Source organism: Drosophila rhopaloa, unplaced genomic scaffold (genome assembly GCF_018152115.1).
Source record: "Drosophila rhopaloa isolate 14029-0021.01 unplaced genomic scaffold, ASM1815211v1 contig_47, whole genome shotgun sequence".
NCBI classification, from domain to species: Eukaryota; Metazoa; Arthropoda; class Insecta; order Diptera; family Drosophilidae; genus Drosophila; species Drosophila rhopaloa.
In genome coordinates this window covers 3,227,108-3,508,810 of record NW_025335142.1, presented here as the reverse complement: position 1 = coordinate 3,508,810, position 281,703 = coordinate 3,227,108, and the positions used below count along the sequence as shown (strand labels likewise).

At 41.5% G+C, this 281,703-nt stretch overlaps 2 protein-coding genes across 33 annotated transcripts; both read left to right on the top strand.

The window, feature by feature from the left end:
- The first annotated feature begins 11,260 nt into the window (after nucleotides 1–11,260).
- LOC108047042 lies at nucleotides 11,261–33,840 on the top strand. Its single transcript, XM_044461732.1, has 4 exons — nucleotides 11,261–11,569; nucleotides 24,307–24,455; nucleotides 27,358–27,467; nucleotides 33,512–33,840. The coding sequence occupies exons 2-4, from the start codon at nucleotides 24,425–24,427 to the stop codon at nucleotides 33,716–33,718; spliced, it is 348 nt and encodes a 115-aa protein (XP_044317667.1). The 5' UTR covers nucleotides 11,261–11,569; nucleotides 24,307–24,424; the 3' UTR covers nucleotides 33,719–33,840.
- A 119,128-nt stretch (nucleotides 33,841–152,968) lies between these two features.
- On the top strand, nucleotides 152,969–280,613 carry LOC108047040 (CUGBP Elav-like family member 4). 32 transcript variants are annotated; one of them, XM_044461707.1, is made up of 13 exons: nucleotides 152,969–153,303; nucleotides 154,757–155,208; nucleotides 169,045–169,086; nucleotides 183,427–183,475; nucleotides 219,871–220,005; nucleotides 238,511–238,590; nucleotides 275,366–275,509; nucleotides 275,599–275,872; nucleotides 276,966–277,085; nucleotides 277,932–278,009; nucleotides 279,416–279,592; nucleotides 279,655–280,289; nucleotides 280,540–280,613. In XM_044461707.1, the coding sequence occupies exons 2-12, from the start codon at nucleotides 155,149–155,151 to the stop codon at nucleotides 279,780–279,782; spliced, it is 1,287 nt and encodes a 428-aa protein (XP_044317642.1). In that variant the 5' UTR covers nucleotides 152,969–153,303; nucleotides 154,757–155,148; the 3' UTR covers nucleotides 279,783–280,289; nucleotides 280,540–280,613. The 32 variants fall into 32 exon arrangements, with proteins under 32 accessions (XP_044317642.1, XP_044317646.1, XP_044317644.1 ...); XM_044461711.1 differs by having other exon boundaries at nucleotides 275,596–275,872; nucleotides 276,987–277,085; nucleotides 279,434–279,592; XM_044461709.1 differs by having other exon boundaries at nucleotides 275,596–275,872; nucleotides 276,987–277,085.
- The last annotated feature ends 1,090 nt before the right edge of the window (nucleotides 280,614–281,703 follow it).

The following is a 281,703-nucleotide window of genomic DNA, read 5'->3' as shown; positions in this document are numbered from 1 at the left end:
CGATCTGAAACTTTCACAGTCGTCCTAAAACAAGTGTACGCAAATCAAGTTTGAAAATCGCCCCGATCGGACGTCTATATCCTATAGCTCCCATAGGAACAATCGGATATATCTTGCAAGAATTGATGATATTTCGCGCAGTGTAAAAGCTATTGACATGAATCTTTCCAAATCGTATTTTTTTATGCATACCTTGATCAGTGTAAAAGCGCGTGGCGATCGGACGTCTATATCCTATAGCTCCCATAGGAACAATAGGGTAAAATCGGTCCAAATTTTATGTTTTTCAGAATATTTCGCGCTGTGTAAAAGCTATTGCTATAAATTTTTTCAAATCGTATTTTTTTATGCATTCCTTCATCAAGGTAAAAGCACGTGCTGATCGGACGTCTATATCCTATAGCTCCCATAGGAACAATCGGATATAACTTTCAAGAATGGAAGATATTTCGCGCAGTGTAAAAGCTATTAACATAAATCTTTCCAAATCTTATTTTTTTATGCATACCTTGATCAGGGTAAAAGCGCTTGGCGATCGGACGTCTATATCCTATAGCTCCCATAGGAACAATACGGTGAAATCGGTTAAAATGTAATGATTTTTAGGTTATTTCGCACAGTATATAAGCAATTGACATGAATCTTTCCAAATCGTATTTTTTTATGCATACCTTGATTAGGGTGAAAGCACGTGACGATCGGACGTCTATATCCTACAGCTCCCATAGGAACAACAGTGTGAAATCGGTCCAAATTTGTTGGTTTTCTGAATTTTTCGCGTAGTGTGTAAGCTTTCCAAGTCTTATTTACTTACGCATATCTTTATTAGGGTAAAAGCGCTTGCCGATCGGACGTGTATTTCTTATAGCTTCCGTAGGAAAAGTAGTTAAAGGCTGCGAAAGTATCCCTTTTCTATTTTTATATGACATTTTTGCAGTTTTTTGCAGTATAAAAGCAATTGACATCAAACGACGCAAATCTAGTTTATATATGTATACCTTATTCCTTTCGCTACTTTTTCAGTTTTAGCAATTTCGGCAAAGTCTGCAAGGGTATTAAAACTTCGGCTTGCCGAAGTTAGCTTCCGTCCTCGTTGTTTATGTTTTTTTTACTCTGTTATGATTAAAGTTAAATAAAATCAAAATAAATAATTAATAAAAATTTGACTCTTTTTTATTCAAATTGGCTCATTATACCCGTTACTCGTAGAGTAAAAGGGTATATTGTATTCGTGCAAAAGTATGTAACAGCTAGAAGGAAGCGTTTTCGACACTATAAAGTATATATATATTCTTGATCAGGGTCACTAGCCGAGTCGATATAGCCATGTCCGTCTGTCCGTCTGTCTGTCCGTCCGTATGAACGCTGAGATCTCGGAAACTATAAAAGCTAGAAGATTGGCATTTTGCATGCAGATTCTAGGAGTTCCTACGCAGCACAAGTTTGTTTCAAAAAGGTGCCACGCCCCCTTTAACGCCCACAATCGCTAGTATACGATTTTAAAAATTTAAATATTTCGGAAAAGTAAAAATGAAGTTTTATTGTGTTTATCAATACCTATCGAAATGTAGAAGAAATTTTTCAAATCGGACCATTCGTTAAAAAGTTATGCGTGATCAAAGTTTCTATCTCCATCTCCCTCGCACTCCCTTTACCTAAGTAACGGGTATCTGATAGTCGGGGCACCCGACTATAGCGTTCTCTCTTGTTTTTAATATTTTTTTGGCTTATAAAAAATTTTTGAAGTGGAAACCGTGCTTCTAGAACCCATTACTTCATCAAACTAAAAATCTACATGCAAAATGCCAATCTTCTAGCTTTTATAGTTTCCGAGATCTCAGCGTTGATACGGACAGACAGACAGACAGACAGACGGACAGACAGACGGACAGACGGACAGACGGACAGACGGACATGGCTAGATCGACTCGGCTAGTGATCCTGATCAAGAATATATATACTTTATAGGGTCGGAAACGCTTCCTTCTAGCTGTTACATACTTTTGCACGAATACAATATACCCTTTTACTCTACGAGTAACGGGTATAATTACAAGCCTTGGTCAGATTTTTAAGTGATAAAATTCTGTTTTGTGATCCAGTCAAGCTTTGTCCAAGCTTTGCTGATTTCCATGATTTAAGGCAAATTTCAATGACGTGCCTACAACACATGAAATTCATAATAATATTAACTTTTGCCTATAGTCTTATAGCTTGAAAACATTTACATGCTAATTTAGTCATTTTGGACCATGAGACCTGTGTTCTCAGGCCGTTAAGGTTATTCCTAAATTTTTTCTCACTTGCACACGGCCATGGAATAGAGCAATTTTCGCAGGTTACATGAACAGACTGCAGCGGACCGAGCCGGAATGGCACAGAGAGTGAGTCATATGCAATGGAGGTAATATTTCTGTACGGCAATTTGGTCGCTAGTCCCGTTTCGGCCTGGACGTGGTCATGGACTTGGTTAAGCCTGCTTGGGCAATTTTAATGCAAAGGCGTCCACAAGCCATAAATAATTGAAAACTGCAAAGACGTGCAAAAAATGGCAAGACCAAAGGTCAGCGCAAGTCGGACATCTAAAAAATGTCTGCCAGTCTCGCTGAAAATTGTGTACATATATGGTAAAGTTTTCGTAGTCAAGCATGATAGTCCCATTAAGGCTAATAGGCCCAAAACGATCCAGTATGAGACAGCCTCGAAAGAAAGGCCGGGATCTTAAAAATGTGTGAGAGGAGTGGTAATTGGTTTCACCACTTCTGCCAGCGACGACGGGATAATTAAGCGGAACCCATCCAGCGCAGATGTAAGCCTTGAAAAGTCTAAGGGCTCTAAAAAGTACTCGACACTTTTCAGAGTTTTTGGCTGCATATCTGCGGGATTAGTAAATATATATGGCCTACAAGAGTTCGCGAAGGCCGCCAATTTTGTATTCGCCCATTTTGTGCCATTAGTTGGCAGCATTAAGCATATTTGATTATTTCCCGAGCAAGGAAACGAAACGCATTCCTCATGTTTTACTTCGTTAATTAGTCAGCGTCTGCCATTCTGCAAAAATCGGAAATTATTTTGCTTGCTCAGCGCAGATTAACTCTTTTCCTGCCTCGACTGTTGGCAGCCTTGCCGCTCATTTTCGGCTTAATGGTTGTTTTATATATACACCCTGCGAAAAAGAACATCAAAATTTAAGTGTTCAGATACTGAGAAGGGAGGTATTTATTTAAAAGAAAAAACTCAAAACCCCATAAAAAGTATGGAAATAAAAACAAATAGAAATTATTTTTAAAAGAAAAACAAGAGAGAACGCTATAGTCGAGTGCCTCGACTATTAGATACCCGTTACTTAGCTAAACAACTTAATATAAATATGCCTTTGTATGTTTTTCTCCGCTCGAATTAGCACCTTGGCCAGCTGTTCCAAAGTCATCCGTTAGATGGCGCTATTGTACCACGGGCCATGTAAGGCGGAAATGTAGGCGCTTGCCAGGCTTAAGCGTTTAAGGGGTTTTTGGGCGTTAGAGTGGGCGTGGCAAACTTTTATTATGCCAATCGATAGGTATTGACGAAACAAATATATATCAATTAAAATTTTCATAATAGCATCAAAACTGTGGCCACAGCTTGTGGCATGTGGGCGTCAGAGGGGGCGTGGCACCATTTTGAAACAAACTTGCGCTGCGTAGGAACTCCTAAAATCTACATGCAAAATGCCAATCTTCTAGCTTTTATAGTTTCCGAGATTTCAGCGTTCATACGGACAGACAGACAGACGGACAGACAGACGGACAGACAGACGGACAGACGGACATGGCTAGATCGACTCGGCTAGTGATCCTGAACAAGAATATATATACTTTATAGGGTCCGAAACGCTTCCTTCTACCTGTTACATACTTTTGCACGAATACAGTATACCCTTTTACTCTACGAGTAACGGATATAACTATAAATGTTACTTTATGCCTTTGTAAAAATTACTCATACGACACGTAATGTTATCTAAAACAATTTATATGATCATAGGTAACAATACGTATGATTGATCAATTTTGAAGCCCGTGTGCATGCCTTAAGTTACGTTTTTAAAGCTTTAAGTGCATAAATTCTCCATTAAAATTTGTATACAAATTTGGCACTGCCTACTGTACATATACTCACTAACCATTTTGAGTTTTGATCATATTTTACGCAGTACCTTTTTCTGATTTAACTAACGTTGCACTTTTAGCATATTTCTGCAGCTTATCTCCTAAGTTTTCTGAGAGTAAATGGACAAAAAGGAAAACAAAGCCGTAGAAAGGGAAAGTGATACTGAAGTAGAGCACAATACAGAAACCAAAATAATAACTATATTTAAGAAGGCGAAAAGTAAAGAAAGAAAAACTACTCTCGCTGGGAAAAAATAGAAATGAAAAGGTCAGCACGCTTTTGCACTACTCGCATTTATTGAAAAATCGTTATTAGTGACTTTCCGGAGATGACTCTTACAAAAACGTCTTTGTTTATTCTCGTTTTTTTCCTTTCCATGGGCAGGTACGTTTTTCGACAGAGTTCTTATGTCGTTGTTTATGCCTTAACAGCTGATGTGTGTGTTCATGTTTGTGCAATGTTTTGTTTCACATGCGAGTCACGATTCACCTGTCGCCTGCTTTTGGAAAATGTCTAAGTTAACCACTCGACTCGTCTGGGACTTTTCACTCAATTGTAAAGGACATAATGGGTTTGACAAGAAATTCGAATAAGTTATTCACATTTTAATGGGAGCTTGGACGAGGCATGTATGTCTTTATTAATTCAATTACAATAATATTCACTACATATCTAACGAATTTTTAGGTCCATAAAGTTTAAATGAAAATGTGCATACATACTTTGTCTAAAGTAAATATTTTTTTTATTCAAATATTAATTTTAATAATAATTCTCTCCAAAAACCCAAAAACTTTAATTTAAGCTAAAAAATCTTTAAATTTGGTAAGGTTCGTGCAATAAATCCCCTCCAAATTGGGGGTTTCATTTATACCAATGTTTCTGTACCTTTTTGTGATTTCATCTTTGGATATAAGGTTTATTTTCAGAAATTGTTGAAGGGCACTCAAACTATGTAATTTATAAAAATGTCACACGAAAACCTTGCCTACCAAAACGCCTTGGGATGTTGACGTTTTTTTCTGGTCGTGTTAGAAAATGTTGCTGCTTGCTGAAATTACTTTCACTTTTCTTATTTCACTTATATTACAAATTGCGTGCCAGCTTGTTGAGAGGGCTCCCTCTTCAGAGCTTCTTCAATTGGGCTTTACGAAATGGAAACCGTGTTATATTTCAATGGTAATTATCACCTTTAATGCAAGTCTATTTGGCTGCCGTGCAGATCAAGATATTTTAGTTTAATTATGAAATTAAAGATCGTGTAATTCTTATATCTTGATGGTATTTCCTAGATGGTAAGACCATTAATCAAGCGTGACTCACTCCTCCACTTAATTATTCAATTAGAAATCAACGTTTTCTTTGCCTTGGCCATGTATTAATTAGTAAGTCCTTCCGTTTCTAAGTATTTCTTTGCTAATAACTTTGAACTGTGAACTCACACACACGCACACACATGCAATGAATGCTAGAAAAGAGAGTTTTGCAGAGAAAGTTGAAAAGAGAAAGAGAGTCTCATTCGGTTTCGGCTAGGCAATGTGCTTTTGGTTGTGCTTTTGCCTCTAATTTGGCTTTGTTTTGGTTTTGCATATGCCGCACGGTGCTCTAAACTTTCGCCCCCGCTGCATCAGCATTTCTGCCATCATCCAACCACCCATCAACCCAACCACCCACATAACCCCTCAAACCACCCAACCACCCACCGTCTTTTTGGCAGCGACTCAAGTGTGGGCTGCACTTCTGCTTAATGTTGATTCGCTTAGGCCTATTTTCTAGTCTAGGCCTGTCGTCCTAGGACGACACTATATGTGTGAGGTCCTGGCGCAGGCGCCTGCAGCAGCAATACGAGCAGCTAGGCCTAACTATATTCGTGCAAGTTTGAATAATTCATTTGACTATTTTCTTATCTTTATGTTTACAAGTTCTAGAGTCAGTTTTTGCGGTAGGTTAGTTAGCCGTTAGAGCGAATTCCCCACGACCAGCCCCAATCACTGCCCGTAACCCAAGCCACTGCCGGCGAATTCACTTTCCTCCTAATTTCCGAAAACCACCCGCCACCACCCAATCCAAAAAACCAACCAACCCCCTTGGCCCGTCCTACACAAAACGAGTCCTTCGGAGCCGAAGTCGTGTTTTGACTGCTCCATTTCCATTCGTTCCGCAGCCGCCTGGCAATGCCAGCTATTGCATCCTGTCGCTTCAGTTGTGTGGCAGTAGCCGCTTTGTAAACATTTATCGTCGTTCACCCACCGCGTCGTCCTTGTTGTCGCCTCCTCCGTGTCTGTGCTACGAGTTTTCGTCAACGGCGTCATCGTTTTCCTGTCGGTCCACAGATCCTGCATCCACTTGTTTTTGCCATCCCGACGAGTCGGGTGTTGATACATTTTGGCCCGTAACTTTGACGAGCGTCAAAGAGAATTAAAGCCCCCGAAATCCCTACCACCCAACCATCTCAAGTGTTTGTGATTCCAGTGAAAGTTGTGCTTCAAAAATCCGCCAACATCTTACTTGATGGAAAGCAAAAGTATTTCGGAAAATGAAATTAATTACCAACTCATTTTAATAATACTGATTCGGAAAAGCTTATTACAACATTTTCCAAATGGAAAACATTCTTGCTTTGATTGCCGTTCTTGGTATTTCATTAATTTAATATTAAAGTTATTTTATGTTTTGCATTTTCATTTGACGTTGTTCTTTATTCTTGAGTTTGTTGTGCTGTTGGTTTAACTTAATTTAAAGCTTATAACAATTTTAGTATTTGCGTGTATGCCTGTGAAGAATAGTTAAACTGACAAAGTCATTCAGTTTTATACCGTTTCTCTTTTTTCTCAAGATAACTAAGCAATTTTGTGCAGCTTTCATGGTCGCTAAAATTGACCGCAATAAAACTAAACAATTTGTACTGAAACTTTAACTTCAAAGTGTTTTTAGTGTGCTACCAAAGTGTTACCAAATATTGCATGCTATTACTTTTCCAATCGAACTCCCACCTGTTAAACAGACATTACTCATACGCACGGTGTGCTTGAGTTTAAGTTAAATGCCGAAGTCCCCATAAAAATGACCTATGCTCCTGTCCACTTCTGAGGTCCTTTCTTCCTGTCCACACTGAACCTTTTAATGTTGTCCACCCATGGACTATGCTATGAGTTTTATGTGCGAGTGTGGCAACTGCTGATTCTCCCAGCCGCTACGGCCATTATTTCTTCCACTTCCGCAGCTTCCTTGGCCAGCATCTTAGTTTGTGTGGGAGGTGTGGGTGGTGTGTGTGCCCAGCTGTGCAATTGTTGACACCCACAGAACACATACATAACGCACACGTGCAAAGGGGCGCTTGTTTTTCGATACAGCTGCAGCTGCCGGCTTGAGCCGCTCCATTTGTGCAGCCAATCGCTACAGGCGGCGGCTTGTTATTTATACCCTAACCCAACCTGATGGAATATGGATTATTCTGGGCCATTTCAAGCCATGGAGCAGAGGTTATAGCATATAAAAGTGCACAATTTCTCAGCTCTGGATTCCAGCATCCCAGAGTATCACAAATTCGCAGAGTCTCGAATACAATTTCTTGTCTACACTTTCGGTTCGAATTTCCTGCCCACGGCTTCGTCCCGCGCGGTTGAGTTCATTACCCCTTTCTAGTTAGGAAAGAACAGCAGGCTTAGTGTGGGTGGGATAATATAATATTTAAGCGACAGAAATATTCACAAAAAGTCGATTTAAGCACGGTCTGCATCTGTTGTCTAAGCCAACTTTTCCTGGATATTTAAGTAAAGCATCAAAATTAACCGAAACCTTCGGAGCCTGCCCAAGGGAAACCAAGCCCGAAACCACTTATTGCCAAAGTTTCGGCAAGCTCCTTCATTTTATTATTGATTATTTTCAACCTTTATTTTCCACGCTTCATTTTGATACAATACACAGTTCAAGCCCCCTTACTCTGAACTTTGTTTTTGCAAGTGCTTTAAAACTCCTTATGCTGCGCTGACTTTTTACTAACTTCGATGGCGAAAACCAAGAGTTGAAAAGTGTGGTGACGATTAATACAAATTTATATTTTGCTCCTCTGTTTACTTAACAAAAAGCTGGGCTAAAACAAATAATAGAAATATAATATTTGTGTTAGCTTTCATCGATTATTTACTAATACGAAACCATATAAATATTTAAATATTATTTAATAAAATAAAATATTATTTAAAAGAATTGCTAATGATTCCCAATTGCATGTTTTTGGAGGATTAAATATCTTGATCATATATAAACCGTTCTTATTAAAATAAGATGTTAATAACTTTTTTAGATTGCCCATTTATTTGTTATACATATTTTCTTTGAAAAAAACTAGAAATAACCAAAATAACCAAAAATAATATATATACACATTCTTTGCTTTTGTCGTGCAATGATTTTATATTTTCTTCGAAAATCTCTTTGTGTCCCAGGACACAATTGCCAGGACATTTTGAGGGATTCTTTCTGGTTAAAGCTTTAGTTGTAGTGTGATCTAAGCTTGTTTTGGACTTTACAATATAGCAAATGTCGTCAAATCCATACACAGAACTAAGCATCCACAAACACAGACACTTATGGGCAAACTCAAAAAGCCACGGGCATTGCCTTCATAGTCTCGTCCTTTTTTTCCACTGTTGTCCTTTTATTTATCTCGCTTGCTCATTTTTTGTGTTTTTGTTTTGCATTTTCAACGAGGCCAAACCGCACACACGCACGCCCCCATGCAAATAACGCCACACACACATAGACATGGTGAATGAGAAGAAGACAAGGCGTGACAAGTGCAGGCTTCATCCGAACGTGCCCTCTGACCCCTCCCCCGCACCATATCCTGTCCCACCCCCTCCCTCCCTCCTAGTACAACCAAAAAGAGGAAAAACTTTAACTAGATGCATATATAAATTGCGTTCTATATATTTATGCCCTGACATATATGCAAATGCATCATGACTGCGTCATCGGAGTAGAGGAGTGGGGCAGTTGGCACAGCTTCTATTAAATATGCTTATTATGGCACATATGTATGTACTTAATATTTATTGTGTTCTTCGCGATGAGTTCAGATGAAGATAAAAGCAATTTAATTGAAAAATTCCACTTTTTATAAACAATAACGTTTTCTCAATTACCGGATTTAAAATGATACGAATGAAATTAGTTTATCTCGCTGTTGTTTTTCATATTTATCAGTTATAATTAAATTAATATGATTTATTCGTTCAGACTAATGTGCAGAAAAAACACAGTGGACTTTATTTTAAATATTCAAGCGAATTGCTCCCTGAATTTGGCTTGAACTACATTTATTTTAATAAATAAATATACACTACTTTTATTATTTTATTTTTATTGACCTAGCTATTTGAGTTAGGAATAAGAATTAACTTTTGATCAAAAGCTGTTGTTTTATATAGATAATCTTTATGCTCGGAATATCCCACCATCGCTTTAGCTGTTATTGTGTTTAAGATATCCTCTTCCATTCTCATCTGGTGTTTTTGATGTTTTCTCCCTGAGGCTTTTCCCCCATCTTAACTCACAGCATTCTCTTTTAGTTTTACTGTCTCCATTCGTTTTCCTTTCCATAAATAAAATAAATGTAGGTGAAAATATACATAAATAATGGGCACAAGCGCGGCTTTTTTATGAAGTGTTTGAATGTGCGAGTGTCAACCCAGGGCACTTGAAAGTGGGAGGAGGCGAGGGCGAGGGCGGGGGCGGGGGCGAGGGCGACGTCTGTGAAAATTATAAAACAGACGACGCAGCCATTCTGGCGGGGCAAAGATATGGCCTCTGAAGGTTGAGGTTCGCCCCCTGCTATGTAGGCGTGTGTAAATAGCAAAAACCTAGTCGGGCGTGCACAAGCAAAGTCATCATAGAATCTATACGAAGTGGAATATAGCTAAACAGAGGGAAATAAAGAGGAATAAAGGAAGATAGAAAGATAACGGAATAGAAGGCATGACAAATACGTTTTCTTTGCCTTTTTTTATATTATATGCCCCGAGGTACTGGGACGTATAAAGTTTGACCTCCAATCAATAAATCACATTAAATGGGGATTTCCGAAACATGGCAATGGGAAAAGATTACCAATAACTGGCCCATAATTGTTCATTGTCACATCATTGTCTGCCTTGGCTCCTTGTCTTACAAGCAATCATAATTTTTCCATCTCTAAATTAAGTTATATCTATTTACTCCAACCCCAAATGAACACTTCCCCTTTAATGGGTGAGAAGTAAACCTTTTTGTATCAGTTGGCTCTGGGTTTTCTCCGCTTTCCTCGCCATTTTCTTCTGGGCCAGTCAGGTCTCATCATCCGCTCGACTTTGTTTTGCTTGCGCTTTTTTCAGCTTTTGGCTTGATTTTCTTTTTGTCGCTTTAGCTAGGATCCTTTTACTCCGCGTTTGCCTTTTACTAACCCAGACAGCGCCCACATAGACATGTACATACATATATGTTTTTACAGCTGCCAAAAGGCTGCGCTTGGCTTCTTTGCGTCTTCTCGCAGCCAGTGTTTTGTTTTTGGCTTCGTCAGCCAACTTGGCTATTGACAGACCTTGCCACCTCGCGTTCATGTCCTTGCTAAAAACATTTCGCTTTCAACGTTCATTTTCAGGGAATAGCGAGGAGGGATGGGAAGGAAAAAAAATTGAAAGATATTTTCTGTGGCCTACACTGCGTGCCGAAAAGCCATAATTATCACGCGTTCACATGGCGTATACGAGATTTCGGTGTTTCCCTTTTAAACTCTTAACCAAAATTTATGTTTTTGCTGCTGCTAATTGTACATTTTGTTGTTCTTGCTGTTTATAATGTAAAATTTATTGTGTTTGTGCATGTTTATTATCGCCTCGCTGTTACGCGTCCTCACATGGATTCGTGCCACGCCCCCACGCCCTCACACCCTTAACCTTTTTAAACAATCCCTGTGTATTTATGTTTTACAGCGTCTGCAAAAAATATTATCAAAAGTAATAAATGAATAACAAAATACAAAACAAACGCCATCAATAATTCATGGAAAAAACAACACAAACAGAAATAACCAAAAATAAAAGCTTGCGGCGCGTCGTTCTTTAAATATTTTATAAATTAATTCTGCAAACAGCATAAGCGAAATTAAAAAATACAACAAAAACATCAGGAATTAATGTAGTGCCTAATGCAATGTGTAATAAAACCGAGTAGACAAGGAGGTGCAGCAGATCATTAAATACCCGCAAACACAGTTACAAGGAAAATATAAAATACAAATTTATATTTATTATTGAATAAATAAGCAGAGTAAATATCACATATGCTACCCGTGAAAACAAATTGAATTATACGGCAAATTAAATTATGAATGTTTGGCCATTAAAGTGCATACAACTTAATTGAGGGTTACAAAGTGGTAAGTAAAATTTAAATAGTTTTTGTGTATCAATATAACTATTAAAAATATTAAAATCTTAAAAAATTACAATATTGACAGATACAAAATATTGCACCAGTTCGTGGAAATAATTACAAAATAAATGGTGAAAATATATTTTTGTGCATGTCTTGTGTTTTTATGAAGTAAATAAAAATCTGTATTCATGGACTAACTGAGATTTCATGCACATAAAAGGGTGAAAAAACGCACTGATTAAATTTATTAAAATTTTAATAAATACTTCATAAGTAAATTCTTTAAGAAAGATTCTTCTTGTTTCCAAAATTTTAAGCTAAAATTAAGTATTTGTAAAATAAAAAGTTGGCTATGATTTATTGAAAATGGGGTGAGGGATAATAACTTAATCAAGTGCTAACCAAATATTTAAATGAAATAGAATAATAATCTCCATATTCGTAGTTTCCACTCTTAAATATTGCTTTATCAGCAGACTTTGCTGATGTAAAGATCTGTCTACCCTCATCCATCAACAAAAACTCCACCGCAAATGTCACATGCAAATTCTGTTCGCCTTGTAACGGAAGTGCAAGCAAAAAATAGCGAAAGATTTTTATACATAACTTTTTATGCTACTCATTGTTGGGGCAAAACTTGGCAGTCCCGGTGTGAGATGGTGCAGTTGCGTGGCGAGGTGAATGTGTATGTGCACGTTTTTGCATTTGCACCACTTTATTTCAATTTTATTCGCCATTTTCTTGCCTTGCGTGGGACATTTCCTGGGGACGAGACGCAGCAGTGACTTTTGCTCTGCAGCTGACTCGACTCCACTTTCCGCATTCCCTGCCCTCCTCATTACCCTCTTTACATTTCTAATTACACGCTCATTTTAAACTTGAAACATTTGCAAACGGAAGCGTGGGTCTGGAAGAGTCTGCGATTTTTCAGTAACAATTTTCCATTCCCCACACCACACCATCAGGTTGGAAAATTGTTTTTGGTCTCTGTTACAGTCCAGATTTTCCATGGAAGAACCCTAACTAAACGGCTGACCACAAATGTCTGGCATCGTCAGTGTCTGAATTCGAGACAGGTCTTGCATCGGATATTATTCCTTCGTCTTGGGTCCAGTGAACATTATTTGTTGGTTGTTATATGTGTCCTTTATTTTAATCTTTTTACTCCGTACCAATTTTTTGTATCCTTCTGAAAATAAAGAATGAAAATTGCTGGTTTATTTTTAATCATGCATCCACTTCTGTTTTTTAAGATCTTTAGCTTTCATAATTTTATTATTTCTAGTCTAATGAAATGATTGGAATCTACACAAAAAACAAAACTACTACAATTTTAGGAATAATGATCCAAAAGATGCGCCTAGCCCAAGTATTTAGGTGGAAGGATCTAAGAAATGAATCAAGACATTAGGTCGTTCCTCCCTTAACAGGGCTTAAGATCAACTTTAAGGTTATCATTCATAAATGTAAGGTCATTTCCATGTTTTTTTTAGCGTTCTTTGAGTGTAGTCAGGTCTTAAGTTCGAAACATTTAGTACATGCAAATGAGAACACATATTTAAATTAAAATAAGTTGGGGCGATTCTGTAAGTCGCTACAAATGTATTACCTCAGCTCTTTTTAAAATAACATTGAAAAAAAATTTTAAAAAAATTCACGACCCCAGACATACCCAATGCGTTTTCGTTTTGTTCAGTAGAAAGCCTAGTCAGGACTTTGCAAAAATTAAAACAATGTTGCATGTCCTTTGTGCATGTAACGGAGCATTTGCTGCGCTTGTAAATGTGGGGGAGGATGAGACGACCACCTTTCACTGGACTGCGCGTTGTTTAACTTGTGTGTTAATTTCCATATTACGTGCTGGCCAGGGATTTATCAATAGGATTTATACATTCGCCATAATTTCCGTTTTTTTCCTCCAAGTAAGTAGCTAAATAATTGCAGTAATTTGCAGCACCAATTGGGAAAGGAATCACAAGCAAGCTAACCAGATTGGGCAAAAATTTGGTTGTTGCTTTTGTAATCTATTTTTTAAAATTCATTTGTTAATAGAATTTAAAAATTAAACGATGCTTATGAATTGTTTGGTACTTAGCTAACATATTTGCAAAGATAAGCGCTTTATCTACAATAAGTTGTAGAATCTTTTATATATCTTAACATTGTTTAAGAAACCTGTTGTTTGCGAAAGGCGCTTTTTTCCTGAAAATTTCCAGGTCAAGCTTTGGATATTCTTTAGATCATAATGGTTTCCTTTAAATTTTCTATTGTTCATTTTTCTGTCAGCCAGTCAGACTGCCTGGACATCTGAAACTCAACTCGGCAGACCGAGAACAAATTCTCGATGCTCTTTGTCTTTATGTTGTGAGGTTTGTTTGATTTGTATGTGAAATATGCAGCCGTTGACCTTCCGTTGTCAGTTGACCTTTTGGGGTAACTTTAACGGGGGAAAAGAGTCAAACACTCACTGGAACTATTTCATGTAGCATTTATAATATTTTTTGACCCCCTTGACATCTTCATGTTTGCAAATATGCAAAATAAATTCTAATATTTTCTTTTTGTACCATAATTGAAATATTGCTCATCCGCAGCATGTGACCATTTATTGAAGATGTAGAACTCATGCCAAGATAGTCCATACCAAGTCAGGCCAATGTGGGATGCATTTAAAAGACATAAATCATAAAGCCATAAAGTAGATAAACTCTCAGCATGGAACCATTTTCTTCAGCTATCGAGTTGGGAGAGAAAATCAATTTTCTTGTTTGTAAAAATAAATTGGCATATTATTAAATACAAATTAACAAAGAGGCGGCACAAGTAATAAACAAATTATCCTATAAAAATAAAATATATTTATGAAAAAGAAATTTTTGTTAAATAAGTAAAACTAGTCATAAGCTATATCTTTAAACAAACGACTTTCCTTTTTTTTTACGTTTTCACAAACTTTCCCCTTTTGTTTTGTTTTGTTGTCCCAAATTCTGCTGGTGCTTAACTCGTAAAAGTTTAAGTTGCAAATCGAGTTTTAATGATTTCTTCGCTTCTAAATTTACTACTTTAAGCCTGACGAATAAGCTGACATAAATAGTGCGGTGGACTAAAGGTTTGAGAACGCATATTTTAAGCCATTATACACATTTTTCCCGGTTACCGGTTACCGATTACCATTTTACTTAATGGAAAACCGGTTTAAAAATACAGAACTATTTTCATTTGGAATACCAACACTACAAGAGTGCTAGGTACAATTAAAACCGCTTTAAAGAAAACAAACTTTAGAGTTGCTATCAACTACAGATTTCGTTGTTGGTATTGCCAATTTAAGCGAAAATTTAATTGGAATTTGCAATGAATATTTGAACAAACGTACACAGACCAGAGTGTGGTAAGCGAGCAGTGGTAATGGGATCGAAACGGGAGGATGGGATAGGCTGCATAAAATGAACACAAGTGTTGAGCAAAGTGAATGCGTAATGCGTTTTTGCACCCAGAACAGAACAGGACGACCGAAAAAAGTCGGACGCTGTCAGTCACCCAGGTCCGTTATTTTCAGTCCCTCGGCATCCCGTTGAGTTGTTTCCCATGCTATATGCGGTTTTCCTTTGATATCCTAACAAAAAGGATGAACCTGTCACGAAAAGGATTTGCGGTTCCATAGAAATATTAAGCCTGTATGAGAGTTGTTACCTTACATGATGATATCTGTCCTAACATTAATTTAATGTACATCAGGCTTAAATAGTTTTAGCCTGTGGTCTACAGAAAACTCTGCCAACTGAATTCATACCAAAAGTCGATACAGATTTGATTGAAATTCTGTTAAAAGATCTGTCTGTATCATCCCAAATATTTTTGTGTATTTTACAATCGGAAACAAAAACTCAATGTTATATATTTTTTTAAGTTAAATCAGCAAAATATAAATATAAATGAATGTATGTACATTTTTCAAAAGTACTCCCTTATAATCTAGTTGAAAGGCAAAGCCTTTAATTATGAATGGCTTGTCAAACTCCGAATGAAACTATTGAAAACATGTTCGAAAGGTATCGGAAAATGTGCAGCACTCCCCAAAACGAATCCATTCTTCGCTGCTGACCTCTTTGGATCGAAAGGCAGTTGCAAAGGGTTTGATTTTTCGCTACTTTTCCATGGAGCGTGACAACCACGTAGGCCTTCACGCTTCTCCCGCTTCCGCCCTTCTGTCACATGTGAAATTGGGCGGCTGACATGTTTGGCGCTGTTTTTTCCTTTTCCATTGCTCATGTTAGAGTAGGTAATTTTTTAATGCATTTAAACGGCTGTCAAGTGGCCCACACACGCCACTTCGCTTCTGAAACCTCTCTTCATTGCCATTCTACCCCCTCTTAGCCCCTCTGCCCCCTTTGTTAGCAGTTTTGCAAAGTGACGCGACGCGAGCAGTTGCCCAAAAATATGCAAAAACCCGCGAGCACTTACGACAAGCTCGTTTCAACGGCAGGAGGACTATATCAGGTCGCGGTCCTCGACAGCAAAGCAGAATTTAGACATTCGGCCTACAGTTTTGTGTTCAGTTTTCATGCACCGAAAAGTGAAACCAAATAAAAAGTATTCCTTTTTTTATGAAATGGGTTAGAGTCGGTGGGAAAAACGACCATAGTGAGTTGGTTTCTTAATATGCACTTTGCATTTTTCTAACATGTACGGGGAACATACCTAAGTTATCAAAATCAGCTTGGGCCAAAACCATTAGTTAAATGACCTTTAACCTGATTGAAAACATATCAATGGGAATAATACACATGTTTTATGGCAGAACATCTAGGATTCGTTGTAAAACCTCCTATTATTTCCCTTTGTTTTGAGCACTCACAACGTTGGCTTGCTTGTCGGAGCAGAGTCAAGTAGAGGACATACAAAATTGAAATAAAGTACAACAAGAAAGGAAAGCTAACTTCGGACGGAGCCGAAGTTGATATACCCTTGCAGAATATTCTGTAAATTATATTCTTCAAAATTATTCATATGGTGTATTCTTAATACTCATAAAAAGTCCTAACTTCCTAACTTTAAAAACACCAAAGTTATGGCATTTCCAATCGTTCAGTTATATGGCAGCTATAGGATATAGTCGGCCGATCGTTGTGAAATTTGGTAGGTCGGATTGATTGGCCAAAAATAAAACCCATAGAAAATCCCAACTTGATAACTTTACAAACACCAAAGTTATGGCATTTCCGATCAATCAATTATATGGCGGCTATAGGATATAGTCGTCCGATCCTTAATGAAATTCGGTAGGTCGGATTAATTGGCCAAAAATAAAACTCATAGAAAATCCCAACTTCCTAACTTTAAAAACACCAAAGTTATGGCATTTCCGATCGTTCAGTTATATGGCAGCTATATGATATAGTGGCCCGATCCCGCTCGTTCCGACTTATATACTACCTGCAATAGAAAGACAACTTTTGGGAAAGTTTCAAGCAGATAGCTTTAAAACTGAGGGACTAGTTTGCGTAGAAACGGACGGACGGACAGACGGACAGACGGACGGACAGACGGACAGACGGACAGACGGACGGACAGACGGACATGGCTAGATCGACTCTCCTGGTGATGCTGATCAAGAATATATATACTTTATAGGGTCGGAAATGTCTCCTTCACTGCGTTGCAAACTTTTGACTGAAATTATAATACCCTCTGCAAGGGTATAAACATGTTGCCAACTTTTTGCACAGCAGCAGTAGCAACAAAACCAACAACAACCACTGTCTGTCATTCAGTCTGTCGGTCTGTGGAATGGTTTAGGCCCATAACAACAGCGGTGGAGGCAGGAAAAAGTTTTAACTGATTACGTTTGCTGTTGATAATGTTGAGTGACATTTGGTTTGCGTATTAACTTAAGTGAGCGACAGCAGCTGTCCACCCCCCTCCCACATTACATATATACATATATATACATATATGGAATCACCCCTTTGGGGAGCACTCCATGCTCATTTCGGATTGCCAGGAGGTTTGTATTTCAATTAAAAAATTAATTTTTTAATGTGACCCGCTGATGTGTAGCTGCATTCCAGTGAATGACAAATGCTTTTAGAAATTAATGTTGACGAAAGCGAACCAAACAATTAAGTTGAGATGAAATAAATGTTGGCAGGAGTCATTTATGCTGGTTCGTCCTGTGGGCTTTTATATTTATTTCCTTTTGCTTTAACAAGGTAACAAGAATTCAATTCAGCCAAATCACCATGTTTCAACACAGTCAAGTGAAATGGAAAAAAAAATACCCAAGTTGGTGGGCAAAACTTGCCCTTAACCTTAGTCGTGTAATTGTATACATGGGCCCTAGAATCGCTCAGGGTGTATTTCTGTCGCGTTGCCAAATTCAAATATCTTTTAAGACCTTTTGCCAAGCCAATAAACCAGCACTTAACCGCAATTACCCCCCGTTTTCGGCAAACAAGAGCGAGCAAAGAGCAGCGTTTTTTATGCCACTCTTGTGCTCGTAACCTCTCCTTTATCCTTTCACCCCCTCCCTGCATGTGCACTGCAATCAGTCTTCATTTACACTTTGCACCTGGGGCGCTTGGCTTGCTGTTAGTCTCTCAACTCTCGGCTCCCAGTTCCCACTTCCCAGCTCCCAGTACCCATTTCCCAGCTACCAACTACCAGTTCCCAGTTCAGTTTGGCAACACGAACGGAGTGTTTTGCGGAAAAGGATGGGCTTTAGGTGGGCCGGAGGTAAACCTAAACCGGAGTCCAACAACTTTAAACTCGCATGCAAGCTGTGTCGGCACTCGAAGGGCAGCGACAGTATGAGTTACACGGAAAGAGTTGAAAATCCTGGCAAAAACAAAAATCTCGGTTCGTCCTGAAATCTGTTACAAGCTGTGCTACATGTTTATGGAGAGTTTAAGTGGCCCAGTCAGGATGGACTGCACATGCCATTGCCATTTCTGTTGATGATTAACAGTCGGCGAGTGATTTTTGATATTATAAGGCTAACAAGTTTGCCCCCCGAATAAACAAAAACTGAGGGGTAGCCGAGTCGTCCATCAACGGGCTTACTGGATTGCTTCTCGTTTTTATTATAAAACTGTGTACGGGTTTTGTTGTATTTGGCCGTGCTGTTGTTACAAAGTTGCCCTTTCATGTAACGAACAACAAACCAACTCACGCCAAATACAAGACTGATGTTTGTGGGGTGAGGGAAAGGGAACCATTCTGATAATAGGTGTAGTCGTATTTCCGTTTCCCCATTTCAGCCCTTCCAACCACTCTGAGTGAGTGAGTTTCATGTTTGGTTTGCCGCTTTTGCATTTGCTGTTGTTGTTTTCGAAGCCATTGTATTCACTTGACTTTTATTTCATCATTACAATTGTTGCTGTGGCATTGTTATTGTTAACATTCAGCCCAGACTTTGGCCAGACCCTTTCACCGACAACCGTACTCATTGGAATTGTCTTTCAAATCCACGTACATATACGTGCAGAATGAGGAAAACGAGGTGGTAAAGCTACATGTTAAGGCCAAAATTACATTGTTAATTACATTTGCCATTCTTTGCGGTTGCAAATATGAGTTTGAGACATATGCATTTATATTTCATTTAGACAGTGGTCAACGATTTTTGCGGTTGGTATAAAAGGAAAGAGAGTGGAGAATATTTTAATGAAATTCTTCTATTGAGTTCAGGAATGAACGTTTGAACTGAGTCACATTAAATGAGAATTTCATACAGAGAAATGGTTAGTCTGTTGGTGACAAATACAGACCCTTTGCACCACCTTTGTCTTGTCAGTACAATATGTCAAAATTATTAGACTGGACTGCCCTTTGCTCTGTCCTTCTAATATCTCTGGTACAGCAGCAACCTATTAGCTTTTGAATTCTGGTTTAGTGTTGACCAAATGGGGAAACCACAAGTTAGTTACATCTCCATCTAACTCGAACCGTGTAGATGTCCCTTAAATATTCATGTACTCCACCATCATCCCATTGGCGTTGACTGTCTGGGATTCGTCTGCTTTTAGTTTGAAGCGTAAATGACCAAGAGGTCATGTGGCCAAGAGAAGCTATAATGTCTGCCCTGCCAAGAAAGCAAATTACAGCATGATTAATTATTAACTTACGGGTGGGTTTTGAACAGTCCTGAGTGACTTCGCTACTTTAGCCTAGTTAATTCCTTTGGGTGGAATTGGGTGTCAAGTTATCGAGCTATGAAGTGCACTTTCTTTATGTTTTTCTTTTGTGAGTCATAAAAATACACATAGAAAATTGAGCTCAAAAGTTCGACGATTAAGGTGCCAAGAAACATCTAAACCTTTTAAAAAGTACACCAAAAAATGTGGTACGAAGCGGTTTACCTTTTTAAATGTTTCAAAATTGTGTTGCACTCAAACGTTTTTTTAAATTTTTTAATATTTTTGAAATAGGCAACAACAATTGGCACACCCTAATGAATTGTTGAGAATAATTAATTCAGTAGCTACAGGCGAATAAAACTCTCTTACTTCTCATTTATAAATTCATACATCAGATGGCTTAAATGCCTTGCCTTTAAAGATTTTGCCATTATTGCCACATCTAAGCTCAAAACATAAATCTTATCGCCACAACGCACCATTATCTCACACTTTATACTCACATAAATGCCCATTTTGTTTGCTTTTGTGGCTAGCCAAGTTGTTAATGTGCATCATCATATTCTTGAGATGAAATTAGGTGGCAAAAATAATGCACAAACAAAGAGCGTATTAAGGCACACTGTCGCTTAAGTAGAAACATTTAGTATCTTAGCTCTGACCATCTTGAATGGAGGATAACTGTCTTTATAAACTGTTCATAAATTTTCCAGATTAAGTTGGAGTTTTATTAATTACAAATTCAATATAAGTACGCAAGTTTTTTAAAAAAGAATCGGACTTCTTGGAAAAATTGGTACTCTCCCGTCGTGTTGAGTGCACATTTTAATTTCCTAATCTTGCTTTCCTAATCCTTACTTAATTAAGTTTTAATTTTCATCCCACATGAACTCAATTAAAATGTTTTTAAAAGAACTTTTATGTGGCACCCGCCATCTTAGGCGTTCTAACAAAACTAATTGCAGTAATGTTTAGCTTTTATATGCTAACGCTTTAGAACTAAATGCCTTTCCGCTTTTCTAATTAAAAGGAAGCCTACCGACTCAAAACACATTCACCGACACACCTAAATGACGTAGTGTTTGTATATATATTTGCAGGTAAATAGAAAAAGGGAAATGAATTTAATTTAAATTCATATACCTACATATTTCCGGGAACAACAGCTAAATAAGCATATGCCAGACAATTCGGTTGGGGCATGAGTCAGATCTAGACCGGGGAACTGAGTAGCAGCGACACTACGAAAATTTTAATTACTCGTACTCAACTTTCAAAAACTGAACTGAGGGGCTCGAGCAGGACGAGAGCTCATTTTGAAAATTTTCATAATTACTCGCCGCCCGACGACTTGTTAAGTCAAACGGAGAAAGGGAAAATCGGGTGAAAGGTGGTGCCGTGGGTGGAGGGAGCCACGGAGAAAGTCAGTTGAGTTTCGTGGACGATTGCGGACGAGGACCCAGTAGCAGGTTAAAATGGAGGAGGGTTCGGTGGGATGGGGTCTGATTCAGAGCACCACTCACATGAACAGCGACCAGGACTAAACGAACTTGTACACAGGACCCCTCGCTCTCACAGCCTCACAGCCAGGACGAATAAATATGTATGTGTGCGGCTTCGCTTGAGCACCTGCACCCGATGTGGTAACTGTGTGGGTGATGGCTAAAATAGTGGAGGGGGTGGAGGTTCTGGTGGAGAGGCCATGCACTTGAAACTAAAGGCTAAGTAGGCGCATTCACACAAACATTCCGGCACAAATGCAGCGCCACAACAACTCGGTCTATCTACGGGACACTGTGTGGGTATGTGGAAGGATGTGTGGGTGTGGGTCCTGTGCCACACACACACACACACACACACTCACGCAAAAGTTGAGTATCCCGCTTGATGGGTCCTCTTCTACCTGGCATTGGGCTGGTTATGTAATTAAATTTATTTAATTTGACTTATTATGCTCATACATGTAGATATGCAGATGTACATACAAACTAACTGCTCTTATGAACTAATTGGAAACGCGAGTAATCTGATTTACTTGGCGAAAAGAGTATGGAAACCACCTGACCTAATGGAACATTATTTTTATTTTCTAGCAACTCTCTTCACGTTAACGTTAGAGTACAATTGTTTTTGCGAAAGTCGTTTATTTAGTTTGTTTTTATAAGCTTTTAAATTACCAAAATATAAGCATACTTAAAATTTTCACAAGCCAATTGCTTTAAAATACTGTATTTATTAACATATTCATTTTATTTCAATCAAAATCAGCTTAGTTCTACATTTTTTCTATTTTTTTACATAGGTTTTAAAATAAGCTTCCCTCACTCAGTTTATTTTGGTTGGAGTAAACTTACACTTGCACTATATTTCAAGAAAAATTATTTCTTAATTCTAAATTAAAGTACGGTGAAATATGATGATGCTCAGATAAAGTCCCAGACTACTTAATTATAGCGCGGAGAATTTCTGAGTGTATGTATGTATATGTCTCATCTACTCAGCAATATCTCTTCGCTTTCTATGTGAGAGAGTCCTCGCTTAAGCTCATAAGCCTGACAAACAGTTTCACACAAGGACAAAAAGGCAAAATGAGGGTTTACTGAAATTAATGGAAAGAAAGCCAAGCAAAAAGGTGGCCCACACAACAGGGAAGGCTATCCACAAACAAATTATTAAAATTAGTTTATCGCAGATCTCTCAATTATACCTTAACTTAAACAAAGAAAGGATTGCCCCAAGATTTGATGTGTTAATTGATTAAGTGAATTTTCCATTGCAGAGATTTTTTGACTTTTCTCTATCTCTACCGTACCATGTAAATGAGGTAAAGCTAAAGCCATGCAAATTGTTTACACGAAAATTCCATTATGTTTACCCAAATTCGGCGGGCGGGTAACGAGAAGATAAATGCGGGCTAAACGGAAAGCCAAAACAATGAAATTTATTCGCCATGCAAATGGGTTACGACTAAAACCAGTAGTCGGAAACGGCAGACTTAAAGTAATGAGAACCTCATGTAACATAATTCAACAGCAGTAAGCTAATAACAAGGAAATCACATTGGCAACTCCGGCGAAAACGAATCACATAGCCATCATCTTCGTCATTAAGGGTTTTTAAATCGAATACTACTGCAGGGGAACCTAGACACTCCAACAACCAGACATATCCCAGCCTACATCCAGATAAACCAATTGCTTAGGCTTCTGCATGAGTAAAGTGAAATAGGCATGGGTAAGGAGGTGTAGACTGGTAAATGCAAATCTGAATCCTACACCCGAAGTTTTGTGTTTTCTACGAAGAGCCAAACAAGTATAAGGATGGTAGTTTGTTCTTACCGAACCAAAAGATACCCTGCTAAGATAAGCTGATGTGACCCAACTTTGCCTAATATACCTTTTTAGGTTTACAGTGGTGGTTTATAAAAACAGCAAGCTGAGGCAGGAAACTCAGCAAGTCAGGAAGTCTGTCGACGTGAACGTCGTCATCGTCATCATCAACCCCATCCCCACAGTAGTCGTCCTTCTAGCCGTTGTGCTCAACCCCCCCACCTTTGTTTTTGCTACAATGTCCCGGACTATTTTGGTTGAATGGTCAGAAAAGTTGCAGACAACACAAACATAGCCAGGCCAACAGAAAGAAAGAACGAGAGGGACTGAGAGTGAAAGAAGCTAGCTGGAAAGCTCATTGTTTTTTGGTTGAGGACAAAAAAGGACCAGCTCAACACTGGCCCACGTGTGTGCTGTCCTGCTGTTGGGGGCAGGAATAACAATAACGAGCAGAAAATTAGCAAGAAAATAAAATCGATATTTACTTGGAGTGCGTTTAGGTCCCTCATTAAAGATTTACTAGACGCATTTAACTGGCAGGAGATGGAAACGACACATTTCTCCCTTGAACGTCGCACCTTATCGAGGTAGTTAAATGATTTAGCGATTCGCATACAAGCTTGTATAGAAGCAAAAGTTAAAGGTTTCCTTAAAATATTATATTAAAATATTTTCAGTTTAACCAGTGAGTTTTGTATATCAGGTATTAGCCATTGTTTTCTATTTACGGTCTAAAGCCAGAATAATATTAAGACATAAAAACATGTAAATCGCAGACACATACTGCTTTAGCTTAATATAAGGAAGTATTCCGAATTGCCGTTTATTTATTTAAAAATAGCTTTTGCATTGTTTTTCAATTTCAGGTTGGAATTTCCAAGTCATTTGGACCCTCGCAATTGTTCCTTCCATTTCCATTAGCTTCCGTTACGGAAGCGGAAATGCCACACAGTTGCGCAGTCAAACTTACTGAGAGTCTAACTGAAAATCAAAGGGCGACTACACCAACTCTACTTCTAGTGATTTTATATTTGTGCACATATGGAGAACAATAGTTTTGGGCGGGTTTTAACACAAAAACCAATTTTTATCCGAGGGTAAAAACAAATTTTTTAAGATTTAACTTCTGCAAAGTTGGCAAAGTAGTTGACTATGATTTTCAGATCGAACCATACCAAAAATATAATACATAAACATTGTTTAAAAAAACAAATTTTATAATCAATTTATAGAGAAAAAGGATAACCAAAATCTCTATTATTCTTTTTCAGGTCTTGTCAACGATTAATATCCAAAAAAAAAACTAAGTGTGATATCGCAGATCGAAAAATAACTGAAACTATTTAAACAACATTTTTGGCGAAGTAAAGATCAGAAAAAGTAACGATCATGTTGGCCTTTCACAACGAACACATTGCAAGTGAGTACATATATTTTACATTGAAACTTCATAAATTGAATTGAAAAAATGTATTTTTCCCTTATTTAACAAGAAGTTAAGAATCTAAGTAGCAATTTTTTTTAAACTTAATATTCATTTAAGTTACATATGTAAGGTCAGCCTACGTCTGATGCTGAGAAATCCCCAGTTCTATCCGCAAAATCAATTTGCATTTGCAAATTTGGCAAGAGGGCTCTAATTGCTACAATGCGCACTCTGTTCCCAGGAATTGGGTGAGGGGCTTAACTACTTGTGAGCCTCAAAATAATCAATTATTAAGCAAGCTCCATTTAACATTTAAAGGTTGCCCACTTACCTCCGGCAGGCATAGACTGGGAAAACCCATTAAGTATAACAATTTCCTGTGTGATGGAAATGGAAGGCAACGAAGAATAACAGCAACTCGAAGCTGCACTTAAGATGTTTCCAACGAAGGCAGTCCTGCTCCTTTGTGTTAGTCGAGTGGTGAGACAGTTAAATCGGGCTGTTACATCGGCCCGGCTCTCAATAAACAATAAAAGCACAGCCACGGCTGGCGCTCAACATCTGAAGCCTTCGGCATTATATTTAGGTTTAAGCACATAATAACTTAATACCATAAAAAGAATGCACAAGAAAACGAACGACGGGCTTCTCGTTGAAAAAACGGGTATCAATTATTTACCTAGCTGCCTGAGCCATATTAGAAAATTTAAGCTCTGCCTTGTTTGATCCCTTTCTGGTGTACAAGTGATATATAATTCAGTGGCTTCTAATATGTCTGCAATTTGGTTAGGAACAGGCATACGACTATACTTGCTAATCATTGTTCACCTCGAACATGCGACAGCTATAGTGCATTTTCTTGCCGAGTTGATGTATTCAAGTAAATAATTTTTTAAAACTGCTAAATTTATTTAATGTAAAAATCTTAAACATAAACGCAAAAAAGTATACCTTGTTTTTTCTTAGACTTTTTGATATAAATAACTCTGAAAATGTTTGTTTACTTATTCAAATTCTTTTGACGAGATGTAAAGGTTAAATTATTAAGTTATGTTTTTTTCTTCAATAAAAGTTAGATCAAAATATATTTATTTAGAAATATAAAGGTAAGGAAAAAGGAAGCTGCGCAGTTTTTTCTACTTATTTTCCTGTACCCTTGATTATTGCTTGTACAAACCACAGGCATAAATTTTGGCCTCGCCAAGAACCACTAATAAATGGTGTGGGCCAACTACCACTGCTACCTCGACCGACTGCGGTCAGTGGGCTGGCAAAAATGATTCATTAGCATTCAGCTTGAAAGTTGATTTGCCGCAAAAGAGATACCAGACCGCACTTTCCTCTTGAAAGTGAAAAGTTTTAAAAGCCTAAAGCAACTTATAATATTGCTTCGGAGGCACATTACGAAACCCCATGAGCAACATTTTGCCAGGAAAGCGGTTAATGTGGGTTAATAAATTTAAGGAGTTCGAGGGGAACTGAAAAGTGGGAGAGTATGAGATTTGTTTAGTAACACGTTTGGGCAGCAATAAGGTTTAATTAAAATTTAATTTGTTCGTAAGCTAAACTAGAGGTCTTTATTATGGAGCCTTTATAGTTTGGCATGTTGTTAAATTAAAAAAGTCATTAAATTCCGAGAATCACCTAATATCGAAATTCTTGCATGGTTTTTTTTACATAACAATTAATAATGCGTTCAGAGTTTCTAAAATAAAAAAATTATGTTATATAAATGTTATTATAAATTATTGTTATAATTTTTTTGAGGACACTACATTTTAGTTGACATTCCATTGACATTTTTGTAAAACAACAGAGACATTCTGTTTTATGCCTCTACTATTTCTATGCACGCAACTGTACATACGTGTATTTGTGAGAGTGATTTTTAATTAATAAACTCATTAGGCAGAGGACTGGTCAACGTTTTTGCCGCTACACTATGTGAATTGCTCATTTTAATTACTGGCAGCTGTTATCCCCCACAGCTCTTTCGTCCTTTTGGGGGACTGCACATAATTTCCTGGCATTTCAACAATGTGCCGACAATTTTTATGTTGTTAGACGGCGCTGACGTCGACAGTTGGCAGGTTGTTCGGTTGTTGCTCTTGCACTTGTCCCTTCAGTTGTTGTAGCGCTGGTCGCTTGTCGTTCAACTTTTGACGTGTTGCATGCTGTGGCCTTTTGAGCTCCCAGACAAAAGGCCACGGGAAAAGGACAGGGGCTGAAGGGGGTAACTGGGCCCTCTACTCCTGGCCTAAACGTGCGCGCGTTTTGGGCTAAAAGTTAAATATAATTGTTGCCGTTGGAGTGGTTAGCAAGGAGGCAACAGACAGTCAATGGCGGAGCAGGGAGCCCTGGGTATGACCACATGTCAGGACTGGGACTGGCTTCGTGTGCCGGTTGGAATATGTGTTGCTAAATCGGTTTAGGCTGACACGAGCCTGTCGCCATGCAGGTGAAGTACACGGGGCGGCAGTTGAGCAGTTAATGAGGAGCAGAGACAGGATCCCCATACCTCCCCACCCCGCCGTCCTGGCAACAACAACAAAAGCAACGCCAAGCGGGCCACCACAACCAAACAATGGGAAAGCAAGCGGCGGGGAAAATTACACGGATTTATGAAAATGGCCACAAAACTGTGCTAAACACGTTGACGCTTTGCACACGCAAACCGACATATGTGTTCGGTGGTTAGCAGTCCTTGCAGTCCTGGCAGTCCCCTTTCGCCAGGACATTCCACAGGGCAGAGCTTTAATTGTGTAATAAAGCGAACATGGTTTTCGCGGAAAACAAATAGATTAAAATTAGAGATAGTAATAGATATATTTGAAATCCTATCGCCTCCTTTTACACTTATCATTATTAATTAAAATTTTAATGACTGTCATTGCAGGTTGCGCTTTTCTGACTTATTTCAGTCCGGAGACCTCCGCCACGCCTGCCACGTCGCCCTCATCTGGGGCACAGACATCGCTCCACAATGACAAGCAATCCATAGCAGGGGTAAGTGCCAGGGCCAATGTCCTCAATTCCATCAATTAAGTAGCTAGACATATAATTTTCTTATAAATGCACATTGTTTGAGTGTTGTTTTTGTATAATTTGTTGTGGTATCTGTCACTACTCTCACTCGAATAAAATATTTAAAGAAACAATACAAAAATGTCAGCCAATTTAAGCAACCTAGGATGTACTTTTAACTGTCTATTTAAAATCCCTCATTTTTTGACTGTATGTTCTCTGAATAAAATTTGAACTTGCATGCCCAACTGAAAATTGTGCAAATCCTCTTTGATTGCTTTCGATTTCGTTGTTTGGGGAATTTGCTGAAACTACGCTAAATTATTTCTGCAAAAACTCTGCCAATCCTTAAATGCGTTGGTTTTGGGCAAATTTTATGACAGACAGCCAAAAGAGGGCTTGAAAATTGATTGCAATTTTTACTGTCAAAAATATAGATATATTTTGTTTTGCTTTTGATTTATGTTTGTTAATGTTTACCCTAATTGAGTTTCAGTTTAAAATGCCGAACATGTGCAACCATGTAAATGCATTTAGGGAACACATGTTTCAGCTTGTTTATTATCCCCCACCTGCTGGGTATTATGGTTATGTGGCCGGAAAAGTAATTAAAATTTTAGAACATATTTGAATAGACGACAAAGAATAAAATAAATGATGCAATATTTGCTGGTCCTTAAATTGGTGGCTATTTCTCCTGACCCAACAATATTTCAATTATTGGAAAAACAACAAATCTTGATTGCGTCCCTGTCTCCAGTTGTCTTGGTCTAAAACTCATAACTGAAATTTAATTTTGCTTAGAACGACAAAAAGAGTCTTCAAAAGGAAATCAAACTAAACACAAGAACGGCAAGAAACAGTTTATTGAATATGCAAAATGTTGTGAACTGCAGCAGAGTTGTACAAACTGGAGGACACCCTCTGCACCCCATTTGAGATAGAAGGATAGATAGGCTGGTCCATTCAATTCCATCCTATCTTCTCCTCCAGCCTTTTGTTTTCATATTTTCTTTGTTTACTCTGACAAACACTGAGAGGGAAATTTGTGGCTGTTTTTGTGTGGAAATTTATTACATTTTCTTAGTCTAGGCCCGACCGACCCGGTCTGAAGGAAAGAGTTTATCTTTCTTCTCTGGCTTCTTTCAGAACTTTTAGCCTCGTCTTTTTCTATTCTTGTGCTCTCTTGCCAATGCCACTGTGTGTATGTGTGTGTGTGTGTGTGGCAAGAAGTCGACTGTTGCTGCATGTGTGTGCCACTTATTACAACTTGAGGGCGAGTCGGTAGAATTCCACCTTTGTTCTCCGCCTCTGCCGCATTGTTTTGCTGCTGGAGGAAGCCACTCTTCCTGTTGCATAATCAAGAGTTGTTTTATTAAATCGAGAAGGGTTAGAAAGGTTCAGTCGTTCATTCGTTCATTCCTTGAGAAATGCCCTTCTGATCTTTTAATTAACGTATCGAGTGCTTTGATAAGTGAAGGATCCTTCAACTCGAGCCTTGGAGACCACTTCAGCCGAGGGAAACTTGCACACAGAAAGTGCAGTAATCATCCGGAGGACGATATAACTTCCGGTTTCCTCTTTGTGCCTCAGTTTGGCAGCCAGTTTTTTGCGCAAACGAAATACGGCTTTTTGCAAAGAGGAAACAGTTTAGCATAAAAATAAAAAGTCAAGCTGTGGCCGTACAAGGCGGCGGTCATGAAAAAGCCTGAAACACCGCTCAACTTTTCATGGCAACTGGCAGTTTAGCTTTATCTGAATCTTATGCGCTGCTTTGTCGTATTCAAATTTCCCAAAACGACGCAAAAGAGGGCGGAGCCAGGAATTGGGTGGGAAAAGTCATAATTTTCTTTTTTCGAAAATGAAAAATATCTGCTGCCAAGTAGATAGAGCAAGAAGCAAATACGGAAAGTGGGCAGAAACTTTGCACATATGCCGGGGAATGGCCGTCGCTGATAATTCAAAAGCCTTAGAAACGGAAGTCAAAGAAAGAATGTAAGGCGGAAAGGTTCAAGACCCCCTGGCCCGACTTTAAATTAAGGGTCGTTTTTTAACAATTTTCAAAAAAATTTAAGGTTAACTGATCAGATATTGTAGTTTTCCAATAAATTTTGCAATCTGAGTCTTTCTAATTTTACTATCAGTTATGGTTGTCCGAAACTTATAATCAAATAAAATATTAATCTCAGATGCTTTTTTAATAAAAGAATAAAACTGAATTTAGAATTTAAAAGGCTAGTAGCCTATTGTATCCTTTTGAGAAGCACAATAATAAATACGGAAACTGAATAACAAAAGAAAGCAATGAATATTGTCTTACGTGAAATTGATCTTTTTTAACATGTACGTATATTGTGGTTGTCCAGCTACGAGAAGTTTTGTATATTTTTTTCTGTGTCGCCACACATACCTAAAAAAAAGAGGATAAAGTGAACTGAGTGGGGCAAAGAATTAGCTGAGTTAACCTGGAAAATTCCGAAATCAGGACTAAAAAGGATTTAACCACAGCCTGCAATTAATCACGCTCGCCCCTGATGTAGCACAATTCATGAACGAATGGGTTTTGTGGTTAGTTGTGGACCTTCTAAAATTAATGAACAGTAAATACTCTTACGAAATATTAAATAAATTGAAGTAAATGCAGTTAACGAATACTTAATACCCTTACGTAATATATTATAAACTAATATATACAATGGGATGTTTTGGAATAAAGGTAAACTACTAAAAGTCAAAGATAGTTTATTTCATTGTAAGTCACTTAATATTCAATACCCCCAAACTTTGGAGTCAGTTTTTTAAAGTTTACTAAAAATTGCCGATATCGCTTTTTATTTTCTGATTGACCCCAAGGGAAGTGTATTACAGGGCTGATGAAAAATCCCCTTTGATTTTATAGCACACCTTTTGGGTGCCTCTCCTCTTTTCATTTTTCACCTAAACTTTGTTTCGGCAGGGAAAAAAGCAAAAATTTGTGTTGTTATTCCAGACGAGCACTGACCATACCATAGAAGGCCTCTACCGAACCGAACCGCAACTAACTGAGCAAAAAGCCAAGCTATTCCTATTGGGCCCGAAGCCGCTTTGGTGCTGGACGCTTCAGTTTGGCAATTTATCTGGCCCCATCTGCATTTGTTGACTTTGCGCCGGCGATTGGGCCGCAGTGTACACTATTGTCCCGCTTTGCATAAGAGCTAACGAACTAGATTTTTTCCGCATTCTTTCCTTGGTCTCTGGGATCCATTGGCCAGAGTGCTGGAATAGGAGCTCTGAGCTTGGCGTTCGCTTCATTGGCATATCAATCAACGGCCAAAAGCGGGAAACGAATTCACTTACTCACACCAGTAGACGCGATGGATGGTCTCTATATATACGGAGGTGGGCGATTGCGGGGGTGGCATGTTGGGCCGCTCAGGATTTTTTCTGCCTCGGCCGGATGCCATTTTAATTAAGTGTTGGCGGATGCCAGTTTCCAGAAAAACAAGGACGCCGTCCACTCTGCCAATGGCCCTAAAGAGTGAGCGAGAGAGCAAGATTGCCCCGTATCCTGGCCAAGAGGAATTTGAGATAAGAAAAAATATTCGCCACATAGTATGTTGAATCGGACAGGAGATTTCTGTCGGCTGGCTTGCTCTCTCTTGCGGCTGACAGTTTTATTATTATTTTTGCAAATCAGTTAATTAATTAAGATAGAGCAGCTGAGCCAAGAACTCGCTGGCACAAGTTCAGCACTTTGAGAGAATGATGTCTACGTTCCAATGCCCTCGTATTAGGTTTTTAACCAACATACTTAGTCAAAAACCAAAAACTATAACCCAAAGCTTTAATACTCTTGCAGTTACATCCAAATTAATGACAGCTTACACTGTTCTTAAATGTAAATATGTTAGCGATAGTTAGGCCAATGTTGAAATACCTCGTTTAATTCGTTATTAAATGTTCAATCAATTGGCAACTGGAAGATGTATTTTACTGTAGTATTTGAGAAAAAAACAAGAGAGAACGCTATAGTCGGGTGCCCCGACTATCAGATACCCGTTACTCAGGTAAAGGGAGTACGAGGGAGATGGAGATAGAAGCTTTGATCACGCATAACTTTTTAACGAATGGCCCGATTTGAAAAATGTCTTCGATAGGTATTGATAAACACAATAAAACTGCATTTTTACTTTTCCGAAATATTAAAATTTTTAAAATCGTATATAAGCGATTGTGGGCGTTAAAGGAGGCGTGGCACCATTTTGAAACAAACTTGCGCTGCGTAGGAACTCCTAGAATCTGCATGCAAAATGCCAATCTTCTAGCTTTTATAGTTTCCGAGATCTCAGCGTTCATACGGACAGACAGACAGACGGACAGACGGACATGGCTATATCGACTCGGCTAGTGACCCTGATCAAGAATATATATACTTTATAGGGTCGGAAACGCTTCCTTCTAGCTGTTACATACTTTTACACAAATACAATATACCCTTTTACTCTACGAGTAACGGGTATAATCATGAAAAAAAAAATTTACTTTGGGTCGATACTCGCAAAAAATCAAGATGTAACACCTTTTAAAAAGTGCAAAAATCGGTAAAAACTTTAATCTTTTGAAATTATTTAAGAATCGATAGTTTTATTCCCAACGTTTTATAACCAATTAGTTGGTTGATCGACGTTAATTAAATCTATATGCTAAAAAAAAAAATCGATAGTTTGTCATCAGAAGTCATTTAATCATTTTTTGGCTGTGTTTAATATTAGGTCAACTAAAGAGATAAGAATCATCAAACACACACATCCTTAAAGAAATCACTTTCAATTTTCAAACCGAACCAAAAACTATGTTTTTAAACAAATTTATACTAATACTTAAATGGAAGTTTTGATTAATGTTAGAATAACCAGGCTCTGGCTCTTTTTTTTCTGTGGCCATAAAAGTTGTCTGAGCCAAAAAAGGAACAATTTTCCACTTTATAAAGCCCATGAAATATTGTCGACACCGACTACAAAGAGAATATTTTATGCATGCGCATGTGTAAAAATATATTTTATTAGAAAACTGGTAGCTCCTCAACTCGAAAATGTTCCCTCACAAAGAGGATGGAGTGGGAACGCTTGAACATTTTTTTGCATTTCAAAGCCAAATGCGCGACATTTTTATTGTAGAGAAGGGAGCCTGACATATTCCAACAGCGTAATAAAAATGTCGATTTACATTCGTGGTGTATATCTGCAAAAGCGTCTTTGTGTCTGTTATGCTATCTCGTCACGTTATTCAATCACCTACAACCAAAATAAATCCCCAGCAGTGACAGATCATTTTATTCTTGAAGCTTATTTTCAAATATTCTTTAGCTATTTTGTATTTGAAACAGATTTAAACTTATTTAATTTTACAAACTTTTTTTTAATGTTTTGTCTTTTATTTCATTAGTTATAAGTTCGGAGCTCCTTTTAACTTTGGATAGCGTTATTTAGTTTTGTTGATTATCTGATTATTTATAAATTTAAAAATAATTAATTTTTTAATCAATGTTAGCTTTTGAGCATGCCTTGATCTAAAACACATTCTTTATTCTGTCTATATGTATACAATATTATTAAGTCTAAGCTATATTAATAAAACAAGTTTTTAAGCTGGGAAAAGTCAAGAAAGACACAAATCTGAATATGTCGAAAATATTACATATTGTTGGGGGACCCAAATAAGTTATAGCTTATAAGAATCAATGTTGTTACTGACTCCAATATATTGATGTTGTTCTATAATTGATGTTGTTGTTGTTGATGTTGTTTCTACTACTACTACTACTGCTACTACTACATATCCATAAGCCTCTCTTATAACGCAAGAACACTATCTGTTATCATGATTTCCGTTTAATTCATAAATATAACCTTATACCAATCGATGTTGTGCTCCCTGCTCATTGATGTTGTTCTTTTGACAGTAACTATGCATATGTTTTTATTATTTTCTGTGTGTGGCAGCATCTGTTGTGTTCTTTCTTGAATCTCTCATCAATTCTCTTGCAGGTTGCCTATCCATGTGGCGCCCTAAACGTGCGGCGCTTGCGCTGGCAGCAGCATCCACAATCCCTTGGTTATCCCTATCCACGTCTGCAGCTGCAACGCCACCATCAGCAGCAACCTCTACAAAATCAACCATCGGGTTCCGGCCGCCTCAGTTTGAGCAGCCGCCACAATTTGCGCGAACTCTGCAAAACTCAGGCAATTTGCTAACAGCAATTGCATTCCGCTGCAAGCGATGCAAGTGCCACTTCAGCAACAACATCATCAACAACATCATTAAGAAACCCAACATCAAGCAATCCAGGAACAATATCAAGTCCATCAGGTCATCTTATGCAATCGCACAAGCTGCGAGTGCAACTGCAGCAAATTAGTCACGCAAAATTGGTAGGTGACTCACAGTCTTAGCCAAAACCTTCACTCAGAAAGCACATAGTTTAAATGGGTTAAATCAGAAAGTACAGTCCATAACTGAATTATTTTCATTTATTTTCTAATTAAGTGCTATTTAAAAAAGTAAATATACGAAAGATTTAATATTATAAAAAGTCAGGATCAATAGAATTAATAGTGTCTCGAGGTAAATAAATGTCTTAATTAATAGTAAATTATTTATTGGTCCGTTCAAATTAATGCAGTTGCAACAGCTGTCAAAAAAGTTTTAATCATGTTAAAATTATTTTGATGTGAACAAGGTACTAAAAATATAAATAATGATAAATTAGTGTTGTTCCTTTGCCTCAGATAATTTATTTCAATAAATCCTTTGCCTCAGATAATTTATTTCAATAAATTAGGACTTCAGTTACTAAGAAAGTCATTTTTAATGAGAGCTTAAATACGCATTTAAGAGATTTTTTTAATTCTGAATATAAAATAGGTGGCTAAAATAAAGATACATCAAAAACTGGCATTTTAAGTGTGCATATTTTGCCTACATTTTCGGCGTGTCTATCAGATTTCTGCAAAGCGATATGTACAAGGCTTCTTAGCCTAAACTCTCGATAATAATTCAGCAATGCTGGCTGGCATTTCCGCTCCCATTTCGGGCTTCAGCATATTTGTTCTCCAATGTGTGCGGCAAACATTTAATGCCTTAATACAACGTGCCACAACTGACTGGGGGCTTTCCATCTTCATCCTCGCTGCCCCTGTTTGTTTGAAGTGGGTGTTTAGGTGTGTGCTGCTCTCGTCATCATTTCCATCAGGCTGGATAGCTTTTCAAATTCCAAATTTATGCAAATTTTGTCTGAGCCGCGACGGGAGACGAGCACACGGCATTTTGCTCATGAATATTTGTGCCAGCCCAAGTCCCCCGCAATGCCATCCGCCCACACATTCAGCCACCCACTCAGAAACGAGTATATACACATGTGAAATTGCGCTTTTCCCCCATTCTGTTTTCCCCTCTATTTCTGGATGTGGATGTGGCTGTGGATGCACCTTTCCTTTCCCCAAAACAACTCTTGGATAGCATGTGCGGGAGGCATACGTCGCCCTTTTTGTATTGCCATCAATCATCAATCAATTTTTTCAGCAGATGTGCGATTCCCTGCCGTTGCTCCAGCATACTTATAGACCCGTCGCAGTCGAGCCAGAAATATTGGAGGGCGCGCTCACCTAGGCGTGCCTTTTGCCTTCACTCGGGCCATGCCAATTTAGCAAACTGTTCGAAAATCCCATCCCTTTACCCCTACCTCTCCCCATCGGTGGGTCCCTGTGCAGCACCAGCTTCAGACCCGGTGGACGCATAATTCCGGTTCCGCATTTAAATGTACATCACGTAAATTCCAAGCAAGATGTTGTTGCCGCCTCCCAATCTCAATCGTGTATGTAGCGCTCGAGCACGGAACTGCCCTTCAGAACCACTGGACATGACCAGCTCAACTCCGCTTAAGAATTTAAAGCTGGGGGATACTCTATCTGGCTCTTTTTTTACCCACTTAATTATGAAATCGGTCAGCATATTCCTGAATAAAATTATCCTCAAACTGTTTTCATTATTGTTCTCGAATATCAATAGTTATATTTTAGGACTCCAGTTTTTCAATATTGAATATTTAGTCGAACTAATATATTAAATTAAGTTTTAGATACGGTTTAAAGAATTTTATTATTATTAATATTATAGTTCAGAGCCTTCATCTTCTTGATAACCGATTTTTCAGACTAAACATACTTTTTTTTTATTCAACAGCGTTTAAAGCAAATCAATATTGACTTATTAAAGGGGTGCAAATAAATGTCACGGCTTTCTTTTGAAAATAAGGAAAAACAAATTTTGTTTCAAACTTCTAAAAGTAGTATATGAGTATAATTTCATTTTAAAGTGAGAAGCTTAGAAAGTTTGATGTTTTTCATCAGTTAAAAAGTGATATTCATCATCCTCAAGACCTGTTGGCTCGGGTCTTGACCTAATGATTACCAGAAAGGCTATACTTAAATTTCCCGCATATCCTTGTCCAATTTATATAATTTTTCTATATATTATATTATCTATCTATATATTAATTATGTGCTACTGACATAATTAATTTTACTTTTTGTTATTTCTGATTTGTTTAAGTTGCCCAGTTAGGTAACAGTATCTTTGTTACCATTTCGTTATTATTTCAAAATAAATATAAAAAGTAATAGATAATGTGGTCTAAAAAGTATGCTACAAAAAATGGTTTTTTAATTTTGAACCATGCGGTCTCCAAACTTTACGATAACCTGAAAGCTTGTTAGGAATATGTAAATTATTTTCACTAACTCCGAACAAGGAAACCCCCAAAAAGAAACACATTAAAGCCGTGTCCAATTTATCGCTTGCTTAAAAACATTAGCTTCAAACAATTCCCACATCATCAACAATTGACAGCACTTGCGGCATATTTCTGGCATTCGAAGGAGATATCCAGAGGTGAACAAATGGCAAATATGCATAACGGCCCAAAACCAAAAAGTATTTCTGCCTTTTCCCCCTTCGGCTTAGATATCCGCTCCCCAAGACGAAAACAAAACCCGAACCGAAAAAGGGATGGCAAACCCATACATGTATAAAAATGAGTAAGGTAGAATATCTGGCAGAAGGCCAACTTAAGGCATCCAGACAAACACGTCACGAACCAGGGAATAAATACAGGCTGAGGAGCAAAGGAATTCCTAAGTATTTTGTATTGTTTTCAATTGTTTGTTGGCAGCCGAGCATTAATATGATATTGATGAGAATGTACACGGAATCCTTAACGTTACTTTGGAAAAACAGGGTTAGACCTTTGTCGACCATTGGGACACGGGTGTCCTTTTCTGGCAAAACGCTTAACTCAAGTTTTGTTTTCACTGGATTACTAAATTCAATAAAGTACAGTAAGAGCCAGACATGATATAGCATTGATAACTTGGCTTTATTTGACAAAGGTTAAAAATATAAATTTAGTATGCTTTAATTTATTTAAATAAATTATTTTTTTTATTAAGCAACTGGTATTAAATTTAAACTTTCTGCCTCACAAAATTTTAACAGAAAAAGAAGAATAAAAGACGCGTTAAGTCGTCAATATTATATATATTCATTAAGTATTTATTAGAGTTAGAAGTGTGAAGCTTTGACGATTCGGCGTTGTCATACGCGATATATTATACAAAATACAATTGTTAAAAAAAGGGCTAAGCAAGCATATACAAATTTTTAATGATTTGGGTTGTCTTTGGTTCAAGTACTATTTTAAGTAACCTAGATAAATGGTCAAAATGGTGCTAGTTAGACTTATTACTATACAATCTTTAGTTAAATAATATATGGCGTTATTTTAAGTCTCTTTTTAAATTTGTATTTTATCCTGATCTGCTTTCATCGCTGATTGCGCTGATCCCCATTGTTCGAGACTAAGACTCAACTGACTTCTAGTCCACCTGCTTTATTCGCCCCAGCCCATTCCTTAGCAGCTTTCAACACTTGCGAAGTTACGCAGGTAGGAAACTTGGGCTTGGATTCATTTGCTACCCGCAGTGAAGCTCGTGTGATTTGTCGAGCCAGCTAAGTCAGCCAACTAAGTCCCATGAACAACTAAATGGAGAACAGGGGAAGGTGGGCTGGCTTCACACGAGTGAGTGCATTAGTTTGTTGTCCACGCTGTCTTTGGCTCAGCCCACGCCTTGGCGCTTTCTACATTTGCCCATCCTATTTGTTGTTTTATGTGCAACATGCAACAAACTACACGGCCAAGTTGCAGGCACTTCATTTATGTGCGACCGTGTGCGTTTCCAAGTTTTGTGTGGCAGTCCTTTTTGCTTTTTGTTGGCTGCTTATCACGCATGCTAAACAAGCAGACGGAGGAGCCGGCGACGAGCAACGAAAATACAATTTGAATTTTGATAAAATGCAGTTGACTTTTTGCGGTGCTCTGTAGAGTCCTTGCATGCCAAGGACATGCCATGCCCACGCTCTGAGCTCTTTCTCTCTGGGCGACATTCATTGATATTTTGGGCAAGCGTAGCGTAAATTCAATTTAATTTTGTGTAAATTGGCTGCAAATGCAATTTACAAGTCCGAGATGCAGCTGCCTGGATTGCGTGTGCAGGAGTTTCTTATTTTGTGTTTTTTTTTCTGCCTTTTGGAAGCTGTCCAGGATGACGAGGACTTAAATTCTATTTTTATTTTGGTTTGTTACTCTTGAGCCAACAAGTTTTTAGGAATACCATAACACTGTTTCTACTTGGATAAATATTTAAGTTGCTTGCAGATTTGTGACTTTCACGTGTTTATAAAAAAATCACAGATGGAACTTATTTGGCACACCCTTTTATCTTTTAATACGTACATACATATATTTACTTTGTCGCAATCTGATATTTCTTTCTACCTTTAACTAACACCAAGTTTTTGGACTCCGCCTTGGCCAATATAATCGATCACAGGGGCTTAATAAAACGCATCCAAGGGCTTTGGCTGCGATGAGAAAGACCTCCAGTGAACTTCCAGGAACTCCTCAAGCTCCTATTAAAACTTTGGCTTAGGTACGAGTTAACGCGTTAAGCTGCAACAAGAAGTTAGAGGACTTGAAATCGCTTTCAGGTTTTGCGGGGTCATAAAGCGACAAGGAGTATTTTCAGTGCCGCACTGGAAGTAGTGTTGCATATTGCCCTCTGTGATTTATGCCAGTCATTCTCAGACGACCAGCCCACCAGCCCACCCATATACTCCTTTGGCCCACCACCTTAGTCTGGCCTAAACTGAGCTATAAATGCCAACGCAGCCCAGAGGAGAGCCAAACTGAACGCAAACTGTAGTCGTAGTCGTCCCGCCTCCAAAGCCGAGGCGGAAGTTGGCCAAACAAAAAGAAAAAATGTTGATTAAATATGCAAACACGCAGACAGTTTAGTTAAAATGGAAAAACTAAACGCAAAGCTAAAACAAACTTAAACGGTCTGTAATTAAAATATAGCCATGAAATCGACGGCTACACGAAAAACACCTTTTAACCATTTTGTTTACTTGCTCACGAATTTCATAATCAAACTCCTATCTATTTGCTAATTTAATAACACCAGGTCACAAATTGAGTACAGTTAAGGAACATTTCTCTAAACTATTATTACTGCTCTAATCGAGTACTTAACCTCCATAAAATGTTGTTATGTAGTCAAAAACTAAGTTCATAAATGACACTAGCTTGTTAGTTAGTTTAAAGTGTATATTATATGTTTTTTGTTTTGAAGTGGAAATGTTTTTTACAGACTATTTAACGTGTATAAGGAAGAAAAAGTAAGACTTCTTGTAATTCTCCCGTATATTATAATTTTAAGATTCAGTCTATTTTTATATAGATCAAGTAAAAGCCAACTGGTTTAAATCAAATTCGTTTGTTGTATTCCGAAAGATCACTTGAAATTTAAAGGTCGCCAAAAGCGAGTACGTTTCTTTCGATGTGATTGACTTTCGTAGTCTTTTTCAAGTTTTTCTTATGAATTGCATCCCCATTCAATATCATATATATGTATATGTTTGGGTGCCAACAAACAATTGAAATCAATACAAAACACTTGGAGATTCTGTTGCTCCTCTTGTCCATTCAGAAATATTTTATGTCTTGCCTGTGGGGATGCCACTCGTGTCTGTTTTGCTTGGTTTTGTTTGGGTGTGTTTTCTCGACATGTCCTTGCTAAAGAACTTCAACTTTTTTGTGTACGGTTTTGCTATCGCCTTTTCGGGTTTTTCTATGCAACTGGAGGTCGATGTGGCATAGGCATTGTTTTTGTGATCGATTGTAATACATTATTGTCATTTCCATGGCCTTCCTTCTGTTCATTTTGGGCCACAAATATGCCCATAGTGTTTCATGATGTGGGATTGGGTTTTTATAGATGTATAAAATGATGGAGGCTTTAATATCTTGATTAGTTAAAGTGAAACTTTAGTATATATATTTTCCGATTAATATGCAAAACTAATTTTCTTTTTCTTCTCTGTCATTTTTAGGTAAGTTAAATTCACAGTCAATACGAAACAAGTGAGTAGCAATGAAAATACCAAATAAACTTTTAATTAACACTCTCTGTGTGTGTTTTGCTCTTAAGTCCCTAAAGGTTTTATTTGGTAATTGTAGAAAAATGTGTAGCCTTGACTGCGGGCTGTGTAACATATTTTTTGTGTGAAACCAAAAAAGCCAAAAAAAACCTAACAGACAGACTCAGTCTGAAGGCAATAAATCAATCCATATCCTGGCTTAATATGTGGTCTGTCAATTTGGGTCCTGGCTTTTTATCTGAAAGTCGAGACTCGGCATCTGCGTCTGTGGTTTTGCCGCTTTTTCTACCGGGTATTGATATAACATGCAATTTTTTGCTCCCGATGCTTCTATTCCTCTTTGAACTAATTTTTTGCTAAGGACATTGATAAACATGTGTCCCCATGAACCCTGCAGTTGTCTTTTGTTTACCGCAATGATTGCGGGTTGAGCCTTTTATTTGTTCGTCTCCTTCGGCAACTCAGACAGGGATTGTTCGACAATGCGTTCTAAATCAAATGTCAAATGGAATCGAGGTGCCAGACGGAGAATAATGTGGCCTGCAATGAGGGCTTTAAAGGACATCCGCATTGCTGGAATCTGATTCTGGCGGCTGAATTAATCGATGGAACGGAAAACAGCCATAAATTGCCCGACTCGTTAATTTTCCGTTATTATTGCTCATTTTTGTGGAGTTCATTGTCCAAAGCCTCTGACAGCGCTTACATGGTTTGGGTCCCAAGCGCATAATTGATTTAAATTACACACGCACAGAGAGGAAAACAATGGACATATTCCGCAGGACCCTGGTCGCCATCAGATCAGTTTCTATCGGCGCAGATAATAAAGTCATTATGGCCCAACACCGCCTCCCCCCCTTCTGTTTGGCCGTGCCAACTGTTGATTTGCCACATGCATTTGAGCCCGGTTCCAGACGTGCCGCATGTATTATATGCCAGAACAAAAACAAACAGCCAGGAAACGCTATAATTATGTGGTGATTGCGCAGAATGGGAAGTTAGAAAAACGAACATTGATTGAATGCCAAATCACTTAACCCAATTGAAAGCCATTGGCAACCATTTGGCAACAGGAAGGAAGGAAGGAAAAAAGCGATTCTTGCCATGGCCTCTTTCTTTTTGTCGTGATGGTCAGAGCTGACAAATGGCCTATTGGAAGCTTATTGGCAGCCACGCTCCACGTTTCATTCTTAGCCCAGTTTTTTTTGTATTCTAAGAAGACATGCTAAGTACCAAAAATTCAGAGTTACTCCCCACAATGTGCTGCCGTCAGCATCTGCCGCGTTGGGTTTGCTATATAAATTTTAATTTCCCCTTTCTGGCGGGCGGCCAAAGCCCAATCCTAAGCCCAAGCCGAGCCACAGCGACGCCAAAAGCCTGAAACAGATATGAGACCAGCTTCCAATTCAAACAATTGTTGCTGATTTAACACAAACTGCAGGCAATGCTATTCGGGCAATTGTGCTCTGCCTCCGCTTTGAATATTTGTCAATGTCCAATCTACAGTGGTCTGGATCGCAGTTTTGTTTCACAATTGCACAATAAATACGGAATACTAGCCAGGAAGCTTGTAGCCATTTCCCAATTATGTACAGATGGTAGGTGTCTTCCCGTCCAAATACTATTTTCTCTATAAAATGCATTTGAGAAAATAAAGTCAGGATTCCGACCACTGTCAATTGGCAAAAGGCCGTGCCAGCAACCTCCAACCTCATTGAGAGTATATTTTTCCGGTTCGTCCTGTCAGCTAACTTAAAAAATTCAGTTGCAGCAAAGAGCAAATTTTTCCTATAATTGTGGCTAAGAGAAATGTTGCTTATAAATAATGAATAATTTGGCTCCCTTCCTTGGATGATTTTTAAGATATTGAAGGGACACTACATTTGTGTTTAGGAAAATAAGAACAGATAAACATTTGAGTTTCAAGGTTTTTGTTTAGTTTTCTAATAACTTTGAGGAGTTTTTATTATTTTAAAGAAGACGTTATTTTTGTTAAAATATATGTTAAATAGGGGATTTGCGATTATTTCTTGTATTTTTGTTTCTAAAATTTTTGTGAATTATACAGAGAAAAAATTATGCATTTGGTAAATTTTCTAAAATAAATTTCAAACGTATTATTCTCATTGATTTTAAGTTTAAGGAATATGTCTTTAATATATTTGCCTATTTAAAACACAAAAACCCGAAGTCCTATGTAACCCTTTTATTAACAGAATACAGGATATCCTGCATTCGATCGTCTCGAAAACAGCGTTTCTATTTGTTTTTCCTGCCTTTCATATGTAGGCGGAAATCCATCTTTCGCTAGTTTCTGGCCTGTAACTTGCAGCATATAAAACAAACTTTGTCGGTATTTAATGAAGCTGAAAAATGCCTCGGTTTTATTATTTTATTTGAACTCAGCTTCTTCTCAATGCTGTTGCATTTTTCCACCGTTTCCTTTTTTCCTCTTCTCATGTCTATTTGTTCGCCAAGCATTTTTTCCACTGTCAGGTTTTAAACGTTGGTTTTTCTACGCGTAACTTGTAAAGTACAGAGGTTTATTGCAATCGTGCAATTTTATATAACCGACAGAAAAAAGGTGGCTGGGAACTAGCTTTAAAAAAAACGAGAACAACGTAGTGGCATTTCCTATTGGCAGTATTCACTGGTCCATTTTCGATATATTCTTTAATTTTGGGGAATTATTTCTAAGCTTTAAAAATATGTAAAAAGACGAGGACGGAAGCTAACTTCGGCAAGCCGAAGTTTTAATACCCTTGCAGACTTTGCCGAAATTGCTAAAACTGAAAAAGTAGCGAAAGGAATAAGGTATTCATAAATAAACTAGATTTGCATCGTTTGATTACAATTGCTTTTATACTGCAAAAATGTCATATAAAAATAGAAAAAAAGGGATACTTTCGCAGCCTTTAACAATTGTTCCCACGGAAGCTATAAGATATAGACGTCCGAACGGCAAGCGCTTTTACCCTAATCAAGATATGCGTAAATAAATAAGACTTCGAAAAATATATGTCAGTAGCTTACACACTGCGCGAAATATTCTAAAATCATAAAATTTGGACCGATTTCACCCTATTGTTCCTATGGTAGCTATAGGATATAGACGTCCGATCGTCACGCGCTTTTACCCTGATCACGCTTTTACCCTAATTAAGGTATGCATAAAAAATACGATTTGGAAAGATTTATGTCAATAGCTTATATACTGCGCGAAATATCCTAAAAATCATTAAATTTTAACCGATTTTACCCTATTGTTCCTATGGGAGCTATATGATATAAACGTCCGATCGCCAAGCGCTTTTACCCTGATCAAGGTATACATAAAAAAATAAGATTTGAAAAGATTTATGTTAATAGCTTTTACACTGCGCGAAATATCTTCCATTCTTGCAAGTTATATCCGATTGTTCCTATGGGAGCTATAGGATATAGACATCCGATCGGGGCGGTTTTCAAACTTGATCTGCGTACACATGTTTTAGGACGACTGTGAAAGTTTCAGATCGCTAGCTTTTGAACTTAGCTCGCAAACGGTATTGAAACAGACGGACGGACGGACGGACGGACGGACGGACGGACAGACGGACGGATGGACAGACGGACAGACGGACATAGCTATATCGACTCCCCTATTGATCCTGCTGACGAATATATATACTTTATAGGGTCGGAAACGTCTCCTTCATTGCGTTACAAACTTCTGACCAAAATTATAATACCCTCTGCAAGGGTATAATAACGGCGAGCATAGTTAAAATATAAAAAATTATTATTTTTGCCCAGATCTAGGTGGAATATCTCAGTTCCGTAAAATTCTCATTTATTTTTAATTTAACTATAAGTATCAAAATTTTGAATTATTTTTGAGTCTAGTTGATTAAGACATCTCGAAAACCTCGATTCGGAATCCCTCTCAATGTCCTCTTCATTGAGTTCTTAATTTATTCAATTCCTTCAGCATATGCTTACAACTTTTATCAATTCAATCCACTTGTTATATATGCAAACTTCCGTAAATATCAGCTTAAGGTGCCTCATGTGCGCTGACACTGTGTGTTCGAGAGCAATAAGTAATGACTGCTGATTTGTAAATGTCAGTAGCCAGTCGACGCCTCTGAACTGGACTCGGCTGTAAATCGGCTGGAACTGTCTGCGATGTTTGCCACTTCATTCATCTGTCTTAAGGGCTTACCGCCCTGACATTATCGTGGATGTCCTGCGAGTCCTGCGAGTCCTGCGAGTCCTGCGACGGCGTCGTCTTGTCGCCATGCAAAGAGCAGCTGTGTGGTGTATGCTTTGCTAATTGGCCACCAACCGCTGGCGCCATCTTTCTTCCCAACATCCCCCCGTGATTGATTTGTTTGACTTAAGCCACGAGTGTGCATGCCCGTGAAACGCAGCGATAAACGGTGTAAAATTAATTAGCCACTACCTCGAGTCGGGAACGAAAACGTGGACGTGGCACGTAAATGGATTGCCTCAACAGCGCTTCCTGTCTGTGTGCCCCTGCTCGATTGTGTGCTTATAAATAAATAAATGACTCAGCTTACGCCATCCATAGCCATAGCCATTTTAAGGACTCCTTAGGCGACTCACCCTTTAAATTAAATCTTCATATAGGTATATATTATATTTTTATGATTAACATTTAAAAGGTTAAGCCCAAAAGCATTTAATCTGATCTAATTTTTTAAAAAATGTAATTGGTACAATTTGTTTGACAATTCTACAAGATTTATAAAAATTTGCGTACATTTTTTGTATAAAAAAAACATATCGCAAAACTGTAATGTAATTAAAGGCAAAAAAGTAGTGTATTCGGTAATTATATAAATCACTGTAAGATCTAATCAAATGTTTATAACTCAAAAAGAAGTACCGATGATTCCGTAGGCTTAGATGTTTTCAAAATAAATAGCTTAGTTTTTATGCATTAATTGAAAAATGTGCACTCTTTACCAATCGAAAAAGAAAATCGTCCAATGTTTCAATTTTATAATGAAGAAATTCGTGGGTTATATCTCAATGTTAGCTTAAATTTGTCAACATTTTTTCTCTTTCGAGCTGGCTCTGCGGTGGTACCTAAGTATCCTCCGGACGTAAATACTCAGGTATATTTGCCTTATAAAAGCCTACTCCTCTAAACTGGGTATCTGGGAACGACTGTCCGCGGGACAAGCTGTTAAACGTGCCTGCCGACGATGAAATGTCTTTTTTTTAGGGTAAAGTGGAATACTAGAGTAAGTACCCCTCTTAAGTGCTTTTTAACTGGGAGCAATTTAGTCGACTGAAGAAGAAAACTGAGGCTTGGACCAGACTCGAGTAAAAGGCCGCTTGGGGCTCTTAGGTACAGCAAAACACAAGTAAGGCCGCTGCACTCAAGTGCTCCAACAATGAGGTACTCGGCAGCCAATTCGTTGTGTTTTGGTCGTCTTTGAATAAGGCACATTTACATATAAATACACCAGGAAAGTAATGATTCTAGTTCTCAGGGCACCAAATCTGATCTTGACCTTGACCTGGGTACACATATAGAAAGTATCAAGTCTCTCGACTTTTAACTGTGTTCGGAAAGGATATAGAAACAGACGGAAAGAATATGGCGAAAAGCCCGAAACACATAGTTAAACTCGATAAAAAATTTTCAATCGATTGGTTTTCACAGCTAAACTATTTTATTTTAGTACAATTTTAAAGAATAATCATGAAATACCCCTTTACAAAAAATAAAAAAAATCCGTCCAAAAATAAAATTTTTCTCAATATCTACAATATTTCTAGCGATTTATTGTGTCAAATAGATATAGTTTGGTTTATAAACATTAACTAATTATCGTCACATTAGTTTGGGACATTATTTATCGCTCGTTGTTACCGATTTGAAAGGGTATGAATAATTTTACATATTGCCCACAAAAACTGTGTTTTTTATAATTAAAATAAGAAAAAAAGCAATGAAGATTGGCACATTCATCCTCTGCAGGATTTTTGCTCCTATCTTTACACAAACTTGACAGCTTGGCATTGTATTATCGTGGCAATAAATGAAAATGAATGAATCTGATTGTGGAACCAGATGCATGCTTTCAGCCTCTCATACAGAATGAGAATAGGAAAATCGAATTTTCCTGCCAGATAAATTTCTGCGTCTGCCTTTTCTTTCTGCCCTTCACCCACTCGTTGCCACCCGGAAAAATCAGTGAGGCGTGTTCCTGACATTTAACAAGCCGGTCGTCCAGCAATGGATTTGACATCAGCTTGAATTGCACCAACTGACTCTTTTCCTCTCGGCTCGCCTGTTCTGCCTTGATGGGTTGGCTTGCAGAGCAACTCAAGCCAAAATCCAGTTAATTAAAAAATAGTTGCAGGCCAACTTTCCATATTTTCAACCGAATTCTTTCCCGCATCCAGGGACTTAAACAGCCAACTGGTTGACAGACGGACTGTGGGATGAGTCTGCTGATGAGGACACCGGATTGCAGGCGACGACATGTGACATCTCATCAGGACACGCACGCACTGGGAAAAGCGTTGGTCACCTGTGTGCCTGTACAGCATTTGTTAGTGTGTGTCCTTCGATTTGTTATCTGGTTGTTAGAGAGTATGTCCAGGAGCCAGGTATTGTCTTTACAGTGGACAAAAAAAAAACACTTTTATGGTTTTCTTTGGCAAAATCTAGATTCAATTCACCTATTTATCGATTATTCATACTTTTAATTGGCTAGTTTCTAAATAATTAAATATAATAAGTAAAAAAAAAAGAAAAAAAAACTTTATTTATCTAAAACCCTTTAACCCAACCCAAAATCTAAATCATAACCTAACCTTTATAATACTCTTTAAATATTTCACTCTTTAAGTCAAAAATATATTCCGCGGTATTACAAAAACTTTTGCCATCAAGTTTCGACTGAAAAAAAATAGGTTTTTAATTGGTAAACGGATCTTTCAGACCAGGTTCAAAAGATTTGATATGCTCCTATCTCCAAATTTTAAGATAAATTGCGTTAAACCAATTTGGCGAATGTTTTGGATAAGATATACATGAAAGATAAATCATATGGAGTTTGATATTTATAGGCAGACTGATAGTTCTGCCTTTGGTCAAGAATATTAAATAGTTTTTCAATTGGAAGCGATACCTTCATCTTTCACACATACCCCTACAAATCCAGTATCCCCTCGTTCATCATGAACACTGGGTATAAAAAGCAAAAGAGGACAAACGTTGGGCAAAAAGAAAACATATTTTTGATGTTGAAAAATATTTGCAAATAAATTGCCAGAGCTAAGAGATGAAGGCGTAGTTGTGGGGGTTGTTGTGGGGGTTGTGGAATAGAGGGGCCGAAAAATGGCCAGCAAACGCAATTGCAGTTGCAGCTTGAGCCCCCTAAAAACCCGTGCTACTTCCGTACTACCAAAACTACCAAATGCCGTCGTCTGGCAGTGACGTAAATCTATTTCAGTTGAGGGATTTGTGCATCAAACACACCGGACAGTTTTGCATTGCAGAGCTGCCATCGGGACGGCATTGTTGCTGTTGTGGGCTTGGCCAGTCACAGTTCGTATGTGTAATTGTTTGGTCCCATTCCCCGCACCCTCACCCTCGATGGCCCACATCCCCAGCTCCCAGTGGTGAATTTTTAGGAGGAATATTTTGGTTTTTTGATCACACTTTTGCTCCAACGAATTTTTTTCCCCCATTTTGATTACAAATCTCAACAAAACGTATTTTATTTAATCTCTGACTGCACTTGTTAGTCCAATATGCAGATATATTGGAATTTTAATTTGCCCTGATCGCATAGATACCAGGCGCCTTTGCAATAAAGTGTAGCTCAGTTTAGTTTTTATTTTAAATTCAATATGTTATGGTGGTCTTTTTTGGAAAAACTCGTTGGCTAGTTGCGCCTGCTGGGGATTTTTTGTAAGTAATTGGTTTTTATTTAGCCGGCCGGTATAGCCAGATGGTTATATTGATGGCGGCATCACATTGGAATTCGAATGAACAGCGTTTACTGTGAGCGGAATATAAAGACAAGCCTTAATCCAATTTAAATTAAGAATAAAAATTTTTAGATTTAAGGCATTATATAAAAAATGAAAATGAGTAAGTTTTTTTCCTTGCTTACGAGTTATTCCATTTAAGAGACTACAAAATATAGCATTTATTATAAATATACATTGTATTTACGCTGCCTAGTTTTGCCTGCCAAATTGCCTGTCAAGTTTTCCACTGGGAACCTTAACCCAAGCAAACTTTGATCAATTGTTGATCAGCAAAAGGTCGTAACCCGTTGTAGTTGCTAATTTGTCACCTTGCACTCCTTCTGAGCCCATTTTGCCACCCTTCAATTTAACACGATGGGCTGGCTTTTGGCCCAAGGACCTGACTGGCCAATGTTATGCACTCGATTTCGAATGCTTAGCGCGTTGGTGCTTTAATAGAATTGCCAACTAGCTAGTCGAGCCGGCTAGTCCTTCGTCCTTCGTCCTTTTTCGCCGGACGAGTCATGGGCCCCCTGGTGACTAAAATGGCAAATAGTTGGGCATTTTTTTTTTTGTGTTGCCTTTGCCTCTTTGCATTCACACAATCACACCGAGATAGACGAGGGCGTAAATTGCGTGTCTGACCATAAAATTGCCTGCCCGCTGTCTTCCTTTCCCCGACCTCCACTAAAGGACGTTCTCCGTCCATTCCGAATCCTGTTTGTAACATGGAAGTCCTTTGGGCATTGGCACTGATTTCTTCACATTTATTTCATACATTGCTTTTGATATTCTTCGCTTTCCCTCTGTCGGGGTTTTCGTTTGTTTTTTTGTGTGTTTTTGGCAAAACTAATTTATTTTAAGTAAGTTGCTTAAAAAATCGAAACGAGTCGAAAAATTTAACTACGTGACCCAAATTTCACCCAGCACAACCCCTTCAGAAGGAGAAAAAAAAACTAAGCTGCACTACAGGTTCTGCTTTTCCAACTGGGGTCTTTTTTCACTTTTTTTTTCCTTTTGTGGTTGCCACAATCGCATACAATTTGCTCATTTGAACCGCACCAACAGAGAAGGCACAGGGGCAAAGGCCGAACTGTGGGGGGGCACTCACATAAATAGCAATTTGTGTAGTGCGTTTTTGTGGGCGCAGGTAGGCGTGTGCTTACCGTTTTAGCCAAATTGCCGCCGTCCGGGGCAGTTTTCTCACACACACACATATACGAGGGGTACACACACAGCCGCACTTACAGGGAAAAGCCGCTTAAGTTGCAACCCAAACAGACGGTGGCGAAAAACGAGGAAAAGGGTCGTTGGTGGCGATACAGGACGAAACACGACGATGACGAACTCTGATGGCGACGACGACTGCAAAATGTACAAAATCGAAAATGTAATGAAAACCGCAGGACGCCTACGACCAACTGTGCCGACCAGAACCAGACCAGGCCTATAGGCAAGTTGAATGGATTGAAAAACAGACGTTGCACGGTGGGTTCACAAGTGAAATGTAAGAATATCCTTGGAATAGCAGTGCAAAACTCCTACAAACTTACATTTATTGCTCAATTATATGATTGACCATAAAACACCTGGACTCGGTTCGTTAAAAACATTGGGCGTCTATGAATATTTAACAGACAAACTTAGAACTCCCATGTGGAGTAATGCATGCCACATCGATTTGAAACGCATAGTGCGGGGGGAGAATACAAAATACAATGTTTTTTTCTAGGCAGTTATGTTTAACATTAAAACATTGGCTGATCTGATTTTAATTATTTGCATGGCAAACAAGCTTGACCTTCTCGGCATCACAATCTAGTCTTCGTAACTAAGTAGTGGATGCAAATTAAATTAAAAGACTTGTATACCCCATATACAACAATTTTAAATTATATTTTAGAATAACACTAGGACTTTAAATAGACCCTTTATAGGAAATGTTATATTTCCATTCAATAATTTCAAAACAAATCTCATATATTCGTAAATATGTGAATGCTATAAATTGAATGCAAAATTCAAAGTGCATAAATCAACCAATGCAATTGTGTAAACTCATTAGCTGACCCACTGTCCACTAACCACAGGCTGGGCAGCCAGCGTTTTGACAGGTGGTCCTACTGACAACACCCTCATCAGCCAACTGGCCCAAAATAAACCATAGGCCACAATTGATCAAACTCGAGTGCCGAAAATTTGCGCAAATTAATGCCAGCCCCCAAATTGATAGTAAAATATATTTTGGCCTTTTCCTTTTTTTTTGCTGGCTGTGGCTTTCGTTTTTTAACTCTCCATGCATACTTTAGCCGTAATAAAGTTGGCCGCCCTAACCACAAATAGAATTTTTGGCGCTTTCGGTCGTTCTACGTGAGTATTAGTTTGTGTGTAACTGTGGTAGTGTGCCAGAGTGCGAGTGTGTGTGTGTGTGTGTATGTGTATGTGTGCAAATTGCACTCCCTTCGTGGCATCATTACATATTCAAAAAGGCAGCGCACGTAGAGCATTTTTATGAAATTTTACTCGCTTCTAATGTAATCGTTATGCCTCAGTTCTCCGTCGCTGGCGGGCTGGTTGGCTGGATGGCCTGCTCCTCATCCTGGGACTGTCATTTAAGAACACATAAAGTAAATGTCCTGTGTTTAAGCTACAGCTACAGACGCACTAACGAGATATTGCCTGCCAGGCTGCCGAGAAGGATAAGGGACGGGGAACTGGGAAATGGGCGGACTAAGGACTACGCACAATTTGGCCAAATGGGGTAATGTTCGCTAATATCTGTTGACAGGCAGAATTTTAGAACTCTGTTAAAAAAGCTAAGGATAAAGCGTTATTCGAGCAGGGAGCTTTTAGAACTCTGTTAGATGCTTTCGTTAGCTTCGGACGGTAACCATGAAAAAAGCTTTGCAAAGCTTTAGAGTCCTTCCACAATTGCAATTGTTGCTATAAAGCTTTTAATATTATATTCTGCTATAAATCTGTAAAAGCTTTTCCATAAAATTATTATATATATTTGTAACCGCTTTCATAGATATCTAGTTTTTCCTAGTTAGTTTTCCCACTAGTTAACTAAGCTTTTTAAGGCCTCTTGCCTACTTATAAGCTCCGTTTTGTAGTTCCCAGGTTTTGCAAATAGAGGTCCTCTTTATAAATATCGGGAAAGTCCCTAAGATTTTATATATTAACTAAAATTAATAAAATAACACAGGCTTCTTATTTTTAAAGTTAAAGGGTTCTTAAGGATAAGCAAATAAATGTCAACCGAAAAAAACACACACTTAAGTGGTTTTCTCGAAATCAAGGCTTCAAGGGTTGGTATTTGCCTTAAAAATCAAATCGGCAATAAATTAAATGAAGCGCATAAACACCCTTTGAGCCACGCAACTGATTTTCAAGGCTCCGAGAGTCCCCCACATAAGGACACGCGTGCCAGGATTCACTCCCTCAAATGATGCGAAACCAGCAGCTACAATAAATAAATATGAAATCCCCACTAATTGAGTGCGATTTTCGAGCATCAATTTCATAAGGCACACACAAAGCAACAAGAAAATTGAAAAAAAGTTTATTTTTATATTTTCTCCTCATGACAAAAAGCAAAGCCGGGAGGGAGGAAGCAAGGAATAAATATCTGAAAAAAATAAAAATAAAAGGGACTCACAGGCACTAAAAAGCTGTTGTTGCCAATCATATATATATATATAAATATATATATACCTTTTGTGCAGGCCTTTCTCGGACCCAAAACCAACAACAAGGATGAGGGCACTTATGACACAGGGTCCCATACTCTTTTGATAGAAGTTTTTCACCCTGAGGGATGATTAAATTCGCATGGAGGGAAATTATGCGAGGGGAAACTCTAAAATGCTGCCTATTTCACCCACATAAAAGTCGTGTGTTGATGAGGAAGGGTAACTGCTCTTCGAATACGACCAGGATGCCACTTCTATTTTTGTTTACTTTTTCGCATACTTCCCACCACCCCAGCTCAGCCCGGCTCTCGTTTCTCGTTTTTTCCTGCATTTTTGCAGCTGCTCTGAAGAGAACTCAATAACAAATTATAACGTATTATAGCCATGGCAAACTGTTGCGTTGCTTAGCAATCGGCAAAGAGCGCCCCCAGCCTCCATCCACGTCGAACCCATACCAAAAGAACTTTTTTTTTGCTGCCAACTATGCTGCCAGCAACAAAGTTGCCATGGGTGACGTGGATGATGATGATGATGCTGGCCCCGCCCCCTTTTCTTTTTCCCACCCACTTGTGATTTTTTTGCTCTTAAGCTGGAGTTGTTGACGAGGTCGTTTTGTGCTGATTGCCCATACCCCGACTTTGGTTTGAGTTTTTGGCTCGTGATGGAGCGTGGAGCCAAAACGAACCGATGGAAAGAGATGAGAATATGAAGTGCTTCATAATTTGTACCTCTTATTTACCTTGTTTTTTTAGTTGTTTACCTCGTGTTGTTTTCCGCCTCTTGCCTCCCTTGTTTATTTTTTTCTTCTTTATCTGCTGATAAAGTTGGCTTTTTAATTATGCGGCATATATAGGTTTTGGCCAACTATGGAATGCCAAAATACAAAGCCAGAGAAATTGTTTTACAAAGTTTAAATTAGTTATGCGTTCACTGTTAATTGAGAAGGATTTAGGAGGCTGCTCCTCATCAAGATCGCAGTTCTGCACTTGCTGTCTCTGATTTGCAACAGGCAATTTTCACAGGAGGAGTGGGAAAAGAAATATACAACGCTTTTCCAAATCCACAGCCCAAACAAGCAAAACGCGCTCAATAAATCTGCTGGCCAGTGAGCCGTAAAACGATGCTCGATGCTATCGATGACTTTTCCGCCCCTCCCATCGCTTTTCCCCTGATTAAATGATGAATTTATGAGTAGAACGCCACACAACACATGCACAAAGGAAATGGGGAAAAACCAACTTTAACTATGCATTTCTTTTCGTCTCGTCTGCTGGAAAAGCCGAGCTTCGGGCATCGCTTCTTACCTGGCTTCCCCTTTGACCTATGACCCCGCCCCCCGGCTCCATTGGGTGCATGCAACACATTTTCCAGATGCCTTGCAATCCTTCCGTGATTCAGTTATGCGTGAAAATCGTAGAAATATGAGAAATATTTGATTTGTTTATGGCACAAGTGGCTAGCACTTTAGATTTTCGTTCGGATTCCCGTTCCCATTCACATTCCCATACCCTCGCCTCCGTTTCGATTTAGATTTGCAGACCGAGAGTCAGATTTTTACTTAAAATCAATAAGCCGAAGAGCGGGCTGGCTGTGCGCAATTTGGCGTGTAATTTAGCATGTAACGATGATGGCCATAAAGGACGATGACGTTCAGGACGGGAAGGCTTGTCCTGCCGCTGAATACTGCCCCTTTCATTGTTGAACATTTATTAGTTTGACTTGCCTTTGGCATTATGCATTTATGCTTCATTGATGCGCGATTTCACTACAACTTTTTCGCTAGTTACTCCGGTTTCTCTCTTTTGCCATCGCCATCTTGGCCCGAACTTAAATTGTCAATTTATGGACGTCGTAGTCGGCGAAAGTATTTTCTCATAGTAATTCTATGCTCGGCTGGCTTTTAGACAACTTTTCTTGAGCTGAGCAAAAATTTTAATAAAGTTAACAACTTTATTGAAATCATAAAAAAGTTTCCCCCCTTTTCTATCTGGCCTCTTCTCTTCGCCTTACTTTTTTCTCTATATTTTTTTTTGATTCATAACTTTTCGTATTCCTCTGTGAGTTTTTATTGCCGGCTTTTTCGACACTTGGATCGGTCGCTGTTTGGACCATTTTGCACATTTGATGAGAAAATTCTTTTGCTAATTATGTCTGGTTCGTTGTGCACACGCCGTCCAACAATGAGTTGGCAAATATCCTCATATTTCCGTTGCCTTACCTCTCAATAAAATAGCAATTTGTAAAATTTCAAACATTTTTGCGGCTTGTTTGCGTTGCCCCTTCTATCTACTTTATTGGTTCTCTTCATGTTTGGGCCTGCAAAATGAATGTGAGGGTTTGAAGTCAGCCGTCTGGTCTTTTTAAGTTTTCCCTGTTTAATAGATGACCAATGTCTGTAAATTGAAAATACAACTTTCAAGGCAAAGAAAAAAATGGTTTTTATTGGTCGATAACACGACGATCCTAGCTCCATCTGCGGAAAATTCCAGACACACACGGCCGCTAAAGGCATAATTAGAGGAAGCCCGTCAGAGTCTCTTCATCTATTGACTGCCAGCTCTGAAATGTGCCACAAAAATTTAAATTCGATCAATCAGAGCTGCGCAGACAGACGGGAATGAAATGCCGCACAGAACTCAGTGCGTCAAGGCCAGAGATGCTGTGAGGAAGATGGAACTGGAGCTACCAAGTAACATTTGAGAAAATTGATTTGATTTGATTTTAGATTTGCCACTCGCCCTATATAGTATAGCAAACAGAGAATGCTCGGCTATATACATGAGTAATTCGCATTTTCAATCAAATGAACAGATAGAGGTTGGCAGAGGGGACAGGGAAAATAAATTGCTGCATATTTTCATGCGCCTTCGCTCTGGCCCAAGAAATTTCAAATAAATTGATTTAATTTACAAATATATTTCGCATTTGTGTGCATTTGAGAGGAGTGTGTGGTTTGTCAAAAGAAATTAAACTAATATGTGTCTGTGGGTGGAAGAAGAATGAGGCCGGCCGAATCGTCGACACTTGATAACTTTGTCTGTCAACACTGCGTATGTGTAATAATCTCAGTTCTTGTCGAGCCTAAGTAAATATAATTAATGTACAATCGAGTTTTTCATTTCACAAAGTGTTCATATATCGTTCATTTCCTGTTTGGAGTTTTGTTTAATTTTGTTTTGCAAATGAAAATGCATTTAATTGATTTGTATTCTGTTTTGCCATAGGTAACAAAATACGAGCAGCTCGTTAATTTGCTTAAAAGTTTTGGTATTAAGTTTCAGAGCACAAAATGTTTTCTTGTAAGCTTTGAATATTTATTGCTTAATATTTATATAAAAATATACATTGAATTGCTACAATTCCTAAAAGAAAAATACTTTAAATTTAAGGGATTTTGTAAATATATTAAAGACTCCCAGATTTCATTATTTATTTGTTTTTAGCTGTATTAAATAATATTTCATTTTTTAGCTATTGAAAAAATCGATACATGAAATATGTATATATATGGGGCTTCGTGTTTATCTGTAATTTTTGCAAAAGCTTCTAATAATTATGCTGACGATGATATTTTCTTTGATGAGTCAGTCGCATTTAATTTTGTAATTGATCTGCCTCTGCGAAGGCGGCCCACAGGGTAATAGCACTGTAACCGCAGCCATAAGGAATATTTCTGGCAAACAAATCTGCATGTCACTTTGGGGTCACGTCAGCCCGGCAGGTTGCAGCTTCCAGCTTCCATTGCTCAACTCATCTGGCAGTTGCTTTTAGCCAGCTTCCTCCCTTACGCAATTCGCCTTCCGTTGCCAGTTTTTTTTTTGTATTTTTTCGTTCAAACGCCTTGCAATTTCTTGCTGGCCCCACAGCCTCGGTCTCCGTCTCCATCTCCATCTCCATTTCCATCTGCATCTTCATCTCCATCTCCATCTCCATCTCCAGCCCCAAGTGCCATTCGCATCCCCATCTTCATCTGCAGCTTGGCTGTTGCTTTATGCATGACATTTAATCAAGTTGACGACTGCATTTGATGCCACAAATATTTCAAAATGACGCAAGACAGCTAGAGGTAGGTGTGTCGCCGTTTGTAGGTGTATGTGTGTGTGTGTGAGGAAAGTTGCATATTAAACGCAGACAGCAACCCAAAGGCAGCCAGCGACTTTTGCCACAGTTAATGCAATTTCCCATGGCCCCGCCCCCTTCGCACTGCCATCGCCTGCTGTGCGCGATAATTCAAGCGGAAACGGAAGTGCCAACGTCAAAAGCCGCAGGCAGCAGCAGCAGAAATTTAACAAAATGGAAACTATTAAATGCACTGAACTCCAGGTCCATCGTCTTTTGGCTCACCCCTTTTGGCCACATGCGTCAGCGGTGGCAAAGTGAAGGACTGGACTGACCAGCGATTCCGTTTCATTGACCACAAAAGGCACTCTACCCACGCAGGTTAACTTTTCTTTTTTCCAGAATATCCCCCATGAGTGAGCTTATTCAAATGCTTGCTCCTGCATTTAATGACAGCTGTCCCAGCGTGTCCTGTGCTCCTGGCACGCCACTTGGATAAATTATTTCATATAATAAACTCCCAAGTTGCCAGTGCAGGGATGCCAAGTGGAGAGGGGAAGAAAGATGACTTAATGAAAACCGCAAATTGTTTGAGTTTGTCTTCACCCTCCCATCGCCAACACCCCTCGCCCGGACAAACCTCAGTTTACCTCAAGCCGCACAATGCAAATTAAAAAATACCTGCTGACAACAAAAACAACTGTTGGCGAAGGACGATTGCCAGGACGCAGGAGCAGCAACTGTTAGCTGCGGCTTGTTATTAATATTTATCTTTGGTAATTTTAGGAATTTTTTAATAACAAAAGCCAAGTGAAATGTTTTCTGCATTTTGCCTTTTGTTTGATACCAGGAATTGCCTTTGCCTCTCTCTCTTTTCCACTCCATGTTGCATAGTCCTACCTTGGTTGCACCTTGAAGTAAATGCGCCTGCGGTCAATGCCGAGATTCGCCTGGTTCCTGGACCTGAACGGACTGCAGATGCTGTTGCCAAAGTCGAAGGGCAAATATTTGCCCAGTTTTGCATTGGGAAAAGTTTTGCGGCTGTTGGAAACTTACTTTTCTGCGGTTTAAAATTTAAATGCTTCTCCTCGGGCAAGGAAAACGGCCATGAAGGTGGGCAAATTGGAGGAAAAACGGTGCCTCGCATCAACCATACCAAAAAAAATGCTCCTTTACAGATTGCTTTTACGCTTTTTTCTCGCTTCATTTTCCGCTCGACTGCAGCCTGCCACTAATTATCCACGGCATCTGCAATATCAGTTTATCAATACTTTGGTTTTGGCTTAGCTCACTGAGTTGGCAACATATGTGTACAAAAACTGCCAGCATTTTACGCTGCAATGAGCTCTGCCAAGCCAAATTTACTTGCTATCAGCTAAAAAAAAAACTATAGTTAATTTTAGAACTTTTCGGATGGGAGGCCAATATGGTAGACACTCATAAACTCAATCATATCACCACTTGCCTGCTTAATGTGCCATGCAGTAAATATTCCCCACGTACGGATTGGGAAAATGTGAGGGGGTGATTAAGGGGTGTGAAAACCGCACTGCAAAAAAAAAATAAACCATAACTCTCAGTGCGTTCGAGTGCTGCATATAACATACATGCGTATATGTATCCTTCCAGCACGGAAGACTTCACAAAGCGTTGCAATTAACGTGGCCGAGACTCATTCGAGCAGCAACCGCAGTCCAGTCATTGGCATTGGCTTAATTTCCATGGTCTCCGACTCTGGCCAGGCCTGTTTATCTTGTGCGATGAGTTTTCGTCTCCCACACATGCATACATGCATACATGCATACGTACAATCGAAAATACGCATTGCAAAAGAGCTGTCCTGGCCTCTACATTACGTATACGCAATGTGCGCCAGCTTCCGTCCAGGCAATAATCCAAAATAACAATGGTTCCGACGGAGGGTTCAGAAAGGGTAATGGGTTAAGGAAAAGGGGGAAAAGGCAGAAAGTACGAGGTCTGAAAAACAATACTCGGCATTGATTGTGCGTACGTCGCTGGCTGTTTCTCGTTGATTTTAAATGCCACGCAGCCCACCGAGGAGCTCTTGACTTTTGTTTCATAAACAACCCAGGCGGAATGCCAGGATCATATCAATTATATGCACCGCTTATTAATTAAGTTTCGGTGTGACTACTTAAGTTCCCTTGATGTATCCACTGAATTTGTAGCCCACTTCTCAGCTCTTCATTTCTGGCCTGAAAATATAGCAACCTATACCATTTCTAATTAACCCCTCCTCTTTTCCCATAAACTATGAGCGAAAACTATGTGCGGCAATTATTTTGTTATTAAAATTTAACCGCACATGCAAAACGAAACTATGCCGGCAAAAATCTGCAAGATTATGTGTAGCAGATCAAGAGCGGCTCGTAAAGTGAACAATCCGACGAGTAGTAAACGCTTCCCCCATTGAAAGTTTTTAACTTAACCCAACTCAAGCAGACATTAGCACGAGCAAGAGCCAGAGCAAACATGTTAATAGGTCTTCATAATAAATCCACTTTTGTTAGAAAATTACCAAAAAAAAAAAGGAGAGGAGAAATATCTAACATAATATGCCAAACCAATTAAGTCGGTAAAATAGTTAAGCCGCTTTCTGCTCGACTGCGTTTCGAGTGCAGAAAACGTCTGAATGGTTGCGATTTCAACATTTCTGCACGATGTGTCTTGAAAATGTAGAAAATAGATTGTGTTTTCATACTCTTGCAGTTGGTATTACAGTTTTTGTCAGAAACTTGTAACGCAGTCGAAAAGGCATTTCCGACCTTATAAAGGGTTTTCACTTAATTTTTGGACCAGAATCTGAATAAATTTGCTAATTATAATGTTTTTTTTTCTAAGATGATGGTTTTTTTATCCTTTTCATACTTTTAACTAAGATAAAAATCAATGCTCAGCCAAAAGAACTACTGTTTTGTCAGTCGATAGACCATTTTAAAACCAATTTAACGAGGTATGGCATTTTCTTTTTTTACCATTCATTTTTGATAAAAAGCCGAAAATCAAGTCGATTTTTTCGGGACCTTACCAAAAAAAGAGATACACAAAAGGCTGCGTTGTTGTTTTTACCAAGCCAAACTATAACGCACATCAAAACAAATTATGGTTTTGTGCAGCTGAAAGCCTTAATTTTCGATTTCAGTTTGAATTTTGAACCGAATTGTGCATTTTTTATAAAGAGTAACATAACTATATTTGGGAGAAATTGGACTAAAATTAAAATTTTTAGGTGTGAATACCAATCAATTTTAAAGTTTATTACAAATTTTAAGAAAAATTATAATGCCCTCTGTAAAAGAAAGAAAACTATACTTTGAATTTATTTTATGACCTGTTTTCCAGATTCTAGCACTTTATTTTTCCGATTAAATGATTTTCTCCCTGCTTTTCGTTAAAATGACCAAGCATAAACCATTAATGAATGCTTTTATACCCACACTTAACTTGTAATTCCTTTATTGTTAAACGAAAATAACAGAACAACTTTTTTAATCGCTTAAACCTACTTCTGTTTTCGTTACAGGTAAGTGCCGCACTGTGCCTATTCATTAACGAACTGTAATTAGTCGCCCAACGGTTGGACTGGGGTTAAATGGATGCCATTGTTATGTCCCTCGCCTGGCCTAAGTATATGCAAATTAAAAGGCAATTGAAAATTTATGACCCACAGCCGCGTAAAATTTATAGCCGCAGGAACTTATGAAGCTGTTTCTGTTACCGTCCTAGGTGTTCCTCTTTTTAGCGAAAAATCTAATTAAAAGACAATTGAAAAGTGCTTAAGCACATGAGACAGGGGTGTATATAAGTAAAGGCAAAGCCCTGGAAGTGTTTGAGGCAAATAAAAGAAGCCTGAGATGGCAAAGAAAACAAACCGTAACAGACTGCAACTTGGCACGCTTCGAATAAATAAAATATTGAATATGCCAAGTATTTATGGGTTCTCCATCCCTTGGAAACATGTGAGTCGAGTCCTAGTGTATCTGAGCATCTGAACGTGTGTGTGTCTTGTAAATTAATTACTTCACTGGAGTATCTAACAAATAAAATGGTGATGCGCAGAAATGTGCGCGTGAGTTGATCAGGAAAAGCGCTGTTTCGTGGGGACTCACGAGTATTCCGACAAAGGAAGAAGATTTCGCTGCTAAACAAAAACATTTATCCATATCTTAGGAAATACAAGCATTTTGTTAAACTTGCAAAACTCCCATTGTTTGGTCATTCCAAGAACAAGACGCATACCAAGAAGTTGGACCAAAACAAGCCCAAGCCAACCAAAGCCATTGCAATTAACTTGTTTTTCAATCTCGAGGCACGCCTGGCTTGTATTTGCTTCCTGCTGTTGTTTCATCCCAACCAGCCTCTGTTCAGTCCATTGTTTTACAGGTGCTCTCACTCTGTGTTTTTTGCCATTGTTTACCTTCATTTGGGGTGGCGGAGGAAAACAGCCTGGGAATGGGAAAAATCTACAAAAATAATTGCCACGGCAGGCAGCCATTTGCCATTTGGTGCGCTTTTAAGCTTCACTTAAATGAAATTGTAATGAAATAGAAATGAAAATGAAAATGTATTTCTATGGCTTGATGTTTGGCCCTTCCCCTCACGGCAGGCCAATGCCTGCTCCTCTCATCCACTCCCGTAATTGCTGGGGATAAAAGTTGCATTTAGTTTTAATTCAATTAGTTCTGTTGTGTTTTCCATTGGAAGTTTTTTGGTCCTCTTCCTTAGACTTGTAATGCACTTTGTCTAAGCTTCGCAGAGTAAAGGCTTCAAGGTGAATGCAAAACACAAGCCAATGCTTATGCTAGCAAGCATAATTCATAGTACAGTCAGCGCTGATTGTCCTTCAGGACTTGGTTTTAAAATACACCAAAGTTCTCAAGAAATACTTTTTATATTTATTCTTGATGACTTGACAACAAAAAAACCAAATGCCAAAATAGTCGACGGCTATCTAACATTTTTTATGTCAGCAATTGAAAGTCGTAGCTAATAATATTAATAGGAGGAAACTGTTGTTAAGCACTTGGAATTATTTAATTTAATTATTTTTTTGGGAAAATCATTTGACGTTACACAACAATCACAAGAAATTGGACAATTAATTAAGCATCTAATTTGATTTAAGCATCTAAAAATATTTATTTTTAATAAATGATTATTTTATTAATTTTGCAAGCGGAAGTAAGATGGTAAACAGGCAGCAAAAATGTATATGTTCAAATATAAACAAATCTATGTTTTATGGGGCCTCAAATAGAGCTTATAAATTTCAAGCGAGTTTTTAAAATAAATGGTGTAAAATAATTTAAATATACTAAGAAAATTCGATAAAATGGAGATATTGACTATTTGTTGATTGCACTCGCTGTTAAGTTTTTCTTTTGAAAATAAATAATATTTTGCGAAATAGTCAATGGAAGTATGTATATTTAATTTTGAATTCAGGGATCAATTGGGGCTGCCTTGTCTGAATTAAATTTTATGACTTGCCTACGTGTGCAGTTATTAACACACACAGTGGCAAGCACACTCCCAAACACACCCACACACACACATGTGCCGACAGACACATGCATGTGCCTCACCCACACAGATGTACATCATTAGCATGGCCATTGTTTTCGCACAACAATATGCTTATTATCTCCAATTTCCGGGCAAAATGCATAACAAATAAAAACAACAACAACGTGGGCATGGTACAGCAGCAGTGCGACAAAGACAGAACGGAAAGTGCAGAGTGGCAGAGGGGGATGGGGCGATGGCACGATGGGACGATGGTTTATGGATAGTGGCAGTCGAAACGTAAAGTTTGCATTTCATGGCAAGCGCCTAACTTTAGGTACTTAAGCCTAAGCCTGCTCTCGGTGGAAACAGGGCAGATCCGAGCGAAGTGGGATGTGCCGGGGCTTTGGGCCAACAATAAGCGCGCTAATTGAGGATAATATGTGCGCATGCAATCCTGCCCAAGGATCCTTCGCTGACATTCAACCGAGTGGCAAAAGACGACTCCTCACTCGGATTTTCTCTTCCATATATACATAAATATGTGCGGATGCGTGCGGTAGATTTGGCCCACCCTAATCCGCCTTAATTAACTGCCAAATGAAGGAATTCGTTTGATGTCAATGGAGGCAAAAGAAAAAAAACAAAGTTTGCTCAAAAAATATAAGGCAAATTAAGAAAATATTTGTTGAGAATAATTTGCGTATGTCAAGGGAGGGAGAATATAAGAGGAGAATGCTGCTATTTACAAATGCCACCAAAATGCTTCCTTTTCAAGTTCCATTTTGCGTTTCCCAGCATATGGCAGGATTCCCATGAAATGGAGCAGGAACTACAGATTTCCTGTAACGTAGAAACAAGATGATATCGCCCACCTCGTCGTCAATATCTCATTTTACCAACCAGTTCATTCTCATGGCCCACCTCGGACCGACAGGCTCATCAAACTGTTTTACAGCTCATGTGACATTTTAATTGAAAACCATACGCAAATTGGCTTTCCAAAAAATTTCCACTGGCCGAGCCTTGTCCATTAATATGACGCATACGCAACGTTGTCTCCGTTGCCAGCTGCCCTCTGCTGTTGTCATAAATATTTTGGTAGACTCCTCTCACCGCTGTGTCCTTGCTGCCGGGCGTTTAATTTTCAACGTTTTGCCAGGGCCATGTTTGCTGGGTTATCATTGCGGTCAGGGCATAAATCATCAATGGGCCAAGGCCCTGCAGCGCAAAAGCTGGGCAGGAATGGAAGGTCGGATTTCGTCGTCAACAGGCCCTCGCATCATTTTATTGAAAATTCTACCTGATTTATTGGCCAGAAAATCGGGATGAACTTCAGGCTCATTCCAGGTGCTTAATTTGATATGGAATAATGATTTCCGTCGGCTCGGTTAAGTTTTTTCAAAGGCGGCAACAAAAGCTAGCTCGATATTTAAGTCGATTAGGCCCTGGAGAGGCTTTACTTCCGGAAAACCCGTCGACAAAGAAATAATTATTGATATGCTTAAGGCACATGTAGTGGGCCTTCCGAGTGCCTGATAGTCGAGTCATGGCACTCCAGGCTGCACTTATCGTAAGGTAAATAAGCCACTTGTATCTCAAGTGGAGCTCCAAACGAAGCTCTCGGCCTGTGTGTATGCCCATGTATTTTTAATATCCCACCTCAAGTGTCCTGTTCAAGGGCCACCAAAAAAGAGAGAGACACAGACAGCACATCCTTTTGCCCCTTTTCGGTAGTCTTTATCGTTTACCGGCCTTAAAGTGTTTGCAGTTTCATGCCAACGAATCGGAGACTGTTCCTTCTGCGGATTGTTCTTTTTGGCCGTGGATGCGCCCACGGGACTCATAACCATAAACGCTTCATCTTGTGGTGGCCTGTTTGGGGCTTTCGCATCCTCCAACTGCCAACAAAACGAAATTGGTGCATTTAAAGGCTTCTGGAATCGGCCTTAAGATCTCTTTAGGCTAATGCGATGGCATATTGTGTTGATTGGACCTCTCACACTTATTATATAAGTAAATGGTTTCCTTTTCTCATAATGAATCTATGTTTTGGACCAACTCGTTGCGTTCTTAGCCCACCTTGACATTTGGCTTTGGCTGTTCAACTCGTCTGTGGTAACAATTGCAATGGCAACTGCAACGACTGCCAACAAAAGGCAGCAGAAAAAATTAAAAGCAACGATAATATGGCAGTTGATGAAGGCAATCATCGACATAATGATGATGAAGATAATGCTGTTCTCAGCAGAAGCGCACGACTGCGACGCTGCCAATTGAAAAGTCTGCTCCTGTCTATTTTTCATTCTTTCTTTCATACTCTCCAAGTTTTTTTTTTGTGGTTATATTCCCCGACTTGGCTTTGTTGGGCGAGAGCTCAATTATGAAAGAAACGTTTATGCGAAAATTGCTGGTTAATTGCGCTCCGAAAGCCAGTCCCTTCCTCTCAGCCATTACGAAATTGAAGTGGCCCGAGGAGTTTAGCTCAATTAAATTACTTGTGATTTAAATTTTAATTGTAGACGATGCAAATTGTCCCGCGGCTATCACTGTCAGTTTTCTACACTTTTCTTTTCTTTTTTTTGGTGGAAGCTCTGACAAAATTTGCATAATAAGCATTGAAATTGTTGTAGCTGGCAGGCATCGAAAAAGGGAGAGGGCGGTGATGGTGGCCCTAAAATATATATTCCTTCAATAGCGACACACGAGGAGCGACAGGTTTTCGCCAGAAGTCTGGGAAGATCTTCGATTACTGCCTGGTTCTCCATGTGCCTTCATTTTCCAGCGGACTGAGCAAGTGGTATCGCCTGAGTGGAGTTGCCACTGACAACAAGTGGCTGGCTGGTGGAAGCGGGAGCAAATTCATTATAATTTATAATAAGCAACAACGCTGACAAGGACGACACAGCATCCACAAAAAAAATATATACACACCAACACACATATGAGAGCGACAACAGCGGGAATATAACCAATAATGAAGCTCATCATTATCCTGTGCACAAATCCAATTTGATTATGTTAATACACGTGGAAAAGGAAAATGCTTTCGCAATTGCAATTGCTATTGGCGCAGTTCTCTAACCAACCCACTAGCTGTTATTTGTAAGCAGACGAGATTCCCCAGACATGCTTTTCACTTCAATTTTGAGCTTTGATTGAAGTTGGGAGACGGGCCCAACAGCCAATCGAGATTGGCGACAATCCATTGTAGCGGAAGAATAAAAATGCTGAAATAAATGCATCAGTAGAGCGCAGGTTTACTGGCCACTGAAACAACATCCAAATGAAATAGTCCTGCATCCAACCGCATTCTAATTAAACGCCCTGACTTTGGGGCCCAGACAACGGACATCGCAGGATGTGTGACCAGTGTGACAGAGCCTTAAATGTCACGCCTCTGCCAGACAGACAAAAGCTGCAGACTGCAGACTGCAGACTGCAGCTGAAATGCACTTGTGCGCCGACCAGGCTTATATAATCCCGCCTTCTCGGGTCCTTTGCCATTGCGTAAATAAATTATATTTACGCAAATTCGCACTCCGAAAGCGTGGGACGTCGCAACTGGACGTGGCCGGTTGTGGAAAGGGTTTTGCAGGGAAAAGTGGAGGGTGGTGTGGCACAATGACGACGACTGCGAGTGACATGATAACATTTTGGCCTAAAATTGGCAACTACAACGAGCCAGGCTCAGACAATGGAGGTGGGGGGTGGGTAGTAGGTGGCGGGGGTGTGGCCTTCATTGTTAGTGCTCGTAATTGGGTAGCAACAATTTATGCGACGATTGTGGCGATGGAGGCGGGAAATTCGAGGTCCTAACATGAATTACAATTCTGTTTTCCACATGTGACGCACAAGTCGAAAGCAGCTCAACCTCTAATCTTCCATACCGTGCAGCGATTCTACCATATTCACTTGCCTAATTTAATGAATTAATCAGTGGCTTAATTTACTTATCCTGCTTTTCATTGTTTTACTATTGTATATCTGAAACTTAAACTATTTTATCTTTTAAATTATTTAAAGGCTGCCATTTGTCAGACATTTTCTCTTTCCCATTTATAAGTATGTTAACTCTTTTAGGACTGTCTATCTGAGTTTGCAATTAATTTATTAAATTAGCTCATTGGCCTTAAAAAAATGTCTTTATTTTTCCAAAGTTTTTACGACCATCCATCGATGTTTTCCATGATTGAGCTTAGCATTAGAAAGTCCAAATTTATGCCAAAGTTGCAACTGCAAGTCTTAGCTGCTGTTTGCGTTGTCTTTAAGCGAATTTTGTTTGTGACACAGTTTCATTTAATCGCTTCTTTGGCGCCACTCTGCAGTTTCGAGGCAGCCGGCGGGAGTATTCTGGTTTTTGTATGATGACGTGGGTGGGCGGACCCAGCAATTGGAATAATAATGAATGCCTTCATTATCATAGCCGCCGCTGTTGTTATTGTCCCTTGTGCTTGTGCTTTTGGCTTTGTTTACCCCTTTTCGGTGGCGTCGCTGCTGCTGGCCTCGTCCTGTCGTCCTTTAGTCCCGTCTGCACTTGCTCCTGGCGATGGCAACCGCGAGGGGGAAACAGTATGGGCTTAAGGCAGCCAGAGTTCCGGTCATTGTACATACATACATATCTGTTTTGTGACTGCACTGACAGAAAATAATATATAATAGTAGGGCAATCTTATGGGCCTGCCATAGGTAAGTGCCTATCACACCGGAGTGCCCAGAAACCCCTTGAGCCCGGTGCTCACATCCCTCCCCACTGGTTTAACATCAGCTGCGACCAATGCATTTAATTATAATTCTGCGTGCCTGTGTGTTGCCTTAGTGGCATTTAATATATGCACACGTTGCATCACAGCAACAAAAGCACCGACATCAACTGCAACTGAGGTCGGGGCTTCCCAAAACAACGCGAAAGGCGAAAGCGGATGCAACGGAAACGGATGTTTGGGTGTTGCACATTGTTGTTGCTGCCGAGTTCCCGTGAGTGTGTTAGTTTCCTTCGGCATTGTGGGTAGAATTGCTTACTAGGTGTTAAATTTATGCATTTCGGATGGATGACAATACAACAATGTAAACGATGTATCTCCATGCATATAGTATATGAATATGCAGAGCTATTATATGCGAGCATTCCCATTGTCACTTAAAGAATTTAATAAACTGACAGGAAGGAGAGTGAGTGCGGGTGAGGAGAAGGCCAGCGGAGTGGTGATCCTGGTACGTGTGCTTTCAATCATCAAAGAGATAAAAAGCAAAAGACGTCGGCGTCTGCCAAATTGCAAATAAATTGCAGAAATTGAATCAAATACGCATGCAATCGCAAACAAATGGAGCTGGGAAGAGGGAGTTGGACCAACAGGAGTGGCACGGGAAGAAAAATGGGAGAACTGGCTGCTAGACAAACATGCCGAGTCTCTTGGCCGTCCTGCCTGCCAGGATATTTGTTGCAAAAAAGCAATTTTATGCTTGCAAAGGCATGAAAAGCCTTTGTTCGTGTCTATTTCACGTTAGTTTGGCGTCTGCGGCGGCGACTCGCATCCTCGGCCCACTCCGTCTTGTGCAGAATGCTTCTGACTGTTGCATATGTTGCGCATACGCCACGTAGCCACAGGAAAAAGAAGAGGCTCGGTCTGCCACTCCGGACTAGCAAGTGCCCATTTTCCAAATCAGAGAAAGGGTGAGGGAAAATCAATTCACCATCTGTATTATCTATTTGTTTCTATTTTACAATCGAACTTCATTGCCCTGGAAACACATGGGAAATTTTTGTAATTTAATCAATTCATTCTCGTAATTTTTAATATTGGTTCTTGGGTAAGTTTTTGGATGTTCAAATAGGAATATTTGCTTTTCGGCCAAGCTTATTTAAATTTTGAGAGCCGACAACCATCCAAAAATCTAACACTTAAAACGGAATATACATATTATCGAATATACATTTGATTTGATCCTGCAAAAAATGTGTTTTCGGGTATTTCATATTATCTCTGTGTTCGAGCACACCATGTATGCATTCGTAAACATAGGATATCCTCGTAAAAAAGGCTGTTCAAGTTAAGTTAGCAGGCGAGAAATGAATTATTTATGAAGTGGTTGGCTTGCTCTGGTTTTTCTCCGCTGCCTGTGATACTCCTGCTGCTGTTCTCCCCCACTCAACACTCCAAAACGACTCGAATCGACTCTAGTCGCAACCCAGTGTTCGGCAGAGTTGGGCCTTTGTTACAGGAATGGGCGACGCCTAGGGGCTGGTGCAGTTTCAAGTGTTTTTTACTTTATCAATTGGTTGCTTTGCACTTATTTGCTATTTGTTCTTGCACACACTCAGCCGCACGTACACAAACACACGCTGCATTTCCGCTTCCGTTTTGTTAGACGAGCCTCGTTCTTCCCTTTTTTCCATCAACACCCCACCATATCCCGCACCCATTTTATTGGCAACTGTTGCGCTCTTGGGGAAGTTATTTATTTTATTTGCCCAGCTCCAGCAGCGGCTACTTTCCCACTGCTCGTTTGCTAAAAATCAAAGAGGAAATTGAATTTGTTGTGAAAATTTATGTGTTCAAATGGAAATGTTGTTTGCCGTTGTTGCCGTCAATTTCCTGGACTTCATCTGCTCATATTTTTCCTTGGCCCTTTGCCACCAACCTGATTATTTGGGGCCAGCGAATCATGATCCGGTTTCTGTCAGAGCTCTCGAAAGGACCAAGATAGAGGAGCAGTCTAATCTCCAAGTCGCCAACAATTTTTCATGCCAGCGCACAGAAGCTTCTAACCCGCGTTCCTTTAAGTTGACAGCTTGTTGTTGGGCTGCTATCCCTTGGAAATTTATGCATGCAAAGCGACAAGTGCAAGGGCACATATCGAGGGTCTACAGGCCGAGCTCGGGGAGTTTAATGGCTTGTGCCTTGTTGAATGTCATGCGATAGTATGTTATCGATAAGCCGCTTTAGTCAGCTGTGAAAGGCTTAAAGGCAAAGGAAAAGAGGCATTCCACGAAGCGGCAAAGATTGAGAAGGCAAAGATGAGTTGGATGGATGGAGAGAATAAAATAATAAAGTTAAGACATTTTATACCGCTTTCGACTACCTTCGGAACATTTTTTGTTCCATAAAAAGTGATTAAAATTTTTCGGAAACAATTACATTTGGATGCTTCAAGTACCACCTTCAATTAAAATTAAAAATTGTACACCACTTTTAATGTTGATGGTTTTAAGTTTTGTTGTTCTCTTAAGTAGATTTAACTTGTCATATTTCATTAAATATTTTTTATCAAAACCCAATTGTTGTGGTTCACATTTCCTTTAAATTTAACTAATCTTGATGGACTTTTGTAAATCAGCCATTTGTCATGCATCACTGTAATTTATTTGCCATAAAGCTCTAGTTTTTTCCTGCCATGTCCAGTTTTTTATTCGGAAAACTAATTAAACTAAATTAAATTTGATAGCGTTTACGCAACAAAATTACACAACAAAAAAATAATAATCGAGTCGGGCAACTTTTGCGATATTAAATTAAATTAACATGGGGCAGTCTGGGGATTGGGAATATATATTAAATTACTTATTTATCATTTTGCTGCAATTTGTAAAATTCACTCATTAATTTAATTAAAACCAATTAAATGAAATTGTCACTGTCATTTCGGGCATCGATTTTCATCGCTGGCTTTTGCCGAATGCGGTTTTTCGGTCGCTTCTTCTGCTCGCTGCTCTGCTGTTGGTTTGTGTGATTAAACATGAAGCCAAAAAGAGTCGGACCGCCGGATGGACGGACGCCTTGACAATTACATATTTCACATTGTACAAATTGCAGGCGACTGTTGGTTGGTTCGATGGTTGTGGTAATTTAATAACTTTACCGTTTAATGAAGCGACATCGGCGACAAACAAGAATAAACAGCTGATGTCGATAGATACTCGGCCGGGGACTGGGTGCTGTCAAGGTATTTTGTTCATTATTTATGACGCTGCATTTGCGAAAGTATTTAAATGAAATTGAGTTAAGCACATGTACGCATACGACTGTGCCACCGTGGCAGCACCGCTTCACGCATTAAGTATACGCCGCGTGCGCCGAGCGCCGTGCGCCGTGCAATTCACACTCGATTTAAGTTTATTACAAATGTAAGCGAATACAAACAATGCCCCGAGTGCAGACTTCGTTTGCATTTTGATGGCAGCGGCTGGCGAAACGTGAAATCTGCTGCATAATTCAATTTCACATGAAAAGCGCAAAATGAAAAAGAAATCGAATCGAGCAGGAGTCAGAGTCGAAGTTGGAGTCGGAGCCAAGAAGGATTTCATCTTTTGGATATTCCGTCCTCACCTACTAGAGCAATGGAATTGATGCTTAGCGAAAGGATATGCTTGCCGCAATACCAGCTTAACTCAATTAAGCTCTTGGTAAAATCCTTTTTCCCCCCTATTTTTAATTTTTGCACAATTTGATGTCTTAATTGAATTCTGAAACTTTTAATACAATTTTGTGCCACTGACATGGCAAATAGTTTCATTGTGGTAGTCGCATTTATTTGCTGATTTATTGCATTGTTTATTTGTTCAGTCCTCTTTCACAGAGAAATTTTGCATTTTGATTTAATTAATCTAATTTGGTGAGTTCGCAACATGTAACCATATTTGCACCGCAATGCTTGCTGAAAACTGTCAGACAAAAAAAATAAATTTTTTAATTAACAATGATTTTTTACTGCGCATTTCTGCTTTTTTCCAGAAAAACGTAAGGTTACAATTCCTTCAATTTAAAAATTCTGCACAATATAGAATTAGATAAATTAAAATAAATTCTTCAATTTGTGAAATATGCTTTGCGGGGGGCTTCGCTCTTAATTCATGTTTAGAGTACCAGAGGCGCTTGACTCTTTTCTTTGGAAACGACCTCACTACTTGGTTAGGGTATTCACCTTGGAAAAAATGTCCTAACTGCTTTTCAAAACCCATTTGGTGTTTGCGTGGCTGTCGTGTGTCAAGACGGCGAGGGAGTTGGTTCCCAGTTTCAGGTGAGGACTCTCAAAGGCGACATTGCATGTGGACATACGGACAGATTAGAGGGGCGGGATGGCTTTGTTTGCTTGCTTGGCCCCAACGGATGGGTTATGCATGCATTTTTTTATTACGCTGACAGAACATAAAAGAAAAACATACATAAAAGTCGACGAAGGTGTTTACTGATGCCTTCCGCCCGGCTGCCTGCTTCTGGGCTTACCTTATCCAAAGAGCGAAGTTCAAGCTGTGGCTCCTGGCTTTTCCAGAGGCAACCTTCGCTTTTAGCATACACCCAGGTTAGCCCCCAACCCGCCCACAGACCCACTGAAAATGGCCGCCTCAGTTGCACACTTCCGCCAACGGAAGTTGTATATGTTATTAGCCGAACGAGCAGGCAAGTTTGCCCCTTGACAGCTGGACAGACGGAAGCGTCGGGCTCAAATTATTGAATGAGCCCCATGTGCGCGGTACATGTGTGTGTTTTAGAGATCAAAAGTCCAAGTCCTTGACTTGACGCTTTTGTCAAGCTTCGGATGCCGCCTCCTCCCTCTGCCTGCTATAAAATTAATATCCGGTGTAAATAAAAAATAAATTTTGGCCCCCGCCGATCCACTCCGCCCTCGACTTTTAAACAAGCATCAGCAACTTCCGTTGGCGGAGATGCTCGGCTCGCACTTTCGGAGTACATTTGTTTGTCTTAAGCCGGAAATTGAAAAAAATTCACAAATTCTGTGTTGTTCTTCGCTGCTTTGGCAGAAAGTTTTCGGCTTGAACTTAGCCTGCGAACGAACTGACAACGTTTGGCTATATAATTATGAAACCACTTTATTGTATTTTTCAATTACCTTTAAAAAGGACAACAAAAGACCCTTTGAGGGAGCGACCGAGGTAGAAGAGTGGTCGCAAAGAGTCGCGCATAATAAAAATGCAAGAACGGCGAATGCAAATTACAAGGAATATTTAATTACGAAAAATTCGCATAATTATGTGGACTGACCGATGTGTCGGCCCCGCCCACTCGGCACTGTATGGCCACATAAATAACGCGACGTTGCGGCCACTGTCGTCCTTCGTCCTTGCCGCCTTCTGTGCGCCTGACGTCAGCGTCAATAAAAATGAGCAGCAAGCAATGAAATGGCAAAGGGACGCCGCGGATCGAGGCGGTACAGAAGAAAAGAAACGAAGGGCAGGAAATCGCAGCTCATAAAGCATTTGGGTGGCCCAAAATATCGCTAGGGGTTTCACTATCTTTTTTACAGGAAAATATACAAAACAATAGTTGAAAAAAACTTCAACAATCCATCAGCCTTTTTAACATCCTAATGTTAGTATTGCAAATATAAAACTTAAATGGAAAAAAAAAAACCTACAAAAACAAAGGAGTGGGTTTTTATTTAAATAAAAAGGCATACATTCTTTGATCATTCCAATTAAACAAAAAAACAATTTCGTATGTTTTTGGACAAAAATAAAGTCATTCATGCAGTATATTATTAAATAGATAACTGCCTAAAACTATATTACAAAGTTAAGTTTATGTCCAATCTTTTTTTTTCCTCCTTAGTATATAATACTTTAATTAAGTCTTTTAATGAATCGGCAAAGCCCGGAGGCAGAGTTTGACATTGACTGGGCCCAACGATCAACGTTTGACTTTCTGCTTTTCCCGTGTCATTCTCTCTATCCGCCCACGGGTCGTATCCGCAATATTTTATAAAGTTCGATTGCCTGGCTCTTGGTCTTTTATGGTCATCTGGTCGAGAGCTGTAGCTCATTATGATAATTCTGCGGTGCGGACGAAACACTTTCGAACTGGCAATTAAAAATCTGCCATTATGCAGACATGTTACAATCTCATTCGCTTGCAGTTTTCTCTTCGATTTTTATGCAATTTTAATTTGCGTACACATTGTCATAAAGTCCCTGCAAAGAAGAAGCAGCCGAGAAGAAGCAGATGCAACGATAGGGGAAAAATTATTTAAAAATTTAATTAAAGCAGCTGCATGAACCACAACAACGACACAACGATGGCGCAGAACAGCAATCACGTTGTTGACGAGACGTAAACAACGTTGATGTTGACGTCGACTCTATTAAAAATTTCGCTTGATCAACAAGACAACGAAGCGTTGAGAAGAAGGCCGTGTGCTCCGTGTTGTTATTGTTATTTGTGGCGTCTGTCGGCGACGCCATTTTGTTGTTTGTTTGTTTCACCTTGTGAGTGTACTCCATTGTGTTTACCCAGGGTCAGGAGTCACAGTTCACGGGGGAAAATGACACGGCTCGAGCAAATAATTATGAAATTTCCTTAGCCTTTGAAGCACGTTGAAATGGTGTTATTTACGTCAAAAGCGTGAAAGCTAACACCACGTAAAGGTCAATCACTTTTGGCGACAGGTAGCCTTCATAATCTAAACAAATTCCTTGAAGACCATTGGTAAATCAAGACAGAATAGCAGTAAAAGAAACACCACCTAAAGGTCAATCACTTTCGGCGACAGATGGCCCTAATAATCTAAACATCTGGATAGAGAGATTCCTTAAAGACCAATGGTAAATCAAGCCAGAAAAGTACGGGGCCAACTTGTCAAAAGTGTTGAGCTCACCCTAGAGCACCGCAAACCACTTGACAGCAAATTGTTTGCCTTCCTTCGTTTTTTGGACCAGGCAGCATCACAAACGCTGCAATTGCCGGCCACATTCTCTACTCGGCACTCCCTCATTACCGATCCCGGGCCGAAAAACAAATTCAAAAGGCGAAGAAGCCCCACAAACAACTTCTTCTGGCCAATAAGTAAGCGAAACTTTTTCCTTATGTTTTGTGCAAACAAATGTGCAAACGGAAGTTCTGCTACTTCTTTGCCTTGCAGGTAGCCAAAGTTTGCCAAAGGCCAAATTGATTTGCAACATTGCAGGGGTCGGCCCGTCCCAAAAAGAGAAGGGTGTGGGCGTGATTGTGCGAAAGGAAATATCCTCTATAATATTTCTTCATTTTGGCTGCCTTTGACGTGGCGGGTGGCCAATTAAATGGCTGCCATAAGTCAGGCAATCAAAGCCGAAGTTGAAATGCTGCGAGAGAAGGCGGGTGGAATCTAGCAATTAACTGGAATTGCAAATGCAAACAAAAACAATGTGAATAAAATACACAACCACATCGAAAGTTGAATGCTCTTAGAAAGCATTAGTATCCCCTTGTTGGAACCACACAGGTGCTTAAAACAGATATAATCCTTACATTTTCCCGAGAAAAATGAGAAAAAGTGAAAAATTAATGCAGTCATGTCTCAATCTGCAATTGCCTCACCTTGACCAGGTGCTACTGCTTGTGACAGCCAGCCGACTTTGCTCCCATTCCAATCAATTTAATTAATTTTTAATGTCATTTTCTGCAATTTCAATTCAATTCCGAAAACACACTCACTGCTTGGCTAGTTGGATTGTTGCACACCTGGAAATCCATTAAATTGTCGCCTTGGCAAATTGAGAATTACGATGGCCGCGTTTGGCCCCGCCCCCCGCCCTCTGCCTCTGCTGCCGCCTCCGCCTGATCCACGCCCACTTCCGTTGACTTTGGCAAAAAGCTCAAGACAAAAGCCAAAGTGCCATAAAAGCTGCCAGGCTATATAAATGTGGCAACAATGTAAACTGTGTCAACTCTGTGGTGGCGGTGCACTCGGAAAAAGGGGCGGGTGGCCAAGCCGCAAAACGGACAGTGGGCGGGGTGTCCTGAGATGTCTGCGTGAGGACAGCGCCACTATATATTCCCCCGACGATCGTGCCCAGCGTGACAAAGTGTCTTCTCCATACACAAAGAAAAATTAAGCTCAATGTCATTATGAACTTTGCAAGCCAAAAAGATACTCGAACTGCAGTGAACTAATAAAAGAGGAGGGTTTTCTTCTCATTAAACTGTTCCCTGTATCGAGTGGATCAACATTTTTTTAACATTTATAAATGCTCTTCAGTAATTTAAACTACTTAAACTCAATGTTGGAATAGAAAATATAACAAAATTTAAACGCTATATTTAACGGCCTATATTTTTCAGACACAAAAAACAATAAAGTGCACAAATCTACCAAAAATATTGGTTTAATGTGACACTTTATTATGTCTTCTTATTTTGTTGGTGTTAACTACATTGTGTTAATAAATTTGAATGGAAATTTTTTGAACTGTTCACTCGTTAGAGCTGTCAATATAAACAAATGTTTTATTTAATCTTACAGGTTTCACATACTCGAGTTTTTGTAGTTAGAGAGAGTATATTTACTAACATTTGTGTATTGTATTTCTTATGAGTGATTAATATTATTTATATATATATATAGTTCACACATCTTTCTCTGCTAGTTTTTCCTGTGTGCGTTCGATCCCCGCCCTTGCCAAATACATTTTTGTGTGAACTTTTCTTTCTCTGCATTGCATCACGCGCCCATCACTTGCCGCAGACGCAAAGTAATTTCTTAGCGCTGCGCTGGAGCAGCGCGAGGACGACAATTTTGCAATCGCCATTTTGTTGACTAAGAAATATCGAAGCCATCTTGAAGTGCGAATATGCTGGCATGTCAGAACGCACACCGACACTCACACTCTCACACACACACACACAGAGTGACGGGCACACCCACAGAGGATACTCGTCCTGGCGCATAGAAATGTTGGTCTTACCCTGCGGTTGCCGCTTGTAGTGGTCTGCGGACTCTACGGCCCTCGGGCACCCCTTCCACTCGAATTGTCCTGCCTTTGGCATACATTTCCTTGGCTTCCGTCGACTTCCTCTTGGCCCCACGCGCGCCTGTCCTTCTGGTTACAAATTAAACTTCCGTATTTGTTTAGAAATCCATTTGTTAAATTACTTTGCCCAACAAACAACACATATTCCGAAGGGCCGGGGCCGAATCGTAGCTAGCGGAGCGTTTTTCTCTTTCCAAATATGAAAAATGAATTGCATTTAACTGCTGCTGGATCAGGATAGGGGGCCTATATAAATGCCTATTCCTTCAACTATTTGCTAAACAACAATAATTTATTGCCAGGCCATAATGCCTAAAATGCATTTGATAACTCTACAAAAGCCTAGTCGCCATGCATTTTGACTCTGTTTCCCATCGATGTGTGAAAATTGAATATTTTTTTCCGTCTATTTGTTGGATGAAAAAGTTATAAAGCATAACTGTAAATAACAAACAGAGAATGAAAATGAAAACAAACACAAAATGGTTACACAAATGTTCACTGAACGCGTGTTTAGGCCCCGATAGCAGACCGGTTGGATTTTCCGCGGAGAAAAGGAGACGAGTTTTTCATGGCCACCCAACTGCAGTTGGACCATATGTTTTAATGGATTTTTTTTCCTGCTACTCTGAAACGCAACTTTTTTATGAGAAAATTGTTGGTGCAGCCATAAAATAATCTGCTTCGAAGTTGGAAAATTATAATAAACTTTATTAAAAAAGGTAATCAGCAAAAATACGTTGCTCTAAACTTGTCTAATAAAATATTCACCTTATCAATCCGCTAACAGAAAGCGTTTGGTCCATGGTCACACTCCGCTGCCCATTTGATCCAGTGTGCCCAGCATTGTGCAATATATTTTTGTGTAGCATTCACAGATTTGTTTGCAACGTTACATGGAAACAGTCGGAAAATCGCATGAAGAACGGGAGCCAGTGCTTCCATTGTTCTAAGCGAGATGAGGTTTTATTTTTCAAAACGACTACGACAAATGTCCAAACATTGTCACCCACACAAACACACTGCCAGTTGACAGGGGACAGTCGAAGCCATGGGATTTACAGCACTTTGACCTCTCCCACAGTTCACGTGCTTGCCTGCGTATCGCTTCACATTTTATTTAGATATATGTACCCTTATAACTCGGGTATTGAAATGGAATGCGCTTTTGTAGCAAATAGCGAAAACTCTGCAGGGACTCGAACAGAATGTACCACGAGTTATTTTAAGGAAAGACTTGGTAATTGCTTAAAAAATTGAAAGTAATTAGTATGATCGATGTAATAAAATAAGTCATAAATAAATAAGTTACGAAATAGTTGGCATTGTACCTCATAGCAAAAGTTACTGTTGTTTAATAAATCGCAGGATCTCAGGTTTCATTAAATCCTCTTACAAACTATACCGGTATTAGCGACCTAAATTATAGGTTTGGTTTTATGTCCTCTTACAGTTTGAAACTAAATGAAACCTATAACCTTTCGCTAAAATATACAATAGCATTCTGCTCCATTGGGGACTATTTTCACATCGATTTTCGGCTATCGTTTTGGTTTTAAAGATTTTTTGTTGTGGATTTGGGTTTCACTTTTTCGGCATTCCGTTTTATGTTTGCCCATTGTTGGGTACGTGACTAGAGTGATATGTGCGAGGCGTGTCCACAAATGGTGTAAATCAAACAAAACATATGAATTTGCGTATAAATTGCATTTGATAAATGCATTTGAAAATATCAAATGTTTGTCCGGGGAAAACAGGAGATCGTGTATGTGCCGAAAATACCTGGAATGGATTGTCGGGGATTTGCGCGGCAATTGATGGGAAAAGCATATTAAGCTCTGGCTGGGTCGTTGGGGCTGTCTTCAAAGGATCTCTTACTCGATTGGCAGTATGTCTGACTTGTTAAGAGCCGCGTCGTTTACTTTCCCATATATTGCAGCTGCTGCTTCGGCCCCAACCCCAGAACCCCCAACCCAGAACCCAGAAACCCTTTGATGGCCTCAGCTGGTTTGACTCTTTTCTTTCCCATCGCTTTCGTCGTCGCCGCGTGAAAATGGTCCGCTTTGTTTGCTGTTTGTTTGTCGACACTACTACTACTAGTGCGGAGGTCCTCAAAAAAAAAAGAAAATAGTATAGAAAGGAACTCCTCTTCGCCGCTCCCGAATGCGTTGGCATTTCACTTAGAGCAAACACCTTGGCTCAGTCCCCCGCTTTCTATCGGTGGCTGTGCGCATTTTTATGCTTTGACATTTTTACGGTCCGCCTTTTTACGGCACTGGCAGCTGACTGACTTCAGACTAACTGCTGCGAAACTGTTCCTGCTCGGATAGAGGGTTCATCCCAAGGACTGCCGAGTTGCTCCCCGCTTGCTAATAAAGTCCTTTCCGTGGCCTTTGGATGGGTTTCTTTACTCCGTTGGTCTGGTTTGCATTTCTTGTGTTTGACTTTAATGCGCTTTCAATAAAATTTTATGCGAATTTTGCCTGCATGCAAATTTTATAGTCCTAAGGACTTCACAATATAAAAAGAAAATAAATACTAGAAATGACAATGCAATTCCTACTTTCTGTTCGTGTTTGTCCCTTCGTTTTTTGTTTGTTTTATTATCTGTTCTTATGCTTGGTACTCGTAGATTGAAAGGGTATATTGTATTCAATCAAATGTATCAATGACAAAAGAAAAACTGTTATAGTCGAGTGGATTAAGCTTTATTATTTCAAAAATAATAGTTCACGATCACAACGGCATTTTTAAACATTCTCAGTCTAGAAAAATAAATGTAATATTTGATGTAAATATATTTAAAGATTGATAAAGAAATATACCAGACATCCAATTAAAATAAATATATGGTACAACATTTTAGTGATCATGTTTTAAGGAATGGTGATGTGAACAATTGATTGACGTTCAATAAATATTCTTATGTTAGAAAGAAACTTTTTTGATTTTTTCGAAGACTATATTAATGATAAAAAAAGGGATTAAAATATTTGAAATTCGAACCACTTTGACATACATCATTCAGAAGTAGGTTTTGTCTTCAAGGGTACTAACAGCATCGGTTCCCGAGATATATAATTCTGTATCCATTTTTATTTTATTTCATTTTCTATCGCGAACAAATTCATTGCAGTTGTAACCTTTTTTTGCTATTGTCGCTCTCCTCCTTGCTGTTGTTGTTGTGCGACTGTAAATTGCGCTTGTTATCGATAAATCATGCAACCATTATTTATGGTGTTCTCATATGTGTGTGAGTGTCTGGATTTGAGTCTGTGTGCAGCTGCCTGCATATGTGACTGCCATTCCACAATCCCCCCTCCACCTCCCCCTCCCCCATCCCACTCCACAGAATTTGGCTCTGTCTATGCTTGAAATTATTTTTCAGTTCTCGATTTTTCGCTTTGAAATACCCATTTCATGTATAGCCGTGTGTTTCGTTGCCTTGATTCCACCTCGTTCTTTTTTGTTGTTCCTTTTCTTATTTTATGGTTTTTTTCCCCCGATCCTTTGCCCCTCTTTCGAATTTTCCGTATTGCATGCTCTTTAGCATATGCCATTGGCCGTCTGTTGGATATTTTCCCCCGCACCGCCGCCGGTAGTCACCAATCTCGCAGCTTTTCATTGTGTGTAAGGTTTTTCACTTTGGATTTCGCCCCTTCTCCTCGTTTTTTGTTGCTGTTTTTTAGCATTTAATACAGTTGAGTGTCTGGCACAAATGTTTGGTAGAAATCGATAAACTGACAAATTGCTTGTTGGCCATGGGTGTGTGTGGTAAAGAGCCTTGGTCCTTTGGCCACATCGAGTGCAGCTGGAATGCCAAAAGGGGACAAATTGTACAACTGTAATTGTTGTCATATTTAAAATGGAAGGCATTTGTTACATTTTTCGGTCGAGTGTGGAGAATTCGGAGAAGGAACACTGCTTAAAGTTGCCGAACGAGGGAGTATTAAAGTTCAGAGCCAGTCTATTTGATTGGCAAATTGTTATCCAAGGTTGATTGGCAAACAACAATCGCATTTGCCAAATTGCTTGCCACCTACGCATGCTAATCCCCTGACCAGCAACTCGAATGCCATAAATTCCACTTTATGCAGCATCATTAAAAGAAATTTTCATTGAATATTTGGAGTTCGTTTTTGTGTGCGCTTCGGTGCCCAATATTTTCATTAGGAATTATATTGAAATTTATTTAGCAGGCAGAATTCATCTGGCTGTTATATTGGTATCGTATAGACTTTGCAAATTTGACATTCAATGCAGTTCAATTCACCATGCATGCAGCCAATGCCAATGCAATGTGCAACATTTTCTTGCTAAAAGCAAATAATAAACAAGCCGGGGGGGCGAGGGGCAGCAAAGAGACACCGAAATTAATATTTCAATATTAAGCATGCATCGAAAAAGGAGAAGGCACAAAGCAATACGTGCCCTGCATCCTCATGCCCCGCACTCGAAAGGAATGCAACCTGTATCCTGCATCCTGCATTCATGCGTATCTGTCTACTTTATTTGTGAGTTGTCGATGTTATTGACAGCTCTTCGATGGCCGCTGGTGATTGTCACCAATGTATTGAAGACAAATATGATATGCTCGTCAAGGTAACGAATGTCTGAACCATATTTTATTAAAATGCACATGCACAAACAAAGGCCGCAATTGCTTTTACCCAATAAAAAAAAGGCGAGTTGCCAGAGCCAATATATTTGCCCGGCAAATATTTACCATTTCCAGCTCTCTCATTTTGCCAAGCAATGTCTAATTAAAGTAAGTCTGGCAATTCAAACTTTAACCGCTGAATTGCAGCACACACTTTCGCTGGCGGCAAGTTCAATGCTTCAGCTGGGATTTATATGCCAAACATGCCCCAAGTAGATTAATCTATTATCGATAAGTGCAAGCATCGGAAATTTATAACCGTAAAAAAGGAGCAAAAAGGAGCAAGGAGCGGCTGCCTGCGGCCAAAAGAAATCCCAAGTCAGACCCGGCCAGACTGCACTTAAGTGCTCGAAAATTGTTTTCGATAATATTTGGCTGTTTGTGCTGGCTTTCAACACATTTGGCCGTTGGCATTTGTCTCCTGTCTGAAGGCCAGTGGCCGAGCGCAGAAAAACCATTTGTTGCTCTGCTGCCGTTGCTGTCTCAGCTGCACTGGATTTAATTTATTTGAACGGGCAGAGAGTTATCCTTAGGCCAGGCCCCTTAGTCCTTTTCCACGTCTTCGACTTGGTCCTTTGCCAGGCCTTAACTGTTATTTATGTTTATATTTTTGACTTTGCACTGCATTAGCTGCTGGATTTCTCTCCGTCATTGTTGTTGCGGTAATTAGGCAGCTTTTCCTTGCTGTAAATCTCATTCAACAGTTATTGGACAGCTTTGGGGTTTCCAATGTGTGTGTGTGTGTGTGTCTGGGTGGTGGGTGTACAACAAAGGCATCGGATAAGTGGATCTCGGATTTTGATGCATTAGCTGCTAAAGTGTTTTTGGTCCGCTGGGACCCTGAACAGGAAAAACCAACGAGAGGAGGGTCGAAATAGGTGCTGATGGCAGCTGCAGCTGGCGGGATTAAGATAACACTGCATTTACGGTTAGTAAAGTTTTATGGTGCGGCCATGACTTGATTTAACCGTTTTACGATCATTTCATTCGGTTCAGCAAGCCCGATATGAGGTGCTGATGGAATGAAACAGTCTACGTGGATCGTTTCTAAAAGGGTTAAAGCCATAAACTCCATTAGGCACGGTGCAGTATTTTTTGCCATTCTGTTTCTCTTTACTTCATTTGAGAGCTTTCAGCCCCATTCGCCATTCTGCCAGCTCCTGCCGGGGCATTAATTAAGAAATATTTTTAGGGCTTTTCCGTTTTTTTAGAACCCTCAACCACCCCCCCCTTCATATTGATCCCCAAGCAAAGCGGAGCACTGGACAGAAAGGCTTAACTTTTTTATTTACACTACTTAATTCCTTGCATATTCAACACACACACACACAAGGACACTGGGGCAGGATCAGCGGCAGGACCAAAAACCAGTTGTCGCCGGGTAACCACAAAACTAGACAAGAGTCAATGAAAAAGGCATTGCATGGATATCGGGGCTCGAAAAGGGACAGGCCACGAGGACTAGGAGTCCTGTCCAGGACTACGTGGAACGGATTTGGCTGCACTTTCATTCAAGTTCTGAATTTTCCCTTGGCCCCTAGTCCGACTTTTTTCCAACCAGTATATTGAAGTGTTAAAGAAAAATGCAGTCGAGTGTGGCGAAAGGACATTACTGGCTTTTAGCGACCATCGGGGAATGGCGAAGGGAGTGGAGCGCACATGGGATGGCTGCAAATAAAATGAATGTTGTATGGCAGTCAGCGAGCATATTGAAGTGTTGAAGTCCCCCATGTTTCCCACCGTACGTACCCCAAAACGGATTGGAATGGCCGGGAGGACTCAGGGTTCACGGACAGGACCTGAACTGGGGGAGAACTGAACTGGGCCGATGTCGATGTCGATGAGTCGATGACGATGAGTACACGCCCCACTGAAGTAGTAAGTGCCGTTCGCCAGTGGATGACAATAAATTTCCATTTAATCGGATTTATTTGAAAATCTTATTCCTCTTGCTGCTCTCTGTGCACTCGCTTTTCCACCCAGAACCCATTCCCTTCTTGAGGTCCGACTGCTGCGGTTTTTACTCCGCCTTTTGCCATTCGCCCGAAAAAAAATTCCGTCCCAATTTTATTGTTTTTACGATTCCTCCTCTCGTCGTCAAAGGCGCAGAAAGCAAACGACATCGTTGAGAAATTGTATTCCGTGTTCGTCATATTTTCTGTGATTTTAATTTAATCTTCTTCGATGAAGTGTTTAAAATCAAATTGCCCATTACGGAAGTTTCAAAAAGGTTCGTTTCGGCTTGCCAAAGTTTTTATATCAATCTTCCAAATATAGCAGTTTTTTAGACAAATCTTAAATTAATTGTCTTTGCTTGCTTATATATTGAATAAGAATTTATTTGCATACTTTATTTATTTTCTATTACCACTCTATTCTTTAAACAAATATGAAGTCCTTCTTTGATTCATTCGAAATGCACCGGTTACTTTAAAATGCCAATAATTAAGCTAATTAGAAAACCATTATCCCAAAGAGCTTTGCTGCAGCTAATACCCGCTTAAGCGAATTGTCATCCATCAAATTTGCAAATGAAGGAAACAACAAAAGAAGATGAAGAGGAATTATATGCAGTCAACTTTGAAGTTGGGCGTCACTTTCAGTACAAGACAAATGACGAAGGCGGTTAGAGTGGGTGTTTTCCGGCACAAGTGTGTCAGCGTGATGTCCATGAAAGTTGCGTTTTTGTCTTCGAATATCCCCAGCTAAAGGGGTGTACCAGACTTTATGGTAAGCTAAGCGAACCGAAGGATAGTTCCTAGACCATTTCAATTTACCAGCTCTTAATGGTCATCATTTAGCCGATGTTCTCTTACTCAGTGCATTTTTGCTTTTAGTTTAATTAAAATTGCTGTTTGTACTTGGCTGATGTTTGCTGTTTGCATTAATTACCGTGTTGTCCATCGATTTAGCGAATTATGCACATGGCAAGTTTTTAATTAAAATATATAATATAACCTTTGATTGGCCGAGAAGTACGTACATATGTATATCGGGCCCACTCCAGCTGCCGTGAAACTAAATGAAAACCCATCAAATTGATGTGCTGATGGGCAGACAGGCGCACACTGTAATTAAGTCTAATCAGAAATTGCAACAAGCAAAAATCATGCGTGTCCAGTGCAGTCAAGTCGAGTTGCGTTGCGTTGCCGTAGCCAGTTTGAGTTCGCCCCAGGGCCAGATCTCTCGGATCTCATCCATGTCCCTGAACCCCATCTCTGGATTCGGGTAACATGAGCTTCATTAGTGTATGCAATAATGGCAAACATTTTTTGCCTGCCAGGCCTCAATGCGGCGACGCTGACGAGCACTGTATAGTCTGTCAGTGGCCACTCATGGCGTATGCGTAATGCGAATACGCGTTTATTTCAACGGGTAACGAAAAATACTTGTAAAAATAATTTATTTTTCTCTAATTCAATATAATCTGTTTTGAATACGAGTATAACTAATTGGATAAAATCTACAGCATTATATTAAGCAGGGGGTCATTTGTATTTTAATGTTTGCTTTAAGCAAACTTAATCAAAATATAAAAATTAATGCTTTTTTCTAAACTATTTTTATTTTTGCTTAATACTTTGAATATTATTGTACAAATGATTCACACCGATTTAAAGTGTAAGAATTTATGCTAAAATATAAAATAATGTATAAAATATTTCAGTAATGACTATAAAATATAAAGTTTTTATGAAAAACAATTTAAAATAATGAAAATTATACATTTTCGGATTATGAAATATCTGGCACACGGGCAAAACTTAGCACATAATCGAAATTGTGTCCACCTTTTAAGCAGTAACGGTGAAGCAGTCACTGTGACTCGGCCCTGCCAGCATCCTTGCATCGAAAAAAGAACAGGACATGCCTGGACGTGGGCCTGATATTTGATAGCCGAATATGCGAGTTGGCTGCGATGGGGAGGCGAGTGGGCTGGTGCATGTGCATTGAGTTGCATGCCACACAGCTGGAGTTGCACCGACGACAGGCCTTGTGATTTTGAATTTCGTATTTTTCGAAATTTGAATTTGGATATGATTCAGCCTGACGGACTGCAAGTGGGCAAATGGAAGGGAGAAGCGGGGAGGTGGGATAAAACCTGTCATGGGTTTTTAATTATTTTGTTTGGTTTTGCAACGTTTGGTTGTGTGTGGGTGGGTTTGTAATGCGCAGTTAATTGATAGCCAGGACCAGCACGTGTCACACCAAGCACAGCAGCGACTTATTATCCCAGAAAATGGGCAGGTATCAAATGCCGATTTACTCAAACAGTATCAGAAATACACATTTAGTAGAGTTCATCGTAGTTTTCTCTGAAGGGCATGCTTTTCGACCTGGTGCTTGTTAGTTACTATCTATCAGTATAGACTCTTGACATTCATACTTCTATTTTAAGACTTAAGCTTTTGCCAGCTTTTTGTTCAGCAATTGTCCTTCATTTCTAAACTCCTTTTTAGCTAACAACTTTTCATTACTGTTATATACTCAAGGCAAGTTTTTAATTAAAATATATTATGTAACCTTTAATTTAAAAATGTATATCGGACCCACTCCCGCTGCTATTATATTTAATTAAGTTCTGATATGGATCAAATTACTCCACCTGCTTGGAGTGCAACCATAAAAAAAATAACGAAAGCAGCTTTACGCTCTACTAGCTAAGTTCTGCAACGATTTCTTTTGGTGGGCGGATCAGTTTGCTGTGAGCTGCCAAAGTCTAATTGCACGGAACGAAACAAACGACTTGGATAAGAACTGTGGGGCGGGCAAAAAACTATTTTACATGCGAAGTGCGTGCGGGTGCCGGGAACGCAAGGAATGCCATGGCAAACTTGCCAAACCCACTTGGCATGTCACTGCCAGGAGCAGGGAATCGGCAGGGGATTGTCTGGCTACATATCCTGCCATCGTCGTTTCGCTGGCGAATTGTTGCATAAAAGTCAAAAATCTTCAACTTGCAGCATCAACTATATAAACGACGCGACTGCGCTGCTCAAGTCGTCAATGGCAACGGGGCACTTGAGCGAGTGTGTGTGAGTGTGTGTGTGTGTGCATGTAAGGATGGCAAACACACACACGTTCACCCACACCACCAACCATTCGGCCACATCCTTGGAGAGTCTCAGTTGGAATCATTGCCGTTCTCCATTTCTGCACTCTGCAGCCCTCAATCTTCTGTCGTCGTCTATCATGGCACAAAAAGCGCTCATATTTGCTCAGCCCTCGCATCGCATGTCCTTTTTTTGTCCTTCGACTTACGGAGCAGTAGTTGCTGCTGCTGCTGCTCCTGCTCCTTTTGCTCCTTCCGCTCTGACTGGTTATGGATATGCCTTTGAGCGTTTTAAATTTCATATTGCAACTGCATCGCCTTCTTTGCTCATTGAGCTTTCGCCTCGTCTATTTGCACAGAGCCACTCAGCAGGAGGGAGACTCGAATCGGATCGATTCGAACAGCAGCTACCCTGCAATCACGGGGGATCGGGAGACGTAGATCCATGACCACCGGATTCCATTAGGTATCAGCGGTACGTTTATCCTGCCTTTTCGATGGCTCTGTTGTGGGGTACATGCAATTATGCTGCCGAACCAAATGAAATCACACTGACCAGGCCCTAGAATCATTTTTCAAAAATCATTCACAGCCAAGTGTGCATTCAATCGTGCACCCCCCGAAAACCCAACACCCCCCTCTCTTGCGTAGAGTGCCAATAAAGTGTGAGTGTGCGTATGTGTGTGTGTGTGTACTCCTCCCTTGATGTGGACATGGAATATTCAATTTTTCAATATCTCATGCTCCCGTTTCGACCCCTTCGCCCGTAGGCAGGCTTTGCAAAAATCAACTGTATCAGTCGAGCCGACGACTACTCACTGCAAGGACACCCAGGACTCCACTCCACTGCACTCCACACAGCCTCACTTCGGGTTCGGTTTGGTTTGGTTCGGTTTCGGTTTGCTGCTGTCCTGTCCTGTGCATCACAGTGATTAATGTCTGTGGCAAATGCATTAAATTCTGTTAAATGTATTACAATTTTGCCAGTGCTCCCCGCTCCCTCACTGCAGTTTCCACATCCACATCCACCTCCGACGGGCTCCCCGCTTTCACACCAATATCTGCGTCTGGCTGATTGATGGTCGCCTCGTCTGCTCCAGTTGTTGTGTTTGTGGGCGGACCTCCTCCATGTAACTGTTCTTGTCGGTGGCTGCCTCTCCTGGCGCTGCTCCTGCTGCCCAGGAGTCCTGCTTCCGTTTCTGTGCCCGGTTATGAATTTCAACATTTTTAATTTACATTGCTCAAATTTCAAAATCTCTTGTGGCTTTCAATGTAGGCTACAGAAAAAAGCTTCTAAAATGATAAACAAATTTTGATCAAAACAAGCTTTTTGAAAACCCAGGTAATATGCAATTTAGACAATTTTTAGGAAGTTCACCAAGTTTAGTCCAAATTTTAAGTATTAAAAACTATAAATAATAAATTTTAGCTTGTCATCAGAACAAAACCCCTCGAAATGGGCTTTTAAGACGATCATTTTACATTAAGCAACACAGGGGCACTTTTTATAACGAGTTACATCATGATTAAATTAGCAGTGAATGCCAAATGATTAGAAATTTCAAAATAAATTCAACGAGGTATGATATTCAATCGTCTATAATAGTCAGACGTCGTCTATATACAACAGATGTACATAAGCTATCTTGAGTTTGATCGAAGTCGGGTGACTAGTGCAAACTAGTGCAATCGCTAACAACATACAATTTTATTAAGAGTTTTTTTTTTAATATTTATTCTTGTATTTACTTTGTTCGATTCCTTTTAATGAATACATTTTGGTTTTTGCATCGGCTATAAAACCTGATCCTGATCAATGGCATCCTGAGTTAATGCGATTGTACCCTAATCCGAAGCAATTTCAGTCTTGGATTCATCTGGCACCTTCACCCTCGGGTTCTGGCTTTGGGCTTAAATCCGGCAACTTAGAGCTCCAAGCTGCCTTCCAAGCCAAAATCCCGGGCACGCACTTCAAATGCCAAACAGCACAACAATCTCCATTTCTGACAACACGCTAAGAACACACTCGCTTGCAGGCAGCCAACTCTTTTTATAGCATACTTACCAGCGCAGCCTTATGCTTAATGCCAATTCAATTTATAAATTTGATTCTCTGCGAGTTTCGCCCCGCCGCCACAGCTTTTTGGCAAACAAGTTTTACACACTTGAAATTTTTGTGATTGATGTGCTTTGCTACATTGCCACTGCTGCTGCCGCCGTTTGACTTTGATGTCTTATTCCCTGCCTGCGACTCTGCCAATCCAACTGCAGCTTCCACCGGCTCCTTCCTTTTCCATCGCAGGACTTTCTTGGAGCGCTGTGGGTGAGGGTGTGGGTCGGTGTGTGCATCTTGGAGTTGGCGAAAGTTTTAATTGCTTTTTGCAATTAGAACTATTAGTGAGTGTGGCCGGGTTACAACTGCGTAGCTGCATCAGTTGACTGCACAGCCGCAGAAGAACCCAACTTTTCCCGGCTCCATCTCCCCCAGTAATATCTAAGCAATTCATTTAATTGCTTTGCAATTTCCATGCGTGCAAGTGCATGTGAGTGGGTGTGCGGTTCGAATGATTTGTGCAAATATTTTTGCTGGCATTGGCCAACACACAAGCACACACACAACATTTTAAAGAGCACCACTTCAATTTGCTGCTATTGACGCATTCCCAATTACTCGAAAGAGTGAGAGGAATCGAATGCACGGGGATTTGGTATTATTTTATTTGCCATTTTTTATATTCGCCCCTTTTTTGTAATTTTCACACACAAATCATATTGTGCTTGAAGCTGCATTGACATGGCCAAAGCGGGGACTTCCTTTTGTGGCAAATCGAACCCAACTCGACTGGATTCAGTTGTGTGGCGGGCACTTTGACTGCGCCACTCCATTGCCACAGCAAACGATTTGCTGTTGACTCGTTCTGGTCTCCCTTTCTATTTTTTCCCTTTTTTTTTTTTTGCTGTTTTGCTGTTTCTTTGCAATCTTTTTGCATGTAGCAAAACAAATCAACTTTCCTGTTTGCTGCTGGGCAAAAGAGAACGCGTTACAGAATCGAACGCTGAGCTGCATTCAATGGCAATCACAGCGCCAGAAAGGGGGCGTCTGTGGTCAGGGTTTCACAATTCCAAGGGGGGTTGAGTGACCCAGCAATCAAAGGACCTCGTCACGGGAGAAAGTTATCCCAGAAATCATCCTCTTACCTGTCAACTGCTGAAATACTTAGTAGAGAGTTCCACCCCCCTTATTTTACTACTCTACTCCCCTTTTCTGCTGACCAAAGCCAGAGCCAGACCCAGAGCCCCTTTGACTGTTTGTATTAAAAAATTAAACTAGATTTCCCTTTAGCTTTGCATGTTTCCCAGCCGCCGCGGGCAGTCGCTTACTTTGTGCCCAGTCCCAGCAGATGTGCCTGGTGCCAATGTGGCCATGCCATGTCGATTGCATTTCGAAGAAGCAATTTCAATACGCCTCAGAGCTGCTGAAGGCGGCCAAAAGCGCCACAAACGCGCAACGGTTTTTTAATTGCTATGTGCCAGGATCCCGACAGCCCACCATCTGGTTATGACCAGGACGGAGTTGGAGCTGGCCAAGCCAAAAGGCTCTAAATATGAATCATAGCTGGTGCTGCCGGGGGACACAGCCAATGCCAATGACTAATTATGAAATGTTTGATTTCCCCGGGGACGGAAAAGCGCGACGGATATTTTCACACAGCTTTCTACCTGACTGGCTGGCTGACTGGCTGGCTGGCAGGACGATGAATATCCTCGATATTGCGCTTTTTTTTGGTGTGTCATTTTTGTTATGCTGTGATGAATATTTGGCGGAGGGAGACAATCAACAAGGAAGCGCAGATGGCACGTGCCTTTTTTTGAAGGGAATTTGTGTGGCCTGGGCTGCGGAGCGGCGAACTCAAATTCGTCACATAAATTCGTGATGAAATGAAATGAAAAATCAAAAACAAATTGCACAGAAATGTAATGAATTTTAAGCATCCCACATGCACATATACGAGATCTGGCGGAGGGGTGTGTTTCTGACAACTGTCTACTAAGGCCATGTCACACTATACGGTCATGTCTCTTTGCGGTTGGCCACAGTGTCTCTGGCGATGATGACGACGACGCAAGCTCAGGCGCCGCACAGTGGGTCAAAATATGCAAAGCCAACGGCTACAATTATCCATAAAAGTTGAATAATCCAGAAGTTTATCACACAGAAGAAAAATATCTTGTTATATATATTTTAACTTTAACAGGTCAAATAGGTAATTCGACTTTATATTTGTTAATAAAAATAAATATCATCAATCATTTTTTTAAAATCAATTTTCTTAAATATTTTTCTAAATTATTGTTAAAAAAACAGAGTTTTGTATTTGCTTATTTTATTTGGTACAAACAAATTTTAGGTTATTTCACAGGTTATAAGGGTAATCTTTACCTTGTGAATTATTCCTGCAGTAGGAAGAGAACTATCTACTGTCCAGGTTCCAGGTTTTTTATTTTGATTTTTATTGTACATAGTATTTTTTGCAATCGCCAATTAAGGTGTTTTGGATAGGACATCTCTTAAGAATACATAATAAAACAAATATGTATATATATATATATTGTTCCCTGCACGTATACTGTTCTGCCCAGTTCGTTCAATTGAGAGCACACTGTCGACCACGGCGACTCCTTCGTGTGCTGTGTGTCCTGTGTCCGTGCCAGGCATGACAAATATTTTGCAACTTCTGTGCAGCCCGTTCTTTCTAGCTCGGCGACTATACATTTCCCTCCCTGTCTGTGGTTTAAGTTTAAAATATTTGTGTTGAAATTGCACTTGATTTAATTGTTGTTGCTGTTGCCAACTGTACAGGCCTGTTGACTCTGCTCGTCTCGTATCATTTACAGGCAAACGCCTTGTGTTTCACTCATGTCTGACTGCTGTGCGGTGACTTAAGCAAAAGTCACTTGCAGAATTCATTGGGAAACCATTTTGGAAAAACCCAAGGCAAATGTGCAGCCTTAGTGCCGGATGTGATGCTTTAAGCACGGCAAATCTGGACACAAATCAAAGTGGAAAAGAACCGCAAACAAATGCTGCCCTCGAGTCGTAAATGTCTAGTCAGAGTCAGTGTTTGGGGAGACTTGACCAGCAAATAAGAGCTCAACAACTGCTGATTTGCTCGGGCATTGATTGAATTGTTATAGCCACGCCCTCGCCCTCGCCCACGCCCCTCCCCCCGACACGATGACATTTTCCAGTGACTGAATTTTATGTTGATTACAGATTAAGATTGCAACATTTTGCCTCTCTTGAATCGTATTTGTCAATAATGCCTTTGAGCACTGCCCTTTGGCCTGGACAGCCGTAGAAGGGCTATCCAATTGTCCCATCCCTCACCTTGATCTACAACCCCTTCGCAACCTCCCCCCCAAAAGTCATCCCCATGACGCTGGTCTAAAGTGTTAATTTGGTTGAGTGGGTTTTTGGTCGCCCGATTTGAATAGGACACATTGAATGGAGCCCAGCCCTGCCCAAAGTGTCGATAATAATGAGCTGACAGCTCGGCATTAGTTGTATCGGGGATGTTGTTGCCCCTCCAAAGCCCCCTTTCATCCGCCGCCAGTGTTTAAGTAAATGTCTCGGGCTTAGTTACAATGTTGTCAACATTTCATGTTCGTCTGAGGAGCAATCTTGCCTTTTGTTGCTCCTGTAGCTCTGGTAATTAATTTTAAAAAGCGCCCCAGGCTAGTCAAACAAAGTGTAACAGGATATTACATTTGATGACTGAGGAAAACGGAAGTGTTAAAGTGTGTCTACAGATGATACAATTGATGGAGCGACACGATAAGAGCATCAGAAAAGTTTATGTGAAGGTCGGGGAAATATCCCATCTTGCCGGATGTAGCCAATACATCTCTTTGTCTTGTATTTATCACCAGAATATTATGCTAAACACCTGTACATTCCTCCTCGGTACACGAATTATTGAAGCATCGGCAGGTGTTGGCGGACATCGCTTAAATGGAGTGTCCATACACAACTTTAAAATTCGATTATGTCAACGCAACAACACCGGGCGCTAACAAAGGAAGCGGATGGGAAAAAACCAAGAGCGAATTACAAAACTTTTACATCTCCCCTATAATTTTTTTCCTTCAGCCAGTCCGGCGTAATGAAAATTCAGTTTTCATGTACTCAACTGCTAATGACAGTTTTTTAATGATGTTCGGATGCTGCTGCCTCGGCTACAGCAACAAAAATATTGCAAAATTAAATGGCTGAAAGTTTTGCCAGCGACAAAAAACAACGACTCACATAACAAAACGGCAAATGGACATTTAATAGGATAGACGTCGACGTCGACGTCGCGTAATTCTATTTTATTTAATTTCAGTATTTTTTCTATAAATTATTTCAAACATAAATCTGGTTGAGTGTTTTGTGCCATGCATTTACTTCATGTGTGTGTGCCCTGCAAGGTGTATTGTGAGGTATTTGAGTACATTGAAAGGACTATTGTGAGCTTGTACAATTAAACTTATTCAAAGGAACTTAAAATTACACTTAACAATTTGATTGCTATCGTTTTAAGTAAATAATGTTTTAAATACTATACAAATTTAGGAAACTAATTGAAAAACATTAAAAAGTTTATATATATATATATAATATATATATATATATATATATATATATATATATATATATATATATATATATATATATATATAAATATATCATTATTAAAAAATTATCTATGAAACCAGCTTGTTAAAGCTCTAAATATAAAACCAAAGATCAGTTCTGATTATTTCTCATGAGCACGGATGATGCTTGACCATCGCCAGTGGATTTCTTCGTCCTTTCGCAGGATACCCCGCTAATGAACCAGGTATGCCCGCTTTTGCAGCCGGCGCAATCAGCCTCAGCGCAACTAAGCTGCGGTCCGCACAGCACTTACCCAAAGCAGACCTCAAAAAGTTTTCGCACCCACACACACACACACACACATACGACTGCTCCGTAAAAAGGTGCAAACTGCCAGGAAAAGGACCAACGCAGGACCTCGGCGGCACCGCCATCGTCGTCGTCGTCGACCGACACTAAGCCTGAGTGCATTTTCTTGTTGTTTGTGTACGCGCGCGTAGTTTTCTGTTTGCCGTGCGTAAAATCCGCAACGTTACGCCATTTTGTGTGTGCTTTCTTTTGTGCACTGCCCCAGCACTCATCCCCACTGCCACGCCCCACGCCCCCTCCACCTGCTTTCTTTTTTTATCACGCCCCCATATACGCGGCCCTGCAACGCCTGTAAAATGCAAAAAAGGTGCGAAAAGTGCGGCCGGAGCCAAGGAGGGAAAATGGAAGGGGCTGTTGTGCGGCAGTTTGTCGATGCTGACGCTTTGATAGCGCTACAAGGAGTCGGAGGGGAATGTGCCACAGATGTGGGTGCGAATAAGGAATATCACCGCACTAGGGATGACAGCGTGCCTGAGAGAGTCTCATTAATTCACACACCTAATTCTCCCAATAGAAACAAGAATTGGTTCCTATACGAACATTAATGTTAAGGTTTTTAATGGTTGCTGATATCCCCAACTGCACCATAAGAACGTACTTAACTTACCTCATTATATTATATATAAGCTAATTGTATACAAAGACCTCAAAATCTTTAAATAGAGAATGATTTTTGGTCTGTAACCAAGAGTGATGGTATGCATTTTTTTGCATTCAAAGGTACTTAATTCTAAATAGCTGCTAAAAAAAAAAACGCAGCTCAAAATTTTTAAAAATAGGAATTTCTGGTTTGCCCCTTTAAGACAATTTTCCTGAAATGTCTCAAAATTAATGAAATGTTTGAAGTGAACTTACTTATACTTTTATGCGTGCTTATTTCATGTCTATATTTCAATATTAACCAGAATTAAATCACATGAAAGCCTAGTTTAATTAATATCCAAATTAAGATGATAGTATGGAATTTAGTTTTAAGATCTGTGCTATTCAAATTTTCTTGCCCTTAATAGACTTTTGTTTTGAATTTAATTGATAACCAATACTGTATTTTAAAAATGTAGGCGTGAATTGAACCCTATTATGCGGCGGATATTGAAAGTGAGCTGCTGCTCAGCGATTCCATCTCTGTCGCCGGGCCTTTACTGCCAACCTCTGCCAACCAGCCCCTTGGAGGCTATCCTTCCTGCCGATTCCCGCCTGGCACCGTAAAAATAAAAGCCACGTTATTAAGTTGAAAGCACGTGCAACTTGTTGTTGCTATCGTGGCGAGTAGCAGAGGCAGAGTCCTTTTTTGCCATGGCCAGAGCCAGAGCCTGTTGGCAGTTGCTTTTATTGTTATTACTACAATACATTTGCCACTTGCCACTATTTTTGCCTGCTCAACTACAAGCTGCTGCTGGTTTCGGTTGTATTTCTTCGCCTTCCCTTATTTTGAGCGAATGTATTTCTCACCTTTCCTGTGTGTGCTTGGGGTCGCTTTTTAATGGTCTTCTGGTGCTCGGTTCCTGGCTGGCTTCTAGTCTCTGGCTGGCGAGTCGTAGTATATTTCATGATTTCCATGGCCACCGTATCGCAATATTCATTTGGCGATCTTAAATCAAAATGTTGGTTGTTCGTTCTACTGCAAATGTTTATGCCTGCCCTGGAGCCATAAATCTGGGTAGCGGGTATATCTGCTTGAATGGAAGGCGGGTAAGCCTGTAGACATTCGATCCCTTCTCCAGGGTATTACTCTGTCTAGTCGGCAAGGGACGAACCACTTCGCAGACCTCTAATAATCAACGTAAAGCCAACGACAGCAACATAAACAAGAAGTGCACAAACAAAAAGCCGAAACTGAAGCTGAAATTGTTTTGCGCTTAATGGCATTTTAAATAAACTACGCTAAGCTGTAAAAAAACATTTCCATATATGTGTGTGCGGACAATGGCGCACTTTTAGCCATTTTAATGGAGCTAAGTAGATTATTGCCCTGTGTAAATGTGCAAATAAAAAGCTTCGAATGGCCAGATATATGAGCCTGAATAGGCTCGACCTCGTCTACCGATTCGGGGGATAATGCCATAAAAAAAGTTTTAATGATCGCGAGTAAAACTAGTTGGATCTGTTTTGTGGGCACTAACTGTTGAAACATAAATTTAAGGGCCGAGCCGAATTACGATCCCAAATGCATTTATCAGAAAATGTAAAAAGGACCGAAGGAAACGGAAATTAATGACTAAAAGCGGAACCAAGCAATCTTTAATTCTTAAAGGCTTTATTTAAATTAAGCCGTTGACGCGTTGCTATTAACAAACAAGCAGACTCCCAGTTATCATTTCGATCAATGCCAGTTCCATGGAGCTCCGTCAGTACGACTGCATAAACAAATGCAAGATTCCGATTAAATTGACAATAATAGCAGCAACGAGAAGGATGGTGAGTAAGCCACCCATTTCCACTTTAAATGTTGTTGCCATTTGCTGATAGCCATCTGAGCCCGGCGACAAAACATGGCCAGGAAAACCCGAGAGACAGAGTGTGGGGCCTTCGATGTGCTCGCTCCTCTTCAATTGATGATGATTATGAAGTGATAATAATTAAATTTGCATAATGTTAAGTGATTAAGTTGTTGGCAACTCTGTTCGCTGGGATGTCCTGCCGGGATTCAAACGATGGGGGCCAAACGATGTTAAAATCTGAATGCAAAATCGAAGCCACTGCCCGGAAAATTTCTGACCAATAGTTTTCCTTTCCTCGGCATGCAACCAAGCTGGATCCTTGCCGTGTCCCGTGTCCCGTGTCCAGCGAGTGTGCTCTGCGCCATGGGATTAATTTGATGATGTTTTTCTAAACATTTGGGATGCGTTTCGTTGGTTGTTAAGCTAATTGGAATGGCGACAGTGTCGTGCAACAGGCGATACCATCGCCACCTTCTAAACCAATCCCGTACTCATCAGGATCTGCCACCTGGCACATTATGACTCATCAAGTTTTCCCGCTCTCACCCCGTTTTCCCCGCGTGTTGAGGTCTTCTAATTACAGCGCTTATGTATAATTGATTTGCGGCAATTTAATTAATTTGAATTTAACTATTTAATGAGGATTACCAGGACCTGCTCCCAGGACACGGCTGCGGCGCACGCATCAGCCGAAGCGCGTTGAAAGCCGCATTTTAGTAGCCAGTCAACTAATTAGCTGTTGAATTTTAGATTAAGCCCGGCCAGCCTCCGAAAAAAAACCCTCTCGGTTTATGGGTTAATGTTAATTGACGGCCCTTCAGCATCGCCTGTCCAGATAAAGGTTAAAGGTGGTATTTAAGAATATAAGAATACCGGATTGGTTTTAGATAATTGCACAGTCAGGTGTGGCCGCCATTAGCTGGCATTAATGTTAATGCATTTTGGTTGTTTGCTCTCGAACAACATTTTTCACCTGATTGGCCAGCAAATTAATTGTCATTTAATATGCCACAAAGTTTTAAGCTGGTTTTATACTTTTTTTCCCCCACCATTTTGTTCGAACCCACTAATTGCATTTGAAAAGTGCATTAAGTTAGGCATCGAAACGCATTTTTCGTTGCGGTTAGTTAGTTAAATAGATTGATTAGGGGCAAATGGTGACACGCTTAATTAAAATCGAATTACGTTGTTTAGCCCAAAAAGGTAGCTTATTTGTGGGCGTTTATTGGGATTGATATATTTTAACACTAAGTCGGAAAATAGTACCGCCATAATGAGTTTCAGATTTTTATAGGTCAGCAACTACGTCATCGGCTTTGGCCAGCTCAGCAAGTAAACCCTTCTAACTTGGGGGGGGAACCATCATCACCACAATCGTCGTCAGCATCCGCAACATAAGGCAAACAAAAACTATTCTTTAGCCCCGACAAAGCCGGAATAAACTAAGATCCAGCTAGTCCACCCAACCGAGCCGAACCCAACCCAATCAACCCCTAGCACATTTATTTGCTTAAGTATGAAATTTACATTCCATTAAACAAATTATTTTCTCAAACTGCAAGGATACGCTACAGTGCTTGTGGGGGTTGTCTATGTCTGTGTAAGTGTGTGTGTGTGTGTGGGGGGGGGGACATCTAATACTTTTTGCATGGCAATTATTTGTTTACTTTCAACCATCCCTCCATCCCCTCCCTGGAGGAATGCTCTAGAATCCCCCCTTTTTCGCTATCCTTTCACTTCTGTTTTAATAACTTAAGCCAACACGTCGCCGGGCGGTGTCCTTCATAGTCTCCTCCCGCCCCCTTTTGCCGCATCGGTTGATGTTGTTGTCCTTTCTGCGCCATTGACAACACAGCTAGTGTGCCGAGTATGGCGCACCTGTAATGTCAACATGACCACGCCCATTCGGCGCCCACTGCCCACCTATGTCATGTCTTCGCACGCCTCAACGGTTCAATTGTCTTAATTTCTTGTCTGGCGTTTTGTTTGTTTCCACTTTTGCCCGTGCCACATACTCGCATTCACATTCGCCCCCCTCCCATTCCCTATCTATAGACCCATTCCTGGCCACATTCCCATCGCAGGAGCGGAGTGGAGCGACGACATTCGTTGTCATCATCCTTGCGGTAAACGCTGGCATCTGCAGCTGCTTCCTACACCTCAGCTCATCCCCATCCTCATCCTGTTCCGCCGGCAGGTCCTGCAGCAGCCCGGCCCCTACGTTTTGTGCTGCGGACAATGTGGCTCCAATTTTGACACATTCAAGCGGCGCCAGTCAGCAGCAGAATCTCTTCTGGCGGAGGACAGTGGCGAAAGGATGGCATAAAAAGTCCTCGCAAGGCGGTGAACGGTTACCTTTCGGAGGACTAACTGGCTTACTGAAGCGAAATGTGACCAGTTCTTTGCCAGCTTCGAACCACAGTGACTTTCCTCGCCGCCTTGGTCATGCGTTATGCTCCTCCCGATTGTCCTTCTGGTCCTTCTGCTCCTCCTGGTCCTTCTGGTCCTGCCTTCCACGCTCCCCTGGCTCTGGCCATTCATTATTTGTCAATGTCAGTGGGAGTCAGTCCGTCAAATGTCCCTTCTCGTCTCCCTGCGTTCGCTGTTTGCGTTTTGTCAAAATGGAAATGAAGAAAATTTGCACGGTCGCTGCATTTGTGGCATTTTTCCTCCTTCGCGACGTTTTAGGTGTTTGCATGTCCTTTTAATCATTTTTGTTTCCCCCAGTCCGCAGTGTCCCTGCATTTTTTGTGCACTTTAGCACATTCTTGTCTGGCTCCCCTCGTTTCCTTGGCTTGCTCACCATTTGTCTTGCATTTTTATGCGTATTTCAGAATGTCCTGCCGGGTCCTGCGCTCGTTTGTTGCGTGCAACCATTTTTGAAATGCGACAACTTTTTGCCAATGGACAAGAACAACCAACCTTCCCGCGCCACGTTGTTGTTGTTACTGCTACGTGCAGTTCATTTATTATGTTGACACTTTGAAATTAACTAAGGAAATGAAATAAATTGATGTGACTTTATGAAGTGAGCGGGCGGAAACTGTAGAACTGTCCCTTGCCCCTTAGAATTTTCTTCGAACTCATCTAAGTTTCCTCCACCCCCCGCCTCCTCCCGTGTCACAACCAGACCGCTTGAAGTCTTTCCTTGAGGGGGGGATGGAGAGTAAAAGTGTAATTAAAGATTCCAGTGGGGGAAACGAAGCTGTGTCGCCAATGAGCACAATTCCAAGGGAAGCTGTTTTAAAATGATTTCCCTACCAGTGAGGCTCCTTCTCCAATCGTATCAATAACTCAAAAAAAGTCTCAAGTTCAAAGTCAAAGTTCAAAGCGAATGAATGGCAGCGGCAACCTAGAAAGGTGAGGCGGTGAATGGGAGCTGGGGTCAAAGGTTCTCTGCGAATGCCAAGCAATTTCCCGTTTCGAGCTTTTCACGCGTCTGCCGCTGGCTTGCCGAAGCCGAAAAACAGGAAACCCACGGAAAGCACGCGTTACTAATTAAATTCGAACAAGCCAGCAAAGGACTGGGTGGCAGGTAGCTTTTGCCTTTGCAAATGTTTGAAATTTAAATTAAGCCAAAGATGTTGAAAGCACAGAATGTGGAGCTACTAGCAAACAATGCCACACACGTGTGGGCAAAGGGACGACAGGCCACGTATGCGCCTCCCCAAAAGTCTGAGGTTAAGTTTTTGAGCTGACAAAGCAATTGCAATTGCAGCGAAGACGGCGACGGCGACGACGACAACAACGTCGGATATCCTGGCAACGTGCGCGGGATACTCTCCTTTAGCCATGGGGATGCAGGACCTCTTCCCCCTCCTCCCACCCCCTCCAAACTCTAAGTGATTGTGTGTTGAAGAGGGGTGGGGAGGAGGCAGCCATTAATTCACGACTTGTAATTTCCTCACTTCAACTGCACTACGCCAGCGAACCGGGGGATGGGAATTGTGATGACGATGACAACATCGCCTCACGCGAAGGACGAGACTGTTTTTGACTATCAATTAAAGGCAGGAGCAGCTCCTGTTCCCCCACCTCTATCTCCCCCCTCCTCCACACACTCTGTTTATGCTGGTGAAAATTTTGCATGTGTCTCCTAATTAAAATTTTGCTCAAGCGACCATTTCAAGTCTATTAATTACCTACACTTCCAGGACCTGGCCAAGGAACCAAGTCGAGTGGAGGGCTGAAAGACAAAAGTGCTGAAGCCCCTTTTGTTATGCATTGTGGGGCATGGGATGGCGAGGGGCAAATGCAATCACTCGCCTTCAATTTTCACACCCATTGTCAACAAAAATCTGTGCAACGACTACGCCGACGAATGCCAACTCCGAACTCTGCGACAGGGCCATCATTATGCCCCGTGATGAATGAGTGTGCGAGGGCCAGTTTGTGGGTGTGTGTGGGTAAAGTCAAAACGTCATTGTCCTAGAGCCACACACACACACGCGCACACATCCTTCTCCGTGTCTCCTCATGCAATGCATGCAACATTTCAGTCGTCGTCATCGTCACTTGCAGAAGTTGGCAGTAATTTTGAGTTGCACACCCGAGAGGAGCGGGAAAAGAAAGGACTGCGTTCGGGTCACACACATAGGCCAATGCGTGCAGCCGCAACATTTACGCAGGCGGACAAGAAGGAGCTCGGGCAGTGCTGCAAGTGTTTTCCGAATGCACTGGGGAAAACAAAGAATACAACTGGAAAAGAAGTACCAGAAAAAAGATGTTCCCACAAATCTACAATTAGTTCAATCCTAGATACCGTAATACAAATAAACCATTAACTTATTAAGTATACGCCTACTTAACCAGGTAGAAACTATGACTGAATGTACTATTCATTATTATCCATGTCTTATTTGTTCACATACATATCACACCCTAAGCTCATCATGCATTTATTAAATTAATAATAGGATTTATTAATAGGATTTATTAATAGGATTTCTTTAGTTTCATAAGAATTCATACTTCCACAAGCATTTTATTTGATGCACTTTATCTATTGTGTCTAACAACTAGAAGATGGGTACTTAAGATATAAAGAAACGCCATAAAACCATCAATAGTTGAATGGACAACTATAAATAGAGTCGACAAGGGCCTCAATTGAATTGCAGATTAACATCAGGTATTTTAGCAAGAAGTGATTGGCTTTTCTTGCATATTGAAGAAAACCAGCAGTAGTCCGCTGGTACCAGGTTTAAGGAAATGTGGGGCTTATAATGCGTTCTCTTGACTTAATTATTTAATGATCTTACTAGGTTTTCGGTTTCTTTCAGTGCTTTAGTGGCAAGTAGCAGCCAAAGGGTCTTGTACGGGCCTCTGTGTTTTGGTTGCCAGTTGAAAATGTGTCGGTGATTTACAACAATGTCGCCTACACAAATTTTCCAAATGTGTTTTTGCCACGAAAGCAAACCTAGGCCAGCCCATGCACTGGCAGGACCTCTTTCTCCTTTTCCTTCGCTCGCATTGACACGCATGTTGCAGTCCGCCTGCAACAGTGCACAAGAGGTGGGCGGGGGGGTTTGGAGTTCCTGGCACGATCCTGCCAGCACTGGCTCCTGCTGTTGATGTCACCCACAGAGCCGGCGATAGAGAGGGGATAAAGAGAGAGTGAGCTGGCTGCCGAGTGCGACTTTATTAGCGGAAGTGCTTTATTTAAGCTACAGAGAATCGGGCAGGCCACCAGGACTAGGACACCTCTGCACTCTGCCAGGACAACGCATACTCGTTTGTAATACGGCCACGTACCCGGGGGCGTGGAGGTGGGAATTTCACAGCGAAAGGAGGGGGGTGGAGACAAAAGCGCATGGCAGGCATTTTACTTGAAGGAAATTGCATTTTCGACATTTTTCACACTTGGAGGGGAGCTGCAGCCGACAGGAGGGGAGAAAGGAGAAGGACGACGGCACAAAGCATGGCAAAAAGCACAACAAACAGCTAAGCAAGCAGGAAGGGGGTTTGGCAAGGTGGAAAGATGGAAAGATGGAAAGGCCACCTGATACTTTGCATGCAGCTGTAGCTCCAGGACAACGCCAAATCAGTCCAGAGGTGCGAGCGTGACCGGACTCACGACCTGAGGAGCACAGATCCTCCGACTAACTGCATCACGCGCTCATCTCTGGCTGCGATTCCTTACCGGCTGCGTCCCTTTTTGTCACACTTTGGCCGAAAGGTGTCAAAGGTGCAATCGTCCTTGTTGCTCTTGTTGTTGTTCTGGATGCGTGTGTGGCATTTCCGTTCATTTGTTTTACTTTCTGCCACACAGCTCTGCCGACCCCGCCCCTGCGGAAAAAGCGCAATCAAAGCGGAAATGAAATTTGCAGGAAGTCGACAAAAAAAAAGCGAATTTCTCCTTTGCCTTTTTGTTGTTTCCCCTTTGAATTTTCAAAACACACACTCACAAAAGAATCGCGGATTTAGAGAGGGGACCCCTCGGGATTTAATACAATTGCGAAATGGTTTTGCACTAGGCCAATTTGCGTACTGCCAAGGCAGTTGCTTACTGCTTACTGTTCCCCACTGGCGACTGTCAACTGGATGACAGCGATAACGGATGGCATTGTTACTGCAATTGCAGTTGCATTGGAAGCCAGTGAACCGTTTTCAGGGGGCCACTTTTGGCGGGCCTTTCTGTCCAGGGGCCTAATGCCTAATCGAAATTGGCGCAGCCAAATAGGGACTCCAAATCCAAGTCTTTGCATTCATAAATCACACATTCAACCTTCATCCTGGTCAGCAGCAAAAGCAATTTGATGTCGTGAGGTGTCCTGTCAGCAGCATGAAAATTGCATTAAGTTTTGCCGGACCGTACAATAAACAATTTTATAATTCCCAGAAAACTGACAATTTCGCCCTATTATTTTCAGTCCTTTCCTTGGGGAGTTTTGGATGGAGGAGAAAGGCGGAGAAAGGCGAGGGAACAATAAAAAGTTATAATGAAAATGTCACACGCATTAATGACACTCAAGGTGTCAACCGGCAACCCAATGTTTGTCGTGGCAACAATGCAGTCAGTCAGAGGGGTGGAAAAAAGGAGGGGGAAATGTAACCCTGTCTCTGACAATATTGCTGCCAAAAAGAGCTTTTTGTGATGGCCTGTCCACCCCCCACCCGCCACCTTCCTGCGCTCCCTTTTCTTTCCTCGTGTGTTAGCATTAAACCCAAAAGATAAAAGGATTTCATAAATGCAACACGATGTTGTTGCTGCTGTTGCTGACAACAAAGTTACACGATGCGCCCGAAGACTTCGCCCCCGACCCTCCTCCTTATATGTATAAATAAATAAACGTTGCAGCTTTGAAAGAGACTGTCCAACCGACTTCAACATGCCTGTCGTCTGCCGCCCTGTCCCTTCGTCCCCCCTGAATGCCCCTAAAACATTGGATCTCCCTTTGTGTCAGTTTGTTTGCCATTTAACTGCATATGAATTTTATGGCTGGGAAGTGCAGGGCAGGCAAATACAGCTTCAGGCTAAGAGCGGACTGAAAACAATATTAGCAAAGTCTTCATATCATTTTAATTATAATTTTGGTTGAACTCGACAGTGTATTTTTTGGGATCAAGTTTTTTATATCAAGTCATGGAAAATATTATGCCAATAACATTTTTATTAAATGAAAAATAACAGACAATAACAACAGAATTTTTACATTTGTTAAGGGGTCTAAAAGCCTTTAATTTAACAAAACAGGATAGTGATAAAATTTAACCTTTAAAATAAAACTAGACTGCTTAATTTTTTACAGACAACTTAGTAATTTCGATTTTCCTCTCATTTTTCTTTTCAGGTAAGTTTGAAAATGATTTTTTCGTTGTAAGTATGCAGACTGGTGCTTTATAAATTCTTTCATCATTCATCATTTTAATTGCTCTAGACGGAGTGTCCTTTGGCTTTGTTCTTGGCACTCCTTTCAGTCGTCTGTATGTGTATAAAAACTTAATTAGCTTTTTCACAATGATGGAAATCAAAGTGGAATGCATAAAGTCCCATAAATAATGTATAGTGGGAACATTCAACTGACCGACCAATTACTCTCCCAACTCCGCTCTGCAGCAGCGAAACCCCAGAGCCCCGTCCAATGCCAATCCCGAACCCAATCGCAATACGAATACGAATCCAAATCCAACTGGTTTCATCCATCAATAGGTGAAAGACTTTTCAATAGCATACAAAAGGCATTTAGCCGCTGTTTGGCATCGCCCATTGAACCTCGCATTGAATAGGCTTAGCGACTTCTCCGCCACCGCGGCCACTTCTCCTTCGGATTCAGCTGAATGGCAGTTGGCAGGAGGGGGGGTGGTCGAGGATCCCTAACCCCCAAACCATTCAGGATGCGATGCACTGCCAGGAAATGGGTCGCTCCATTGAAGAAATTCACATTTACTTGTAGCTAAGCTGGGCAATCAGCAGATGGGATATTTCTCTGGGTGCACGCATCGCATTTCCCCATTCCAGGATTTGATGAATGGTTGTTATCGTTACCCGCTTTTGCCTTATACTTTATGATTAAACTATTGACGTCGGCCATTCTGGCTGGGGTTTGGGCTGGGGTTTGGGTTGGCTGGGTGACCATTATGCATGGGCCGCAGAGCATTAAAAACGATGATGCCCGGCTAATTAAAATGGCCACTCACCCTGTCTACGTGCCTGTGTCCAGTTTTCCACCGATCCTGTGCGTTTTTATAGCCCACTTCGCTACAGCATTTTTTTCGCTAGCTTTTGCCTTTGCTTTTGCCATTGACATTTGAAAAGCGACAGAGATATGCTTTCTTTGCCCCTGTGTGTGTTATACATTTGTTAATTATTTCGCTTTGATGCGCCCAAGAGTATGCAGCAAAACGGAGTCGAAAAAAATTGTCATTTCAAAGGACGCGAAAAAACAATTTTTGCTGTTAATCAGAGTTGAAGCTTAATTAGTTTTCTTATCATGTTAGCCGGTGTGTGAATGTGTGTGTGTGTATGTGAGTGAGTCATGAAATTAATTAGCGTTTTTTTCTGATTTTGCCTGGCAAAGCCAGCAACAAGGACACATTTCGCTCTACTTCGAGTTGGACTGAATCCTTTCTCGTTTTCGATTTTCTAACCCCTGACTACACACAGACTATATGAATATCGGTGCTGAATTTTGCAGCCTTTTTGGGGGGTTGACAGCAAACAATGAGAGCCTTGATTTTGCAAAAATAAAATGTAATTATGACTTTCTGTAGCGCTCTTCGTATAGCTACGTGCGGATATAAGCGTGTGTGCGGTTGATAAATTTGTTTATTGAATAAAAATGCATTCCTCACGCCGGCAGAGCGACTTTAAAATGTTGTCGCTGTTGGCTGTCAACCGCAGGCCAAGAAGGAAAAACCCGACTAAAAGAAAAGTTTTTCAGCTCGGACATCGGGGGCGAGAAAGAGAGATGGCATGTCAAATGCCACGGGCTTGTCAGATTTTCATGCATTTGTCCTCTTACTCTTCCCGCCCCATTTCCCCCAGAATCCTCTGGTCCTGATGAGTCCTTTGTTTTTATTTTCTGCAGCAGCTGTTTCATCCAGTGGGCGTGGCACGGCAACAAAAAAAAAAACACAAAATTCAGAGAAAGAAAGGCAGCTGGAACGGGACGGAGAGCATTTTCATAAAAATTGCGGCTGTTAAAATGCTGCGGTCACTCTTCCTTCAAGCTGTCCACCGCCACCCCCTCCCAGTTCGCTCTGTCAAATTAATAATTTTATTTTTATTGTCTTTTCGTGGCCAGTCCTGGCCAAGTTCTGTGCCCCTTCCAGGCCAAGTCGGCGCTGTAGTAACTGTTGCTGACGCATATATGCTGGCCATTTTTATTTCATTTTATTATCACGTATGCAATAAATATTGGCATACTCTATATTTGGAGGGCGTTATTGATCTGGAAAAGATCGGTTGAATCGCAAGCTTTTTTGATTTGTATAATACTTGAAAATTTATCCGCATTTATCTATAAGTAAAAGACGTGAAAAATATTATTTAAACTTAAGAGTATGCATTTTTTAAAAATGGCACATTAAAGCTTATTAATTGCTTATTCCATTTGTTTGAATATGAAATCGGATTGTGAGCTGACCAAGAAATAATTAGGCCCTTTTTTGACTAAAAATATTTTTTACAATTGTCAGAGTTAATTTAAAGGCTAAGCGGAAATTTTGCTATTCTTGTAGTTATATTCATGTAGTTTAAGTTACGGAGAAATTCGATTTGTTATAAATCGACTTATAATGAAAATATCAAATAAATCATTTTCGGAATGAGCTTTTGCCACTTAATTGGGTTGAAGTTTTTCACTTATAACACTTTGAAGAGAATATAAATTTCGACATGAATTCTCGGTAGTTTTCATTAATTTTCTTATTTTTTGTTTCATTTTTTTTTATTTGTTTGCACGCTGTTGTAGTTATGTTTCTGTATTTTTCTCCTTTTTTTTGCCTTGGTCACTCATACGGCATGTTGTCAGCGCCGTTGCTGTCGTCGCGTTGTTGCTTTTGCTGCCTTGGGTTTTATTGAAAAATAATTACATGTTACAGTCATGTCGTGCGTGGGTCCTCCAACTGTCCGATTGTCCCCCTCTGTCCGGCCAGCTCCCACCCCCTTCCCCCACCACTTGGTGCGGTCTATTTGTGCCGCGTTCTGTCCGTCGGACTGTCCCTCCTGTGCAGCAGATTTACCGCCCCCGCCCACCGCCGCTCCATCCGATGCCTGTCAAGTGCAGCCAGTGTGCATGTGTGCGTTCGTGGGAGTGTCCTGCGCTGACAAAGGGCTATCATAAAATAAAACACGTTCATATATATGTTTTCACAGCAATTTTTCTCTCGACCCGTCCTCCCAGCAGCTGCATTGTACTCCCCACCACACCGCTTTCCTTTTCTGTAGATGCTGCATAGTTTGTGACAATTTTTATTTAATTTTAATTGCTTGTTGTATATTAAGTTATATTGTCAGCAAAAACGGTTCGCCTGTCAGTGCTTTAGTTTTTGTTTTCTACTACTGCAATAAATGGTACTTCCTTTTTGTTTGAGTGGAAGGCGAAAGCTTTTCATCACAATCTTTTTTGAGGTGATTTCAAGATCCTTTAGTCAATTTTAAACATATTATTTATATTGGATTATAGTTTCATGTCTTGTTTAATTGAACCCAAGTTGATCTTGTAGAATGAAAAAAGTATTCATAACAATAAAAACGATAGCGGAAGAAAACTTAGGCACGCCGAAGTTTTAATATCCTAGACGTCATCCCGAAAATTGATGAATGCGTGTACTGCTCTTTTAAAAAACGATATAGGTTAATGTCGTTATAATAATCGTTATCACATATATAAAACGATTGCGAAAGTTTAAAGTCTCTAGCTTTTAATCTAAGCTTAAATCTCAATTAATCTTTTTTCGTAGACCTTAGCCAAACTTTTTTTGGTAATAATAGACGGATCTTTAATAAGCCTTACAACCCTGTTCTGCATTGATAATTTCCCAATATGCAACATTTGAATTCATTAAAAAGAGTTTCGTTTGCAATTAACACAAAATATTTTGCCTTCCAAGAGGCAACTTTTATGGAGATGTTTATGAACCTTTTTGGAAATTCTCCCCTCGCACGAACTCGTACTGCATTCATTTAAATGTGTTGAAATGACCGAAAAAGATAAACAAACATCAAAAATACAGACAATCTCTGAGCTTTTGCCAGGTTTGAGTTTGTGTGACTCACAAAGTGAGCAATCTGTTCGTCTCTGTGTGTGTGAGTGGGTGTACGGGTGTGTGTTTGAGGGGACAAGAGTGTGTGTCATATTTGAGTGTATCAAAAGATAAAAACGTTAAAACAAACAAGCAGGCAGGGGGACATGGGACACAAACACGTAGCAAACAGTAATAAGCATGCAGCAGAGCATACAGGAACTGACCCACCGTCACTCCACCCACCAAAAGCCCAACACCACCCACCGCCCAACGCCCAGTGTGGGTGCAAAAACCACAGAAGGAGGCGGCTAAAAGTGGGTGGGCATGGGCAGAGAGGACTCCGGCTCCGCATCACATCACTGCCTGTGCCTGTGATGAATGACTCTTTTAATTAGTTGCCGCAGGAAATGCATGAATTGCAAAATGACTCTGTTTGTTTACCCAGCGACGACGACGACGACGAATCCTGTCGCTCCTGCCGTCCGCCATCGCTCTCTGGGGCACACACACACACACACCCAAGCACACACCGAAACACACACCCCAACACACTCTCACAGCCCAGCACTCCTGTATCTCACATGGTCGTCCTGTCCCTCCTCTGTGCGCTCATTTATTAAATAGTAGTTTTCAAGTGTCCTTCAGTGACATGTTGTTTGTTTGTTGTTGCCGGTGGTTGCCGTCCCTAAGCCAAGAACGGGGTGTCCTGCCATGTCCTTTCTCGTGTGTGAGCCATTCCTCCTTCTTCATCTTCTCGCCGTTGTTGCTTTTTTTATGGTTTTACTTCATTATTGTGCATACACGAGATGTTCGTTCCTTCGTCCTTCAGTTTTTGTCCCCATCGCTTTTCGTACTCTCACTTGGCCATTTATTTGACCGCCAGTCGCCGGGAAAGCTTATTAATAATTTTGTCAAGTCGTGTTGAAAGTATAGGACAACAAAAACAAACGCTGGATATTAAAGGACATATATGTATGCCTGAGCCGGGGGAAAAAATGCGTTAATTAATACTAACGAGGAAATTTAGCCAGAATAGTACTCTAGGCATATGTTGGGGACCATTCAAACTGATTGCGAATAAGATAAAAAAGTATTTTTCAAAGTAAATGAAGGAGATCTGGTAGAATAACTAATTACAAAACAAAAATTAAAAACAAGAGAGAACGCTATAGTCGAGTGCCTCGACTATTAGATACCCGTTACTCAGCTAAACAACTTAATATAAATATGCCTTGTATGTTTTTCGCCGCTGTAAATACATACTTATGTTTATGTTTACATACATATACACATACGCCATTGTTTGACTCAGACCTCCAATTTGGCTAACTTGATTTGATTTGCATAGTTCTTGGGATATAGTTCGGTATTGACAAATGAAAACCATCGCAATTTCCTTTAATAGAAATCCTTATCGAGAATTAACGTTGACTCTGTTGAGCACCTTGGCCAGCTGTTCCAAAGTCATCCGTTAGATGGCGCCATGAAAGGCGGAAATGTAGGCGCTAGCCAGGCTTAAGCGTTTACTGGGTTTTTGGGCGTTAGAGTGGGCGTGGCAAACTTTTATTAGGCCAATCGATATTTATTGACGAAACAAATACATATCAATTTTTCATAATAGCATCAAAACTGTGGCCACAGCTTGTGGCTTATGGGCGTCAGAGGGGGCGTGGCACCATTTTGAAACTCCTAAATCTACATGCAAAATGCCAATCTTCTAGCTTTTATAGTTTCCGAGATCTCAGCGTTCATACGGACAGACAGACAGACGGACAGACAGACGGACAGACGGACATGGCTAGATCGACTCGGCTAGTGATCCCGAACAAGAATATATATACTTTATAGGGTCGGAAGCGCTTCCTTCTACCTGTTACATACTTTTGCACGAATACAATATACCCTTTTACTCTACGAGTAACGGGTATAATGATCTAAAATATTTAATATATAATATATATAAATAATCATATAACTTAATATAAATAAATATACATATACATATATATAAATATAAATATATATATGTATTGATTTAATTTTTTCAATACATATTTACTTATTTATTTAATACTAAATACCACCTGATACAAAAGTTAATACGCGATTTATTTAATGGAAAATATTAAAAGCATATCACGCATACGCCATGTATAACATTAACGCCAACGGCATTAAATTAAATTCAGAAAAATATCAAGTCCCTCTACAATCAAGCGACAAGTGACACGCCCACTTCAGACAGTACCGCCCACCTGATGCAACAATGCAAAAGAAGGGAAGGCAAAGTGGTACGAATAATTTAAGTCGACTTTTGCGGCTTTAAATTCTGGAAAACTTGAATGCGGCTGTCGCTCTGTTTAATAAAACTTTCAACAAACTCAATTAACAAAACTTTCTGCTGGCCGCAGCAAGAAATGCAAGAAAAGTGGCATAAACAAGGCAAACAAACAAGGAGAGAATGTTGGGGAAGGCCAGTGAAAAGGATTCCCAACTAGGCGCTGATTTATTGTAGAACTGTAAGCGGATATTCCTAGTCACAAGGATAGAGCATGAGAATGAGACGGAGAAGTCATCTTCGCTTTGGCATTGAAAGTCCATTTAACATTTTGTCATTTACAGTTTTGAAATAGTTTTTGAAAACTTGACACCAAACAAATCTGCACTCGACGAATGCAAGAGGGGGACGGGAAAGTGCGGCAGCGCAATAAAATTGCAGGAAACAATTGCTGACAGGACGAGCAGACTGGACTGAACCGGCGAAAGGACTCTGGCAACTCCGTATTAGGATTGTCAACAAGCGCGTTATAAACTTTTATTGCAACAACAATGGAGGCGAACAAAACAAGGACAAAGGGAATGGCCGGAGGAACCCCTTTTTTTACTGTCAAAGTAATCGAAAATGATGCGTCCTGCAGGACAGCGGAGGCAGCTTAAATTGGCTGCAAAATAATAGAATGAAATGAGGCTCTTGATGCAAATTGATTTGGATTAGAAACTTTAAAAAAATCAACGGAAAAACCAGCAACTGAACATTCCAAACTATCTCCCCCATGAGCCATTCGGAAAAGAGCTGAAAACATTTGAAGTCTCGACTCGAAAGTGCATAAAAATTGATCACCAAACAAAGCTGAGAGTGCAGCAGCCACGATTCGGGACTTGACTTTTATGCAGGTGATTTAATTTTAAGGATATCGAATCGAACCTGAGTTTCCGATCGGGCTTCACTTGATTCATTGTTCAATCTGGTAATTGAATCTTTAAGGATTGAACATTTATCTCGGGACCACTTAATTAAGCTCTATAACAACGACAGTCCATTTACATTGCGGCGGATTTTCGTTTTCGGGTTAATAATAATACACAGGTTGTTTATAAATCAACAGCGGCATAAATCAGAATCCAAGCGATTGCCAAACGAGGTTGGCAAAATGTAATTTCATCCGTACGCTTCAATTGCCTTGAGCATTGCCATTACCACTCCCACATTTGGCCGGACAAACAAATTGATGTGCGAAATGGGAGCGACTGACCGGCCATCAATATAAATAAATAAATCTTTGCCAAGCCATAACAACAAAATCAGTTGCAATGGCACGCACAACTACGGCCGGAACAGCAACAAAAACGCTACTGGAAAAATAATAACAATTTAATTAAAATATTCAACAAAAACACGTTTCCACATGGCATACAGATAGCGCCAGAGAGAAGGAGCAAAGTTGACAGCTTATGAAAATGCAATTTTTATTTTTTAATTGATTTCTTGTTCGGCCAATATTTACTTATATCTCTCTGACCCCTTTCCCCTATATTAATTGCACTTTTTTTTGCGCAAACTGTGGGGCTTTATATTTATTATTTGCTTACGCGTTATTATTAACTCCCCGGGGCATACACATTCGTACACACACATATCTCCATATCTCTTCTGTGTGTGTGTGCGGTTGGGTTCGGAAATGTTTGCCAACTTTTAAAGAATATTTGCGAAATTTTTGATTAGGGGCTTGTTTACAAACTTTGGTTGTGTACACAAAACCATTTTATTGAATATTCCACCGGCCCGTCCCTTCCGATTTTTACCTAATTTCGTCAGTGATTCATTTGGTGAACCCATCAGGTCGACTACAGAATGTCATTGCGAGGCGAGGCGCTGACGTTATTTGGCTGTTTTATGAATTTTGTGGCTTTCACTTTGGGGCTTTCACCCGGATCGCTGGCATTGTCCTTGGTGGGCAGAATGCAACTGTGTGTCTGTGCGCTGGCCGCAATATCCAGGACGACAGCAATCGCAACAGAGCAACAGCAACAGCAACAATGGATGGGTAATGATGACAACCAAAAACCGCAGTCCCGCTACGTGTGCATGTGCGTGGATATTATAATTATATTAGGGGCCCAAAATGTAAGCAATCAATTCAAAATTAATGCAAATGCAGCAACTATTTCCCCACCGCCCGGATACATGGTTGCGTAGATGGCGATCCATGGGCAAACAAGCCCGGTGCACGGAAGTCGTCGGTTGCGGTTTTCCAGAGCTGTCGATGCAGTGGCAGTGGCAGTGGCAGTGGCCTTCCCACCCATCCGCAATTGCCATGGAAACTCAGTATGTAGCCAGCTGTCAGCGCAAACGCCCACAAACTGTCAAATTCATCAAAATCACACGATTGCAACCATGCAGGGAAAACTATGGGGGGAGGGGATTGAGGTCCTCACATACACAGTAACTCATACGGATACAGATACAGATACAGTTACAGATACAGATATATATAGATAGATAGGTGGACAGTTGTCGACTGTCAGCCACCTGGAAATGTTTGTTACTGTTATTCTTGTGTTTGCTGCACTGCGAGAAAGGCAGCTAATTGGTGAAAACCCTGCGGAATAGCCCCATCACATTGTGTAGATTTTTTTCCCAGTGTAGTCCATTGGTCAGAGGCTGCACACTGAATGCTCTCTCAGCTGAAGCGTTTTAGTTAGTTGAAGTGATTAGCATCGTTAGTGGCTTTTTCGTTTGCACCAAAGCGGAAATACTGATGCAAAGGCATTGGTCAGCTAACCATTTATGAGTATGTTAATATAGCCACTTCTCTATATCTACCCAACTGCCTGCTCCACCATATCTCATGCTCGGCTTGCTTTTGCGGCAAACATTTTGTAGCTAATTAAATGGACTTTAATTTGGTTGAAAATTAGTTTTGGCAGTTCTTTGAAGAGCTGCCACAGTACAGCACATATTTGCCGTAAAGCTAATTTTGTTTGTCCTCCCAGCAGTTGTTTTTTCTCCTTTTCATCTGCTGACTTTTTCTCTAGTCAAGTAATTAATATGTCACATGTTGCTCGGCAACGACGCCGGTAGCTATGCAACGCTTTTATTATCGCTTACCGAGGTCACAAAAATTCGTTTGCACGACATGTTTCCATCACAAACTTTGCCAAAGCTACATTTTTGCTTAAATTGACTTAATAATGCAAAATTATTGTGGCTTTCAGTTTTCGACTAGTTTGATTTCTACAATTTCAGTTGTGCACAGTTGGTATTTAAGTTTTAAGCTGCCGGGATATTTATTTCAGTCTTTGTTTTGTAACAGGATTGTCATATTTTCTATAAATTTAAAGATATTAGGAGATGTATAACTATAATATATAATATAACATCTTACATTAATTGATGCAAATCATTAAAAAAATCATAAATATCAACAAAAATCTTAAAAAAACACACATTGTCTCCAAAACGGACGCTTTTTTAGGACACTGTTTTTACGAACTTTAGCTTTTCTGCGAAATGACGCAATGTTCTTATTTAGCGCACCTCTTGAAATAAAATCGCCCCCTTAGTCCTCTTCGATCTGTAGTCCCATATTCCCCAAAGAAATTTTCTTTTGATTTCCCGCCGTAATTGGGTGTCAAACGTTACTTTGTTACCGGGCTTCCGTTCTTTTTTACGCTTCTGCCTCACTTCCACTGCCGTTTCTGTGGCACTTATTGACATCTGCCACCTTGTCGCTTTGTCTCTTTTTCACACGTATATAAAATTATATATATTTTTCGCACAGATTCCCCGGATTCGCACACACTTTAGATGGAAATCGGCTGTATATATGGGGCCGGGCAGCAAATGATTGTCAGGGCTTGGATAGAGACAAGCAAATTGACAACGAAAAGGACGCCAGAGAGCAGCAAAGACAGCCAGAAAGAGATACGGCTAGAGTGGGGGATACTAGATCAACATTATTCGATTTTGAATGAGTGGCAGTCCAACTGACAGAGTGACACGCATCGTGGCGATATCTGTTGCCTGATAATTCGATAAGAACTGGCACAGATTTTTACTTTAATTCGAGCGAACCATTTAAATTCGGCTTGGAGTGGGCCGAAGGGGAAAGGGGGGCGTTGACAGGACATGGTAATTTAAGCAGTATTCTCCGGCAGCGGATGCTAACCCCAGAAACAGGAAGTCATAAATCATATATGTGTGTGCAGCGGGTCTAGAAATCCTCCTATTTGCCTGTATGCACACCCTTCTGAAGCTCCACAACCGCAGGTGTTGGCTTGCTGAGTTCCCAAAAAAGGTTGCAACAAAGGCGGCATGATGAAGTAGCTGGGGTCAGCGGCGCACAAAAAAAGTCACTTCCAAAAAAGATACAAATGTAAGAAGTTTTTGTAATATTTTTAAATTTGTATAGCTATAAATAATGATGTTAAATTCAATACAAACACAATCAAGAAAAGCATGAAATTGCTTGGCAAAATAAATTATAATAAATAACTTTCTTTGTTTTTAAGCCTTAACCAATCATTGAAAATATAAAAATATATAGAAAAACACGCTAAAAACTAACGCTAATTTCAGTCTCTAACATTTGCTTGCCATTATTTTTTACAGTGATTGCAGGGTATACCGAAGTCGACTCCTGCCATGTGCACTATGTTCCCAGATTCGGGCACAATGATTTCTGTTGGTTGCGCAGTTAGTTTTAAATTTAATTTTCGTTAGCATATTTTAATGCTCAGCCAGTGTTTGTCGTTTTGGCTCCAAACTGGACATGTCCCGACCGATTTCCCCACCCCGATTCGCCACCGAACCCCTTCGGCTTACGCCACAAACGGAAGCACTTTAAAATTATATGAGGCCTCTGCCGGGGACATTGCCCCCCCAACTCCCATTCCCAGGATCTCTCTGTGCGGAATCCTCTTGTGTCCTTCAAGCCACAAGCCGGTAACCAATGAAAACTCAACTGAAAAAGTTTTCCCTGCTCTCGCCTGTTTGTGTGTGTGGTGAGTTGAGGCGACACTTCTATCGCTTGGCTGCGTCGTACCCCTATACTTCAGATCCTGGGCACCCATTTGATACCATCCACTAGTGCTTCCTTTTTTTTTGGGTTGGCCAACTATTTTTCGGTTAGTGGCACTTTTTGATGCAACTAAGCGTATTTATTACTTATTTATACACAGAAGTGCCATCCAACTGTGGGCACCTGGGACGACCAGCCACGCCCACACGTATGTAACGTAAATTATTGAAAAGCCAAAAGCGAGTAAACAGTTGTAACGGCAAAGTGTATTCAAGTGTTTACCTCTATTTACGGGGCTTGGGAAAATGGAAAATGGAAAATTTCAAGTTGCCAGAAATATTAGAGATAAGATTAGTGCATGGCCTTCGGGTACTTAAAATTCCCCAAGTCATCTTCCTCCGGGGAGATCATTCCAAGGACTGCCATGAAAGACAATTAATTAACTAGACTTTGGGCCATGCATTCCATTTCCATCAACAACCCTCTCTATCCACCGCTCAAGGTTTTTATTGTGTAAACTCGCAAATAACTGGATTAAATGGCATCAAATACTTTTAGTTGAGTCTTAAACAGGTGCAACCTTCGTCTACACTTCGAGTCATTAAAATAAAGACACACGCAGCTAGTAGTGTGCACTATATCAGCTGGGCATAGACTTGCGGACGGCACTGTGCTGGTCGAGCAGAGGCGAAGAGCATTTACAAGCCAGCGAGCAACAGTGTTAAGCTGCTTAAAATTTATTACCTTTTGCTTGAAATAACTTGCCAGGAACAACGCCAACACGAGCACTCATACACAGACAACCAGAGACACACACTTAGAAAGAGACATAAAACAATGCACAATGATAATACAATAAAATTCCAACTCAGAGGATGCCAACGAGGGAAGGACAAGAACTACTACCATTGTTACAATGCAAACGGGGTTACAAAAAATATTATAAAGTCCAAGGCCGAAACCTTTTGCAAGAACACTTTTTTAAAAAATTGTTTTTATTTAGGCAAAGGCTTGTGCAAAATTTAATTTTATTTACTTCTTTAAAATAAGCTGTTAACTAATTTCCTTTATGCGACATTCAAATAGACTTATAAGTAAGAATATCCAATATTAAGCTCGCAAACAAATACATTTAAGAACTTTCTTAGGGCTTTGGAAAACATTTACAATATTCCTGCCCAAAAACTCTTAAATATATACAGAAAAAAAATGTTATATAAAGATATCATACCTAATTTTCGATTGGAATTTGGTCAAATAGATTTCTATGATAGATTTAGATTTTCCGAAATAATCTCACATGAAAATCAAACATTTCATTCAACATTTAGATTTTCTCAATTATCATTTAGTTTATGCGTATGTCAATCAGCTAATTCCAGTCCGCCATTTTAGTATATTTCCTTAAAGTCATTATCCCAAAGGAAATCTAAGAGCAATCATCATAAATTATAAATTTCCAACATCTAAGCACGGTTTGACGGTAAGGAAGTACCACGCAAAAGCGTTCTTAATATCTTATTATCATCCATAGAATAATTTTTTGGCACGCACTTCCGCAAGACGATGGGTGCCTCCCCTAAGTAACTGTCAGATTGGGAGAACATTTTGCACTGCATTTCCTGCCCCTGCTGGTGCTTTCCACCCACGCCTTGTTTAAATAATAAATTTCAATTTTTAAAGATTTTAACGTGTTATTGAAAAGCTTTGGCTTCCCTCACTTTTGTTCCCTTCTGTCCTGCCATTCTTTTCCTTTTTAGCTTTGCTATCTGGGGCCACCATGAGGGACATGATTTTCGCTTTATTATGTGTTCCGTGTACTTCCATCTAACCCACTGCTATCCCATCATGTTTATTATTTTTCCTTTTGTTCATATGAACATAAATAACTTATATATTTGCTACACTTTTCTGCACCGAAGGGTGGCTGTCCTTTTTAATACACTTTAGTTCCCAAATTTTTAAAACATAAGGGGGTGGGAAAATGATGGAAAAACATATTTTTGTATTTTCCATATTTGTTTTTTACATATTTCTTTTTGTGACCTGCCTCATTGGTATATTTATTTTTCGGTGCCAAAGTCAGGAAAAAATTAATTAAAATAGGATTTAAGGTAGGAATCGTTGTAAAATTGCTTGTAAACCAAAAATTCTTTACAACAGTTTCAAGCCAAAATGAAGAACTAAGAAAGGGGAATATTTCTGTCATTTGTTTGCATTTAATGTAACAAAAGCGTTCTGTCATGCCAACTGCAGAATGCAAATACTTTTGCAAAATACTATATAAAGTGTACATGGAAAAGGAACACAAAGAATATAAATAAGACGAACTTCGTAGACTCTTTAATGGTTAAAAATAAGAGTTAGGCTTACAGCTCAATCGAGGGCTTAAGATGTACTTTATTTAAATTAGTTCACTTGTTTATGTACCAAAAGTCAGTGACTAATTTGCAATTTGTATAAATGAAATGTAGTATAATTCAGGTATGCTCACTGTCATTTCAAATGGTTAGTGCATCTATCAAATGTTCCCCATCTTTGGAATTCCAAGAAGCTGACTGAAGTATGCACGAGTATTGGATGGTTTTTAGCTTTTATTTGTCATCATTTTGGCCTTCCCCTTCCTCCGCCCTCTCGTCATCGAGAAATAAGTAAAGAGTTGTTGTTGTTGTTAACTTATGCCATCTCTGAAGATAATTTGCCATGGTAACCAACTGAGTAGCAGGCCACCAAAGCGTGGTACACAATCCGAACTCGGGCAGTGGGAGCTGGGGATATATATGGTACACTCAAAAATATTCATCGGCAACATATTCCACAAAAATAGTTACAATTTACCAACTTATAACTCAACCAATAAAAATAGTTAGTGAACCGAAAGAATGGTTAAACTGCCAACCCATACATTATTTGGGAAATGTTTATAGTATATTGCTTATAATAGCGTTTTAATGTCTGACTTTTGACCAGAGTGCTAGTACCAGTTGGGAATTATTGGCGCTCAAAGGGCAGAAAAACAAAGACTAATAACAACAAATGCAAAATATGAATATATACGAGTATATCGTTAGCGGAACTAACTCAAACATTTTAAAGGATTTTGATGGGAATTTTCGAAAGGTTTCGCTAATTTTAAATTTATAAAGTATTATTGATCATTGCCACAGAAGTGTGCGCATTGGTAACCACTCGAATTTGTTTTCTGTGTATATAAGAGGGGGGAATATTCAGCATCAGGTAACTCTTAAGCTTTCTCCACGCTGCGGTTTTTACGTTTGTTGTTGACGCTGCCAGCAGTTTGCGAGAATTGTGAGGAGGCAGTGTGGGTGGGGAGCTCCTTTGGTAACGCTTATCCACTTGTCTTGTGATTTTAATGCAGTGGGCGGGCTTTGTGTGAACATGGCTAAAGATTGCCAAGGGCAACCAGAAGCACGAGCAGCTGCAAATACTTTGCCCTGTTGTTGTTTGTCTCTTTCAGATTTGACGGAATGGGCGGTGGACTGAGCTTGGCTTTGTGCCGCTCCAGCTTTCGAAGGCTGTCCAAAACTTAACCCCAAATGAAAATTCTTATGCAAATATGGATCCGAAGTCAAGGTCTTGGGCTCCTGAGGAGTTATTACCCATTTTTTATCGGTGGTCTACTGGGCTTGAGGCAAGCCTGACTTTCACCGTGTATCTGCAATCTGCAGCTGACATTTGTTTGCTTTTATTTGTCCTGCCATTATGTCCTTATGGCTAATTTTCAACAACAATAAGTTGAAGGAGCAAACCGAAAGATAATCAAGTGCATCAGCAACGAGCGCTTGTCATGGTAACGAAAAATTGTTCATAAATCGCCTTAAGTCGTAATGTCTGGCCTGTCCTTGGCCGCGCTTCCGTGTCCTGGGCCAGGACCTTCATGGTCATCCATTTGTATGAAATTGGCTTCTTGAGGCCACCGTCCTGGACTGGGTCCTTGCTTGTTGTCCTGGGCACGTCGTAACTTGAATTGAAATTGAAGTTCGCTTATGGAATCGGAAAATTTTTTGGCTCTTTGCTGCTGCCGCTGCGACTGCGACTTTTGTAATTTTCCTCACACACTTCATGTTCAGAATTAATTTAATATTAATTTTATTTTTATATATATATGTGTGGAAACACTCTGTTAGCTTTCAGCTTGTTGTTGCTCTCTTTGCGTTACTTTCCCCTACTGGCTGCCCTTGTGCAACTCCATCTGCCACTTGAGTGCTCATTTCAGGATTTCCTTCCCTTGGTCCTTCGAAAAAGTGTGGGTATGCTAGGACCTTGTGTGGACACCAGTGGAATTTTAAATTGTATTAGCTGAACATAATTTGGAATTAAATGTATGTTGCCTTCGGTCGCCAACGAAAGTGTTCAGTACCCTTTCGGAAAAGCTTCAAGAATTGCTAAGGGCAAACATTGAACTTATCGATACTTAAGGCAATGATATCTCGCCGGCTTACCCATACTTCATTTCGCCCCGCAATAAGGATATACTCCCCCGCCAATCAAATCACATTTGGCGCATCTAGAGCGTCCTTCATCTACCTGTATCCACATTAACCGCACCCACACCCACATTCAATGGCCTAAAAAAACCGCAATCAACGTTAGGCTTTTTATGTATTTCGGTCACGTGTCCTGTCCATCCAACAACACTCCCTGGACAGCCTGGTCAATGTCTGTGGGTGAAAGTGTCATTTGATAGTTGACCAGAAAGTCCAGCACAAAACAGAGATACCGAGAGCAACTTAAAGCCCTTCCAGATTCCAATTTCCTTGGGCCCCCAAAGTTCAAACTAAGCCAATTAATTAGGCCGGCTTTAGTTTCGGGTTCGCCGACCAAATATGTCAAGCAAATTGGCCTCGTTGCGCCTGTTGCATTCGCCTGGCTAAAACCCAAACGGAAAAAAGGCTGAGGGTAACAAAATGCCAGAGCCAAAAGGCCAAGAAAGGAACTAAATAAATCAGCTACCGAGTAAAAGTGGCCCACGCACAAATTAAACCCAATGAACTTGCATAATAGCCACCAGAACAGGCCGAGCAAAACTTTCCCTCCCCCAATTTCCCAGGCTGAGACAATATGGCGGCATTAATTAAAGTAATTTATCATTTGGGGTCAGGGCGAAGCCAAGGCAGAGAGAGGAAACCGAACGACTCTGGCAACCTTTGATTTGCCAGGAAGCTGTATAAATATTTGCCTTTTGTGACGACAAAGTAACAGAAACCCGCAGAGATGAAGAAAGTATATTTAGATGAAGGCGAGGAAACTAAACTGTTGGCATGCCATATGGAAATCAAACCCACACACAGCCCCCGATAATCAAGCCCCACCTCCTGGGATTTTGGCCACGCTTCATTTCGTGTCAGGCTTTAATCTTTTAGCACGCATCTTTGGCATTTTTATTGTAATTTGTTTCGATTTGTGTATGTGCGTGTGTTGGGAGTCGTGAAATAAGGCCAACGAAGGAGGGAATTCCCTAACCAAAATGTTCGACCAAAGCCAACATGGATAGATTCCCTTTTGCCTCTCAGCAGGTCTAAGCCCAAGGACAAGTCACGATACCTTTTTCCGGGGAAGAACTGGCAGTCTCTTCGTTCGTCAGCACAGGAATAAATTATGCGTGTAATTCAACATTTTATTTAATGAAAACCTAATGAAATGCAAAATGCTAACACAAATGAAATAAATTTTCCTCGAGCAGTCGTCGCTTGTACTTTCCTCTTTCCGCCACCCGAAAACTCTGTAGTCCTGCTCGGTTTACTTGTGACGTTTTGGGGAAATTGATTAGGCGCAAAAATCGTTGTTACAGGGTGAATTTTGGGACTGGAGGGAGTACTTGTGTGATGGCGGATGGATGGGTACTTGGTACTTGGATGGAGGGTACTTGGATGGAGGGTACTGCTGCATTGACTTTGATTAATAATGTGCGCTTTAGGCCAGGTACAAGTTATTAGTTTGCAGAGAAGCAGACAGGGTGGCTGCTAAATGAAAGCAGCGAGTAAATGAGCTGCATAAATAAGATTAAAGTATTTTTTGATACTCACTATACATTCCGCATAAAATCATTCCCAATGTTACTCAAAATGCTGGTAATTCTGCTAATTGTATCATCCAATTGCATTTCTCTTTGACTGAAAGGTGGTCAAGTGGTCGTAGCTGAGTTAAAAATGAAAAATTCATGCTGATGCCACATAATAAAGCATAGGAGTACGCGCAGTTACTGTGTAAAAGGCGGCGAGTTGAAAAATCCCAAGTCAATTAGAATTAACAACAGCTTTGAGCGCTTTGCCCCGCAGAATTTTACAACAAAATGACGAAGTAAGAATGCTCTTTCACTGATTAAAATAGTGTTTTATTTCTGGCTCTAATACGATACAATTTTACATTAAATAGTATAAGTTTATACAAAAAAATCAATTTCGGTTTGCGCTTATTAATTAAATAAGTGTACTCTCTTTTAGAGAATTTCCAAAACCTAAAACCCCAAAGAACCGGCAAATATGCTGCCATAATAACTGCTTCCGACAGCCACGAAAGGCAGAAACAGCAGCTGTGTGGGTGGAGGCATGGCAATCACATTCATTTCATTTCGCACAGAAATTTATTTACACACACCAACAAAAGTCAGAGGGGCAATGAGTGAGCGAGACAGAGAGATCCCCGGAATGCGCTGTGGCAGCCACTTCCGGCGGAAACTAGCTTTTAACCCCATGAACGAGTCTAGGCGTTAATACGGCGCCCAGCTCCCCAACCCTATCCCCATTCCCATCCCCAACCCAGTCCCAAACCTAGTCTGTGCGTAATGAAAAATGCAAATTCCCAACGGCTAAATTCTAACAAACAAGCAAAGCGACGCGCCGCGTCGAGAGCAACGCGTTTCATTTTTTCCGCTCCACACTGCAAGAAATGTTGGCAGATTGTAACATGAAACCCGAATATCTTGTTAGAAGCGACAAATTCGTAAGTAACTTATTTTCATGGGCTAAATTTAAATGCATTTTTTGGGCATTTATGGTTGTTTGAAAAAATCCTATAAAATAGCGATACCGATGTTTCTTTAACTTTAAAATGTTAAATAATATCTTAATGACAAAACTTGGATGGAACCTATTTCCTTTTTGTTTTCTGCAAAGATACAAATTAAAACTTGACCCTGTTACAGAAAAATCTTATTACTGATCCAAAAATAAAAAACTACTGGTACCTACTTTCCAAAAGCATTAGTCAGAATTTTAACAATAATATTAGTTATAGCTAACAAGTGTTAACAACTGAAGTTTTTATGGAGAGCTTTTTTGTCCTTTTGTTTAAATTGGCTAACGATTGTTAAATTCTGAGCTCAACTGGTAATATGCAAGTAATTCCAGTTGAACTCAGTACTTAAGAATTGTTAGCCAATTCAAATAAAATGACAAATGCCAATAAAAACTAATTTCTGGCACAAGTCCAGAACAAAATAAAATCGTACGTAAAGGACTTCCCCCTTCTTTATTCAAGTGTACACAAATAGACTTGCCTTGGCTGCAGCATTTGGCCAGCCCACTTGCCCATCTCCCCGCCAAGATGCAGCATCTGGATCCTCGCCAAGTGCAGCTGTTGGAAGAAGGAGCATCCTCCTGCCCCGGTTTCCACCAACCAGCAACCAGCAACCAGCGTCCTGCTCATCCTCCTCGTCATCATCGTGGCCGCTCTCTGGCGTATTGTGTGGCAAATGACAGGAAATTTAAAAGGATGCCTTTGTGCGAGTCCCGTGCTGCCCCAGTAGCAGCAACAACAAAAACACTCACAATAACAAAGTGCTCTGTTCGGTTGTGTTCTGTAGTCTCTGGTATCCTGGTTGGTTGTGCTCTTGTGTCTAGCTCGCGGCCATAATTTCAATGCTCAACTTGATAAGCAGCTTAACCCACCAGTGCCGCTGCCAAGCCAAGCGGAGTGCGCCTCCCACTTGACCTGGCCCACTCCGTCGCGGATCCCATTTGCCTGCTGTTTGCTCAGCCTTGGCATTGCCTCAAAATTTCACGCATTTAAATTAATTAGCCAGTCCCATTCGCCCCAGCGCCCTTGAAAATGGCTGGCAACAATATTTGGCTTATCCCCAGTTTTTCACTACTTTGACTTGAATGATTTAGCTGGAAGTACTGCACGCGTAGAGGCGTTGATTGGTTTAACTTGCCAATATTGGTTTAACTTGAAAATATTGGTTAAGTATTGGAATAGTTATTAATAGTTGGGAAACTAATGTCTAAACGTTTATATCATTTTCAATATTTCCATATTAATATTAATAAAATTCTAAATTTTTTTGAAATTTAGAAGTATTTTAAATATTGTATGGTGTTTTCTTAATAGCTAAATAAAATTAAGCAAATGCTATTATTATTATTTTCTAAGACAGGAATATAGTTCTCAAATGGCTTTTATGTTTTGAAACAAAAATATATTAGAAATGTTTTTTTAAAGAAGACTAGTTTTCTTTGCCTGGTTGCGGTCTACCACTTATAGTTTTCCCCCAACCCCAGACCCGCAATGAGGAATCTAGAGAAATCAGAACTTTCCATTCGTTGTGTTTTGAATTATTTTGAATTATGCATTTTGCGAAATTTGGTTTCGCGTTCGTTCGCTGCACAAGCTAAATTTATTATTAGATGCCGCATTACGTAGAAACATTTTTGGGTGGATGTAGATACTGCTTTTGCACATTGCACCACCTGGCAGCCAAAAGGTGCAGTGATTCATCAGAATTTATGCAGCCAGCAAGCCGGGTTCCCTGCCAGCAGCAATTCCTACTCGTCCTCCCGAATACATACACATTTTTTTGTGGCCGCCCATATAATTTGATATGCTGCCTTGGCAGTTGCATTTTGCTGTGGCTCATAAATTTGCGGAGCCAGGCGGTGGCAGGATCCGGGATTCAGGATTCAGGATCCAGGATCTGGAGCAGAATCAGCAGGAGTGGGCAAAGCATTTGTCTGCTGCTCTGACATGCATGGCATTAACTGCGAGCTTTGGATTAATGAAGTGCCGGCTAGATTAGGTGTGGTGCAGGAGGATGGCGTATAAAAGTTATTGACAAAACTGTTGTTGGCCATAAATTTAGTTATGGCCTCTAGCTGCTGGCGTGACTTGAGACTGCAGTTAAATTAATTGCCTGGGCTCGTAAACACCTCCGAAAGTCCGCCACCACCACTCTCTCATGCATGTCGTCTGCATATTATTCAAGCAACAATTTCATCATGAGCACATAGTTTGCTCTATAAAGGGGAATTTTGATTGAAGCGACCATTTGGAGACTTTCCAATATAACCCATATATCTTGGAAAACTCGATGGTCTGTTGATATAAGTGTCATAGATCAAACCACAGGAGACTGTGAAAGACACAGATGCTTAACTGGTGGATCCAAAACCTCTTATTGAGAAAGTATTTTGAGAAACAAGAAAACTCTTATTTTCACTTAAGCCAATAAAAAACTTCTAATGAATGTATCAAATCTATATATTGTCAAGGGATTTTTTTTATTTAGTTCGTTACCATAACAGTTATTCGTACTGGCATGTTCTCAATTTAAAAATTTCAAAAAAGTAATTTCACTCGAAATAAGTTCGCTGTTATCAAATTATATTTTCACAAAAGATTTTCTCTAAATATCACATCTATTTAACAAAAAAAACAAGTATTTGCAGTTAAAATGCTAACAATTTTTAATTTCCTTTTTATTATAAGTGCCAAGTCTTCAAGAAATAGTTTTTGTTTTAATTAGGGGTTTATGAAATTGAGAAATTTGTGCAGAAATACGCAGTTTTCCTAAAGAGTATCCCCAAATATCAGAGACTTTTCTCATTCGACTATTTAACGCCCTTTTAACACTTTTTTGGCTAAACAGCTCACGTGCAAGTGTTGCACGCAACTTTTCCGCCCGAACGCGGCACATAAAATAATAATTATAATAAGCGAGTCACTTGCCACAGACCAGCTCTAATCATAAACTAAACTAAAGGTCCCGGGGATGGATGGGATGTGTGGGTGGGGGAGAGGCGGTCGGGAAAAGCATAGCCTTTGCCAACTTCCGCCGTCGAGTTGTTTTATGCTTCCGGCCAGCGGAAGTGTTTGCCTAGTTGGCGCGCTAGTTTTGTCGCCTCGCCAAGGGGAGGTCTTTGGATTGACGACAACTTTGATTTGCATACTCCTCGGGCTGGGTTGTTCCAGGCCCAGGCAGGCACAGACACGCGTGACGACAATGCAGAATCTTGTGTCGAGTCAATTACCCAGGACACATTAGGTCCTGCGTGCCGTTGCCACTCGAGTCGAGCAAATCAGAATGCAATTGAAGCCGCCTGGTAGTCAGTGGCTGCAAAAGGCTAAGCCATCTTTGCATGACAACAACCCGGTTTTTGTCGCCGTGAGTGGGAAAACTTGTTGAGCTTACTCCTAACGAGACCGCCTAGAAAATGAGATGGGGGATCTGGATCTCAAGCTGGAGTCGGTAAAGCTTCCAGCACTAGCTTCTGAAAACCGCTCATTTAAAGACTTGGGAGTCGTATAAAAAATAAAAAGAGAGAAAAGGGAATACAGTAGCGCGTACAACTTTGTAAGTTTTTCTGCAAAATTGCTTGGAAAAAATTGAAAATTATTTATGCTGTGTGCAGTTTGAAGCTGTCAATAGCCTTGCACCGACTTCAAACCCACCGCCCACCGACTTCCCCTGAAAAGTATACAAAGTTGTCAGTTGCCCGCTGGCGGCATGCGCTTGCATGCAAAAGTCTACTTTGTTGCCTTAAGTACTTATGTCGGGGGCCAGGGAAAACGGACGGAAAGTCAGCCAGGACGAAGATGCATTCGCCCTGCCCGCCATCGTTGAATACTTTGTCTTTGTCCGGGGCTAAAAATGGTCTGTTTCGGGTCCTGGAGCTCCTTCTGCTCCTTCTGCTCCTGGCAGTGCGCTTTTCTTAGCCATCCTGGCACGGCTTAGCATAATTTTAGGCAAACTCACGTTGCTTAGTTTATAGGCAGCTGCTCCTGCTTCACCGTCTTCGTCCCGCTTCAGTTTGCAGAATGTCAACTGTTTTTAATTGCCAAGACAGGACACCCAACATTGTCTGCGCCTCACACTCCCCTTCCATCACAATCCCACCCAACAACTTTCGCCTTTCTCCTTTTCTTTCTCCGGTTGCTTTGGCACGTCCGAGACGACAAAATTAGCCCGCCCTCGCCGCCCTTTTCCACCCCCCTTAAAATAACTGTAAAATTGTGTAACAAAAGGATTTTCATAAGCTGCGCTCATAAACTATTGGGAAGGGCTGTGCAGCGGGTGGAAGTATTTGGAGGCTCAATTTAATGGCGTCGAACTTTGTAAAAGGCGTCTTGCCGAAAATGTTCGCCAGATTTCTGCATAAATATTTTAAGGCCAGTGCTAATGCCTTTTGTGTAACGAAGCTGACCGCCGGGGGTGGCAGAGATATGGGTAATAAACTTTTAATACATTTTACGTCGAAAGACTGGGCATTTATAATCGAACAAGAAATGTTTGAACAAAAAATTGGCGACGATCGCAGAAAAACTGTCACAAAATTGCTATAAATATCATTAATTTTAAATTTACAACATTCAAATATAAATTTTACAAAATACTGAGGTCTTAATAAAAACAAAAAATATATTTCTAAATTGTGTAGAGGCCCGAAAGATATTTTATAAAATATTATATGTTTAATATTACCGTTTCCTTCCTCTTCATTTTTATAAAGATGCATTTAAATCCATTAATATGTGCATTGCAAATATTTTTCATTATGTATTATACCAACTTCAGTTCTTCATTACGTTATTCCCGATCGATGTAATTGAACCACTTCAGCCACGTTTCACATTCTCTGATTTAACTTGCATATGGCTAATTGTTTTATCGTTTGCTTTTTCCTTGCAGGTAAGTCTGGCAATTCATTCGGCATTCGGCGAAATGATTTCCTTAAACACTTTTGCAATTCCCGGGTGAGTTTTTCCCTCGTCCGCTTCCATCTCGAGCCCCAATTACGAATATTTACAGTGGGATCAGAGTAATGGTCGATGATGACTGGGGGTCGGGAAGGTGGCTTGCGGTTTGTGGCAAGCTTCCCTTACTTGATATACTTACTTAATATAAATTTCCAACAATTCAATATCATTTTTATTTGCGAAGCCGTAATATTGAATTTCGCCCATTTCAGTGGTATTTACCACTCCCAAAGTCCCCCGGCCGCCCCCTCATGTAATCACACAAACATATAACTTTTCACTCAATTATACACAACAATAAATATTGAATACAAACAAACATCGCGCACAGTGGGCACTTTATTTAATAATAAACTCCTCGGGGAAGCACACTTCCCCTGCCCCTCAGAATTTCTCCCTGCCCCCTCATGCGCCCCCTTTGCCGTGCCATGGCATCCTTCGCATTCGCTTAATATGCATTAAAGTGCAATTCATATTTATTTGTGCAAATTTTTCACATGCTCCGTGAACCGCTTGCCAAGCCGCGTTTCATTTCACTCCATTCCGTTCCGTTTCATCTGACTCCTGCCGCTCCTCCTTCCCCATTGCAAGGCATTAATACGTTGGCAGGACGAGGTCGAAAGTCCTTGATAGTGATTTTTGGAATACCCTAAAATTAGCATCTGTAATGGCATATAGATTTAGGGAAGAAAATAGAAAAGTTGTTTTCCATTTGGGCTTGGTTTAAAAAATTAAAAAAATTAAGACAAGGACGCAAAAAACACTTTTAAAAGGTTAAATTTTTGTTTGTAACTTAATGTTAATTATATTGCATAAGTGTATTTCATTAATTATAGCTTTTATTTCTCGAGCACAAAATATTTTTGATAAATAATATGTTTTGATTCGGTTACGATTGCGGCTACACGAAATTCTTTTTCAATGGTTGGTTTCAATGGTTAGGATTGACAGTGGTATATAGCAGGGCTGACTTCTCCATGACGTTAAAGTAATGTTTAACAAAAAAATTTAAAGAGTAGGGTATTTAATTATGATCCAGAATATAATTAATTATTATTTCTTAATTAATTAATATTTTCATAGTATTCTTTAACAGATATTAAAGTTATTGTGTGTGGTTAAATGTTGATATTTGAATGCAAAAACATTTTTTTACAATCTGTTTTTGGTTCTCTTAAAAATCGAATATTATTTATGATGAACTTGAGTCCGATCAACTAGCTGAGCTATCCCGTTCATGCCTTTCCGGAAAGTGGGTGGACAAAAATTACAAGTCCTTCCCGTCTCGTGGACTCTGCATGAGCTATGCGCACGCATAAACAATAAATAAGGCTTCATAATTTTCCTTCATTGAACTTGCCGAGCCACACTCGTCCTTTTGCCCCAGCCCGACCACCATGACCCCCGACCCGCGACCCCCGATCCCGGACCCCCTGGCAATGCTTCATCATGGTGCCACTGCTACTGCCACTGCCGCCTTCCATAAGGCCCGCATTGTTGTCATTGGCGACCCGGAGAGTCCGTTGCCGATCCGTGGGCCGTGCCTTGCACTGGAGTCCGTAGTTGCTGCTGAATCCTGTGAACGTGCTTTTGTCGTAATCCTTTGAATTTCGTTGCAATAATTCCACTTGAATGTTTATTTGTGTATACAGCACCACGCCCACACCAGGCTCCACCGCCCCCAAGGGGGTTGCGGGGGGGTTTATAAGGTTATTGTTTGCGTCATGGGCGTCAGTTTAAAACGCACTCTGCCATCGCCTTGAAATTGTAGGCCAGGCTCGCTGCTGCCGTGTAATCTTAGCCATTTGTTTGCTCAACTCAAGGATTGGCGGGGGGGGGGGCGGTGGCGGCGAGTATCTACAAATACGCCGAACGACAGGTGGCCTCTTCCCGAGAGCAAGAAGAAAATGCGAGGAAATAGAGAGTTAAATCCATAAATTTTTTGCCATTGCCATTCGAAACTCGAATCCATAAGCCATTGATGCTTTTTCCATTAGTGACAGCCCGGAATCCTTATACTCTCCCAATGGTAGTTTCACCACTCCTGTATTGTCCTTTCCCTTTCCCTTTTCGCTATGGACTTAGATTGGACTGGGTGCTAGACGCCCCTCCTTTCATATTCAATTAGCTGGGCATTAATTTTTGTAGTGCCGATAAGGGCAGACTCCATTCTCCTCCTGCATTGCCAACCTTTGCCATGCATGTAATTAAAATTGGTTTAAGTACGCCCTGCAGTCGCAAATAGGCCCAAGGCGCAACTGAGATTAGGGCCCTGCAATTGGGAGATTTACGGGTTGAATTCGGTGAATAACTTTCTGGGGACTTGGGCTGGACCTTGCATCATCCGACCATTTAAGCCCCAGCTTGCCCTTTCCAGCGCCCGGTAGTGTCCATTTTTCGATAGCTTCAAAGTAGCTTAGTTATCTGCCGGTTCCCCCACATCCACGTCTGCCAGTCAAATAATCCAAGTCAAGCCTAAGCAAAGCGCATTCCATGAAAGTTGACCAGGCGGCTGGCTGGTTGGCTGGCTGGATGGCTGGCTGGCTGGCTGTTGTTGGGCCGAGCAAATTAACAAAACAAAAGCCAAAGCCCAACAATAGGCGATGTAGTTCGGCTGCTGCTGTTGCTGTTGCTGCTTCTGTGCCTGTTGGCAGTTGGCGAAACAAGCCAAATTCAAATACAAACAGACAGTCTTGACCAAATACCAAAGCGAAAACGAAGAGCTCACCAATGCTAAAGGGACGATGGGGCGAGCCAGACTCGATGCCTGAATTTATGCAGTGTTTGGTTTGTTATTACCAAGCGAAGGTTGCATTGGGCATGGTTTGGGGAAATGCATCAGCAGCAGCAGCAGCAGCTCATTTCCTCCCTTCTGGTCGGGTCCATGGGAATGGGCTTCGTTAGAAAAACCCGCATGCAAAAGTTGCCCCGTGGCCGGTGTGAAGGCCATGCCAGCTACAGGATAAGCACTGCGAAAATCGAATTGGCCAATCCATTATAAAAAGCCTATATTGCCCAATCAGAAAAGCTTTCCCCCGAAACCAGAAAATTACATTTTCGTAGAAGCAAAAAATTGCCAAGCTTATCTGCTTAAGAATGAACAACCGACTTTTACGTATCACTTAAACACTTTTTCCTTTTAGCAAAAATCCATAACCTTTGAAAAGGACTTTTCAATGTCAAAATATTTAGGAGTAAATACAAAATTATTTAATAATTAATTCAGGATGAATAATAGCAGTAGTTAAAATAGTAATTTATTGATGCATCATAAACTAGAAGAATATTAAAAGTCTGAAAAACTCCAATAATATTGGATTCATCCAAGTTGTTATTGTAAAGGTAATGAAATATTTGACATATAAAATTATTGTTACAAGAGACAAAGAGCAAGAAGACCACGATTTTTCCAGTTTCCATACTTCTTTCGGAATATAGAATTACCCATTAATTTCTCCAAGTGTTGCAACTGCAGATTGAACGCCTGTTTGCATGCAATCCCCTTTCCGTTCATCTCGGTGCTTGCAATCTCAGTTTGTGGTTAATATTATGCTGCATTTCTCATTTCGCGCAGGTTGTTGTTGCTATGCTGTTGCTATCGTTGATGTTGTTGCTGCTACTGGTTTATTATCGCTGGCATTGCCAGTGCAAACACCTTCACTTCACCCCACATCCGGCACACCTCACCCATTTTCACTTGGACTGCATTCAAGGGTTTATCTGTACGTTGGATTTCGGTTGCCTCCGAACCTCTCAACCTCTGGGCCACCATCCCGATACTCCTGTTCGTCCTGCACTGGGCCTGTTGCCCCTGTTGTTATTGCAATGTTTTTGACAAATAGTCAGGGAAATGCACACGGATGTCTGTTTATTGTGCCGTGCATGCGGTTTACGTTTATCTTCAACTTATGCAGACAGTTCGCTTCAGTTCGGTTCGTTCGGTTTTGCCTGGTTGCAGTGTTTCGAAGGACATGCTGTGGTCTGAGACATTTTTGGGGGCACGTGGGTGGTGTGGTGTTTGGTCCAGACATATTTTGTTGTGGTTGCCGCTCCTATTCTCTGGCCAGGAGACCACAAGATCAACCGACTGGTTTAGCTTCTGGTGGCTCCTGCGTTCAGGTCCTTTGTTTGTACCTTTTGTGCCTGCACTTGCAGTAATAATAATAATCTAATTAAGACCCGAATTTATCGAAAATGAACTGGTAGGCGGCTCATTTACCCCGGCAATCTTGTATGGTTTTTCTGCTGCCAGCAAGGTAATTAACAGATGTGATAGAAACCATTCAAATTATCAGCAAGTGGCATTAGGAGCACATTATGGGCCAGGGAGTTCTATCGGCTCCTTAGGTAATCGTATTCATTCTGTGGGCTTCTTTAATTGTCTTTGGGAGATGCAAAAATTAATCAAATTTCTGGCAAATCCTTTAGCAGGATTTGCCTATTAAATTTTTAATACTTTCGAAAGCCGCTTAGAGTGCAGCTGAAAAGTATAGGCTTTCAAGGAATCTGGGATCAAGGAAGACTTTTGCTTTCTTGTTCTGCCGCCTAAAAGTGTGCAATAAATCATTGATGCCGACTAATTGAGCCGGAAGTGTGTTCGCAGGGCAGACTGCAACTAATTGGAAGGACGAAAGTATAAGTATGCAGGGCGCACCGAAACTAATGCAATTAGCCAAGAAATGCCAACATCTTGGCTTCGTCTTCGCAGCCCGAAAGATACATGCTCTGGAAGTATGCAACAAAAGCCAATTACAGCTGGAACAATGGGAAATTATGCACAGAATTTGACATTAGATTAAACCTCATGACAGGGCCATAAACAAAAGGTTCCAAATTCTCGTCGCCGTTGCAAAAGTATGCTAAAGTAAACTTTCTCTTCGCCTGTGTGTGTGTAAGCCTCTGCATGTATAGTGAATGCCTAACTCAATTATGGTAGGGCAAATGTTTTGGCGCAAAAAGCTCAAAAGCCACAGGAACACGGCCCATAAACAGAACGGGCAACCTGAGCCCCCGCAACCCCCTCTCCCTCACTCTCTCTTCGTCCTTTTGCAGCAGCTGCGCCTAATTGCAGGGAACATCAACAACACTCACACACACACACACACACAAACAGGGGAAAACTCATTTAATACATGCAATAATTTGGTTTATTATTGGCCTTCCCCCCTCCACTTTGCCCCTTTGCGCTACATTTGCCATAACTTTTAATTAAATTAAAATGCACAGCTCAATGCCGAGGGCGGAGGCAATAAGGGGTATGGCCCCAAACGTTAATAACCAATTCGCTTTGTAGCCGCTCGCTCGAAATGTTGTCCTGCGTTAACTGCAAACATATTTATGAATATTTGAGCAAAAGGCCTCGGCTGCAAAACGGTCAATGGAGGGGGCAGATTAATCAAGTTAGCGCTGTTAAATGGACTGCGGAATGAGCCCTCAACTATCGAAGGTGGGGAGGGGCTGAGAATATAAGATTTCCCCTACTCAGGTTCAGGTTTTTCCCCCAATCTTGTCACCACTGCCATCTCACACCTCTAGTTGCCACCATCCACTTGGCCAAAGCGTACTCCCCTGCACTTGTAGCATATGGTAAGCCAACTTCATAAAAATGCAAACTTATGCTTTTCGCAACTTTCGGTGTGTGTTTGGCCAACCCTCGTCGCCGTGGACATTCACACACTGCACACCCGGACACACACGCACATCCGCTCACCTGTAATCCAATTAAAGGTAGCATAGTAGTTGGCTTTCACCGTGCGGTGCCCCTTGGATCCTCCACACACACACTTTCACCACCCTCCTTTATCTGGGCACCTTAAAAGCTTTTACCAATCGACAACTCGCCTTGATTTTCAGCGTCACAGATGGAGCTGGTTGGGGGTCCTGGGGATGTCCTGTCGCTGCTCGCGTTTTACGTATACTTAATTTGATTTTTCACACAGGTCCCACACCGTACTGCCCCGCCCCTCTCTCCACTAGCCGCCCACCCCACTCACTCACACACACAAACAGCCAGTGGTCATGCTCTGATTTTCCTGAAAAACCAAGCGAGCAAAAAGAGCGGCGCACTGTGACAGGGAAAGTGAGCGAGGGAGCAAGAAAAATCTAATTTCTGTGCAATTTAACGAGACATTTACGTTTTTTCATTTGATTATCTCCACAGTCAGTTTGGTAACTGGGCACCCGCGGCCACGCCTTCGTCTAAAAAACGGGAATCCAGCCAGCGTCGCCTTGGCCAAATCGTTGATTGTAAAGATTTGCTTCAAGCTCTCACTCCATTGTCCTTCTCCCACTCGAAATGGTCTTACCTGGTCATTGTACCCGGTTTCCCCAGCAAGCAAAACGAGTAATATGGAAACCATAGAGCAGGTTTTCCCAACTAAATTGCTGCGTTTCATGCCAGAGTATCTCAAATTCGTCCTGGCAAAACGATTTTGGAATGCAGCTCGGGCACTTGCATTTTGTAGCGTACTTTTGTGGGCTTTTGGAGCTGAAACTTTTCGTGTAATTTGTTTTATGTGATTGTCCATTGGCTCCATTTTCGGATTCGCATTAGCCACGGCACTCGGCTTTCGGCCTGTAAGCCGCAAAAGCGCACACACACCGTCCTGCCGCATCCTTTCTCCCTTCGACCCAGCTACGAGTGGCCAAAAGTATGCAACAAATAGCATATGGACAAGCGAAACAGGATCGTAGGGAGTTGAGGGGGGTAGGGGGGTTGAGGGTGTGCGGGCAAAGCACACACACCTTTTGTGTACGTGATGTCATTATGGCCAAAAGGTAAATTTCAACTGTCAGGGACTCTAAACGACTCTTTCGATCTGCTTGCCACCCCCGCCATCCTTTTTGTGGCTGGTTGTGCCACCAAATCGCAACTAACCCCAACGCAAATGCACGTTTAATGTATTTGACATTTTGAAAGTCAAACCGAAAAGCAGAGCACTGAATACAGGGCAGCATTTAAACATATTGTTCACCGGGAGTTCGGATGGAATGCACTGCCCATTTCTAGGACCTCCATCCATCGCCACCCCCCGCTTCCCTCCACACATCCTGGCCCAGGACATTTGTCATTTGAGTTGACCCGATTTTTGCGGTCCGCCGTCTGTTTTTGCGCCTGTTTAGAGTTTAAATTTCCAGCTAACCCTCCTGCTGCAAATTTGTAATTTGAATAATGCGTAATTACAAACTGGCCAGTGGAAGTCATTAGAATGGCCAACGCGATCTGTGCAGCGAATCGTGTTTGTACACAGGTTGTTTTTATTTTGTTTTTTTTTTTGTGTGGTGCGGTTGCGGAGTATTGAATGCACTGGGAAAATTGGGTTAGTACCCGGACCTCCTTATTTGTTTGACAGTGCGTTAATTTGGCCCAATGCCCGAGGCTCGTTAGTCGTTAAATCCATAAAGGAGGACGAAAATAACAATGAGACAGAACATTTTGTCTTAATTAGAACCGAACCGAATGCAAAGAACAATTAATAAGCCACACAAATTTGACATTCATTGTGGCTACTCCACTCCACTTTGTCCCGGCTTTCCCCCTTGATAACCACCACGTTTCGAGGCCAAGAAAACATTTGTTCTGTTTATGACCGTCTCGTATAGAACAAGGCATGAGCTCCCATTTGCTACCTAAGCCCCCCCCACTAACTTTTTACATGCTGTCATTTATTTGCTTTTATTTATGCATTATTTTTATGGGCCGCGCTTTTTTATGGGCCAAGTCATTATCCGGACTTGTTGTTGTGTTTGCTTTGACTAAACAAATATTATGGCCATTAACCAAATTGGTCAAATGGGTGGTGGAAGTGGACAGGCCTGCTGTCAACCATAAATGTCAGAGACAATTAAAAAAAAAGGCAGAACTTCGATCTCCCACATGCTCGTAGTTGTCCGGCAAATGAACTCGCTTGCCGCCTAATTGAGCCTGGCTGTGCGGTCAAAAGCAATTAATCAACGATTTTGTCAATTAAAAGGGCGCTGAAACACACTGAGCCAACGGCGAAGAAAAATCGGTGCAATTATGCAAATTGGTGACACTTTTCCTTCGCTTTTTTTCTAATCTTAGGACCCCTTTTCAACAACTTTGACCAACTCTGACCTTGCTTTGTTGTCTCATTAGACGCGTAATTGCGCTGCTCTCTCCTTGAAAAATGCCTGAACGGGTGGTGGAAATTAAAAATAAATTACATGGAAATCCGTGGCACGCCAAAATCGAAGAAAAACTCGAAAGAAACCGACCCGAATGCCAAGCCAACTCAACCTCCAAAAACCTGTCAAAATTAGCGAAATTAATGCGCCAGCGTGGCGAAACTGTCAAACGCATAGAACAATTAATGTATATGGTGAAAGAGAGTCGACTTTGGTTATTACCTTTACGTTGTACATATTATTGTAAATTATAAGACTTCTCCAGCTATTATTTTTAACAATTCAGGAATTTTATTTTTATTTTATTATAGCTTATTGTTACTATTACCTGTTGAGAAATAGTTTTAATCATAAATTTCAATCTTTAACCAGAATTTGTATGACTAAAAATAAAATCAAGGGGAAATCTCTATAGTTTTGAAATCCAGTATAAAGGTGTCGTAAGTCCGAAGGATTTATTTTCTAAAACCGGAGGTATTTGATATACTACCTACTTTTTGACATCTTTTCTAGTGATTTAAAAACTTTTTATTTCTGTGGCACATCCGAATAATTTATTTTATGTAGATGTGATGCCCCACTTTTACAGGGTATCCGAGGTATATAGGGTGCACATAATATCTAACCCCGCAAACAAAATGGCGGCTTATGTGTCAAATACTTACCGGAGGCAAACAGGCGAAAAAGGTTCTCTCAACAAAATTGAAACATTTGGCGCGTCGCTTGAAAAATTTCCTCCTCTCATTAAGCGCGACAACCCAAACTCAGCCGTCCCGCCTTCTTTTTCCCTTCCATGCAGATTGAAATCCAATTAATGCCGCTCAAAGCTTTCAACTGATTTCTTCCCCCCGGCTTTTCTTTTGCCCTCCAGTGTACTCTTTCATGAGCAAACGACTTGGAAAAAAGGGAGTCGTGTTGACACGTCCACCTTGCTCTCGGGAAAAAATCCTTTTTTTCACCCGCCTTTGTTTTTGTGTTTTTTTTTTAAATGCAAAACGCGTTGTGGCCCTAATATGTAAAATTTGTCAGAGGCCGAGGAAAACGAAGGTTGCCCACGGCGAAGTCGAAACGGAAAACCCACGATGGGTACGGAAACTGTCAGCGCGGTGATTGCGAGACCGCACATGCAGGCGGAGTAAGTTCGGATCTGGCGAAAAGTTCGGTAATGCGATAGTCGCGGGCCAATCCAATTGGGGCTTAATTAGAATGGGGGTGGACGGCGGGAGAAATCCTGGCAAATTGGATGGAAAAAAAAAAGTTGCGGCTCACGACTATAAGCTCTTGGCCGAATCAAAAGTTATCGATGGAAAAACGCAGGGGAAACTTTCGTTCGCCGGATACGCGATAGTTATCTGTCATTCGAGTCCAATTAGAAAATCCCACCTGTAAATATTTGGCAGCGGAACAATTAACTTTGACCACGGCACTCCAATTACGTAAACAGCCAGGAAACAACCACTCCAGGATACACGCCGCCGTGTCCACCACCCAAACTCATTTACCAAAAATGCTTTGTTGGTTTTGTCAGCGCTTATAATACAAATTTATGTGTGTGCTTAATAAATAAACATTTTCTACGCTATATAAACTCAAATACACCGAAATTACATCAACAGCATAAGCTAGGTACAAAAAATAGGAAAATGTTCCACTTGGCAGCAAAAATATTATGCTAAAATAATAAAAACAAACGAAGCGCCGGCAAAAACAACAATTAGTGAGGAATGTTTACACTGTATGCAACTTTACTTAATTATTGACAAATGCATTAGCACATGGAACAGCGGGTGGGGGTAGGGCCTATAAAATAGAGTGGCATTCCAAAAAGAAATTTTCTTCGAAATTCGCCAAAGCATTCTATTCATTTCCAAGAAAAAAAATACTAATTGCTACTAGCTAACATCAAATAAAGACATGAAATGTTGTAGAAATTCTTTACATTCTTCAATTTTTACTAGCAAACCTTATTTTCAAGAATTCAACGAAACCTAATATAACAATTTCGAATTCAACTGAATTCACTTTTTTGGAACACCTTTCCATGGTTACTCTCATTAGCATACTCAACTCGAACACTTGCACATTGCACACGATTTTATCAACTTCTACGCTAAAACAACCAAAAAATGTAAATTCTTTTTCCGCCATCCAAGCGTATTAATAAACAGAAATTAAATGCATTTCGTCCCCTGCTCCTGTCTGCCGAAAAATACATATCATATTTTGTTTGCAGTTTTTAGAGCATAACTTTTTTGGCTTTTGGTTTGTTCGAGTGTGAAAAGTACTCAAATAAAAAATAAAAAAAAAGTAGTATATGGTTGCATGCGTGACTTTTTAGTGTGAGCTCACAATTTATCTCCTCCTTTCTCCGGAACTCCTGCTGTATATGTTTCCAATCAGATTTTATTGTTTTGGTGCGATAGCAGTTTGAATTGTTTACGATTTCACTGCTTCTCTGCTTCGGTTTTCTTTTTAACAATCTGCCTCTCTTAATTGTTATTGTTGTTGCAATTAGTGAAGCGCAAACAAATGTCTCTTAATTATGGATTCGAAAAAGGGGAGTTGCAAGAACATCAATGTAGACAAAAATCGATAGTTAAATAGCCTTTAGTGGAAAATGACGTTATTTAAACTGATAAATATATAAAAATATTGAATTTAATTAATTAGTAGTCAAAGGACTTTTTAGTGTATTTATAACACGCGAATCAAATGTTTGTAAGCCTGGTACAAATACCCTGATATTAAAACTAGATGTCAACGTAAGACAAATAAATTGAAATATCATACATTCATGCTTTTGTTGGTCATGAAATGCATTTACAGTCTGTGTAAATGTTGTCTCTTAAAATTGTTAAAGATACAGTGTAGCCTCTTTAACAGCTCAGTAGCCAACTAAAGCCAACCCTCTGATAACCTTGACAAAATTTCGTTTGATTGAGCGCTCGGAAAATGACCGCAGGGAAAGCCGCACAAGCACATTTATACCGATACGGATATGGCCTCCCAGCCCAAGTTCAATAATAATTAGTTTGAGATTTAATTTTAATTACTTTGAGCCAAACTGAGGAATTTGCCGAGCGCTTCCTTCTGTTGTGGCCCAAGGCCTTCTCACATGGATTGTAATTAATATGAGTGAAGGCAGGACATGACAGGATTCCCGGGATGCGAGTGTGTGAGCTGTTTATTTACTTATGGCCAAGGCTATCTAGCCTTCGACGAAGGGTTTCTTGGTCTTAGTTTCATTAAATTTCACTGCCTTGCCGGACAAACAAAAAAGTGCCCAAGGCTAACTTCGGATATTTCTTGGGACTGGCCATGTGCTCGTGAAGGAGGCGGTCGCACTTCACCCACATGTCAAACATCTAATAATCGCTTACACCTCTCACCATTTCCCGCATTGACATCCCGTTTTGCCCCTCGGTTCAACCACTCAAATCAACTTAACCAGGGGACCATTTATCCATCCATCTACGTCCAGTGCTCAAGCATTTCATTAGGGAAACTTTTCCCCGACATCTTCATTCGTTCATTCGTTACTGGGACAGCTGTTGGCCGACCTTTTCATTATAGTTTTTCTATATGCTCATAATGAGACGAGGTCCCGACCTCGTTGATGATGATCGGACATATTTCACTATATTTCGGCACAAATTTGCTGCAATTTGCACAGACACAACCTGCCCCCTCTCACTTCATCCCGTTTTCAGATGAATTATTATGCGTTACATAATTTTCGCCAGCTCATGACACGACCTCGATTCGATAGCGAAAAAAAAAGAAGAGAAAAAGAACGGAAGCCAAAACGGAAAAAGTTTTGCCGGCTCTGCCTTATTTATGCATGCCTAATTTATGAAAATTTGATGTACTTGTAAGCTATTTCGGCGGGATACTTTTATATTTGTTTGCTCATAACCGCAACACATGCTTTTGGGGCTGAAGCTGTCGATGTGCCATCAACATCATCCCCTGGCTCCACATCCTTTCCCTGTTCTCCATCTCCATATTTTTTTTCACGGTCTGACCGCCAGCGAGTGGGAGCTGCTCGCAGAGTCTCAAAAACTTGCGCCTAAATAAATTACTTGTAAAACTTTTCAAATACTCGTAATTCTACATGATGTTGTTGAGGTCGTCAACGCAACAACGTTCGATGCACAGACGGGCCGTCGACCCCCTCCCCCCACCATTCGTCCTTTCCAGCATCCTGCAGCTCGGCTCTTGAACCATTCAGCGTTATCGTCAAAGTTTACTAAACCAACATAAATACCATTTACTGCAGAAAGTTGCCAGCACCAACACGAACAACAACAGGGGAGGCAACTTTGGTAAAAACTGCGAAAAATGAGTGGCGATTGTTGGAATGGAATTTGGGGTGTGTCAAGCGAAAGCTTAGATGCTCTTAGATACACTGAAAGAAAAATGAACTTAAATGATGGATCAGAACCAATTTCATGAAAGCTGAAGTTTATAAGTTGTAATGAATTGTAGTTATAATCAAACAAAGATCTATAAAATTTATCAATATCTATGATTATCTAGCATCCATAGCTTTAATGATAATTCCTCGGTTTTCTTCCCAATTTTAAATACAAATATATAGTATTCTTAAGCACTCGATCAACTCATCATATAAAAGTAGACTGATATATTGGGTTAATTAAGATTTAAGTTGTTTTTGTGACCAAATTCATTCCTTTTACATTTATAAAGAAATAACAAATATGGCCAAACTATGTAATAAAATCATTAAAATTGATCTTATTAATATTATAATTCGTTTTTCTTATTTTATGCAATCCTCCACTATCTTAGTGATCTTCATTATACAAGTTATAATCTTCATTATATTCGATGTGCCCTCAAATACACTACCTTGAGGGACGCATTCCTCCGAAAGTAAGAATCTTTAATATGTATGCATAATGTGCTGCCTATTTTTGTTGTGCCCTTCCACTCTCCCCTGCCACTCCCCCCCGCCAAACGCCTCTTACTTTCTTTGCCCGCAAACATAGAACGTTTATTTTATTGACTTTTCACGCACACACCCACGCAGATATCCCTGATTGAGACTGTGTGAGTGCGTGTGTGTGAACTTTCTAATAAGTTGCCGCCATTCCCTGCGACAGCAACAAACAACTGTTCATCAATACTTTTGGTCTTTGGCAAACACGGTAGAAGGACCACATTTTGGGAGGTAGAGCGAAAGAGATAGGAGAAATCGCTTTCGAACGCATTTGTATTGGGGTATTCTCAAAAAAGTAGCAACAAACTTGTAAATTTGTGTGTCAAAGTGTCCACATGAGTGTCTTTCTTGCCCCAGCCACCCACACTTTTTTCCTCCGTAGATTTTCATATTTGTATTGGGGCTACCTTTTTGGAATCCCTGACCCCCCGAATTCACCCCCCGGCTAGGGTACATTTTATATTTCAGTATCAATATTTCTCATTGTGTTTCGCCGTTCTTGTTGTGAGCCTTGTTTGAGGAGCAACAAACTTTTCCCAACCAAAAAAAAAAGGAGATGAGAAAAACTTTTTGCAGCACGCACTCGAAAAAGTGAGTGGGCAGATAAAGAAAGGGAGGTGGGAAAAAAGGAGCTCTGGAGCTGAGAAAGCACACCTAAGACTCCTGTATGCTGAATGAAAAAGGAAAAGCAGAAGATGGGAAAAGCAGAAGACTTTGTTGCCCAAATGAGTGCTTTGGGGGCGTCGAGAAGGTGTGGAAAGAGTTCTATTTTTGGACAGAGAAATGTTTAGATTTTAAATGCAGATCAGCTGCACTCTCCTTCATTTCTACATTTAAAAGCATTTTGGCACTTACTTAACTAGAGGCTGTATTCCAAAGTGAAAGTGTAATCAACATATAAAGACTGCTAGCTGAAGATATTTTTTAAAATATTTATATGAAACTTATAACTTTGTGTCCTAAAGTTAGGTTTTCTGAATTAAGAGTATTCTTGGGCCTTTTCAAAACCACAGGGAATATGTATTATGAATATTGATGTGTTTGGAGATCGGATTGCTCATTCTTGTTTAAGTGCATCTCCTGAAAAGTCTGCCCTTTCCATCCGTACTTTCCCATCCTGCCCAAATACCCTGTACATTCTCTGTCTGGCAGATTTCCTTGACTTAGTTTCCGCACCCAGCCTGTTGCGCAACCCTTGAGCAAATAAAATTCAATAAAACCGAACTGTCACCAGCAGGCAGTCGCAAGACATGCCCTCCCTTTGACACTGCCTCGAAACCCATGGCACTGGGCCAATAATAACATTAAAACATTTTCTACATCAATGATGCACGACGTTCATCAATACATCATTGTTGGAAGGGGTTTGGAAATGGGGGGGAGGATGCCATGCTGGTAACTCTTATATAAGCGCTGCCTTTGAGAAAGGCACGCCGAACTGATTGATTTACATGGTTTGCCACGCGCGACTCCGAGGAAGTCCTTTGACTCTGACATGAAGGAATGTGAGCCTGGATGAGCCAAAACTGGGGCGATATCTTGTGGACTGCTCGGGCGCATAATGAACTTTGGATGCCTCGGGTTTGGGTGTAGGTGGAGGTGGTTGTGGAGGTGGAGGCTGAGCTAAATCTTGCTCGGATTTCAGTTGAATTTAATGTCAATTTGGGAATGAAAGAACGCCCATTAAATATCAATTTTCGTTTATCGGCGAACGCGATGGCTCCCACTTAGTTTTATTAGACACACCGAGGCGGCTTTCGAGCCACAAAATTGCCCAGCAATTTCCTTTATTATCCTGTAGCCCACCCCATGATTGTGTGTGTGTGTGTGTGCCATCTGCTTACAGCAATGTGTTGCCTAGCCATAGGCGCATTACTATAAATTTTTAAACCATTTCCCTGCCACGGACTACAGGTGCAAAAAGGCTCTTTAAAAGGGCCGGAGAAGCAGTTGGGTTTCGGCTACAGTTTTTATGGCTGCCCAAACAATATAATAATCTGTTTTACTCGCATCCTTCCCCTTTCCCCACCCCACTTCCTGTCCTAAGAAATCACAATTTTATTGACAACTCAAGTTGTTGCTGATTACATGACTGTGCGTATGAGCGGACGGGCATGGGTGTATATGTCAGATGCAGACATCCTCACATGCGCACCCTTTTAAGTTTATTAAATTTGGCAATTTCTTAGACCCTCGAAGTCTCGAGTTAAAGGTAAACTGCCCCAGAAGTTCGCCTCCTGGCCCATCTTATCCCGATTTGACCAGTCCGCACAGGACCAAAAGCCCCTCACTCTGCTCAAATCCCTGGAGAGTGCGTGCCTTATGCTCTGATGTCCAATTTTTTTCAGCTTTGATACCCTAACTGGAATTCTGGGGATATTGGCTGGCATTACTTAGGGCAACTTTTAATAGGAATTTAAGTTAGATACTTGGAATCTTTTATATTTTCCCTCTTAAATACCGAGCAATTATGTTTTGAAGTTTATTATTCGTAATAATAGACAGGGTACTTGTCCATGTTGGTTAATAAACCTATACCCTGATTTCTGGCTTTCTACTTTTGTTTTTCCTTTTTTTATTATCTTCCTACCTCTGACAACCCATCTTGACTGACTGACTAAGTGGTCGAGGGTCGAGGGCGAAAGAGGGTGGCTGGCCTGGAAATATTATTAAAAAGGTTTTGCCTGCTGTCATACGTACATCTCATCCAGACTTCACTTTGCGTTTGATTGATTAACGCTTGTCAAATAGTTCGCCCTGCAAATTCAGTCAAAGACGAAGAGTGTTCGAATTTTTCCGAGGTATTGACAAAGGAATTTTTCTCGGACGGGCCTCAGCAGTGCATTCTAGATGGTTGATGCTATTCCAAAAAATATTTGACACTCAGTCAGTCAAGGAGTTTCAAAGTCAGAGGAGTTTGCAAGGCTACAGTGAACTGCTAATGTGGCCACACTAATCAAAGGCATTGAACTGAGTCCTCCATTCGTTTCTTCTTTTTCTACCTCTACTTGTCTTCCTGTTTTGACTTGGCCCAGGTTTTTGGCCAATTTGTGCCAAGCCAGCACAAAGTGTTTTGAATGTCGTCTTTTGATTTATACTCGTATTTTTGGGGCAAAGGCAGAAGGTGTTGAATTATATCCTTTTGGCAAGCAGATAGAAGTCACAGCTTAAAGATTTAATAAATTATTTTTATGAAGGTGCCATGAGATAATACTGTTTTATTCAAAACAACATTGCAATAAATTAACATCATCAAATAAACAAAATTTAAATAAATGTTGGTTGTAGAACTATATTAATCTTTGAGTATCATTTCGCACTATGCTTTTTATACGAAATTATCAGCTATTGTAGAATACTTAACTATCATTCATCAGTTTTTTTTAAGCTATCCTTTAAAAATTAAAGGCAATATGAATAGTTTCTAAAGCTGAATTCCAGTTGCTTTAACCCGTAGTTATTTTCTCACTTGGTCTACCAATGGCTTTCTCCACATTCCACCTTTCTCCGAGAGCCAACCGATTTGACTCTTTTGTTTATATTTATCTGCGCGTGCTTAGCAGCTATGCAACGTGTTTTGGCTTAATAAAGTCAAAATAACCAAGGCTAAGTGGATAGAGGAAGCCAACATAAATACCCACGCACACACACACACACAGACGTCCACGCTTTGCCCCGCCCCCTTTTTTCACGGCATAGAGTTATAAATTTTAGCAATGTTGTTGATGTGATTTAGTTGCACACCTCGCATCCTTGTACCACCCACTGCCCATCGCCTGTAAGATGGCAACAAATATTACAACAGTCGCAGTCTCTCCATCTGTCTGTGTGAGTGTGAGAGTGTGTGTGTGTGAAAATGACTTTATCTATGTCTGTGTCTGGGCCCAAACAGTGGGGGGTGGTGGCATGATGATGGGAGGGGGGATAGGGAGGTGGTGGAAGGACTCTATGCGTGCAACATGTGCGCTGAATGTTGACGTTAATATTAAGAAAAATAAATAACCAAGCTGTTTGTTATCTAAGTTTATATAAACCGAACACACAGCGGGCCAAGACGAAAGGACTAAGTGAAGGGAGGAGTCCGGTGGGTGTGTATGTGTTGTGCTTTTGTTTTATTTATAGCAACTACAAGAATTGCGTTTGGGGTTTTCTCTTAAATAACAACAAAAACCCATCGCAAACTGGCGCAAGGCGCTTATAAATTTTTGTGGCACGAAACCCAGCCCCCCTCCACACACCGCTTTCCACGCAGTCCTCTTGCGGTTGTCCAGGTGAAAAATATCCTTTGCCCCCTGACTCCCCACTCCCCACTCCCCCGGAAACAAATGTGATGAAGGAAACTATAATATGAAATGCTGTGGCTGCTGCTGCGTAGACCAAATGAAATGGAAATGGCAATAAATTCAAATGAATGCTAAAATGCTCGAGATGGATAAAGTCTCGGAAGTAATGAAAAGGCCTATAAATCGAATGAGTAAAGTGGACCAAGTAGAAAATCTGTATGAAAGTTAAGTTCAAAAAGAAAAGCCGACAAAAAAAATAATAAAATAACAAATTTTATAAAATGTGCACGGATGGAAAGTTCTTTCAAAATAATATTTCAGCTTTCTAGTTCCAAAATAAATATAATCTTTATATTTATTTGAATTCAACCTCTTTTTGAAAAATACACTTAAAATACTTTAAAAAATGTTTATAAGTAAACTTCTTAAAATCGCCTAAAAAGTGTTTTTCTTCCGAAAAGATCAATTTAGATAATTTAAATATTTGAATGGGATGAGGGTTAGAAATCAAATAAAACTTTGACTTATCAAAGCATACCTTTTCGTTTAAAATAGTCCCTTTTGATTATTTTGCAGAAATGGTACTTGAAGCGTTAAAGTTTTCTATTTTTTATATGAACACATATATTAACAAGAAAAACAGTTTTTGCTGGGTATGTCAAAGTCTTCCTATTTTATGGAACTTTGATGTGTTCTATTACCTTGATCTGCTATTGTTGTTAAACCTTTAAAAGTATAGAGAAAGTTTTATAAAAGGGGCCTAGGAAAGTCGACTGACTATGGCCATCTTTTGCTGTCATCTCAATTTCTAATTGGATTGGCCCCTACCTGCTCCCCGATGCCTTTCCCGCCCACGGACGCAGTCCCTTCATTAATCTTGCTCACTTCGCCTGGAGAATCGCCTCGGCTGGAGGCGCTAACTATTTGCGCACTCACGCATCCAACCGAGAAGCCATCAGCAATGCAAAGGCAAAAGCTAATTTTTCATCATCATCGGACGCTGAGGACGAGCTGCAGGCCTGATGCGAATCCTGGTGTGCGATGCAGTTTATACACCTCCCCTCCCCTGGTTTCATTGCCATGTGCAATTCATCAATATCATTTTATCAATTTTCACCGCTGTCCAACAGCAGCAGGGAGCCAAGGACAACGCGGCCATCAACTCAACTGTATATCACATTGCAATTTGTTGTCTATTTGCTGAAGGATATGCAGATTTGACTCGCCAGCCAGCCCGCCCCTCCAAAAAAAGGGGACCATCCTCCTCCGCCTCCTGTCGTTTTTCATATGCGTTGACTTTTTTCCACCTCTCTGAATACGGGTGTGTGTGTAGAGGCGGTACGCTGGGGTGGGCGTGGCTGTGTTTGCTCTTTCAGGATTCAGCGTTTTGCAACTGTAATTCAATTTTAACAATTTTTCAACTGCGTTCGTTATTGACGTGACGCATCGTCAGATGATGATTTGTTGCCCCTTGCTAAGAGGGACGTACACCCCCTCCCCCCTACCCCACCATCTCATCATCGCTCTCTGTTTGGGTTTGTTTGGTCATTTGTTATTTGCACTGCTTTTTTGCCATATTCGTGACCTGGGCAGGTGTATGCTGGATATATCTCTGGTATATCGCTTTCCATAATCAAATATTGAGTTGCAAAATATTGAATTTCGTGTGACAGATTCGCTTAATTACTGCTCGCCAAAACGAATTTCGTGGGTAATTTGATTGGGTATTATTTAGAGAAGGATGATAAATGTCTACTATGTTTGTATCACAATTTATTTGTGATAAATGCGAGCAGGGGTTGTTTAATGTTCCAGTTTCCCATTTCGAGTGCATTAAAAACCAATTTAAAAGCCAAAAAGGCGGTGACCCACAAAAACTGATCTGTAAGTAATTTATTTCGTCGATCCCCTGTCCCCGTCGGAATCTCTTTTTCTAACCCATCTCATGGCTCATTTCACGTTTTGTTCAACAAATTTCACGCTTCGTTCTTCCTGGGCTACCTGCCAACACACAGAGAAAGGAAAGAGATAAATAGATGGGTGAGGGCAAAAACTTCAAAAATGACAGCCCACAACTTTGTTATACAAAATACTGGCAATTTGTTTGACGTTGTTGTGATTTGTATGCTAAAAGTATCTGCCAGATACATTCGCTGCTGCTGCTACTGCTGCTGCAACCGCAACCATATGGTGCATCTGTGTGTCTTTGAGTTTCCTTTCCTCGTTTGCATCTGGGGTCAACAGCAGTTCAATTGCTCTTGCCTGCCAGCCTGACTGCCTGCCTGCCATTCCCGCTGATTAGAATAATTAGCTGCAGCTCTGTTGCGGCACGTTCCCCTGCCTCTATTTCTGGTGTAAACAAACCATGGCCGGGGCAGAAATAACACAAAAAACGATCTATTAATAGATCTAAAACACTTCCAACTTCCAAACAGGCAAGTGAAATGCTGGGCGGGAAACGCGCCAGTGCGTGCAATTGTTCGTTTAATTGTTCTCATTGCCGGTTGTGAAATATTTATGAGTCCCCCCTCCAAAAAAATAACCCACTTCCCAATATCTTTTTGGGCCAACTGATAAGGCAAAGCGAACTGATTTCAACCGCAAAGCAAAGTAAAAGCAAAGGCATAAATGAGGGGTAGAAAGGAACATTCCAACAGGGGTAGAGTCCAGAAGGAAAAGTAAAGGGGAAATTTCCCAGAAAACCCTTAAGCAAAAAGTATGTTTTCCACAAATGTAAATCATGTTCCAGCAGTTAATTAAAACTGAAAATCCTAATTTCGGTTTTTGCCTTTAGTCAGCCTCTAATAATCCCAGCATCTCAACTAAGGAAATTTTGATGAAAACACCCCTCTTGAAGCCAATTCGCCTCAACAGAATCCCTTCAAGTTGCGGCGAATTGAGTGCCATGGCTACAACACATGCGCATTTTTCCGACCACTTTTCCAGGCTTTTCCTAAGAGCGCTTTCCCACCCAAAGAGAACGGGCCGACAACAAACAAAAAATCAAGGGGTAGAGTCAAAAGCGAACAAAGGGAAACAAACTTTTATTTTTTTGACGATTTTCCTTTTCTTTGATTTTCTTTATTTTTTTTCGTTTTTTTTTTTGCAAAATCAGCAAAAACATGAAACGACATAAGTATGTCAAAATGCACGGAGAGATAGCACAACACGGATAGGGATAGGAAATCGGGGAAGCGGGGCACGTACTTATATAAGGGCCTAGGAGTACTTTTCGCACACAGACATCCCTATTCCATATAGGGATATATCTGTGTGAGCAACTCACACTCACACACACACACACACACATTGTAAAGCAGACGAAGGGCAAAATGAAATGTGAATGTTTGGCTGAGGCTTTGGTTGCCGCCCAGATGATTTGGCCTCACTTTTTGAGGGGCCGAGGGATCGGGATCGGAATCCGGGATCTCAGTAGCCGGGTAGCTAAGGCAATGTCAATCACAGGGCCGAGAGAAAGCAACAAAAATTGTGAATGCTGTGCGATATATGGCCAAAAGCAAGAGCAAAACAAAACTCACACAAAATCGGAGGAGCTGGGTGCGAGCGAGAGAGCAGACAAGACAAATAAAAATACGGAAATGTTGGGCTAGGGTGGGCCACACATGCACACATGCTCAAAAATATATGTATATATTTTATTCAAGCAAAAATCCATATAATTCAATGGATTGGCTCCCCGAGCGAAGGAAAGAACGAGAGAGAGATCTGGCGACAAACACAAAATGAGAACAACAAAAAGCAAACCGCAGATTATGCGACAACGAGGGAGGGGTGGGGGAGGGGGAGGAACAGGACCTCGGCGACGACGACGAGGACGACGCGTCCTGTGGCCAGTCAGACATATTAATGACAAAATGATTATGATGACACTAACTGAGGTCTGTCAATCCAGATAGAGTCGGAGCGGAGGGCCCGAGTCCGTGCAATATGTAAAACAAGATTGACAAACAAACCAAATACTTTAAATGATGCTTAAAGTTGACACAGCTGTCGACCAGAAGGACGAATCTGCTCAAGTGAGATTAATGGAAAAGAAATGGCAGTAGTGGGATAAGGAGTAGCAGTCTTGGTGAATCTATAAGTAATGTTTTTAATTGTTTTGTCGCACCTTTTTTGCACTGCTTATAAAACAGGTGGTAAAGCTTTAAATATGTAGGACAGATCAATTATTTTAATACCTTAGAAGCAGTGCAATTCCATCATATGTCTATTTTGTAAATTCTTGTAGTTGTGCAAGCATATCTTTTAAAAATGTTTTTAATAAAAACAATCCAAAATAAAATACAAAAAATTTATTTATGGTAGATGTTAAAATTGTAAAAGTTTTTAAGCCATAAGCTTTATTTATTCCCGTCAATTAAATGTTTTCATAAATACAAATATATTAAATATATTAAATATATTTTAGTAGGATTAAGATTTTATAAAATAATTACTTAATACCAAATCCGCTTGACTTAACTTTTAGTTTTCGACTTGCCTCCAACGAAGTTATAATATCTGAAACCAGTTTGAAATTGCCAAGAATGCCTTTAAATTTAATATCCTTGATGATGATATTCAAAGGCGTTCTCACGCCATTAAAAGAGACATCGATCCTGTGGCTTGGCAGCTTGTTGTTGGCAAAGGTCTTAGTTGTCACCTGCTCGGAAAACACTTTCCATTTCTTGGCTTGGCTGTTAAAAGCGATGCCCTCCTCTTCCCTTTGGCTTTCTGTTCCAGCGGCTAAAATAAGAAGAAAATAGGGAAGAAAAGCCCCGAAGCCAAATGCCAGGAACAGCAAAAGAAAACCCGCGTTAACCGCGCCACCTCACAGAACTACCTCCGCCCACATTACCGTCACCCCCCTCCAGGCGGCACCGACCCCCCCCCCCATTTGTACAATGGCAAGACCAAGACCAAGCGCCCCGTTAATTAGATTTTGCGGTTTTTGTGTTGTGCAAACTTCAAAAGCAACAGCAACACGCAGATGATGAGGACGCCCCATACCCTCAACGCCCCCCACCCCCCTCACTTAGTCAGTGGCTGCCAAACGCCAAAATGTATGCTTTAACAATTTTTGATACAACATAAAATTGGAATTGAAATGAGGGGCGGGGTGGCAAGGAAAGGGGCGGGGCTATTTGGTTGCTGCGGGTCGCAAAACAAAATCGATAAATAAAACTTTTTACAATGCGGCAACACTTTCACGCACTTTGGGCCCTCTCGTCCTGATCCCCTTCGTCCCCTTCGTCCTTCTCCCGCTTGCGGTGGCATTGAAAAACCGCCTGAAAGTATGCAGCTACAACAAGTTTTTTACGCAATTAGTGTACAATTTCTTAATTTATACCCTGTCGCCAATTTATCAACACAGACCAGAAACCGGGCGCAAGGGGAATGGGGAAAGCGGAAACCTACTCTGTGGGACCAAAGTGAAATATTATTATGAGTACGTGTTTGGGCGACTGCCGCCCTTAAGTTTCTGCCGCCGACTACTGCCGAATGCCCCAAGGGGCTGAAAGGGTTGCAGAGCCGGCCTCTAATCCACCGCCCCCTCCCCCCCGGCCTAACATATGCTACTTTGACATAGTTCTTTGGGTCGAGCGTTGGTAGTGAAATATGAAATACTATTTATAACTTGATCAGCCCTAGATGGGTCAGATGCAAAGCAGTAGGGGATGACAGCGAATCATGCCCACTATCTATCAGTGCTCCGGGGGACAGGAGGTCAGGGGTTGGGATTGTATAGGTTTGGACCTGGTTCGGGTTTGATATTGGCCTAGGGTTTTCGGGCTGTGCGGCTGTTAATTAAGTTATGATGGCAAACCGCAAACACTGCGATGGCTTCTGCCGCTGAGACAGATATAACATATATAGATATATACATACATAGGCCCACGTCAGTTTATGAAATTTTCATTAATTTTCGACCGCAGAGAGTTTCTGCTGATGCCTAGGTTGCTGGATGTGCCCTTTGACCCCTCCGGCTGACAGCGTAACGAAAACTTGACGACACAGCACTAGTAGCAGTCGTAATGAAATTTTGCGACATGTATGACAGGACATTCAGTTTCGGTTCAGTGTTCGGTGGGGGGCCAACTTTTGACAGGCATCTGGAAAAGTATTCCGTTCGGCGACCTTTCCGCTCCTGATGGATGATGACAAATGTGGGGACCAGCGCACAAAAGTTCTCCTAATTATATGATAATCAAAATCTATCAGCATCGCCTCTCGTTTCTTTTTTAATTAGGCCATTCGAAGGATGCCTAATCATCATAACAATACTCCTTGTGTGTGAGTGGGGGTGGGGGGTGGTAGCAAATCGAGAGGAACTCGAGAAGGAGGCCGTGGAGCTGGGATCAGGAGCCAAGGCTGCCCCGTCATGGCATTAGCTTTAGCACTGGCATATAATTTAGATTTATCGCTTGATTTTCGCATAAATATCGACCATGTGGTGGGGGGATGGTGGCTCTTCCACCACTTTTGTGTGCTCGTTGATGCATAAAGGCAATGGCTCTGGAGCTGAGTGCCCGACTCGGCCTAACGACTTGTTGTACGTATAGAAGATGTAAAATCCAAATGACATTGAGTCGGTGTAAGTGGGTATATGTGCCAGTGTGTGTGTGTCTGTGTGTGTGTGTAAGGGGCGTGGGAGTGTCAGATAATGTCCAACTGCATAAAGCCCAAGTAAATGGCAGAAAAATCATTGGTGATTTTTCGTTTTATTGAATTTATTGCCATTTCAGGATTTAATAATGTCGTTCAGCAAGTTCCTTGGCATAACCATCTGAAAATATGTTAAAAGCGATACGTTGAGTATATTTAAGCCATAACCGGTTGACTTCCGTTTCATAACCGATTCGTAAAATCCCTTAACGTCCTTCTTTTGATGCAGCTCAGTACTGCATTTACGATTATGTTTCATTCTCTTTATTTCCTTGCCATAATAATAAGTTAATGCATATTAAACTATATATTTATACCCGGCACTCATAGTGTTGTGTTGTAAGTAACAGGAAGAAAAGTAAGTTGCTTATACTTTAAATAATAATTGGGCACATTTTTAAATGGAAAATAAATAATTTGCTTTGTGTTTTATACCTAAACACCCATTTTTAACTGACAGCTATCATTGTCCTTGAAATAACTGAAAGCCCAGGATTCTGAAGTCGTTTTCTTCTATTTCAATTCTAATCAAAAATCGCAGGGAATGAAAATTAAAGCTACGACTGTAAATTCACCGCATATCTATTTCTAACAACTCATAGCTGGCTGTGGAATTGCCAAGAATTTCTCTGTCAGCTTTGCGCATAGCATTCCATCAACTAGCTTCCTCTCCTTGTAAAATTGATTTCATATCATCGTCGCCATCTTGACACTGATTATATGCCTTAACACTTGAGTGCCCCGCGGGGCCAGAATGCTGAGCCTGGGGGCCATGGGAAAAGCGTAAAAAAGGAAAATATCAACACACCATTTAGCGCTAAATACACAGCAAACTCTCGGACACAAGAGTGCCTCTCGGGAGGAGCGGCTGTTGCTGTCCAAAAATTAACGCAAAATCAAAGTAAAAATGCGATAAATTGGCGACGACAAGCGCAACGCGGAGAAACAATAACAAAAATAGCGGCTGGCTGACGATGCTGACAACGTTGTCCCGCGCTTGAAATGAGCGAAAATCGGTCGAGCATATCAAATTGAAAAACTCCAAGACAACGCGATGGTCGCCGGGGGGATGAGGGGGAGGCTGAGGATGAGGATGAGGTCCTGACGGGTCCTGAAGCTCCGGTTCCGACTGCTCTAGTGGTTGTAGCGTTGGGGGTGGGGGTGGGGGGTTGAGCGTGGAATGGGCGGATTGTGGCGCGTGATGCTTTTGCGTATCCTAGTGACACACAAATACACCGATAGATAGAAACAGACACCCACGCACAAAAGGACCGAGAGCAAAAAGCGCGTAGCGAAAATAGCAGGGAAAAAGAATAACAGCTAGCTACAATAATAACGCTTGAATGGAGTGCCGTGGGGTGGTGGGCGGTGGGCGGTGACACGTGGGGTGGCAAAAAGGGGGAGGGCGGAGCGGGCCAGATGGACAGGCAACTGAGTAGACGACATTCATTGCTGCTTTGGCAGGTTGTTAGGTTTCCGAGTCTGTCAGGGGCGGAGATTGTTAGCAGCTTGAATGAATGACTGACTGAACTCAACCGAACTGAACTCGACTGAATTGAGCTGACTATTGATGGATTTTGGCATATTAGCTGCCGGATTAACCCAGCTGGCCAGCGGGATTTCCATCGGCGATGGTTTTGTCTGATGAACAAGCGATTTAAAATGTGTCAAATATAATTAATAACTTTTTCATAAACAATTATCTTTTGAAACTCTTTCTATTCATAAATAAAACAAAAGGTTTCAAAATTGTTAAGGATACCTGCTCATGCTTGGTAAATAAATTGCTTTTCAAAATTCTATAACTCATGGTATTACCATAATCACTTTTCTGTTTCCAATATGTAAATATGTAATGTATTCCAATGTAAATCAAAAGTTAATGTAATCACTACTGTTAGTACTTCAGTATTGCGTTTTAATATAAACCTAACCTAATATGGTTTTTTTTTTACCATTTTTTTTTGATATACTTTATTAAATATTTACTATTTATTTTCCAAAAATTATTTTCCAATTATTTTTGATTGCTTTCTGTGTAGTTAAGCATTATCGTTTTATTAAATTCCGAAAAATTGCAAACCTCTGAATGCATTTATGTTGGATTACCGGTAAACGGTATTAACCATTTGGCAACCAATCCTTTTTTCCTTAAATAGCGGTTTGAAAGAAATTACCTAGGGAAATCAATCACAGCCATAACCGTTTCGCAGTATAAGCCAAAAGTGTGTCTCGGCCATAAGGGGAAACCCCGAGAAAAAGCACAACAAGCCGCGCCCCAAAACTTGGCTGGCATTATTCAATGCCTCGCAGATGTTTTCCTTGTTGCTGTTATTTTTGCCGGCTCGAGCCATACTAAAAAAGTGTGTTCCTCCATCTGTTGTTGTTGCTGTTGTTTTTGTTGATGTTGTAGTTGGCAAAAATTGTTGCGTTTCGCATATTAATTTCTTCCTGTCTTCGTGCGTCGTCATCAACATCAAGCTCATGATGATGAATTTGCCAACATTTCGGTGAATGGCATGCCTGTGTGGGTGAGCATTACCCATTCGCTCTCTGAAAGGACTCTCTTAAATGAAATTAAAACTCTCTTCCTTGCTCTTATTGGCGTAGCTTTCCAGCCAGCGTTGTTGTGTGTTTGCCCTTTGGGACAACAAGGAGGCAGCCTTAATCACATTGTGAGTCATGTGTTTCATAAATATTCAACAGAAAATTATCATCGCAATGATGAGCACTTCCAGTCAAAACAGAAAACGCAAAAACAAATTGTGAGAGCAGAAGCAGAGGGGCAGAGGAAGGGGCACTGGCACTGCTGAAACGCACATGTTTTTGCGATTCTCCAACCCGCTCGCGGTTCGGCCGACCCATGGAACTACCCACTGCCCACCCACACCTACACCCACCCCCACTCATCCCCTCGGCCACGCGGGCAGACAACCAGCCAGTAAGCCCGGCACATGGCTCTCGCGCTCTCCCACTCAGATGCACTCCGCTCCACTACACAAGACACCTTACATATCTAGGGCCCAAAAACTAACCGTCTGGCCGTCTCGCTCGCACTGGCCCCAGCCGTGTAGGGGGGTCTGGAGAGCGAGAGCGAGAGGGCGCTAGCGAGAGAGCCTCGCCTGCGCGTGAATCGGCTAATACGAGAAGTCACGATTTCGACAGTTCGGGGATTTTCCCTTTAGGCCTTATTGGGTTTTCCAGCCTGCTCTGCCAGAGTGCCGCTATTAGGTTTGTTTTTTGTGTTTTTCGGTAGTATTACAAGGGTTTTGGTAGCACTACAATTAAATGTTGGAGTTAATAGGCTGGCTCTTAGTATAGATCTCCTAGGAATATTATCACAACTATTAAATTATAGCCCCCGAAAGCAACAAGCTAGCCATTATCAGTGGTCCGACCCACCCCCCTTTTGAGGTTCCAACCTCCCTAGATCTTATAGAGCATACGCAACTTCGGCTCGTTACTGTTTTCGGTTCGATGGCAAACATGTTCGATCCAACGTTCGGCAAAAGAGCCGAACGGCCGTGGGGGTGGACCACCCACCACCCATTCGCCACCACGAACGTGTGTGCGTTGTTGTTTTGCCGGCGTGTTTGGCTGTTGCGTTCGCTGGTTCGAATTGGTCGGGTGGGCGTAAGTTCGTTCGGGTTCGGGTTCGGGTTCCGTTCGGATCTTTGGGGCTCTGAACGCCGTTGTAAGCGCCGTCCTTTTTCAGTATGATATTGAGTTCTGTGTAGTTAAGTCGGAATATTTCGTATAGTTCTCGTCGACTGTCGTGTGACATTTGTTCATCAATTCAGAAACGCATATTGAAACACAGCGATAATACAAATTACGAATATTCAACAAAATAAAAAAAAACCAAAGAAAACCAACCAATTAAAATTAAAAATTCAAATTCGCTTCAAAAATATATTACAAATATAACAACCAATTTAATCAAAACCAAATTCGCCACAAAAATCGCAAACAAAGTTTACAAAATTCGTTTACTCAATCCCATAACACAAAAAACAAACTACAACCAATTAAAATATATAACTGTTAAAATCTGTAAGCAAGGGCAATTACTACTAAGATCATCCTTAACTTATGCTCCAAAATATTTCCCCTAGATTCTTCTGACTCATTAGAACTTCTTCATTGGAATTTCTGTTAAATCTCTCCATCAGCATCATTAACATTAACTCCAGAAATAGACTGACTGCCGCGATAAACAAAACCCGAAAATAATTAGAAACAATTTGTAAACAAACAAAATTTCCAAATAGAACTGGGCAGAGAGGAAACCCAATTGCCGATCAGGTTGTTTTTCTCTCTTTGCCTCGGGCTTACTTTTTGGATATTTTTCCACGCTCTGTTTTATTCTCGATGTATTTTTTTCAATTTGCCTAGATAAACAAACGAACGAAAATTGTTTCACGCTCGCAGCACACGAAAACATTTTCAATTAAAATTTTGGCCCAAAAAGCCAACCAAACTAAAGCAAACCAAAGCAGAGCGAAGCACAGAAAACGTATCTCACATCGAATTTGAATATTTTGAGCATTCCATAATTTCGTTTCCATCTCCATGGCATTCCGACTCTAAAGCACTCGATCCCATTGAAACCATTTTTCGCCAAAATCTGTTTTGTTTGCCGTATTTTGTTGTATTTTAAGTGTAGCTGTGCCACTGCGAGCTGCCAATATATATGGCCCTGTTAATTGAATATGCACTGCTCTTAATGATTTTTGGCCAGCAAAGCATGGTTTTCCTTTCTTTCGACTGGGATTTGCTATTTCAGTTTTTGGTAGAACTTTTTTCAGTTGGTTAAAATGTTTTACGGCTTCTTTGATGTGGGCCGAATGGCCAATATTTACAGTAAATGATTTTCTCTGACCAAAAATCGAAATAATTTCGATTCTCAATGAGTGTTAAAATGGTCGTAAATCGCTTCACTACTTTTTGATATTTGTGTGAGGCAGCTTTAATATCTGGAGTGAATGAGAGATAATTACTGGTTGAACAAGAGGAGTTTTTGAGTGAATCTCTGTGAAATGTTTATTACCCAAAAAGGAATTGAAATATTTTTTCTACATTTTCTTTAAAGTGCTTAAAATTGTTCGTATAGTACTTTGTGAAGTGCTTGAAAATACATTTTTTCCGATCAGTGTTAGTTTCCTCAGAATTTGTATTCATAAAAGAATATTCAGAAACCTAAAAATATTTGCACCTTTTCAAAATTTTTTTCATATTTTCTTCTTTGTCTTTTGCAAAAGCAAGCCGATTCCTTGAATGGAAATGATAAATCATTTGCGTTGCCAACACAAATAAATATATCAATAAATATTTACCCCCGATTGATTTTCTTTCCATTCTCTGCAATCACCTCACTTCCAAGCAATTAAACTCATAGTCGAAGAAATATTTCTAGCCAACTGTACCTGGAAAATTATCCAATTCCCCATGCTTACAGCAAAAACAGACCAATATTCACGAAACACAAATTTTAATTCGATTTTAGAAACGAGCAGAAAAATCAGAGAGAGAAAGCAAAAAAGAGATAGAGAAGTACACGCGTGTGTTTAAATACTGGAAAATACAGATAAGATAAATTATTATAAACACTAAGCCATACACACATTATAGCAGGCTAAACCACACGAAAAATAACGCAGAGAGCCAAATACATTAAAATCAATAAGTAACAAGTACAGAAAAGACAGTTCAAGTGAAAAACAGAAACGAAACTTTACAAAAAAGTGCTTAAAAATATAAACAAAACCGAAAAACTCAGATAAATAAACAACGGCAATTTTAAGAGGAAGAAAAACCGAAAAGCTTCCAGAGAATCGGTGAAAATCGTTAACAATTTTTTCTCGCAAAGGCGCCACGTCCAAGAGCAAATCGTTCCATATGGTTCATATTATTGAATTGGTCGGCCAGCCGAAGGTTGAGTTTGCTCAACAAGTTACTGTGAGTATCAAAATCGAGAGTCAAATGAATTTTTACACCGCAGGACGTGAGGGGAGTGCCGGGGGGCGGGGGACAGTGGGGCCCAAAATGATAATAAATCTTGTTGTCCGCAGTCACGTAATGACAACTTAATACAAATACATATGCATACATCGCCGCACACACTAACGCACTTTTTATTATGTTGTTGTGACGCTTTTCCTCTCCATTTTACTTTTTTTTGTTGCCTTTGGCTTTGCTCAACATATTTTGACAATTAATCATTCGCTGTGTCTGTGTGTCGTTTTGTGTGCGAGTGTGGGTGATTGCGGTTACATTTTTTTGTGCGAACATTCGAAATCAGTGCGTCTGTGTGTGTAGGTCAATGTGAGTCTCGTTTTGACCGTCTGCGTCTCTTGGCCATTAACACGCCGCAATATCTTCACAATGACCAACATCTCCACTGGCTGCTATTCCCTTTGTTTCGAGTCCATTGGTCCCGGCTTAAAGAGCTCGGTGTCCTCCAGAGAAAACAAGTGCCACATAATCCAAAAAGTAGACTACAATCGGGTGAAAGATTAAATTGAAGACACGAACTTATGAAACTTTGGTTATTACTTTAATCTCGCGATTTTATAAATTTTTTTCTCAGATAATGTGCAATAAATTTTTAACTTAATTCAAATAATAATAAGACCTATCTTTATATAATATTACCAGTTCTTAAAGCTGTCCCACAGTTTTTCAATGCGTTAAATAAGCAGTTTTGTGCAGGGAATGTGTCTCTGGTTAAATACAAAAAATTAGCTTACAAATTTTATTTACCAAATCATTTTTCATTTGGACTCCACAATTATTTTTAATGTGCAAATAGCTTAATAAATTGGGTCTTATGAATATATTAATTATTAATTAAATAGCGTTTTCCTTGCTCAAAATACAAAGAGAAAAAACTTGCAGACCAATTTTCGTGCTTTCTCTTTTTAAAGTGCGTCAGAATTTTGTAGTGTAACAATTAAAGAATATCGAAATATTATTTTTCCTATATTAATATCATAAATCTCCCAATTCAACGGCAGTAGATTAGGATTTATTTATATTGCGCTTTGTTGAAATCCTTTCATCTGGCTTTGTATATCCAAATTTAAACAATTCTCTTTAACCATATGGATGCGTCTTTAACCTACATATTGATTTATCAACTTTTTCATTCACTTGCTCTTTAGTCTCTTGATTCCGGCCGAAAGTTGTCAACCAGCTTTGTGGAATTTACGAAACGAAAAAAAAACTTAAATTCTAATCGGATTTACATTTATTTCTGTTGCGTTGAGTAACTACTTTATGCCCTCTCTTTCCCCCCTATATATATCTGTCTATCTGTTTCACTTTCAGCTGACTGCTTTATCATATATGTCGTTGTTATTGTTGTTGTTGATGTTGCTCCAGTTGTCACCCTCTTTTCTCTTATTCCCTATTCTCTATTCTCTATTTTTTTGATTTTATTACATCGCCAACGCAGAAAAGTCTGTTACTCGGGGATATTGCGTAAATTTCATTGTGTATTTCACTTTTATGGTGGTGGTGGTGGCTGTCTAGGATCGGGCGTAGATGGTAGATGGGGGTTGCACAGCGCAGAGGGTGGTGGTGCGGGTGGTGGGTGGATGTAGGATGTGGGAGCATTAGGGTGGTGCGTGCTGCGTTAGATGACGTCGCCGGCGTTCTTTGTTGTCCTTTGTGCGTGCGTCCCGCGTCCTGTCTTCCCAATAACCTCCCTTCCCCCCACAGACACTCACACACACTTACTCTACTTGTGTGTCTGCCTTTTATCCTTGGCAGGGATGTTTGAAAGCCCTCCGCCGCTCTCCGTTTATCCTTACTCTCCTTATTCTAATGATGACACATGCGTTCTCTGTTGCTTTCCTCCTATCCTGCCATCCTGCGCTCCTCCTATTGTTGTTCAAAATTTTGTGCCACTTGTTTTGAATTTTTCCACATCCTTTTGTTGCTGCTCAGTTGTTGTTGTTGGCATTACGTGTTACCTAACTTGCTCGTTAAATGGTTAAGTGGAGCAAAGTCGTTGACACAGTTCTTTTGGGTTCCTTTTTCTTTCCTTTCGAACTGAACGCTTGCATTTTAGGCCATGACTCACAGACACGAACTTTCCGATTGAAGTTAAATCCTTCGATAGCCAGTAAGTTTTCTTTTGAGACAGTAAACCATCAAAGTAGACTGATTTCATGGGTTCAAATATTCTGATTTATTCACGAATATTTTGGAGAAAAAAGCTAGCCAGGGAATGTTATTAAATAGTTTGTCTTGTAATGCAGTTTTATATTTTGCATCGTAAAATATAAAGTAAAATTGGTTTAGTTATCTTTATTTTCGTCCTTTAAAAATTATTCTAAGATTTGTTATCTAAATTGAAATTTTTATTTTCGTCCTTTAAAAATTATTCTAAGATTTGTTATTTAAATTGAAATTCAAAGAAACCATGTGGACAAAATACAAGAAGATGAGAATAGTTTGCATAATCGTTTTTAACATACTCAATCCTATCTTGAAATATTTTTCCTTGCTCTTTTTTTAAATGCTTGTTTTTAATTACACATTAATTTATTTGAAAACTATTATACATAAGTTGTGAGACTGTAACTAAAATTCAGTTACTAGAAACGATATTCTATCTTCATTGGTTCTATTAAACGTGCAACATAAAGTTTCTGCCATCTTCTTTATAACGTTAAAGTTTGCCCGTTTAAATCTCACGAGATATTATGTGCTTCTAAAATCGATATCTTCTCTTATATCTATTTACATGTAAAGACAATTCCTCATCCTATTCACCTTTAGTTCCTTCATTATGTATTCTTTCATCTTTACCCTTCAAACATTATGCCGCTTCACTCCTAATCGCCTCTCCTTTGGCGGCGCTGTCTTGGCACTTGCCACTTGGCACAATCATACACTTAATTTTCCACTTCATTTCATAATTTTACCCTTGAAACCAATAATCTTGAGGAGGCCGAAGGAGTCGACCTGACTTGTCAGCCGCTGGCAGAACATACCTTTTGACGGCCCCTCCCTCCGCCTCCCGCAAAAGGACACCTGGGGGCGCATTCAACAGCGCGACGAGGCTAACACACACATGCAACGCTATTAAATTACATGCCACTGCAAATTACTTGAGAAAACAAAGCAGAAAAAAACAAAGAGTCGAAGGGAAAACAAGACAGACCGCATAGCGAGAACGCCTTGACGTATGCAACAATAATAATAACGGGTTGTGGTCGCCTTTTGTTATGCTTGGCTCGGTGTTTTGTAAGCCGTCAAGCATTTACATACCATTAGACGGGCCAAAATGGGAGTGGTGTGGGTGACAGGCGTATAAATATTGAAAAGCGCCAACGCCTTCTGTTCGCTCGCTGGTAATTGCTTAAGTCGGCAAATTGCCCAGCCTAATAATCATAAATACTACCTAAGAAGGCAAGGCAAACGACAAAGCGAAAATTTGTTTGCCAATGAAATTTTCTTGCGAGAACTTTGGAAGGGTTAGCACGGAGTTTTCCATTATGGGAATGTGCTTCAAATTGATTAGACAAGGGAAATGGAATTAGTATTCAGTGAATGAAGTGCATTGTAATCTAAATATATAGCTGAAATCCAATTACTCGAAAGACAATACGTCGTAATTCATTTAAGCTAAATAGAACGTCTGTTCTTGCTGGTTAGTGTCAGTAAAACAAATTCGACTTATAAACCTTTCAAGTTAAGAATCAGGATGATTAAAAATATAAACACCAAAATATTTCAAAATATTATTGGATACTGCAAGCTGAAGCTAAAAAAATGCTCTGAAAGTGCTTAAAAAAGATTTTAGAAAATTATTAAACTGATATCAATTTGTTTTGGCTTAAATATATTTTTAGAATCTATTGAATTTTAATTGTATGATAATGACATTAGAAAAAAAAAATTTATTGTTTAACGAAATTTACACATTGATATATAAAGTTGTAATAACAACTGTATCCTGTTTTTTGTCGTAAAAACTAAATTATGCAAAGCTTTATGAATGAATAAGCAAATGATCTTCTAACGCATTTTAATAGGAATAAGGAATCCAATCAAGTAAATTTTTTTAATTTTTACGGCGCTTCCCCCTTGAGAAATTCTAATGAAATCCTTTAGTTCTCAATTCCGCTACGCTTGGCAGAAATAATTTGAATTTTTATTATGTATGTCGAAGGGCACGCGCCTGAGACTTGCTCCGGGCCTTAATTTGAGTTTCTTGATTATTAGAGGTGACAGTTTTATAGCTTTGTTAACAGGGAGCAGAGACTGCACCCCCAGCCTTAGACCCAACAATGCTCTCTGGCCAACAGTTTTTGCTTCTTTTGTTGTGCTTGGCATGTTCAGCGCTGATTATGCTTTGTGCCAGCAGCGGGAAAGCGGTATAGCGGTATACCGGGAAAACTCACCCCCAGGCGGGTGGAAAACTTATCGCAATGGGGCAGGGACGAGGGTCGGGCATTAGAATTACTTGCGTGATTAACGCACACCCTCGAGCGTGTCCATTCCCATTCCAATTCCCATTCCCCGCCCCAACGGGCCAGGTCTTATCTATGGCTGCCTGCCTTAATTGTGGGTCTTCCATTTGACTATCGATCGATTTTCGATTCCATTCAATTCGATCACCGTAATGAGGCAACTTCAAAAGCTGCACAGCTCATTAGGTTTCCCTCTGTATATATGTTCATATATATATTGATGGTACCGCGTATATATATATTAGTTATATATTTTCCGACTTTCGACTTTACCCCAGCTCCGATTTCCTTCTGCTCCTCTGCTTTTGCTTGGGCTTCTGCACGTTTTCCTTTGTTTTGTTTATGGCTTCTCAAAATAGCTGAATCAAAATGTAAACAAAAGCGCAAAAATACCAAAAACGAAAATGGGCAAAGCAAAGGAAAATCTCGCACTTCGCTGCGGCGGCAGCTGCGTGCGTCATGTGAACAAATTTTCCAGATGCTTTTCCCCCGCCAGCACCACCCTCCCATTTTCCCACTGTACATCTGTGTATATATACTTTGCATACTTTTTAATGCCTTCGCCAAAGTGCAAAACCGCATGTAGAGGCCTTTAGCTTTCCACTTTTCGCTCTCTTTACCGGCCGAACAATAAATTGTATTTCTGTTTATTATTTATGTGCTGCAGCAGAATGTTTACGGTCTTTTGCATATATGTATAGACCCAGTTTTCCTTGGCACCTTACACACTATATACACTAATTATTTCCTCTCACAACATCCTTAATCTTATTGATATTTGTACTCGGAGTAGCTACTTTCGGTCTAGCTCCATGAGTATACTGCTTATTGTTTTTCCACTTGGCAAATAAATCAACAAGCCACAAAAAAAGTGAAAGGAAAACTCGAATGAGAGAGGAAGCCGAATGTTTACATTATGTTTACATTATGCAAAGGGAAACTCGGCAAACAAAACCGCTAATTGTCGATAAACAACCAATAAAATACAAATTTCCCAAAAACATTTATCAAAAATAATATAAATAATAACAATAACCGCACAACCACACAGGCGAACACACACACACACACATGCACCAAAGCCAACACTCGGGGGCGATAAATAAAAATGGCAAAAGGAAACTTGGAATGAGCCTCGTCGAGTGGGTGAAAAGCGGCGACTGAAGGAGAAGAAATGTATGGAAAATAGTGTTTGACAGCTCATAAAAAATAATGTCGTATTCATTAAGGGTGGCACAACCTGTACGCAGGGGGCAAGTTGCCAAAAGCGAATTCCATTTTATTTACGACAGGAAGCGGGCCAGAACAGCAACAGCCACTTGGAACGCACGCATGCAATGCGAATGGGAAGTGGCTGAGTGTGAGGCGAGTTCCTGGCCAGGATACAGGGGAATGGGGCTGACAGTCCAAGTCAAGCCAGAAATATTTAATTGAAACCCACCCAAAGGAGACACTTGGGGGACACTCGAAATACCCTTTGCTGGAATAGGGAATTTTAGATTCTTGAATAACTTTAACTCCAAACGATTAAGCCTTAAAGTCCAATAAAAGTATCTACCAAAAACTAAAAGCTTCTTTAAATCAATTTGATTTTAATGAAATTGGGAAAATCAAATCAAATAATAATATTTCTTAAAGTTAAAGTTTCTTATATTTCAGTTTTATCCAATCTTCTATCTAAATTGTTTCCTTTTATCTTTTTGCCTGATAAACACTTTTTCATCTTTAAAATATGTAAACACCCAAAGCTTTAAGTGCAAGCAAACAACGTTTCATGACATTGACAATGTCAGAGACTGAACTAATGAGGGAATGATTGAATGACACACTGACAGAATGACAGTTTTCCTTTTTGCCGGTGAGTGTGCAGGTGTTTTACGATTGTAGTAATTTTTTTGTGTTGTGTTGCTGCCACTGCTTTGTATTCAGCGTTTGTTGTTAAAGGTTTGCGTGCTGAAAGTTTTTGAAAGTTGTTCAAGTAAACACGACGTTAGGGAGGATTGGGCTTGGGGGGAAGTGGAGGGGCAAGTTTGTTGGTTGAAACATGCAAATGTTACAAGGTGTTATGCTTTATGTACATTTAATTGAGACTTATTAGGTAGTGAAGTGTACGATAGTTAAATGCGGTTGCTGCTGTTGTCGTTGTTGGTTGTTTGGCTTGTTGATAGTGTCGTTAGTGGTGCCCGAAAATGGGGAGGAGGGGTTGTGTTTTTGCCCCAGGGTATCTGAACTTAAAGGACTCTGAATCAATAATTTTCCAGCTAAACTTTGTTCGGGGTACCCTCTGCCTTTGGCTATGTGGCTCAAATTTCCCATTCTCTCTTCGAATTCAAACCTAATCAAATGTGTTGTAAGGAACAGCTCTTCCAAATCTTTAGACTGTTGCCAGAACAGGGGGAAATTGTAATGGCAAAGTGCATACCTTACACTGAACGCAACCGACGAAATATGGAGGGAAAGCCGGGGAAAATAACTCAGAAATGTATAGTCAGTCCGTAACCTCCGCCCCATTCCATTGCCCCTTTTGGCTGCATTAGACGCCGCCACTTCAATGCGCATTTCAAGTTTATTTTCTCGATTTTCTGCGCGTACTGTATACTGGTGTTCCGAGTTAGTTGCATTTTTCTATTTTTGGGTTCAAAAATACAAAAGCACGAACGGATTCCCCTGCCCCTGCGGATTGCCTTTCAGCATTTTGCTTTCTATTTTCAATAGACGTCGTTGCTGTTGCTGTTGTTGTTGTTGCTGTTTTCTTGCAGCCGACAAACAATAAAAATGATGCGTTGTATTGCAAAAGCGCTGCTGTCCACACCAGACCTGCCCCGCCCCCCCACGAAAAACACCCCACAATCGCCCACTGTTGCAGCATATAGCATATGTTGCAACTCTGTTGGGCGAAACGAAAAAGCGGAGGAAAAGAATGAGGATGTAGGGAGTGTCGGAGTGTGGAGGAGATTTTGCACCCATTGATATTGATGAAAACGACGTCCAGTTACAGTTCGTTGGCTTTTGCTGCATTTTTCAAGGGAAAATACGAAATGGAAGGCGAAACGGGGGCCTTGCAACAGCTGAGGATATGCAAATGGTATACATTTTGTCAAAGCATAAAGACTATGTTTGGCAGGGATATAAAAAATACATGACACATGTACCTCCCTGCTACAAAATGCCGTTCGCAATGGCGAGATGCAGATGGAGATGGAGATAGAAATGCATATGCATCATTTATCCACTGACAGAGGAAACGAATAGTCTGAAATATCCCATCCGAAAAGAGAGCTGACTCTCCAATCTCAACTAATGTTGCATTCCTTTTGAATCCGTTTGTCTCGGACTGGGATTAGATCAGACCGGAGAAGAATAAGTTTGTTTAACCTAGAAGCGAAATATAAGAGGGCTAAGTATTGCAACCTTTTTGTTCTTTTCATTGTTTAGTTAAGGTAAAATCCTAGAATTACCCCTCATAAATAATTATGCTAGTCTTAGACCTACAATGTACGATTACAAGTGTAAAACTCATACAACAATTTGTTAATTGAGAAGCTATCTATGATTATTTGTTAAATTTATTCAGTATATTATGATTGCATGTTAAATTTCTTCTTATATCCGCTTTTACATTAATTCGGACATGTAAATGATCATTGATTTTAGAGAATAGCATTGCCATACGATCACTTTGAAAGTCTGTTCCTCTGGATTTCTATACTCATCTCTGGTTTACACCTAATCCTACATTCAATTTTCCGCCTTTTCCTAACTAATCTGCAGTGCCTCCTAGCAGCACCTTCTATTGTCCGCCTGCCAGGATTAATTTAACGCTCGACGCACACGCATAGCCACCTATTTTCCTGGCCCCAGGACCCCGCTAAATTGTCACTAATACACCGCCTTGTGCTCGGCAGTGCATGCCCTTGCACATAATTCACGGGGAGCGGAAACCGGGACTAACAACTGCAATTGTTGGCAAGAAAAAGAAAACTTAATAATTGCCACGGCGCAACACTTTAAAGCCCCGAGACCGAGTCACATGTGCTGTCCGAGGCCCGAGAGTTTTATGCAAATCTTCTGCCATTCGCTGGAGGTGGAGACTTGCCAAGTGACAATGCAGGACCAGCACATACATCCACACCCACGTGCTGAAAAGATACACAAAGCAGGACACTCTAAGCCGGGGAACTCCTCCTCTTTTGTTGGCAGTCCCTTGGTTGTTTTTTTTTGTTGGTTTTTTTTTGGTTTTTTTCTCCCCGTACATTTCATGCCTTCGTTTATATCCTTTTTTGCTCTGTGCAAGTTTGTGCAACTATTTTCCATGCGCATGGGCACAAAAAGGCAACCACCGCACGACTACCACTGCCAACTATGAGCCCAGTCTCCGCTGTCCCCCTTCGAGCTCCCCCCCACGACCGCCTCCTTGGATCCCCTGTGGATCCACAACCCTTAGCCCAGAATGTGGCCAGTGGCAGGCAGCCAACCAGAGCGTAGAGCAAACTGGAGCATTGCAACTATTTATTTGTTGCAGGGAGGCAGGGATTTTTTCTATTACGCGCTCGTTTATTACGGGAATTCCAGCTCGCGCCTAAGTGTATGCAGTTTTCTTTCCCTTCCCTTTTTTTGGCTGGCAGGACGAGGGATTTTCTTTAATCAGTTGAACTGCCATCGTGCCTTTGTCGCTCAAAAGACAGGCCTGCGGTCAGAGAAGTCTTGAGCACAAGGGCTTTTCACCGCTTTTTAAATTCCTGCAGCTCGCACAAATTAAGCGAATCCCTGAGCTCCCCGTTTTCCCCGATTGATGGCCAACTGTCAATTGCTAAGCTCCTCAGTCAGAGCCTGAATCACAATCAAAGTCGGAGTCAGTCGTTGGCCGGAAAGTTCCGGAGAAAGGCGAAAGCCCCGGGAAGAACTGCTAAACCGGAGACAGAGAATACGAGAAAAAGATAGAGAGAGAAAGGCCAAAGAAAAAAGCGGAGAAAGCGAAACTTTTTAATGATGTAAAGTACAAAGTTTTCTGTCTTGTCGCTGGCGCAAGTAACTTGAGTAAACTTTGAGTTATGCCCTCCCAGCCATAGATGCGAATCCGAGGAATCGGCGGCGACGGCGACGACCTCAAAGCGCAGTCGACGACATCCTTTCTGCACCCACAGCCAGGACATCGATCGATGCGGCTGCTGGTATTTTGTCGTTTGTTAAAAGTTTTCAACACTCATTTTTATTATGACATACGCGAGAAGTACGAGCCAAATTAGTGGCAAATGGGGGAGGTGTGCGATGGCAATGTCAATGGGTGCGCTAATAAAATGCCAATTTGCTGCCATTGAATGGCTGCTTTATTGGCCGCCATTACAACTCGTACGCATAAAAGCCGCTGCCACATCCTGAAACAACCCATACACCCACGCACACACATGCGTGCGGAAGGACCTCTTCGAAGTAGCATTTTATGACGGCAACATTTACACGCATAAAATATGCATGATAAAACTTTGTTGTTGCAATAAATCAGCCACGGCAGTGGGCACCCCAAAAAAATTGTGCAACCTCTTGCTCGTCCTGATGTGATTACAAAACCATTCCGACTGGAATCGGGAGAGGGTATCCCTTATTTATGTCCTGCGTGATCCGAGTTCATAGGGATGCGGTTGTAATGAGTTCCTGGCGCAAATCAATTTCCCAAGCCCCCCCCAGCACCGCTGTCAAACTACTTAAACTGCCATTAAACTATCGAGAGTGAAGGATGCGAAATATAAAAAACTTTTTTTTTCCAAGTTCTTCAATCAGAAATATTATTAGTACAAAAAAAGACGCCCTGCTTTGTTAGAGGTGCAAATGCTGGCTCACAAACAGACAGAGCAAGTCGCCTGCTTCTCCTCAAAAGCTTCCAACTTTTTTGGCCATTGTGTTTTGACTGCCTTTGTTGCATGCATAAAATATTTATGCGCTGGAAAATATGCAGCAACAAAAAATGGGTGGCAAATACAGGGCTGCCCCTCCATCCCCCCTCCCCGAACTTTTTGCCATGTGCGTGCAACTTTTCACACTCAAATGAAATTACGGGGGGGAGGAAAAAAAGGAAAACTTTGCTACTTAAATGTAGCGCTCTCTCGCCACTGCTCCCATTCTCTTTTTTATTGCTTTCTGCACTTTATCAACCATTTTGCCATGGCTCAGTGAACGCTCAATTGCCGGCTGTCAGTGGGAGGGAAAGAGACAGGGGCAGGCGACGGCCAGGGGGTGGGAGGCGTAAACTTTTCATTAATAACGATTTTCCATTAACTATCGATTGATTTCGAGTCCCCAGGACAGCAGTAGCAGCATCCCGCCACCGGCAGCAGCAACAACAATGGGGCCGCAGTAGCAGTGGCAAACGCACTTCAGACAATGCCTGCAACCGGCAGCTACAACAACAACAACAACACCGCCATCACCCAACAACACTTGAGTCTATTTAAAACGCAAACAACAATAAACCGCCAGGGGTGAGGGGTAGGGAGAGGGGGTTGAGAGGCTCATAACCGAGGACGACGCCGCCGCCGTCGACAGGAAAAACTCATTGAAAAGTTTTTCTTTTTTACACTTGGCGCGCTCTCCCGTTTCGCCAGGACCTCCATTCCTTTGCCCCCGATCCACACACCTAAGCGGTGTATCGAAGGAGGAAGTTTTTAATTTTTTATCGCGCTATAGCCAACACGGGCTGATATGCAACGAACCTGGTTACGCTTGTTTAGGAGGAGGCTACTGTTTGCCAGGATACTTTCAAAGATTTTTTAAGGGTTAGGCTGGGTTTTAATCTATCCAAATTATTTTGTAAGCCTCTCTTGAAAGGTATTATAATTTCGATATGAATAATTAAATCTTTTTTGCTTTACAAGTTTAAAGCCCACAACTTGAAAAATCTATAAACAGAAAAAAAAAATATGACTGGTAGATCAAGTGGATAAGTTTTCTTATAATTCTGTAAAAAATATTAACATATCAAAATGAAAAGTAAAACATATTTATATGAAAATATCAAACATATAATTTTAGAAAAATATAAAAGAACCAAGTATAATAGTAATAACAGAACACTTAGAATTTTATGAAGTTAACAACACTCTCTTTATGTTGGATAACCACCCCTTTTGGAAATGCCAGAAGTTTTAAAACCTTTAAACTTGCCCCAGTTCGACGTTTATTTATATCCATCATCTGTTATCGCTGATAATATAGAGAACTTGATGTTCAAAGTTTATTCTATTTGGGAATCCTCCAGAGTATGATCAGTTCGAGTTGCCAGGTGGATGTCCTTCTTCACTTCTCCATCAACTTCTTCTGCAGTTCCTCATCCTTCGTCCTTGTTGCTACACGCGTTACGTTCACGCCGGTTGTGGTTGCTCCTTCGTCCTTTGTTTGCTCCAGCGACTATTATGGGGCAAAAGGCATTATTGTGTAGGTCGTCGGCATTGCGTTTTCTCATGTTACTTTTTTTCTATATTTTTTTTTCGGTTTTGTTTTGCTTTTACCATTTTTATATAGCCAAAGCCCGCTCGGGCGCTACCAATATATATAAATTATTGCATAAAGTTTGGTGCTAAGTTGCAAAAAGTTTCCTTTCATTGCTGCCGCTGCTGCGGCGGCAGCGTGAACGACACACAATAGTCTATAAATCTTTATGGTCAACAGAGATTACATGGGCCCAGACGCGGCGAAGAAAGCCTTCGTGTAGTTTACTGGCCCTGGCCCTTTTGGCCCATTTCCACCATACCCTCTGAGCCCAGAAGCTGCTTTTTAGGCGCTGTGTGCGTTGTTTTGATTTGTGTGCTCCTATTCCAACTGTAGTTGTTGTGGCTTTTGCCGATTGTTACGGCAATCGAGGGCAGGACTGGTCGAGAGTTGAGCATATGGCCATAAAAATGCGGTGCAGACGTGGTAGATGCTAGATAAATCATGCCAAAGCCCCCCCGAAAAGTATGCAATGCTGGCGGCGAATGAATAGGAAATAGGAAATTCTTGTAAAAATCGGCCACGGTTTCATCCCAAAAAAGGTTTCGTGGCACACCTTTAATTGCTTAAATTGTTCTCGTGCCGCGCAGGCTTCGTGGAAGGCAATTCGATTTCTCGTGGCCCCATAAACAACTTTTCAAAAGTATAAAATAAAAAGGGAGAAAACGTGTATAGGTTTACCGTTAGGATCATTTTACATAAAAATGCAATAAATAGCTACAACAAAATTTATGGTGGTCGTGTAAGCAAAGAAAGTAAAGGAAGGAAGGAAGGAACCGCCGGACTCACTCGTAAATGTCAAATGCCGTGTGCTGTGTGGCTGAGGGCGCCTCAAAGTATGCTTATAAATTGCTCTAAATAGCAATTTTGGCTGCTCCACCTCTCTAGAGCTTCGCTTCTGCCGCCCGGTGTCGTGTCATTTGTTCGTTTTCTTTATTAGTGTCATGTATTTTTATAGTTCAAAGGACATTTGAATGATTGAATGAACTGTTTGTCCCCCCACTCCCTTTTTCTAGCTTGCTTGACCGAAAACGACGAGTTGCGCGCATGATTTCATCCCTTGCAGCCAAAGGACTCGCTCTACGTGCGGTCAGCTCCTGCTCCTGGTCGATGTCCTGGTCAGCGGCGGCAGCGGCGGCGGCGAACGGTCCCAGGCACGTTTCATCATGGCCAGCTTGTTGTTGGTCTGGCGACTATATCAAATAACGACTATTGACTACGCCTGTGTGGCGCTCCGTGATGTCGTGTCCCCCGGTCGTCCTTTCTCCGCATTCACGTGTAGGGTTACAAGCCACCCCCTCCACCCAACACCCACCACCCATACCATTCCATTCCTTTCCATCCCGTGACCCTGTGGTGCCGATGATGATGATGTTGTTGTCGCCAAGCGTCGCCATCGCCCGTTGGCGATGACGAATGAAAATCAATATTTATTAGATTACTTTCGAAATTTTATACGAAAATAGAATTTTTATGACATTTTTTTTCCTCTGGTTTCGCCCTGGGCTAACTTCGCCATGTGCCTGGGCGTGTTAAAGTGCTTGCAATAATCAATTTTTGAGGGAAACTTGAGCGAGAGATTCGTGACCCGGGCTTTAAAAGGGTTTTCGGGTTGGGTATCTGTGTATATTACTGGGGACGAAATTATTATATTAATGTTTCGCCCACTTCTCTTCGCTCTTATCGCCCATCATATCTAATTACAGTTTTCGTTTGCCACCCCAGCGCACTCATAATGACTTAATTATACTTTAGCCAATTTTCTTTCCTACTCTCTGTATCACTTAATATTAAACATTTCCGTGTTCTCCCTTGTCTCTCTTTGCAGGTAAGTTGCCATCATCCATTAATACCACCAGCCATCAAATTAGTAAGTACACAAAACGAGCTGCTAACACTTTTTATGTGCGTCTTTAACTGTATACCTCTCGCTCTATCCCACTATCTCTGTATATGTATATCCTTTGGCATTCTTAGTCCTCCACCAGGACCGATATATACACGAATATAAAGCAAATGCATTTTAGTGCCCTCAGTTGACCTCGTTTGGGGCTTGTTTTTATGGCCCTGCTCAGGAGAAGCCCATGCGATGATGCTACTCACGTGGCTCAAAACTAAAAGCTCCCCCGAGTGTCTACCCCATCTCCCACCGCCTTCCCCCTCCCTCTACAAATCTTGAGCTAGTTTTGGGTCTGAACCCAGTCCCACCCCCCGGGAGTCACTTAATTATGAAGCTGCACATGAAGTAAAACGTCATAAAGCGTCGAGTTGAGTTGGAGGCCATATACGGTTGACTTGGGTAGCATCATCAGTCCCCGTCTGTCTGCCAGTGCCTCTTACACATTCTTTTTTCGGGGGCTTGGCAGCATTCTGCAGTTAATTTTCCGTTGCTAAATAAACTGTTTATGGCATTTATGCCAAAAATTTTTGGCCAGAGCAGGAGGCAAAAGGGGGAGGGGAGGGTAGAGAAATCCCTGGTTGAAGGATGACGATGAACCGTCTGAGTATGCGAGTGTGCGTGTGAGCTGAGCAATTTCTGCATAACCAACCACCAGAGGAGCGCTGTGTATCCTGTTTGCCCGGAATTGCCTTTTAATTGTGATTTTCGGACTACTTTAAGGCTATTTTTTTGTGTTGTGAATTAGAGAAATTGTTGCTTGATTGAAATGGAATATGGCAATAATTGGTTTGCTCTTGCACATACTCAGATCGGAAAGAATTCGAGAGGGATATCCTTTATGCTACTGCTTATTGCAAAATGATTTTGTGTGTGTGTGTGTTCACTGACCCCTTACTTATACAAGAGAGAATATTTACATTTTATGCACACAGCGGGCACACCCACGCACACACACACTCTCACACTTTATCCACTGACAATTTGGCAGTCACCGCAATCATAAAAATTTCCACTTCCAAGGAGAAGGCCCGTCAGTCGGTCGCCTCTGCGCCTCATTTAAATGCAAATTTTTGACGAGCGGTTTTAACGTTCTTCTTCATTTCCACTGCCGTTTCTCCGTTGGCGGTGGGTGAATGTGAATGAAAACATTAAAATTAAAAATATAAAAAAATGTAGTCTGCTTTTAGGCAGAACTCTCGGCTGTCCTTGTAGATCTGTGTGTGTTTGTGTGTGTTTTGGGGGTGGTGCCCATTGCTCGTGAGAATAATTCAAGGTGATGGCTTAATTGAAATATGCTTTTAGGCGCTTTGCCACTCCCCCTGGAAAAACGATGCCCCCTCCCCAGTGTGACTTCCATTTTGCATACTTCACTTTGTTGTGTGTCTGGGTGCATATTTTATGGAGCTGCGGTCGACCACAGAAACCGACCCAAAAAAAAAAAGAAAAGAAGCGAGAACGGAAGGGAATCTGAATCGAAATAAAAACTGAAGTGAAGCTGCTTAATGTTATGCAAAGTGTTTGAGCCTGCGGCATGCGTAAACCAATGGAAAAAGCGGCGAAATCGGGCGTTAGGACAGGAGAACCTGTTTTTTTCTGGTGGAGAGGATACGCCATCACCTTTAATTGCTGGCCATTTCAATTCTCATTACAACTTCAATTGACTTTTGCCGGATGTTGGCAGCGAGAAGAAAGGTGAACAGAGGAGTTTCAGAGGGTAGCAAAGGGTATGCAATATATATCCTTCATATGACTTATCGTATCGTAATCCCTCTTGGATCTGCCATAAACATTCATATGCATAAATTTGACATTTGGCTGCTCCATAAAAATACTCCCAGCCGCAGGGCCTTTTGCCAGTCTCCCCGGAGTCTGGTATGTGGGGAAATTTATGCACATAACATCCACTTGACTCCTCCGAAGGACAGACAGTCAGACAGTCAGACAGCATCCCCCAAGTGCAACTCTCAACCGGAGCCAAATGAAAAGCGACAGCCAGCGAAGATGTTCGAGCAACGAGCGAAATCTGGTTTGCAATTTACAAATTGCGCCAAGGCGGTAGAAAAACAAAGGAAAACAAAAGGAATGCTTATATTTTATGCAATATGCCACACCGCGTTTTATTAAGCAAATTACGATGAACGAGATGGCTGCCTGGGAGTTGGAGAATCTCGGCAAGTCCTACTTATGACCTTGGCAAACAGCCTAACGCCTCTGTCCTGAGCCATTTGGCAAACAGACTCAAGTCTACGCCACTCGCCTCACATTTTGCTGCTCTTAACGCACATTTTCATATATAAATTATTAATTTCGCATGGGCCCAAGAATTGTTCGCAGGACGAAAGGAAACCGCACGCCTAAGCAGTCGAAGGATCAGGGGCTGGAAAGCGAATAAGCAGATGGGCGGGCGGTCGAGTGAGTGAAATGCATTTTGTGCTCCATTAAAAAATAAAAGCAAACGTGGCTAAGATAGCGTCTGTCTCTGAGTTCTTTCCTCTGTGTTGTGTACACAATAAAAATCTCACACGAAGCGCATAAAAATAAAGCAAGAGATACCCCAAAGAGGGATTTCCCCATACACACACACACACACACACACACTCATCTTATCTAATGGCGAAGTCAAAGCCCCCATTGTGATTTTTAAGTTGGTAACCTTTATGTGGTAAGGGAGTGTGCCGGAGAGAAAGTGCATAAATAAGTAAACAAATGCCTGTCGCTTAAGATTACATGGCAAATAAGCTGGCGGAGATGCGAGCCGAAGCAGGACAACATTTGAATGTGGAGGCAAAGGAAAAACCTCGCCGCTTACTTACTTATTCATAGCCAGACCTGAGCGGAAAGTGTGTGTCTTGAGGGGGCATAAAAATCAGCATAAACAGCAATTGTTATGGGCTGCGAATGAAGCCCAGATCAGCTCAGCTCAGAGCTCACATCTGTTTTTAGTGAATTGAGGTAATTTTAGGTGGCTAAAGTGCGCAAATCAATGCCACCGAAACAGAACAACTGCAGCAGGAAAAGAATTGAAATTCATCCCGCCAGAAAAAGAAGAAGGGTTTTTTTTTCAACATTTTAATTTAGTTATGAGTACTCACTGCCGACACAAAACAATTCCTGACACAAAATCAGTTGGGAACAACGAGGGTTGAGATGAAAAATGCCGTGCTAGAATTGCCGGGTGTACAGACTGTTTGACACGCACGTGTCCTTTGCCAATGACAAGGGAAATTTTACAACTTTCAAGTTTAATTTGCCAAAAGTAGCAATCAACCAAGAGCCAGGATCCCGAAAAAGAGGGGTGGTTAGGTGAGGAGCAAGGACCAAGGACCAACCCTTTCGAGCTAATTGCTTGGAAGTTGTTAAATGTAAAAATTAAAATGTATAAAATGTGTATATTTTATATTAAACTGAGGAGGAGCTCTGCAACTGTCAGTCACTCACTTTCGCCCCCCCGTTCATTCGTTCACTCATTCAGTCATTCATTCATTTATTCAGCCAGAACGTAGCCGGTTTTATGAGGTGTTAAGTGGGCTTAAATTAAAAGTGGGCGTGGGCGGAATGTGACGAAATGTTTGCATATTTATTTAAGTTATGGCAAAGGGCGAAAAGAAGCATCCATCCGGAGGAATCGAGGGTGGGTCTCACTCATTTGAAGGGGGCTGCAGACTTGACTTCTGTTTGTTTTCCGTTTGACATGAAGGGGCCACATGTGCGTGTTATAAATTTATATTTAATAAACTTTCGGATCTCCGAGGCTCAAGTGGGTATCAGAGGAATAAGCGCCACAGATTCCCACTTACTGGGGCAAAGGGCAAAGGACAAGGACGAGCTTGAACGGGAAAGTGAAAATGAGGCAGTGATAAACAAATGGGTGCCAGATTATAATGAACATATAATGTTTCATGTGAGGGCTTTCAGGCGTCAGCAGGCGGTTCTCAAGTTCCAATTGTGCTCGACCTTTGTCATTTCCATGTCCTGATATCTCATACAGATAATCTGCTTTTCCATTCACCTACTCCAGACCTCGTCAGCCCGATTCTTCTCGCACATTGCATTTTCTCACCGTCTGCAATTAGTTATAGGACTGCCCCTTAATTATATATTCACAAAAAACCCATTCCAGCCTAGCTTTGTTTGCCTTTGACACACCCACAAACCCAAACTAAGACACCGTGTCACAGGACACGTGGCAGCATTTTGAGTAGCAACATCAAATTGCTTATTAAAATAATAACAAGGCCAGTCGGAAAAAATTAAATCTAAATATGGGATGCAGTCAACCCTCGGAGCCTCAAAAACTAACCCCTGCCCGAGGGCACAAGCAATTACAGATGCGGAAACCAACCCTGATAATGAAGGCCCAAGGACATGGTATCTTTAAGTTTTAAAGCCCATAAAATACTACCCAAATCTATGCCACTTTGATCATCAAATCAAGTTGTACGCTCTGTGTTGTCCTTCATTTTCCCCACTCGCCTAGCTTTTTTGTCTTTGGCTGGAGGACCCAAAGAAAGGAACTATTACTGACCCAAGGGACAGGACTAAATGAAATCAAAATTAATACAATTTTCGGGTCGCTGGGCTTAGTTCCAGGACATAGCCTATATTTCCTCTCCCCCATCACCACTGCCCTCCCATATTGACAGCCCCCGAGATCAAAGATGTGTTAAGAACTTGTGCTTGCAAGGAATTTGCGATGAGGAGGAGGTAAATTGAGACATAGACATGAACCAATTTCGTTCATATATGAAGACCGGGCGGCAAGGCAGGGCAAATAAAATAAATGGCAATGAATGACTGAGCAAATGAATAAATGAGAGAAATTTTTGCTTTGAAATTCAAATTTCAAAAGTTGTCATGACATTGTGTTTATGACATTCAGTTGCCGAGGCCAGAAAGAGATGACGAGCTGCAGCAATTGAGATAGAGGAGCATATATGGGAGGAGAAAACTTCTGTCAATGCTTCGTTTTTATTTTAATGTTTGGTCAGGGGGAGTGGGGGGAGCTGGACGACTGCATATTTAAAATTGAATATTTGCACGCCTTGAGCATTTCGGATTACAAAGATATACTTCACTTATGCGCACACAAATACACTTGAGCGCCGAGCATTTGCATGTGTGCGTATCCGTATGCGTATGCGTGGGCGTGTCGTGTTGTCATTTGCATGCACTGTATGCGCTTGTGCTATTTGCACTGCTCAAAGCCATGTTAAGCGGTTTATTTTTTGTGTTGTGTGCTAAGCACACAAAATATTCTCGTCGAAAATTAAATTTAAAGACCCATGAACGGGAAACGTTAAGGACGCAGGACCTAGTCACAAATGGGTGAAAGGAAAGGTTTGCCCCTCAAGTGTTTTACCCCCTTGAACTGCACATGATCAGAATTTTAAAAACTCTAAAATCAGACGGTATTTTCTTTTCTGCATTAAAACTTCAATAACAAACTTGTTATGTTAAAGTACGGTCGGAATATGAAGTTGTTTTAAGAGGTTATCTCACCAAATATTTTAATCATTTTCTGTTTGTTTATTTTCTTAAATAAATTCCCACATTTTAGAAACAATAAACAAATAAATTGAAAAGAAGATTTCAAAGAATACAAAGTTAAACTTTAAAGAGATGTGTTAAAAATCCTTTCATAATTTGCTCAAAATTTTAGATTTTTAAGTATTAAGCCAATTACCCTGCCATAAAAGGAAATGAGTTTGAATTTTGAATTGATTTTTTGTATGTTCCCTTGACTATTTACGTTACATTACCGCTTCGATATTATCCTTTCTTAGCCGGTGTTTCCTTTGATTCCCCACCCATATCCCTTCATCTCACCTCAGGGCAGAGCTTTTAAAATTTAATATGAAATATGAATTCGTGTGATTTCATCAACTGGCGCTGCGGCGATGTGAGTTACTCGTACTATGTGTTTCACAGATACATTTTCAAGCGCACACACGCTGCTTGCTGAGAAACGTACGCGATTGCTATTTACAAAAACACGCTGCCGTATGCCGCACACGATTTTCCAATTGAACTCACACGTGTACACACAGTGGCGGAAACACGGATGCGGAGATACACAGATACGGCGATTGCGAGTCCTGGCGATACGGATACATGCAGTACTGGCAGTCCTGAGAGTCCTGCGAGTCCTGCTAGTCCTGATAGTCCTGCCAGTGATGCAGTCGTGCATTCAATCGCTGCGTCGTCACCTCGACGAGGAGAGTGCGGACCGCAGAGCGGGCTCTGACTGCCCGAAATCATTTCAAGTTAATAATAAATGGAGCATCATCATCAGACATCAAACCCGTAGAGCAAATATCGGGTATCCTTTTGCTCTGTTTGCGTTTGTATTTGTGTTTGCGTTTGTGTTTGCCAGCTTGCCAACCACCCAAACCTGCTCCTCCTTGTTTGCATTGCCATTGATTTATTTTTTTTTTTTTTGGCATGGGTTTTTCAATTTGCTGCAATCTTCATGACATGTAATGAGCTGCCGCTGATGCCACTCCTGCGGCTCCTTGTGCGGCACGAATCAATTAAAATACGTGCCGGGCATTAGAAGAGTGCGACGAGTGCCACAGTCCTGACTTGGCAATATTTCAATCAAATTTTTTGCCTCTCTCACAGCAGAGGCTGTCCTGTCCAAATGGATATTTATGCTTATCATGCTTATGAGGAATTCGCATTAGACTGAAAGTCAAGAGGCTGCCAACATGCCAACTCAATTGACAGTTGGCCAAGGCGGGGCACATGGAAAATATGTGTACCGGGTAGCCCACACATGTATAAATTTAGGTATATATACTATATATACTGTCACTCTGTTGACAGGCTAGGTAGCCCACGCTCACACACAGTGGCAAATACACATGAGTGCGTGTTTGTTGCCCTTAACAGACATTTTCACAGTTGAGTGCGTTGTTTGGGCCCAGCCTCGCCCCCTCTCCCGTCCCGCCCACTCGCAGGAACCCATCCCCACCCCCTCCTCGGAGTCCTTATATAATTTGTAAGCATTTCTAGCGCGCCTGCTGGTATGCAGCAAAAATTCTCCATGTTGCCGTTTCACAAGCTGATGGGTTTTGGATGGAATGGGATGGATGGATGGGATGGGATGGCCTAGGGAATGGGCACAGGATTCGTTCGTTCTTCTCGATTGCCCTTAAAGGTATGCTCTGAGTGCTGCCGCATCTGAAGCCAAAGTAATCAATTGGGTCATCGCCCCAAAAGCTCACGCATTTAAATTTGGCCATTGACTAACCAGCAACTGTAATTTTGGATTTCTTTTCCCACGTAACTTTTAATTAAAATACTTAATGTGTTCAGAGTAATAATAGATTTTATGGGCTTTAAGAAAGCAAGTCAAGTAATTTTAAAGTAAATTCAAAATATTTGTTACATGTTTTTGTGCTCCTCATAATTTGTGGGTTATGTTACTAGGTTGCTTAAAAAAGCTTTAGTTGCTTCTTTAAAAATACAATTTAGAACGTACTAACCTTTTGATTTTAAAGGCAGACACATTACGCAACATTTTTAGCCATCATGAAATGACACTCAAAAGCGGCTGACTCGACCGTTTTCATGCTAATTAGTAATTTTTGGAAGAGGTTTGTCTGCCCACTGAAAGTATTGATTAGCTTTCATTGGGCATTTCGGGCTGCTAATAAATTACCAAAACTAATGTTTGTCTGACCTGGCATTGGCTCGAAGTTTGCCTAATTAATGGCGAACCTTTCAAAGGGCTACACCTTGTTCATATTTCGCTTTCTCTCGTTTTTCGTATTTTCTGAACGTAAACAAAGTATTTTTGTGGGGCAGGACCAGGCTTAGGTGGTCATTAGCATGCGTTAAAATGGCGTTAAATGTGTAACGGAAACCTGGAAAACCAACGAAAGGACATGGAGTTTCGCTTTCATTTTCATTCCTATTCCTTTTTTATAATTTTGTTGTATAATAAAAATGTCATAAATTTCTGGCTCTGCCGCGTGTTTTCCCTCTTCCTCTGTTCGTTTTGTCGGTGTGTGTTAATTTTTTCTAATTGTCCAAAATTTAGATAATTACACGCCATTAATTATTTACATAATAATAACGTTCCTTTTTCTATACTTTCTTCTTTTGCGGGACGAACGCGCGTTTTACAATTTTGTGGTTGACTTGACTGTGGGCGTGGCTGTACATATGTACACGTATATATCAGTGTACGAGTATATATTCCGCGGTGGGGGGCGTAAAATTAAATTTACATAATTTATGACTTGCTCAGCAATGTTCATGGGCGTTGTGTTGCATAATTTTAGGCATTTTTGTTTATTGCGGCGTAAAATTTGAATTATGAATCAGGAATAGCACTCGCTCCACTTTCGGTCACCCCGCCCCCTTAAATTCCCGCCGCTTCCGTGCAAGGGTTACATTCTGAGGTTATTAGTAATTTATTTGCATATTTTGTGTCAGAAGGAGGGTAAGTGGGGCGGGGGGAAGGGATACCACCGGCTGACGGACAGGAGCAGGAACTCAAGTGTCATACGACAGTCAAGTGTCGTGTCTTGAATGAAATACGTTTGAGTTGGGTTGGGTATTGCGACACAGGTGTGGCGTTATGGTTTTTCGAGGCGAAAACTTTAAGATTTAATGAACGATTCTCGCTTTTATATGGCCCTTTTTTATCTTCCCATTTTCTTTTGCTCTCACCGCTTGTTAACAGCTTTTCCCCGTCTGGCACTGCGGATTATATATGAACCAATAAACATTCTTCGGGCCACGCCTTGTTCCAATGGTTGTTCCAAGGTTCAATGCCAGAATGCAGCCAACTTTAATTGCCACTTGCTAATTGCAAACTCCCACCACTGCTGTAACGGCCATTATATACACTTGCCATATTTCATACATCGAGATACATAAAGAATATAGATATTTCCCATTGAACGTGGCCCAGGCCAGGCCAGACAGCATAAAAAGTGGAAGAAGCAGCCACTGATTAGTATCAAGCGGGGAGTGGGGGGGGTCGAGGTAGGAAGGACCAGAGATCACGGAGGATGATATAGTTGCGGTTGGTCGGATGGCTGGGATAGCTGGGATGGCTGGTTGCCCTCCAGCTGAAGCTGAAGCTGAATCTCTGTGGCTGAGGCAGTGAAAAACTTTTGATTAAGCTGCAGTTATGGCAGGTTGTTAGAGCGGAGCGAGCTGTGCTCTACAAGCTTTTGTTTTGCTTGCTAGCTCGTTAGTTTGTTTTGCTTTTGCTTTTGGTGCCACCCTTTTCACCCTCCGCACACATGACAGATGCTTGAGGCAACATTGTCTACTTTTAGGTGCTTTCCCAGTGACAAATTTCTCTATCGGAAGAGGGACTTTTGTCGAGTATCTGTGTGGCCATGTCCACAAGCAACCGGAGCACCAGGAACAGCAGCTCAAAAAACTTTGGCATAAAACTTTGATGATTTTTGTTAGAAAAGAAGCGAACCGAGCGGCGTTTTCAATAAGCAAACCCAGTTTACCTTACCCCATCCAAAACCCCCGGGCTAACCCCATAAAATATTACTTTTCTATCAACAAAAGTTGCCGGGGCCACTCAATTCGAAACCATTTTCCAAACTATCATCATCATGGAGTGGAGAAAGCATCATAAAAATCGCTCTTCATGTGCTCCAGAAGGGGAAAGGCCAACTGGACGAAAGTCGGGGGCCGGCTGCCATAACAAAGCCATAAAACGTAGTTTTAATTGCATTTTCGTTGTTCCGTTTTATGTAGTTCGACCAGCGAATGCATAAAAACAACAACACACCACTGACCAAAGCGGTCTGAAAGCTCGGGCTCCGGGTATTTGCGCTCTAGCCCCGGTTCAATGCGCCGCATTCTAATTGCACATGGAATGGGATGGGATGGGATGGGTTTGGGGATTTTAGGAAGGCACTTACGGCTTGACTGGATCTCTGCATCTCTGGCGCTGTCTCTCTGCGTATTTCGCTTTGCTCACTTAGCGCTCGGGCATCATAAACTAACGCAGTTTATGGGTCCATGCACCCAGCAGCAAAGCCATCCAAAATGGGGATGGGCTGAGGGGGGGGGGGGTCGAGCTCACAGCAGAGCACTTGGCCAAGTTGGCACTTTCAGGCATTGCATATGCGTAGGCGGCGACACTGCGGCTAGTCTCGACCCCTCGACCTCTCAACCCCTCGACCCCTGGAACTCGTCATGCTCGACTTGCTGGGGCGCTAAAATTTGCGGTTTAACGTTGCCACTGGCGCCTGTCGACTGCAATATCTTCAACCCCCCACCACCTCCCCTTCCAGCACACCACCCAAAACCCCCAAAACGACACTTTGTCATAAGCAATTGTTAAGGCTAATTGTGTCGAGGCAGGCATCTTTTGATTCCGCACACAGCCCCGAAAATGAGAGCCAGATTTAATTAGCATTTTGACTCTCAAAGGCTTCGGCTTTTGGCAACATTTAAATTTCAAATTATGTGCGCTAATTACGCGGCCAAAAGAGAGAGACTGAGGGGAAGCCTTTTCTGGCGCTAATAATTAGCTAGACTTTTGTGCAGAGTCAGAGATGCCTTAGAAGGGACGCCACCGCAGAGCTTGGCCAGAGCTAAAGTTAAATTTTCAGAAAATGTGCAGAATTTTTCCCTCCTCATAAATGAAGAACCAGAAGTTCATTAACCAAGGGAAATGCGGAAAAGCGGGCCAGACTTTCATCAAGTGCATTGAATGCCCGATCAATATGTGTGCAGGCTGCACTGATTTCGGCTTGTTGTTTTTGCAGTCAAAGCCAGCCAATTGATGTGGCAGCCAGCTGCGGGCTTCCAGCATTGATAAACCCTTCAACAAAAAAAAGAAAAAACAAGAAAGGAAAGCTAACTTCGGGCGGAGCCGAAGTTGATATACCCTTGCAGAATACTCTGTAAATTATATTCTCCAAAATTATTCATATGATGCATTCTTAATACTCATAAAAAATCCGAACTTCCTAACTTTAACAACAACAAAGTTATGGCATTTCCAATCGTTCAGTTATATGGCAGCTATAGGATATAGTCGGCCGATCCTTATGAAATTTGGTAGGTCGGATTGATTGGCCAAAAATAAAATCCATAGAAAATCCCAACTTCCTAACTTTACAAACACCAAAGTTATGGCATTTCCGATCAATCAGTTATATGGCAGCTATAGGATATAGTCGGCCGATCCTTATGAAATTTGGTAGGTCGGATTGATTGGCCAAAAATAAAATCCATAGAAAATCCCAATTTTCTAACTTTACAAACACCAAAGTTATGGCATTTCCGATCAATCAGTTATATGGCAGCTATAGGATATAGTCGGCCGATCCTTATGAAATTTGGTAGGTCGGATTGATTGGCCAAAAATAAAAACCATAGAAAATCCCAACTTCCTAACTTTACAAACACCAAAGTTATGGCATTTCCGATCAATCAGTTATATGGCAGCTATAGGATATAGTCGGCCGATCCTTATGAAATTTGGTAGGTCGGATTGATTGGCCAAAAATAAAATCCATAGAAAATCCCAACTTCCTAACTTTACAAACACCAAAGTTATGGCATTTCCGATCAATCAGTTATATGGCAGCTATAGGATATAGTCGGCCGATCCTTATGAAATTTGGTAGGTCGGATTGATTGGCCAAAAATAAAATCCATAGAAAATCCCAATTTTCTAACTTTACAAACACCAAAGTTATGGCATTTCCGATCAATCAGTTATATGGCAGCTATAGGATATAGTCGGCCGATCCTTATGAAATTTGGTAGGTCGGATTGATTGGCCAAAAATAAAATCCATAGAAAATCCCAACTTCCTAACTTTACAAACACCAAAGTTATGGCATTTCCGATCAATCAGTTATATGGCAGCTATAGGATATAGTCGGCCGATCCTTATGAAATTTGGTAGGTCGGATTGATTGGCCAAAAATAAAATCCATAGAAAATCCCAATTTTCTAACTTTACAAACACCAAAGTTATGGCATTTCCGATCAATCAGTTATATGGCAGCTATAGGATATAGTCGGCCGATCCTTATGAAATTTGGTAGGTCGGATTGATTGGCCAAATATAAAACCCATAGAAAATCCCAACTTTCTAACTTTACAAACACCAAAGTTATGGCATTTCCGATCAATCAGTTATATGGCAGCTATAGGATATAGTCGGCCGATCCCGGCCGTTCCGACTTATATACTGCGTGCAAAGGAAAGAAGGGTGTGTGCAAAGTTTCAATCCGATAGCTTTAAAACTGAGAGACTAGTTTGCGTAGAAACAGACAGACGGACAGACGGACAGACGGACAGACGGACATGGCTATATCAACTCAGGAGGTGATCCTGATCAAGAATATATATACTTTATAGGGTCGGAGATGTCTCCTTCACTGCGTTGCACACTTTTGACCAAAATTATAATACCCTCTGCAAGGGTATAAAAAAAAGAAGTGAAATGGAAGTCGAGTCTGGGGAGCCCAGAGAATGGATAGCAGAGGGCGCACAACCTGCATGCAGCTTAGCCTTGCCTTTGAGATGCCCTGAGCTCAACTTGAGCTGAAAACATTTTCCAATTTATTAAACCACGCCACATCAATCATTCATCAGCAGGAGCAGAAGAAGGAGCATCCCTGGCGCAGGACGTGCGACTAAATGAACATTTTTCGGTTAAACATTGGTTTAAATTCTGCGGCGTCACCACTTTGAACCCCTGTCCCGCTGTCATCGACATCGCCTGTATATAAAATCAACAAGGCTTCAGTTCATCGACCACTTAATTTATCCAGCTGAGCTTTGAGTAAAGCAAAAGCGCATTTATGTGTTGTCTGGCGAAGAGTGATGAAGTGGGTGGAACTGGGGGATTCAGCATGCCTTTGGTCAGACAGAGAAATGCACTTAATTGCCGTTAGCCGTGTTTAGCCGACCCTCAGTTCCAGCTGCAGTTACAATTAAAAAAAACAGAGGGCCAATAGCAGTTTGGGCCTCCGACAATTCGGAGCACCAGCAGTCATTCATTATGCATTAATGTAAATACGGTAAATGTTGTCCAATCATTAACATAATTGAATTACAAACAAGTCCAATCGCAAGCAGAGAGTACCCCCGAAAAATGTACCATGCGCGTGCATAAATCGCAATTTTAATTACTCGCCTCTGACTAATGGATTGTTCCGAAAAAACACGAATTCGTAGCTGGACTACACCATTAAATATTTCATATTGTGGGTGCGGGTGGGGGGGTTGTTACGAGGTGGCAAAGGGCTCACCCAGACACCCATCCACCCACGGTTATATAAAGCAATTGAATTTTGCAGTTAAAAGCTTCAATCATTTTCAATTGCCGCAAACTAATGGTGTATTATAAAATATTCATGCGACAAGCGGCAGGCGATGAGACGACAGACTTCCATGCGGCCATGCGGCTAATGACAGAACGAGGCGCAGGACCTCCGAAACGGACCGAGGACCTCTGGTGATGGGCCAATCTAAGGCCAGGAAACCCAGGGGCGTGGTTCGGTGCCGCCCCCTTTTGCGGTGTGTGTGTGCGGTGCAAATAAATTACACCTGAGAGAGAGATAGAGAAAACTGAACTGAACTGAAAGGGTCGCCTTCTGGCTGATTATTGATTTGCTCGGGCTTCTGCGGTTTTTGTTGGCCATCCGATTCGAACATTCCGTATAAAGCCCTCAATTAAGTTTTATTTTAATGCATTTCATTTGAACGTCTTTTAATGGGATTTTTCGTGCTCTGGCACGGGCATATTACTCATTTGCCATAAACCAAAAGGTGACCACAACACGTAGCCGTTCCAGACCCATATTCACCCCAATCCCAATCCCAGTCCCACTACCATTCCCATTCCCGTTCCCCATACCGATCCCAAGTGGATGAACAGAGAGAGAGGACGTTAAGTGTTGGCTGGCCAGAATCGACATGGGTCGCTTGGGTGAGATTTAAGCTTTAATGATGCATGAAGCGGCACAGGATGTGGCTGCCCAGTCGTGGGTAAAAGGCAATGAGCGCAAATGTGCAGAGGCGAGGGCGAAGCGACAGGAGATGGGCTTGCATATTGAGTGGCATTTAAATGCTTGAAAATGCTTCGCTGGCCAAATGTGTTTTGGGAGGTGTTTATGAAGAGCTTCTCTCGACCACCAACGCAAGTTGATTGAATTTGAGGGGGCTGGCCGGTGCCAACCACCGACTTAATGGACTTTCCTGCTAACACTGTTAACGCAAAATCTCTTTTTCAGCCGCCGCTCTTGTTTCGCCCGCCCCAATATTAATTTAAGCCTCTTTTCTGCTCTTTTTTCATTGCAGATGAACCGTGCTTTACAGCTGAAGCCAGCTGAAAATGAAAGTCGCAGCGGTAAGTAATCATCTGCCATATTCATTTATGCTCTGTAGAATTGTGTACTCCCAGCCAGAAAATCAATTTGTGAACAACAAACCGAAAGTAGTCTCCATAGGTGACCCAAAACAAATAATTACGAAAAACTTGACCCGTCTTTTTCTTTGGGGAAAGTTTTTGTGCCAAAGCACTCAGCCAAAAAGTGCAGAGCCAGCCAAAGTTTGTTCGTCCCGCCTTTCCTTCCCAAACCTAAGCATTCTCCAGCTATTTTCAACACCTACAACACACGTCAGCAAAAATTACGGGCGCACTTCGATAAACTGTCAAAAGTGTCTGCAAAAATTTGACATTTCACAAAAAAAAAGAACGAATACGAACCTCGAAAAAATACTTGGAAAAGGTAGAGAAAATAGGAAAAGCGTATAGCAAAACAACGTTGAACTGTCAATGGCAGTCAGGCTGGGGAAAAAGGTGGAGGTGGGGTATTTTGGCCAGGCCTCGCTGGCCAGGGCGCCATATTGTTTTTACTGGGTCCCTCACACAGTTGTCGTGCTTCACGCTTGTTTGTGACAGCCCATCGACCCAAGTCCCCTCGATCCAATCCCCCCCTACCCCACCATATCCCCAGCAGGGCAGAAAAAGAATGATAAAGATTTGCATAATTTACACAGCACTTCAACTTTGTTTTTTGGGTCAGCCGAGTGGCACGAGTAGTTGTTGCTTTGATAAACTTATTGACAGGCTCATTATGCAGCAGCTTCAAAGTAATTTCAATATTTCCCCCGCTGTGTGGGTGCGCTGAGACGCCCCTCCCCCCCATGAGCCACCCCATAAATTTCACTCAGTGAAAGGTACAATCGCACAAAAGTATGCTACACATTTCGCAATCATCGCAGGATGCCCCCGGGCATCTAGAATCGGACTGAAAGTCAGTGCACTCCGCAATCTTTTAAGACATTTTGCAGCTGGCAGCGCTTATCACTGCAGAGCAGAGAAATGGCAGCGCCCGAAAATGTCCATTGCACAAATTGCTTGTGCACACAGACACCCTCGCCAGCAGGACCTTCGAATTCAACGAGGGGGGGGTGGAGATCAGGACACACAGCCATTGCTCATAACAGTCGCTGTCGCTGGTGTGTGTGTGTGTGTGTGTGGCAAAAAACCTTGACAAAGTTGATGTGTCAAATCAGCAGCCAGCGAGCGAACGACAGGACCCTCCTCCGGATGACCTTTAAACTTTGGCAAAGGACATGAAAGCACTAATCGTTACGTTGCTCCCTTTATTCATCCGTTCTTCGGCTGCTTCGATTTCGCTTTGCTGCGCGCTCCTTTTCGCCTGGCCCTCTCTCTATCGCCAGCTAGCAACAATTTAAACTTTTCTAATCCGCTGGGGATTGGGAACTTGAAGCAACTCGACTCAACTCAACTCTGGCAACTTGCCGGCAATCTGTCCGCACAATTGTGGACCTGGTCTATGGCACTAGGGCTTGGACTTGGACTTGGGCTTGGGCTTGGATTTGGACGTAGAGCTACGGAGCAGGCCCAAACCATCAGCGACGCAATCAAGTCGACATTTTTGTTTGTTGCTTTGTTTGCGCCCATCCTTTTGGCCGAGTTGGAACAAATTTCTAAGAAATTAAAGCGCTAAACTTTTTGGGCCGCTATCAGCAGAGCACTTGGCAACTCGGCACCAAGTCCTGCGACTTTTGACTTGCCCTCTGTGTGCTATTCTGTGTTTGTGTGGAGGGGATCTTTGGCTTTGGCTTTGGTTCTTTGGTTTAGGCCAAAATGCAATTAGACAAGGACAAGTTTAATTGCTGGTCTTGGCCAGGCCAAAATCCTGCCGGCTACTGCAAGTTTTCACCCCGCTGACATTTGCTTTTTTTAGCCGCACAAAGAAATGTAATTTATTTAAACTCAAATTAAGCATGAAATGTGAATGGAGTGCGGACTGGGGGGATATGAATATATTTATTAGTGTTGACAAGTGCTGAAGGAAAGCTGATTTAAAAGGGTTTCGGGCCCCAATCTCAGCCTGCTAACTTCATCAATTTTAACTTACTGAGACAGGCATTGTTGACATGTCTAGGCTTTGACCAACCCAAACTGAAACCCGAAAGTACAATTTGTAGCCTTTGTCTTTCGTCCTGCTGTATGTATATTTATGTATGTATGTCCTTCGTTTCCCGACAACGTTTGTCGCATTTGCAATCTTCTGTGCCATATCTAAGTCTGATGACTTTCGTTTCATTGGCACAGGCACACACACACATGTCCTAGCTTAGTTATTTATCTTGATATTCCTGCCCTCCCACACACTCACACAGACACACACTCACACACACCATGCTTCATCATTATCAAACTCATATTGTCGTCTGCCGTATTTCCCCTCTCTGTCTCGCCTTAACGCGTAATTTGTACTTGTCTAACACGTAATGATGTCACGTAAATTGCATACGTTCGCTTACGTTTACGTTGACGTGTTACGTTTGATATTCTTTGGCTGCCGGCGAGAACGACTTAAAGTCAAATTAATATCACTCATACGACCTGTGAGCGAAAAGAATCTGCCTTTAGACGGGCACACAAACATAAATTGTGAAATCCTCGCCATTTCCTCGTGCCGGCAAGGACGACGCACAGATTTATGTTTCTAACTACGCATTAATTTCCTTACCTTTATCCCCAGCTACCCAGTTACCCAGCTACCCGGCTCGTCTCCTCCGCTTGACTCCTTGTCACACGTCAGTAAATCAGATGCCGCACCAGCCCTCCTCCACCTGGGGCACTTCCCGTCTCGCCTCATCCATCATACTTATAAATATTCATTTCCTCCTGCGGTGCTCGCACGGCGTTGGGGAATGATTGCGAAAGATTAAAAATCAACTCCATAAAAATTTCCTCGCATCCCTCTCACCTGATGATAAATGACAGTCGAAAATTAACAAAACCCGCAGCCTCGAGAAGGAAGAACATTAAATGGAGAGCACATGTGCGGTTGTGTGGAAATTCCCAGCGAAAGCAAACTTTCCCAGAGAGCTCATTATAGGCAAAGTCTGATCAAATTGAAAAGCAATGAGCTATGAAACAAAACCCCTTTCCACATCGCCTACTAATAAGCAGGCTGCGAAAAGTTTTAGGGCGAAAACTAATAATAATAATAATACGCAGCGTTGCCCTCTCCAATGTCAGAAAAAAACTTTTCTCATTTCGTTTGCTGCCATTCACTTTCCCCATTTTCTTACGCCTGATTACGCATCTGAATTGTATTTTGCCTGCTTTTGTTGGCCGAAATGTTCTCGCGAAAAGTATTATTTTGACCATAAAGTAGGTGACACTTTTTCTACCTGCTGGCGGCCTTATTAGTGTCAACATTTTTATGGCAGCTCTTGCAATTTGATTAGCGAAAATAAAGAGCGACAAATTCAATTGAATTTGTAATATAGATTGACTGCCAATGATGATTGGCTTCAGCTGCGACCGCGACTGCTCGGGGCTGCCACTTCTTTTATCTGTCCCACATGTGTTTTCGTGGGGTGCAAATTAAAAGGACGAGGGGATATTCACCACTAAGCCCCAAATAACAAAGCCTCCGAGCCCAGACAAAAGGCATAAATAAAGCCAAGGCAGCATCTACGCCTAAAAGCAGACATCAATTTCTGCCTTTCTGCGTTATTCGTTTCGTTTCGTTTTTCTTTTCTTTTTTCTGCGCTGTTCTGCTCTGCTCTGCACTTGTCTTCTTTTCTCGGGCGGAGGAGCTCAATTCTTTAATCAGCTTAAATTCACACGTACCAAAAGCGACGCACAGCCATTGATTGGAGGCTTACCCTCCTTCCAGGACCTCCTTTTTTTCGCCGACTCTTCTTCTCCTGCGGCTGAGACTGCGTTGCTTTTATCAAAGCCAGTTCAAAGGCTCGTATGTGTATTTAGGCTTTTATTGTTTTTGACCTTTTTTCTCTGCGAGACGAAATAAAAATCGATTTTTTCGCACACTGACAACTCACGCACAAAAATTCAGGGGGAAAAGCAGAGCGAGGCGAAGGAAAGGAAAAGCCAGCTCAAATAAAAGTAAATCACAAGCATCGCTGCTGGCAGCATTCGCAAGTTCAAATAAGCGATAATAAGTATTTATGGGCGGGGCAAACAGATTCTCGATTCCGTATATACCGAAGGCCCCAAAACAGCCTGCTAAATGCGTTTTAATGTTTTTTAAACTTTTGCCTTGCTCGCCCTTAAATATTTAAGTATACTTTTAGGCGATTCGAACGGGCCGTATAGTTTCCTTTTCATTCCCTTCGACAGTTTTTCCTCTGCGCATCATTTTTCTTCGTTGCTTGATTTTGTTTTTACGAGCGACTGAAGCCTGTCAATTGGCTGAATGCCTCGTAAAAATGCCAGAGGCCTACAAGGAAACTTCCCTTCAAAAGGAAAACAAAAAGGAGGCCAAAAAAGAAAACGATTTGTTATGTTTTCTCAGCGCAGCGCCAACAGGAAACGGAAAAGCACACGAAGACCATTCTGTCTCCTTCACTCTCTGTTTTGTTTTTAGTTTGTTATTCTGTTTTCCTTGGGCCGCTGCTTAGGCCTGCCAAATGTCATCATTAGCGTTTCAATTGCCATTTTAGTCCGTGACACTTGAAGCATTTGCATAAAATACCAAAAGTCAAGTTTGTTGACGTAGACATTTTTGATGGGAACAAGCCGGCTGATGTTTACCTTTGGCAGGAGAGTGAAACGCATCTCTGAAGCAGCCGAAGGAAATATGCTCTTACTCTGATTTTGTACAGAGCCTATTTTTCTGAGAAACAAAACAAAAAAATCATGTTAGAATTTTGAATACTATTTTAAATCCGATGTTAGAATTTTGAAAACTATTTTAAATCCGATACAATTTTTAAGAAATGTATAAAATCAGTGAAAATAAATTTAAAATTTGTTCCGCTTGCTACTTTTGTTTCTAGTTTAACAATCTGAAATTTGCTTTTTCCTTAGTTTGTAAATTTAAAATTTTAATAATGTAAAATTAAATAATATGAACATATAATAAATTATTATAAAATCAAACCCATTAAACTTAAATTTTAATTAATGTGTACTGTTTGATTATTGATGTTTAATGGCTTTAACTTTAACTTTACTTAAGAAGTTTCTTGACATTTACACTGAAATGTATGTCCCCTCCAACTTTTCCACCACCACCACTACTTCCAATTTATGAGCCATTCCGCCTTATTGAATAGAGTTGACGCGGCTTAGCCACGATTAAGCCCCATTCTTATGGCCGCCCTTTGGCCTTCCTTCCACTCAGGTGCTCCCCGCTGGACGCAACACAAAAACATTTCTCTTTGAGCCGATCTTATCGGTCCGGCAATTGTCTGACGCTTTTTGCCTGGGTTTTCTGCTTTTGGGGTGTCTTCATTTTTGTTTTGGCCAAGGGCCAATGATAAGCGACACGCAAACGCGACACTTTCGTGTGATGATATGAGCGGGGGGAAAGGGCCACAAAGGTGAAATTGTGACCGCAATCAATAGACTTAGATGAGTGCCGGAGAACAGGGGGCAGGGGGGCGTATGTGTAATATAAAAAGTAATTATTTCTTATGCAATATGGGCGACCGGTCTGGATAAACATCTGGAACAGCATTTTATTGCCGCGGAGTAAAAGGGGCAGAAGATGGAGGCGCATTGTTTTTAATTGTTTGTCGTGGCAGAGTTGCCAGGCTTCTTTTTGCAACACAGAAAATGCAATATAGATCGTAATCTTAATTGCATTTAGAGTGCCCCGCATTGTAGGTTAATAATCATAAATGTTATGGTAATAGTTACGAGTGTTGGGTCAGGTTTGTGGGCGGGGGGTAGCTGGGGGCGTGGCAGGTGCAGGACATTTCAGTTATTGTCGAGCGTTTCAGTTACAGTTTGTTGTGGTCACAACAATGTGAGAGTAAGTAACTGATTTAAAGCTTTTGGAGGGAAGGCAAAAAGCAGTGGCAATTAAACAAATTGATATGTGGCCTTTAAACGGAATAAGTTAGCATAACTTAAAATATTATTACCTAAGCTAAAGAGTTGGCCTTAGAAAGAATTGATTTTCATCCCTTATAAAATATTTAAAAGGGTTTAAAAAGTCAAGTTCCAATCTAAATTTTCATGTCTTGCTTTATATCCAGCACCAGCTTCTCTCAAAGCTACCGTTTTCCTTCTTACTTTGGCGTGATGTGGAGTGATTGACCTAGCTCTGGGCAAATTTGTATTTATGGGCAGGGGCAGGGAAAGAAAAAACAAACAAGCCAGCTAGCAAAACAAAGCAGGACACCGAAGTAGAAGGAATATAAGCTGCACATACTTTAAATGCAGTTGGCGGTATGAGCAGATGGCCACGAGAATCCTACGGAATCATGAACATGACTTTGAAGCGACTTTGAGCAGGGCAACACTGTGCAAGGAGGACAGAGGCACAGGACACGTGAGGAACATTAATCTTTTCTCCACCAGTACCAACTCAAGACTTATACAGTCCTTGGGCTCCTTGCAGTAATATTCCTGCTTAATGAGCTGTGGCCCTCTGACTGGGCATTAAAAATTATGAAAAGACGGGCAAAAAACTGCTTGGCGGCAAATGCATTTAAAATGCAATAATAAAAATGATAATGGCATTATAATACTAAGCACAGACAGGCAGGCTTTCGCATTTAGAAACAATGGCCAAGGGAGGCAGCAGAGCGCATTTGATGACTGAAAGTATTCTACATTACTTGCAGCTCGTTAATTTTTATAGATTTTCCCGCTGTCCTGCTGTTGCCTTAACATAAAATGTTGTTAGAACACCACCTACGCCCCAATATTGATTTCACCTAAATTAACACACGCAGAGAAAACTTGTCGCCAGAATATAAAAACAACAAAATTTCGTCCCGAAAACTTGTTTCTCCCTGTTGTGGTCGTCCCCCGTTGTTATTTTTATGAGACATTTCATATTATTTTACTTTTTGGCTCCGACTCTTGGCTTTAATGTGCCAAATTTCCACGCAAACACCCCGCCGTCAGCCAACTGGCCAAAACATGTCTTTGCTTTCTGGCAGACCTCCTCCTCCGCCGACGTCTTCTATTAACTTATCAAGATTTGTAAAGTATATGAGGCGAGCAAGCACTGCTGCCGCTGCCTTTGTGCAAGTAAGTAAGTGTGGTGGGGCTAAGGAACGCATAAAACTGCTATCTGTCTCCTTTACACGTCCCCTTGTGGCATGGGGAATGGGAATGGGGCAGAGATACGGCCAAATAGCGTGTTGGCAGGCCACAAGGAGCTCTGTGGTCGATGGAGGCGTCCTGCGGTCGGTTAATACATTAGAGCAGTTGCACAGGATATGGAAATTATCGAGGGCACTGCCCACTTCCCACTTGGAGGCGTTATGGGAACCCCCCAAAAACCCACGAACGTGTCACAAAAACTGTGCAACAGTATATAGCCTGGGACTGCTTTAAGCCAAGTCTCTCGTCATCGGTCAAGAGTAAATGCAGTTGCAACTGCAGCAGCACAGCACATCAATGACCTGACAGATAAGGGAGCTGGACTCCAGACTGCATAGCCCATGGGCTACACTGCGGGAAAACGTAAAAGCAATCATCAAGAAATTTGAAAAGTGACAAAATATGAAAGCAGAAATATGAGATAATTTAAAATATCATTTAACATCATCATCATAATTTATATGTAGGCAAACTTTCACAGATCAAGTACTAGTTTGAATTTGTTAAAAATATATATATTTGATGAGGTAATTAAGTTCTTATCGGACTTATACTATAATTCGTAACCTAAGGAAATAACAGATAAATAAGTCTAGAAAAATCATTAGTCTTTGTGAGTTTTAGGAACCAAGTGTTTCTGAAAATCTCATTTTTAGAAAGCGATTTTGTGAAGTGCAATCTAAATATGTGCAGATTCCAGCCTGACGACCCATTGGTCTGCTGTTGTTTTCGTCTAGCGTTGATTTTACCTTAGATGTGTGTGTTTGTTTTGTTTACGGGATTCGAAATGCGGGGGTGTAGTTGGGGTTGGGGGGCAGCCTGCTAACTAACTCGACGGCTGCCAGGACGCTTAAGCCTTCAATAGCAGGACCAAGCCAGCAGCAACTAAACTTTTTAGCCTTTTTGTTATGGCCAGGATCAGGAGAGCGTGGCCGAACCAGAAGCGAAAAACAACAAGCAACCAGAAGAATTTATATGATAAGCGTAGGACAGGCAAGCGTTTCGGGGTCCGTCAACGTGAACTCCAGGGTCGAGTCCTGGTCCGAATCCAGCCATGTCCTGCGAGCCGGCTCAGTGGGAGACTCTGCTTTCAGCGATAGTGGGAGCGAGTGGAAAAATACGAAATATGACAGCAGCAGGAGGCCTTTTGTTCTCCTCCTCGGCAGACAAACAACATCAAAAATAACAACAAGCAACAACAACTATAAGTCCAATATGTACGCTTTAAGCATAGCATATTAGTTTGTTCTGGGCGGGGTTTTTGGGGATGGTGGGGGTTGTTGGTCTCTGAAAAGTGAAAAAGAGGATTCCCAAATAGCCAGCAGACAGAGACTGAGAGCGGCTCTATCCTGCGTCCTGAGCCTGATGTAGTTTGTTGTGTGAAGACAACAACAACAGCAGCAACGGCAACGGCAAATATTGTTTGTAAAGCCAAATGCATGCAGGATCTGGCCATCAGGAGGTGGAGTTCGGGCAGGGATAATGGGTGGTGCCAGGAGGACAGGACGGACAAAGGCTTCATCGTGCGGGTCAGCGAGCTTCGCTGCATGACTTGCTGCACTGCATAGATGGATGGATGGATAGATGGATGGCCGGCTGAATGGATGACTTGCCGGCGTGCAGGACAACCACCCTCCAAATATATAGATATAGATGGCCGTATGACTCGACTATGTTTTGTTGCGGGCCACATTTGCCCCGGGCAAATATCTCTTCATATACACACACTGCCCCCGAAAACAACAAGCGATTTGTAGGAGTAAGTGCATTGCTACCGAGTGGATTGCCGAGCTTTAAGTTTACTTTTGCATAGCAAACAAACAGAATGCCACCAAGAGCGGTTCGATAAGCTCACCTTATCAGTTCATTTCGCTAACAAATTGCATGGGAGGGGGGGGGGGAGATACCACCTACCTGACCAGGCGAACAACTTATTTGATGAATGCCCATAGTTAGACGTCCTTTGCTCTTTCTCCACCAACTTTGGCTATAACTTGCAATTTGTGCCAAGCAATTATGAGTTTTCTTCAAAACAGTTTTCATCTCCCGCCAGGATATAATGTTGCCAGAACGAGTCCCTGGGTTTCGTTCTTCTGTGTGCATTGTTTTTAATGTTCTCTGGCAGAGCAAATGTAATGCAATATAAAACAAAAAGAACGACTGGGAAAAAATGAGCAAAAGGCATTAAAAGGAAATGCTCACTTTCAAGTTGTTTGTCTCTCTATCTCTCCGCCCCCCTCCCCTGTGCGCACACAATTGTCGAGCAGAGTCCTGCGTCCTGCGTCGAGTCCTGCTTTTCGTCCTCATTCTCATTCTCATTCCCGTTCTGTTCTATCTTGTTTGCCTCAAGTTGCACATTTTCTTGTTGCACTGTTTGACGTAATTATAATTGAAGTGAAGTCATGAACGAGTTTCAGTTTCTGTCTGGCTCTGCCGCTTAGCTCTCTTTCTGCCTTTTCCAGGCCATAATGAGCATGTTAACAGGCAGACAATGGCACTCAAATGCGAGTGTGGTCTGAGCCATAAGCTTCATCATAATTTTATTACCCTTCTGTGCAGCAAGGGACCGTTTGAATGTCGTTTCAAAGTCAAACGCTTCGTCGTCATCCTTGTACTCATCGTCGTCTTGCCAACTTTCAATTAAACTAGCTCACATATATTTTGTGAACGAGCACCCAATAAAATGTAATTTTTATGGCAAAAAATACTGGGTGCCCTGTTTATATCCCTATCACCCCTCACACCCATTAATCATTTATTTATTAATTGCCAAACTCATCTTCACTTTCATTCGATTACGTTTCTGGCATTTTTCAGCAGCTCATCTTTTTCATTATCCTAGTAAATTTTTTTACTATCAGACAATGTGACGTCCTCGTCCTTCGTCGTTCGCTTGCGTTATCCTTCATCTCGAGGCATTATCCTGTTTTTGTAATTAAAAACATGCGCGTTCCGCTCGCTTATTTGATGGACTCTCCCCCACAGTTCCCCACTATTGCAGTCACTCGCTGACTGACTAAATGGCAAATTTCATTACGCTGATGAGTTTATAGTGCTGCCAGCTGGTCTCAGCCAGGAAAATGATACCCTCCCTTGGCAACAGTTGTGTTTTATAACCACCAGGCGTTTGGCTAATTATTATTTGGTATTTAGTTTCCGATGGCGGATTTTTAGCAAGAACATTGCCAGCCATCTTCCTCAGTCCAGAAATTCGGTTGGTCTGACAGCTGTTACGGCTCGAAAATTGTCTCCATTATGAAACAAAACTGGCAATTGGGCCCGAATCCATTTAGCCATCTTATCCCATTTCACGTGGTGCTTTCACATGAGCACAGTGGATGGGAAGTTCCGCGAAAAGGACATGCGGGTGGCTGGCCGTGGCCGAAAGTGACATAAATATGCAAGTAAGCTCCTTAAAACGGCTCCTCTTCGCTGGCCGAAGCGAACTGGGAAAACTTATTAAAATTACACAGGAAGGGGAAGGCACGGATGGATGGCAGGACTCGTCCCTTTAAGCCCGCTCTTCTGCATAAGCAATGAGACCCACTGGGAACAGACGATAAATTTCTGCCCAAGAGTTACGTTACGTCTGCTGGCAATAATTGCAACTGTATTTTAAAAGAATTATGCACGTGCAATTAAATAAAGCGACAGCGCTTGAAAGTGTGCAACGGATAATGCAATAATAACAACAATAAATGCTGCTTTTAGGGTGGACCGTCCAGACCAGTTTTCCTGACAGTTATTGTTGTGTATTTAACTGTGGCCGCCTTCCACTGAGCAGCATGCAAATTAACTTTCAATTTCCTAGCTCCCCTCCCCTGCCCTCTCCGCCCCTGTCCCCCCCAACCAGAGACAATCAAAACAAATTTGCATAAATGTTGCCAAAGCAAAAAACCCGAAATAGCTGACGACTTTGCTTGGTTGTTGCTGTTAGTTTGGCCAACGACCCAGAGAGAGAGAGCTAAATTTGAGGCAGGGGCAGACAGACGAGAATTTGCGAAACAAAAAGTCTAAATTAATAAGTTTCTGGCCAAGAGAGGGAGGGGCACAATAAAGAAGGGGGCTGGCTGAAAGGAGGTTCCCCTGAAATAAATTACTGCTAGAGATCTTGCCCCGTCATCTCTCAAACTGACAGCAGACGCAGCAGGCAGTCTGTCGGGGCTGGAAATGCAGCCTGTGGACAGCTTCTCTACCTCTCCACCTCCCCTCTTTCCCTTTGTCCATTGTCCGAGTCCACTTTGTCCTGGGTAGGTCCTTCGTCCTGCGATGCCATGCGATGCGATGCGCTGCTGTCCTTGGTTCAGAGTGCGGCGTCAAAAGACATCAATAAAATGGCGACCACTGGCGGCATTCGCCGGAATGCAAAAATACAGAAATACCGAAATGCTTTAAGCTCAGCGGGATGTTGAATTTAAGAACTCCGACTATGGGGCATCCCTCGCAGGTCACAAATGTCCTTGGCAAAGGGCGAATATCGACAGCTATCATCATAAATCCACCGTCGACGCCCCCACTCGTTTTCATTCATTTTCAATTTTCGCTGCGCTCTCTTCGCAGCGGCTGGCTGTGGCGCAAAAATTTCACAACTAATTGAATATTTAAAACTGCCAAACCGCAATTTCAAATTTATTACCCCAAGGGCGGGATGGTGGTCACTGGGCCATTACCTCACTTTCGGCTGGGGCTCTGGTATAAAATGTCACTTAATTGCAATTTAGTAAATTGTTTTCCATGTTGTATAACAGCAGCGGCAACAAGCCGTCGCGGTGGGCGTGGCACAGCACAGCCCAGCACTCACACACCTACATATACACACACATGAGTATTAAAAACCATAAATTTTGCGGTGATTTATCTTAATTTAAATGTTGCAACAATACATCGGACCAGAGCCGCGTTATAGTCGGCTTTTGTTTAAATATAACAAAGCAACTAAGAGTATGCAATGGTGCACATTTTTTCAATGAGTATATATATGTAAATTTTTGCCAGGATATGGGTGTAATGTGGCGCATTTCGTGTCGTCTACCCCGGAACATAAATGTAGATGTAGATGCGGCCAAAGAATGTTGTAGCTTTTGTTATTTGCCGCCATGCTGTGTGCGAAAAATCAATTAAAAATTCATCAAATAATTAACAAAAGCAGCGCGCTGAGAGTGCCGTCGCATTGGGGAAAAACGGGGGGGCCACCAAGGGGTTAAACAATAGCCGTCTTCTTCTCTGGGGAGTGTTTAACTTGGCCTCGACGGTGGGAGGGATTGGGCTGTAATGCTGCTTTGGCTGCTCTTGCTGCTTTTGCTGCTGTTCCATGTGTGCGACGCGCAAAACAAATTAAATTCAATTTAGTCAGCAGCAGCCGACGGGGGCAGGATAATGGGGGCGCCTCCTGCAAGAAGGTGCAATTTTGATGGATTGCTTTTGCCTGCCTGCTCGGATGCCTGCCTCCTGTCGAGTGCACAGGAGTTGGGCAGGACCTTGTTTGTTGCTTAGCTGCAAACTTTTGCCTCCGTGTGCGTGTGCGTATGCGTATGTGAACGCCATTTGCATATGTGTGTGTGTGTGTGCAAGTTGAGGCCAAGTTAACGCAGCTGCATTTAAACTTTGTTTGCCAAATGGCCGGGAGGGTGGGACAGCTACAAGAAATTAAAAACTTTACAAACCAACCCCCCCGCTCCTCATTCAGGCTTAATGACATTAAGCATTAAAGCATAGCATACTTTTCCGAGCATAGAGATCATTAAAGTTCGCTGACTGGGTTCTCCATTAACCCAGACCGACGTTCACTTTTGGCCCACATATTCATAATTAATTGTTTGCCTGAGCAGACTTCTAAGTGAATTTCGTTCCCTTATTAATGGCCGACTACCTCGGGCTGTCTGTTTTGGCCCGAGTGGCTAATTAAACACAAAATCAGATCCCGACCGGAGGCAACAATTTTTCTTTTCTACCTCAGGCCACACCAAAAATCACAAATTTCCGTTTTTTAATGAATGCGCTCCACGGCGTAGCACAAAAAAGGGGTGGCAATTGTGTAAAGGGCGTGGGTTGCCACGATAACACGTCGCAGGCTGTAACTGTGTAACTGTTCTGGAGTTGAAGGCGAAGCGGCGTGACATGTCAGGTTTGCCAGGCATTCAGCAGGATCCCTTTCCCATTCCCATTCCCTTTCCCTTCCCATTCCCCCGACCCCACCTAACTGAAGTATGCAACTTCATTTATAACAGAAATAAAAACCCTTTTTCGGCGCGCCTGACTTTTGGCTTTTTGTAATTTATACGCGCTTAAAGGCGTCATGTTGGCAACACCTACCAAATTCCTTCCGCCCCACTTTTCTGAGCTTTTTTGCATAACGTCAACGTCTGACAAATGTGCCATAAGCAGGAATGATACGATGTGGGAGGGGGGATGGAGGTTTTTTAAGGGCGCAAACTTTTGCGTGCGGTTGTTCGGTTTGGTTTGCTGCTGGGCAGCGGTTAAAAAACTTGTGGCCAAATAAATGGGCAAATGGCAGAAAATGACAAATGACCGTCAATCATGACAGGCCAGACGGACCAAAATGTGGGTGGTGGGGGGTGGTTGTTGGTGTGTTGGCGGCGGGTGATAACGCTAAGCTCTGTCTGGGCGGCCAAAAACACACCTGCTGGTCAATGACAGTCGAAAGCTCATCAAATTGGCTGAGCCAATTTCTGGTCTTTTTCTCTGTTTTTTGTTTCGGGGACGCCATCTAAATGAGTGTTTTGAGTTAGATAACTTGACCGGCTCGAATTGAAATAAAATATGGCAGCAATTAGTTGGCCTTATGATATATAGTTTGGGAACTGCATTCGCAAAGAACTCTATTTGGCGCTCCCCCCTGGGACTTGGTAGCTTTTTTTTTGACTGCCAAATGATGGCATGTTTTCGCATTTCCACCCTAGAATTTACAAAACTTTTAAAGCCGGCGTATATAAAAAACGCTCAATAAAGGGAACGGGCGGGAGAATAAACAAAAAGCGCGGGCAAATCACTTTTTAAATTTAATTTGACACTTTCTTTTCTTTCTGAGCTGTGAGCATCAAAGAAGAGCCAGAACGCCGCGACTACAAAGTGTAAACTTTTCGAAAAGAAATTTCATTTTCGTTGCCCAAGGGCTTCGAGTAAGGAGTATGCGGCAGGGGAGTCGGCATTTAAATTCTGTCGCCTCCTTTTTGGCCGAAAGTTAAATGTTTTGTAGTTTTCATTTAAGTGCAAAGTTTTTCTGCGCTGCATAAACTTTGCGTTATTTCACACGCAGGTATTATATTGCCAAAGCAGCGTACAAAAGCAAATGCAATAAACGGAGGAGAGAAAGGCAAAATGTTTGCAATCTCATATTAAATGGCATCAACAACTTTGTCTCCGTTTGCCAGAGCGCACTGAAAGTTTCCCCCGCTTATTATATTCAATAAAATATTTTACAGTGGCACTTTGGGGGATAACCAAGCCCGCCTTCACGAAAACTTCGCCATCTCGGGAAAAAATTTGATAAGATTTTCTTTTTGGCTGTCGGAATTGTCTATCTCTGCCTGCAAGCAGCAAGCAGCTTCTTTTTCCATATCTCTCTAGCTCTTTGGCGAGATTGCAAAATTGCAAAACTAAAATTGTAAATTTTAGACGGCGAACGGTTCTGTTTACTCTGCGAAGTTTCTTGGTTTTTAGTGCCCCATTACGCATACGCAGCGTTGGCCAAGCGTAGCATGCGAACTTATGAATGACTTGGGCTGCTTAGTAGTGGATAAAACACTATGTAAAGTGGGTCTGAGTATCTCTGCCACTTGCTGCAAGTGAAATCCATTTTTCATTTTCATTTTCACGACACGAACTGCAATCTCCGCGGCGATCAATAGAAGGTTCCATGTCCTTCAGGTGCGTGTGAGTGTAAAGTCAACGTTTTTCCGTTTGACTTGATTTGAATGCCAGTGAATTTCCCCCCGCTGTCGTCGCAATCCTCCATTTCTCCGGCCGTTCATTCATTGATTCATTTATTTCGGTAGGCACTTGTGCACCTCGTGCGCTTTCTGTGTGCGCTTTCAATGACACATTTTTTTTTTGCCCCGTCGCCGAACGGCGTTTGATTGAGTGCCTTTTCCATTGGCAGGCAACAAACTTAATCAATTTCAGCGCCTGTGTCCAAACAAAAGGAGTGCCCAAAGGCTGGAAAATTGCTCGGCTCTCGTTCTACTTGTTCTGGAGAGCTTTGGGTCTCTGTTGCATAGTTTTCAGGGGCCGAACTGGTGGACTGAATCACCGCCTTTGCAAAGGCGGTTGGCAGCACTGTCTGTCTGTCTATCTGCTAGCGTATCTGTGTGTTTACCCAACGCAAACGCCATAAAATAATTTTGTTTCAACACAAACACACCCACCGATAGACAGAGAGCCTCGAACACAGAGACATATTTGCCCAGTGCAAATACGAAACACAAATGTATATATTTAATTTGAGCAAATAACTATTTTTGGCAGCAGACAGACAGACAGACGCAACACCTTCCCCCCTTTTCTATGTTTGCCTTCCCGGCAGTTGAAGCCGCCGCCGCATGCAAAATATTTGAAATAATTAGTGTAAAATATTTGCATAGAAATTATTTGTTGACTTGCGGCGGGGGTGGAAAGCCGAAAAATTCTTCGACGCCTTAATTGAGCCCCGCTGAGGTGGACCAAATAAATGAAAGGGCAGGTTTAGTTTGTGATTGCACCATTACGAGTCGGCAGTGCGGTAGGTAATGCCAGTAATTCAGTCATGAAATCTGTACCGTGCTGGGTAGGTTATCCAAAAGGTAATTTCTATGGAATTAAAAACATTGATTTTGACATTCAACTCAATTTTTATAAAAAAAGGTCTGAGCTCAGTAAGTTACTCATTTTTAAAGCCAGAAAAATAATTCTTAGCTTAGTTTTTGTGACATGATATTAGAATTTGGTTTTGTTCTTTTAAAAAACTAAAACTATTGTATTTGAAAATAGTTTTTGATTGAAGTGAGTATAAGACTTTTAAGTAGAGCTGATATAAAATCTGTTATTTTCCAATGACTTTTTAGAGGAAAATATGGATTGTAGATTTCCGAATATCTAAGATAATGATCGTTTATAAAATGGCCCTCTGATGTCTGCTAGATTTCAGGAATCCAGCACTGCAGACAGTCTAACTAATGTTGCAACCTCGAGTGTAGCCAGCATGACTGTGACAGTCAGACCTTTTAATTAAAAACTATTTTGCTTTGCATTTTTAAGGCCTGTGGCGGAGGGCGGATTTCGGGGAGGGGAGGGGAGGAGATAGCTGCGGCGAAGGGCGTGTGTACCCACGCCCACAGCTTGAGCTGGGAAATTTTAGCATTTTAATTTTAATTTAATGTGGGCGTGGCATGGCGTGCAACAGTTTCTGCCGCTCTTCGTGTGTACTCCCTTCTTTTTTTCCATCCTTCTTCCCTTCCTCGCTGCCCGACTGCATTAAGTCAAACGTAATCCGCACATGGCCAGCCACAAACCGGGCAGAAGGAGACAGGACACAGTACACAGTACACAGGACACAGGACTCGGGGTAAAGGACAAAGCAAGGATATCTCACCCTGGCCACTGGGACTCCTCTTACTTTTTGACTTTGCCGGTTGGTGCTGGCTGGTGCTGTTGGTTTTCTGGTTAGCTTCCCTTCTAGTCCTTCTCCTTCTCGAGGTCGGTTTGCTACGGTTCGGTTCGGTTCAGTTCGGTTTGGTTTGGTTTTGGCTTTCGGTTTGCTTTGACTGGTTTCCCAGCTGCTGCTGCTGCTGCTGCTCAACTGGACTTTGCCAACCGACGTTTCATTAAGTTATACAATTTAACGCCCTTTCAGCAGTCGCAGTTCTATTTACATTTGCTTTGGGTCAAATTACACAAATTCTACGGGTGTTGGTTGCGGCGACAAAGGCATCGAACGGCGGCGTCTAAGTCTGTCTGCGTCTGGTTCTTGGTCTGGGTCTCCAAATAAATTTCATACGAACTGTTTGCCCAACGTCTCTTGGTAATTTAAAACTTTGCTCCTTTGTTTTATCGCCGAGGCAAATATTATTGAACTCGGGGATCGGGATTTGCCCCATGCTGCTATCCATAGCTTGGATATCCATCCGTCCTGACCCAATTAGAGTGCTACCTGGTGTGGCTTTGTCCACAGGTCGTAGGCCAAAAGTTTTCCAAAAGGAAAGCAAAGCAGTAGACACCGAGAACCTTTGGCCAATTTTCCATGCTGCCATTATCAAATTGAATTTCGCATGCAAATTGTTTTCGGTCTTCTAGAAAGCTTTCAAGTTTTATGACACGGAAATTGGCTCTTGCAAGTTTCTGCTTTGGCCAGGATGCTGCTCCTGCCTTCCCGTCGTGTCTCGTCGACTGTGTCCTGGCCTATTCCCGCCCAAGGAAAAAAGGGGGCGGTAGTGACTCACGTATCCAGCACGTTTTTGCACTTTTTAACCTTTGGCCAAGCCAGCTCACTCGCTGGCATGCCACACTAATTTCGAGCGCCCAATGCTAATTATGATGTCTTTTACGTGCCAACAAACGCTCAAGTGACTTACCCCAGTCGGCAAGGAGTCGCAGGCTCCACTCAAATATTTATTTTACTGTAAACTCAACCTAAAAACCGTAGACGACTGCCAAACCCCATTCAAAATTCAAGTGGGCGTGTTCTGATGACATGCTGCCTGCTTACCTTCGGCACGTAATGCGCTGGGGGATTCGCCAGTATTAGCCAGGCTCGCAGGACTGCCAGGACTCGAAAGGAGGCAGTGGCAGTGGCAGTGGCAAAGGCAGTTCCACTGACTGCGGCAGAGTCAGAGACAGAGGAAAAAACAATATTAATAACAGAGAGCCAGCCCACAGAGCCCAATCTAGAGGGCCATAATAATACATCAGCTGTGGCAATGCCCCCGCAAGGGGTTGTGCCAAAGAACGGCGAGGACATCGAGGACATCATCCCAACCAGGCAGCTAATAGTCCACCGTTCCGTTCCTTCCTCTCCATTCCCGCCTCCCGGAATCGCTGACGAACTGGGAGACCGGAGTGAACGATCCGGCGAACGAACCAACGAGCAACGCTTCATTGAAAAGTTTCAGCGTAATGGCTTTTGTTTGGCGTCGAGTCGCTGGGGGAGTGTGGACTGGGGGGCCGGGGGACTGGGGGAATGGGTCTTTCTTCCATAGCATTAAGTAATTGATTACATCTCGAGGGACTTTTAAGCAAGCCGAACCAACACGAAATGGCACGACACTATAAACCTCATAAATTTCTATAAAACTTGACTGCTCGGCGCAATACAGTGTAAATATATATATATTTCCTATTTTTTTTCGCTAAACAAGGAGAGGGGCATCTAGCAAAAGGGGTAGAAGAGCAGATTGGGCGGAGCTCCACACTAAATGTGGAAGGGGATGCACAACCAATTTGACTAGCCGCCGACCTTTACCGTGTTTTACCATAAACAATAACCATAATTTAAGTCCCATTCCCCACGAAGTCAGCGTTAATGTGGTTAGCAAAAGGCAATGACTGGAGGGTTGGTTAATGGTGTCTCTTCAAAGGGAAAACTATAAGTAGCTAAAATACCATAAAACGCTAATTGCTTGAATTTACATTAGGGGCCAATATCATGAAGCACCAATATATCAAGTTTAATTTATAGAAAAGTCAGTTCATTGATATATAACAATCGTAATATCTCATTTATTTTTCATCGTTTAAGTGTCGGTATTTATAGTTTTAAATAAAACCGCTAAGTTAATATTGTAAAATCATTTTAAAATCCAATGCCAATTAAACAAACTATTTATTCAATTTATTGGGGAAATAGGTTGAAACTAGTCTGAATTATACATTTAAAGGCAATAATTTCCAAAGTTCTCTGTCACAATTAATAACAGATAAACATAGAATTTAGATTTGTGTATAAAAGCAATGTCGATTTATAAAGCTTTCATTCTGAGCTTAAATATTTTAGCAAAGTGAATACTCTGACCTTGTTAGCCACTCACACTACTCGTTTTTACCTAGATATTTCAATGAACCTTTCCGCCAACCTCCCATCTTATCTATCACTCTTTTCTTGCGCTGCTCACGTTTCGTTGTGGATTTTAAATTAAAAATACAGCGAGTTTTGTGCGGGTTGTGCGGGCTGCCAAACGAAACAAATAAAAACAACGGAAAGAAGACAAATAACCCCGCCCATCTGGGGCGGTTAGCCATTTTTATGGCGCCTAATTGCACATCGCTCCCTGAGAGAAACGGAGCGGTCCGAGTGTGGAGGAAGGACCCGCGGGGGGCGGGAAGGACTCGACCGGGCCTCGGCTGTTATAATCATAAAATTGCTTTTGTGGCATACAAACCGGTTATATTGCTCCCGTGTGATAGTCGCCCCCCTTCTCCCACATTTTGTCCCTCAGCTCCAGGGCTCCCACTGCTTCTTCATTTTCTATACAAATGAAAAATGTTGCGGTTTATTTTCATTTGGAGTTTTTGCCGAGTCCGCGCGCTCTAAACATAATTTGTTGCATTAATGTTGGCCACATACACTGGAAAATAGAGAATGAGCTTCAGCCACCCCCACCCATCTCTCATTTTCCCCAATACACACACATAGTTTTTGTTTAATTTCAATGTAAATTGCTTGAGAGGGATGTAAAGTGCAGGGGAGGGGGTAGAGGTTCATGTGTGTGCCCTGCTAATTGCTTGGAGCCCTTGAGCTAGAAATTTTGCGCATAATTAGTGGCAAATGTGCATATGGAAAATGTGTTTGGAAATTGCCCCGAAACCTGAACGGGTCCTGTGCATATATATTTTAGATACATATATTCCATGACATGGGTTAAGCTCTGGTTGACTTGCCCGCAGAAGAACGGAAACAATTCCACTTTAATCAATGTTAAACTGCCGCCAAGGAGCGCCCATTCGCTCCCCTAGTCGGTGGAAAAGTTTTCATTATAATTTTTTTAAAACGAACCCAAAGCTCCTGATGTCAAATTTGCCTGTCACTCCATAAACCTACATTTAAGGACTTGAAATGCTAAATGCCCCATAAAATATACAGGCCAAGGCATACTAACCGCCCCGCCAAGGTGAATGGACAAACATAAAAATGAGAAATAATAATGCCATTGACAAATACAAAGCCATAAATTATAAATGCGAAATGCTTACTTATACACGAAATCTACTTTTCCTGCCGCACAGCACAGCAGAAAAACACAAAAAGAAAAAAAACACAACTGACAGCGAGGGTGCGATGGCCAAGGAAAATGGAAAACTGAAAACGCAACAGAAATACAAACCGCAACTTGTTATAAAATTAGTAAAATTTTCTCAGCAAACATTTACATTAACTACAAGGCCCACACACACAGAAGTATTCCCCAGGAAGGACCTCCTTCTCCTCACAAGGACTTCAAAAGACCCATAGAAGCGTAACAAGGAATAAGGAGAAGAAACCAAAGCAACAGCGGCAGCAAAAATAAATAAAAAGCAAACGAGACCTGAGCCTGGTCCCAAAAGTATTAAGAGAGCAAAGCAATTAAAATATGAAAATGTACAACTTTCATCTTTTTGAGCTCATTGCATAAATCATTTCGAATGCTTGACAGGGCATTTCGGGGTGGGGGGTAGGATCGCTGTGGGTGGTGGTTTTTCCACCCACCCTCTGACATTTAAATTTACTGTGTCGCTTTTGCTACTAATCAGCATAAGTCCTTGCCAAGCGCACAAATGCTGCCCGGCCAAGCCGAACAAAAAGTGATTTATTTCGAAATTGCCTCATCTCTCCTCGTTTTGGTTTACCTGTAGCTACTTTTTATTGGAGTGGGGGTTGGGGGGTAGAGCAAAAAGTAGACGGGTAGCACAGCCACGTCCACTAGCAACCGACAGTATAGGACATAATTATAATCATTGCGGCCGCGGTGGCCTCAATTGTAATTATAAGTAGGAAACTAAGCCAGCAGGGAGACTTGCCTTGATGTCAGTTGTCCCAACCAATTTCTCCAATGCCCTCGAGGCTGTGTGCTCAACATTTTACATACAACAACGCGCACAGGGGGAATTCTCGTTGCTAAGTACATGGATGCGTGTAGAGGGAATGTCTCTTCATGTCGCCTTCAATTAAAAGTTTGTACAAATTGCCAGCAATTTGTGCGCGACTCGGTTAATTGCCCAGGCCAACTGCTGGAAAGGTATCATTAGATGGGGGCTTGCCAAAAGGTGTTGCTCACAAAATTGGGAAACTTTCCAGCTGGGCGGTGGGGGCCTTACTTATATTTCAATTTTCATGTGCAGCCCGTGATATATAATTGTTTATCAAAAAGAATAAAAATTTAAATCGGCGAAAAATTCAAAAGTTGGCCAAAAGCTATCCGGATTAGACTGTCGAGCACATGCCGAATTTGCATATTTCGCCTGATTTTGTTGTAAATTCTCAACTTACATCGTGTAACAAACTAACAAACACGAGAATCAAAAATCAAATTTAAAACCAAAATAATTGAAGTGTAGGCAGCATTTTGAACGATGCATTTATGTATTTATATATATTTTAACAAATAAATACTCTGCACACATATATCAAGCGGAGCGAGGAGTTTTTGGGGGTTGATCCATCCAAACGAGATGTGCGTATATAAACACAAGTATAACCAATCAAAAATCCAATTAAAATTGAGGAAAATTCGATTTGCATGTAAAATATGGAAAAAAAAGAGACGAGAAACGAAAAGCGAAGAGAACTCTCGTCCCACACGAGGGTTGAGGAGGTGAAAACATAAAAAATATTTGGTATATGTGAAATTGAAAAGCCTGAAAAAAGGGCAGCTCGACACCAAGAGAACTCTGTTAGCATTGGATTGATGTGAATAGGGATCTGGCACCATATAAAAAATGCGGCAAAAGCAAGCGGGGAAAAATGCAAATAATAATATAAAACAAATTGTGTTACCTATAAACGAGCGGCATTTGCACACGGCAAATATAGCGATATAGTTCGGTATAATAGCTCACGAATTGATTTATCTGGAGGAGAATAGTCCTGCATATTTATTGAAAACTTAACTTGATTACTTTTCTTCTCTCCTTTCAGGTAAGTTCAAGTTCTCTCTACCAGAAGTTCAGTTCTAGCCTTAAGCTCGCAGTAAGTTTGTGATCTACTAACAATATCATTTAACAGTTTCATATTTATGCCAAGACTCTTTTCAACCGAATTTCTAAATTCTTCACTATGCAACCCAAGAATTTCTTCCTCTCTGTGTTGACTTTTTTTGTAATTGCTGCTCCTGCATCTGTGTTAGCTGAGTTTTAGATGCTTCCAAATAGGGTTAACTCCAACACGGAATTCGGCTTAGTTTGGCTCATTTGTGCATTTGACACTTTCCATTGAATTGGCCAAAAAGCAATTTATTTAGCAAATTATTAAGCACATTACGTATAGAGGCCTCTGTCGATTTAATTAGTTTATTATTTGCGTTACTGTGTTTGTGCTCTGTGTGTATGTGTGTGTGTGGTAAAATTGCGAATTATTATTGTTTAGCTGTTGTTAATAACTTTAGCGACGTCGATTTTTAGCGCGACTACAATTTTAATTGCATATTTTTGTGTGCCCTTTCGCACAACGATGGTTAGTGTGTGTGTGTGTTTGTGCGGCTGAGTGTTAATTAATTTTGTGCTTGAATCGACGTCAGTTGCATTTGCAATTGACTGCAAAGTGACCCCAGAACCCCTCGGCATTGAGGATCGTTGTGTCGCCGTTTAATTAGTCCTCAATTTCCAATTAAATACTGCTCTTGCACTAATTAAATTTCACTTTTTGTTGCTACCCCTCTTGCACGAAACCCAAGTAATTTGTACAAAATTAATTAGAAATGTCCCTGCCCTGCTGTTTCCTATTTCCCGTACCCTCACTCATCTCGTATCGAAGTGAAGTGAAGGCGAGCACGCAAAATCAAATCAGAGACTGTCGCTGAAAGCGTGGCTAAGAAAAATAACTCAAGGTAAATAAATAATTGAATTCATTAGGCAAATGAAAATTCCCGACACGAAGACCTAAAGGATGTGAAGGATAAAAATAGGAGGCGAAGGCAAAGGAGTAGTATTGACCCAAATCCGCAGGACAACAAGACAGTCGCCTGTCAGAGCTGTTAAAAACGTAAACACAAATAAAATACATTGTTTACCCATACGCACACACACATGACACACCAGTGTGTCCAAAGGACATTACCTGCGTCACGCCCTTCTCGAGTTCACCGTTCGCCTTTACTGCTGCTCATTAGTGACGAAAATCGAACAACCGAGCTAAAAACTAACAACGAAAACAAGCCCCACACATAAAGGATCCTGGATTCAGGATGACGACGATGTCGAAAGATGGAGGCGCTGACAAAAATACGAAAAAATAACAATGGCAGCGACAAGGAAGCAAACAATACGACTGAAATAATACTGACAGGGACAGGTAGATAAATATAGAAAGCAATGGGAAGGGGGAGACGTCGAACAGGACGAATGGGGCATAACAACAACCATAATAATAATGAAGCACACACACACACACATACACATCGCTGCTTTTGTGGCCACATTAAAGGTGTGTGTGCTGTGGTTAGGAGTCCTTCGATATCTGGGTTTTTCGTTAGTTTCAGGTTAACAAAATCAAAGCCAGAGGGTTGGTGGCCGGAAAAAGGCGGCATTATTGATTCTAGAGCTTGTAATCATTGAGATGAAATGTCAGCAGTGGTCGCAGCTGCGGATGTGGAAGCGTCGAATATGTATCTCATTAGGTTTTGCGATGCCCACTTGATGGATGTTATCCAATTATCTAGCATAAATACAGCAAATCCCTGACAAGCACTAAGAATATTTCCACACGAAATTGCATCGCAACCAGGAGTAACAAAACAGGACAGGAGCTGGAGAGTTTGGCAGAGCTCCTGCTACTACCACTACACGCTTCATTATGCAGCAAATTAGGCCCGAGACGAGACCCCGGAATGCCTCTGCCAGCCCGAAAGCCCAAGATGATGAAACGAAATTATGCATTATGCATGGAAAACATGCAGGCCAGATCCTGCCAGGGCCCCATTACACGTCAAGACGACGCGACGACAAACTTACCCACCTGTGCGTCCTTTGCATGGTCCCCAACTTTATTATTAAATCCGAAAACTTAAATGCAGAGAGAGGCAGAGCTCCCTGCGAGCTCGAAACTCTCCGGAGTGCACTCAGAGCACAGTGAGTTATTAACACGCCTTGCCACATTTGCTGCCGAGCTAATGTGGCTTGGTTTAGTGGTTGCCCCAGGCCACTGCACCACCCGGAACCACCCGGAACCACCAGGAACCACCCGGAACCACCGGGAACCCCCTTAAGCCACCCTGATCCACACTCAACCACCCCATAACCTGTCTCCATTTCGGGGGCCATGCTCCTGTGCCTGTCATTATGCTAAACTAAACGGCTGGCAGTGCTAGAATTTGCACCCGCAACCAGGATGCCTCGTGCCTCATGCTTCATGCCACTTGCCACGCCCCCTGCCCACCTGACCGCCCACCTGCACGTGCTTTTCCCAGGTATAACGGTAACATTTCCGTTGCAGCTTCCGCTGCTGCGAGCGCTTTATAATTATTTCGCCTGGCGGGCCTCCAGTTGATGGCATATGCTGCCTGTTGCCTGGATTGTCAGGACATGTACGTGTTGCACGCTGCAAGTGTGTGTGCGCTTGTGTGAGTGTATGGGTGGGTGGCAAGAGTTATAAGCTTCATTAAGCATATGTACAGCACGTTGTAAGCTCCCTCTCTCTCTCTATCTCCGTAACTCAGTCTGTGTGTGCTGCAATTAAGCATATTTAGCATAAGGATTTGTCATTTACGCTAAACTCACTTCCAGTGGCAGATAGTTTTGGGCTAAAATAGATAATTAAATGAGGCGAGGGCTAATGAAGATCTCTTTAAAATGGAATCTCTTGTTCCCCCATTTTAAAGCCACTCTGGCTGACATTTCTATTAAAATCCACCAGCCCATGGTCGCCTCAAATTGCTTTGACCTTTGAGCACCAGATGCGAAGGATTTTCCCCCCTGACTCATAAATCTCTGGTCTGGGAAGCGAAAAAATTCTTCCACACGCACATTAAGTCACGTTTTCGCACCATTAACCCATAAAGAACGAGAGCTTGGGTGGCAAGCAGCAGAAGATTTACAAATATTGAACTTTTTTTGTTGCTGCCGGCTTTCAAGTCGTAAAGCAGTCGCAAGCATATTTTATAGATTTTAATATGCGCGCTACATAACATCCCCTGACTTTTAAATTCACGCCGAAAAGTAGGCAAACGGCAAGGCAGGTTTTTATTCATTCACCCTTGTCAGACTTCCGCGTTCCGTTTAGTGACTTTTTTTGCCTTCGAGTTCCGTGCCCTCTGACAGAGTGTCAACGCACCGAGGGTTTTTCGGATAGAGAGTGTGTGTGTGCCTAAAAAAAGGCAGCTTGATAAGGGTTTATCAATGCGACACAGTAACTTAGTGATTTACTCGTGTGTGCCTTGAATTTTTTTTTAATTTTGAAAATTGAAAAAGTGACTTTTGCTTTCCTGACTTTATATCCCCGAGGTCCTCAAAGGCTGAGGGGGTTTTACCCCAACCTTTAAATGTAATTGAAACCGCCTTAGACACAGATCACGTCTCAGCTCAGAAAGCTCGACGATTTCGAGAACATAGTTGTATCAATATGTAACTTCTCTTTACTTTCTCCTTTTGCTGACAGCAATTTGCTTTAATTGTCATTACCATTGATTGCATTCGCCTGTACTCCAATCCACCATCTTCCTACGCCAACTAACATTTCAATCTGCCAACCCACAAAGTTGCCAAAAATTGTTGTGGCTCTTCCTCCCTAACCAAACCATACACACACACCCACACACACACAAAATATTGTGGGAAAAAGCGCTTTTCATCTTATGAAATCATTTTTGGCTTTCAAGGATTTCTGGGCTCACACACGGAAAAGGAAAGATACACCTGCATAAGCGGGCCAGAGTTGCCAGTGCTATTTAAAATAAATAACACACACACATACAGAGTCGTATCGAAAAAGCAAATAAATTGGTTTCGTAACCGCAAAAGCCAAACGGAGAGGGGCATTCACTTTCTCACATCAATTCAATTCAATCAGACATCAAGCATATACAATTTTCACTCGCAACACAAGAATTATACAATCAATGGCTTGCCAGCGAGCAGACATTCGCAATCCAAAAAAGCAACCACCCCCCACCCCTTATGGATCACCTTCACCAAACCCCAAAGTTAACCCCCCTGAATCCTGGTATCTGGCTGGAAAGGAAATAAAATGCGGCAGGCACGTTGCAACACTATTACTTATTTCGCCGGGCTCACAGACAGGCAGGCGCAGACGACAAGGACGACGTCTGACTGAAATGAACTACGTTTGTTTGTGATTGTGCGGCTGTGCGCAGGTGGAGCAGGTGCTTTTTGCAGAGAAGAGTCCTGGGAAGGGGGGCGGTGGATGGTTGGCAGTCCAAAAATGCAATAATCTTTCAGCGCCGTCGTCGTCAGCGTTTAAACGTGACTTTTAAGCATGATGTTGTAATATTTTAACTTGACTAAGAAGAGAGAAGGGGAAAGAAAAGACGCTTCTGGTTTGGGTGAGGCTATATAAAGGGAGGGTTGGATCCTCCATTGTGTGCGGCTGCGAAATTGTTACAAATGCCCCCAGCGTGCATTTTATGGCCAGTGCGATAAATAAAATGTTGCAACAAACAGGGCGCACAAACACACACACCAACACAAAGGACCAGAAATATGTGCAAATAATATGGGAGAGCGTTCCACGGGGCAAGGTACAGAATAGTCCTGCTCCTAGCTGGCAGGCAGTCAGACAAACAATAACATAAATTTCGTTAGCTATTTTATTTTTTACCCCTCGTATGTGTGTGCTCGTGCCAAGTAATTGTGCAATATGTTTTAGAGGCTGGCAGGCGAGGGCCTTGACCAGGATACGGAGTTGCTTACTACTGGTCGCTAAGTAGTCGAAGTCAACGGAGATCAGGCTGCAAGGACTCCACGTTAGCCTTTAAAGGAATGCAAGAGAAGAAGGTTAAATGTGCGTTAAATTGCTAAACGTTTTGCCAACTTTGTCGGCCATTACAATTACCGTTGGCCGTTCCTCTTGGCCAGGCCCTTCGTCATCGGCTGCTGTTTTCGTCTTCCCCGTCTATGCGTAATTGTAATTGCAAGAGCTTCGCTCGCCCCCGAAGGCTTTCCACAACCCCATCTATCTGTCTTGGCCGAAAGCTTAGACAAGTTTGCTGCTAAGCCAACATAAGTCCCGAAAGCATTTCATATACCAAAACGGAAAAGGCAACAAACTGCGAAACTTGTGTTAGAGTATTTGTCCGAATGATTGTGCAGCTTAGGGTGGACCTTGGGAAGTTGAAAAAATAATTTAAGTAATTTGAGCAAACACTTTCAAGTCTGAAAAGTCAATTTTAATATTTAGCAGAACATTATAGAAGCTATGCTTAAAAATAAATTCTAAACGAATTTGGAAACAGAAAGTCGAAAGTAAAATATGGAAAGTAATTTTTAAGTACATTCCATTCTCTATTTCCAAGGCTTGAGATCTATAATTTGCACTGCTTTAATTGTAAAATTGATTTTCCTATCCATATTCTGATTTTTGAGATAGGGATAGCAATCAAAATTTGTAATGAAAAAATCAAAACTTTTGGATTAAAAGATATAAACTATCACACCAAGTCAAGTCCAGCAGTTTGAAAATAAAACTTTAGGAATTGGTAACACTGCGTATGAGTAATATATAATGAAACCATTTCGCAAATCCTAAGACAGATTTCTTCGAAGTCTTTTCTACTAGTATGCATCGAAAGTAAGGTCCACCCCACTGGTTATGTGTGTGTGGCTTAGTCCGTTTCTGTTGTTTTCGTTGTGGTGTTTGTCTTAGTTAAATTCCGAAAGGCGTAACGGGTAACGAGCGGGGTGCATTGAGTGCGGCTTAAGTGTTCATCGACTCAACCGCAGCAGAAACTCTGCTCCGTACGGAGGTCCTTTCAGCCCCCTCCCCCATCCTTGCCACGCCTCTTCATCCCCTTTCTCCCTCGCCCAGCTGTCAATAGTCTGAGTCTGCTGCAAGTTCAATTAATTGCGCGCAACGAACAAACAAACAAACAGCAACAACTACAGCAACAAGGAAAAGCAACCACAAAAATTAAATTAAAGTAGAGCACACCCCCCTCCCTCCCTTTTTCATTCGCTCTCCCTCTTTCCCCCTATATGCCCTTCTCTTTCTGCCCTACCCTTTCGTGTAAATGAGTGATGTGCATGGAGAGCGCTAAAACACTTTTGTTTGCCTGTGTGAGTGCATGTGTGCTTGTGTTTGTGTTTGAGGCTAGATGAAGACGTATGGTTATTGTGATGACTCTTGGAAAATTGATAAATATTGCAAAACGCACTAGCACACACACACACAAACTCATGCCAAACGAGGGAATGGGGGGAGAAAATATAATTTAATTAAAATGTTTTATGTAAGACATGTTTATTGAAGCATTTTCTCTTAAAACTTCCCAAAGCAATTTGATTGACGGGCTTGACTTGCTTGTTGTTGCAATGTCCTTTACCCCCTCCTCAATTGCTGTTTGTTGATTTTATTTGTTGATTTGTGGCATCAGCTGCTGTCAAGGTGTTGAAGAGTATTCCTCGCCCGAAGTTTTGCATTGATTTCCCAACTGGAGAGTGTTGTTTTCCAAGAGTTAAGTCAGGCAATATATTTTCAATTATGACTGCCTAAGGTAGAAAAGATGATGGAAGGCTTTGTTTTTCAGATTTTACAAGGGCCCTCAGTTTTGTAACATAGGTTTACTAACAAAAATCCTATTTGGTATTCAGTCAACTGTTGTTGTAATTCTTTGGCTAGATTAGTTACCTATAATATAAATATAAACCGATATGTAATCACCATTATTCCGTATATACGCATATGCCGTGTTTTGTTTTCGTGTATTTTAAAATATTTCCTGAATTCTTTGTTACGTATATATAAACGAATAATACTTTCATAAGTTATCTTTACCAATCAGTATTTAAACAATATACAGAAAATTCAAACTTTGATGGTCTTAAATATCAGACATATGTACCCGTAATTACTCTTATTTTAATAAAAGTTTAGCTGATTTTTCGTTTCCATTCTAACACCAAAATTTCCCTCCCCCGCATATTTATCTTAATTAAATTTTCTGTTTATATTCCCCCAATAAAATTTTATACCTCTGTGTTGTTGTTTTTCGATGTTGTGCGTACAGTTTACCACTGAAAATAATGGTCACAATTCAGAAAAGACTTAAACGATTATGCTAAATGTTGTGATATATATACTCTTATTTACGTACCTCTTCAAGAAACTTGCCGCAAAAAATTAAATAGCAAATTTGTATTGTTGTGCCCACGTAAACATTTGTTGTGCATTGTTTTCGTGTTGCTCTTTTCCGTAGTACAAATACAAAAAAATTAAAAACAAAAAAAAATGAGAATTTACAATAACAAATAAACCAATTAATTAACAATATGCAACCACTTTTTCAAAGTAAATATTTTACTGCAAAAAACCCCACGCTCAATCAGAAAACCCAAACAACAACAGAGATTATAAAACTTTATTTATTCTTACTTTTCTCTTTCTTTTTTCTGCTCTTCTCTTTTTTTGCAAAAAAAACTTTTGAAAACACCAAAATACGAAAACCCAAAAAATCTGTACACGAATTTAGCTATCGGCCTGAGAAGCATCGAATCTACGGCGTTCAACTAAAGACGACGTTCACAATGGAAGCTTGGAAAGTCCCTCCGACCCCAATTAACAAATAACTCGACGATTGCATAAATGCAAGAGGAGAGCCCACAGCAAACGTCCATGACAAGTAGATCTTAAGATCTTTGCTTTAAAGGCATCAAAGTTTGTTAATGTAAACTGTTTCATTAGGCCGTGATAAGTAATCGTAATAAGCCGTGCCTCAAGTAGACAGAGCTTTAAGCCCTCTAGTTCAAACCGAAACAAAGTGCTGAACTTCTTTACTCTAACGTGACTACAGGAATAGCCATTTAATTAAAACAAGTAGGAAAGTTAAAGTTATCATTAATACGTCGTAACATTCCAAGAATGATCAAATGAAAAAGCACGGTACTTAAAGTTACTAGAGCAATAACAAACAAAGCCGACTAAGTCTAGCAAGTCAACCAAAAAGTAAGCATTAAATACTTATATGAAGTCTAAGTCTAAGTCTACTAAATTATATTTTTTATTAGTTTTAATTCAAGTAAGACATTTAAGAATTCAGTTAAATTTATGGTCATGTCTTTTGGGCGTTTGGGAAAATCTCCGACGGGCGCTTGGCTTTTAACATATTTTCTAAGAGTTATAAAACGGAGACAGACTATATAATTGTACAAGCGTATGCAGGACGAACTCTGTCTAGTGCTCATAAACTTTAAATTCCGCTTTATCGTGAGTTGCCCCCTATTATACACACATATCTTGCATATATACTTGTATGAAATAAAAAACAAATCTGTACACACATAAACGACAGCCACAAAGGGGACATTCTCCGGGTGAGATTTTCCTTTTTCCGTCGCCATGGCTTTTTTCGCTGCTCTTTCTTTAAGCATTTCACGGGAACACTGCGGACACTTTTATGCGTTTGAAATGAAAATGCCATGTGCCATTAACATTATCCCTGACGCGTCACTACTTAAAATAAAAATTTCTATATTTTTTACACATTTATTTATATAAAAGGAGCAACGACGGAGAGCACCTTTTGGTCGTCGCTCGCCTTTTATAGCCAATTTCTGGTTACCCACAGTGTGCAGCCAATTTCATGTCAAGCTGCAGCCGCAGCAGTACCAGCGCAAAATGATAATCCCGGGGTCATAAAAAATTTTTACTTTATATTGACTTTTAGTGTGATAGTCAAGCCAGCGGAAAAAAGCGGAGACAAGGTGCACATGAAATGTTAATGGCTTGTCAAGATTGCCTTTCCAAGTGCCGGGTTTCTCGCTGCTATAGGTAAAGAAGCTCAAATTTATCACCTGCTGCAAAATGAAATGCAAATGTTTTTTGGGTAAAGAAAGCACATTTCAAAATAACCAAAACCTTCAAAATCACAGCCCAAGTCCGACTTATATTGAAGTTGTTAATAGTCCAAAAGGTTATTCAATTACCCTTCATTTCTTTTAATTTTAAAGTAAAGATTTTTGTTTTTTGTTGAGAAAACCTAAATGGCAATCTTCCAGTCCCCGTTTTTCAGCCACTCACAAAAGTCTGACAAAAGTTTATCCCTTTCAATATTAATTAACACTTCAATACCACAGCAACGAAGGCAAAGTTTCTGCCTTCATCCTATTTCCGCTCGGTCTGCCTTTGACTTTTGGCCCTGGCCAAACAAAAACTTTTGTGCCTAAAAATGTGACTATGGAAATGTCTGGCACTGCAGCCGCACACAAATTCACGCTGACACTAATTAACAATTAGGCGCATTTTAGCGGCTCTTACCCGTTTCCAATTCTCAGAACTCGAAGTGGCTTAACTTTTGAACTACTTACAAGGCTAATAACTAATTTACTTCTAACTTTGGCTTAGGGCTAGGCCTGCATTCCGCCAGAATTTGTATAATTTTGCGAGTTTGTCCCCAGCCTATAGTCGAGTTTTACGCTTATTACTGAAGAATTTCAAACAGACGAAACTGACAAATAAACTCCAAGCTCAAAGTCGCCGGAAGCAGGCCCAAAGGATTCTCGCAACAATGACAACAAAGGCGAAAAGAGCACTGTTTTTGGGGTCTGAGTTATCTCTAGTCATATTTAAACGTCAAGACTGGGGAGACTTTTGACAATTGCCACACAATTGTCGGGGCGACGACACCAACTGTTTGCCACCGCTGAGGGACTCATAAAGGGAGCGTTTAGCTTATTTGCTGTATAAATACTGACACCTCCGTCGGCTGTGCGGGGATGACTTTCAGACCGCCAGTCAGTCTGCTGTCTGAGTGCCATAAAAACGGGATGTCGACGATCCAGTCCTTGGCCTGCAGGCACACTTGCCCCAGACGAGGCGAAACAATTGCCGGCAATATTGATGGGGCAGCAAGGCATTTGCAACATCTGATCCCAGTGATTGGGCCCAACATATGGCGTACGGATTGGAGTCATTTACATTTTAATCAAAGCCTCGAAGAGGATGAATTTCACCACCCCATTCAGTTTCCACCCCTTCTCGTTGCGAAGAAAAGTGCGGAATATTTTTACATTATCCTCGTTACATGTCAAATGAGTGTCACTAATTACATATTAATTAGTTTCCTTTTACCAGTCACTCATTTGCCCGTTCCCCAGTCATCCACATCATCAATCAAACGGGGACTAGAGTAGAGTGCTCTAATAAAATATAGAAAAATGCAAATGAAAAACTACTTTAGGCTCGGGCACAAAGTGCTGCCTGCCTTAATCAATGTATATACATGTTTCTAATTAAATTTTCATTACAAGCTGCTAAGAAAATCGGGCATTTCAACATTAAGGGCCAGTTTAACTGATGGGCAGCATTAAGTATACGATTTACCCATTTCCTGCCTAAGTAATTACAATTTCAATAATTTATAGCAAAATAAACGTGGTCAGACGAGATACAAACACATAAATACAGAATGGCAGTGATTGGGGGTTGAGCGGGTAGATTTTGTTTTCAATCAATTTTTGCCAAGCAAATATTATTCCAAGACGCCACTCGTCTCCCACAAAGTTTTGTAATTATAACGAGGAGCCCGAAAATCCCCACAAAATAATTAATAACTTAAACATATTTACATAGCATTTTGAGCTATCTGCAGTAATCAGATTAAAACATTTTCAGATATGAATTGGTCGCATTACGGTAGGATCTTCATTTGTAGCTGAGTTGGTTCTCAAAATGTTGGCTAAGCTGTGAAAATTAATGGAGTATTTATTTGTTTGTTTAATGATTTATTAGCTGCAATGGGATAGCAAAAGGGTTCGAAAGATTGAACCTAATCCCCCGGCAAAGACGGCATTTGAGCAGAGAAATTTAAACTTAATGCGCACACCTGATGTAGTCACGCCTCCTCTGATGTATTCAAATGGCCCCACCTGTCCAATCGCCTTCACTCGAAGGAGGAAGAACTAATCCTCAGACGCTCATTAGCAGCCATTAAACGTCAATTTACATGTCAATTGGCAACAGTGCCCAGCCAGCCAGTCAAAGGAAGCCAGCCAGTACAGTAAAAAACGGCTATGGCGGGAGTTCGGGGACACATGAGCTTTGAGCTTTGACTTTCGCTTTGTCAGCGACTTTGTGTTTAGTTTCCTCTTATTTTTTTTTGTTATCCTCAGGCGCCGCTGTCTCCACATTTTTTTGTATTATTCATGGACGCGACTGGCTTTTTCACCTTTGGCCAGGACTTAAAATACAATTACTTTTCCCCGGAGAGGGTAGGAAAACAGCGTTGAAGATGCAGCTGTATGCTGGATGCTGGATCCCGGGTCCCGGATCCCAGATCCTGGATGGGAAGATAAGCAAAAACATAACGTGCAACAATTAGTGGCCTGTCCTTGTCGTCTCACAGTGCAGCACATGTACAAAAGTTGCCATGTGGTTAGCTAATTTAATTTGGCTTTCTTTTTGCCGCCCACTTTGATGCCCCTCACCTCTTTGGCGCGGCGGCATCAAAGACAACGACACGTTAATGACTTCTTTTGCCGTGGCCAAAAAGGACAGCCAGGATGGTGAGAAGGCATAAAAATAAAATCTAAAAACTGACACACACATGGCTGGCAAAGGAATCACGAGGACGGAGGACCCAGAACCAGCAGCCACTTAACTTGTCTATATGAGCCTAATGGCCTTTAATATTATTTTCACTGCTCTTTCCTTTAGCTGAGAGACCGAAAAAAATGTAAAGTTAAAAAAACGAGGAAAGTAAAAGCAAAAGAGGAGAACAACCAAAAGGGAATCACTGAAAGCCCTGTGTGCATTTTATCCCTGCCGGTCTGTGTCGTTGTGCCCCAGGTAATTGTAGAAAATTGCTGCAACGCCAGGCTAAACATTGTGCAAATCCTTTTGTCCTGACCTCCACCCCTCTCTCCACCCCCTTCTTTTTCTTATCCCACCCTAGGTCTTTTTTTTTTTGGCCGCAACTGTTAACAGCCAGTTGAACTATGCCATTTCATATGTACAACAGCAGGCGCCGCAAAGTATGCTGCACTATTTTTACCTTGTCCTGGCCCGAAACCTCGCCTCGCCCTCCCCTGCTTCATTTCAACGTGCTTTACATTTTTATTAAGCCAACCCTTCTTCCACTTCTTTTTGCCCTTCTTCTTGTTGTTGTTTAGCATGCCAGGGGCGTTGTTTGGCTTATTGCACGTGCTTGGGACAACGGAAAAAAGGAGTGGGGGAAAGGGGAAGGCGGGGTTGCAGGACGAAAAGGAACGGAACGGTACGAAGCCCAAATGCCATTAGGCTTAACCCGGACACAAGACAATTGCCTGCAGGCCATGTGCATGGGTCCAACGTGTCGTATTAGTTATTTTCTACTTCGATTGCTTTTGCCACTTTAACGCGACAGCAGCTGGGTCGGACTGGCTGTCTGTGGCAAGTGTTTTGCCAATTATGTGACGCTCAATTTTCGATATGATACGAGTGCGAGACGGTGTTCTTGGGTGCCAGTCTATATGCTTTTTGAAAGCGACAAATTGGAAATAGGAAAGAGATAGAGGAGAAAGAGGTGAAATGCGACAGCTGCCTTATTCATTCACCAGTAGATATTGATTAAGTTCCATCGAATCTTTTGCTGATCACCACCACCATCTATCGCTCTCACACCACCTAGCCTTAAAACAGAGACTCTAAGTACTTTTAAGCCATACATTTCCTCATGCTCGCCCGTAATTTTACCAAATCTTTTTTCAAGTAGTGGCTAGCGTGTTCAATATCCTTTCAATGTCTATCCTTAACTCAGTAGCTCTGTGCGTGGCCAGCTTGTAAGTGTGTGTGCGAGATGGTTTGCTTGTGTGTGCGTGCGTGTCTGTTCTATATATATATATATAAATATACATAATTATATATTACGTATTTGAATAGCTAATTTCCATTCTTGTAAGTTGTAAGTTAAACAAAAAACAAATTGTACGACAATTTTACTAAATATCACCCATTTTTATCTTCTTTTCTTTCCTTTTTATGTAACACTTGTTCGTGCTCTATATCAAATATATATGATTGAAACGAAAAAAAAAAATGAATACATCAAAATTGGCAAAATTGGAAAACTGACAATTCTTCTCTTATTATTTTCAAAAACTAATTTGACTTTTTTGTGATTGATTTCGTGTTATTTTGATTTGATTCGGTTTTTTTCCATATCGAAATTTCTACCTTCTTGATGCAACAATTTCAACAAAAAATTTGTTCCGCTTAAACAATCAAAATTTGTACTCCCTCTTCCCACCCCAAAAAAAAAACCTAACCACATTAATAAATGTTGTAATTGTATTTGCTCTATTGGTGCTCAAACTATCCACCCAAACACCAACGAATTTCTCCTTAAATAAATGTTGTTGCTTTTACTTTTCTTTGGGTATTTTGCGCCTGTTGAAATTTTAAAACAAATTACCATACAAAAAAAAACAATTACGTAAATGTGCCTGCTGCGTTCGTTACTCGTTACAAAAAAACAAAATGTTGCGTAATGTGTAACCCTGTTGCATTTACATCTCTCTTTATACGAAACACTTACATATTATGATCGAGAATATATATTTTTTCCGTATTCATTTTTCGGATTTCACTTTAATTTAATGCGAATTTTCTCTGGCTATGGCTTCTTGATTGAAAACTTATCATTTTCACAAAACACGATCGAACACTTTGCCACACACAACGAAAACAAAACACACATTGCCACTTGTCCATTTTGCCGTCTCTTTTGGTGCAACAAAAAACAAAAATCAAAATCGTAAATCAATCGTAAATCAATCAAAATCAATCGGATCGATCGAATCACATGACATGACATGAAACATGAACAAACCCGAAACCAAAACAGAGCATTTAGATCGCAAGCTGTTCGTTGGCATGCTCAGCAAACAACAGACCGAAGACGATGTTAGACAAATCTTCCATCCGTTCGGCACTATAGAGGAGTGCACCATACTGCGTGGCCCGGACGGAGCTAGTAAAGGTGAGTAACTCGATCTTGAACCTATATATACCTATCTACAGCTATACCCCCCTCAATTTTCCCACCTAAGATACTGTTCATATTAAGTATACGTAACGTGTTCGGCTCGTTATCTGTTGTATTTTCCAGTTATTTGATTCTGTTGATCGTTTTTGGCATTAGCTTGGTTGTGAGTAGACATGCTAAGAGTATTTTAGATTAAAACCCGGCTATATCAATGTCTTATAGATTGTGCAATCCTTAGCTGGAACTGATAACTGATAATGTCCCCATTCAAATGTGGTTATATTAAGTATACGTAGCGCCTTCGGCAAGTTCTCTGTTTTATTTGTACAATCCATAGGTACGATTTTCAGGTGGGATGAAGACTGATAATGTTATATTCAAAAATGTTTATATTACGTATAAGCAACGTGGGTTATAGCTAAAGAATTGTATTTTCCATTTATTTAAGTAAACCTAAGATTATTTGACATTAGCTTGATTGTGAGTAGAAATGCTAAAAGTATTTCAGTTCAAAACCCATTCGTCGTATAATTTGAGCTGCAAATTCTTCGTGGAGTACAAGTACTGATAAATATGCCCAACTGATAATGTCCCATTAAAATGTGGGCAGCTGTGCAACGAGCCAAATAATCATCACAAACCATAACCATAACAATTACACCGCTTCGGGGAGTTTGGGGAGTTTGAGGGCCTTGAGGTGGCATAAAATAAAAATCGGGTAAACAGTTCAATTAAAGTTGTTTGCTTTTGGCAGTGCTGCTCGTTTCACACGCCGGCCATTTGCATTTGTATGCGGCATTTGCAAGTAAAAATACGCACACACAATCACATGCAGAGGGCAAACAAATGGTGTATAAAAATAAAAAAAAATAAGAGAGATAGAGGCGGTGGGAAGTTTCGTTTGTTTTAATATGCAAGTAACTTTTTTAACAATAACATTCCATTTTATTATGTCAAAAGTTTTGGTTTTACAAATACACAAACACACACATTGGCAAACACTCGGTCTGTGAGTGTAATTGTGTCTTTGTTATATATTTTTATTTTGCTTACATTTGCAACATTTTTGACTGCCGCCTTTTGTCGTCCTCGTCGTGTGCGTATGTATTTCCATGTTAATGTTTGTTATTGTTGTTCTTTTGTTGGCGTTTATTGTTGCCATTTTGATATGCATGAAAAGGCAGCGTTCAGCGGTCGGAAGGGGGCGTGGCACATTGGCCATGTGACACTTTGCATAGAAAACCAATGTTCAGGGGTATTTATTTTTGTTTGTTATTTTTGTGTACTTTTCTGTTTTTGTTTTTTCGTTTTTTTCCAGGGGTTGTGGCTGCACTTAGGCATTAAATTGGGAAGTGAGTGGAGGCTCTGAGATTTTCAGGCCTCCACCACGACAGCCATCAATTTCAAATCAAATTGATGCCACAAATTTGAATAGCTGAAATATCTTACGCATATATTTTGCCATTCCAACGCACAGGAATGTCATACGAATCGAAGACAAAGCAGCGACATAATTTGATACAAATTTTCATTTTTCTTCGTTTTGTGCTTTTCACTTCCTGTTGAACAGGAAAACTTGTTGTTGATGTCGTCGCCCTTCAAACTTCGACAGTGGCTGCGTGCAAAGCCGCGAAAACTGTCAGTCAATGTGGTTAAATGGTGGGCTGGGGGTTGGAAAATTGCCAGGAGGGGGAGTGGATGATTGCGGCTCTTGCGGCTGCGATGCCAACATATCATTCTTCATTAAAATGCGCTTCAAAGTCAGCTCAACTGGAGCCGAGTCTGGCGCTCCTTTTTCGGAGTCGCAGTTGGTGTTAGGAAAGTGACAGGCGCTAGCCTGTGTAAGTGCCAAAATCCATCAACGTCAATGCCTTTTCTCCTCCTTCCTCGCCACCGCACTTTTCCACTTTTCCGCTGCGAATTATATTCAAAGAAAATCGACTGAGCGGCGAGCGGGGTAATGAGGAATGAACATTGACTGACTGGGCGAACTGCAAAATGTATGCAAATTATGATGCATGTGGCAGCGAAATGCGGTGACGCTGAATCCGAGGGCGAACAATAATAACCCCAGCCCCTCATCGCCGATGTCTGTGTCTGTGTGTCTGACAGGCTACAGGAATAAGCGCAACCATCATGTTAAATTATGCAAATTCGATTTCAGTGAGTGAATGAACTGAAACGAGGTAAAGGAAAGGTTTTTCTGGCCGGGGACTTGGGCTGACTTTGAAACTTTTGCCTAGCACAAAACACAAAGCATGTGGCACAGCACTGGGCGAAATTTACATGCAGAAAAATACCTCCCTGAAAACCATAGAAAAATACATAAGTTCGGATTCACATCCCAGAAAATTGTATTTTTTAGAAGACTTTAGGGGGGATGATTATTTAAATGTTTAGGTAATACAACGTCTAAGTTTAAAATCTATAACGCCTTAATAAACCATAAAATATGTCCTAACTACTTTAGAATCGGATGTTCTACCTCACTTATTGATGTTAAAATATTTAATTATGTTCCTGAAAGCAATAATTAAGTTAATTTATTTCATTTCAAAATTATCAATAGTATTTTACATCATAGGATATTAATTTATTAAATATTTGAGCATACACAATCAGTTTTAGGAAAATTTGAGAATGTTTTAGGAGTGTAATATTTAATGAGTATGGTATGTAGAGATCTAAATTTCTCTGGGTGTAAACATGTGGTGAAGGCGAAAAATTTTACAGCTCGACAATGGCAGGACCGCAGGCAGGAGCCAGAAGCCAGGAGCCAGGAGCATGGAGCCAGGACAGGCTGGCGGCTCATTTGATTAGAATATTCATGCATGCACTTCATTGTCATCAAGGCTGGCAGGCAGCAAAGTTGTCATCTCGTCCTGGGTCTTGTCATCTGTGCAATCAACACAATTGTGTGTCTCCGGGTCTCCGTCCCTCCGTCCCGCTGTCCGTCTGTCCCGCTTTCCGGCTGTCTCGCTCTCCGTCCGCCGGTAATCAAAGCTCCCATGTGCGTGGATATATGAGCAGCAAGGGGTGTCGTCTAGTGCATTTTGCATAAGTAGCCGCACGAGTGTGGAGAGCGGCTCCTGTTGCTGACAGACGGTTGGCGTAAGTTGATGTTGAATGGGCCACGTTAACAAGGCGGCAGTTTCTGGCTTAAAGCGCTTTCCGCCTAATCACTGCGACTGCAGAGCTGTCATTAAGTAATTGGAATCGGGGGCCAAATGGTTGGGGAAGGGCCAGCTCAGCACTCAATTAATTTAAAGAATAAAATGCACACATTCTACTTAGCCACATTTGAATGGCAAATCCTCGCTTAAGACCTTGAGTCAATCGACCTACTCAATTGATGGCATTGTCAAGTTGTGCTGCCAAAAACATAAATTGAATTAAAACATCGTTTAGACTCGAAATTAATTCAAAATGTCTCGCTTTGTCAAATTAACTTTTAATTGCCGCAAAAGCCAGCAGAGAGACCTCCGGAGTCGTCTTGCAGCTGACACACAAAAACAAATTCCAATTAATACGGCATACAACCAGTCACACACCCACACACCCGCACACACACACTGGAGATATTTATGTGCGGCTGACACACACAGACGCGCGCACTCGAGGACACAACAATGGCGCACGCCGTAAAGTAGACTTCAAATGTTGGCCTGCATTGTCGTCTATCATATCAAAAGCGGCGCAAACCCCATAAATGCCAATAATTAATGTGACATTTTCGGCGTAATTGAGGCAAGTATGCAGCAAGCAGCAGCAGCAAGCGGCAGCATCATCGCCAGCCTGTCACAACCACACAAAACGGGTGGAAATGTATCTAGGCATGCGGAGAGTATCCGAATCGCAGTGTGCATGCGTGTATTTCAAAGCATTCCCCAAAACTGCATGGCATGCCAAGTGGCAAACTGTTTCCATACCCCACAAAAACCCATCCGCCCACGCTCTGCTGGCTAATTGAATTTCTGCACATAGCTATGGCAAATTCTACGAGTGGGCGGGCCAAACGCCCGAAAAAAGGAAAATAAAATCGAGTGTGCAACAAAATTGTGTCGCTGCAAACTCAGGTGCGTGCTCCCCTCTCGAGTCTCAGCTTAAAGAGCAAATTTATTGCCTGCAAAAAAAGTAGAGAAAAAAAAGTTAAGTAGCCTTCACATAATTGCTCAGAGAAAAGTTTTAATACCCCATCCCCTGGCTCACCGGGCTTTGCCTCAAACTTTGCAATGACAGTTTAAGTTGTTTTTCAGGCTGTTGCTGCCGCTGCTTTGGCTGCTCCACTTGTTGTTTGGCCAACAAATTTTTACAGCCAGCCATTGTGCGATGGTGGGGGGATAGAGGATGAGTGGGAGGGGGAGGGGGGGGTCTAGAATCCAGGACGAAGCTTCCGCCGGTTGTCAACTCTCACTTGTTCACATGCACATCCACATCCACAGCCACACATATCACCGTGGCAGCTCTCTGGCATCATCATTTCATTTCAATTTCAATTTATATGAGCAAAGTTTTATGAAGTGCATGTCATGCTGCCTGTCGCTTTGCTCTACTCTTATTTCCATCGACCCACCGACCACCCACTGCCGCACTGCATTTATTAAATTTCATTTCATTTCAGCACTATACTATACTCATGTTTATTTTACAGCACACTAAAAAGTTCTAACAAGTGCTGATTGAGTGCGCTGCAAAAACTGTCAAACAAACCCGAACAAAAGCCCGAACCGAACCACGCGCTCTGTTGTAAAACTCAAATTGAATTTAACGCTTATGACATGCGAGAGCTTTGCTTTATTTGATTCTTTGTAATAATGGTTAAAAGTGTGATGAGATTTTGGATTTTGCCCGCTCAAACGATGTTGATTGAATGGAAAATGTGATCGGGAGGGGTCTTTGCACTTTAAAGATAATAGTGTAGGGCCAGCCAAGTGAGCTTTACTTAGGTTAATAGGCACCGATAAGAGGGGATAGGGTATCGGGAAAAGTTACCCGATTTCCCTCGCATCCTCTCACAAGACATCGTTTATCTAATTTAACCAAAGTTACCGTATTTAGAGCTCTGCATATGCCTCCAGGAGCCATAAAACATTGCACTTATGCGCCTTAATTAAAACAAAACTCTCCCTGCGCTCTCTTCAAGTGCCCGCCGCAGTCTATAACTATTTATTGCATGCCAAGAAGCAGCATTTATACGAGCATAAGAAAAAATCGGAGTAATAATAATAATGTAAGTTGTGGCATAAGCTCATAAGTGCCATTTAAGCCACAGTCATCCTTGTTGCTATTGCCGCTGGCAAGCCAAAAGTCCAGGACTACCGACTGCAAAATGGCACACAGGCTAAGGAATTAAAATACATATCAAAAAAAGGCAGGAGGGGGGAGGGGGGAGAAAGAAACAAACGCGAACTTTTGCGTCTATAGACCGAAAAACCGAAACCAGAAAACCCAACAAACTTTGCCGTCGTCGTCGTTGTGTAGTCGCCATGGCCACAAGTCTTTTGTGAGTCCTGATCCTGTTCCTGAGCCTCTACGGACCCAAAAACGAGTATATGTGTGTATGTTTGGCCGCAGCTTGATGCAGCTTAAATTTAATTGCACTACGGCCAAAGTTTCATATGCAAGTGATGGAAGGGGGGGGTAGACGTTTTGGAGGCCCCAGCCGAGTCCAATAAATTTTTATCACATACAACTAGAAAAGGCGTTCCGCCTCTTGCCCTCCTTAATGCTAATTAACATGCAACACGCCCGAAACTATGCAGCGAACTCACAAACACACACATGCGAAGGTCAGGGCAATTAAACGTGGCCAAGGAGCTGGGTGCCGAGCAGGAAGTGGCTGAAATTTGATGCCGTCAAGGCGGGCCAACGAGTCATAAAAGAGCCACAAAGTGCCAGAAACTTATGCCACTCACTGGCCAGCTTAGAAGGACTAGAATAGAAGGTCTAGAGCCAAGGATATTACATAAATCAAAGGTAGATCTATGTAGATCGCATTCCTGACATGGTTTAATTTAATCGTTAAGACTATTGTCATTGGGAATGTACTAAAAGTTAAACAATACTTTGATAGATCACAAAAACGACTATCTGTAGTTCTAACATCTTTGGTTTATTACTAAAAATTCCATTAATCAGTAAGCTTTGATAATAAATTATTATAAGCCCCCGAAGCTGAGTAAAAATCACCTGAAAAACTGTTCTGTTCGTGAAGGAATGAACATAAAAAACTTAGTTATTAACATTTTTTCATGGTCTTGGAACAGAAATTTTACATCTTTATAATAATAGGCACAGTAGGTAAAAATGTTGAATATAATCCGATCGATAGTTTTCGACATTTAAAAATAGAATTTTTCCAAGACAAGATTTCTTCGATATGGCAAAAAGCCAGTTTTCTAATAACAGTTTTTATATTAGAGTTTCGTTTTCAATATACAATCCCCATGCGATACCCTTACCAGAAAAGTGGCTATATTGCTACCTCCCGCTATTTCGTTTCATTATGTGGCCATGTTGGTGGCAAGTGTGCTTTATTAACACATTTCGTGGCCCACCCGCACTCACATATACCTAAGAACATAACTTTTTTAATACCCATCGCCATTGCCATTGCCATTGCCGTCGCCATCGCCATCGCTATTGCCAGCAGCCTGGCAGGACTAACAGGACTAACAGGACCTGGGCCGGGCCGGGCTGGCTTTAGTTGTAATAGTTTAATAAAGTAGTAAAAGCTGCGGAAATTAGATTTGACCGCAACACACGGGCACAGGAGACCGCATCGCCGGAGCCCAGACAAAACTTTGCCGCACAGCCCAGGAGAGCAAAAAATGTTGTACAAGCCACATGGCGAGGTGGTGGTTCCTTGGGCTTCCCGGATTCTTGTCAATAAAAATGTCAAAAAAGTTTCGGCTAAGCATTAAGCACAAAGTTTGGGCCGAGTGAGAAGGAGGGACTCGGTGAAAAGGGTTGCCCAGGCATACTTATAAGCGGCGGTGGCCTGATGAGGATGTATCCCAGCCTCGAGATTGGGATGTGGATGTTCTTATTAAAGGCAAGACGAGTCCCAAAAGGAAGCAAAACCCTCGGCAGCAAATTTAATTAACTCAGTTGAGCGCGCTTCCCTCTATCTTTTGGTCGGGCATCAATAAAAGATTAGTCCTATCAGCCATGAAATATGCCACTTTAGATATTTGTTTTAGTTCCGAAGGATTATTGAAAAATTAATGCAATAAAGGACAAGTAAGCGAGCGCTGAGCTCTTGTTTATCGATTGAGTTCGCGCAGATTCTATTTCCCAGATGCCGTAGGCTTTAATGTTTTTAATAAGCCACCTAACGAAGACACCACTCATCTCTATACTTATTAAATTTCAGACAAGGAGCCCTGCCTAATGGCTCCTGCCGCTCCTTCTGGTCCTGCCACCTGTCAGTTGCACATATTTTGTTATTATCAGGAGGTTGTGCGCAGAGGCGCCCAACCGTATGCCACATACATATTCTGCAGCTCATTTTCTAGCTCATTGCCGGGGCCAAGACATGAGCTAAATTAATTTATTCCGCTTTTGTTGTTAGACAATATCCTTTTCAGCCTGCTGGCTCCTTGCTCCCATCTCCCAGCTTTCCCGTAACAGGATACATGGCAAGGCAGCTTGAGTCGAGCCGCGAAGGCATTTAATGAAAATGGAAGCGTGTATAAGGCCCAGAAAACTGGAAGCCCAGGCAGCCTTGCTGCCTGCTATCCTTTTTCAAAGCTCGGAAGGCACAGAATAAAATAATATAAAACCGACACTGGGGCTGTGGGTTGCTAAGCTGCGTCAAGTGTCGACAGACTGCCTTGGGATATCCTAAGTCCTGAGTTCGGGGAATGAATAGCCAAAAACAATGGCAACAATTCAGCTAAATCAGTCGAGAGAGATTTTAAAATTTGCCTCTTTAGAGTTCCTTAAGTTGAATTTATTCTTAGCTCGATCACTCATTGAGTTTTCCTTCTTCTCTGTTTTAGGTAAGTGCCACTGGCTTCTGCATCCTTACAGCAGAACACGTAATCCACGTGGCGGTAAGCAGATGAAATTCAATATTTATACTCCCAAACCATTCAAAGAATATTTTTAAGAAGCCAAAACTGCTCACTGACCACAGCATATGTTATTCACCACAGAATCAACTCTGTCAAAATGCAAATGAGCCTGGCTATCAAGTCTCTGTATCGTTGTTAACCACAAAAAGTGTCGACTTTCACCAAATTGATACAATGCATAATAATGAGAATTAACTGCAGTGATTTATTTTGTAGGCCTTTGCTGATTTTTGCATAAAGTAATGACAGCACTTTCAGTTAAATAAATATATCACTTTAAAATTTTACTTAACAATCTCTTTTAGAAAATTACTAATCCTGTAGAAATTAATAAGCCCACTTAAATCGATAATTAATCCAAAAAGTATGAAACTAGGAATAAAAGAGTTTTCGAGTTCAAGTCAATTTCGCTTCTTAAATTGTTAAATCTTTGAAAAAGTGAAAAATGTTCTTTGACTTGAAAAAATTAAATATATTTGACGAATTTCGCACATTAAGGGTCCATTTTTTCTGAGTGCAAGCTCAAGGCGTTTTTGCATGGCTCATTCTCTTATTTTCCCCATAGCTTTTTGCCACTGTTTGGTCGGCACTCAATCAAAAATCACATTTCCGTGTCGGCTGTTTGGCGCAAAAAGCAAATAGCACATACAACCGCACAGATGAAGCAAATGTAATTAAAATTCGATATACTTGTTTTCACAAAACGGCCTGCAGAGAGAGATCGCATGGGAAGTGGCTGTTGGGGAAAGTGGGGGAAATAGGAAAATGGGGAAAGGAGTTAGGCCTCGGTTGGACCACGTTTTATATGGCCTGCGGGGCGGTGGCAGTGGGTGAATATTGTCGGGGGTGGAGAGTTGCATACATCATCATCATCGTTGCTGGCAACAGCATTTGGGCAAAAATTTTAGCTTCAATTTAAATTTTTGGTCAGATTTGCACGTACTCAGCCTCGCATCGTGTGTTTTTGTAATTACATATACACACGCTCACAACCACACAATTCATGCAAATTGATGTTGCTTTTGGCACACATACACTTGGAGAAAATATGACTGCGAATTAAGAATAGGTTTTTTTCTTCCAGATATATATTCTAAAGATATATATATTCTAAAGATATATATTTTAAAGATATATAAAAGGAACAATATTTTTTGAGATCCTTTTCTGCCAAAAATTAAATTTATTTCTCGAATTTGAAAAATAAGATTAAATATAATCTCCTTAAGAAACCATTATTCGCAGATTTATATTTTTAAAATTTTTTAAAATTAACTTACCTTTTTTTTCTGAGTGCCAAAATCCTTCGGAAAAATGTGCGTAGAAGCAGCGTTGGAAATTTTTGGCTGTTGTCTGCGCTACTTTACAGAACTGCCCCAAAACAATGAAGATTTATAATACCCTTTTGGCCTCGAGCTCACCTCCTCGTTGTCATGGCAACGCTTCGGGCCTAAAGCACTGGATGCCATAATAGCCATATATTAGGGTTCAGAGGCGATTTGGCCGCAGCCGACAACAATTGAGAGAAAAATGGAAAAACAAGGCAGCCGGGAGTGGTGCGTTTATAGCTGGTAATTGGAGTCAGCTTAGACCGTTGAAGTCCACAATAACCAAACTCACGTGAAACAGGCGGATTTATTTCTGCTGCACGGAATATTATTCAAAGCATGGTTTTAAGCCGATGCTGCTGATGCTGCTGTTGCTGCTGGCATTGTGTAAGTTATGCCAATCACATAACAAAATATATGTTTTTGCCCGACTCAAATTAAATAAGAGCCGCCATTCCCACACCCACTCCCACTAACAACAACCACTGCAAATCGCACACTCAAGCGCAGAGCGTAACAAAATTCAATATCGCTTTTAATTGCATGTTGCCGGGGCAACAGCAACATCACAGCAGCAACAGCAACAGCAGCAGCAGCAACAGCAACAACAGCAACAAGCGACAGACATTGTAAGCCCCTTGCAAACTGAACCGTCGAGCGGATGAAGGGAGTGGATGGATGCTGGCCACTTATATAAGCCTGAATGCCTGGGACGAACCTGTAATTTAGCAAAATGTTATGTAAACTTTAAATCGAGTTATGCATTTTAATTGGTTGTTGTACAATTTTGCAAGCGGCACGTTTTGTTTGCCACATCAGAGAGCACGGAGCTGAGCTTCCATTATGCATACACAGATACGGAATATGAATATATAGACGACGACGAGGAGCATGCTCCTCCACAACAATTGAAAATGCAATGCTTCACAGATTTTTGCGTAATGCAATTGAAATCTTGTTCAATTTGAACAATTTGCAATATTATTTTAGGGAATTTATGCTCTCTTCTTTCATAAGTTTTTCATTCCTTCAGGCAAAAAGTTGGAATTGTAGTGGATTTTTCCCTAAATTATTGTTTTATGTTTTATGGCTTCAGGGATGCAAAGGCGGAGAACAAGAAAATTCCCAGAAAATCCCATTTTTTGAAGGAATTCTTATGGAAGGGCACTTCTGGTTACAAATTTCCGGTTAATTAAATAAATTTCGAGCCACACAAAAGCCCGACGCGAGTGCAGCAAGTGCATCTGGGCTGGCAGCTTAATGTTAATCTACCCCGTGGCTTAATTGCTGCCACTGCCGCAGCAAATTGCACCCAAAAGACCGAAGTCTCGGCTGTCTTAGTCGAAGTCTCAGTCGCAGTCTCAGTCTTACACTCAGTACCCATCTCCATCTCAGACTCCACTTCCTGCGTCTAGGACCCTAACTCATTTTAATGATGCTCCGGCAGTACCTGGCTGGATGGCTGGCTCTTCCCCAAGTGCAGTTGGCTCGGCTCGGTGTCGTCTTCCGCCAGTTTGGTCGCAACTTGGAGGCAATTATGGCCAACTTGCCTGTGCTTACATGTGGCCAAATTGTTGTGGCTATGGCCGTGGCTTCGGCGCCGTCTACGTCTCTTGGTCGCATTAAAAATGAATAATGTGCGCGACCTGGGCGGACAATTTATGCACTCACTGTCCAGATGCTTACCGGCTGGCTTCGGGGCCCCTTTTCAATCATGTCCAAATCCATGCAATCAAATTCCTGGGCGCAATACAATTAGCCCCTGTCCCTCTATCCCGCTGAGAAAACAAAAAATAAATTTGTTGCATGCCTTTTGGACGCGCAGTTTATTAGGCTTAACCTACCTGTCCCGGGGTAAAACTGGACTTGAGGTCCTGCGGATCGTCCTGCTGTTGCCCCCTGCTTACGCTTTGATGTCGACGCTAAGCCCGGCAAAATTGATTTTCCCTACCTGGCCGTGGGTCTCCTTGTTTCTGTCTTTATTTTTATTCTCTCCACCCCCCTCCCCCGACACACCAGCCCAGTCAGCAATAAAGTTCAAATGAAGCGAGTTGCCATTAAGTTATGCGGCCTTAGTTTCCCAACCTCCTCGTTTCTCGAATTTGTTTCGTGTTCTCCGGCTAAATAAGTGGCCGCATAAATCGCCAAAGGATACGGAATGAAATGCTGTGGAATAAATGCTCGAAACAATAAAGGTAAGGTACAGCCCACGTTGAAGAGCATAATAGTTGGCTATCATAGGACGAGGGAAAAGGTCCTCCGCTGCCAGAGAGATTAAAGTTCATTTCAGGCTCCTTTCCATTCCTTGCCAGTTGGAAAAAACCTCGGCGCCCCAAACTGTGCTGCGGTTTTAGTTGCATTTGACTTTGCGGTTTGACGTTGTTGCGTTTGGCTTGTTGTTTTGTATGTTTTTATGTATTTTGTTGCCCCCGCTCCGTTGCCTTCTGCAGCACACGCAACAGCTTTTTGTTCACACTTTCGCCTGGCAAAACAATTTTCCTCCCAAATCTGGCCAGAAAAGGGGGGTCGACTGGATGGGAGTGGAGTGGAGTGGCTGCTGGCGTCGCCTGCCCCGCATGCATTGCGGTTTCTGTTGCATAATTATTATGTTGCGGTTACTGTGCCGCCCCCTGAACCCTGATCCTTGCCACTCCTTGCCACCAGTTTCGTGTTGTTGCTGTTGCTGCAGAAGCATTTACCTTGTTTGTGGTTCGCTGAGCGCTGGCAACAGTTTTTCAGGACCTGAAATTACTTTGGTCTGGCCGATGAGCAGGAGGGGGGTGGAGGTTTTAAATCTTTGACGGTGCAGTTTATTTAGGCGGTTAATGGTACGTTTTTCTGTAATTTTCCCTCCCAAACCCCCACAAACTTTAACGAGTTTTAAAGTGAAATTTGCGGGCAATCGTCAATGATTTGATGCTAAAAGTAATTGAATTGGAAGCAGAGACAATGGCTTTTAACTATATCCGAACTTCTGGGTTAAATTCCAATGATGTTAGGGAGTTCCCTTTTGACATGGGTCTGGGTTCGGTATGCTAAGAATATTTTCGGCATGGCCCCTTGAAAAGGACGGGGGAAAATAGTAAATAACAGCAAGCAGCAGAAGGGCAAACTGACAAGACAGGAAGTTCCACAGCAACAAGAACAGCAAGAGCAACATTTTTTGGCTGCGCCCAACAAATGTTACACAAAACCCGAAGAGGAGTGAAAATGCGAAGGGAAAAGGGTGAGCTGTAGTGACTATTTGGCTTGTCCTGCTCAGGCTGCTTCTTCGTCTGTTGGTGTCATTTGTTAAAGAGGCTTGTCAACATGCCTTATAACAAGCTGGCTCGGACTTCAGGCCCAGAGACCCATTGTAAATTGGAGGGGGGGAGGATGGAAAAGGGGAAGCTGAAACGAAGAAGTTTTTGGCCGAACGCAGCCAGAGCAACCGGGCCAAAAGCAATAATATTTTAGCTTTTGTTATAGGTTTGGCTCTCGCTTTCAGATCGTGTAGCTGCTGTGTTTGTGGTGCTGGTTTGTTTGTTGTTCGTATTTTGTAGCATACTTTTGTGCATTATTTGCACAGCACTTGTACAAAACTAGAGACGAAAGCTTTGGCGTTGGCTTTTCAATTTGCCAGAGACATTTGTTTGCCTGTGTACACAAAATATTATTTTCTTAATTGGTGTTTATTGTGTGTCAGTCGCACACACACGCTGGCCGAAGCGAACAACTCTCGACGGGGCCATAAAAATGTCAGCAATGCGACCCTGCATCCATATCTGGATCTGCTCTCATCTTGTAAATGTTAGCCCGAAATTTGTGCCTTGTTGAAATGTAATTCTCATTTGACCTTTTCGCCTACATTTTCTCATAGTTTCGCTTTTACAAAAGTCCGAGTATCCCAGACAAATTTCCCAGTCCGTCAAAAGACAAAAAGATGCACGTTTACCAGCCGTATCTTGTCCAGTGGCAAATTGCTTATGAAATTGCAATTTGAGCTCACTCTGGGCTCTGATTTTTATTTAATTTGGCCTGCAGTGCCACAGTCCCACATCACAGGCGGATGGCAAGTAAAAAATATATCACATTACACATTCGGGGAGCACTGGGAGCAACTATTTTGCATAGAGAAGATCCTGGCCAAGTCGATTGGGCCATGAATTCGCATATGAAGTGAGCTCGGACTCTCGAAATGTTATTTACTGAAGTTGCAAATCCTCAAAATGCCTCAGGCCTGGCGGGCCAAAAGTTTTGTTGTTTATCAACTGGCAAAAGGTAGTCGAAAGTTTCACCAACCCACACTGGCTCTCCTTTTTTTCGTCCAAAATCAAGAATAATGGTCCCATTGGGCATTCCGAACTACGTGTCGGTCCTTGTATTAGAGTGTGTCCTGGGATACACTCCAAAAAGTCTATATGATTTGTATGCAAAGTGCCGGGGCTCTTGCCTGGTCGAGTTCAATTTCAGCCGTTCGGGGGTTTTGGGTCACAGTTGTGTGTTTGTGTTCTGCAGCTCGTAGTTGGCCATATTGATAAGTTCTGCCAACGACAGATTTGATTAGACATGCTGGTCAAAGTTTTGGGCAAAACACACATACTCATCGGACTCTGCGCAAATAGTTTCGAAACGACATTAGCTACCTGCCCGGACATCATATGTTGCATTTGGATGAGTTTATTTGATTTCTTCTGCCATCTCCCGAGATGCATTCAACTGCGAGTGTCATGCCGCAAATGCAATTTGCAGTCCCCAATTCCAGTTCCAGTTCCATATCTCATAACCCGTCCCCAGCACTCACTACCTTGTTTTCCCATTCTAGCTCCAGACGAGCCATGTGCACATGCATCAAACAAATTCGATAGCCTTGCCATCGCATAATAAGTGTAAACGTTGGCTAACAAGATTCATGCTACGCTTTTGCGCCCAAGAGGCAAACATGCAATGGCCATCAGTCGTCCAGGGGACCCCACCTCATTGCGATCCTGGCCATATCTGGGCATCCTTCCAGTCCCTCCCATCCTTCCAATCCTGCCAACAAATGACTATGACGCGACCGGTGGCCAGCGAATGTCTCGCGCTTAATGCAACTTTGTTGCTGATGCTGATGCCTGGGTCCCCTTGGTCTCCTGGTCAGCAGCGATTGAAAAATCCCACTAGGGCGTTTTTAATTGGATTTTAAAATACTTGTCCCATGCCGGAGCAGTGGCAACATCAGGCATCACAGGCAGAGGAGAGGTCCTGCCTGCCAAGCCTGGCCGTAACATGAGCCTGCCCCTCCCGGCGGCGACCGGCAAGGCCAACATATCGACCAAAACCCCATTCACAGTTGTGTGTCGGGTCGGGTGGAGGGGGGGGTTTGAGGATTGAGGGTGGCGAGGGGGCCTCAACACGCTCGTTATCCTTGTTTCCTGCTGTAGCTGCTGCTTCTTCTGAACTGATGTCCCGATGTCCCGATGTCCTGCTGCCATTGCTCCTGGCCCTGCTGCTACTGCTCCACATGCTGCTCCATCTCCTGCCGCTGCTGTGCGCAATTTGGTTACGTGTTTGACCGGCGGCGATTTTTCATGGCAAGGCATTTTTTTCGAGGGGGGATAGGGCAGCATTGGGGTTTCCCATACATTAATGGCATTGCAAATTTGTATTGCAAATGTGCAAGTTGTGGCCAAGCATGAATATGGAACCCCCTTAGCTCCAGCCACCACCCCTCCCCCATAAATTTAATCGCATGTGTTTCCCCGAAATCTCGTGCAACTCAATTGTCGCAGCATACACTTTTTGGGGGCGGTCAAAGATTGACCCATTAGGACCAAATGTCGTCTGGCAGACAAATGGAAAAGTATGGCATAGGTGGACTGCACTCATAATCGAGATAAAGCGATAGCTTTCGATTCCATCATAAGCCATCTGTAAGCTGGTGATTAAAATAAACTCATGCTTGAACAAGCTTTAACAAGTCTCTTAATGCTTCTTTCAACACAAGTTTATCCAGACGGACGACAACTTTTCTTCACTATAATTTTAATGATGGCTCAACTTTTGCATTAGCATTAGCATATTTGATTAAAAAGTGTCATTAGGCTCGACTCCTCAGCTCTTCCACCAGCTGGCTGCGTCATTTCACGCTTCACCGGAAGTTGCACAAGACGCTAAAAACTTGGCGCACTTGCTCACATTTTAATTTCAACTAATTGCCGAGAATCAGGGAATCATCTCGCTACCTTCTCCTTGTCCGTTAAGTAATTAAGGCGTTGCACTTTGTTAGCTTTGCGAAGAACGGGAGAGTGTTGTGTCCTGCAACAACCTGTCCTCCAGCACTAATTGTTAAAACTGTTGTCCGTTGTCCGTTGCCTTGACTTGATTTGTATGTAGATTCAATTTTCCTGCTTCTATATCAAAGCAAAGTTGAGCAGCTGCGCGATGAGGTCGGATTTGGAGTTGGCCATCCGTCTGAGTCACCTCTTTCGCTGACTAATTTGCTTTTAATTAATATAATGACTCCAAGTTTGACAATTATCCGTGATGTTGAGCGACCGCCTGTAAAGGGTAAATAATCAAATGGTTCTCGGGAAAGTCAACTAAGTCGAACTTCAGTCAAAGACATACAATTATCTGACTGGCAAAGAATCCACACTGTTTGTTCACGATGCTAATGAATGTCCAACTTTGGGAGTTGGGCCAAGGCAAATGAAACTTTTCCATAAATACGAAATGAGATATAGAACTTACGCACTTGCAAACAGCTAAGTGATGTAACAAAGGAAACATTTATAAAGCTTTCTCTGATATCTTTCTCGGCTCTCTTGTTAGAGGTGTTCGAAAATTTTAAGCCTGCACCACCCCCACGTAAAAGTTTGCTTTTCACAAAGTTATGCCAAGAAAAATACATTTCACATAAAGAAAAAAAAGCCTTCCAAAAATATACAGAAAAAACAAACAAACACAAAAGAAACAAAAAAAAAGGGACACAACAGCTAACAAAATGAAAAAGGAAAATCAACTTTGATTTAAGTTTACAAAAATGCTTAGCAATTGCCTTGCTTTTTTAACTTTTTGTGTTGCGTTTGTTTTTTTTTTCCATTTCGTTGTTCTCTTTCATTTTTCAGCTGTGTGGATTAACTGGCAACAAAATATTTTATTTTTTATAGCTTGGCAGCGCTGATTTGCACTCTTGTGTCCCTCTGTTCCATGACCAAGCCCCCCTCCCCATTTTCGTAGGGCGGCCTGTCCTTTGAAAGGGACAGGGAAAATTCTGGATTTTGTTGTCACTTCAACACACAAAACATAAAATACACAAGAGTCGCGTCGAGTCGGGCCGAAACAAAAATCCACTTGAATTTTTTACACTTTATTTTTTGTACATTTGCAACAAGGCGAATAAAAAGGAATTTTCCCTTTTTCGCTGTTGCTCTTCGCGCTGTTTGCACGCGAAATTTGTGCTTGTCTGCCTTTCGGCTTGTCAGCTCGCATGTTGCATGGTTTTAGGCGGGATTTGTTTTGCCACACCCCCTTTCCCACCCCCAACCTCCGATTGCGCCCTTCGGAATAGCGTCAACTACAAAGGCAGCAAAAGCAACAGCTACAGGCCCAAGCCGCAATTTGGACACCCATCCTGTCCGAACCCTCGAAGGGCTGAGGGTTCGGGAATTAGACATTTGGCAGGGTTTTCAGACGGGGGACTTACACCCCCCTCCACCCCACGTCCTGCCCTCCTGCTGGAGGGTCTTAATTTTCAGCATTGTTGATGTTTTGCGTTGAGAACAGAAACAACAGATGAAGAGCCGTAGAGCAAGGGTTAAGCTAGGCCTTAATTAATTCCTTGGCGGCGGGGCTGAAAGGTACTGAATATTCGAGCACAGACATTTTTTCGGTTAGAAACAAAACAAATCAGTGATTTTGAGTTTGGGAAAATAGAGTTTCAGTTCAAGGGGGATTAATAAATAAGTTCATCTTAAGTTAATGCATACGCTCTTTTTGCATTCCCTTAAACTGGTACAGAAATAAACCGCATTAAGAAAACGTTCAGGCTAGTCAAATAAAAATATGCCTCAAAATAAATGCAAGTTAATCTTTTGGACAGTCTCCCTTTATGACAGTTGAAAAATAAATAAATTTAATTAAACTGATATTAAGACTAGCCAAATGAGTCCTTTCGGTTAATTTAAATTACATTTTTGATCAAATTGTAATATTCAATTAAAAATTAAATACTTTAAATTCGTTTAAGTGAAGTAGATTTGAATTTTTAATTTCATATCAATTCACAAATGCAAATTCAACTAGCCATAAATGTGAGCTGTCTATACAAACGAACTTACCTCTCTTAATTTGTTCTCAATTTACAAATGTAAAACAATACTCGAAGCCATTGAGCATTACCGCATTTTTAAATCGCTTTCGAGCACCGGCTTACATGTGGTATAAGCCCCGTTTATTCCCGCCACACTACGCTCTTTTCGAGGCCCCCCTGGAAGGTCCTTACTTTTTGTGGTTATTACTGTATATTAAATTAGCATAAATGATTTTTAATAATTATGCCATTGAAGTCGGGGCCCTGCTCGAACCACTCCAGCTGCTCCCGTGCTCTATTGTGATCCCCTTCCCCCCAACAGCCGTCGCACAAATTACAATATAATGAGCGAGCAAGTGCAGCGAAATTATTTTTTTGTATATTTTTCGGTTCAGTTTGAATTTTACATACCATACAGTCCACCCCGCCAACGCAGGCCGACTATTATTTTTATATAATGGGCGTTGATGGGCGCTGAATCCGAATCCCTGATGCCACCGACCATGTCGATGTTGATTTTCACGCAAGAGTGCACGAAGCGATTCTTGCAAAAATGTTTTTTAATTGCACTTAAAATTTTATTTAAATGCCTCGCACACATGCGAAGGGAACGCAGCTGTAGCCAGATCTGACCTCTTCAACCGCGATTTCGAATTGGTATTTATGGAATGTTTACTGATTTTTAAATTCAATATTCAATACTGTACGAGGGCCGCCGAGCAGAGTGAAGTGGTTTTCACACTGAAAGACTATATATGAGAATAAATTATTCCCTTATCCACAAACATAATTACTAATCAACTATTATATTTCATTTGCAGGCTGCGCTTTCGTCAAATTTGGTTCGCAGCAGGAGGCCCAGTCAGCAATAACCAACCTACACGGAAGTCAAACTATGCCGGTAAGTAAAGACATCCTAAAATTACTTTTGGGATAAATGAATTTGATTATATTCGTGATGGTTTCCAGAGTGGTGGTTCCCACGCCGCTTTTTGAAATTAGAAAATTTTGTTCTGGCCAAGGCTTTGCTTTTCCACAGCACATGATGATGGCACTTGTGTGCGAATAATACGAAAATAATGAAATTTCAAACCTGAAGTATGCGTACTCAAGTTGTTGTTCTCGACTTTGGTGCTGTTGCTGATTCTCATCGTTGAAAAGTACTTAGCAAACTTCATTTAAGCTACAAGTGCCTGTTCGCCCCCAAGGCTTCCACGATTTATAAATAAAATTAGAATTAAATTAAATGCCGTATTATTATTTTTCCTTTTATGCCGCACTTCAATGGCAAATCAAGAAGCTCGTTCTACTCTAATTTTCTAAAAAAGAAAATACAAGAGAATGAAAAAAAAAATAAATCAAAATAGCTTTTGGCATAAGAGAAGAGAAACCCGAGTGGAAAGAAACGAAGGCAACGAAGGTTTCCCGCCAAGTGACTTCATTATGCTCGAATTTCGTAAGGAATCACCATATATAGCCAAGACTGCGGCCGGAGAGCTATATGTATATATATATATATATATATATATATAGCCGAAGCCGTATAGAAGAGCCGTTAGCTCTATGACAACGTAGCCCGGGAATTATTTCGTCTTTTTTCTTGCTTTGCCGCTTGCGAAAAATAAATGAAATTTGCATGACACTTGAGTTATTTTGCACGTAAATTGCTTCTTTTGACAAACAAACAAGCAAATACACAAACCAGCTGCTGGGGAGTGGGAGTGCTAGTGGCTGAAACGCTGCCATTGTTGTATTTTCGGTGTTTACAGCCAGGCAGTCAGTGCAATCCCAAGTCTTCTCCAAGTCCCAGTCCCAGTTTCATCCGAATCCTCATCCTCATCCCCATCCTCCCGTCCTTTGGTACTCGTCCCTTTCGCTCTTCACTCTTTCAGCAAACGAATTTTACATTTCGGGTTTTGTGTGTTTGCGGGTTGCTCCGCTCCATCTGCCTCTCTCAAGTCGACAACTCGTTGGCGCATTTAAATTCAAATTCAAATATTGTTGATGAAATTTGTTGCTTAATTTGCAATTTAGATGCGTTTTTAAACAAACGCCGCGGCGCTCCCAGAGAAATCATGTGTTTACTTAGGCGGAAGTTGATGATGATGATGCACGGGCTGAAGGACAACGCCTGGCACGCAATTACAGTCTTCAGGCTGTGGGAAAACTGGGTAGCTAAATCAATGACACTTGCCGCTGGCCAAAAGTTACACATTCTCCAACGGACTTGCCGAATGCCAAGCAAATACGCACTGGCGAAAACTTCAAAAATATAGCCGCAAGTGAGGCAAAGAAACAAATAACGAAGGTACCCAATTCAAGTCAAAGGCAAGTGCAAACAGAGCGGCTTAAGTCAATTTCAATTTCAAAACGAAACCGTCACATTTTATAGCTGATTGCAGTCGATACACAGCAAAATCAAAGCGTAGCCCGAAGCGAATTCAGTGGGTCGATTTCGATGGAAAAGGGAGCGGGGAAACGGGGATGTTGAATTTAAGATGAAATCTGTGTAAATTGCTATCTACCCGAAACATTTCCATAATTTTTGTCTACCCTTCGCACTTTTCCCCCTTCGCATTTGTGACCTGCATGGCATTAGCAGGGATATCCGCTGGAGGCCTACAGCCAACTGCACTTTGCCTCCAATTACGTTGGAATGCCTCATAGCCCATACCCATTTCTCACCTTTTGCCCCGAGCGTTACACGCTTGGAATGTCTGACCCCGCCCGACCCGACCTGGCCAAGAACACGGAGGGCTAACAACACAGCTGCCATTTTTCACCTGGCCAATTTTTAAGATGAGCAAGACGACGGTGGCAAATTGCTGCCCTGGCCTGGAAAAAAATGGCAAAGCGTTGCCTGCAAAAGCAAGTTGTACATTTTTTACTTGCTTTTTTAATTTTAAGAGCAAGTAATTTTTTTTTTTACCTACCTGCATTAAGCATTTTAATGTCAGTTTGCCCCCAAAAACCCACCCACTAACCCTCAACGCGGCTGTAATTGCAATTTGGCATTACGACTGCGGTGCGGAAAAAGGGGCGAGGTAATTAGCGCAAAACGACGCCAGCTGCTGTGTTGTATAAAAATTTTTAGCTGCCACGCAAGAGTATGCTACGCTTTTTCCTCTTTCAGGCATATATACATTAATTATATGGCCAAGTGCAGTGGTGTAGTGGTGAGGGGTGGGGGGTTGAGAAGCCTGAAGGGGCCCCGAATTGATTGCCTACCTGCAGGCGTCAAAGTTGCGCCAGACAAAACCGCAAGTTAATTTTAAGCTTAACAAAGTCCACTTCCAACACCACCGCCCCTCCCCCTTACTGCTACTGCCGCCCACCCCCTTTGGCTTTCATGTTGATGTACCACAGAAAGCTTTTAAAAAACGAGATGCAGGGGAAGAACATTTTTTGATTACGCCAAACCTTAAGCAGCTTATGAACGCCCCCGGTCCAGGAATGGACCAAGCGCTCATTAAAAAGGAATTTGCAGGGCGCAAAATGGATGGACAGACCAGGACGAGAATGGTGTTCACCGCCTCCTCGTTCTCATCCCTCTCACACGTTCGCTCCCTTGTTAATCTCTTGGCACTCAACATGTTATAAGTCGCTTTTAGTGCGGTTGGCAAACGTTTTCTAACTGCAAAAAAATACACACCCCCACACACACACAGTGTGGGGGAGACGGAGCGAAAAAAGTTTACAGTTTACAGTTGTAAACAATAATTTCGTATTCACTCAACACCCACACAGACACACACGCACACCGCCATTTGCATAAGCCGCTGATGCGATTTTTTGCTGTCCATGCCGTGGGCGCGGCTTAGAAGTGGGCGTGGCCCGAACACTTGTTAATGAAAGCGCGCGCATGCATTAAAGCTGCCTTTGGTTCTAAATGCTTTTGATTGACGAAGCGCAAAAGCCGCGCAACATGCATAGCATCAGTCGGCAAAAAAAAGGGCGAAAATAAAATTAAAAAAAAAAACTGTCACCCTCGGTGGGAAAGGCGCCACACCCCGTTAAATAAATTCTTTAACTTACAAGCAGAGTTACTGCAAATGAGGACACACAACAGTCCCGCACCTTTGACAGAAACGAAATTTCGAATAAATTAGTCAATTAGCATTTCTATTTTTATTTGTTCAGCTGGGGAGGAGTGAACCACAAATAGTGGCCAATATGGTGGATGGAGACCCTTGTCACACCTTGCCGGGGAGAAACACATGTTCCCCGCCAGCGAACGCAGTCATCATCATCATCATCAAAGACATTCTTTCGCAGCTTGCAGGGTGCGCATTTAAATTTCAAATTAATTTCTCGCCATGTGAAGCAAACAAAAAAGACAGATTGAAAGAAATAAGAAATCTGCAAGCTGACAACGCGCTCACACACACACACATAGCAGAGTGCCAGATAAATACGAGGAAAGTCCGCGCTGTCCCAAAAAATGATATGCGGAGCGCTGCCGCAGCCACCTTCGCCTCCCTTCCAACCCATCAGACCTGTTTTCACAGTCATTTCGCAGAACGGGCGCCGTAAAATATGCAAAAGAAGAAACATTTTTGCGCGCAGCTCGTCTCACAGCTCGCTCGATTTTTTCTTCTCCTACTTTCGCCGGCTCCTTGGTCGTTTTGTTTGCGCTGCTCATGGCTGGATTGACGCAACATATGCCATATGCCAGTGCCAGCGTCGAATGTTCTGCGACTGCTGCCGTTGTTGTTCTTCTCGCTTTTTGTTTTTCTTCCCTCGCTGTGTGTGTATATGTATGTACTGTGTGTGTCTCGCATCAATTATGCTTTTATTTATACAACAATTTTCGTTCTGCTGGCCGTTCAATTTTCGTCAGCAGTCGTCGACGGGCAGAACGAACAAGTCGAATGAGCGCTGCCTTAATGCGACTTGACAAAAATGGCGCCCAACGTGGGGCAGAGCTGCGGCTGCTGCTCCGTACAAAAATGGCGCCCAACGTGGAGCAGAGCTGCGGCTGCTGTTTTATATGGTTGGTGTGGGGCAGCAAGAGTTTCTTCTTAACGCTTGAGCGACGCCCACACACACACAGCACACGCATCGCACCTTGACGCCTCAAGCTGACGACCAAGAGAGCATTGCCGTTCTGGCCTGGCTTTCTATTTTAATTCACACGCCATTGTTGCTCAGCGCCTAAAAGAAGACGAGGCGAAGTTGAATTTCTAATGTGCAGCAGCTGCTAACAATGGAAGTGGGGAATCGGAGTGGCAGGTGGACGGGATGGACGGGGATCGACGGGGGAAGGGCACCCTGATTGTGTTTTGGCTGCTTTTTCTTGCCGTTAGTTGTTGTGTGGATGGATGCGTGTGTTGGTTATACGTGGGTATTGTATTCTTCTTTCAAAAGCATACTTATGTACGCGTTTAAGCAATTTTTAAATCGCTGTCGTGCTTGTGTGGAAATGGTCGAATAACAACCGCCGCCACCTTAGACGTTGCATTATTTGGGATATTTTTTCTGAGATTGTGGATGCCCAAAATCCTTGTTAACGAAAATTTAAGCAACCTAAATTGGTATACTTACAGTGAAATATGTGAACTAAATTGAAATACGTTTTCAATTACCGGAGAATATGCAGGGCTTTCCAGAATTCTGACTAGAGTTCAAAGCTAATAATTGCATTTAGATAAAACAAATTTTTGGTCAAGTGGTTCATTATAACTTAGTAGCTGAAAAATTCTCTTAAAATAATCGCATACCAGTTGAGAAATAATGGTGAAATCAATCATAAAATAGATTATCCCAAATAAAAGTTACACATCTAATTTTCTACAGCTTAGAACTTTTGTGCATTTCTTATACAGACCAAGTACGATACATAAATCATGGGTAGATCGGCAAATCCTGGTCGACTCATCCACCACTAAATCATGCTTGATGTTTAGCATATTAGACACATGCACAGGGTGACTGCCCTCCCACACCATCTTAATATTGATTTGCAGCCAATCTGATATCCAGTCGCTCAGTTGCTGAGCCCACCCTCTCAGCTTTCAGGCTCCATCAATTTCAATTTCGCTCCAGCGGCAAATCCAAACAGCTCCTGCCCCATACAATTTCTGTGTGCCTGCAGACAGGTCCTTCCATCTCAACCTCAACCCTCTCATCATAGCCTTCGCCTCGGCCATCGGCATCGGCGTTTTTCGGTAAACTAATTTTCTTGCTCAATATCTTGACAGTGAAATTGGCACGCGGCAGTGTTGCCAATCAAAACCCACACACGGGGATGAAGAGGCAAAGCAAAGCTCCTTTCCAGAGGATAGCATAATTCTGAGTCCGCTACCTACCCACCTGTTTTGCTATTGACATCACGTTCCACGGCCCAGGACCAGGAACAGGACCCTTCCATTCCAAGGACCCCGACTCTTAGCGTTAACTCAGGGCAGAGTGGACATAAATTTTTGGTTTTTAGTCGCCGGAAATTGAAGCGAAATGTCTTGGCAGTGCAACTTCTTTAAGGGGAATCTCGCATTTCCTTGCCACATAAAAGAATCACTGGTAATGGCTTTCTTGGGGGGCTTTCCGCTCATAAAACGAAGTCATGGCAGCTAAAAGCACAAAACTTCCGGCCTTTTTGTGTCCGAATGCGCGTGCATCATTAAAAGCGACATCGGGCCGTGTTGTTTTCCAAAAAAAAAAACAGTGTGCAACATAAAAAGAGCTGCAGCTGCCACTGTCTTTCCCTGCGTGTTATAAACAATTTTAATAGACTTGCTTAAGGGCAAACATTTGCAGGTGACTCTGCCCTGCCTCGCTTTTTCCCCCAGAACCAAAGTCCTCCTGCGAAACATTGTGAGCTTGCAGCTGCTGCAGCTCCATCATCACTGATGGTCCCCCATTGTCTTTTGCATTTCTTCGTCTGTTTCGGCTACGTGCCGCACTGCATTTGCACTGCGCTCCTCCGTCCGATGTGGCGGCTACTTAATTTAATGCACGTCTGTTTGCATAAACCCAAACCTTATTGAATCGACGCCCGGCAACATGAACGAAGCAGCTTGCAGCTTGCATCTTGCAGCAGAGCATCATCAATGTATGGGCACGTTCGGGTACCAGCGAATGATGAGCAAACTTCAATTCTCCACCACCCCTCCCCCCGAGTCGTCTGCCGCATAAACTTTAATGAGCCACACGAACTGGCCAGGAGAAATTGAATGCTGACGTGATTTTCGGCACTGGAAAAGCCGGTTGGGAAAAGTTCAAGGAAATGACTGAGGAAACTCCCCTTTCAGTCGTCCCAGCTTGGCTTTGTTTGTTGCATACCTTGAGGCGCTGTCAACCATTTGGCTTTTGCATTTGCCTTCCATTTAGTGGAAGAAGAAACCCTTTCCACCAAAAAAAAAATATCCCCCCAGGAGACGGCTGCTTTAGATTTCTATCACACATCGAAGGGTTTGGTTGGTGGGGGGGTGGACGACCGAGACCAAGCCAAACACTTCAAGCCAAAGGGAAACCGGGCCCAGCCTTCTTCCGCTTTACGTGCCAATGATGACAATTGGTTTTCTTTCTATCCCTGGTCTCGCGGCTTCGATTTCTGCAATTTCTTCGTTTCGTTTCGTTTCCTTTTCGGTGTTTTTGTTTTGCACGTCGTCGTCAGTTTTTCGCCGCTTGTCTACAATTTCAATAAAATTTTATTAACGAATTCCGGCGAATGGTCGGCGGAATCGGCGATGACAAGGCAAGGAAAAGCAGGGCAGACCAAACCAGACCAGACTGTGGACACTTTTATACCTCCGCCCCGAATCGATATTATTATTACAATAACAACAGCTGGAAACGGTATGGGGTAGGAACTGTAGCAATTGCCTGTCAGCATTGTACTTGTCGATTTTGCAGCTTACTTTGCTGGCATTGCATACTTTTAAGGCGCTTTGACAATTCTTTTTATCTGCGCCCAGGACGATGCCAAGGACTTGGCTTGTTTGTTTGTCATTTACGCCGCCTCAGTACCCCGCCCCCTCCCTCAGCACTTCCCTGGCGGTTTGGGCCAAGTTGAAAGCCCGCAGTTCAATTCTCAATGGCGCAGCAGTTTTTCTTTCCTTCTAATGGCAACGTTTCCGCTCCTTTCCCGTCGTCGACGACGCCGTCGTTGAGTTTGTTTTTCCCCAGCCCGCCCCCTCACTTTTTTTTGCCGCCCAAAAGTTGACATCAATTTTTGTTCAATTTTATTATTTTCATCTTCATTTTCACAGCGCAAAATCTATAATTGTATTTATGTCAACTTTTTTTTACTGAATAGATGATGTGCTTAGGGTCTCCCTCAGTGGCTTTGGCATTATAATAATGACTTTGCTTTTGTGATAACGACTTACGGAAATGTTTGGGCATGTCATTAGCGTTTGGTAAGAAATTTGTCTTCGAACGATATTATTAATAGACAGTGGGAAAAAACGGAAGGGATAGGCGGAAGGGGCGGAGGTTTATTTATGGGGGCGCCAGAGTGTATGCAAAGCAGTAACTGGCTGCTCTGGAAATTTATATGCAAAGTTATAAGTGCAATATAAATTAAATGTGTGTGTGGAGGGGGGGTTGAAGGGTGGATGGGACAAGGACAACGTTGCATGAGTAATGTCGTATGGAAAGCTCAGATATGCCCAATATGAAAATGCAATCTTTTCCACAGTCCTTTTAGCTTAAGCCAGTAAACTTTTTCAACGCTCTCAGCCTAGGTCTAAGCATTTTCGACTTTTAAGAGGGCCAGAGAAAAGTTCTAGTGAAAAACCCAAACAAGTCTTGGCCAAAACTATCAACTGTAATCAAGTTGGCTAGCCTGGAACTACCAACAAGAACAGAAAAGGAAAAAGCTGCTAAAAGGCATTAGGGCACTGCACCTCCGGGCAGACGTTAAAGGGGAAAACTAAAGACGGAAGTCAGCAGACATTAGTGCCAAAAGTGCGTCACAAACAATATTTCCGTATCAGGCAGTGAAACTAAAACGGAGGCATAGCCTAGACACTTTTTAAGAGATTAAATTTTTCGGTCCTCAGTTGTTTTTCCCGTCCTCGGCGTGTGTGTATGTATGTGTGTCTGTGTCTGCCCTCCAACAAAACTGTAACGAAACATTACGGCCAACGCACACACACACTCACACACAGCTGCATGCGAGCACATACAGGGAAGTTTTGCCAAACAACAATGCCGGATTTTAGATAGAAGAGGGTGGGGGGCTGGAGATCCGGGGTGCGGGATTCAGGATTGTGAAGGAACCTGCAACTAAAATAGCCAGCAGCATTTTTGCGTTTGCGTTGTTTAAACATGCGCAAAGTTCAGGGTTTTGAACTTTTATCAAACATACGGCAAGCCAAACTAGAGTGGGAGTTGGGTTACCAGCCCAAGAGCAAGGCGAGACATGCAGCATGCTTTTTGGGATGGCCCGCAAATCTATATCGTCCTGGCAAACCCAACCCCCCACTAGTGAGGATGTAAAAGCAACTATCAGCGCCCTGGGGCCCGGTCTCTTGTTATTCCAGCTTGGCTCGCTTCCTTTTTGGGGGTCCCGGCCGTCCTGCTAGATAGAACAGCCGAAAGGACATTAAGGAAATTACCAAAATTAGTAATAGCATATAAATTACTCAAGGGCGTAGGGGGAGGGGGGATGGTTAGAGGCTCTGAAGAATTTTGCAATAGATAGAAATTAAAATTTTACCCTACGCATCCGCCATGGCATAAATATTTCATGAGACTCGCGGCTGTTGCCGCAAAAAACTTGACAGCTGTCAAAACTTGGCGCGCTTCCTGCCTCCCTAGTGTCTGTTTGAAATTTACATTGCATACATTTGGGCTACTCTTCCAGTTTTGGCCTTCAATTTTCATTAAACCAGGAGCAGCAGTAGCAGCAGCAGTAGCAGCAACAGCAACAGCTCCTTGACGACTGTCAGAAGTTGTCCTGGTCTTGGTCCTATTCTCTCCTTGGGCGCAACAAATAACGAATTTCACAATGGAATCTTTTAATCCCAATGAACTGCGGAGATCTAGGTCCGTGTCCCTGTCTGCTGGCTGGAAAAACAAACGTTGCAGGCATTTACTTAATCGACAAGGGATTAGGTCTGGCCAAGAACCATCCGCTTGCTTTGTTGCCATTCGGTTTCGTGCCCACTTTAAATTGAGAATTATTGTCGCAAACAACAGTCGGTCTGTCTGGAATCGGGGGTGCCGCACCGTCAACTCCTCCCACCGGCAGATAAGGATATATTGTGTCTCACGCAGTTTGGACAGCTTTAATCTCGGACCAAGCTGCGGACTGAGCGCGTACGTGCTTAATTTTGTTTGCACTTTTAAGCCAGCCTCAGCTTTGGCCAGATCCGGACTAGCCACGCCTGCAGTTGGGCTGCAAAAATCACGCAATGGAGTTTGGTGAGCAGCCAGAGGATGAGGCCGCCGCATGCGCTTGGCCAGGGATTAGCGCTGATTGAAATTGCAAATGAAAATTTATTTTTACTGCGCCCGGGTCGAGACCAGACCAGCCCCTGCCCCATTTCAATTCCCCCCGATCTCCCCGCAGAACGCTCAATGTTAGTTTAGCTTAGCTCTTGGCCAGAAACGGAAAAAAAAAGGAGGGAAAATGTGGACCGCCTGCTGGTCAGAGAGCTTGCCCTCTTCCCCACACTCCTCACTCCGATGTATTAAAATTTAATTGAGTTACTGACATTTTATTTTTGTATAATTAAATTAAGCCCCAGCTTAGCGTTTGATTTTAATTTGTGCGACATTTGTCCGCTCGGTCGGACCCTAACTGCGTGCTCTCTCTGCATTAATGTGTCACAACAACAGATGCATGGTGCAAACCCCCGCGAAACCGGACGGTGCCCCCAATTATATGGCCATAAATTTGTTTTGTATAAATATTAATGCGACTGCCGCAGGATTAGTTGCAGAAATTATGTTCGCCGCGGTTCTTTTTTTATCCGCCGCTGTTTAAAGCCTAGGCGTAGGCGATGGCGCATAATTTATTGGCCAGCCAGCTAAACTGGTCAACTGAGTGGTGTCTGTTTGCACAGCTGTGTCCTGGCAGGAGCTTAACAAATTGATTGGCCACGTTGGCGTGGGTGGTGTGGATGGGGTGAGAAATTAATATTCACCGATAGGAATCTTCATTGATGCCGGGGCGAACTTTCGCTAATTAAGAAATGCCGGGGCCAGTTTGCTCAGTGGATAACAATGTGAGGGAATGCGCTTCGCATTAGCCTGGCTTGCCTAAGCAAATATTAACCATCCGCCATGTAAGCCGCGCTTTCGCTCAGCCACTTTTTTAATAATAAAAATTTCATTATTTCAACAAACAGAGGGGGGCGCCCTTTGCATGTACATGCAACGTTTTTAATTAAAAAATCCTTTGGTCAAGCAATTACCGGGCCACATTAAAATAAACACGAGGCCAGGAACCCCGAAAGAAAGAAAGCGGACCAGAGGACCCTTGTTGGCACATTATTAAAGCGAAATGTATTACAAGCTAAGCTTTCATCTTGCGGGATGCGGGGGGCAACTGACCTAAGTAAATATTAATAATACATATTAATAACGACCGGCGTTGCCCTTTCGGCTGTTTGCACGTTATTCCTGTAGTGCATAATTACAACCAGCAGATGCCGGAGTCAGGGCTTATTGAGGCATTAGGCAATTACAAATATTTGCCATTGCAAGTCTAATGCGGCATAAGCTCCCTGAAAGGAAAAAAAAACCGAGCGTCTTCCATCTCCATATCTCATACGTCCCGTGGCCCGCCGCCACAGCCACACCTTTACCCAAAATTTATGGCACACTTTTAGGCGCACTGTCATTAGAATCGGAATTAAGCCTACGTCATTGCTTTTCTTGGCGTCTACGGCCATTGCGGGGCTTACTTAAAAATTACATAAATTTTGCTTTATGTGCCTCTGGGCCGGGCCTAAGCCAGGGCAATCTTTTAAAAACCCATCCATAAAGTATGCAATTAAATTTTCACTTAAACGATTATCACATAAATCCCCACATAGCGCACACACACACACACACAGAAAGCGAGAGGCCAGAGTCAAACGTGTTTGCATTTAAATTAAAAGAGCCATTTTTCTTCGACACGGCTACGATTAGGGATTGTGCGGGGATATAAAGGCCACAAAGAGCCCGCCCACCTTATGATAAGACCATTACAGCGTCTGCAGGAGAGGCCACGTATGTCCTGAACCGCAGGACGCCTCTCACGTACGAACCACACACAGCCGCACACACACTGAACCCAAGCGAACCCGTTGTATATATATTTGCTTATGTTAATTGCCGTTGAATCCATTTCCATTAAGATGCAAGTCCTGCCGCTGACGATAATTCCACACATACACACACATCCTGGGCAAAAGGACGAGGGAGTCGCATAATTGCTTACGGTTTCGGGGCGAGGGCCAAAAGTATGCCTTGACCAAGGCGAACGTTAAGTCCTGACTGCCTTCTCGTTGCTTTTCAATATGCACAGCAATATCCTTGGGTAAACACAGATCCTGGGCCCTGGTCCTGTGGCTCTGGCCTGGCTCTGGCTCTGCTCTGCTCTGGCTCCTCGTAGCTGCCCCGGCTTTGCCATTTTATTATACAATAACAAAAAAGCTCCGGCATACCAAGTGGCGCACTAATGCCGACCCAACACCCTGCGACCGACCCAGCCTCGGAACTGGAATCTCCGGAACGTGCTCTTACATATTAGTAAACTTCATAATTTTTAATTGATACATTAAATTTCGTGCAAATATTGATCGAGCTGAGTAGTGCCGTTCGGTTTGGTTTGGTGCCAAGGCATCGTCTTAGTTGAGTGACAGCTTAACGATGTAAAGCTCGGTTTATTATGCATGGCAGGCATCTGCCGAGTGGGATTACTTTGTTCAGGGCTCGAAAGTAGGCAAGGTTTGCTCTTCGCCAGCACTCGCAACAATCTTTGGAGGCTGAAATGGATGTATTAATAAGCCGGGGGTCAGGCTGGGTTATCCAGCAGTTGAAGCAGCGGTTTCATTAGAGGACTTCTTTGCGTTATCTTCGCCCCAACAAGACATTCGCATTCATATTTTTCGGAGGTAGACAACCGTTTTGCCACATTCCCTCTGTTTGCCGTCTAGGGCCAAAACACTCAAAAGCAATTTGCCCGCATTGACTCTGGCTGCCAGTTTTTCAAGCTCTTGGGCTCCTTTTACTTTGCTTTTTTCGGCACTCTCTCTATCATCGCCAGGCAACGTTTGGCACTCAACCGCAAATGCATTTCAACGTAAAGTTTTTAAACAAATATTTGCGCAACTTGCAGCCGAGCCGTGTTGGCTTCGTTTTTGGTCTTTTTTTTTTGGGTGGGGGCCCATTTCCCTGCCAGTCCTGGCATTCAAACAATGCGCAGGCTGGCAGACTGGAGTCCAGTCCAGTCAGCCAGCCATAAAATGAGCAACGGTGCGCCGTGCGGTATGCAACAGTTTTTTGTGTGTGTATCCTTGTGCACGCTCCTTTCATATTTGCAGCACCAGCAGCAGGCCAACAAATGGCACAAGAATTTATTTGCAACTGTTGCGGCAGCTTGGTCCTTCTGGCTGCCTGCCAGGCAGGCAACTCTATAAATGAATGTCCTTTTGATTTTGTTCAACGAGCCTAGCGAGCGACTCAATTCAGCGGCTTGGCTACGGGGCTCTTTTGTTTTCGTCCTGGCCCGGCATTCTTTTAGGCGGACCGCCTACAACTTGCCAGGTTCCGTGTTCCGTGCTCCATGCCTTTCTTTCCCAGCTGGAGAGTGTGTGTAGGAATGTTTTAATTTGTTTTCCTATCCGGCAGCTCAGTGTCGCTTCTTTTTATTGCCCCGCCGCAGGCTCTGTTTGATTGTTTGCCTCTGCCACTTGTTTATGTGTGGCCGCTTCCTTTCCGGACCCCCCGCGTTCTGTGTTTGCATTCATGACACACGATACGAGGAAACGCGGCATGCTATGGACATTTTCCGCTTTCTACTCCAGTATTGTTGTTTTGGTGCCGTAAAATTTCTTCCTATTTACACTCATATATTTCATTTATTGTTTGTCGGGATGATTAATTGCAGTCGTAGGGATATGGCGGGAATTTCAATTTCATACGAAATATTTAATTAAATCATTTCCCTCTTTCTTCTATTTGCAGGTAAGTGACGTCGCTTGGGTGTCCTAACAGAGCCGTAAGTCCATTCGCCTAATGAACAACAATATCCCCAAGCGAATCTATTGACTGGGAATGAGTGTGTGTGTGTGTTTGTGTAGGGGGAAAAGGGGGTAGGTCCTGCAGTCACCGCACGCTTTTGTATTTAATTACAGAAGCAACTATCTTTCAATTATTTACACCTGCAACAAAAACCGTGTCTGTGTCTGGCCTCAATGGGGCTGCACTTCTGGCCAAGCCAAACAAAATATATATCCGCTCTTTACATTGATTACCCCGTGGACCCGTAGTTTCATACTACCGTAGTCCATAGTCCATAGTCCGTAGTCCTTCGTCCTTGCCAGTCGCTCCTTTGCACAGTCACTTACTTTCGCCCACTTGACGACCGCGCCCACTTTCGATAATTAATTGCAGACATCAGTTGCAGTTGCGGGTATTTTCGGGAGTGGGTTTCAGTTTTTGTTGGCTATTTTCGGGACATTGCGGGGGCAGCAATGAAGCATGCCATCAATTTGTCTCTCCGCTTGTAGCATGCTTTTAGTTTAGGTGGGCAAGCAATTGTTCTGCAGACGCGCGTCGCGAACTGAACTCAACTATTCCGAACTGAAGTGAAGTGCAATTACAAATGCAACTCAAGTAGCAGCTGAAGACAATAGAGAAAGACAGGCAGACAGAAAGGCTGAAAGAGAGGGAAAAACGCCTGAGGAAACGCTATTAGTTAGAGTGACAAAGGCAAATAAGTGCGGGCAGGTGGACTTTCTTATTCTCCAGTATCATTAAAGAGGGAGAGGAAAGTCCCTAAAACTGCTCAAGAATAAATCGTTTTCCCAGCTAACCAACTGTCAAATGTGAACCAAATCAGGAGATCCAGAGACCTCTAACCCTGAAGTTCCTTGTCCGACAGACAAAGTCCTGCAGCCAGTGACCGCAAACGCAATGAAAATAAATAACAATTAATAAATGCTTTGTGTCTCGGCTTTGGCTCCGCTTAGCGCGGTTTTTAAAAGCTTAAACGTGTTGGGAACCCACACACCCCCTCGTGGATTCTTACCTCTTGGAAATTAAGTTGGAATTTCAAATTACCCTAGCCAGAATGAGAAGAGAAACGTGCTGGAACGTACTCCACTGTTTTGCGCTCGCGGAATTTAATTAAAAGAATTGCAAATGTAGCTTGTGGCACTTTCCGCTGACTTTCCGTTTTCAGCTTGGTGCCGGCTAGTTAGAGTCTGTCTAGCTGCACAGCTCAGCTCAACGGAGAACAGCTCATAAATGGCCCAGTGACTAATTGCATTTTATGAATATTGCATTGCATTTAGCGTGACACGGGACAAATGGCTAAGTGGCCAACCTCCTCGTTGTCATCCTTCAAAAGTTAAACCTCAGGTGTGTCCCGGACAGTGCATTAGATTAATGAAATGGTGGAACTTGGGGGAACCCTTTTCCAATAAATGCCAAATTAATTAAAAAATACAGCGGCAAAGTAAAGAGTAGAAGGCCAAACTCAAGCAACCCCGAAAAGGAAAAACTTGAGACACACAATGAGGTTTTCCTTCTTTCCGTTATTTTCCTCCTTTTTATCCTCGCTTTTTCTTTCCATTATATATATATATATGTATATATATATAGGGATATATATATATGGTATCTGCGTGTGTTTGTGTTGTTTTTTCTTTTTCTCGCTGCCGCTGCTCAACTTGAAAGTGTTAATTAAAAATTGTTTCACAGTTTAGCTGCGAAAATGAAAATTGAAAAAGGCAAAGGGAGTCAGTGAGTGGCCCAGTCTTCATATTTTCCCTTCGCTGTCCTTGCCTTATTTTTTCATTAGCCGCCTCAATTTAAGACCCAGACCCGAGTGTATTTATCTTAGGGCCCCGTTGGCCAACTTGTAGTCGTAATTGCAAGTGGTGGAATGCAGTTGGCCATATCACGGCACTTGGCCTTAAAGTGCTCGAGACTGGCCGGCTAACAAGAGTTGGCATGTGGCCTCTATCTGCATCGCTTGTAATTGCAACAACTTAAGCCGCTTCGCTGCTCCCTCAAGATGCCAGCTCAGGCAATTGTCCAACAATTAGGTTGGATCTGCTGCTCATCCACTCATTGGGAAAGCGAATCGAGGTCCGTTCCAATTTCTCTTCACTTTATCCACTCTTTTTGCCGGTAAATCCCGAAAAAATCTATGATGCCGAGCTGGAAAACCAGAAAAAAAGCTTTTCCATCAAAATGGTCGGTCTTTCTATTTGAGTTTTTCATTTGATGAGCGAGAATAGGAAAGAAAAAGGAGCTCCAGCCGGAAGATTTGCCTCCGCCCCGACCATTTTCCGGTTTTGGTTGTTTGTCTTGCACTGCGTGTTTTTAATTTTGCGCGTTTCGCTTGTTCTAATTGAAAGCCGCGCTGTGTGTACACTTGATGGGTGGTAAATGGGAGGGGGCAATGTATGCCTTGCCTGTCTTGTGTTTGTCTTAACATTTATACGCAACACACACACACACAGTCGCACATCCTATTTCCTTCTCCTTTCGTAGATAAATAATTTACTTTTTGCGCACTAAGGCACAAACAAACACTGAGGACACAAAACCAAGGATTTGGGGGGAACAACTAAAAGCGACGACGTCGGCATATCTTTTCTTATGGCAAATATTTATATGTATATATGTTTGTTTATAATATAATGTACATACAACAACAAGAACGGCAGCCCGAAGAAAAGCGAAATTTTTACCAACATTTTTGTGTTTGTTGATCTTGGGCAAACAAAACTTTGCACTTCCTCCCAAAAATAAAAACCCTTTTCTTTACCTCCCTTGGGGGCCAAAAAGTGAGGGGGGATGAAAAGGGAGAACTTAACGCACTTTTCTTTGCTTTTACTTTTCATATTTTTGTTTTTCTCCTCGTCCCTTTTCGGGATGAAATTAAAAATTAAGTTTATTTAGCCCTGGTCCCAAAAACCAAAAAAAAAACGATGAAAAGCAAGCGGTAGACACATCAATTTCGGTTCGGTTTTTGTTGCCGCACTTTGCCCTTGGGTGGTGACCTTGTGGGCGTGTCTCTGTGCACTTATACCATGTGATTGCCCAAAACTAAAAGTATGCAAATGTTGCACATGCCAGGGGGGCGGATGCGGCGATAGAAAAAATTCCCCAGCATAATTTATAGTCGTGCAAAAAACACAACAGACAATTTGCCCTGTGTAAGAGCATGTGATTTGTCTTGGTTTTGCGCTGAACTTTCTCTATGCAGCCGAGCATCCAAGGATCAAAACAAAAAAACAGAGACAAACACACACCGAAAGTGAGATGATGGGGCATTCGCCTGGTATTTGGTTTGCTTGGCAAATGTCAACAGCAGACGAGGCACCGAAAACCCAGGCCAGAAACCCCAAACGCCTGTCGACCATTTTGACGAAATAGACAAATTTGCGTTTTGTTGCAGCCAAATGCCCTGAAACTGGCAGGACTCTGCTTTTCCAGCGCTTTCCTGCTGCTGGGCACATGCATTTCCCCTGCAATAAATCATATGCAGAGCGACGGCAAGAATAACAAAAAAAAGGGCAGGAGCAAAAACAATGTTGCGGCAAAAGTTTCTCCACTCCACTCTCCGTTTTTTATGTCCCCAGCGACACAGCAATGTGACAAATACATAAATTTGCCAAAAATGTCGCCGCCTTTCAAAAAATTTGAGCTGGCAATTTGAAATTGTTGTTCTGCCTCTATTCCCTTCGTCCTGCGGCATTTAAAGTAAAAAGCCTGACGTCGTGGCCATAAATCAAATGGAAAAACGGCAAGTGTGAAGAAGGGTTCGTCGCGTTTGCAGAAGAAGGGTTCGGCTCGATTAATTTTTAAACATTTAATCTACACACGGCCTGATCTTCAATTGAATTTTGAGAAAGGGTTTGGGGTTCCCTAATGGTTCCGTGTTTATTAGCCAGATTTCTGGCTGTCCATCAGCGGAAGCTCATTTTTCATCTCGTTCAACATTAAATTAAGGACGAAAGAATAATTTCTTTGCCGACAATGTCGCAAGAAAGGAAGGAATATTCTGATACATAATTCACATGCCAAAACAGCACGAAATGTTTTGCATAGCGGGTGTCGCGACGGCGACAACAACAAAGTGCAGGCCATTAAATTTCATGCATGCAACTGGTACAGAAAAAAAAAGTAAGGAAAAAGGATATCTGCCACGCCCACGCGCTTTTTCCGCAGGCGGCCAAGAAATGAGTTTGCACTTTTGTTATGCAAAATGCAAAGGAGGCAAAGGATGCCCTCTGCAATGTTGCACCTCTAAAAAATGCTGCTGAGACAGCAGACGCTGTCAGGAGAAAAGGGCCCGCAGAAGAAGAAGACGACGTTGCCCTGAAAGTTTTTAGCATGTTTTTCATATTTATCCTGGCAAAAGGAGTCGGGCAGACATAAACAGGTAGACAGGCAGCCCAGCGGGCCGAGGGCACTGAAGGGTTAAGATGCGTGTGCAAAATTATTTAGCCAGAGTGTCAGAATGCCCGTCTCCTTTTCGCTTAAGTACTGCCCCTCCTCTCTCGCCCATCGTCCTGAAATATTTGTCTGCCTTATTTATTGCATACCCTCAGGCGCGCACACACACACGCTCACACACCTGGGTATGCGGGTGTGTGTGTGTGTGTGTCAGGTGTCAGTGCCTGCAGTTATGAAAATACTTTGTAAACATTTCCTATTTCTATTAGCGATCTCCCCTTCAAAAAATTGCATCCCCAGCCTTGCTGCCAAGTGCCCAAAAACTATGCAACAATGTTTTGTCAGACAGTCATGTATGTATGAGTGTGTGTGTGTGTGTGGGGGGGCATGGTTTCTGAAGAAAACTTCGCCCATAAGTGTTTCGGGGGTCCCTTGGAAAAGTACAAATATCTTGCCACTTCAGCCACCTTATCGATGCTCGGGCTGAACCCGCGGCTATGGGGCCATAAATTATATTTTTGAAGTCGCAACCAGAGACAACAACAACCACAGCGGGTAGACTGAAAACTTTTTGGCAGTTATTACCAAGTGTTTTGTCGTCTTTTTCGCACTCCGACCCTCAAGTTGCATATCTGTAAACATTTTTTGCGACTTTGAAGCGCACCTGAAAAAGTTCTGCCGCCCGCTTTACCGTGGTCCAAAACTTTGACTGCACTCTACGTACGAAAGTTTTTGAAGGTTGCTAGACCTTTAATTATTTTGTGATAAATGATGACATTGGAGTGCTACAGTGCGGCAAAAACAATTACAAATAGAGCGAGAATCTGCCGCGTCAGGGCTGAACACTTCATTAGCACCTGTCGTCCCAGGGAAGATATCCCTGCTAAGACCCCAAGTCCTTTCTGCCTTTGACAAAGCCAAACATGAAAATATTAGAGCAAACAACAGCTGACGCTGACACGGCCCATGATAAAAACAAAGCCTCGTATCGCTCATCTACTTAAAAGCGCTTTAAACTGAGCAACACAACCGAACTGCCGGAAAGTCCTGGCTAGTGTCCACCTTGGACAGTCCTGTCGATGATTGATGATGCCCTGTGACACTAATGGTGATTGTTGCTTTTTTGTCACACATCCTTGCTGCCGGGAGGACTAGAAGCCACCTGCAATTTGTTACTATACTTGAGCTGTTTTTTTCCCAGCCTTGCCCGGCCGTATATCCTTTGGTCTCGTTTTACATTATAATAGGACTTTATGTGCGAGCGCCTAAAACTATGCAACAGCTTCCATGATTTATGATTGGCCCCGACATGACCCCAAAAACAATTACTCAAATTTCATATTTACTTCAACAGGGTTAGCAAGGGATTCGAAGCAAGTGTTTTCTGGTAGATTAAATGTGTACATTCTATGGGCTTCATTTTTATTATTTTGGATTGATTAATGTTTTCGTTAAACTGAAGAGGGGCTCAGGCGCCGACGACAGCTGTTGGCCGAAGGGAAAAGGTGTGGGATTCGAGTGGTTTATAGGTATAAAATATTGCATTTGCGACTTTATCCACTGCGATTGCTAATCCCTGACAAACAATCCATTAAAATACATTCTCTACGAACCACAACAATCGCACTGTCCCATGCTCTCTGGTCATGTACAAAACAATTGTTAATTAACTTTAGTGGAAAACATTTCTCCAACTGGCTGAACATTGGTTAAATTCCAAAAATTGTTTCGCTCGCCACTGAACAATTCACACAGGCGGAAGTCATGGCTGAGCATTGAACAAATGCTATTAATGTAATTTGGCATTTATTTATGCATTGCCATTAAAACAAATAGACACGCAAGCGGCGAATTATAATAATAATATAATAATTATAATTGTGCTGACAGACAAATGATTTTGCACCGCAAATAACAAAAACTGTCCTCGATTGATGAGCTGCGCATTTGATGAACATTGCAAATGCATTTTTACTGGCTCATTTGCATTTGGTTGGAGTGGGGAGCACTAAAAGATTGGGGGCCCAGTTTAATCTGCATATAAATCATTTTAATTTATTTGACTACCACTGTTTGGTATTTTCCCATCAGAGCCTTTATTTTCTATTCGAGTTAATCTTGTAATTGGCGGCTTTTCCTTAATGGACTTTCTCCGCCTCGCCGACGGCCATTGCCATTTTAATTTTAATTAAAAATCAAAAATAATTAGCTATTTGTATAATTACATGAAAATCATTTGCGCCTGGTCGCAGCCATTAATATTTATTTGAAATATATTTTTCTGTCCCCGTTTACGGTGTCCGTTGCTCCTTGTTTGTTTGTTGCATTATTTATTTACGTTTCAAACATGTGTCAACATGGCCGCTGGCTAAAAATATATGCAAATATAAATGAGCGCTGAGATAAATATATTGAAAATGGCATAAGCATGTATCGGATATATACATTCACATGTACGGGTACTTTTGGATGTGGCAGATGAATTATGTTCGCGCCAGGCCATAAATGCATATTTAATTACAAAATTAATTAACATGAAAAATAACTAAAGCAAAAGGTATTATTGCAAACAAAAAAAATAATAACAGTATGTGGGTACTATGCATGAATAAAGTTATAAAAACCCCGTTTATAATACAGAGTTCAGTCAGACATTGAAAAATTAAAGACAAATAACGATATTTTTTCGACACGTTCGATAATATTTAATTCAATTAAATACGTTTATGGAAATTTGTTTACCCATCTATTCCGGCAAGCTCTTTCGCTCCGTTACACCCAGCCAGTGCCCAATCAATCCTGCTCGCCTGATCCCAATGTTCTCTAATCAATTTTAATTAAATTAATTCCTCAAATTGAACCCACATCCGGGCCACAGTCAAGGGAAAGTTTTTCCAGGCGCCCTCAAACCGAAATGAGTTAATATTTGGCCTGGGCAAATATCACTTACTTATGTTTAGTCGTTGGTAATAACTTCTGCTTCCCAAGGCGCCCACCACAGTATTTATCTCAGAATGCCACACAATCTCCAATCACGAAGTTGCGAACAAAACGTCTAATCACCACGCCGATGACACTGCTGTCCTGACAAACAAAAGTATATTGGCCCACATTTGCATTCAACAATATCTGGACGCATTTCACCAATGGGCCATGAACTGGAACATTCGAGTAAACGCAACAAATGTGCCAATGTAACGTCACCAATTGTCGAAGTAGCTGCCCTGGAGTCAGCCTCAACGGAAGTCCAATCAGAGCCCTTCCTCATACAAGTACCTTGGTGTCACTTTGACAAAAAACTAACATTTGCAGGCACATTACTTATCCAACACCTACAGGACCAAAGTTTCCGGATGGCTTGGCTTCTCGCACCACGCAACAAGCTCGCACTTGGCTGTAAGGTCCAAATTATAAATCCATATTAGCGCCAACTCTTTCTATGGACTCCAGGTTTATGGCATCGCTCAAAACCAACCTCAACAAAATCCGGGTTCTGCAAGCGAAAACACTTCGAAGGATCCGGAGCTCCGTGGTTTATGCGAACCAGTGACATCGAACGATCTCAATGTGCCCAAACTTGGAGACAAGCTCAGGAACTTGCCGGAAGTACATGGAAAGGTTAAATGAGCACCCCAACAGCCTAGCCAGGAAACTGGAACTGCTGCCATTAATAACGCTACCCTCGAACAAGAGTCAAAAGAAGACCAAAGCGACACCACCCCAAGACCTACCTGACCGGGTTTGACCTAAACATCATCAATAACAACAACACAATATTTCTCCCTAAAATGCTAGGTTAAATTATTAGTCTTAAGCAACAAAGAGACCCAAGAAACCGATTATATTAAAGACTGATTAGATTAAGTTGCCAATTGAGTAGCAGTGCCTAATCAAATAATAAATAAATAAATAATAATAAAAAAAAAAAAAAAAAAAAAAAAAAATAACTTCTGCCTTCTGCCTCCTTGGATCCTTTTGGCCAAGGATTGTGGCGCCTGCTGTTAATGACACAACCGCAAACAAAGTGCGAACCTCTCACACACACACCCACACACACACATGAGCTTGTTGTGTAATGGCAAAGCTCATTAGCTTTGCAGGCAAACAAGTTTTAAAGCATGCATTTAGGCGCGTTGCGGTTTGACAGCCGCCCGCCTGCAGCCTCTCTCTCTCTCTCTCTCTCGCTCTCTTCCTGTGTATGTGTGTGTGTTGACACAACAATTAAAAGCATTTAAAATAAAGCATGGCATACTCGTAGGCGGCTGTAGGCGCCAGGACAACCCGACCAGGACATGCCATACCAAACCGAACCATACGCAAATGCATAAATTCTGCCTTACAGCGTGCGGGTGCGAAAGTGCGTGGGTGTTGGTGTTGGTGCGTGTGTGTGAGCCACTAATTACCATGTCTTTAGCTTTGGCATGGCTTATGGCATCGCCACCAACTGTTGTTGCAGCCATAAACTCTATTGAGCAGAGGCAATTACAACAGCTACATCACACTTGCGAAGACATCTGACATTCGCACTAGGGATTGTTTTAAAAATCAATACAAATTGCTTTATATACTATATTACTATAGAAAGCTAACACAAATAAAGGAAGACTGAAAAAATAACATTTATTTTTAAAAACAAACCAGTTATGTTTAAAATAAATTAATATCCAAAAGATTATTTAATATTAAAAGGGTTTTCAAGTATATGACCAGTTATTTACAGAAATGTACCTTCTTTATGAAGTAAATAACCAAATTTTAAATATAAACTTTCTTACAAAAAAAATAGAAGATTTCATGAACTTTATATCAAATTTATATAAAGAGAAATGATTTTACTTAATAGATGAAATCGAAATTGCCTTCTTATATGGATAGGGGATGTCCAAATTTCATGTGAAGTCTAAGAGAGTATCCACAGTTCGTCCTTTGATTTAAAGCCTCCTTTCCACAATTGTTATGGCTGATGTCTAACCAAATATTGTTTGGCAGTCGTAATTATGTCCTGCCAGGAGCCATTTAAAATCGAACATTTGACAAATGCCTGGAGATGCCTGGGCCACCCAACGCGGCCCACTCCTTAAACTTGCCACCGCCGCCGTGGGGCAGACACATTAAATTTTCAAGCCATGACAAACAGCAAATTTCACTTCAAACAAAAGACAAATTGCCACAGGGCCAGGGCTTTTTCACCGCTTCCTATCAGTCGCCGGCAATCTGCTGTCCCACGTTCCACGACCCACCTTGGCATGCTCAACTCACGGCAACTCAACTCCAGGTCGCGTCAAGTGTTTGCCGAGGAGAATGAAGCGAACTTATCGAGTTTGCCCCGTTGTTTGCTAAATTGCAAACACATGCTGCTGCCAAGGATTGGAGCAAACTCCTGGGCGGAGCAGGACAATGGCCAAAGTTAAATCAGGCGTGAAATCAAGCAGGTGTTTCAATTTTTACCAAATTGACTCGACTCTACCTGACTGCCTTTGTACCTTTGAATACCCCGCCAAGGATCCTGCGACTTGATGAATCGTTCGTACATTCGTTCTTGGGCGGACACTTTCGTTGTCGTTGTCAGGTCGTCTCATTACAGCGATTATTATGCATTGCATTTCTGATTATAAAACCAAATTAAAACTTATTTATGCAATGGCCATGTATGACAAAAGGCAATCATTAAAATTGTTTTAATTTTTATTTTACTGTGTGGCATATAATTTTTCATATTTACTTTCTGACAATGGCCGAAGACGACGGACGGACGCAAACGGACAATGGCGCCGCTGTCAGACCAATGTAAAAATCAAACAAACAAGCGACAAAAATAAAAATTAATTATATATATATACAAAAAAATACTCAATAATAATAACAATAATAATCTGGTCATGCGTGTCTCAGTACACGCACTGATTTCGGATATCCCTCAATTGAAAAAAAGTGTAATTATTATATAATCATACATACTATCTGCATGTAGATTCCCAAAAGGAGCGCTCAGACAATGCCAGCTCAGCCAAATAGGTTCGTGGATATGTGTTCCGTTGATTTATGAACGAAAAGAATCGGAATGAAACCAAAAGTTGAATGGAATCATCCTCAATTTCATTCCCCCCGATCGCATATTGCGATTGTACATATAGGCTGCATTCTGTATCTGTTTGCTGTTTGTTGATTCGTTTTTTCTCGGTATATTATGTCAAGCATAAATTGGCATTTTCAACTGGATTTGCATGTTAATTAAAATGGCGCACGCACGGACAGTTGAAAACAAATGCAGACAAGGCATTAAAGCTCCACATGCAGTCAGTCAGTCAGTCAGTCCATCTGGGTGGGAATCCCCCAATCCCCCAATCCCCATGCCATTGCCATCCTGGACCAGATCGATGACAGGGCCGCCTGCACTTCACTCGCGGCTGGTTGCATTTCATTCTGAACTCTATTTACTTGAGTGTTCGCCAAAAGCAGGAGCCCAGGGATCTGAACCCAGAACACAGAACACAGAACCCCGAACACAGAGGAGAACGCGACCCGACCAACGACCTACACTTGACTTAACCAGCATTGTCGATTGCAGGGCCACGCCCCCCGGGCAAAAATGGGGCGGGGGGCCGGAGCCTTTGGCGGGACTTTAATGATGATTTCTTCGGCGCTTAAGTCGTTTAAACTTCGCCCCCACTTCGTCAGCGACTTGGTGTTTTCTGGTCTTCGTCGTCATGGACTTGACGAGTGCCTTTTTGTGTGTCTGACTGGAGGAGTCCTAGTCCTGCCTCCTCCTCCTCCTGCTCCTTTTCCTCCACGCCTTTTTATTGCTCAAGTCTCCTTTCATGTGCATTACGGAGCACTCGTCCTCGTCCTCGTCTTCGTCGCAGATCCTTGAGCTGCTTTAAGCACTTGACTTGGCCTAGAGGAGGTAGATAGCCGCCCCCAGGATCCACAAGCCGATGCACGAATCCACTTGGTTGACTTAAAGATTGCGCTCGTCTAGATGGAATTATGGCCAAGTGCATAGTCGTAAAGTTCAATATTTTTATAGCTCAGTATCTTGGTTGTCCTGCCTAAAAGCCTCCCTTTTCCATCACAATTTTCAATCCCGTCTCGCCCATTCCCGCATCTCGAACGGCTGCAAACAGTTATCAGCTATTAAATAAATGTTCAGCTGCATTTTATTTAATTCATGTGGCAGTCAATTTTATAATTTATTATAAGCAGCCTCTGCCTGTCAGCGATTGTCTGGCCATGCCCACCACCACATCCCGCCTTCCGCGTCGGCCATTTAATTGACATATTTAAAATATTAAATTGCATCCGTGTGCAAAAATTTAGTTGGCTTTCTTTTTGGTTTCATTTAAATATTTTTAGAGCTAGGATGGGCTTTTGTGCGCAATTATTAATTTTTAATCATGTAAATAACTCTGTATAGGCAATGTAAACATTCTGGATGGGATAGCCAACAGAATAATTGAGTAAAATTTCTCTCAGTCTTTAAAATTACTTAGAATATTTCTGACCTTTACAGATTGGCAGATAACACTTTAAGGTTTTCAAAATGTAACAGTTATTTTATTCAATTATTGAAAATATGGACGTTGTCCAAAAGAAAAATTGAATATATTTTATACTTGGTCTATAAGATAAAAAAACGTTTTTATTTTAACTTGTACATTTTTTTCCTGACCTTCCTTATACTGTTGTGTAAAAATGAAAAAAATTATTTTTTTTTAATGTTATATTTAAGAACAGCAAAAAAGGGGCTTATTAAATTTCCTATGCATCCCATTCACTTTCGTTAACCGCACATAAAAGCCGTAAAGCCTCACACGTGCATCGGAAAAAAAGGATGGTTTGAAAAATTAATAACCAAATTTGCAACGCCAACGACATGACAACAATCACCCGAGGACATCGGCAGCAGGAGAATACCAGCCGACGGGCTTTGCTGTATTATTAATTAAATGACGCTTAAAACTACGGCAGCGAAAAAGCGTTTAGGGCATTCGGCGATGCAGTCGACTATATTTATTTTTTTGCATCATTTTTAGTTTTTCGACTGCTGCTGGAAATTTATTATCAGTGACAGGCAGACAGACAAACAGCATTGGTAGCCTGGGAGCAGAAGGACTCGTTGACAAAAAATTAATAAACTAAAAACCGCAGGATATTTACGTTGCACTCGATTGCAGGCCAACTATACATAAAGGTTGTGTGCTCCTTTTTGATTGTGCCTGTTTGGCCTTTCACATTCACATTTTACCAAATCATTGTAAAATTAGTTTGCATATTTTTGTGTTGAGTTTTATTTTTCTATGTTGATCAGTGAAAACTGCCTGGAAATTATACGCCTGTTTATCAAATATTTGGCCATGCATAAAATTCGCTGATTTGAGTTGCATAATTTTGAGCACTAGAGCTGTTTATTGAACGGATGTGGTAGTACCCTAAAGGCAATTGACGCAACACAGCCTTTGATTTATTATGGAGAACACATGCCTGCCGCTAGCACGGAAACTCAACTTTAAAATTATGTAGGCCTCTTTAAAGTCAGGGGAGCAACAGAAGAAGCATTTCACTTTTTTTTAATTGCATACATACAATTTTATAATCGAGCTCCTATTTAATTGTTTACATTCTTTTCAATCTCTTTAATACACAAGTATTTTCTAGTTTAAAAACTTGACTAAAACTTAAAATCTCCTAAAGTGATACTAACTTTTTAAATTAATTTCCCTGACGGCACAATTGAATACTTAGAATCTCCTCATAAAATCAGAGCTTAAATAGAAGACATTCAGGAAATAGTTTATATTATTTGGAATATAAAGTTAGTATTTAGCATTTACATATATCATAAGTTCGATGCTTTGCACATCTGCGGTTCAATAAAAAAGATCCATTTCTGACCCACGTAATCGTCGTTTAGTTTTTGAGGCCTTCTTTAAAATTCAGTAACTCTTTAGCTTAAAGTTGTTGGAGCAATTAGGGCATGCTTCATTGGCTGCCAAAAGCTATATAAACTACGTGAGTGTGTATGACCAGACCTGCCCCCCACCCACTCGACCCCGCTCCTTTGCAGATCCAATCCCAAACCCAAACCCAGAGCTACAGACCAACTCAGCTTTTCATGTAAACGCTTGCTTTGCCATTCGTTCCGAGTCATTTCATTTTCACTTTGTTGTTGGCGCACTCGCTGAGATGAAGAAATGGGGAAAAGTTGGAAATGGGGGAAAAGGAGGAGGAGCCCGAGTTCTACAATGCCATTTGCGCCGGCTGCCTTTGGCCCATAGTTCCACCTCACTAGCCACCCATGGCACTGACTTAAAATGACAAACAACATTGGGAGTCGTAGTCGTCGTCGTCGTCGTCGTCGCCGGATCCCTGAGAAGCGAAAAATGCTTTCCCAGGGAAACAGCAGCAGAAGGAGCCGACGCGTACATGCCATTGCACAATCATTGGATTCCGAAACATTTCTAGAATATTTAATAAGAAAACTGAAAATCGTTGAAATGCCAGCAACACTCATAATATCAGCCCCAGCCCTTAAGGTTCGCCCTAAAGGGGGCGGGATTTCTCGATAGAAGGCTAAGGTCAAAGACAATATTGAAATGCCAATTGAACTTTTTGCGATTATTAAAATTTCCCAGCTCCTAAAGACGAGAGGGAAAGGACCCAGTAATGCTGTCGTTTAGGTCTCTTCAGATTAGGTTGACATTTCGTGTTGGACCCTTTAAATGGTTTAGTAATTGATTATTAGAGACAATAAAATTGGTAGATCGAATTTACATTTAAGGGGAATCAAATGAATACTATTTATAACACATTATCTTAGATTTTAGACATGCCCATTTCCACATTAAACTAAATCTAATTTCCTTCTCCTCTTTGTCTTTACAGGTATGTACACGAAAAGGTCTTAGCCCGCAGGATAATCAATCCTTAAAGTGTTCCGTAAGTTCAAGTGCCATTGTCCTGTCCAGTCCACATTGAGCCAATCCGGACAAGACCTAGCCGAACCCTTCGAAGACACTGAAAAATTTGTATAGCTTATTATTAATAACATTGTAAGGAGGCAAAACCCCATCAAGTAGCTAAATCTTGGGAAGCATTTAAGCAGCATGTCAGAAACAAAACGATGGGGAAAAACCGCCGGCCGCTGTGCTGTCCTGGCTGTCGCCGTCGTCGACATTGACAGTGATTACAAGCTAAAAGTATGAAAAACAGCAGAAACTACTTAAGCACAAGAAATAACAAAAGCCCTGACCGAACCAGGCCAGTTCAGTTCAGTTCGGATCAGTTTACTTGGAGGCGAAAAAGGGGCGAAGGGCGAGTGGCGACGGGCGAGCAGACTGTAGACAAATTTTTTGCATAAACACAGACGACAAAGCCAACTACTGACTGCACTTAAAACAAGAGTCAGGCGGTGGGATAAAAATGGGAGAAGGGATGGAAAAAACGAAAGGACGAAAAAAGGGGGAACGGAGCCAAATCGAAGGCGAAAGACGAAAAACGAAAGACGAAGGCCAAAAGCCATCGAAGCCAAGAGATGGCCAAGCCATGAAGAAGGAATTTCCTCAATTCCTGATGTGAGATGCGAATTTTTCAATAAGTGCAACCCAATGGCAAAGGGGCAAGGGGCATGCCACCAAGGGACAGACCGTACTATAATTTCGGACGGGCCAGGACGGGCATCGTTTAAAATATGCCTGGGCGGGGCACAGGATTCGCCTTGGACTGAGTCCCCGGACTAGGAGCAGGAAGCACATAAGTAGAAACGGCTCAAAATGCAAAGTAGACGACATCCGCTTTGAGATTGGATGACGTTCGTCCTCGCCATCGTCGTCGCCTTTCGCCTTTCGCCATCGCCGTCGTCCTCACCGTGAAGTATTAAAAGCAAATAAGTAATAAAAATAATAATGGAGCATTTTTACCATTTTTTGCCCCTGCGAAAGGGAGCAGCTCACACAAAAAAAAAAGGATAAGCATCTTAGCGCAATTTCTTGCTGCCTTCTCAATATAACAAAAGGTCCTTGCGCCCAGGCAAATGTGCCGAAAATGTTTGAGGGCGGGGCAGTAGCCCAGCTGCTGCTGGCCCTCGTCCGCCGCTCTGTTGTCCTTTATTTCCATTTTTTTGCCTTCCCGCTCATATTTCGTCCTTCGCCCCACCACATTCAGTTCCCAATAGGGACAACAACATAAATGCAGGAAATTTGAATGGACGAGCGCAGTGAATGAAATTTGCAAATATTTTTCAAAAATTGAACTTTTCTGGCAAATTTTTTCTCCAATGATGATGGCGAACAGAAGGTGGAAGGAGCTGGCAGGCAAAAAGGAAGGAGAGTATGAACCAAAAGGGACTGCGCCGGGGTTTATGAAAATAAGTGAGGAAAATTGATTTGAAGTACTTTGAAGTGCAAAAACGCGTAGCCAGAATCACTGAAGAATGCTTTGGCATATTATTTCGACTTTTTTGCGTACTCAAACTCTCTGCCAGACAACTTTTGTTGTGATAAGCAAGTCGAGCAGAAGCGGCATGTTTATATGAAAATGTATGCTAGGGGCGGTGCTGAGGAATAAATGCAACTGCATATCTGCTTATGTTTGAATAAAGTTGCGAAATGGAAAAATAACTGAGTCCCCAAACAATCTCTGCCAGCAGTCGTCTTAAAGAGGAGGTCTTTTTTTTCGCATGGCTGACAAGTTTAAAGCTCACATAAGCAGGTAAATTGCTTTCTAGGCTTAGTCACATCCCGACTCAGACAACAAAGGAGGTATAAATCGCCTAGAAAACAAGCGACTACCGACTGCCGTCTATCATTTCCTTTGGCAATTCGAGAGAGTAGCGACAAAAAACTTTACCTGCAGCAGGAAAAATTGTCAAAATATAAACCGCCGAACGGATGGATGGAAATGGGAGTTCCCTGCAGTCAGTAACCAGGACTACTCTCGTTTATCAGCCAAGGAGCAGTCTGCAATTCATTTTTTTTCTCCCTGGCAAAGTGAAACGATTCACGCCGCCAACGCCTAGAAGTGTGCTACATTTTTTTTTCGTTTCCCAGAATCCTTGGCTTGCTCCTGCCAAATATATTCATTGCAAGATTTGTTGTCTGTGGGTGGAGCAGTTTGCATATCCAGGATGTGTGTGCGTGGGAGCCGGAGAGACTTACGCTTGAATTGCAAATAGTTAGAAAAGATTTGCCATGATTTGGGGCTGCCACTCTGCCCCCGGAATGCACTGAGTTGGAGGGTCCTGGCCCAGACCGCAAGTCCTGTTCCTTCGTCCTGCCTTTCAATTGCCGGGGACTGGCAAGTGTGTGTCTGCCGAGGCATGCCAGCGATTTGTGCTTACTGCATTTGGGCGGTTCTCTGGGAGTCTGGGACTTCACTGGCAATGATTAAATCGAGGCAGCCAGACATTGATGGCTTCATTTCTGTTTAAGCGCCAACCGATGAAGCTGTTTTCAAAGGGGGGCCATTTCGGGCATTAAATAAAATGTGAAACAATCAGAAATCAACGCATAACGCAAGCAAATAAAAATATATAAAGCATTTGTGGCCAGTTGCCGTTAGCCATTTGGCCCAAACACACAGCAGTCGCATCCGCACACACACACACACTCACATACACTCACACATATTAGTGTGCAATTTGGCCAAATGTCGCCAACGTGGCAGCCTGTCCTTCGTTCGAAAAACTTTCACAATATTTCCGCAAAACAAATTGCGCGTAAAAATGGCAATGCAATTTTTGGTCGTTTGTTGCGGCGGCCGTTGGCCAACTGGACGCCACATTGCATCCACATTCACATATGTCCTGTGTGCGTGTCCTGCCGGTCCATGTTTCTGTAATGTTTGCCCAATTGAATTTAATAATATTTTCATTTGGATTTTAGTTTAGTTTTTAGTTGAGGGAAAATATTTTTCGAGCCAGCGCAGTCCTGCTCCTGACATGTCCTTTCTGAAATGCTATGTGCATTGGACAAAAATGTCCAGGGGAACAGGACTGTTTCCAAAGCTAATTGTGTTCGCGTGTTTCTGCGGTTAATTGTGATTTCGATTGGAATCGTAATGCTGATTATTATGTTTTCTCCATCATTGGTCTGGCATTTCTAGTATGAGCTCAATTTAAGTGGTTAGCTTGGGGTCTGGAATCCAGACTCCAAAAACCGTAAACAGGAAATATTTCAGTGCCGGACTTATCTTCACGGACCAACTATCGCCTCAACAGCTCGTAAAACCAAAGCAGCAAATTAAACTGCCACCGTAAAAAGGTCCACCCCCCCTCCCTTTCCCCTTTCCCCGTTGACCATTACACTCTGACCATAAATACAATATTTGATAATTTTATTAACAATTTCGACTGTAAATTGTTTACGACTCGGCAGTGGCAGTGGTCAAAGGAGGAGCGGGTGAAGAGGAAGTGCTTTTTAGGCGTCTGCCGGATTGGTGCACTTTTTGTGCTGCCACAGAGCAGATGAAATATTCATGTTCACCGACTATCTCCGTCTTATTCCCAATTCCCCAGCCCCTTGTGCCTGGACTCGTAAATTAAATTTAGCTTCTCCCCAGCATTCTGTTCAATCAAGCGCAAAAAACGCCGCAGACAGACACAGCCAAAAGGGGCGGCTGGGGTGCAAAAGGGGCGTGGCAAGTGCTGCTTTATCCTTGCGATCCCAGCAGTGGTTTAGTTTTTCAGTCTGCTCTGTGTGTGTGTGTGCTGGAGAGGACTGTGATTTTAACTGCATTAGAGGCCCAGTCCTTAGTGCTGGATTCAATTTGTTGCAATGCTATGCTAAAAAGCTGAAATCAGGCGTCCAGCTCCAAGGATCTCGGCAGCCGGAGGTCCTTTTTGTGCAGCTTTTCGCATTAAATTTATGAAATTGTGCGCTTCCTCTTTTTCGGTCATGTTCTCTCAAAACTCAATCATGCTTGCATGCAATATCCTGCCGCCTCCTTTTGGAGTCCTGTGTCCGCTGTCCTTGCTCGTTGAGCTCGGCCTTATTTGTTTGAGTAAGCCCTCCTGGGCCCTGCTCCTCCTTCGATCCTGGAGACATTTATACCCAACAATAACAACAATGTTGACACAAACACACTCAGAGGCCAGGACTCCAAGGTCCTGAGTCCTTTTGAGCTATCAAAAGTATGCAAGACAAATGCAGCCAAGCCGTGAAGCGAAAAAGGGGAAAAGGAAGAGCTGCCTTTAACTATGCTCCACCTATTCCAACTTCTTGAGGCGAAATTGCCCTTAAACTTTTCTGTCACATTCCAAGCATATCTTGGCCCAAGTTTTCCTGGGCCAATTTCCAGCCTGTTGATTGCCCATTTAGCAGGCTCTTTCTTCCCAGGATCGATACTCTTTCTTCTCGTAAACCCATTAGAGATTGCCCTTTGGTGGAAGAGTTTCTCAACCGGCGATCTACTCGCGGATTCTTTGACAAATTTCAACCCCGTTGATTGCCTTATTAGGCCCTGTAGAAAAACGGATAGCAGGACCCGCGAAAAGAACTCTCGGCGAGTAATTGAATTAAATGGCTGGCGCTGTGGCAAAAAGCAAAGTAAATTAAATAAGTTTTTCATTTTGGCCGCGGCCAAGTTGCATTGTCAACGCCGTCGTCGTCTGAGTCCTGCCGGAGTCCTGCTTTTTTGCTTGCCCGCATTTTACGCTTCGCCGGCGGCCCTTTGTCGGGTCGCCATTGGAGGGGGGTGGAGGGGAGGGCGGATCCCGGCCAGAATGCAATGAGCCAAAAGTTGTTTAATGTATGCATTGCCTTGCCCACCCAACCAGCCGTCCAGTTCAGAGTTGCGGTTAACAGCGCGTCGCAACTTTTGGGGGCCCAAAGTAACTTTTCGCATAGTACGTAAATTTCCGGATTTTTTGCCATGGCTTCCACGTTAATGCTGAGCATACTTTTAGGTAGCTTAGTGGCATTTACACTAATTTCGACTGTGACTCCTCCACGGGGCAATGGTGTGATTTATTTGCCGGAAAAGATTACTTACTCTGGGCTGTGGTTGCCCCACTCAGCTCAACTCGGCGTATTGAGGGAAAGCGTTTTGAGCCACCATTTTGACATGACTCTCTTTGCCTTAGACACTGCCGCTGACAGCGAAATGGAAAAGCTGGAAACTGAAAACGAATTTGTAATTAGTTTTACTGCCAATTTTACTCGGTTGTACTTTGTTCCATTGAGAGTTTTTCGGGTTCAGTTCAGGTTTGTCTTTTAAGTGAAAATTAATTGGAAAACTCGTTGAGAACTCGCTCATTGTGACGAGTTCTCCATGCAAATGAAGGATCTAAGACAGGCTTTTTTCGTGCTCTCTTATTGGGTTAATGTAATGCCTAGTAGAACTCGCCACGGCGGCCTTAAATTATTTCGTGAAAGCCCCTTTCTCGGGTAAGAAGAACAACAAACGTTAATTGAAGTGCACTTCCTTTTAATTTTCAGCCAACAAATTACAGCATATCAACGACATGCACGCCATAAACAAGCTGGCATCGTCCTTCTCACGTTGAGCAACCATTCCTGTTCCTGCTTAATTTCATATTTCGAAACATGACACTTTCACACTTTGGCTAATTTAAAAGCATACAAAATGGTTGGTCGCCACACGCACGAGGAGCTGGCTGCTGATGTTGCCGCTTCCTCGCTTCGTGACGAATGTGCTTTGGAGTCGATGGTGTTGCTGTTGCTGTTGCCGTTGCATGTGGCACACACAAAAGGCTGACAGGGATTCCTTTTCGCGGATACGTGTGTGCAACGATGTCGCTCGTTAAATTGTCGCCTGACACCTCTCGCTAATGTCATCATCATTGTGCCCTTCAACCACTGCCAACTCGGGAGTCTCAGCCACATTATTACTGTAATTATGTTGGCCGTGTAAACGTCATTAGGCGTTTTAGCGGTGGCCAGCGGAACGTGCCCCATTCAGAGTGTTGTTAAATCTCTCTCGACCCAAAATTACAGTGGACAAATTACGGGAACTATTGCATTCAGTCTATTGAATGCTCTACCCCACTCACTGAATCAATTTCACACAATCAAATGGCTTAAATCCATTTTCTCTGGGCATGGTCAAAAAATACGGCCCACCATCAACAGATGGCACTGTGAAAAAGAGAAGAAATGTCCATTACCATTAGGCTGGAATTTATGTGCTAGCATTTTGAATACATTTCGCTGTCGCTGCTTTAATTGATAGATAAAAATTGCTCACCATTAAACAAATGCTGGCCAGGCCAGTCCTGGCCAATTCATTTAGCAATTAAAACAAGCTGCGGCCAAAACGAGCATCGAAAGAAATGTAAGGACCCTACTGAAAAGCAAACTATAAAATGCAAATCAGTTGCATATAAAAATATATATAATTCATTTGTTAAAACCATTTGCCGGCCATTTGCTGGCACAGCGTTTTTTATACGCTGGTGGGACAAGAAATATGTTGTCCTTTTAGGCGTTGACAAATCGGCGCTCACACTCGCGCCTAAAAGTATGCAACAAGCAAAAAGCAGGACGAACGGCAGTAGCAGCAGCACAGATGCAAAGCCAGGAGCCAAAGGCATTGCCGCAGTGAACGTGGCGAGGCGGGAATAATAATTTTTGGCACGACTGCCATGTTAACATGTCCCCAGACACGTACTACCAGCCCCCCTTTCCACCCCTCCCACTTCGCTCCCCTCCACCCATTGAATTCGGTAAACGTTGCATACTTCCCGGCGCGAGTTTATTATGTAAGGGGTTGGGGTTTGGGTGGCATGTATGTCCTGGCTGCATTTCATCGCCCCTGTCCGTGGTCCCCGGGCTTACCGGCTGCCCCTGTGGCTTGTAGAACCATTAGTGAACACGGGTTACTGTGATTACCCCAGGCCCAGTATCCCCACCCCCTCCCCCCTGAAAACCCCCAAAAACCGACAGGTTCACCCTGGGATAGAGTCTTGGCGCAATTTCCATTCGCATTTGCATTCGCATTGAAATATATAAATACGTGCGCGGCTTTTGGGGCGGCAGACAAATTACTTTTTAAATGCACTGTAAGCCCTTCAATTGTAATTGGCCACCGTGCGGTCTGAAACTTTGCCAAAAAAAAAGGGGAAAAAAACCATCCTAGAACCCTAGAAATCGAAGAGAGGCGAAAAACTTTGAGTGAGCCGCATTAAAAAACAATAAAAAATATTTGGGCCGAGGAAAGGCTAAGGACTGTGGGCCCGTCGTCTAATGGCGTCACGTTTGTGCCGCCCCGAAAAGTGGCATGCAACATGCGATTGCTGCCAAAAGTGCCGCCTGGCACGAGTCCAGGAGCCCCAGGACCAAGGACCAAGGACCTCCTCTGGTTAGTTGGCTTGTTAGTTGGCAGCCAGCCTGCTGCCTGTTGCACTTCGCCACTGAGGCACGACTGCGATTCGTTTTGGTTCTGGTTAGGCGTGCTGCCAACTACTCTCGAGTCGGAGTCGGAGTCAGAATCAGAGAGTCCTTTCAAGGATGTGTCTGTGTGCCGTGTTGAATTTTTCATTTCATTTGGCGGCAGCAATTCACTTGAATGGGAATTTCGTGTCGTCGTCCCAGTCTCAGACATTGTCGTCTTCGTCAAGCGGAAACGGAAGTGAACAGGCCAAACAACTGCACATATAGAGCACATAATAAACGTTCAAATTGACTGAATGTCTGCCCCAATCTGAGAGCTCTCAGCGTAATAATTCCCCCAGTGAGCCACACAAATTTTGTATTACTTTTTTTTCTTCAACCCAAGCTTTTTTTGGCCATCAGCCATCAGGCGGCTGACATGAGCCGGGGATTATTAGACAATTAAATTGACGTTAATGAATTAATTTATGAGCTTTTGCGGTGGGGGCCCTGTTGCATAGTTATCCAAGGCCAGAGACAATTAGGGCCACAGATTAGCTTCCCTTAATGGAGGTTTATCGCCTTCGATGGCAGGCAATTGAGGTTGAAATACGTATCACCTACATTTTGATGGACTATTTTGGTGTTTAATCTGCCTTAAGCTTCGGCTACAAATAGCTTGTATGTCAGAGATTGAAATTAATTTTCTTGTGATATGAGAAGCGCTGGCCATGCCGGGTGCTATGTTCAAGGTAGCTCATTAAAACTCATTACACGATATACGCAGCATCTTCAAGCCATGCCAGAGCAAACAGGAATAGTTTCTCCTTGCCAAGGACTTCCCGAACTCCTCGTTGCTTATGGCCTTTTGCATAATCTCAAGTTTCATATTTCATTAATTAAAATTATGTTCAAGGCAGGCCAAATAGCCGTTATACTTGAAGCACCTGTTCGTTCCGTTGTAGTCTCATTAACAGCCCTTCCACACACACACACACACACACACACAGGCAGGGGAGGTGAATTGTGCAACACAATATCATTGTTACTTTGATTAATGATTTGCAAAATCATAAAAGCTTTTCTGCTTCCCTAACACTACCCCCTACCCAACCCCCACCCACTCCATCCATCATCATCAACGGGAAAAAGGTTTCGCATTACAAAAACAGTCCTAATTAATACGAAGCAGAATGTTACCGAATATTGGAAATGCCTATTCAATTCAAGTTGTCATACGTAAGTCGACGCATTTTGTAGCAGAGGAGAAGTGGGGGGGAAACGAAATGTGAAGCCTGCCATTATTATGCTAATTAATTGACATCAAAAGCAAAGAAAATGGAGGAGCCCTGGCCTAGGCCTTTGTTAAACGTATTTATATCAAAATCATTGACAGACGACAATAGAAGGCGACAGTTGCAATAGACGAGCGGAAGGTAGAAGGAGAGCCCATAAGCCGCTTTGAATAGAAATGCAAATTGAAGTGCGCGTATGCCAATTATTTTGATATATATTTTTTGTATATAATTATAATAAGATAATAATGAACAGTCGAACAAAGGAAGCAGGTGCTCCTTTCCACCCCCTCCCCCCCCGTGTTGACAGGTACACAGCTCTGTCATCACAAAATAATGGCCTGTAATAGGATTTCCTGTTCCCCAGAGAAATGGTGAAAGGAAAGCGGAAAAGCCGCCTATAAATATGCAATGCCAGGGCACTCGAACCCACTCCCGACTTCACTTGACTTGACTTGACTCCACTCCACTTATTTTTCAGGGTGCATCCTCCAGCCTGGTCGTTAAATACGCCGACACGGAGAAGGAGCGACAAATACGGCGCATGCAGCAAATGGCCGGTCACATGAACCTGCTGAATCCGTTCGTCTTTAATCAGTTCAGTCCGTATGGCGCCTACGCTCAGGTGAGTCCACCCCCCCTCCCCTCGCCCCTCTTTTGTTGTTACCCGGCCTATATAATCAGCAGCTTCCCTCTCCCCCGGAACTGCAGCAGCAGCAACAGGCCGCCCTGATGGCCGCCGCCGCCACGGCACCGGGCTCCGCCGCCGCCTACATGAACCCCATGGCGGCGCTGGCAACGCAGATACCTCACGGCCTCAACGGCACCGGCCAGCCGCCGTCGCTGCCCTCGCCGACCATGCCCAACTTCAACATGGGCGCCAACACGCCCAACGGACAGCCCGGCGGAGCGGCCGCCGCTGCCGCTGCGGCGGCTGCCGCGGACGGCGTCTTCACGAACGGCATTCCACAAACGGCATTCCCAGGACGTGAGTATTTCTAATTAAACATTAAGCATAAAGCATAAATAGAACATAAATGAAATATTAATATACCATTTTCTTTTGCATTTTTTAAACTTTTAAATTTTGTCATCAAACATTTATCTTTTCATGATTTGTTAGCTAAATATTTTAATTGTCTGTGAAATTACCCTTAAAGTACAATGTTACAAGATTAATGATGGATTCGCAGATTTTTCATATTTTCAAAACGAATGGCAGCTCTGAAACAGTTGGGAGCTTAAAATGTTTATAATTTACAACTTTAAATAGAAGACTGTAATGAAAACAAGAGAGAACGCTATAGTCGAGTGCCTAGACTATTAGATACCCGTTACTCAGCTAAACTACTTAATATAAATATGCCTTCTTGTATGTTTTGCGCCGCTCGAATTAGCACCTTGGCCAGCTGTTCCAAAGTCATCCGTTAGATGGCGCTATTGTACCACGGGCCATGAAAGGCGGAAATGTAGGCGCTAGCCAGCCTTAAGCGTTTAATGGGTTTTTGGGCTTTGGAGTGGGCGTGGCAAACTTTTATTAGGCCAATCGATAGGTATTGACGAAACAAATACATATCAATTAAAATTTTCATAATAGCATCAAAATTGTGGCCACAGCTTGTGGCTTGTGGGCGTCAGAGGGGCGTGGCAGGTAGGAACTCCTAAAATCAACATGCAAAATGCCAATCTTCTAGCTTTTATAGTTTCCGAGATCTCAGCGTTCATACGGACGGACCAACAGACGGACATGGCTAGATCGACTCGGCTAGTGATCCTGAACAAGAATATATATACTTTATAGGGTCGGAAACGCTTCCTTCTACCTGTTACATACTTTTGCATGAATACAATATACCCTTTTACTCTACGAGTAACGGGTATAATTAGAATGATCACTAGGAATCGAGTTCAACAAATAATTCTTTTCAATTTACTTAAAAATAATATTTCTATTGCCATTTGATTTTATTTTATATCATATGTTTTAAGAAACTATAAGTTTTATGTCATGCAAACTACATTTTTTTAATGTTATTTATACCAATCATGTAACTCATGGGGTTTCTAAATATTTTCTATAGCCACTGAACTATTTATTGCAGATCCGCTGCACTTGACTATACCGCCACAAGGTTTGCCAAACGGCGATGCTGCTACCCTGCAACATGCCTTCCCTGGTCTGCCACCGTTTTCAGGAGTTGGTAAGTATTGGCTAGCCAGATTAGAATAAGTTTTACTTCTAAGTATAAGTTCCAAGACACTCTTGGCGGAAAAGGTGCCAATGCACGACAGAATCACCAAATTGCCATTTGCTTTATTTTCAAATATCATTGAGTCCCCACTCGACCAAAAGATTATCATTTCATTTCAATCGCGTTCAGTTTGCCCATGATTTGCATCATTCTTGGCATTGTGTACCATTGTCATCACAATCATTTTCATTGATAGCATCGGATTATGTTCCAATGAACCCAACTACAACAAAAAAACAGCCCGTTCATTCATAACTGTTTTTATCGATTAATTAATAATTGTTGTGTCATGCCATAAATATTTATTGTTAGTAACGTGTTACATAACTCTAACTTAAAAATAATAAACTTCTTATTATTTGTTTTTTGTGCAACGGAAGCTATGTATATATTGTAAATGTTTTTCGACGATCCTCACTTTACAATATATGCTGGCTTGCATTCTTTTGCTTTTATTTTATTCAATTTATTTTTCTATGATTTTGTCAATTTAAATATTTTTAGATATATTTATTACTCAGTGCGCTGATATGAAAACAACGATTCAGTAATCAGCGTAGTGTTCTAACCCTTTTCTGAAATCCGGTCGATCTACTATGGCTGGTTAACGACATTTAGTTTGGTTCTTTAGAAATTTGTTTCATTGTCTGTTGATTACTAAAATATAAGAACTATTTAAAATATTTTAAACATATATATATATATTTATACGTATTCTTAATTGTTGTGTTGTCTTTATAAATGTTTCGGAATTTGTGTAAAAACCAAAAACAAAATTATTTATATATAATGCAGCCTTTCCCACCGTCTATGGACAGTTTCCACAAGCTTTACCACCTCCCCTAGCGGCGGTTGCACCCACTCAGCGTGAAGGTAAGCTTTTCATTATAATTTTGTTAATCACCCCCTATATATCCCCGATATCCCCCCATACACGTTCGTACGTTTGTTTCAGTTCTTGTTAAGCAATATTGCATTTGACCTTATACCAATTTCGAATGATTTCGGGCAAATGCAAATACTTATCTGTTAACATTGTACATGTTTCTCCTGATTCTGGATTTTGTTTCGATTCTTTGTCATCGTAAACATGATATACACATACCCACACACACACTAACACACAAACGGTGAACACTGAGAGAAAAAAAGAGATATCGCCTTCGATCTGGCTGATGATGAGCTGTAATTAATTTTATTTGTTGTGCGGAAGGAAATAAAATTTTAAACAAAAGCCCATAAAAATTAATTACTTTGCATACTGTGTTTCTTGGTCCTTATTTTATTTGCCACCACCCACTGCCAAAAAGTAGAAAGGATGGTTTTAATGGGATGGAATGGGCTCTTTCAACCCTTTTTGTATGGGGTTGGCAAGCAAGGCGTAAATCGTTTTTAATGGCTGCATTCAACGGCATTTTATGCGATCGTAAAAATTACATATAAACTGCTTAAAATCATATAAAGACCGTCGGCGTATTTCGAAGACATTTGCTCATAAAATTTTATGTTTCTCTTTCGGTTCGTTTTGCTCATCTTTTTGCCTTTCGTCAGGGACAGAGATACAAGTAATCCATTGTTTCCCCGTAAAACAAAGTGTGTGGGTGTGGTTGTATCTCTGTGTGTACGTGTGTGTGTGTATGTATGTGTGTGTGGCATATTCATCTGTGTGTGTATACTACCTATATGCTAACTATTAACCTAACTTGAGTGTAAAGTTCGTTTGGTTCCATTTCGATATCTGTGCGCCGTAGTCTGTTGTTTCTCTGTGTATCCTCTAGACCTTACCTGCATGACTTTACACCCAGTCGAACACCCATCTTATTGTGGAGTCCACAATATATCCCTACACATACACATATAATCATACAGAAATTGGGGATAAAGCTAAGCTAAAGACTTAAGTATCCATTAGGCATCTCTAAAGTACATATATGCAAACCCTTTAAGAAGTATGTCATTTAGACTGTTCGTTTGCTCATGGTTTTGATTTTGGTTTCCTATTTTTCGCAGACTTATATTGCGCCTTAGTTTTAGTTAATTCGTTCAGAAACAAGATCAGCCACAGAACACAGACCACAAAATAAGAAATTGATCAGACCAAGACCACAAAATAAGAAATCGATCAGACCAAGTCAAAACTAAATCGAAATCAATGCAAACAATAAAACAAGAACAAGCAAGCAGACAAAACTCATAAATTATATATTATGATTTTCCTCATTATTAAATTTAATTTGTTCTCTACTTTGTTTCTTCTCTTTAAAATGTCTTCCTTTAAGATTTTCTGATGTTCCCAGGATGTTCGATATCCGGACCCGAGGGCTGCAATCTCTTCATCTACCATTTGCCCCAAGAGTTTGGCGATGCCGAGTTAATGCAAATGTTCCTGCCCTTTGGCAATGTGATCAGCTCCAAGGTCTTCATTGATCGTGCTACAAACCAGAGCAAATGTTTCGGTAGTGTGATATTACATAAGGCAGCGAACCCGTATATTCTAACTTACCAACTTTCTTAACAGGTTTTGTTTCATTCGATAATCCCGCCAGCGCTCAAGCGGCCATTCAGGCCATGAATGGCTTCCAGATTGGCATGAAAAGACTGAAAGTTCAATTGAAGCGGCCAAAGGATGCCAGTCGACCCTATTAACAATCGGAGTTCCTTAAACGCAATTCACAACAACAACAACAACAACAAACTGGAGCAACAACATCAGCAACAGCAGCTTTGCCAACAACTAACGCATTTTCCACACCGGCAGCAACTTCCGCATCAACGACAGCGACAACAACAGCAGTCCACTATAATAACCACCTTGGCAGCAGCTTTAGGCCAACTTTAACCAATGGAAACTCCAACCACAATGCCCACATGCCCTACACATTTGCCAGCTGGCGCAGTGGTACCTATTGTTATCACAACCACAACAACAACAACAACAATAATAACGACAACTGCAGCGACAACAACAACAATAGAAACGATCCCGATTCTCAATCCAAAGATCCACCCAATACCAATTGCTCCAAAGTGGAACTAGTCGAGAAACTATTCATGTGGCAACAGCAGAAGCGAAAGGCCTAAGTGCAACACCAACGTCAACCACAACAGCAACCATAACAACTGCAGCTACAATAAGGAGCAACTATTGATGGGGTAAGCAGAAGTCTAGAACCAGCAAGGATCGCAAGGATTAATAAATTTATTGATATCGATCGTAGAAAAGTTGGATTTTAATATTGATACATTACATAAATATTTATAAATGTACTTTGAAATTAAAATTTTACAAAATGTCCGATATTAACAACAATTTGAAATGTTAAAGAGTAATAGGCTTTTCTTTTCGATATACATCCGCCGTTAAAACCCACTTACTCATCATATTGCTTTCCTCTTATTTCAGATGGTCGTCAGCCATGCTATGTGAAAACGATTATATAAATTAAACACATGCAAAGCGTATGTAAAAAAAAAAAATAAAAAATAGTAAACAAGAAAAATGTAAATTAAAAAAAGAAAACACCTTAGAGCTGAAAATTGAATAGATTTATATATATAATATATTTATATATATTTATCCGATTATACATTCAACTGAATGCAGTACACCAGTACATACAAAATAATAAGAGAAAACCAACAAAAAACAAAAAACCACAAACAAAATTATAAAATTGAGAAAAACAGAAAGAATGACAGAATTTTTGCCAAAATATCGATTTAATAAAAGTATATATTTATAGAAGCAAGGAACAAACATTGATATTGATAGTTTTGTTAACAACTAAAGAACAAGAACATTGCACACCAGTACACTCCCACACAGAACACAAAACTTGAGACAAAAACTGACTGGCAAGAGACCAAAATTATCTGGGTTTTCAAAAAAAAAAACAAAAAAACAAAACAATTAAGGACGATAAGAGCAGCAACCATTTTATATGAGTAATTGGTGATGGGAATTTATAAAAATTAACAAATCTGCGCAAGGAAAAAATTAGTTGAAAAACAAAGCAAACACAAAAGAACAACTATTAAAACTGAATTTGTTAATCTAATGATGAACTCGATCGGAGTTTACAGTTAATCGAGTAATTAGAAGGCAGCAGTTAAAGAAAGGGTTAAAATATAGAAGGGACATAGAGGAAGTTAGGTGAGAAAGAAGACAAAGTAGGTCTGCAACTTTTTAGCATTTAGTGGTAAGCAAAATGGCAAAGATTCAACAGATGCATAAACAGATTATATGTACACATGAAAAATTAACACAAAAATTCGAATTTAATTAATTTTAAGTAAAACAAAACGGATATAGGAAGTTAGAACTAGACGGGACAGAGCAAGCCACTTAATATGCGAAATGCTTTGATGGCTATGTCAAACCCAAAAAGGGTTTGATCAGCCTGACCACAAGCAAAAATATCATTTTTTATAATATATAAATGAGTACTAATTTTAGAAATATTATAATATGGATTTGTTAGAACTATTGAAGAGAATCAAAGTGAAGAAAGCTTAAACAAAAATCATTGAAAAGATTTATTAAATACAATATCTACAGCGATCATTT

What these genes read in the sequence shown, in the direction of transcription:
- LOC108047042 (XM_044461732.1), top strand. Translation starts at nt 24,425, where the DNA reads ATGTTGGCCTTTCACAACGAACACATTGCAA. An exon ending in TCACAACGAACACATTGCAA is followed by an intron (nt 24,456 to 27,357) that starts GTGAGTACATAT and finishes CTGTCATTGCAG; the next exon opens with GTTGCGCTTTTCTGACTTAT. An exon ending in ACAAGCAATCCATAGCAGGG is followed by an intron (nt 27,468 to 33,511) that starts GTAAGTGCCAGG and finishes ATTCTCTTGCAG; the next exon opens with GTTGCCTATCCATGTGGCGC.
- LOC108047040 (XM_044461700.1), top strand. Translation starts at nt 155,149, where the DNA reads ATGGTTCATATTATTGAATTGGTCGGCCAGCCGAAGGTTGAGTTTGCT. An exon ending in AGTTTGCTCAACAAGTTACT is followed by an intron (nt 155,209 to 169,044) that starts GTGAGTATCAAA and finishes CTCTCTTTGCAG; the next exon opens with GTAAGTTGCCATCATCCATT. An exon ending in CCCGGACGGAGCTAGTAAAG is followed by an intron (nt 220,006 to 238,510) that starts GTGAGTAACTCG and finishes TTTCATTTGCAG; the next exon opens with GCTGCGCTTTCGTCAAATTT.